General features: G+C 48.6%; 8 protein-coding genes and 3 non-coding genes across 14 annotated transcripts in view; 4 read left to right on the top strand and 7 right to left on the bottom strand.

Annotated features, from left to right (window-relative positions):
* LOC144171189 (uncharacterized) overlaps positions 1–34,173 on the top strand; it is a 77,216-nt gene extending 43,043 nt beyond the window's left edge. Inside the window, exon 2 of the mRNA XM_077700969.1 lies at positions 31,395–34,173. Coding sequence (XP_077557095.1) covers positions 31,421–31,822 — 402 coding nt within the window. The 5' untranslated portion in view covers positions 31,395–31,420 and the 3' untranslated portion in view covers positions 31,823–34,173. The remainder of the gene's footprint in view (positions 1–31,394) is intronic.
* Positions 7,099–7,170, bottom strand: Trnar-ucu (transfer RNA arginine (anticodon UCU)). Its single transcript has one exon. It is a non-coding gene; the product is annotated as a tRNA-Arg (tRNA).
* A 35,833-nt stretch (positions 34,174–70,006) lies between the features above and the next one.
* On the bottom strand, positions 70,007–93,685 carry Adck5 (aarF domain containing kinase 5). Of its 4 annotated transcripts, XM_077686248.1 has the most exons (13): positions 93,560–93,685; positions 93,123–93,349; positions 92,950–93,013; positions 91,752–91,952; positions 89,992–90,132; positions 87,683–87,796; positions 83,469–83,600; positions 82,398–82,481; positions 77,948–78,029; positions 77,685–77,855; positions 75,654–75,831; positions 74,022–74,192; positions 70,008–70,287 (listed from the first exon to the last, which is right to left on the bottom strand). In XM_077686248.1, the coding sequence occupies exons 1-13, from the start codon at positions 93,578–93,580 to the stop codon at positions 70,164–70,166; spliced, it is 1,710 nt and encodes a 569-aa protein (XP_077542374.1). In that variant the 5' UTR covers positions 93,581–93,685; the 3' UTR covers positions 70,008–70,163. The 4 variants fall into 4 exon arrangements, with proteins under 4 accessions (XP_077542376.1, XP_077542374.1, XP_077542375.1 ...); XM_077686250.1 differs by lacking the exon at positions 77,685–77,855 and having other exon boundaries at positions 70,007–70,287; XM_077686249.1 differs by lacking the exon at positions 89,992–90,132.
* A 2,928-nt stretch (positions 93,686–96,613) lies between these two features.
* LOC144160187 (uncharacterized) lies at positions 96,614–102,444 on the top strand. Its single transcript, XM_077691765.1, has 3 exons — positions 96,614–96,620; positions 99,449–99,900; positions 102,073–102,444. The coding sequence occupies exons 1-3, from the start codon at positions 96,614–96,616 to the stop codon at positions 102,442–102,444; spliced, it is 831 nt and encodes a 276-aa protein (XP_077547891.1).
* A 7,277-nt stretch (positions 102,445–109,721) lies between these two features.
* Positions 109,722–275,764, top strand: LOC144171173 (uncharacterized). The gene is made up of 5 exons (XM_077700968.1): positions 109,722–109,827; positions 237,208–237,268; positions 256,365–256,741; positions 257,155–257,313; positions 275,614–275,764. Exons 1-5 carry the CDS (start codon positions 109,825–109,827, stop codon positions 275,695–275,697), a joined length of 684 nt encoding a protein of 227 aa, XP_077557094.1. The 5' UTR covers positions 109,722–109,824; the 3' UTR covers positions 275,698–275,764.
* LOC144171157 (uncharacterized) lies at positions 117,735–127,008 on the bottom strand. Its single transcript, XM_077700967.1, has 3 exons — positions 126,780–127,008; positions 123,030–123,188; positions 117,735–118,019 (listed from the first exon to the last, which is right to left on the bottom strand). The coding sequence occupies exons 1-3, from the start codon at positions 126,984–126,986 to the stop codon at positions 117,855–117,857; spliced, it is 531 nt and encodes a 176-aa protein (XP_077557093.1). The 5' UTR covers positions 126,987–127,008; the 3' UTR covers positions 117,735–117,854.
* LOC144171140 (uncharacterized) lies at positions 150,021–158,915 on the bottom strand. The gene is made up of 3 exons (XM_077700966.1): positions 158,669–158,915; positions 156,015–156,173; positions 150,021–150,234 (listed from the first exon to the last, which is right to left on the bottom strand). Exons 1-3 carry the CDS (start codon positions 158,873–158,875, stop codon positions 150,070–150,072), a joined length of 531 nt encoding a protein of 176 aa, XP_077557092.1. The 5' UTR covers positions 158,876–158,915; the 3' UTR covers positions 150,021–150,069.
* LOC144171124 (uncharacterized) lies at positions 182,147–203,560 on the bottom strand. The gene is made up of 3 exons (XM_077700965.1): positions 203,331–203,560; positions 197,481–197,639; positions 182,147–182,321 (listed from the first exon to the last, which is right to left on the bottom strand). Exons 1-3 carry the CDS (start codon positions 203,535–203,537, stop codon positions 182,157–182,159), a joined length of 531 nt encoding a protein of 176 aa, XP_077557091.1. The 5' UTR covers positions 203,538–203,560; the 3' UTR covers positions 182,147–182,156.
* LOC144176436 (uncharacterized) lies at positions 237,502–238,092 on the bottom strand. Its single transcript, XM_077705212.1, has one exon. It carries the CDS (start codon positions 237,988–237,990, stop codon positions 237,502–237,504), a length of 489 nt encoding a protein of 162 aa, XP_077561338.1. The 5' UTR covers positions 237,991–238,092.
* Trnap-agg (transfer RNA proline (anticodon AGG)) lies at positions 250,559–250,630 on the top strand. The gene has a single exon. It is a non-coding gene; the product is annotated as a tRNA-Pro (tRNA).
* Trnap-agg (transfer RNA proline (anticodon AGG)) lies at positions 252,051–252,122 on the bottom strand. Its single transcript has one exon. It is a non-coding gene; the product is annotated as a tRNA-Pro (tRNA).
* Positions 275,765–288,358: the final 12,594 nt, after the last annotated feature.

Here is a 288,358-nt window from a genome sequence, read left to right as displayed (position 1 = left end):
AGTCATCTTGGGCTGGGATTTCCTTTCCCGTGACAGCGCTATCATTGACTGCTCCCGTGCCGAAATTGACTTCTTTTATCAGTTTGATGCATTTTCATAAACTCTGCATCCAGCACGTTTTGAAAAGCATGTTGTCGCTGAAGATTAGAATATCCCTTATGCTGCGCCGTCCCATTGCCCAATTATCTTCCTGTGTTTCCTCTCACGCAGCTGTAGTGTTCAGGCCATCAAAGTTTCTCACCTAACGCCGATGTCGTTTGTTAAAAACCGGGAGCCATCCCACTCCATGCATACATGTGAACGACCAGTGAAACCGATCAACACACGACACAAAGGTGACACAGGATTTTAAACACAGGTACAAACTCCTTTGTTATTAACTAACTTATAAGATAAGTAAATGACACTCAGCGTAATCACAAAGTAGTCTTAGTGGCCAATTGTCATATTATTTTAAGTGCGGAGCACCCTACGGGTCCGGCTTGTCGCCGTAGCACGTCCGGGGATATGGTGTAAGGCACTCAAACAGAGGCTTCGTAAAGAAAACCGCTTCTCCTGGTCGGGATGGATACTGGGTCCCTCGCGCTACGAAGCTAATGTCTACTCATTGCGCCGCATAGGCACTCGTTACTCGCGTGTCAAGTGTTGTCGGTGATCGTCGAGCAGCGCTGTTGTCGCAGACGCCGCCGTTGGTAGGCTGCAAATAAGCACACATTAATGTAAAATTAGAAAAATATTATGAATTTTCACATTAATCCCTCAAAAATAATGAAAACTCAATCCAGCTTCAGGGGCTGCAGCGCACTCTCTTGACTACTTTCGGTATAAACGCCGTGGCCTCCGCGACCGGCTACCGGCGGCAGCAAATCGCGGAGGCCACGATAAACGCTAGGCTAATACTGGAACTACTCAAGAGAGGGCGCCACAGTCCCTCTTGGCGTAAGGCCTTATCTTGGCTGGATATCCACTTCCCGACAGCTTTCACGTTGAGTGGAACGGCTTTAATTTTTTGTTGAGAAATTTCGATGAAACAAATTCACAGCCGTTCTCTTCAACTTTATTCCTCCCGTATTGAGAGCAGACGGAAGTTCTAATATTTACAACTTCCCTGCGAACTGCAAGTAAATGAAACTCGGGGTGACGATAGAGTCGTCTTGGGGGGGCCATTGGGAATATCATTGTTTTTTGGAAATGTTCCGACAAAACAGGAGTTAGAGCCGTTTTCTGATGAGTATTCATGATAGAGTTTGGTTCGCCGCCCGAGATATGTTGACGAACATGAAAATCCACGAAACCCTAGCCATAAACCGCTTCTCTGCAAAAAAATGAGGTGCAGGGGGTGGGAGGCGTTACGCGACTTAATTTAGACCACTTGAAGGTCTTTAACGGGCTCCGAAATCTGGACACACGCGTCGTTTCGCTTTTCGCCTCCATCCGAAAGACGGCTGCCTCGGCCGGGATCAAATTCGCGTCCTTGGGCTCAGCAGCACAATGCCTTAGCCCCCGGGTCACCGCGGAGAGTGATGTCCTATGTTGCCCTTTTCCGTGCTCCCTTTCCGCCATGTTCCAACTGTCCTTGTTGTTTCTAATACGGGGTTATGTCCTTGTTCTTGTTTGTTTCTATGATTTGTCCATGATTGGTTAGTAATCGTCGCCCAGCTTGCGTTTGTAGCCTCCTGTGTTGTAACTAGGGACTCGTATTTTTTGTTTATGCACGTGTTTTGATTACACCCATGCTACCAGACTGCGTTTTGTATCTCTGTAACAAAAACGTTATTTTGTTGAAACACTTGAGAGTGCTTGGTACTGAACTTCTGTAGTCCCATTGGATTGCAAATATATGCACAATTGTGGAATATGTACAGACCATTATACGTGTACCGACCACTGCTGACACAGAAGGGGGGGGGGGGGGGGGAGGTAGCCGCCACGTCAAGCTGTCACGCAGCTTTTTGCGGCCGCTCCATCCTTGCACAAAAGGAAAATAAACTTTATTATTATTATTATTATTATTATTATTATTATTATTATTATTATTATTATACAGAATTGTTACAACCGCTTCTTTGAACGCCTTGACATCTTTCAGAAATCCTTTACAGTTTACCGTACAACGCTGTTGAATACAGTATGTTAAACACCTATGATATGTCTGTCGTTCTTTTTTTTCTGGAATTTGATTTCTCTGCGGTTGTGTCTATCCAACTGATATTTGCCTATTTTTGAAACTGTTTACTGTCATTTGTTCGTTTTTTCATTTGTCTCTACACTCTTGCCGTTGTTTTTGTTGTATTACTGTCAAACTTTGTTGCTCTGCCTGTCGTGTGGCCTTTACGACGGGCAGAGCAACATAGGCATCTTCTTCTTTTTTTATTTTTTACCTGTACCCAGGCTCCGCCTGTGCTTTATTTCTGTCGTTTTCACTACTTCAATTTGTGTGTGTCTTGTCGCTTGTTTGTTTCTTGCTATATGTTTCTTGTATTTTGTGTATTTTTTTTTTCATGTAACTACCCGTGCGCCAGCACTCAGGCCTCTGGCTGTTCCTGGGCACGTAAATAAACATGATTGATTGATTGATTGATTGATTGATTATTATTATTATTATTATTATTATTATTATTATTATTATTATTATTATTATTATTAATATTATTATTATTATTATTATTATCACTCGCGCTACTTAAACTAGACTGCTTAAACTCCAGACGTATTAAGGCTGATCTTCTTTTCCTGTTCACGCCAGCAATCGAGGGCGCTGCCTCCCCTTCAGGAGGCTGGTACCCCTGATTAACTTCTAGCCGGCCAATAAAGATGTTGTTCTCTCTCTCTCTTTTCCTGTTCAAAATCATTCACGGCACAGTGTCTTGTGGTGAAATGCGGCAACATGTTGCACTCCATGTGCCGCAAAAATCCACCAGAAGGCACGACACATTTTTTAATCCGAGCTGTCTGCGTGGCTTGTGCCCCTTGTTTTGCCTCCAGTGTACGTACAATCAGTACAACGAATATTTAGACATATTTAATAATTCTTCGACACAGTTCCGCAAACATGTCTGTGAGCTTGTACCTTTTTTATCCTCTGTTCACACGCGGTCTCTTGAGCATGAAGTGATGACAACACAAGACTTTCTTTTTTATATATTCCCCTTATTCCATGTCTGGTTTTCTCCACATGTAAATTCCTTCCATGCTCCTTTTCTTACATATAAGCTATCTTGATTCACTCCGTTTCCGTGCAACTAAACTTTGTTAACATTTATGTATATTTTTGAAATTACCTGTGTATGACGACCACTGGCGTGATGTCACATGCCTTACTGCAAGGCACTGTACTTGTTTTTGTGCGTATGAGTGTGTTTGTGTTTTCTGTGGGTGCATGTATATTCTGGTGTACGACAGTGTGTAATTTCTGTGTGCGTGTGTCAGTATTGCTGTCTTTTAACTGCATTAGCTGTGAGGTGTGGGCATCTTACATTTGCGGTTTTTTCTTTTTTTTCTTCGTGCGCCAGCACAAACGCTCTCCGGCTGTTCCTGGGCACGTTAATAAACGATTGATTGATTGATTGATTGATTGACTGATTGACTGATTGATTGATTGATTGATTGATTGATTGATTGATTGATTGATTGATTGATTGATTGATTGATTGATTGATTGATTGATTGATTGATTGATTGATTGATTATTATATTTGTGGTTACAACTTTGCTCGTGGGGACTATATTGGCTTATTTCACTTCCTCCGTGACATGGATTGCCCTCCATTGGGCACCCTCACTGACGTTGACGAAATGACTGACTTTTTCACCAAAATTCTTTACGATTGCTTAAGCAGATTTGTACCTAAAAAACTCAAAAGAAAAGCAATTATCCGTACTGGTTTTCATTTGAACTATTTGAACTAAGAAAGATCCTTGGAAGAAACAGTCGAGCTCACAAACAAGCAAAGAAAACTGGCCAAGAGAGGTGGCAGAGCGAGTTTCGTCTACTCAGGTCTCTTTGTAGATATCTTCTTAAGCGTGATAGGTCCAGTAACATTGCCGCAGTTGAAGATGATGAGCCACGCAATGCTAAGGCTTTCTGGGGTCACGTCCGTAGCACAAACTTCCAAAAATTACCCAAGAAATATAAACCTCATTGACAAGAGGGGTGAGAGCATTCCCGACGTTCCTAACACCTTTGTGCAACAATTACGTTCAGTAATAGGCAAAAAAAGTGCAGCCTGCCCCCCTCAAATGTTTCTGGGGTAGAAAAGCTCAGAATGGTTTGTATCGGAAAGTCACGTGTCAAAAGCTCTAAAGCGAGTTAAGCCGTCATTTTCGTGTGGCCCTGACGGCATTCCTTTTGTAGTATTGAAGACGTTTGGGGATCTTCTTGTTCCGGTGTTCACGCGTATATTTCAAACTTCCCTCAGTACCGGCAAGATCCCCACTCATTCGAAAACTGCGGGTTGTTCCTATATTTAAGTCAAGGTCTAAATTAGACCCCACAAACTACCTCCCGGTTTCTATTCTCTGCGCGGCTCCAAAACTCTTTGAGACCGTACTACACATACTATTCACTTTCAGTGTAAAAGCTATATTATTACCTCAGCAACGCGGCTTTCTGGCTGGGAGATCGGCCACCACCAATCTTGTACATTTTATGTTGCATGCTTCGGAAGCAGTGCAGGGGAGGGGACAACTCGATGTCGTATACTTCGATTTGAGCAAGGCTTTTGATGTCGCCTGCCACGATATATTATTTAAAATGCTGTGTCAACTCGATTTACAACCATCCCTCACACCCCTTTTATGTAATTATTTATCGTATAGTACATGCTTCGTGCACGCAAACGGGCTCTGTTTGCATGCAAACGAACCACAAACGTGGCCCCAGAACAGAGACCTCAGGGCTCTGTTCTGGGGCCAGTTCTTTTTCAGTTTTCACAAATGATATTTCCTCAGTAATCGATGATTGTTACTTTCATGATTGACAATCCAGCGCGCAAAAACACGGCACAAAAAAGAACGAGAGTTAGACAGTTAGACAGGTAAAAGAGAGAGTTAGACAGTTGGACAGTTAAAAGAACGAGAGTTAGACTTTTTTTTTGTGCCGTGTTTTTGCGCGCTGGATTGTCAATCATGAACATTCACCAACTCGCCCAAATCACAGTCCTCTTGATTGTTACTTTCTCTTATATGCTGACGATGTCAAAATTTTAAAAGTTGATTCAAACACTGCCAGCTGTTCCGCTCTCCAGCGAGCGACCACATCTTCTTTGTATTGGTGCTCATGCGACAAATTCCTCACAAATACATCAAAAACTAAGGTAATGACACACACAAGAAAAACTGACAGCATATTGTTCTCCTACAACATTAGCGGTGACGCGCTACCACGTGTCGTGGAGGTGAAGGGCCTTGGTGTTAACTTAGACATTAAGTTGACCTTCTCCCCGAACATCCGGGATATCACTCGGTGGGCCCTGAGCCCTCCGATCCCTTGGCGTTGTTTCTCGGCTCTCAAAGGAGTTCTACGAACCGGGTTCTCTGCTAAAGCTGTACACGACTTTTTGACGTCCGCAGCTCGAGTATGCTTCTGCGGTATGGAATAGCACATGCAAGACAAACTGCATGCGAAATTATCTCGAAATTTTGTGCGGATTTTAGGACTTCGAGTTAACGAGGGATTACTTTATGTATAGGCATACCGTATTTACTCGATTCTAAGCACCCCCTTTCTTCCACCATCGCGATTCCCAAAGTTAGGGGGTGCTTTGATTCGAAAAACCTAAATTACCCCTCCCCGCCACTTTTTTTTCAGCCGTATTTTGACACACACACACACACACACACACACACACACACACACACACACACACACACATATATATATATATATATACCTTACTTTTGCGATTCTAAGCACCCTCCCCCACTTTCGAGAAAAAAATTTCAAAAAATGTTTGCCTACGAATCTAAGCGACCATTGCAAGGTGCATTCCAGACGCATGCGAACAGGTCCGAATTGAGGTTGCAGCCAAGTCATTTATGAAGTTTCCAATTAAAAGCCACTTAACTGAACATAAGATGACCTGCTGGGGGATACTCAAAGCGGCGGCCCAAGCGGCACAACTTACTCGAATGGTAGTGAGGGTGACTGGTATCATACGTAAGTGGTGGATCCACTGTCTGTACCTATCTTACTTTTGAATGTTCGCCAAATACGACATTATTTTTTGCGCCCGTCTCTTCAAGATACGGCCGCAAAAAAAAAAAAAAGTGGCGGGGGGGGGGGGGTGTAATTTAGGTTTTTCTAATCAAAGCACCCCCCCCCCCCCCTCCTAACTTTGTGAATCGCGATGGTGGAAAAAAGAGGGTGCTCAGAATCGAGTAAATACTATATATTTATATTTCGCCGTAGGGCATACATGTTTTCCCCATTTCCGAACATTCACGTATTTAAACATAAGAAATGACTAACTACGACCCCTGAGCCCACATTGGCGTTCTTGAAAGCCGGATTTTCTTTCTTAGTTCATTCAACGAACCCTTCATTCCTAATTATGCCAAGCTACATGCATAGCGAGAGCCTCGGTTCAGGCAGCCTTGGTGCCAAAGGTTGCATATGAAGAATTTCCGCCAGTCGACTGCTCTTGACAAGCTGCAGATGCTCGAGTCACGGTCAGAGGGTTAAAAAAAATCATTCACACCGACTTGCCGGAGCGGCGCTGGCTGCCACCCCCAAGCGCAGGATACAGTAACGTTAGCATAAATGAACGAAAATTGGGTGGAAGACAGCCGCCTTGATAGCCGACTTGGTAAGGAATCGGACCCGTAATTTGAAAGGCGTGGGTGTGGTCGTCATTCTGGGCGCGCGTTTTTCTCCACTTATTTTCTTCGTTTCTAAGGCTATATATATATATATATATATATATATATATATATATATATATATATAGAGAGAGAGAGAGAGAGAGAGAGAGAGAAAGAAATGCCGGCAGTCTACAACGCCAAAGAAGGCATAGGGGAATTGTTAGAGTATTTTTTACCGTTAGTGACGTTACATTATTTTTTTATTAATTACCTGAGAAAGAAAGAAAGAAAAATACGTGCCCAGAGTGGGGACCGAACCCACGCCTTTCGATTAGATCTCGAATGCCTTACCAATTCGGCTATCTGGGCGACTGTGTTCTCCTTCACTTTCTAGGGTATTTATATTTACTACAACTGTATCTGACGCTTGAGGGTGGTAGCCAGCGCCACTCAGACTACACGGGGAGAAGGGGACCTTCTTTTTCAACCCGCTGGGCGTGACGTGAACGTCTACAGCCTGTCGTAAGCGGGTAACTAGTAAATATAAATACCCTAGAAAGTGAAGGAGAATACAGTCGCCCAGATAGCCGAATTGGTAAGGCATTCGAGATCTAATCGAAAGGCGTGGGTTCGGTCCCCACTCTGGGCGCGTGTTTTTCTTTCTTTCTTTCTCACGTAATTAATAATAATAAATAATAATGTAACGTCACTAACGGTAAAAAATACTCTAACAATTCCCCTATGCCTTCTTTGGCGTTGTAGACTGCCAGCATTTCTTTCTGTATTTCCTAACGAGCCCCTCATTTCCAAACCCTATTATCGTGCGAAAGCTTAGTGAGGGCCTCGGTTCTGGCAGCCTTGATGCCAAGGTAGCATAAGAGGGTTTCCCGCCAGTTACCCGCTTATGACAGGCTGTAGACGTCCACGTCACGCCCAGCGGGTTGAAAAAGAAGGTCCCCTTCTCCCCGTATAGTCTGAGTGGCGCTGGCTACCACCCTCAAGCGTCAGATACAGTTGTAGCAAATATAAATACCCTAGAAAGTGAAGGAGAACACAGTCGCCCAGATAGCCGAATTGGTAAGGCATTGGAGATCTAATCGAAAGGCGTGGGTTCGGTCCCCACTCTGGGCGCGTGTTTTTCTTTCTTTCTTTCTCAGGTAATTAATAAAAAAATAATGTAATGTCACTAACGGTAAAAAATACTCTAACAATTCCCCTATGCCTTCTTTGGCGTTGTAGACTGCTAGCATTTCTTTCCGTATTTCCTAACGAGCCCCTCATTTCCAAACCCTATATATATATATATATATATATATATATATATATATATATATATATATATATATATATATATATATATATATATATATATATATATATATATAAATTAGTGTATCGAATACGAAAAAATACCGGTTCGGTTACGGTTCACGGTCGGGCAAATTCATTTCGTTGCGGTTCAGTCCCGGTTCGACTAAATCATCCGCCGAACTGGTTCGCGAACCGGTTCGGAAGCTTGACCCGGTTCACGAACCGGTTGATAGCTGAATTATTAGCGAAGTGCGAAGAATCAGCTTTGCATACTTTAAATTCACCAAAAAAACTCAATCATTTTTCTTCACTCGAACTACTGTTTTTTGAATAAGCTTGGTTCAATGGTAAAGTCATTTATTAAAATTTAGTACAGATGCAACCGAAAACGTACCAGCTTCTTTTTCACCCCCCTATTGTCGTCCTAGAGACTACATAAAGCCACCGCCGAGAGACACGACTGTAGTATTTACGGGTGTCCCTCACTCCGTTTTATTATACCGCTTGGATTCTAACAATGACTGAAGGCATTGTCCATACTGTTTAAATTACTTCCTTGTTACGTCACTGCTGATGCTCTGTAGCAGAAAATGTGAAAGTTTTTAGGTGTTTCTCACCCCTGCTTGAGAAAACATTTGCTCTTGAGGTCATAATGGAGTGTAACGAGTCACCAAAGGCAGTTCTTTCAAATAAGGCAAGGTAGGGCTTCGTTTTCACGGTCCATTGAGGGTCCCTAGCCAAGCGTGTAAGAAGACGCGGCAGAAAAATACCGCCGACAACGGGCAGGGCCCCTTCGTCATCGGGCTTAGTACGACAACCAAGAGCGAATGCTGCCTGAATCCCAATTATAAAACAATCCCAAAAGAAAAAAATTCCACGTAAAGCGCGCACACATACGCACGCGCACACAACAGGCCGTTTTTTCTGTCTGTGGAGAGCAGCTTTTCCTGTACAAGAGACTACCAAAGACGCTAGTGGAAATCAGCGACACCAAACGTCCGTTGCCCAAGGCTGGGCACACCTCTCAGTTCGAAGGAACACAATCTCTAGAATTTCGTATTGACACGTTCCTTCTCTTATCCAACCCGCCGCGGTGGCTAAGTGGCAAAGACGTTGTGCTGCTGAGCTCAATGACGCGCGGGTACAATTGGCGGCCGCGGCGGCCACTTTTCTGGTGAGGCGAAAAGCGAAAACGCCCATGCATGTGTACGAGATTTCGGCGCGCGCTAAAGATCCCCAGGTGGTCAAAATTAATCCTGAGCCCTCCACTACGGCACGCCTAATCACCTGTGCAGCGTCAGTGCGTTAAACCTCATAATCAATCAATCTTCTCTTATCCCCCTGTAGTACGTTTAGGAATTTTTTCGGCCCCTTCGCACTATTTTTTCCTCTTGTTGCGTGAGGTTCGCCTCGCTTGTATAATGCCGATGCCTCGAACCAATAACAACCATATGGGCGTCTCTGTCTTCCTGTGTCCGGGTTATGGCGCTGTTTTAATTCTTACCTTTATGCATGTACTTAAAACTAAAATTTCAGCACTCTTAAGGTGCAACAACCATGTGTGTGTGTGTGTGTGTGTGTGTGTGTGTGTGTGTGTGTGTGTGTGTGTGTGTGTGTGTGTGTGTGATTGTAGCGAATCAGAAAGGGAAATGAAAAGGGGAGGGAAAGGGCTAACTCCTTTCCATGTACCCTGTACCCTTGGCGCTTTTGGCTGCTGGTTCTGGCTTACCCCCACCTCTCTCTCTCTCTCTCTCTCTCTCTCTCTCTCTCTCTCTCTCTCTCTCTCTCTCTCTCTCTCTCTCTCTCTCTCACACACATATATATGTGTGTGTGTGCGTGCATGCGTCTGCGTGCGTGCGTGTGTGTGGAGAGAGAGAGACAGACAGAGAGAGAGAGAGAGCGAGTGAGAGAGAGAGAGAGGTGGGGGTAAGCCAGAACACGTGTGTGTGTGTGTGTGTGTGTGTGTGTGTGTGTGTCTGTGTCTGTGTGTGTGTGCGTGCGTGCGTGCGTGCGTGCGTGCGCGCGCGCGCGCGCGCGTGTGTGTGTGTGTGTGTGTGTGTGTGTGTGTGTGTGTGTGTGTGTGTGTGTGTGTGTGTGTGTGTGTGTGTGTGTGTGTGTGTGTGTGTGTGTGTGTGTGTGTGTGTGTGTGTGTGTGTGGAGAAAAAATGCTCGCCGGGTGGGATCCGAACCCACTCTTGGCATGCTGTAGACGCTCGAGTCATGGCCCGGGAGTAAAAAAGAAGGTCCCCTTCACCCCGAGTAGTCCGAGTGGCGCTGGCTACTACCCCAAAGCGCAGACAACAAAATTCTTAACATAAATACCCGAGAAAGTGGAGGGGAAAAACAGCCCCACCGGTAGCGTAGTGGTCATCGCACCAGACGCGTATTCTGGAGGCCGTTGGTTCGGATCCCACCCGGCGGGCATTTTTTCTCCACTTTCTTTCTTCCAAAAATTCTTTATCTGTTTCAATGACCTACCGCATCCTCCCCTTTGCTTTCCTTGGCATTCTTGGCTGCCAATCCTTATTTCTGTATTATTTCAACGAGCCCCTCATTTCCCATTCTGATTCGCTGCATGCATAGCGAGGGTCTCTGTTCTGGCAGTCTTGGCGCCGTGGTAGCCTAAGAGGATTCAACGCTGGTCGACCACTTTTGACATGTCGTAGACGCTCGAGTCACGGCCCGGGGGTAAAAAAGAAGGTCCCCTTCACCCCGAGTAGCCCGAGTGGCGCTGGCTACCACCCCAAAGCGCAGACAACAAACTCCTTAACATAAATACCCGGGAAAGTGGCGAGGAAAACAGTCCCACCGGTAGCGTAGTGGTCATCGCACCAGACGCTTATTCTGGAGGTCGCGGGTTCGGATAACACCCGGCGGGCATTTTTTCTCCACTTTCTTTCTTCCAAAAATCCTTTGTCTCTTTCAATGACCTACCGCATCCTCCCCTTTGCTCTCCTTGGCATTCTTGGCTGCCAATCCTTATTTCTCTCTCTCTCTCTCTCTCTCTCTCTCTCTCTCTCTCTCTCTCTCTCTCTCTATATATATATATATATATATATATATATATATATATATATATATATATATATATATATATATATATATATATATATATATATATATATATATATCTTTATAGCGCTTAGGCATACACCGGCAGCTATTAGACACTACAGACAGTTTTCATTATGGTAATTTGCTTCTGTCCATGATCTGTATTTCCTAATCTTTCTAGCAATTGATTTTGAGGGTGTATTCAGTGTAGGTTTTGATGCCAAAAAGCATTGCCTAATGAAGGATGCTGTCCATAGGGTTAAAAAAAATTATCCTTGCTCTTATTGTGTTAAGCTGCATTATAGTGCATGCGTATATGTGATACGTTGAACAAGGATCGTGAAAAAATGTGTCAGAAAAATTTTGTCCAGGTTTCAAAAAATATACGCTTTTTGACTGTCTTTAGTCTTTTTTTCTCTGTTGTAATTTGTACATTTCTGTTATAATTTGTTCCTTTGTTTATTTCTGGAGTACCAGTCTCTATGAAGACTGGTCCTTCAGTCTAAATGTCAGTAAACCTTTTTGTTTTTGTTATTTGAGACGGGCGTCGTACTCTACTTTTTGGTGTTTCTTCTGGACCATTGGAAACTTTTCTTCCTCGAGTGGGTATGTATGTATGTATGTACGTACGTATGTATGTATGTATGTATGTATGTATGTATGTATGTATGTATGTATGTATGTATGTATGTATGTATGTATGTATGTATGTATGTATGTATGTATGTATGTATGTATGTATGTATGTATGTATGTATGTATGTATGTATGTGTATATATATATGCTGGAAGGAACACAAACTATAACTTTCGCATTTACATTGTGTATTCACTACTTCAAAGGACACTGAAATGAATCAGTGGAAGCCTTATTTATGGCTGCACTGTGCAGTGCACTTCAACTCACGTTTTTCGTTATTTCGCTATTCAGCGGACGTCTATCGCCTTAGTCAGTCTGTAATGGGCGGCAGAAGAGTAAATACCACGCGCCTTTCCAGAAAGCCGCACCAACTACGACGTTGACGTCACACTCCCTGTTTCATATTGTTTTCATGGTATATCAGACTGTAAAATTTTACCTCATTACATGCTTAATAACGATTTTTCGCTCAAGAGAAGCTGTACAGGTAAGCATGCTTCCAAGCCGCTAAATTTAGCCCGGTGAACTTGCCAATTTGTCGTCTGCAAGTTGGAGGGGTAGATGGCGCGAGAAAAACGGCTCTTTCAGCGCCCTTTTCTTGTTTAAAAGTGCGTGCAATTCGGCCGGCAAAACTTGTGAAATGGTCTACGCGTTGTATGTTTTAAGCTGGAGATGTGATTAGCAATGTTTACTGCTCCTTTCAGTGCGTCTTTAACTATCATGCGAGAAATTTCTCGGTCTGAAAGTACGCCAGGAACCGTAAAGCCCCACATCAACAAGGCATTTCCCCTTCAGCCACGCCGGGGTTTCTGCGTTTCATTATTCACGGCCCGCCATCCCGGAGGAATAAAGTGTGTGCGAGAGGGTTTTATTTCTGCCCGTTTGGGTATGCCGAGTAACCGAGAAAGCCGGCGCTGTCACTAACCGGAGCGTGCCCCAGGCATAAAAGTGAGTGAATCAGTCCATGTAAAACGCACTCAGACTTTGTCTTAACTAAGACCACGTTCGAGAGCACGCAAGACTATGTGGTAAAAAAAGTTTACCATGCTTCCTCTTTTGGAAAGCGCGATCTACACGTGGGGCTCCTTAACGAAGTTTTCGCGCTATCGGTTCTTACACTCCTTGCATTCCGCCTCCGAAGCTTTCGTTGTCGAGCTGAGTGGTTGGTGTTTTTTTTTTTTTTACTTTTCTGCGATCAAATTCTTTCGGTTTTAAGACACACGAACAGCTATGTTCGGAGTTTTTATTCTTTCGCATAATTCTCGGGATTTTTTTTAATTCATGCGTTATTCAAGAAATTGGAATGAGAAAAGTGGGGTAATTTCTGACTGGGAACCCCTTTAATCAAAGTACTTGTTCTGGTTGAGCTACCGTTCAAGATTTCGTAGAAAAGAGTGTAAGAAGCTGCCGTCTGACAACGTGGGACATGTGCTCTAGCGTTCCATTTTCCACTCAGACGTAGTAGGTGATCGCGACTTTAAATTTGAGGAAGAGAAATAAGGTAATGAACCTTTTTTGCTAGCTTACGTGTTCGACATTCTGCTTGTAACGCATTATAAATCCTGCGCCTGCAAATATAAATGCGGACATTCTCAAAAGTGCTGAATAACGTCAGTTCCGTTGTTTGACTTGAAGAGCTGGACGGAAGCAATGGTTGCTAACAATTATTTTGCAGGCTAGTCAACCAGATGAAGACCGTACTTTTGGTTCAGTTTTACATTATTTCCTGGATATAGCCCGAACTCGCTTCTTATCTACTAAGCCTTGAGACTATGAACCGTAAAGCCTTGAGACGATGAACCACAAACACAACAACAATACAGTACGCATTTTCCTTCTTGTGGGGGAGGTTGTAAATCGCGCATTCAACAGAACTTATTATGCGATGATTATAGCTGAAAATGCAGGAGTGGTGCGGCAAAAAAAAAACAATCTATAGTTTGTATGACATTCGGACTTCATATCCCGTTTAACGGATGTTGCGGAGAAAACGTCGTAATAAGAATGCGCGCTGCCTTGCTTCTTGTAACGGAGGAAATACCACCAATGCCTTTTCTTTGCTGTAACTGCTTCTGAAGACGAAAGTGTTTGAGAGTAGGGCCTTTTCCAGTAATCACTAATTTTGTTTCAGCGTTAGAGTTGTAGAAAACATTACCTCCAGTCTTGTAACGGCAGCGAAAAAGCTATTTCGGGCAAATTGGATCACATTGGAAAACCTTTGTTGAAATTACACTGGACACTCAACGGAACCCGAAAGGATGGCAAAAAATATGTTCCGTTTAGCAGGACTTTGGTTTACAGAGAGAATGGGTACAGCATTGTGCGACATAATAAAGGAGAACGATGCACTAAAGGCACAAACTTAATTGCACCAAGGTAAGCAGAAAGTTTGAAAATTTACGTTGTCCACTTAGTAATTCTACCTGAAAAATAAGTATGAGCTTCGATGTATCCACGACTTCGTAATTTTGTGCTTTAATTATCCCACAAGCTTGTTTAATGGCGCCACACCTATTCGACAGGCTACTCTCGGGGTCGTCATACTTTTGTCGCAAGCGCCGTTTTAGTGAAGCGACAACACAAGCGACAACACTCGAAGTCGTCGTTGATCTTCACCTTCCCTCACAACGAAAGTCTATTTCGCAGTCCCTTCTGAGCTGTCATAGGGTGCTGACTTAGCGCCGAAAGGTTGCATACAACACCAAAAAAAGTCACTAAGACTTCAGCCTACCTAAACACAACTGCAAGCACACCGCGACTTCAAGCAAGCGATGCGGTGTCGATGTAAGGAGCGTGCGAATTAAAAAAAAAACCCTCCGGAGAGAGAAACCGGGAGTGACACATACCGAGACAGTGCAGCACCTGCTCAACTTTAGTTGCGGATTAGAATCTGTTGTCTGCTTTCGGCCCCATTTAAATGGTGGTCAGAAAATTTGAGTTCGGATTGACGCGATCTTTACAACATTGCATTAATAAAAATTCAACCAACAGGGAAGCAATTCCTCCGTTTAAGTGATAGTTTAGTTTGAGAAATTTCCGTTCATCTAGATGCTATTGAACTTATGAAAGTGTCTGCCCGCGTGACACCCCCTGTATAACCATTTTGCCCAAAATTTGGGGAAAAAGACGAAGTGCTATTTCATGTTCTGTTTGTTTTCCTTCCTGCTACACCATTGAAAGAAGGCTAATGAGTGAAATCAAGTTGGCCTATATCGGCTAATTACAGTGCCGTAAACACAAGTATGCCACCCGAGAATTGAGCAGTTTTAAAGTATCACCGAAAACTTCAAGCATTCGAAAACCGGAACAGCCACCACACAGACTTTTAAACAGTGCGATTATCTGTGACACAAGGTGTAAACGGGGAAACGGGACTGGCTGAATGTTTGTTTCAGCGTTATTCTGGAGAAAATATCTATTGTGAAGACGTTATCTTGAGATGAGGGAAAATAGGAGCTAATGGTGATGATTTGGCGAGAACGTGACAAGGCGGCCGTTTGCTCGGGCGTGTTCGAAGGCCGACTCGCTTCGCGAGGCCAATGTAAACACATGATGCGCCTCGGGTATTTTATAGCCGGTCCGCGCTAAAGGCCGCGTGACGTCGGTGTGTCACGTGAACTGCTTTTCTCTCTCCGTCGCTCTCGCACGCCTCCTCCACGGGCGCTATTTTGGACGCACGCGGCCGAGGAGTAGGGCATCTGTTGCTGTGCTCACTCTCCCACCTGTGCTTAGGAACACGCTCGGTTCACTTTTGCACCGGACGAGATATTCGCCACCGAAGACCCCCAAACAGCTCCTCCCTGAAACGAAAAACAGTAAGACAGGGAAGTGTATATTTAAAAGCAATATACGTGGGAACTTCCGCTCAGTGCATGTTGCTAACAAGAGACAAACTTTATCAAATAAATAGTTTATTTACAAGCAGACTGTACAAGCACAGTCGAATTGTTTATACAAATTAAAACGAGCCATCGTGATTCTTTGTCGTCAACGTCTAATACACGACAACCAGCGGCAAATGTGACATAATACTGGCCCAGTCACCTAGGTGGCAGGTCAGGCAGTGACCGTTACTGGTGGTAAAGTCAGCTTTATTTGTTTCCAGTTAACGAAAAAAGTACCGTTTATCTTCGAACAAAAGCCAAAATAGCTTTCAAAGGTTTGCTATTTCAGCAAAAAAGTCATTCGGCCTTTAGTGTTCCTTTGTGCAGTTACAACAAATGACTGCAAGAAACAATGCTGGTATTCTTAAAAACTAGGACTGCCATCTCGTAATTGTATTTGCTTATTTACTCTGAGGTGAGAGAAGCCCCCGTACTAACATTAAAATTCTTATATTTTGCAGGAGGGGTGGATGGGGGTAAGGGGGACAACAACGGACACAAACCGCACACCCCGTGTTTAGCTACATACATGCAGCAACAGGACATATACTTACAAATCCATGCAAAGCACAAAGTACTTTAATTAAAAGTTTCAACGACAAGCTGTTTGCTTGGCAGTCAAACGCGAGCAAAGGCTAGGAAGTAAGAAGAAGAACGAAAAAGTCAATTGTGGTGGGGTAAGTCATTATCCAGCACTGTTGCGAACCCTTTTAGGTGGTAGGCTGAATTGCATTTGTCACAGTCTTAGATAATTGGTGCGGCAAAGTTGAAGCCGAGCCCTGCTGGGGGCAGTATTAAAAAACATGGAGTAGGGCGCGGCTTCTCGCGATGTGCACGACGGTATTAGGTAGTGCAGGCGCGTAGTGAGTTTCAGTAAGCAACACAACTCCAGTTGCTCACTCCACCACCACCTCCTCAACAAACTTGTCTCCCTGTAGAGCGTGCTTTGCCTGTAAGTACGTAATGCACAGCACAAAAGCCTACTTACGGAATGATCTGCATAAGGATAGTGGTACGGCCGCCCTTTGATGTAGCAACACACCTATAAATTCTTGCGCACAGTCTTCTGAGTGCACGCATTTTTGGTCAATAGTTTTATTGTGCACGTAAAAGAAAATCTGTAACGAGAAAATAGCGCAACACATAGGAAGACAAGGAAGAACTAGTCCAACCCTACACTTTGCTAAGATAGGGTTGCAGACTGTGTGCTAACATTCAACAGCTTTTTAACAGCGAAACTGTTTAGCACATCGCAACTTTTCGTGTCCGCAGTTCAAAATACCAAGAAATTGCTGAGCGCGCGCACGTGAGCACGGGCCTCGCGGCGACCGCCAGGCAGTTAACAAAACCAAGAAAATGCCTAGCGCTCGTGTGTGCGTGCCTCGCGACGACCGCCCAGCGTCCCTGGTGCACGTTTGTCAAACCAGCATACCCACTTAGAGAGATTGGCCAAAAAAAACTCCAGCGTTCGCCTTGCTGGGAACGAGACACGTAATGGCGTACGCCCTTCCAAGGTGATGAAGGTGATGTCCAATGACTATCACTTCCAAAAAAATGAAGGAAACTCACACTTTTAGCAACAATGATTGAGTAAAGGTCGTTGCGGCAGCGAAGAAGCAAATCCGCTGTAATCGGGAACTTAAACCATCCTGATGGTCGTGAAGGTTGCGTACAGCTTCGCTACTTTCAAGTCTTACGCTTTAGTGCGAGCTTCCTTCATTTTTTTTTCGAGAAAGTGTTGTTATAAATAGGTTCAAAACTTTTGGCACACGTGCCAATACGTACTTAATACCGTGGTGTTTAACGCAGAAAATTGCCACTTTTATAGACATCGCTGTTGAAGCAATGCCGACCTATTGTTCCTTTAAGCAACTAAGAGGAAGCTAACTGTTGGCAATGGCCGAATATACGCACTCAGAGACGAGCAGCGTAACATCAGGCACAGCAGGAGCGAGATAATAAAAGTAGCAGAACAATTCTACACCAGGATATACGCCAGCAGCGTTAGACAAGGGGAAACTACTGAACGTACATGCTTAGCTTGCGATGGCCCATCAGCAGGTAAAGAAGAAGTAAAAAAGGCTCTCGAGGGCGTAAAAAGCGGAAAAGCTGCACGTGCCGATGGCATAACCATGGCTCTTTTAAACGAGGGAGGAGATATTGTGCTTGAAAAGCTCGTTGCACTATTTTGAGAGCGCTTAAAGGCTATAAAAGTTCCCATATCCTAGAACAACGCCAACATAATTCTGATCCGGAGGAAGGAAGATACCACGTACCTTAAGAATTGTAGACCCATCAGCGTACAGTGTACAAGCATTTTACTAAAGTAATAGTTAACCGCATAAGTTACAGCCCAGATCACAACAACCCAGAGAGCAGGCTGGGTTCAGGAAAGGATACTCAACAATGTATCACATTCATGGGGTCAATCAAGTAGCAGAAAAATCAGCAGAGTACGCTAAACCTCTTTACATGGTATTTAGAGACATTAAAAAAGCGTTTGATTCAATAGACACCCAAGCAATGTTGAAAGCTTTAAATGACCAAGGAATAGAAGGGACCTACATAAGACTCTTAGACTACACATATAAGGGATGGACGGGCAGGAACCTTCACAAGCACAGCGAAAAATTCCCGATCCAGAAGGGAGGGCGATAGAGAGATACCATCTCACCAAAATTGTTCACAGCATGTCCGGAGGGGGTATTCAGGAAGCTTGACTGGGAAAACGCGGGGTTGCGAATAAACGAAGAATAGTTGAACCATTTGAGGTTTGCAGAATATTTTTGCTCAGTGAATCTCCAGGACAACTGCAAATAAAAATGATTGGAGTACCATAGAATGAGGAAGCTTCGCCGTGGGGCAAAAAAATATATGAATATATTTAAAGTAATGATAACTAAACATGCTGAATGCGCCCTTTTCAGCATATGTAACGAAACACTAGAACAAGTAGCAGAATGTAACTACCTTGGACAGGTGGTCAGTGCTGATCCCAACCACGAGAAAAATTCCTCCGCAGAATTGAAGTGGGATGGGATGGATTTGGCAAGCATAAATAAATAATCAAGAGTAAGCTACCTCTGTCCCTAAAAAGAATAGTATACAACCAACGCTTGCTGCCGGTAATGACGTATGGAGCGGAACTTGGCGCGTAACTAAACAACTATAATGCTAACTTAGGCAGGTCGGCTCAACGGGCCGTGACCAAATGGTAGGAGTAACATTAAGGGGCAGAAAACGAGCTTCGTGGATCAGGGAGCGAACTCGAGTGTACGATGTCATAATTAAAATGAAGAAAAATAAACGCACTCGCGCTGGCCATGCCCTGAGACGAACCGGCAACAGAGGGTCCACGACGGTAGCAGAAGGAATATCGAGAGGAGGGACTAGAAGAATGAGGAAGCCATTAACTCGATCGAGAGGCGAACTAAGAAAATTCTGAGGCAAAGAATACCCTCGGTGGTAAACGTTTTGACTAACCCAAGCCAAGCGTGTCCACGTATTCATTGTTCGGCGCAAATTGTAAAATGACACATAATTGCCTAAGACAGTTCAGAGGCACTTTTATATACCCGTGTGATAAACATTAAGATAAACACCGCGGCCGCGCCTTTTTAGCTTTGCTGGTCAACCATTTCCGCAGGAAGTAAGGGCCGAACATTTTCTTGTGCATTGCTTAACAATGGTTTGTAATATTTTCCTTCACTTCGACAGCCGTTAATATGGGGTGGCGTTGTTTTCACGAGCATTTGCCCACAAGGATGGGCACGCACCTCCTTTACTGCTAAAAGGGCATGGGGAATGCCAGAGTGGCGTTTGGTCTCAACGGTTCTCTAGTACTCGCAACGGCCAATGTAGACTTGAAAAAATTTCGGAACAGAGCCCTGTAGGACGCAATGGTATTCGAAAGAAATCCAGATGAGGCATGGGAACTCGATTGATTGATTGATTGATTCATTGATTGATCGATTGATTCATTGATTGATTCATTGATTGATTCATTGATCGATTCATTGATTCATTCATTGATTGGTTCATTGATTGATTCATTCATTGATTGTAGGGTTGAACGCGCCGACGCAACTTAGGCGGTGAGGCGCGCCGTAGTGGAGGGCTCCGAATTAATTTCGAACACCTGGGGATCTTTAACGTGCGCCGAAATCTCGTACACACGGGCGTTTTCGCTTTTCGCCTCCATCAGAAAAGCGGCCGCCGCGGCCGGGATCGAGCCCGCGACCTCGTGCTCAGCAACACAACGCCTTAGCCACTAAGCCACCGCGGCGGGTAGACATGGGAACTCACGACCATAGCAACTCGCTGGCTCCGTAAGTCAACGCAACGGTAGACAAGCCTTCACAACCAACGCAATGGCAGACACAACGGGTCTCTCCTAAGTATCCGAATCGGTTCGTATAACTTGCGAAAATGTCGCGGCCATGTTTTGATAACCGGAACACGTTGACGTAATTCTGCCCAGATTTTCTTCGTTTGCAACTATGAAGGCTAATTTTTTTACCTATTTTTTTTCTCTAACTACTGGCTCGGACGGAAAGTGCACGCCATCTGAGATAAGTATATGCGCAAATGGAGAGTTTAGTATAGCGTACGGAGCGCTACGCTAGGAGTTAGTGTAAGATATTCCTTTGCGTTGTTCCCACTGTGCATGTCCAGCACGGCAAGTAGGTTTTGTGTTCCGAGGACGTAGGGCAAGAGCACGCAATTTCAGCAAAATAGCGAGCGTTGGCTTGGGCGTTTGCGTGTTCCTGTCTTTAAAGCATGGTGGCAAGTATCGCGGAGGCCCCCAACGCTTACCCTCTTCTGTGAGCAGTAGTTCGCCTCCTAGAGAACAAGCTTTTCGCTCTTGACATCTAAATAGGATACGTGGTTTTCACGTTGCTCTGGCGGTACGCGAAACTAAACATCGCTGGTTACCCGAACAAAGTTCCTCAAGCCAGACCGGAGGCCGAAGCTGTGTGTGTGGTGTTGACGCATTCGCTTCAAGATGGAATCAGGTGCTGTGCTCCTGCGGGTGGACTGTAATCACTACATATGATCGAAACTGTTTATCAATTAAGACGACTCAACCACGCACCGAGTACGTTCAGAGTGTACGGCTAACAGCCTTCTCGGCTTGCGCCAGAGGGAAGGGACTTGCTGTTCAGCACCGCAAACCGCGGGAAGTGAGCGCTAGCTACCTTCACGGCGGGAAGTAGGCATACGATCGCATACTAATCTTGCGCTTCGGCCTTGCATCGCAGGCCGTTTCGTTATGTTTGTTTTAAACGGATATCTGGATTGCTTTGGAACTGAATAAAATGTATGCGGCAAACCCTGTTTTTTTCGGCTCTTCGCGTTGTGCGGGATTGCGCAAAACAAGCGCCTCAGGACTTCGATGCTTCTACTAAGAAGTGTGCTTACGCAGGAGAATAACCATATAATGATATGTGCATTTGTATTTCGTACTAACGGGAAGGCGTTTGGTTGCACCATTTCGGACAGTTGTGAGAAATTCCAGGTGCTCGTCTGGATAGATGGGTGAGCCACACCAAAATACATGCAGCAGATGGCGCAGACAGCACGAACAGTAGCTTCGAATTCGTCTAAAGCATGGCATACTAAGCGTTAGCGTAGCTCGACGCAAAACCGAGGAAACGATGTACTAAAATTCTCCTCGCAGTGCCAATAGAGTGCCACAAAAGTTTAACGTTTACCGTATTCAAAGGCATCAAACGCTATTTAAAACTCATTAACGTTACGAACCTGCGCCCAAACTAAAACCATAAAGCTTGAGAGGTCAAAAGAAATCCACTTGCGCAATGAACAAGAAAATAAAGTTCAAAAATTGAGCTACTATGAAAGCTACTGCGCCACTAACAGCAGGGGATGTGAACCTCAGGCGGTAGTTGTGGTATGCCGAAGACTCTAGATAGCAACCAAAAGTAAACAAAGGAATGTGACATCCGTGCAATATGTTCCTGTGTGGGCCACAAAACATTTGATTGCCTTTTTTTTTTGCAGATGTCTAGAGGTAGCCAGATGTGTGTTCTTAATCTCAACCTGCATGTCCTCACAACCATTAGGTAGAAAGCGATTATTTTTTTTAACTTACACCCCTGTGTAGTGTTGTGCTGAATAGCTTTTGTAAACCCGCCGCGGTGGCTCAGTGGCTAAGGCGTTGCGCTGCTGAGCACGAGGTCGCGGGTTCGATTCCCGGCCGCGGCGGCCGCTTTTCTGATGGAGGCGAAAAGCAAAAACGCCCGTGTGTACGAGATTTCGGCGCACGATAAAGATCTCCAGGTGGTCAAAATTAATCCGGAGCCCTCCACTACGGCGCGCCTCATCGCCTGCGTTGCGTCGGCGCGTTAAACCCTACAAATCAATCAATAGCTTTTGTAAGAAGAAAGGGACTAACTGCCACGAGTCTTGGTGGGAAGTGAATGACGAAGAAGATAAAAATCTAGAAAGGAAAATAGATTTACAAGACTGATACTCAACTTCTCGACCAAAATAATTTCTTGTAAGATGCGGATAACAGAGCCAGCAAAAATTGCCTCCATCTCCCCGCGAGGGAACCCTGGTGTGATGCGTCGCATCTGGGGGTTCAATTGGCGTTTCCATTGGGTTGATTCTCTACATCGCGTGAAATGTAATGTGAACGCGTAGGATGCCTTCCGTCACATACGGTTGTTCTCATACACGGGACGATGGAGGCAATTTTACATTTTCATGCACATGCATACGCGAAATGAGAGAGTACAGGTGTTTTAGCGGCCACCACCCAGCGCGATACCCGCTTTATATTCACAGCGCTTGAAGGAGAGGAGACCGCGGAGGAGAGTCGCGCATGCGCGCACATGCGCGCCGGAGCAGCTGTTAACGCAGCGTTAACGCAGCGAAGCGCGCGCCAACCAAGCGCACCAGCTGTCGTTATGCTAATGCGCCGGAGTGAGAGTTTTGCACACAGCTGTGGGAGAGGCGAACGGAGGAGGGCTGCGGATGGACGCCGCCGCCGCCGACGACGACGCAGGAGGAACATGCCTCAGAGCAAGAGATGAGCCGCATCTAAAAGCAGGAAACCTGGAAAATACAATAAACACTTTCTGCTGTGAGCAATAATGAATCTCTTACTTGCTGAGCAATACTGTGTTTTTTTTTCTTCGGAAGAGATAGATACCTCCGTAGTACGTGTTGTTGAGAAGTCCAGCAGTGAAGGATGCGATAAATATCCGGCCATTTTTTTACACGCATACCAACATACCTTTTCTAGCGGGATTTTGCGGTAAATGTATTCCCATACCCTTTATTCCGGAGATATAAAAATCTAAATCGCAAAGAAGACTTCATCTGCGTTTTAGAATTCATTTGGAAGCAATGAACTAAAGTAGCACATTACAACGTCTTTTAAAAAACAACTCGTACAAGGGACCACACTCTGGTTTTATGTGTCCACGTGTTGCAGTGGTCTCGTAGCCGGCCTGTTGTTATCCGTAGCAAAAACTAAAAGCGCATAGCCAGGAATCAATACAGACAACTCACAGCGTACACAGCGGGCAAATCGTCCTCATGAAGAATACAACCGGCGTCGCGTTAACGTGACCGCCACACCAAACCCGTTCCCCTGTAGAGCGTGCTTTGCCTGTAAGTACTTCGTGCGAGGCACAAAAGCCGACTTGCGGAATGACCTCGGGAAGGATAGTTGCAGAGTCGCCCTCGGAGATAATAACACAGACCAGGTCAGCAGTAAGTGGAAACGGAGGAAGATGTGGCCTAGCTAGAGAAAGGAAGGGAGAAGGCCACACTGCCTGCCCATTACAAAGCAATGAAACGTGTTGCCGTAATAGAAAAAGGGGGAAACGAAAACAAAATATGTAGTATCCGGAGAAAGAACAAACACACAAGTCGTAAAAAGTCACGCGGGCATTGTCCTTATAATGAAAAATGCACTAAACATCGGGGTGCATTCTTCCTACGTGCTATTTTAAAACAATGTAGTATTCTTAATGGTGAGCACTCCCTTCTCCTCCTCCCCTTAACTGCACAATGCGCTTTCAACGAATTTCATCACTAAGCGCACTGTATATTAAACTTGAACAAAGAATATACTTGAATGAAAGAATTCCCGAACAAGTACAGACCACAGCATCTGTGTCTATAACACTCGAGCGGCATGCCGCGGGCTGCACGGACGTTCCCGTCGGCGACACCCATGCGCACCGGGTTCGAGATAGCGTGCATCTGCGCGTGCGCAGCCTTCTGACACGATCAGCTTGCCTTTGTCGGCGTTTTTGGCCGCCGCTGTTACAGAGGATGCTTTGGCCACCGGGAGCGCTGTTGGCGACACCACTCGTGAGACGCACGGAGAGCGGGCGTGCTCAGCGCGCGCGGCTGCCGCTTCTGCACTCGGAAGAAAACGCCGAGTCATCGTTCTGTCAAACTGCTACGTGTAATCGCACGTTGCGGGCTGCGAGTTTATTCGCCGGTGTTGGTAACTGGTCGATGGTGGTGACGGTTGAGTTTCCTAGAGCGGCTTTTATTGTTCAATTGGCAATGCGTTGAGGTCAATGGGCGCGCGGAACAGAGAGTGAGCGGATGGCTGCGCGCGATGACGTTGCGTATCTCGCATAGGAGGAAAAGAGCTGCTGGAGTACAGCATTGTCATACTGATAACTTTATTACATTACAAAATTGTTCAATGTTATTAGTATAACTATGACATAATGTGAAAGTTTACATGTCTGATTCTTCCGTCGGCCTTCACTGCCCGTGAGCGAAAACCGGCAGTCATTAGGCGTCGTATAAAAAAGTCCCTGGACGCCTCTAGGGAATTAAAGGTAGTTAGAGCGAACCAGAGGAACATTTGGAATGAGGGGATTGCACTGCGAATTAAGGAGGGTGAAAAAGCGCATTAGGATTAAAATTAAGGAATAAAGAGAAAGGAGCAAAAGAGAATTGGGAGTACCCGAAAAATAACAGGAATAAATGCGAGTTAAAAAGGGTTAAATCACGTAGATGTCTGAGTGGAATGAGGTAAATTCTAGTCAATAAAGATGAATCAGACTTAACTGGCAGATGTCAAAGTGTACTAGGATGAAACCAAGCGAATTAAAAACGAATACAAATAAAATTGAATTGTGAGAATTCAACGTAACTAAAAATGAATGAAGTATTCAGTTAAGCGAGATAAGATGAATTAACATGAACCTAAATAAATCCACATGAACCGAAGTGATTTACGAAGACAAAGCAAATGCATAGGAATCAATGGGAATCAAGCGTAATCAAAGTCAGATAAGCTGAATCAAAATAAATTAGGGTGGGTCACTGAAAGTGAATTAGGCTAAATTAATTTGAACTAACAGAAACTAAAGTGAATCGAAAACGAGACTGAGGTAATTATGAAGGAAGATGCAGCGAATTAACAGAGGTTAATGTGAATTAAGAGCAATCAATGAAAAATAAATCCCATGACTAAGTCAATTAGGTGATATCCTAATGAATTAGGATGAATCGAAATGAACGAAAAAACTTAAAGTGATTTAATATTGATTCATATGAGTTAGAAGGACAAGGTAAATTAAGAGTAGCGTCCTGGGCACGTTGGTACTCCATTGCTAAATAAATTCATTGCGCTAAAAAGGGGGACACGGACGAAGTGAGGACAGACACACTCGGCGTAAATTAAGAGGAATCCAAGCGAAATTTGACGAATCAATGTGAACTGACACTGCAGATTAAAACATGGCGTATATCAAAGTGAGTTTAGAGGGATCAATTTGAAAGAAAACGAATTTGTATTAATCAGAACAGTGAAATAATGAGAGCGAATAATGGTAATCCAAGTGACTTTCGATGTAGGACAGAGATTCTGTCAGTGAATCAGAAAATTAAAACAGATTACCGCAGTAATAAAGTAAACGATTTAAACGATTAAGCAAATAAGACGAATTACTCTGCGATAAAGTCCTCGGCCCTAATTTATGTGGATCTATGTTAACTCCCTTGTGGTTCCCGTTGATTCGGGTTGATTCATCTGAAGTCAGTTTTATGTATTTTACACCTTTGAGTACCCAGCTTTAATGCACTGTGAATCAATCCAATCCATTCATTTTCTCTTCTTCTCAATTCTTTGTCTTGGGTCGTACTTGAATTTGGAGGAGGAGGAATAAACGTGTCTCAAAAACAGTCCGCCCTGGGGAAGAGTCCTCATTCCAGGACCCCTTGAGTCCGTCCGGCTTCTTGGGCTCTCTGCACCAGCCAAAGCTGGTCGTCAGGGTCTGAGCTGGACAGAACTTTCTCCCAGTGCTCAGGGGAGGGGAGGGGCGGGGGGGGGGGGGGGTAGGTGGGGGTTCTTATCACAGCCCCACATGATATGGTAGAGGGTGCCCGAAGCCTCGCAGAAGCGGCGTTGCGAAGAGTACAGGGTGGGGGCCAGAATGTGAGCTCTAGTGTCCATTATAAATCCCCTGAGTTTGTGTTAATTCACTTTCTTTTTTCATCATAGTTCACTGCTTCATTCCATTCAAGTCACTTTGATTCCTAACAATTCACATTGAGTCCTCTTAATTTGCTGCATATTACTTCATAATTAGTTTGGTCTCGTTTTCGATTCACATTGCTACCTGTTATTTCCATTATAATTAGCGTGGGCCACTTCGTCACCCAATTTAATTTACTCTCATTGTTCTTAATTAACCGTATGTCTTCATAATTTGCTTAGTCTTTCTGAGAGATTTACTTCGATCCATATCAATTCACTTTGGTTTCTATTGATTCAATTTAATTTAGCATAATTCACTTTGATACACGTTAATTCATTCAGTGACCCATCCTAATACTTTATTCAGCTTATTTGACTCTGATTCCGCTTGATTCTCATTGATTCCTCTGCATTTGATTTCTCTTCGTAAATCACTTCGGTCCATGTGGATTTATTTAGGTTCATGTTAATTCATCTTATCTCGCTTAACTCACTACTTCATTCACTTTTAGTTAGGTTGAATTCTCACAATATAATTTACTTTGTATTCGTTTTTAATTCGCTTCGTTTCGTCCTAGTACACTTTGACATATGCCAGTTAAGTCTGATTCATCTTTGTTTACTAGAATTTACCTCATTCCACTCAGACATCTACGTGATTTAACCCTTTTTAACTCGCATTTATTCCTGTTATTTTTCGGGTAGTCCCAATTCTCTTTTGTTCCTTTCTCTTTATTCCTTAATTTTAATCCTAATGCGCTTTTTCACCCTCCTTAATTCGCAGTGCAACCCCCTCATTCCAAATGTTCCTCTGGTTCGCTCTAACTACCTTTAATTCCCTAGAGGCGTCCAGGGACTTTTTATACGACGCCTAATGACTGCCGCTTTTTGCTCACGGGCAGTGAAGGCCGACGGAAGAATCAGACATGTAAACTTTCACATTATGTCATAGTTATACTAATCACATTGATCAATTTTGTAATGTAATAAAGTTATCAGTATGACAATGCTGTACTCCAGTAGCTCTTTTCCTCCTATGCGAGATACGCAACGTCATAGCGCGCAGCCATCCGCTCACTCTGTTCCGTGCGCGCTCATTTACCTCAAAAGCATGGCCAATCGAACGATAAAAGCCGCTCTGGAAACTCAACCGTCGCCATCGTGAACCAGTTACCAACACCGGTGCATAAACTAGCAGCCCTAACCATGCGATTACACGTAGCAATCTGACTGAAGGAGGACGCGGCGTTTTTTTTTCCGAGCGCAGACGCGCGACAGGAAAAATGACGCGGCCGCGGCGCGCGCCGACCAGCGCCCGCTCTGCGTGCGTCTCACGAACGGTGTCGCCAACAGCGCTCCCGTCGGCCAAAGAATCCTCTGTAACAGCGGCGGCCAAAAACGCTGACAAAGAGAAGATGATCGCGCCAGGGTGGCCGGGCAGGCGCAGATGCCCGCTATCTCGAACCCGCCGTCGCATGGGTGTCGCCGACAGGCATCGTCCGTGTAGCCCGCGGCACGCCGCTCGGGTGTTATAGTCAAGGGTGTTGCGGTCTGTGCGTGCGACGAGGTCAGTAGAAGAGTTGAGAAGTCGTTAGGAAGCATAAGAGAGCGAAGAATGGATCTACTATGCTGACTTTTATGGAGAAAACCTTTTTCTTGTAGTTGTTGTTGTTGATGTTGCTTTCTTTCAAGCATCTGTAATTCGTTGTTTATAATGAATAAGCCAGTACCGCCAGCCACAATGACGACTACAACACAAAGGCGACACTTGCCTGGCGAAATGTTCAATTGTTCAACTTATGGTCGACTTCTCATCTAATGTACTGTTGTGAAGTTTGATAAATGTGGTGACGGTGGAGGGCTCCACGCCATCTCTGAAGCAAGGTGGGCGTGTAGTTTAATGGCAAAGCCAAATAAAAGTATTCATCAGTGTGTACCTTTCATTATCCCGCCATAACGTACTCGGGCCAAAACATGTTTGTGCTCTGCACAAAAACACGTACGCGCGCACGTACGTACTAACAGACACAAAATTTGTGTCGAAACGTTAAAAATAAAATCGTAAAATTTATCTTAAGCAACTACGCGTAAAGAAGCATGATTTTAGATTGGACGCTTTAGCGACAACAATAAATTTTCTCGTCTATGACACATCGTGGAGGTAAAGCGGACAGATGTGATTTAAGAAAAAGCCTAGGAGGCGAGGCTTAGAGCACTTTTTCTCCCTAAAGCACAACTTACAGGCGCCACTTTTTTCTCAGTCTTCCCTTGTCTGTTCTCTAGCGGCATCAATAATGCGGTAAGAAATTTTGACACCCTTTCTCTCTTCGCACTCTCTCGCCCAAGCTTGGCCGGCCAGGAGACGGAGAGCAGAAGAACTAAACACGAAAAAAACGTGGAGCCAATCGCGCGAACTCCTGTACCCGGTCACCACGCCATCCCCGACACCAAGTCAATGAATCTTGCCTTGCGGCTTTCGAAAGAGGAAGCACAAGAAAAGGCAATTTTTGTCCTGGAGCTCGCAGCTTCTTTCTTTGTTGGCTTCTTTTCCTCATTCTCCTACGATCTCTGCGGACGACCGTCTACGAAGCTTTTCTTCGCGAGCTCGCACAAAAGAGGCGTCGTCGCACTAACCTTTTTTGTTCGTACTGCGTCTCTTGCGGCGGGCACGTATTCTCCGCAACCGAATCGAAGGAGCACTTTTTATAATCTGCGATGTTGTAATAGCCCCGCGGGCAGCGGCCAGACTTGTATAGAATAGAGGTACGAGGGAAAGGTAAGACGATAGGGCTCCCTACCTTTTTTCTTCCTTTCGTTATTGCCGTAAAAAAACGGCCGTAATTTTGTCGGTGTTCCGAAATTCAAGTACGGCAAAGGAGATTCTTTTAGCTCGCATCGCAGCGATCTGGCTAAGCACCCATTAGCAAAGGGAAGTGACCTTTTTTGTTGAAGCCCTCTTCAGCGAAAGGAAGAAACGAGCACGCGGTCCTTACGTTTCTTCGACAAAATTGCACGGAGCGATGCTGAGAACAGACGACTCTCGGGCATTTAAGCCGACAATTTGCATGCAACCTTCCGCTAGAGCTGTACTTTTCAATCCATGGAAGCGTTTTCAAGCGTGAAATTAGATTCAGTGCCATAATGAAATAAACAAAAAAAAAAGGTTCCCGTGGCAGCGCCTTGAAATTTCGATTACAGTTACTGTGAGCACCTCATGAAATGCTTAATAAGCATAATTCGTTGCTAAAATGTGCTCGCTACATAAGTCTCAAAATATCAGTCTCAAATACAAGAACGTACAAGCCTATGGTGTTCAGCTTTTCAAACGAAAATTCTAAAGTAAAAAAAAAAATGCAAGGCAAAAAATTAAGGAAGCTCACACTAACGCGTAAGACTTGAAGGTGGAGAAGCTGTGCCCAAACTTCGCGACCATCACGAAGGTGTTTAAATCCACGATTGCAGCCGATTTGATTCTTCTTCGCTGCCGCAACGACTTTTACTCCGTTATTGCTGCTATAAGTGTGAGCTTCTTTTATTTTTTTCAAGTGATAATCATTGGACATCACCTTGGAGGGGCGTACGTCATGACGTGTCTTCCTTGTTCCAAGCAAGTGTTGCAACGATTACGGCGAACGCTGGAGTTTTTTCTTTTTTTTTTTTTCGCCACTATTGGCCAATCTCCCTAAGTGGGTATGCTTGGCTTGACAAACGTGCGCAGGGGACGCTGGGCGGTCGACGCGAGACACGCACACACGAGCGCTAGGCATTTTTTTTGTTTTGTTTTGATGCCTGGCGGTCATCGCGAGGCCCGCGCTCACGTGCACGCCCGGAAATTTCTTGGCATTTTTAACTGCGGGCACGAAAAATTACGATTTATTAAACAGCTTCGATGTTAAAAATTCCGTTTTTATTTCGCCTGCGCAGCAAGTTCTGTGTGTGTGAAATGTATCCATTCTCCGCACGACCATCGCCAATAGTTCGCGGTGAGTTTAAATTCAGCTGTGCAGCAAACAATTTTACACTGACCATTGTTGGGTTCGCTGAGCTTTTGCGTCATACAGCAACAGGTGAGGTTGTTGTTTTTTTGTTTTGTTTTTGTAAATATGTGCCCAAACTGCACAAAAATCAAGTCACAACGCAGTGAAGAACTTTGGGCGACGTTTACTAGACATGTTTACTTTCCAGGGAACTAACTGATCATAAATCCTTCGCAGTGGAGCGGCACATCTCAGCCATTTTGATTAAGATATAAGCTAATGTGAACCGGTGACCTTTCAACGGTTAAACCTCGACAATGTTTTTTTTTTTTTTCAAGTAACGAATTGTACACCCTGGAATAAATACCAAGTACCGCAGTTTAAAAAAATTATTAGTCAACAATTTTGGCGCCCTCTAAATAAAAGGCGCCAAATTGGAGCCACTGGCAGGCGAAGCGGCGCCTCACCGACGTTTCAAGCGAATCGGGCAGCTCTCGAACTGAACGTCGCCGCGTCGCGTGCCACACGCGCAGCGCCAGTTATCAGCGCGAGCGAGTGCAGCAATGCTACGGCGCCATGCCATTTTTGTTTAATTTATTTCGAGATGCATAAACATTCTCCCGTTCCAGGGCTTTCCGCGGGAACTTCGGTATTGTTTTAATTTTGGGGCACTCTGCAACTTTGGGTATGAGAAACTTCGGCTGGATTCAGCACTTTGAAACTTAGCTACTTTATTTTCGGTAATTCATAATTTATTCAAACTTTAAGGATAGAGTGTTATGGCAACAACGATTGGAAAGGATTATTACCCGTTTTGTTGCTGGAAAAGTTGATATTCCAATTTTTAATGCCGGATACAATTTAGGTGGCACATCCTAATCATACCGTTTCGTGGCGGCAGGATAAACTTGACGTGTTCTTTAGCAATATTAAAGTGATGGCAAGGGTATGCGGAGGGGTTTTAGCTCTTATACCTACCACAGGCACGCCACAACCGGCTAGGGTTGTATTCTTATTAAAAAGCCTGTCAAGTAGACCTAACTTGCCTACGGAATCGAGGTGCTGTGGAATGACGCAAAATAAACACTGAAGTTCGCCCAAACCGCAAATACCTTAGAATGCCCAAGAAGGGGCCTTTGAAGCAAGAGTGTCGCATGCCGACCGCGTGTCTGTGCGCGTACAGAAGCGCAGTTCCTCGACCGGGGGCAGGTGCGAGCTTAACGAAGGGGGGACGCGCGTCCGTGCAGCAGCGGCGGCAGCCCGGGCGGCGGTCATGATCGGGATCCGGAGCGGCAGCGGCGGCGGTGGCGTGTCCTCCATCGGCAACTCGCCGAGCCGAGCCATCTCGACGGTGCTGTGCGTGGGCTTCGGCGGCGCGGTCGCCTGCCTGGGCCTCATGCTGGGCGTGATCGTGAGCCGCGCCTACTTCGGCGTCACCGTGCTGGCCGCCTGCGTGCTCCTGCTGCTGCTCTGCTGCCGGGCCCGCGACGCCTGCCAGCTGAGGCGCTACGCGATGCCGCCGCCGCCGCCGCCTCCGCCTCGCGCGGCCGCCGGCAGCCTGAGCTTCTCTGCCGCTGAGCAGGCCGACCGCGCCGTGCCGCTCGCCTGCATCCCGAGCGGGGCCCGGTGCTCGGATTCCTCGCCGGTCTACCCGGCGCGAAATGCGATCCACTGAGACCGCTCGCTGTGCTCGCCAGAGCTGGACGTGCGCAGCCTCATGGTGCTCCGCGTGTCCGTCGTCTAGGCCTACGCCGGCGCCTGTCTCGACCCGGCGACCACTCTCTTTGGGAACGAATCGGACCGCTATTCTTACACACTAGCCGCGTGCGAAAGCGCTAACGAGCGTACTCACAACAGCAAGGCACAGGAAATGAATATCGCCCAGTAGTGGGCAGCAGGCACTCAGTGTTAAAAAAGTCCAGCAATTTGTCTCGTTTCCATCACGTGACTCACGAGTATGTTCGATGAACATAGCCTATCCAACGAACCGAGGTCGTAACGGTAACGGCGCGAGCTCTCAGACGCAACGTCGGTGCAGCGCAGCTGCATTGAATGCATTTAGAGAACACTCCGTTAAGCGAATAACTCCAACTCGCAAAAAAGGGACTTTTAGCCTTGTCTGTTCATTGTGGAGTTTGTACAGCCGTACATTCACTATGATTAATTTACATATATAAAGAGCACGGCATTCGCAATCATGCGGTCTTGACTGCAGCGAGTTATGCACCGTTCGTGCCATAGCCAATAATAACAGTACACGGATGCGTTCACTAGCCGCGAGTGACGTATAAACGTCGCGTCGTTCCAGCAGTGGCAAATGAAGATGTCTGTTGTGCGTCAACTGCGCGAGTAGATGAAAAAGAGAAACCTTGGGAGGTCGCTTGCCCAAATATATTTTAACGCGGTTTGCTATATATTGGACTATTTTTACTGATTGTGAGGTCCACTAGAGTGCTGTAAACATAGCTTCTATTCCGCACAACCCACATTACAGACGTTTCAACTAGACGTAGACGAGAGATGGCCTTCAGACGTACCGTGCGGCTGTTCCTTTCTTAAAACCACACTACTCGAGTTAAGGCAACCGGTCTAGTTTTAAGTCTCCTCCGACGTGTATGTGCGCATGTTATTTGAAACGGCGTAAGAGCTGTTTTGCATTCACCGCTCTTGCTAGCGTGCCGAAGCACTGAAATTTATTTGTTTCCTGGATCAACCACTGTATACATGTATATCGTATAGCAAATGTTTCACTTGTTCTCTTACTCTGTTGCTTAACCCGATCTTTTTTTTTTTACCACCCTAAAAGGGTGCCACTTGATAGTAACAAGAATTCCCCTAATCTTCCAAAATGTTAGCGTGCAGCACTCGATCAGCAGCTGAAAAGGAACGTAGGCTTTTCTAACGACGAGCCGAGAGAAGCAGCGTTCAACAAAAGTGTACGCAGTTTGCTGCCTCTGTACACTGTAGCTGCAGGCTAAAACTCGACAGCTAGTACTGGAACTCACGCCGGTATGCAATGCAGCGACATCGGCGTGCCTGAAACCGGGGGCCGCGATGTTAGTGGATTCTCCGGACAACACGAGCCTCACGGGGCGCCCAGCTCTCCCTAATCGCCGCCGCTGCTGACGTCAGCGCTAATTACGGCCGTCCCAAGGCGTGCGCAAGTTGGTCGAAAACTCGGCGGCCAGCGAGAAGCAAAACACGTAGACTCGTGAACGAACAATGCCTGACAAAGTGCAGACCGCGCGCAGACATGTGGCAGCATTCGTAGCGCATTCGGCCTTTACTGGCCGCGTCGTGCGACGGCTGCCGATGCCCAAGAGCTTCGTTTGCTGAGCACGCAAGCAAGAAGCCACACAGCGTAGGCGCTAACAAACGTGGCGTCGGCCACGCGTGGTTTCGCTTGCGCGGTGCCTCTAGAAGCACGGCCTGCCTCTTTTCATCGCCCCGAATTTTGTAGCAGCGCTCCGCACCCTGGCATTCTGCGGCGGTACACTTGTTACCTACGCGCCCCTTTTCCTTCGTTATAATGGATTACCAACTAGCTCGAACCCACACGTTGTTACCTTTTCCTTCGATCTCTCTCTCCCTGTCTTCCTCTCTCTATCATTTTTTTTAATGCCCGGTCATTTTCGCGCAAGCTGAAACTACTTTCGCTGCGCGAATCCGAGTGCCAGTTAATCGCCGAAGAAGGAGAAAATGTTGCCGTCGGAACATCAAGAGTGAGCAGTCGAGCTGTTATGCCGTGTCGTTTGGTGGAAAAGAGCGATTACGGACTGGCAGTTACCTGAACGTGTTGCTGGCGCCCTATATTTGCGTATGCTGTGAAAGGGGAAAAACGCACTGGCGTATGGGCGCCCCGTACATCTGGGCCCAGCTGTAGCGCGCGCTGCACCATTTGGCAAAAGCGCTTGATGAAGACAAATCCGCACGACTCTGGAGGGACACTCAGCACTTCTTTGAGCTCTAAGATTATTCGTAGGTAGCGAAATTGTTAGTCGGTTATTGTAAACTTGAAGACCAAGATCGCCGTTCCAGGTGTGCAAATATTGTACAGGAATATTTTAAAATATATTTTAAAATACATTAGTAACACACACACACACACACACACAAATATATATATATATATATATATATATATATATATATATATATATATATATATATATATATACACAGAAAGAAATGCCGGCAGTCTACAATGCCAAAGACGGCATAGGGGAATGGTTAGACTATTTTTTACCGTTAGTGACGTTACATTATTTTTTATTAATTACGTGAGAAAGAAAGAAAGAAAAACACGCGCCCAGAGTGGGGACCGAACCCACTCTGGGCGCGTGTTTTTCTTTCTTTCTTTCTCACGTAATTAATAAAAAATAATGTAACGTCACTAACGGTAAAAAATAGTCTAACCATTCCCCTATGCCTTCTTTGGCATTGTAGACTGCCGGCATTTCTTTCTGTATTTCCTAACGAGCCCCTCATTTTCCAAACCCTCTCTCTCTCTCTCTCTCTCTCTCTATATATATATATATATATATATATATATATATATATATATATATATATATATATATATAACACAGAAATAAGGGTTGGCAGTCGAGAAAACCTCGGAAAGCAAAGGGGAGGATGTGGTAGATCATTGAAACAGATTAAGAATTTGGAAAGAAAGAAAATAATATATATATATATATATATATATATATATATATATATATATATATATATATATATATATATTACACGATTACAGGTGTAGGCATGTAGTGTAAGCGGGCATACATATTTTTCTGCCTGCATACTTCAAGCTATGCACATGAAACCTTGTACGAAAAGACATCATAACGACAAGCGCTTTGTGTTCGCCTTTCAGCCCTGCTTAGCGAGTGTAAATGCCTGCCATTTTTAAATAGCTTTCTGTCCTCACATTAGAAAAAAATACTAGAATTTGCTTTCATATTTGGTAGCGGAGAAGGTCAAGGTAACTGATTTCTAATGAAAATATTACCACATGCCAAAAGTGCTAGAAGAAAATTACACGAGCCTTCGCAATTCCTCTAATTTTTTTTTTCTATTTAAAACCGATTCATCCGGCTTCCAAGAAGAGCTAGCGTATAACTGCACGGCAACCCGCGCTCGCAGCTCTGCCGCCTATCTAATACAGCCAGGCATTGGTGCAAATCGCCATGCGCCAACTCGAATCTTTCGATGATTGTCGACTCCAGGATGAATGGAAAAACAGCGCACAGCACAGTTGTCGTTTGGGTTAGGTAGAGACCGTGGCACCATTGACCGAAATTTCAGCATACCATGGCAGACCCTTTTTCTGGTTCGCGTTGAGGGTGGTTCCGGAAATTGAGTTTGCTTCATGGGCTATGATGAAAGGGTTTTTCTATGTTGCTAATCCACGTTCTGGGGCATTAGGCGGGGTTTGCGTCCTTCAGTTCGATACACCTAGCACTGTTTCTTGGCCTGCCCAAGCCTATCACTGGCTGACCAACCACGTTTTGAAGCCGCAACGAAATAAATCAACAACGCATCCTTTGATTTTCTTCGTGCGGAAAGCAATGCTGCTTTAACTAGTTAGACCCAGGGGAGTACAGTCGGGATCAATTTGAAGGTTATCGCGGGAGCACCGACCGACCGCGACGACAGCGCCTTAGCGTGACACTTTTTAGCATCAGCCACAACGAGATTATGCCTGGTTTGCTTCTCCCGTGGCTGTTCCAGGCAGTGCGCGCACTGCCGTCAAAAACAATAAGGGCCGCACTTGTTTCTTTTTTCTTTATCCTTTCATCGACATACTTCACACTGATACGCAACCTTCTCAGGGTAACTATGCCGGCATGCCGGGGCATTGTGTAAAAAAATTGTAAATTGCTTCCGCAATGCCGAGGTATCTTCGGTGTTATCAGGTTGCCGAGGAACGAAACCCGGATACGTCACCGAAAAAGGAATGAGGAAAAAAAGTGCGGCAGTCGGCCTTTGCAGAAGGGGGTGAGCGAATCCTATGCAACAGCCAAAAGGCGAGGGAGGGCAGCATAATCTCATTTTCGCGAAAGAAAAAAAGTGCCACGGAACGGCGCTGTGGTCTCGCTTGCGCGGTGCTCCGGCGATAACCTTCAAATTGAGCCTGACTGTACATGGCTGATGGAAGGCGTATTTGGCAAGGGACGCTCGACACTGTAGAAGAGCCGATTTGCTGCTGCTGAGCGTATACGTTCAAAATTACTGCTCTATGCCCATCAGATAACTTGGAAACGCGCTCAAAAGATTTCTCTCTCTTTCCCGGTCTTGACGTTCTTCGACGGCTCTAATCACGTCACTAAGGCCATGTAGCGGCTGTTGGCAGGTTTTCCTTCAGTTGCAGCAATGAACGTTTTTCGATAGCAACTTTAAAAATAAAGCTACAAAAACAAAGCGGAAACGGAAGGCGTATTTGGTGCGACGAGCAAATCACGCAGTGCCGCTCCGTGCTGGTGATAACTGTAGCTTTCGCAGTTGCTTCCAGACGCGAAGGAAAGAGTGAAAGCGTTTATCAAAGTGTTTCAGGGTCCCTTTACGGCGCAGTCTGGATGGCAGTAGTAGCTCTCATGTTCTCAGTAGATCTCATCCCGTCGTAGCTTCATTGGCGTTTTATACACTACTCGTAGCCTCTGGAGTGTGCAGTGGAGGTCATCCCAGGTGTTATCTATACAGGTGTTTTCGAGGAGTTTGTATTAATGTTAAAACAATCCGACAGTTGGCCTTTCGTTAAAGTTAAGGTAGTAAGACAGTATTACGGTAGTGCGAAGGGACAAGTGCGAATGCGCACTTCGCACGACTCACTTGCGTACATCAGGGGCGGCAGCAAGCGGTGGGACATACGCGTACAAACATCAAGGCACGTACCCAGGTCGCGCATATCACTCCTGGGTACGCAAAATTTTAATTTTGTTTGTCTTTTTCAATACCATTTTTCGGGAAATAAATTTGGAATAAGAAAAACAAGTGAAAAAAAAAATAACCCCCCCCCCCTTTTTTTTTTGTACAGATCGAAGATTCGTTCATACCCAGCTTCTAATAGAACCCAAATTTCTAAAACAAACGTAACGTTGTTTTATTCGAATTCCTTGTAAGCGCAAGCATTATTCCACCGTATACTCGCTACTTATAACTCGCACTTGAATTGGTAGCATACGTTACATCCCTTCCGAGGCTGCGCTTTTTAAAAAGCCCCACAAAAACGCAATACGTTAGCGGCAACAGCGATGTGTGCCTTTTAGCCCGTTTGGCTGCTTATGAACCTCGCAATTACGACCTATTCTCTTTTATTGTTTCAGCAAATTTCGGCCCAGTTTCTCGGTCATAGGAAAAAAAGGGGCAATTAACAGTTGCCCTTTCATTTATCTGGTTTTGTTTGTGCAGCCCGCCCCCTCGCATCTTAAACTATCAAAACCTGTTCCATGGAGTGTAGCGCAGTGCTGTGCATATTTCCCTGGAGCACGCTTGGTTGAGAACATGAGCGCGGAGCCATTAAATCCCCGATGCGTAAAACTGCTTCGCACAACCCCGGCAGTTCGACACGGGTCTGCAAAAACGGTCGGTACGTGTCCAAAAAGTAGTAATGATTTCAATGTGGCGCACGCCTATAGGATCTCGTACGGTTGCGGTTAAAGTACTCCCCAGGAGATCCTTTCGCTTAGCACGAAAACACTGAATCTTCCCCTTAATGGCCTCGCTGAGACTCGCTGTCCATCACCAGTCAGAGCGCAAAGCACTGGCAACATAATTCAGCACTGCGTAGAAAACGAATCCCGTACTTTATTCTGTCATTAGTGCGATGAGCACGCCTGCTTAATCTGGCCGTCTAATACAACTGCAGCTTTGCGGCACATGAAAAATGTTAGTCAATTTTTGGATATTGCGAGTATTTTGCGATAACGGCAAGTGGTATACAAATACGGAAAGTTAAGCAAGAAATGCTAAGCGAAAAAAGTTCAGGTTCAATCTTGTTTTCCTCTGTCATATCAGTGGACCTACATTGTATGAGTACTGCTGAGAAATTATGTAACAAAATATCAGGGGGCCTCAAACAAATTCTGTTTATTGGTTAATGATGGAGTCCTGCACGCTAACATAGTTAAGCCATCCTCCGGTTGCTTTTCGCCTTCGCCGTTTAGTCCTCGAAAGTGAGGCTGCCGCACTGCAGGAAGGTCGGGCCAAAATCATTCGAGATCAAGTTAGTTTGTAAAACACACGCACGTGCGCGTGCACAAAACAAGTGGACAGATGGTTTGGTTGCGCCAACCACGGAATATTGTGTGATAGCAGCATACATTGCTTCTTATGAAGCGTTGGTTGTCCAAAAATAAAAAAAAGCGCGCCAATCCACCCTGAAGGTGCTTGGAAAGCGAAGCTGTAAATGACACCCTCAACGATTACCCATGCGACGTCACTTGAATTCGCACACGTGGCTCTACAAAGAGTGAAACCAGAGGCAAGTGAAATGCACTTAACCACACCCTTTATTACTTCAAAGAGGTATTCTTTGCAAAGGTTAAATCAATGCATGATTCATGAACAGTGTTTGGTTGAGTTGTATTCGTGAAGCACATGAGTGGAAACTCTTTTTATAGAATTAAAGGAAGCTCAAACCCGGTGTTAGACGTTCTCACTTCTCTTCCGTCTCTGCCGCCGCCGACGGAGGCGACGAGATCGGCGGATGAGACGGATGAGAAGTGAGATGCCATGTGTTGGTGTGACCTTTCTTTAATTTTTATAACTCCTAGCGCATGCGCAAGGCGCGCACACAGCCGCTACAAGTGCCGTGGGCGGAGCACACGGCGGCGCGAGACGTCGCGTGACGCTATCACGTGGCATTCAGCGAGAACGCAGGGGGTAAGGTGCGCCGTCTGTCGCCCCCGTCTCCGCATGGGCTCATAGCCCAATCGGTAAGACAACGGGCTCTCACTCCGTTTCTCTAACCGTTCCAGGTTCGATTCCTGGCGGTGCCAGTAACTTCTTTTAATTGTTTCCGGGAATTTTCTGTTGACACCAACGGTCGCGACAGAACCAGAACCCTTGGGGGGGGTGTAGAGGTAAAAAGCTTCGCTTTAAAATCCATTGAAGCTTGCACTCGCGCGCAATACTTGAATGGCAAAGCTGTTGGTGAGCATTCACGGACACGTAGTTAGTTTCAGTATCATGTTTGTTTACATAATGTGGTGCTAGCACTCGTTGTCATATGCGAAGAAGACAACCACGTCTTCGATGCAATGGCTTCTTAATCCTTAATGGCTTCTAGAGAATGCGGTGGGCGCGGCGACCTTTCCCAAGCAGGGTGTGAGCGCATGACGACACGAGGACGAACTAACGAGTGCCGTACGCTATGACGTGTCTTTCTCGTTTTGAGCAAGTGTTGCCTTGATTTGGAGTTTTTTTAGGGGCGAAGCACCTTCGGGGCTCGAGCTGTCGGCGTCTCCTGTCATCGTCTCATGTCGTCACGGTAAACCAAGTTGTCAAACGATGGTCAAAAAACAAGTGTATATTGGATAAAACCGGTTCGAAATAAACTAACATAATTTAAACTATTAAAATGCAGGAATAACTAGGATTTAATTGAATTAATAACAGAAATTTGTTAAATTCCGTCTCGAAATTGGTTTCAAATGTCAGGTTTTCTCCTGTAAAGCATACGTCTGATTGATTGATTGCAGGGTTTAGCTCGCCGACGCAACGCAGACAATGAGGCACGTCGTAGTGGTGGGCTCCGGATCAATTTTGACCACCTGGAGATCTTTAACGTGCGCCGAAATCTCGTACACACGGGCGCTTTTGCTTTTCACCTCCATCAGAAAAGCGGCCGGGAATCGAACCTGCATCCTAGTGCTCCGTGTAAAGCATACTTCTTAGTATGCTGCGGCATGTGACCCGAAAACAACTCATCGCCTGTCTGTCTCTCATTTAATTGCTTAAATCCGGTTCAACGCAAGAGAGGGCGCCACGGCCTTAGCAAACATGCTATTGCTCCTCCCAACGGCGCTTCTCCGGCGTGCAATCAGCCCGCGCCGTGCTGCAATTGAGAGACTTACAATCTTTGAATACCCTTTACACTGCATGCTTCGTTCCTCTCCAGGTTTCACGTTAGTGGAGATGGCCGTGGATTTTTTTTTTTTTTCTAAAGCTACTGCGCCAGCCGGGGGCTCGGCGGTGGCCGCGCGGCACGCACTCACGAGCGCTCGGCATTTTCTCACTCCTCGACGTTTTCACCAGTTTTTTTTCCTTTTTTTTTTTGCTGAAGTCACTGCGCGTGCCGGGGACGCTCGGTGGTCGCCGTGGGGCACGCGTTCACGAGAGCTCGACATTTCTTTGTATTTTTTCCTGCAACGGCGAACTTACGGCGTGTAAAGCAGCTCTGCTGTTAATAACCTGCTCCAGGTATCTGCGAATTTACATGGATGTAACACTTCCATATATGCTTCACAGTGGACATACAAGTCTCAAAGTAATGGCACAGATTTCTTGCGATCAGCCCTCCGGGTACCTGCGCTCAAAGTAATCTGATTGATTGATTGATTGATTGATTGATTGATTGATTGATTGATTGATTGATTGATTGATTGATTGATTGATTGATTGATTGATTGATGTGGGCTAGAATTTTTCGCTCTAAAAGCATAGGCTCTCTCTCTCCGCTTAGTGCGGCGGCACTTTTATCCTACCTGTTTCGCGAGAAATTCATGAAGCTTTTTTTGTGAATCCATATATTTATGAAGCCAGCCTCTTTTATAAAGCCCCTCTCGAGAAATAATCCGTACTTTCCAGTATATAACTCGCTTGCGCGAAAGTTAATTCGCATCATAGGGAGGGGCAACATGCTCATGCAAAGCCTAACGTCACGCTTCGAGGTTTAACGCCATCAACCGGTACTCGCGGCTAGACGCACAATGAGTTTCACGCTTCTTGGTACGTCGGCATGCACCAAGCAGTCGATGAATCAGTCAATGACTTACTCAGAGCGCAAGCACTGTGAGGGTCCACCACCGAGAGAAAGGTCTTTTTGGCGGCAGGGCGGGGGCTAGGCCTGTTGGAGGAAATGGACTAAAGGATGTGTAAGAGGGTCCACCACCGAGAGAAAGGTCTTTTTGGCGGCAGGGCAGGGGCTAGGCCTGTTGGAGGAAATGGACTAAAGGATGTGTAAGGAGAACGGTAAAATGAATGACAAGCAATATCTGCTCGTACTCTGAGCCATGTGTGCGTACTCTGAACCTTCCAAAGTGATACATACCCGCCGAGTTTCACGTACCTGATCGGTGCATTGGGCAGCGCTTTAGAAGCATTAATTTGCGTCAACAGCATTCGCACGATATTCTGTGTCAGGCGCAACAAAAACTTTTGTCAATTTTTTCTCTCTACAAATGGCTGAATGTACAGGTATCGATATGGCGAGTCAGCAAATACATTCAGTTTGGACATGGCATCTCTCTTAGGAAGATTCGGACAGTGTAAACCCGAGTCCAAACAGTACAAACTAAATTCTACCTGTATCTGTACGTTTCTGTTTGATAACTCTTGAAAGCAAGTGTCCGTGAGGCCGGTGCTATTCCGGTGGCTTTTGTTTGTGACATTTTTTCTCTGTAACCCAGCACGTGACTACACCCATCTCGCGCCTCCATCCGCTGTTGCCCACGAAGCACAAATATGAAGATCCTCGCTGTGCTGTGCCAATGTCTACTCTTCGTACGCCATGTCCACGAGAACCCCAGCGTGCGCGGTGTGTGTAGCGTGGTGTACGAGTTCTGCGGCGCATTTCATCGGACTCGCAAAGCTGCATAGATCTGGGCTTCACAACAAGATGCGTATATTTTTATGTGATCAAGCTCCGAGGTCGATGTGCGAGTGCATTGCTGTCAAGCTCGTCTAGCTGCAACTGCTGTTCGAGGGAAATACTGCGTGACTACCAGAGTAGTGTGTGGACCGCGCTCCGGGGGGAGCGACGCTGCTGTCAAGTTCCACTGGTGCTGCCCTGCAAAGTTCGTATCTGTCGTCGCATGAATATTCTCAACCGATGGTTGTGGGCGTTGCGGCTCACGGCGGTGTTTGCACATGCCCAAGCTCCTCCGAAACACCGACCTCCGTGGCAGCCCTCATTAGTTAGAACCTTTATTCGCAGTCTTGGTGTGCTGTTCAAACAATGTTTCCCTGTTCCTTCAGGTGCCGGAAAGCAAGGTTGATATGTGACGTGCGCTGCTATAGTGCTATTTCCGGCGGTCAAGAAACCTCCATGGGCCTGTTGACGGTGCTGGTTCTACGTCTGCATTCAGTCAGTGAACGTGCACTAAAAAAAATATCTGAGTGTCTGCTCCCCCAAAATGCCCAAATTAGGCCACTCACTGTGATGAAAAGGGTAGAATAGGCCAATGACGACATTCGGCATAAGATGTGACTCGAAACAGGTGATTTACGCAGTGAGATCGCGCAATGCAAACATGACGCTTTGAATTGCGTGATCTCACAGCTCAGATCCCATTTTTCAGTCGAATGACACGTCGGGCCTCTTCATTTGCCAAATTCATTCCCGCAGACACCGCGATTTGTCATTCAGACGCATTGTGTCAACGCAGGTCCATGGACATTTTTTATGGCGCAGGCAGAAGCGATGCCTCGAAAAAACGCGTAACCGCCACTTCTAGAAGCGGCGGGGAGCGAACAGCGTGGATTGGCACGTCTTCGGGCCTTGTCTCCATCTAGTACAAAGTAGACCCTTAGTATCCATGCTTCCAACTCTAAACTCGCAGGTTAGAATGTTTATCAAGTCTGCACGTATGAAGCTACGAAGCAATATGTTTGCGCTGAAGATACTCTATTTCCTTACAGGGCGTTCCACTCAACTTTAATAAGAATTTAAAGAGAGGTAATTTTGCCGCATACAAGTGGAATCGTTCAGCAGTAAAGTCACCCACTTCCTCCACTTTAACTCCCCGCCCTCCCCGCCTCCCCAACCCCCCCCCCCCCCCTAACGAAATTAGACGTGTTTGTAGCCTTTCAACTACACAAGAATGCCTTCGGTCCCTTCTATGGCAGCAAAGTTTAAACAACCTCTTTCTCCCCCATCCCTCTATACGCTCAAACAAAACTTCCAGTGACATTGATGGGGTATTTTAATTCGCTGTTGGTGGTTTTCTTAGCATACCCCGAAATACGATATTTAGTCGGTTTCAATACGATACGAATTGAGACTAGGGAGTGCCCTTGAAATACCAAATGTATCAGTTTCCGACAACGCTTCACTGCGATAATTCCCTAGACAAACAATTGTCCGTTTTGCAGCCAAAGACGATTAAGAAGAAAATGGCCGTATATAGGGGTAAAAGCAAGCACCCTGGTTTTTGAGGCCCATGAAGTTACGTGGAGTCACCTGCAAGCGTGTAAGCGCGTATGTGGTCCGCATCATCGCTAGCTACTTTTAATCGCTCTGTCGTATACATTGATGAAAGTGCGTGGTTTTTGTCCATAGTGTATATTCTGGCAATCCTCGTGCGTTATTTTTAATGATTTTGTGAATAAAGTAATGCGTTTTAATTTTGCTAACATTTAGTAGCACCTACTGCTTACTTTTCCCCCACCAAACCTCAAACTACAATGATGGAATTCTGCAGTATTTAGTCAGCAATATGTGAATAACGTTCATGTCGGTCATTGCATATATTTTTTTGCTTTCCAACTCAAACTAAAAAGATGGCGACCTCTGTCTGCAATATAAGTGGGCGTAATATAAAAGCGTATTGCTGAATTTGTACCATACACACACACACATACATACATATATATATATATAAATATATATATATATATATATATATATATATATATATATATATATATATATATACAGTCAAACCCGGTTATAGCGAACTGCAATATGCGCCACGATTAGTTCGATATACCCATAGTTCGATATAGCCGAACCCGCCTATAACGAATTTATTGTTACGAGTTCGCAATACGCGGGGATCCCCTTGGCCTCCCCGCATGCAGAAACGAACAAAATAAAGTATGTCATTACCATACACAAAACAATCTATTTATTGCAATTAATAAAGCTACTTTCCGCCTTAACGCCTTAACTGCCTACTTAAAAAAAAAAGAGATGATTTTTGTTTTCCCTTTCGTTTTGGCAGCGTCAACTAGCACAGCATTCTTTACACGAGACATTGTTTGCTCCAGTTCGAGTCCGTGTCCTTCAATATCGAAGATACATTGGCGGAGGACATCGACTGCCGAAAGCACTTCATTAAGCGTCGGACCGCTTTCATTCGCTACATCCTCTGCCTCCTCGGTGCTTTTCATCAGCACTACGACGGTGCTGCTGACGGTGCCCGCGTCCGAGGGCCTTACAGTGACGGCAACGTCGTCGTCGACACTGAGGAAATATTCGAAGGACACTCCTTTCGTCACAGCATCGGGAAGGTTGGCGAGCTGCCGTCTTTGTCCGGACTCACTGACTGGGCGGGTTCCGTCGTGAGTTCCGCGCGTCGGAAACCGTTACGGAAAGTGTCGGGCGTCATGTCACTCCGTACGAGGCGCAATGTCTCAGTCGCGGCCTTTGCTCAGTGGTCGCGGTCAATCAACATCTCAATCGCCGCTCTGAGACCATGCATTTTGACGGCCATTCTAGGCACGCCGAGTTAGATATATGAGATGTGAAGTTCGTTATAAGGAATGTGTTTCGCGTGTATTTTCGTAACTGATTTATTTTTGTTCGATATATAGCATAATTCGCTCTGTCCGGGTTTGTTATAGTCGGGTTTGACTGTACATACATACATACATACACATGCATACATACACACGTACATACATACGCACACATACATACATACATACATACATACATACATACATACATACATACATACATACATACATACATACATACATACATACATACATACATACATACATACATACATACATACATACATACATACATACATACATACATACATACATACATACATACATACATACATCAATGATTATGCGGACAGCCAGCGGCCCGCCAACAAAAATCATGCACCCATCCGTTGAACGACGACGATGGTTGAACGCGAAGCTTTCTCGTGAGGGATTCCTTGATTGCCGTCTGAGTTTGACTTTGACTTGTTCAGCTTTGACTTTGACTCGCAAGCATTTCGTACTTTTGATCGCAGCGGCTTTGACTTTGACTCCTCGTCATTTGATTTCGCACGAAGAAAGTTTCGCGTTCCACCATCACCGTCGTTATAGACGCCGTCGTTATATATGCATAATTTTTCTGCCTAATTCTACCCGTCTGTGTACTCGAATGGCGCTAGGGCATAGGCGCCGGCTTCATAACGCGAGGGACCCATGTTCGATTCCGACCACGGAAGTGTTGTTTCTTTCACTTCACCCAAGCGATCATCATCATGGTCAGAGAAAGTTGGCTTTCCTGCACGGCGTTTTCGACACGACATACGCCATCAGTGAGACATCGAAAGTTTGTTTTCAAAAAATGGCAGTTCATGGCTGACCTCACATAGAGCCCTCAGGAAGTCAGGCATGAGAAAAAAATTGCTCAGGCCAAGGCTGATCCATCGCGAAGACTGACGCGATTGCCACCGCCGCCCAGTTATGGGCATTGGCGGATCCAGAGGGGGGGTCCGGATGTCCTGATTCCTCCCTTAATTTTTGAATTTAAACCTCCAAGAAGATGGCCACTCAGGTCGCAGAAAAAGGTGAATTGATGACTTGTTGTATTCCTTGTGCTTTTGCTTTCCCGAAATTTCAGTGAATAAATAAGGCTCCTCCTCCTCCTCCTCCTCCTCCTCCTCCTCCTCCTCCTCCTCCTCCTCCTCCTCCTCCTCCTGCTCATCATCATCATCACTGATAGGAGCTGACCCCCCTCTCAGAAAAAGCCTGGATCCGCCCCTGGTTATGGGCACATATTTCCCTTGCGGCCACAGAGAATTTTATCCGGTATTCGTTCGAAAATTGAGGGTGCGTTATAGAGACGTTCAATCGTACACAATCCTTTGCATAATAAAATCATTTTGAACCATTATCCTACCCCATAGAAACCTGTCAGCAGCCCGAACCCCAGACATGCTGAACAGTGTCGGCAACTTACTCGCCCGCTTGTTAGGTTGGAATACCAAAGGCGCTAAGTGTTCTGCCGCGATGAGACCACGTCTTCCCCGTGCCTGACAGAGGGTTCCCATGGCTTCTTCTGGTTTGTCTGCCAGATTACTGCGCAAGTATCATCACCCTCACTATGCGACGCAACGAATGTCTCGCGTGCGCCACATTGTCAATTCATTTATGTCAAAACACCGTTGAGATGGCCATGACACGAACCCCATACAACGACTGAAGCCCACCTCGAACCTATTATCGTCTCGTCTCCTCCACTCAGCACGTCGGCTCCTCTTCTCTCGAAGTAGCTTTCAATAAAAAGAACGAAACCGGAGCGAGCTTACGTGAGAAGGCTCTGGATAGACTCACGTAGCCATTTCCAATGCGTGCTCAGCTGCCGCAACCCTCTCTGTAGGGATAAATGCTCCTTGCGGTAACTATAAAATGTAAATAAAACATCCCACGCGCCCACACACACACACACACACACACACACACACATATATATATATATATATATATATATATATATATATATATATATATATATATATATATATATATATATATATATATATATATATATATATATATATATATATATATTGTTGATATGTTTGAGATCCCGCATCTGTATTAACCAGCCTCCTCAAAAACTAAAAAACACATCAGTATTATTTGGTTTGGTAAGAACGCGGGTTTGCGTCCCATTTTACACTGCGCTGCGCGAGAAAGCATGCGTAGGTAGCCCCAAATGCTGTTGCATAAAAACAATAACCATTTTGTCAACCGCCACGTTGTACATTATTTTTAAATGCGTAACAAAGACAAACCCTTTACGATCCTCTCAAGGCTGGTGGTGGGTGGTCAGGCATACACAGCCCGTGAGAAGTTTGATGAGCGGAATTACACAGAGATTCCTCTCACTGCGACCGCAATGCACACAGTAATTTGGCTTAGAATATTTTTATGCTCCCGCTTCTTCCTGAATGCTGCCTTTATATTCTGAAACTAGTGCAGTCAACTTTTACACATCTCAGGCTGCACCGACAGCACGCGCGAAAAACTTTGTGGTCTTCCATGCGCGCCAAATCGGTCAGTTTTTATCGGTAGCTGCATGATACCCAGAGCCCATCGCGCGACGCGTGTCTTGTCATCGCGATTTTGTTCCACAGTGAATGAGACGAGCATTCCTGGAGGTTACCTTTACACGTGATGTATCGTTCTCACGTGTTCACTCGTGAATATTTTTAAATAAAAGATGACAACTCCCATGCGTTGGAAGTTTCGACAGCACAGAAAAATGCCCGGCACATATGGTGTAAATATTTCTCAATCCTCTCATCGCTTTCTTGTTCCGCTTACTGGGTGTCTGTACACAAATTATGAATCAAGCAAAAGATAAAGTGATGTTTATATAAAAAAGCCCATGTGAGCAATTCATTTGTCCAATCGCATTCATCGTGCCTGAAGGAGAAAAACTCACGGATAGTCGCACAGAGCACGGCGAAGACGGGAGCCAGGGTGGCTTGTCAAGACACGGGTGAGGCGCACCTTTTTAATGCGAAGCTCTCCCCTTCTACTCACTTTATGCATGCCCAGCAGGGCGGATACCAAAGCCAGGAAATGACCCCGAACAGAAATCGCGGTTGGGAGACAGGGCACGGAGCGGCAGCAACAGAAGCGCGGGAGAAGATGGAGAGGGAGTGGCTCGGCACTCGGCGCTGCATTAGAACCGCAGAAAGGGGTGGAGACAGTGTGGAGAGAGTGTGGCGTCAACGCTGCATTAGAGCAGCGGAAATGCGGAAGAGATGGGAAGAGTGTGGCATCGAACGCGACACAGCCGCTCCCGCAGCCGATCGCGTGGAAACCCCCAGCCATTAGGACACAAAAGTTTCTCCTTTGGTTTGCAATCAGGTAAATCATATTTTGTTTCGTGGATGTGTGCAACCCAGCGGAACCGAAAGAGCTTCGGTGGTATAACCTCCACCATATGAATGGTTAGCGCTTGAATTTTTTACAGCGAAGCTCTTAGTTACTTCCGCGAGCGTCGTCTTTATTACAAAAGAAAAAAAATTCAGGGAAGCTTGCACTTACGCTCAATACTTGAATGGCGAGGCTGCTGTAGGTGATTATTGACGGACACAAAGTTGAGTTTTAGTATGAATGTGGTGTCGTGGTTGACGTCGGTGGCACGACATGACAGGCAACCGTGAGCTAGTCGTTTTGGTCGACGTTTTCGTACGCCACTCTTCAAGCGCGACTGATAGTCTTCTAGCGGATGCTTTGCGCGCCGCCCTAGAGCCCCGTCGAGATCGCTGTCCAAACACAAGGCAAGATCTCCATCGGCCGGCTGCTCCAAACCCAACTACAAGAGGTGGGCCAACCCTCCATCGACACCATAGAAGACGGCCGAAAATGAAAAGTCGGTAAGCCCCGATAACGGGGCCTCCCACCCACCCCAGCAACTCCTCCCAGCCACCTCTAAACTTCCATAAGCAGCTAATAGATCGATGAGCTAACCAACGTCAGAGCAGAAATGGCAGCTCTTAGGAGAGATAATTATGAGCTGAAACAGGAGCTCCTCAGGGTCCGCCGCCAAAACGCAGCAATCTCGCAGCCAAATTCCACCGGTCAAGAACCTGCCTCCCCCGCACCCAAAAAGCGAGCGATTGCAGGAGGGTTGCAAGCTGGGGGAAAGACATTCTTGGATAAAACCAGCGCAAACTCAGACGAAGACGAAGGAAGTGCAACACAAGGACAGCCGATTGCGGCAGCCTCCGTACAAATCCCCAACCCGGTAGAAGAGTCCCCGCAGCAACAGGAACTTGATCGTAAAATAATCGCTCTTGGGAGAAGCAACGCTGAACTGCACGAGCACATTACTACCATGCAGAATAGTATAGAATCATTCCGATCCGAAGTGAACTTGTACAGATCGGAACTACACAGCTTCATGCAAGATATAATGAACAGGCTCGCTATGGCTCCCAATCAGATGCCCCAACCCGAAACACACAATGGATCGAAGTAACAATAAAAATAACAACCCTATTAAGGTCTGGCAGTGGAATTGCCGAGGATACAAACGCAAAAAAAGCATAATTTACAGATGTACCTACAAAGCCTAGACTCCCCCCCCCCCCCTTAGAAATTATTGCACTACAGGAGACAAACGCCGTTGTCAAATTGCCCGGTTACAGGGCCTTTCAAAGTGCGACGGACCTGAAAACGGCGGTCCTCGTACAGAGGCATATACCGGCCTATAGGAGTCAATTCGACAGCGTTGCCATCCCCCACGACTTCATTACTGTCCTCCCACGCAAAAGGGGAGAGGAAAGGCTTTATATTCTAAACGTCTAATAGCGCCCTTAAATCTAAGACCGACCGATTCAACCACCTATTCTCGCTCACGAGGAAGGAGGTGGGCCCACATGCACTGCTCATAGTTGGATATTTTAATGCTCCTCACACGGCCTGGGGATACCCAACCTGTGAGCCGGGACGGGACCTCTGAGAACGAATACAGACACATCATTTTACGTTAGACATTCACACTCCTACACGAATCGGAAACAGCGCACAACGCGACACCACCCCGGATCTGACTCTCTCACTGCACACAAACAGGGTAACATGGGGAGTCACCGAACAAGCACTGGGCAGCGACCACCTCATGATCGATATAGTGATCATACCCAATCACAAAGTCCCTCAAACCCTCCGACAAAAAACTATGACTGACTGGGATGAGTACAGAACGATCCGAGAATGTAACAGCAACCATGCGGATGAGTGCGCAAGCCAGGAATACATTGGGGACATCAACGAATGGACACAACAGCTACTTACAGACATTAAAGCAGTCACCAAGGACCTAGATCCCCACATCCCTTCCGATATCGTAGACTCTCGTCTCAATCACCTTTGGGAGACGTACCAAGGAATCCAAAAACGATGGCGCAGAAATAAGACCAATCGCAAACTGCGGCTAAAACTGTCCAGACTGCATATGGAGATTGATGCGCACGCGGTCACTCTCTCGCACACCCAATGGGACCAGATCTGCGACCAGATGCAAGGAAACTTTGGAATGAAGAAGACGTGGCGGATTCTTAAACACCTCCTCGACCCTGATCAGAACAATTCAGAACAAAGAAACCGCATAACCAAAATCATCCACACATATTCAGGCTCTGACGACGAACTCATAGCACAAATCAGAGACATGTACCTCCCGATAGGACCCAAGATCGAACTACCCCCGTACATGGGTCACCCCAACAGCGAAATGGACAGGGACATAACTGAAGCCGAGGTCCGATTGGCGATTCGCAAACTTAGGTCGAATTAAGCCCCAGGTCCTGACCACATTTCGAACCGGGCGCTACGAAACTTGGACGATTTCTCAATCACCGCAATCACTGCTTTTTTCAACACATGCTAAAGAATGGGGCGAATTCCGGAATCGTGGAAGCATGCCAAGGTTATTCTATAATCCCAAAGCCAAACACACCACTCACAATCGAACACCTCCGCCCCATTTCCCTCACGTCGTGTTTAGCAAAACTCATGTAACGCGTAATCCTAGCGCGGCTCACAACGCACATGAACGACACGGAACAATTCCCCCATACATTGATTGGCTTCAGACCTGGTCTCTCAACTCAATATAAACTCATACATCTATCAGAACAAATTATCAAACCACCCACCGGCCTAGACATATCGGTAATACTGGCCCTGGACCTGATAAAAGCATTTTACAACATCTCGCACGAGGCCATAATGTCGGGTCTGGGATCGGTCAATCCGGGTGAGAGAACCTACAATTACATCAGGGACTTTTTGTCAAACCGGACTGCCGCCATACACTAGATAGCCTTGTCTCAGACACATTCCCGCTAGGCAGTCGTGGCAATCCGCAAGGAGCCGTACTGTCACCGTCACTCTTTAACCTTGCAATCATAGACATCCCGAAGAAATTAGCACGGATACCCCACCTCTACGCTAACGATATCACCCTCTGGATGAACCGGGGGAGTGATGGGCACATCGAAGAAACACTGCAAACAGGCATAGAAGTGGTGGTGGAGGAGGCCAGGAGGGCGGGTTTGGCCTGCTCTCCGGCCAAGTCTGAGCTACTTGTCATTCCCCCCAACCACAAAAAACGGCTCCAATCCAGCATCAAACTTCACATTGAAGGTAGAGAGATCCCAGATGTCCCGGCCCTCAAAGTCCTGGGGCTGCACATACAATCCACCAGACTAAATCGCAAATTCCTCCAAACAATAGAACGGCACATAAACCAAACCATTGGTCTGCTCAAAAGGGTCACCAATAGAAACTCAGGTTTGACCGAGCAGAACAGGGTTCGCCTAATCCAAGTATTCCCCCTTGTATTCACTCTGATATTGTAGCCAGACCACTTCCCCGCAACATGCACCTCACGTACCACTCCGAGCGCAGGAAACAACAAGCCCACGCCCTGCACAAGAAGTATAAAAATGATCCGCAAGTCGTGTACGTCGATGCAGCAGAGTACAGGCACAAGGAGGCTTTCACCGCAATCGCCGTTCAAAATTAGCCCAACGCCAGCATGCTCGATTCTGTAACAGTCCGGACGCCCATCCCAGAACCGGCGGAAGAGGCAGCAATAGCGCTCGCCCTTTCACACACCCCCACACCCGCAACAATCATTACAGATTCTAAAACTGCTCTCAAAATTTTGCCGCTGGACGCATATCCCCAGCGGCGCTCAAAATTTTGCTCAGAAACCCACCGCAATCCCCAGTACAACTGATCTGGACCCCGGCGCATTCTGGGCTCGAGGGAAACGAGGCGGCCCACGACCAAGCCCGAGGATTCACTATCCGGGCTGGGCCGAACCCGTATCCTTACCACGGAGCCCGGTCCGCGCGGGACCGTCTGATCGGTTTTCATGACATTACCACCTACTACCTCCTCTTCCGCCGGATCTATCCTCGACAGGACAAATCGCTCACATTAGAGCAAAATCACGTCTGGCGCCAACTCCAGCCGGGAGTCTTTCCCAATCCGGCAACTATGACCCATGTCTATCCCAGCCTTTATCCAACCTCGGCATGCCCCTTATGTGGCGCCCATGCCAACCTGGCCCACATCATGTGGGCATGCCCCCAGGACCCTTTCCCCGAAATCCCATCTGAGGAGAGTTTGGAAGCCTCGCTTCGCAGCCCCGACCCGGACCTACAGTTCCGCCTGGTCAAGAGGGCGGAAGAGGTCGCCGGAAGGCACCAGCCAACAACCACCACGGGACCACCAGCCTAAGGCAAGGAGAAGACGTCCAGGAGGAGGCGGGCCCGTTACCTGCCCCCACTATTCAGACTTCGAATCTCCTCGAGACCCTTCCTCAAAATAAAGTCTCTCTCTCTCTCTCTCTCTCTCTCTCTCTCTCTCTCTCTCTCTCTCTCTCTCTCTCTCTCTCTCTCTCTCTCTCTCTCTCTCTCTCTCTCTCCTCGGCCGTGCGAACTATCTGCGGCCGGGCGAGTCAGTGATCACCTACAGCAGCTTCGACATTCAAGTCGCGGCTCTTCTACGGTACAGAGCGCATGCGCGCGACGACCCGAAGACGAACGAACAAGGGGCGTAGGCTATGACGTTCTTTCTTGCTCCGATTAAGTGTTGCCACGGCACGGCGAACGCTGGAGTTTTTTGCGGGCAATGTTGGCCAATCTCCCTAAGTGGGTACGCTTGGCTTGAGGAACGGGCGCTCGAGGCACGCGGCGAACGCGGGAGGTGTTTTTTTTTTTTTTTTTTTATCAATATTGGCCAATCTCCCTAAGTGGGCATGCTTAACTTGACGAACGTGCGCTCGAGGCACGCGTGCACGAGCGCTCGGCATTTTCTTGGTATTTTTAACTGCGGACACCATACACAAACCATTTGCTCAACAGCTCCGCTGTTAATAAATTGCGTCGCTTTCGCCTGGACCATGTCATTCCAGTGCCGCGTAATGGATAGCTTTCGCCGTCACCCCTCTTTACGTTTAGTGGGGAGCCTGCGACGCGGCATTGTCACTCTAGAAGGGAAGAGGTTTGGTTCCTCAACTCAAGGGTAGAGGAAGAGTAACGTTAGTGAAAAGATTGTGACTTTGATCAGAGACCAATACGCACATTTTTTTTACGGCAACAGTCATAGAAACGAAGGTTTATTGCTTTCACCAACGTACCCGATTAGCCCCGGTCGTTCCCGCTTAACGGCACACCTGCTTAACAGCTTGTTCCCTTGTCGATGTGCCAGCATGTCGCGACTTGTAAGGGTACTCTCAACGGTGAACATAGGCGCAAGAGAGCTCGATATCGAATAAAGTAATGCAACGCAATCATCTGCAAAAGAATTCCACCTAGGAACGGGACAAAGCAAATCACGGGCTCTACGTGTCAACGCCATGCGGCATCCAGAGAGGGCGACGCTGCAGCCCATCGAGTTTCCCGTTGGTTTCCCATAAGCAGCCGAGGGCGACGCAAGCATCGTGCGGCGGCGCTGGAATCACGTACGGAGAGGGAATTGCTGTAGTTCAGTGAAGGTTTCCAATTACCTGTTCTGTAACCACAGGTAAGGTCAATATAGGATGATTCCACTTTATAACTAATTGCTGCATGAATTAAGCTTAACTGCAATGTCGTGAAATGTGAGCACGAGGGAAACGCAATCAACGCAAGAGGAATGTGCTGTTTTCAATGCCCTTTTTTGAAAAGCATTCTACCTGCATTTCAGGGTGCTTACCGTAGTTCGTGGTAGTCAGGGCACACCATAGATTTAAGAGGCGCTCTATCAGAATGTGTTTGAGAGGCATAGGATGCCGCTCCTACCCAATTCAACCTGGTTCCCAGGTTCCGCCACTGCTATGCGTAAGTTCGTATGTATGCATATGCACGTGCGTGTGAGGAGAGAGAAAGAGAAAGAAATAACTTTTATTTACATAAAGGGTTAGGGCGGAGTGGGCACGACCCTAATGGTCGCGACGACTTCAACCGCTCGAGTCAAAAGCTCCTTCTGGAGCTGGGGGTCCGAGCGGCCCAACGCCTCCATTCACTGGTCAGGAGAATTAATTGGAGGGAATGGGTCCTTTGCACAAGCCCACATTTGGTGTTGTACCGTGGCTTTTTCACCGCAGCGGAGGCAGAGTGAGGATGGGTAAAGAGAGGGGTGTACATAATGAAGAACGGCTATGCAGGGTAGGGATTCTGTTTGGAGTTGGCGCCAGAGGCGTTCCTCCTCCAGAGTGAGGGATGATTGAGCGGGGGGAAGCTTGCTGCGGGAGAGGCGGTAATGCTGTGTGACCTCTCTGAATGTGAGGAGATTGTCCCTGGTCGATCTGGCTCCATGGAGGGAAGAGTCCACATCGTACGACCGGGTGACAAGTGCTCGGGTTGCCGTGTGGGCCATCTCTATCCCTCCAATGCCCGTGTGAGCCGGGAACCATTGGAGTTCGACCTTGTCGTATGGCGAATTTAGACACAGAATTTTGTGTGCCGGGGCGGAAATGAGCCCTTCGGCAATGTTTTGAACGGCGGTTCTCGAATCCTAAAATACAATTTCAGGGGTGGGCCTTTGGGTTAATGCCAGTGCGATTGCCGCCTCTTCCGCGACATGCGGGTGACGGGTGTGAATGGTGAGGGCTGCAAAAGGAGGAAATGACGTGGAGTGAATTACATCAATGGCGAATTGATTGATTGATTGATGGTAGGGTTTAACGCGCCGACGCAACGCAGGCGATGAGGCGCGCCGTAGTGGAGGGCTCCGGATTAATTTTGACCACCTGGGGATCTTTAACGTGCGCCGAAATCTCGTACACACGGGCGTTTTTGCTTTTCGCCTCCATCAGAAAAGCGGCCGCCGCGGCCGGGAATCGAACCCGCGACCTCGTGCTCAGCAGCGCAACGCCTTAGCCACTGAGCCACCGCGGCGGGTAGCAATGGCGAATGCATCTTTATGCCGATATTCTGCGGCATCGACATAGGGTCGCTCGAGAAGGGGGAAATTTTTTATCCAGTGTTGTGGCTCGATGAATCCGCCTGTCAATATGAAATTTTGGTTGCATGTTTTTGGGAATCGGTCGAACGATGATATGATTTCTGATTGATGATTTGATGCAGCCCACAGACTCAGGGCTTTGAGCTGGTCCGATCCCGAGTCTCTGCAAGAGGAGTCTCCCAGCGGAGCAGCGCCCTAAGCGGTTGACTTGGCCAGTGCGGTGGCCTTCGATTAGTTCTGCTGCCGTATTGTATGTCCCTGTTGCCCCTAATCTGACAGTGGATGCATTCGGAGGTAACTGCAAAGCAGCTCGGTATGCTTTGCGAATGAGACCATCTACTTTCATCATTTCGCTGTCGTTGATGGGAAGATAGGGAAGAGCATATGTGAGCCGGCTGATAGCAAACGCTTGTACGAGTCTCAAGCAGTCTTGCACTTTCAGGCCGTGCCCTCGGGCAACGATCGTACGGGGCAGGCCAATTATTTGGGTAACATGCGCCGAGAACTTTTTGATTACCTTCGTATTGCGCCAATTACTCTGTAGCATAAGTCCTAGAATTTTGAGGCTCGTGACCCATGGTACAGGCTTCCCGTCCACTAAAACATGGATAGAAGCCTCTCGCGAAAGTCCAGATCTCTTTGCTGGCAAGACAAGCATATCTCATTTCGTGGGAGAGCATTGCGGGACCGCTACTCGGGCTCCTTGCACGACGGCTGTAGTGCCAGCTTGAAGGGTCTCTTCTATGAATGCATCACTTCCTCGCGTGACCCATAGGGTTATATCGTCTGCATACATGCTGTATTGAATACCGGGCACTCGATCCAGAGCACAGGCTATATGTGTGACACTGCTAGATTAAACAGTAGAGTGATATGACCGACCCCTGCGGTGTGCCGCATGATGTTAGCTGTATCAAGGTAGGCTGTATTTCAGGAGATTGTAAGTCACCCAGTGTCAGCGTGGCTGTTCTGTGTGATAGGAATGCGCGAACATAGTTGTACGTCCGTACGCCGGGCCCTATGCGCTCTACGCCTGCCAGGATGGCTGAGTGAGATACCTTATCGAATGCTTTTGTCAGGTCCAAGGCTAGAATGGCCGCTGAGTCACGTGAGGGAAGGTCCTTCAGCAAATCCCAGTATAGCCTCAGGTGGACATCGTTTTTCGCAAGCCCTGCCCTGAAGCCATACATGTTGGGCGACAACAATTCTTTTTCTTCTATTAGCCTGTTTATTCGTGCCATAATTATTCGTTCCATTATTTTTTCTATACTTGGCGTTAACGATATCGGCCTGAGATTTTCTGTCGAAAGCTGTTTGTCCGGCTTAGGGATTAGGGTAACATTCGCATGACGGAACATTTGAACATACATACAAAAATATGCACAAACGATTACTACACTCCCTAATATGAAATCTGTGCGCAGCGCGAGCTCGGTGACGGCGCATTTCTGCTGCGTCTCAGGAAGTGTTCGCGTGATAAGTGAACGCACGACGGCGTGCGCTACTCTGCTACCTCGCAGTGCGCCGCCGCCGCCGCCGTCCAGCATGTTGCAAATTGTTTTTGAACCTCCAGCGCAAATGTCCCGTGGTTCGGATTATCCCCGCACAAGGGAGCAGCGAGCATGTTGTTGTATATCGGGTCTGAACCTCCCGCCCAAACGTCACGTGGTTTGGATTAGCGGAGAATGGAACAGCGTCTGGGGAAAGTGTCAGGGGGAGGGCGCTCCTTGGTGGCAACACATGAACGTGTGAGGGAAAGGCAGTGAGAGAGATGACACCGTGGCCGCACGTGTCGTACTCCACTTCAACCTTTGCAAGACGCTCCTCTCCGTTTTCTTTCCTTCGCCGCTGCTACGTTCCCTCACTCGGTTACGCGGACATAAACAGACGCCGCTCCCGCGAAGCCCAGGTAACGGCTGCCAAAGGGCTGCCCCCTGAAACGACCGAAACCCGCCGTCGCCGTTTCCACTCAAATTCACTTCGCCAAGTAGCTGCGAATCCCTTCCGGTAGAAGAGAAACTTCCCAAGTTCGAAAGCCGGCTTGAGCCCATTTTTCTTTTTCAGCTTGGAAGGCCTTCCGAGCGACATTTTCGCCGGTGCCTTTCACGCCCAAGTATGCGCTATCACCGGCTGCCGGTTTATGCGTGCACGGTACTATAGAAAAAGGAGGGCGCGCACGCACAGCTAGGCTTCATGCCGCTACCAATGAAATGTCGGTTGTGCAGGTATTTAGATGTCGAAATTACATGGCTCAATGCGGTTAGTCGGCTGTCTTCCTCAATCGTCGGGTGTGGGTTGATGTGTTACACAGACATCTTACACACACAGTAAGATGCTTACGAGGGGGGAGGAAAACGGATAGCCACATGTTTGTACGCGAGAATAGAGCTCAAGGGCTTCCAGGTTTTAAATCGTTATGGGACGGATGCATGCCGTTCATTTGGAGGAAGAAGAGCACGAATCGAAGCGTTGGCCTGAGCACAAGCGCGAATATGGGTGCAAAAACAACGGAAACCTGCTGGCCCCACCGTTACCGCCTCAAGTTCAGCTCGTGGAGTAGCGGCGAATCCCTCCAGGATGAACAGCGAATTGCCCACTTGGAACGCCGGCGTGAGCCAATATCACTTCTTCAGAGGGCCCGGGATACTTTCTACGGCGTCTGCCACTTCTGAGCAAGCGCACATGACTGGTTGTCGGTTTATGCGTGCGCAGGTTTGTAGTGGAGAATAGTGGGAGAGAAGAGGGGAGGCGTGCACGCGCAGCGAACTTTCCAGCAACGGTGGCGCCGCCGCGCGCCTTTTTTCCGAAACTGTTTGTAGATGATCGGCGTCCCGGGCGAAGGCAGCCGGAGCGTTCGGAAACACGGGGATTGAGAACGCAAAACCAGAAAGCAATCGAATGTGCTCTGTATAGCACTATAGAAATCGCTCAGTGCCGGGAAAATCCAGCGTTCATACCTTTGCTAGAGATGAAAAAGCCCGAAAGGTTTGGATAATTATGCTTCGCATTGGAAAAGGCGATACAATGGGGTTTGCAGTAGTCACTTCACGAAAGCGTACTTCTTCTGGAGCAATATCCCTAAGTTCGCTCTCTCGTTATTGATGGTGTGTTTATCGTGCAAGTTTAGTGTGTCGCTTATTAATAGATGGTCTGCAGCTACTGAAACCGCGGTAGAAGAAAAGCGCCGTGCCGCCTCATAACATTCCTGTGCGCACGCACGAGAAGAAAGTGAAGCCAAGAACCAACAGGAGAACGTCATTGTTCTTTCATTAATGTGCTGGTTTCTTTTAATAAATGCTGCATTGCTGTCACATTTTGTGCTTTCTTGGGTTGTTTTGTGCTTCCTTCCCTTTTTAGCATTACGTGTGATTACTGTTTTGAATTTGCTGCTTTTTTTTCTTTCTTAAACCCCCCACAGAAATGGACGATGTAGGTATTTGTAATAAATAAGTAGACTCGTTACTGCGGCATCGTCGTTTCCGACAGCGCGCTGAAAGCACAGCACAGCGATGTAACAGGCCCTGCCGTAGAGGCGTCAGCGTTTGGTATTTAGTTTCGGTATTTTTTATATTACCTGCAACTTTCATAAACGCCGTTGGATCTTTCCCTGTAAAAACAGCTCACAAAATTATAATTTACTCGCATTATTCGCACTTCATCCGACACAATTGCGCAAGTGGAAATTAAAAAAAACGCTCTGCTCGGTTGCGTCTACCGAGCTCTGCTTGACGCCTAATAAATATTCGTAAGGTGTGCTTGAAAAATGTTACGAGCATGGATGTAAATGTAGCACCCTTTATAGAACCTGCAGTGCCAACAAACGTTCACGCAGCGCGGTTGGCTGGTGACGCCATTCGGTTGCAGACACAATCCCTCGGTGTTCAGCCACGTTAGTTCCTGACTCATCTCGTATCTGCTTTGTTAACAGCCAGGAGAGATGTCGTCCTGGAACGTTACGGACGGACCGAGTATGTGAGCGTGGAAAAGCGTAACCACGAGTGTTCTGTACCTGCTTTTGTTACAGGAGGAAAATAAAAATTCCTTTGCTTCAGCATGTCATCGGTGGCCTCCCTGACGCCGCAAAACACCGTGTGACTGGCGTTATAAACTGCTTCGCTTCGACAAAGCATCTTCGTGTCTCATCGGCAAGAGAAAAGATGGTCTGAAGAGACACTAATGGGCCCGGATCGGCTTTTCCCTCCAGACGCGCGCGCTTACGCGACGTCCCGAGCATCGTCCCGTCCTCCATTTTGGATACCCCGTCGCGCCACCTATATTCGCTGGAAAGTGCGAATAGGTTTCATGCCCGTACTGATGGATGGCATGTCAGTTGTGCTGGTGCGAGATTTAAACGCAGACGTTAAACGGCCCAATGGGACCTGTCCGGAGCCCTTAGTGATAGAGCGGTTTGGGTTTGTGTGTTAGGCTATGTTCAGTTTACCGATGCAAAACCCGTATAGTGACCTGTGGAGGTAAAAAAATGTCATGTCACGCCGTTCGGTTGGCTGATACGTGAAATGACGTCATTCTTTAAAGGGGCCCTAATTAGGCTTCTGAAGGTCGCCATTTCAATCACGCAATCGCTAGAGTACCCCTTCACGACAATGTATACCAAATATTACACCTCTGCGTAAAGCAGGGGCTGCACAAACACGCAACAAAGATGCTTTCTTTCTTCCTTGCTCGCCTACCGCTTCCTTGCCGCCACACTGCCGCGCTCTGACGTGCGACAGACCGCTTGTGACGCACCAGTGTGACGCACGAATCTCTCAACAGTACGGCTGCGCTATTGGTGGGCCCCGTTAAATGCTGTAGCCAATCAGCGTTCCCGGCTCTGGGGGAAACACGGGTGCGCGCAGCGCTCCTGCACTGCACCGGTGGCACGGACGAATGTAGATCGTCGCCATCCGTTACACGAGCTTAGCTGACTTTGTACATATAGCGCGTCGTTTACAAGGTATGAAAAACGCTGAAAAACACGGAGCATCTCTACGGGCACAAACACCCGCTACACGCGCGACCGCGGCAAGCATCTGCCTGCACGATCAACAAGCATCCCACTGCGGTGTATGCACGATACGGCATACACCGCAGCAGCTAAAACAAATCAGTTTGCAAATACGTGAAAGGGGGTGATAGTACAGTGAAAGATTGCGCGAGGGATCGTCGTCGTCGCGGCCTCGCAAAGCACTGGCCTTTTCCCAGACCTCGGTGGGACGAGTTCACCGCGACAGCGCCGCATGCCGAAACGCTAGCAAGCCGCTGTAGTCGTCGTTGGCAATCTTCAATTATTGTCGTTAGCAAGCAAGTTGTGTTTGGAAGCCCTCTATCTTGTCTTCAAACGCTCGTTTCCGCTCGTTTCGGCCGACACGGGCACGGTTGACGCGAGGAGCCGTTCGATGCGGGCCGGCCACCGACCGACCCCGCTGAGCGGTAGCGGATGTAGTAGGCGTTGGCCCTCGACTGCTAAAAAAAGAAGCATGACGTACCGCCGAGCGGAGCCAATGGCTGCGCGCTTCTCGAACCAACCCTGTTTCCCTAGGTGGTCTTGCGCCTGGTCGGTGACGTTTCCGCTTCCTCAGCGCTTTGGAGGCGCGGTGAAAGAGGAAATGTATGCGCCAGGCATTGTAGCGGGCCCTTTTTAATGAACGATAACACGGCTAATACTGAACGCTTATGAACAATTTTTGCCGCAGGACGTTCTTTGGATAGTACTCCAACGATTGCGCATGCAAAATCGCAACCTTTGGGGCCCTGTTTAGGACCCCTTTAAAGTTATTACGACAGTTGCGGCAAGTCTGAACCTGGCTTTACACAAACAGTAAGATGCTTACGACGCGGGAGGGACACAGGCAGTTCAATGTTTATCTGCAAGAACAAAGCTTGGATCCGTCAGAGGGATTATTCAGCTATTTGGCTAGGAAATGTGCTCCATCACAAATTACGATAAACGTGTTTTGTTTCGCGCACTCCGCGGAATGCGGCCAGCTTTGCAGGTCATCCTTCTTCACAGAGTGGAAGGGCACTAATTTTTATAGTTATGCCCGGATTTGATTAACGATCACTGTTGTAGATATGTTTACCTTTCGCGCCAACTTGCCCCTAATGTATGAATGGTATGAACGCGAGGTTTCAACGCCTTCGAGCGGGTTTTGACAGTTTTCATTAGGAACTCGGCGCGGGAATTTATAACTGCAACATGGGCTTTTGTCTGTTAACAGTGAGCCTGCCTTTCTCTAGCATCAATTTCGAAACTCACGTCTGCTCCGAGAAGGTGAGGCTGTGTACGAGGCGAAACACGTCGTTAATGATTTGGGGTAATGGGGAGTTTTAGAATAGGAGAACCGAGCGTTGGGGGCACCCAAGAAGTTAGAGGAATCCAAACGCAACACGTGCGCGCACGACGAGTCGGTCTTCTCCGACAGCTCGCAGCCGCTTTCGGATGCGTGTAATCGAATGTTGGGAACTTTAGGCTTAGCGTCGCCGCAGATATTTCACCGCCGCTATCGTTGCAGTTGCGAATGACAGTCCCTAACACAACTTTTCACCGCACTGTCACCCCCTTTCTAGCACGCGGAACTTTGTATCCACGGTGATTGCCGTTTGAGCGATCGATGATCAAGACAGCGAAACGCGCGCGGGGCGATCTCGGAGGCCATGGAACGGGCCGGCGGTGCCGGGACCGACCTCCGCGGCCGGTCGGCGTAGATCACGGCAGATATCTTAGCATCGCTTTGAAAACCGCAGCTGATGACACTCCCTAGAACAATTTTTCACCACACTAACATCCACTTTCGCCAATGTGGAACTTCTTTTCCACGACTAGTGTGATTGCAAAAAAGCGGCGACAAGTTGTTGCTGCCGCGACCTGCGCCAGTTCGAGCAGCTCCGTCAGCGTTTTCTGCGAGCAGTAAATGCTTCGTGATTTCGTGCTGTTTACATTTCTTGCAAACAAGGAAAACCTAGAAACTTAGCTCGGCGATCGTCAACATTGTTGATCTGGGAAACAAGCCGCACATTACGCTTCGTTCGCATACGTCATACACCACCCCGCTCAAGTTGTTTGCGGACAACGTACCATAGTTGATACAGTTCAGGGGTGGAAGCAGGGTCTAGCTTTTTGGAGCAGGCACGGGAGCAGCAAAAGTCTTATTTTGGAGCAGCTTTGGAGCAGCAAAAATCCCATTTTGGAGCAGGTTTGGAGCAGTTTAGGAGCTATTTCGGAGCACTTTTGGAGCACACTGACGGCTTTAAATAATGCGGCTGAACGCACTTTTAAGAGCAACTAATCCAAAAACTGCATGAAAAACAGAACTGGCCAGAATTATTTAGCAGGAGCGCAATAAATCAGATAGGAGCCATGGCACCTTGATATTACCCTTTACTCGGGACTGAAACCTGCTTTTTGCCAATTCCTTTAAATGTAGCGACTTTTTGGCTTTTATTTGTATAATAATCAACACTATTTATTAAAACTTTTTTTTCACTTTTACATTGCACAGGAGGTCCCCATACAGTCTTCGACTATGGGACCTCCTTCTGTATATTTTGCCCGTGTTATGTATTTTTGTAATAATAAACTGACTGATTGATTGACTATGTTACTAACGGTGGCTGCTCCTTTTAATTTTTTGGTAAAGTAGTTTCGAGCTAAAACAATCGCGTGCAGTGCGCCGCCCCGCTGCCGCTGTCGCCGCAACCGCGAAATCAGGCGTCGCGAACGTGCCCTACCCGCGCGGCACTCGCCGAGCGCGCATCGTCTCCCATCGATAGGCCCGAACACGAAGACGGGCGCCGTACAATATGATGCCGTATTCCCAGCAAGCTGCCGCCGCCGCGTCGACCGAGAAGGCAGGCATCATAGGCAGGCAAAGGCAGGCAGCGAACGAAGACTGCGATTTCACGACGCCTCGTTTCGTGGTAGACGCGAAGGCGAAAGCGGACACGGCATCCCATCAAGACGCCCGTTTTCGCGGCGGAGTCGGGCCTCGTCGGCACGCGAACGAGTACGGCGGCTGTGTGGCGCGCTGCACGCAACTGTTTTAGCTCCACACCACTTCTTTCATTAAAGCAGCGCGAAAAATTCGGCTTCAAATGAACTTCTGGTGCAACTTCGGAGCTGTGGTTACTGGCCGTAAGTTCGGGGTACGTGCGCGCCGAAAACTCCCACCGAGGAACGCTAACGCGCACGTGTCCCGCAGCTCTCCACTTGACTCGACAGCGGAGAGGAAATTGATAGCGTCCGCCGCAACACTAGATGAGCTAGCCCTTCGCGCGGAACCTCGCGTCGTCGTGCGCATGCGCTCAGTAGGCGTTGTATGCTCTCAATGGACAATAATCGCGCAAATTGCCGTTTCTGCGCAGCTTGGCGCAGCAGGGCAAATTGGCGCAAAATGGCGCAATTGGCGCAGCAGTTCCACAGTACAGTTATAGAGTCCCCTTGAGGTCAAACTCCGCTTGATGCACAGCGAATTAACTTCAAACGACGAAATTAAGACGAAAATACTTTTAGAACGTGCGTCCTAAGCGAAGTGTCACGCGCTGCAAACCAACTACGCAGCAAGGTAGGAATGGTGATCCTACAAGTGACGTCAAAACGATCACAGCGCCGGCCTCTCCAGTGGTGGGCCTCGCGGCCAATAACGAAGTTGACAAATACTCGCAACTTTTTCTTTACATGCACGTTTTCGTTACATGCAGGTTTCGAGTTAAGGCTCGCATGAATGAAGAAGAAACGAAACCAAAATGCTAGACATCAATGATGGTGAACTCACCGCTCAAGGATTCATTTCACAGTGAAAAACTGCGTGATTTATGCCTGCTGCTTTCCCACGAGGTTAGGCACGGCACCGAATCGAATTTTGGTTGATTCTGATGGTATAAACACTGCATCTGCCGAGCTCGAGGCCATCACTGAACCATCTGTGTATACATGCTTCCAGTCCCTGTGTTGTTTGTGCAGTAACTGCATAGAAAACTGTCTGAGAGCCAGTGGTGGTAAGTCGGGCTTCTTTCCAATGCCCGGAACATGCAGATGAGTCTCGGGGGTTGCCAGGCACCACAACGGGGAGAACGGTGTGACCGCAGGCGTGTAACTTGATGGTACTTCAGCTCTGTGCACTGCAACAATGGCTGCAAATGAAGAGCGTGGACGCCTTCGAGAAAGCTGCGCAAGTTGGTGACATGGCCTCGTGAGGAGCCTGATGTGTAGGCATAGCATCTCAGTGGTCACATAAGTTGCTATAGGATGGTCTTGGGCAATGTATATTGTTCCCACTGTTGATGCACATCGCGCGCGGCAAACTAAGACAGGTGCGGAGAGTCTCCGCTTGGATTCCCTGGATCGCCCAAAGGTTAGTGGAGCATGTACTGGATATCGCCGGCAAGCTGTAACGTAAAACTCCCAGGAAAAGCGCCTGGTACAGCTGCACCATTCCTCTGACCAATGTGCCCCGCGTCTTTCCAGCGAGAAATGTGAAAATGTGCGCGATGGCGGTGAGTTTCTCCTTTAAGGAAGACACCTGTGCGCCCTATGACATGTCCCTGTTGATGACCCCGCCAAGAAATTTGTAATTTCTGGAGTAAGGTATCGACTTTCCATTGATGGTGATGGGATATCGGGACATGTGTTTACGCGTAAATGCAACCACCGCGCACTTGTCACTAGAAATGCTCAGTCCTTGCTTTCGGAGGTATGCTCTCGTCACATTGGCCGCTTTTTGAAGTCGTGCTCGCAGCTGAGGTCGATTGACACCCGAAGCCCACAGACAGATGTCATCGGCGTAAATGGATACACAGACAGTCTTCGGTAAAGCGTGTACGAGCCCGATTATAGCGATGTTGAAACGGGTTGGGCTTAGCACCCCACCTTGAAGAACACCGCGTTGAATGATGTCCATGTCACGAGCTCGACGGCTACTGAACTTGCAGCCATCCGTGAAGCTCTTCAATACATTATGGAAGCTTCTCCCCAAAAGTGGTCTATTTTTACCGATTCCAAAGGCACCCTGCAAAGCTTCAGAGCAGCCCTGCGCTACGGTCCTTTGCACAAACTGGTGACAGAAATTTGAGAATTATTTCACCAGGTTGTCATAAAGGGCCATAATATTTTATTTCAGCGGCTGCCACATCACTGTGGAATAACCGGCAATGTTTCGGCTGATGCAACTGCCCCGACAGGCCATGACAGTGAAAGGACCATCTTGCTTCTGCTTTCAAGGGCTGATGCCGCTAGGCTGCTACATCAGTTTGCGCGCAGGACCTCCATTACTCAATGGACTACACCGAACTTTGTGCATCCCCGCCTTAACAGCCAGGGCCCTCTACTCCAGCGCCGTCTTTTGTGTGGGCTCTCTCGATCACAGTCTACTTTACTTTGTAGGCTGTGGTTGGGAGTGGCCTTCACGAAAGCCTACTCCTTCCTCATCGGGATGGCCAGTAGTGCCCAGTGCGACGCCTGCGAGGTTGAAGAGACAGTCGAACATGTGCTTTGTCATTGCCCGCTGTATTCATCAGAAAGACGTGCTTTGGCCTCCGAGCTCAACCGAATGGGCAATCAACCGTCCCCAGTAGAGACTATTCTAGGGCACCGACCCCTACAATTGACTTCGCAGAAGGCAACAAAAGCCCTTTTGCGTTTTATGAAGGACACAGGCTTAGCTGAAAGACTATAGTGCCCGCAAAAGGACTAAAGTGTGTGTGCGGCCAAGCTCCTATCCCCTCTTTTTCACCTGCCCTCTCTTTCAGCCCCTGCACACCCCAGTGTCGAGTAGCAATCTGGGCTCTAAACCTGAATAACCTCTCGGCCTTTCCATTTGCTTTTCTCTCTCTCTCTCTATAGGTACTACACGGCACTCCAAAAAAGCAGTGTCACTTAGCCCCTATTCACAAACATAACTTAAGCATCACTTTTGACACAAAGCCCTAACCCATTTCAAGGGCCAAACTGAGCTGAAAGGGCACCTTTTCGTGAAATTGATGCTCTTTTCCGCACTCAAAATTGTTGAGAGGGTGCTAGCTGGGATACTGTACCGGGCGACGACGTTCCTCTTTTTCACCCGCGGAGACGGCATTTAAAATTGCGACCTTGTCTTGAAAAGACAAAACTTTTCATTTTGTGGCAGCAGAACTCATCACCCACGAACCAGCACCACAGATAGCAGTTGAGAGGCACGGCTACACACCGACAGGCAAGCCTAGCACCTAATCGACACCGCACTCACACTAGAAACGCACGGTAGTTTGCGGTGCAGGCAAAGCTCACTAAATCAGTGTATTTCTCCAACCAATTTTTCAGAAAAAGTGCAAAAAACAATGACTCATCAGCGTAGCGAATTCGTTACATCACGGTTAACCGTCGCGACATTTTCTTTTCTTAGAGGTCGCACACACAGGGGTTTCAATGCGGTTGGCAATGCAAAATTGGAAAACTTCGTTAAATCCAGGAATTCATTACATAGAGGTTTGTTTTATCCAGGTTTACCTGTATAACTAAACTCGAAGACTCGCGTCACGGGTATATGACAATTAGATAAACAGGAGAATATTTCGATAAAAAATTATGGCAGACATCAGCGAAAGAACGCTCAAGCGAAATATGTGCACTTCATAAAACAGCCCTTTAATTTTTAAGCGAAGCTTGCATGGCTGAATTGTGTCATCGGTGGCGGCATACGCCAAAACACCTTGCGGAAAAGCCAACTTTACCCACCTGCTCTAATGACGACGACGATGATGTCCTTGAAGTGTTTGGCACGTACCCACTCATGGGTACTTGCCAGGGATAAATTGTTGAGTGTGCACTAGTAGAGCTTACAGATTGAATTTTAGATTAAAACCCTCCCTGGGATTCCCCTTCTCGGGCGCAGCTCTCGCTCACCGTTCGTAGCTGGCGCGGGTGCATGTGCACAAGTGCCGCACTCCATCATGCCACAATGGGAGCCAATAAGCGTTGTCGCTCACATCATGCCATATTGCAGGTGTGGTCACTCGCTCTCGTTAGGCAGTTTACCCAATAACACAGCAGGAGTAAGCCGCGCATTGTTTGCTCTGCAGATGAGCAGCACCCACTGAAGAATGTAAACGTTCTGATAATCACAGAATGATCTACAACATATACCAAACATTTGCATTCAGGTAAAGCTCAGCGAAATGAAGGGGTTTCGTTTTGGTCGATTTATGGGTTTGAGTTTTTATTTTGGTCAACTGCGTTTTGATTTCGACGGAAGCCTTCTTGTTTCCATTTTGCAGTTGTTGCGTTTCAATTTTGGTCATTTTCTTTTTCACCGAGGTCAAGCTTCATGTGCACCCGTTTCTGGAGGGAATTCAGGGATTATAATTTTTTCATATTTTCCTGATTAATTTGGGAGTTTGTTTTACCGGTGCGCTATAACAGCCATCTGACTGCTCTAGAAATACGGCGTTATCATAACAAAAACTTGGACTGGTTCATCAGTCAATGCAGTGACATATGCAGAATTTCATTTCAGAAGGGGCCTAACTTCTTCCCCCCCTCCCCCCAAAAAGAAAAAGAAGACAGAAGCCAAATAGAACAACAGAAAAGAAAGTAAAAAACAAAACAACCCAAAAACTGATTCAAAATTAAGTACAAGAACTTTGGGGAGCAGTGTATGTACTTAATAAAATTGAGCCCACTTATAATGAACTCGATCATCCTGATGAATTTGCTTGTTATATCTGCAGTTCGTAATAAGTGTAATAAGCCTTTTCTGCATTTCTGCAGAGGAAAACGCGATGTGCATACGGCAGGTGCACTGGCACGGTAGAGGACGTCACTTGCACAGCGTTGGCTGCAGCAGTGAAGCTCCTCATGAAAGTTTACTGCTCACCTGCCAGAACGGAATTACAATACTGGGCCAAAGTCACACGTGCAACGAAATAGCTCATGATGTGGGCGGAAATTGTGTTATGAATCGTCACTTGCACCGCTTCAAAAAGATGCCATCAAATATCAGCTGTAATGGTGGTGCAAGCGCTTCAAAACCGCCAACATTGGTGCAAGTGGTGCCAACTCAGAAAATAGCGCAGTGATGACCGCAAAACACAGAACACGTCACGCTTCGCTTCGCTTTGGCTTCATGCACAAGCTCACATTTTTTTTTTCTCTCTCTTTCCTATCCTACCACCCCACCAGGCTATGCTGGAGAAGTACATGCGAGTGAGCAGGCACGGAGAGTGCAGACACTCAAGCCTGGCTAATTCAGTGGTTTTAGCTTTTTTTCATAGATGACTGAAATCATTCTGCCCCTTTGTTGTATCATTATGCTGGAGGTGGGGAGCAGACACAACCCGCGCTTCACAGGTGCTGCCACAGTGCCAACACCGAGTTTCTTCATCTTACCTATCATCTTCCTTGTCTCAAGTCCCTCCTCTTGACATGCTCCCTGCGTACGGGGGCGGAAAGGAGGAGGGTGTCGGAAACCTGGAATTCTCGACGGCGACGTCCTTTTAGGGGTGAAGCTCCTAAAGCCATGGGTCTGTCCATTCCTTGTGTCTCGTGGTACGTGACCACCGCATGCTTTCGGAGATGTCGCAAAGTGGGCCGCATTGCACGCGCAAGAACCAGCTGCAACCGGCAGCGCAAACTCGGCGCCGGGAGCGCGAGCTTGTCTGTGTTCGCCAAAGGAGGCGCGAGCGCACGTGCACTGCGAGGGGGAGATCACGCAAGAGATCACGCCACGAACGCAGGCAGTCGTTCTCGGAGATCGAACGAGACGCAAGGACCTTTGCTCGTTTCCTCTCGTCTTGTTCGGGCACAAGTTCACCCTAAATAAAAGTTCTTTCTTTACCGTTGTGTCCCATCCTACGTGACAAATTGTGGTGGAGGTGCGGGGTAGTCCTCGATGGCGCGGGGTCTTTCACCAGGTCTGGGCCTGGGAGCATCGACTCCGAAAATAAAAGTTGAGTTGTACAATGTACGCACACAGTCTTACGTCGTTCTTAATGATGTAATGGGCGAACTTTCACGGGAGAGTTACGGTTACCGATGATCTCCCCCTCTCGAGCTTCGCCCCACTTATCATCATTCATTCCGTGGATATGGCGTGATTTTTTTTTGTTTACATTTCTGTTCACTAGCGTCTTCTTTTGCTGGCTGCTATCAGCTCTGTTGAGAAAGGGTGGTCCCGCACAGTACATATCACACTTTGCGGGCGTGAAACAGCCATTGAAATGGCAAATGGGACCACTTGTCGCGGACAGGCGAGGGTGGGTCGTTTGCTGTACCCGAGTTGCACCCTCGTGGCCTTTCGTTGTATCTGGAATTTATTGCCATTTCCTTGGTGCATACTGTGACGGTCATGCCACGTTTGTCCGTTATAACAAAGCGTTTTTTCTAATTGGGCTTGACTGTACTCATAACCTTCCGATTTTTTTCTATACTGTTCACTGTATACATTCACAGTCACTGTCACTCACTGTCACAGTGAGAGCACAATTTCAAAGCCATGTAAGCCTGGGGTGACCCACACAATAGCGAAATGATTTCCAGGAGTTGTTATTTGGTAATAGGCAGAGTCAATGACCTTGTTCACCCCCCTCCGCCAAGAGCCTGAAAATAATGAAGGAGTTGGGATGTTGTGGCCTCACCACAATCCACCCCTGCATATGCCAGTGAGCCAAAGCTTAGGATTAGCACATAATACAAGCACTCTACAACAGAGAAAGTTCCAAACTGCAGGTGTGATTTGGTTCCCCCAAGGAAACATAGCAGCAATGCACCACATTTATTCAGGGCAATTCCCACACAAATAAGCAGTATTCGTTGCACAGCCAGCTGTTGCACTGCCATTGTGAGTTTGCGGTAGAGTAACACCCTCGATACAGGCACTTGTGTACTACAGAGCAGACGCATCTCCAGAAAGCACTGTCATCAAATATTCTATGTCCTTGTTTGGGCCTCGGAGACGAAGCAATAAATTCATGTACAACAGCGACAGTCGCACATGCCAGTACTCAAATCTGGAAGGGAGAAAAAAAGAGGACAAGGAACAGGCAACATTTTATTCCCAACCCAATTTGTGGCAAGTATTACCATTTTTTGACCCAATTTAAGCTGATATAAACAATACAATTTTAATACGCAGAGTAGCAATGTTTGCCAAATTGTAATTTATGTGGTGACCTAATTTGAACAAATTTTGTCAATACATATTTGAAATGGCCAAAAGTCTTTTGGTGAACAATTTTGGAGGTATATTATCATTCCGAAAACAAGAACATGAGTGTGCTGATTTCCCTTCAATGTCAGATACACAATTTAAAGTACCCCTTCAATTGTGCGCTTGCCCTCACCGAAATCAACTATATAAAGTTGGAAGTACAGTGGAACCCCACTATTACGTCCCCCGGACTTACGACGACCCGCTTCTTACGACGGATCACCGCAGTCCCGGCAAAGTCCCCATAGAAGCAATGCATTAAAAACCCCAATGATATGATGCTCGGGTGCACACAGCCCGCTTCATGTGACGGACCCTGGCGCGGATAAACCGGCGCTATTCCCATCTTTTACACCGCTTCGCCACCTCGTCCTGACCTTCTTTATTCTTAACCCCCGTTTGACGCTGCTTGATGTGCAAAGGTCCGCAGGCCAGTCAGACCACTAACTGAACAGACGCAAACAAGCAGGCGGGTACTCGTGAGTGGGAGTTCACCTGCGACGGCCCCACGCAGCAGCAGTACGCCAACGCGTCAACCGCGAGAAGTCGAAGTTCAGGTGTCAGGTGGCGCGTGAATTCGAAGTTCCCGTTGAGCCTCCGACGAGTGCGGAAGCACAGCGGCGATGACCGGACAGCCACTTTCCCCGCTCGCTCGATCCAAGTTTCTTCCTTTCACGACGCTCTTTCTCCCTATATCTCCGTTCTCTGATTATCAAAAGTCGCATTGTCACTCAGCTCTTTTCTTTGCTAGAGTACCTCAATTCACGTGTGTCAGCCGCAAGGGTGGAGCAAAATACAGGAGGAAATAGGGGGAGACACATACTTGTTGGCATTGCCATTTTGGGTCCCTCGCTGGCCGCCGCAGCAAACCACTGTAGCAAGACAACGCTATAATATTCGCCGCAACACGGTTTACTCGCGAAGGTTGAATTTTTTAATCTATTTCGCGCTGCTGGGTCTTGTGGGAAATGAAAACAGCTATGTGTTGAGCACTATGACCCTATAGCGATGGCACGGGATTGTTCAAAGGATGTCTCCATGTACAGCAATGCTGTTTTTTGTTAATCTCCGCCTTGTACTATTGTTCGTTTCGCTTGGCCTTGGCAGTTTCACACTCGCTTTTTCCTCTGTCAGTTTGCTCGACCACGTCGGCCTTATATCGCATAGCGCGCGGCGCTAGACTGGCGGGCTATCTGAACACCATAGAGGGGAGGGGGGCACAACAAAGGCGTTGCTTTTTTAACTTGGGATTTCAGCTAAAGGCTCGCAAATAATGCAAGAACGCGAGAACCCGCTAAATGTAGTAGTTTAAATAAGTTCTTAGCCGCCTGTCGCGTGAGACCGTCTACTAGGCCGGCATTTACCCGCACCTCGGTCGTACGACACCGCGATCATACGACGCTTTCTCGCGGTCCCTTGAAAGTCGTATTATCAAGGTTCCACTCTATTGGAATTCTACTTACAGCAGTACACAATCACTGGAGAAACATTAATATCCTCGACAATTAAGGCGGTATACAGATTGTGCAGCCAATTTATTCTTCCAAAGGGGCCATAAAGGCAAAACACAAGTTTGTTTTATTCAGCACATTTGGTATTTTATAGTACGTACCCTTAGTGCCTGGCAGCGAAAAATGCCTTTTTCACTGAGAAATCCAAAATTTCAATTCTTCCGCTGCATTGTATGTTTTGTGACGTCAGAAATGACGTATTGTGAGCAGGTATATAAATTAAAGTTAGCATGTTGACTGAGGCTGCCGCTACCTGCAAAACTGCCTTTTTGGTTACTTTAGTTACTTACTGTCTGCCACCCTAGATGGCGCAGCAATACCACTCAAATTGTTTGCACTCTGTTTGCTTCTGACCGGACTTGTACCAGCGGTATTTTAACAGCAGAGCTGTTGTTACTGGCCATAAGTTCGCCATTGGAGGAAAAAATAGCAAGAAAGTGCCTAGCGCTCGTGAGCACGTGCCTCCTGAGTGTCCTCGGCATTCGCAGTGGCTTTAGCAACAACAACAAAAAAAAAGAAGGCAAAAACTTTGAGGAGAGAGAAAATGGCAACCGCTTGTGAGCATGTGCCTCGTGGCGGCCGTCAAGTCCCCGGCTCGTGCAGTGGTTTTAGCAACAACGACAAAAAAAAAAAAGTGCATGTTCTAAAGATGAAAAGACACCCTGCTTGGGAGAGTTCACCGCGGCCGTCACATTCTCTAGACGCCATTATGGATAATTGGAGAGGCGGCTACAAGTGTGCCAATCCTTCCCGAGGCAACTTGCAGATCCCGCCACCACTGCCTCGGGTTGATGACGAAGAGCTGGTGGAAGTGTACAATGCTGAGGATGACTTTGACGACGATTACGATGATATGACGATGATTACCAGCACTGCAACTACGCAAATAAACAATGATACTGAAACTTGAATATGTGTCCGGCAATGCTCACCTGGAACAGCTTTGCCATTGAAGTCTTGCGCATGAATGCAAGCTTCCCTAAATTTGTTTTTCTTATGGCTGACAGTAATTGTTTTGTAAAGCACTGGGTATGACTTGAAACTTGAAAACAGGGTCACGTAAGTAGCAGTGTGACTTATGCCTGTTGGCCAATGTCATGTCAGACGAGCTCAAGGCACCTGACGGCTGTGTTAAGCAGCGTCGGCCGGCATATAGTGCCTTACTCGCTCGTGGTGGTGGTGATGTTGTTTATCAACAGGTGGACCTAGCCTTACATGGTATACTGGCAATTGCTTACCCAATAAACACCTTTTGAGCGCTATGTGCAGGAAATCACCAGGAGTTACTAAGGTTTGTGTCCCCCAAAAACAGGAGGATCTAGTGCAAAATGGCTCTCCTTGTGATGCAATGGTCTTTAGGGAAAATAACATCGCCCAAAGAGGCATGCGGAGCAACCCTCCTTCTAAGTTCTTTAAACAGAGCTGACCACTCCATCGCAAGCATACTGCTGCTATGTATAATGTTTGTTTGCAACTTCCATTGTTTACACCACCATTCTTACTGCTATAAAAATAATATGCACTAAATTCAAGCACATATAGCCTATTCACAAGCTTATAATCCCAGCTTTATTCGCAATGGATTTTTTCGGCTTCAGCCAATCGTAACAAGCGGCCCACACTACGTCATAAGTTCAGTGCAGGAAAGCAACTGGCGAGTCCCATGTCCATTCTCTGTTTTCCTCATTGTATGTAGCTTATCTGAGTGAAGTCTTTGTTAAAAGTGGTTTCAGTGTTATTTTAACGAGGCAATCTTTTGAATGAACCAAACTTTCATTTTATCTTCATGGCCTTTTTAAGGTTCACTTCTACCTTTGCTTCAGTCACTCATCCTTTCTTTCTTGTAGACATTCAGGTATACAAATGAATTAATTGGCTTCACAGCGTGTGCCAATGAGAAATTCAGAAAAATGAACATTCCTGACACCGACGTGAGATTATTGAAAATGAGCATTTTCTGGAAAGGCACATGGAAAGGCACATTTTCTGAGAGGAATGGGAAATGTTTCAATTGCCCACCTACCTGAGCCTAAATTCAAACACCACCTGGCTCCACCAGTACTGCAGCCTGACCAGCAGCCCAGCATGCTCCAGATTTGAGCTGAGTCGTTTGGTGGCAATGCGCGCCATCAAAGTGAACCGATCGATGGGGTGCCCGTGATTCTTTGTGATGGAGCGCACAGTGTTGATGTTTCTGAAAAGGACACCAGAAGTTACGCTTAGAAGGGCAGCAATGTGCGAGGTTGAAACACTTCACGTGCACACAGTACTTCTCCCCTCTGCACCGCATGTTGGAAGTAAATACAGTCAGGACACGATCGCAATCATAGAAATTATGCCATTTTAATTAATACTGGCACAGGTTAAAAGAAAAAAAGGATGGCTGACCTTTGCCTGAAAATGCTTTCTAGTACATGAATCATGAAAAGCATTCCTTTCAAGGGTGAAGCTGCACGCTCCTGTAGCTCCATACCCATTCCAAACACTTCCTGTCTTTTTGCCACTGCAGACCGTTACCACTTCCTGGCCAGCCCAAGACACTTTGGCATGCACATGCACTGCACTGTGGGCCCTCAGGCAATCCTGTGGAGGAGTCTCGTCAACCTTTTCACACTCTCCAGCCATGCAGAGGCACCATGCACATCCACATGCTTTATCATGCGAAAGTTTATTGTCTTATCTTCTGGGATCAAATGTGGTTTGGCGAGGCGCCGTTTGGCCTGTGCACCTCCCTCTGCAGCACCACTGCCTAATGGCACAATTTTCTTATTTATATAACCCGCTTTTTTTAATAAACCTGTTTTTTTTTAAAACACAATATGGCCCTTTAGCTCAACCTATCTATGAACACCCAGCTAATGCTGCCTTTACTCTACTTCCGTGTTGTAAATTTTTGAAAACGACATTTTGAGGTGAGTCAAGCCTGCAAACCAGAAGAAATTACATTACGGTCTCCCGGACTTTATAATAGGGCACACAAAACTTGAATATAAATTCCTGCGGCCGTGGCTAAGGATTAAATCCTACCAATAACATCGCACAGAGTTTGTTTTTAACATCCACACATCCATGGAAACACACCCATGCCAACAGCAAATCTAAAGGAGACTCCCACCCATGGGTATCCGCATGAACTTCTCGAAGAGGGACAGGGGTCAAATCGTACCTGGGGTTATGAGAGGAGGATAACCGAGCTGCTGTCTATGAGAATTGAACAGCAGCAAGTCAAGGGAATCCACACCATTTTAAAACATTTCCAAACAAAAAGAACAATTATTACTCCTCTGCAATGGCTAACAGTGAAACTAAAGCCTTTCGTAGCCTTGACCGCAGGGTTCAAATGGAGGCACCCATCCCGCCCAGCCCCCTTTGGCGGTTTTAGTAAAGGTATTTCACATACAGAGCATGTGAATAGTTGAACTGCCGTAAAATGATGTGCTTTAACGTTTGTAGTTAGTAATTAAAACCATAACACCCAGTATTCGATCATAATGCATAAAGAGCTTAACTAGCCAACCCAGTAATAAAAATACAAAGAAAATGTCAGAGAAAGATAGCACCTCAGGTGAACGGCAATATCTTATGATATACGTCCACACTTTTCTAGGTTTTTTGATCCGCCCGATGCAAGCTGCAGAAAGTGATTTCGGGCTACCTGAACACGAGCAGCATAGGCCTTGGAAGACTGCGAATGCAGTCCATGACGTCATCAAAGTGACTCTGCACCATAGTGCGCATGTAGGCCACTTCTTCGCTGGACAGCTGATTGCGCAGGCGAAAGGTCTGCCGCTGCAGAGGCCGCTGCATGAGGATCTCGCAGAAGATAGGGTAATCTGCAACGAGAATGGAAACCCAGTTCACACATCACCCAAGCGCTCTATTTTAGGCTCAAGCAAAGAGACGACCATTCACCAGGCCGCTTGAGCTTATAGCCGAATTCCTCTGCAGAAACCAAAGCATAGCTCAGGGTAAGGTGGCTGTTTACTGTAGACAAGACCAGAAGCCATTACTAACGCTACATTTGGCCTAGCCGTGGCAAACTGCAAATAGTATGACCCACAACACCTGTTAAAGCCTTAACATAAACTGCACGTTAAACATATGCACCAGGTTAGGTTGTGTAAGCAAACTGTCTTGTTACAAAGGGACACATGATGCACATCTATGGCACAATTTTTCCTGTTTAACTGGAGGTACTTGTTTTCAAAGCTAGGTACTGCAACAGTGTGCCTCACACATGCCAAAGTCAAAAATAAAACAAATGAAGCAACTACAAGCAGCTCTACCAGCTCCCTTATAGCTCATATTATCATAGCTATGTCACACAATACCTGCATTCACCCCAAAGTTTATACTTTGTGGTTTTGGAACAAAATGACTTAATTGTGTCTGCCCAAAACAGAACATGTGGCTCAGAATAAATGTAACCTACCTTCTCCAAAACATTGCCTGCATTCTAGAAGCATGCGAAACTGTGCTACACAAAAATCTGCTTGAGAAAATGGATGCAGTGATGGAGAACAGCAACGTTAAAAAATTGTGTGAACACCACAAACTTCCATCTCAAAACTTGGAAAAAAAGTCTGAAAAAAAGCACGGAGATTCAAGGTAAGCTACCTTCATCCTAGTGAGAATATGTGCAGTTAGAGTTTATAGCGCCCAGTAACTGCACAAATAACACCACTGGCATAACGAAAGTTTGCCACCCGCCGCAGTGGCTCAGTGGCCAAGGCATTGCACTGCTGAGCACGAAGACGCGGGTTCGATTCCCGGCTACGGCGGCCGCTTTTCTGATGGAGGCAAAAAGCAAAAAACGCCCCTGCGTTCGAGATTTCGGTGCACGTTAAAGATTCCCAGGCGGTGAAAATAAATAACTAAATAAATAAATAAATAAATAAATCAATCAATCCATCAATCAATCAATCAATCAATCGACAAACAAACAAACAAACAAATAAATAAATAAAAAGAGGCTAGGCCTGCCAGTGGCTGGGATGACCCTACCACAAGTATTGCCAACAACTAATCATTCTTGGTTCCTCACTCATGCCAATATAGTCACGGGGAACTTCTTTTCAGTTTATAAAGTTTACATATATAGCATTATAAAGTTTACATAATAGCATTTTACTTCAGCTAGCAAACACCAAAGTTGTTTTGCGCAAGGCTTACATGTGGTAGGCTTTGATCCACAGATTCAACATCGTGCGAAAAAGCCAACTTGAAGAAACATGCTGTGTGGTGAGTGTGGTCATGCGGCAGAGCCAACTTTTAGTGCTCCCCTATACAGAAATTTTGAATATGCCAAAACTTCAAATACTAACAGTAAAACTGCACTGAAAATTGGATTGAATAGCACACACCCTATTCATGAAGTATTCAAAATTTTGAATATTTTCACACCTCTAGTTTTGCCCAATACATCTAAAATTTAATCCATTTTCAATGGCAAAGAAAGAGCTACACACACATATGAAGTGTACTTGACATTTCACAAGATAATTCCAGTCATGAAGTTCTGAACTGGTTCCAAGGTATACTGATTATGTGCTACGTGACTAAAGGAAAGGCCCACTTAGAAATATTTAATACGAAGGATCTATGACATGGCAGACAAACACTAACAATGACTTGTATAAAACATGCCCTCTAGCCTTCAATACATCCAAAGAGAAGTGCTACATACTAGCCACGCCCAGCTCAAGTGAGTACTTTTTCATTCCCGCACGGTCATTCATGATGATGGACTTCCACAGCTGGGACAGCGACCGCCTGTTTTCCTTGGAAACGTACTCGTACAGTCCATGATCCAGAAGAACAATCTGGGCGCTTCTGTTCTTTCCCTTACAGACAAACACTGCAAGGTGACCGAACAAGGCATGTAAAGCAAAGTAAACACATCAGTGAAAGGCAAAGACCCAAAGACCCAAAGAAATGTACATAACTGACCATTGCCAGGGTGTGGGTCTGCATGGACAAATCCGGTGTGAAACAGCTGCTCAGCAAATGCCGACACCATTTTTCGGTCAACCTGTAAACGCCCATGAAAGCTGCTGCATTACTTCACCAATTGAAGACACAAAAAACACAGACAAGAAGCTATACATGCTGCAAACTGAAATCAAAATGCACCCTTCTAAATTTAGCCAGACATTTTTTTGATCATGTGAAATAAACATACAGTTCTTACCTTATAGGGTCACAAACATCTCAGCCAAATGTATAACGGGCTAGTCACAAGTTTGCATTAAAATTATCACCCCTTTCTACCGTTTCTTTTTTTCTTTCTTTTAAAACTACCTTATTATGTTGGGGTCTGTGTTTCCTCTCTGATTCTGATGTCTGTGTTTTCTCACAGCTCTCACATGCACACAGGACTTTTAAACCAAGGAAGACATGTCTTTCTCATGCGAATTCCACGTCATTTCAAAATGACAACCATTTTACAAAATTTCCCCTCCGCAGCTTTTTACAGAAAGGAAAAAAGGCAGTGCTGTGAGCGACCACAGGGTCATAAGGACAGAGCTTCACAGTTCAGCAGCCCCTCTGCCTTTCTTGCGGTGGAAAATGCACGCAAAAGAGGCAATGAGCTAAGAAGAAAGGCAATTTTTTATCTTTCATTGTGCAGGGATCCTCAGCAGATTCAGATTAAGACAATAAACCTTATTACTGAATGAACTCTTTCGTTGACCGATTGACCGATTTTTAGGGGTCTAAGAAAACATTTTTTTCCTGCTAAGCATATTGGTTAGGCACTAATTGCAGCAACACAAAATACAGATGATTTAACACCCTTTCCAACAACACCAGTCTTTTAAATGTTTTCATTTATCATAGTTGCAAAACAAAAATATCAAAATCAAAATTTTTGTCAAGTAATTGTAGAAAATGAAAGTAATTGTAGAAAATGATAAAAAGGAGTTGTGTAACAAACTACCGATAGTAGAAAAATTTTGAATACATATTTTGTGGCGAAACATTTCAAAAACATACACTAGAAAAATTTTGACTTGCACGAAAAAGCTTTTCAGATATAAAAAAAAAATGTTAGCACGCGTGGTGCCCGCCCCATGCGGTGAAGCCCAACCTCCATTTCCAAATTCGCAATTTTGGGTGGTCCCCTGGAAGAAATCTGGCGGTTTGACATTATCAGAGGCACCAATTTGTCCCCACATGACATAGAAACATTTTGTCAATGACTGACTTGCATTTACGGCCAGCACAGTATTCGGGACAAGCACGCAATGCGGAAAAATCTGCATGGGATTGAAAACGAAACTCGGTTGTTGATGCTCGTTGAGATTCACTCAGTTATCTCTTAAAACATAACCTTGTGGTTTATTATCACCTTCTGACTCAGTATTGTAGCCCTGCTTGCAGGAATGAGGTGCGATGCGCTAGAATCATGCCCTGTAAACTTTCGCCGAGTAGCTATTGCATGATGAAAGAGTTCAGCACTATGAGCCTCCTGCATTGCAGAGTCACCTAACAATTCCGAAAAGAAATAATACCAAACCTGCTGGAGACTCCCTCTGAATACACGGTTCTACTAAAAAGCAACAGTATACCTGCGGAGATACCCTCATATGGAAACGAAACTGGCCGGCGAACAGCTGGCGGTGAGCAAGGCCGGTTTGAAGTGCTCTCTTTGCCGGAACTGATATATGGCGACTGGGTGTTATCTTTTGACTTGCATCGGAAGTTCTTATTGCAGAAATCGGGTTAAGGTGGAGTAAAATCAGGAGCGGCATGCTTTTTTCAAAAATCAATAGCGGACACTGAAGGCGCCACGGCAGATAGGCTTGAAGTCGGGTAACTGTGTAGTAGCACCAAATATAAATGTCGCAAGGCAGAAACGAAACCGAAACTGTTGTAAACTGCTTGTGAATGGTCCTGTGGTAAGTAAAACTACAACACGACTTAGAACAATATGCTCAAAGACAATAAAACTGCCTAAAATCATAAAATAATTCTGCAACCAAGCACTGCTTGATATTTTCAGCCGATTTCAGAAATTATTACTGCCAGAGTGCAAACCTGATCATTGAAAATCATCTTCTGAGTCACCATTCGTGCCCTGATAACAAAAACCAAACATTGATGTAGAGTAATTATGAGTGGCACACCTTCTTTTTTGGTAACAGTGACACGCGATGACCACGCCCCTTTTCCACATCCGAGTGACGCAAACGCGTGTCAAAAATCCCGTTTTTGTTGCAAAAATAAAAACAAAACTAATTTCGAAAGGGAATTTTCTGAGCTGACTCCTAATACCTCTACTTGTTTCAAAAATACCTGGAACGCCATGAAAAGGGGCTCCCAAGGTATCGTTCAAATTGAACGATTTTCAATAGGCGCGGTAACGAAAGAGTTCACACCAGAATTTTAATGAAACTTGTTTTAGGGCTTTTTTAACCAGGCAAACTGCCACAGTTTTTCTCCTAGAAACACACATAAATGGAACAATTATACGGCTGAGATGTGAAGAAATTATTTGTGACACTAGAAGCGCTATTAGCTACCCCTTCCATCAAAACTTGCTTATTTGTATATATACTTATAACGTATGCCGCGGGAGCCGCGAAAATCCGCAGTATAAGCGGTACCGCACTATAAACAAAACGTGTGCGAATCTAGCCACATTGCTACCTACCTCTCAAGTAATTCTTTGTTTATCATCGCTCAAACGCACGGCACTTAAAAAAAAGGCACAATCTTTATTTCGAGTTTTTTATTTTTCACATCAGCCGCTGCTGCGGGGTCTTACTTGCGATTTGCAAGTGCAGTCTTACAAACAGCGCACGTGGCTTTATCTTGTTTGGGTTTTTATTTTGAGAAAGCACGGCTGCGTTTCTTATTGTCTATGAGTGGGTGCTGTAGGACAATGTGATAAGAATGCAAGCGGGATTTTTTTTTTTTTTACCCTGCTTAGCATTAGCGATGCTGAAGGCAGTTGCTTATCAGCCTTTTGAACAGGTAGTGTAAACCCCCGGCGTCGTGGCTCACTATCTCCAAATGTTCAAAAAGAAAAAAGGGCAATTGTTTATCTGCACAACGTTCTAATAGAAACAACTTACCGCACGCGAGGGGAGGGGGGGGTCTCACTATCTTCCGAGGTGCGTCAAGCAAAGGCAGTTGTGGTTATCCCGCGAGTGCAAATGGAACACAGAAACTAAAGGGTGCCTATTTTTTTCCTTTTCTATGTCGAACTTCGAGGAGAGCACGGCGTGCACGCTGTTTCAGGTGGCTAATTCTGTCTTTTTTTCTTTCTTTCTCGCTACCCTAAAACAATGCCCCAGCTGCGCCGGTTGATCAGCAGACCCACCTAGAAACCACACTATAAACGGTAGTGGTTGGGCCAACCGCATTTTAATTTTAAGTGGTATGCTTTAGCGTTTAGCAGTATGGGAGGCAAACCGGTGGTCGGAAAAACCTTCGTTATATCCAGTCCCACAGTATAAGTGGTTACGTTATAAATGGTCAACACTGTACATCTTTACGTTGTGGGAATCGTGGAGAACCGCAACCCATGATCCCGAGCCGAAGCGCGCTTCAGGGAGAGACGCGATGCGCTGAAGCCGGTCCAGCGCTCCGTTGGTCCGTCGGCGCCCCGATAGATGGCACCACTGCTGGCCCCGCGAAAACGACTGCGCGCAGAAGAGAGTGAGATCGGAGAGCCTGTCTGGGTGAGATCGGCGGAACAGCACGGCCGTGGTGGACATGTATCTCTGGTGGGGACTCTTGTTGTCGCGTGCCGTGAGTGACTGCCTCCCATTCCCAATCACGACCGGACGGCGTGATTCGTGAACGCTGTCGAGCTTTGTGTTCGCATGCTTTGGGAGTTCGCAAATAAATGGCTGTGCTTCGGCACTACCGCCTACTGTGTTCTCGTATCAGCAAACCTTGCTGGGCTGCCATAGGTGTGAGGGCTCACGTGGTTGACACGCCGGGAGCTAGCTTGGTGGCCTACGCTGGAGAACTGGCTAGGTCACCCCCAAGAACCCCACATATTCCACAACGTATGTTAAGAAAAAATGTTAAAATTGTGATTTGATGTGCCAAAGCACACCTGGGCTATGAGATACACCGTAATGTAGGGTTTTAGATGAACTTCAACCACTTGGGGATTTTTTCATTTGTGTCAACATCTTCAGCACATTAATATCCAGCATGTTGTAGCATTTGGCAGGCTTCATGTGGTGCCAACTCCGCATGCACACATGTGGCGTAGGTTTCATATTGCTGATGTTATAAATGAACAGCAGCGTGGTAAAGGAATAATTTTCCTACAAGGGCCTATCATCAATTCACGTAGTTAGGTAGGCAGGAAGATAAAACAAAACAAATCAAACAAAACAAAACAAAACAAACAAATAGCTGAATCAAATGTGTAACTCACATCCGCCAGATCAAGACCCAGCTTTTTGATGCCTTCAACATCACTTATCTTGACTCCATGAATGAAATCCATTGTGAGCACTCTCTGAAAGACAGTGAACTCTGAGTCAATACATGCCAACTTCATCACTGACTAAGCCCTTGACATGCCAGTCAGCTATATTGAATTGAAGTAAAATTACATTTTTACACCCCCGGAGGACAAGTGTAAAGAATGATTATACAGTACAACCTTGTTACAAGAGACACTCAAGGGACCAAGGAAACATGTCTCTCGCAAACAAGGTCTCCTGTAACAAAAATTCTGAGGACGTGGACTAGATTCCTTTACATACATCAGAATCAGAGTGTTTAACATGGCAACAGGAAATTGCTCAGGATGGTATTAAGAATTCATTCATAGTAGCTTTAGCGAATGCTGATTCCTTCCAAAGTTCTCCAGGCAAAGTACCTTACTTTGCAAGTCTTACTGCTGCTGGCAATACCGTTCAAGGGCTATTAGACATTCGTCAGCCTCAACTGCAGACACTTTCTGCACTGCCATATCCTCGACATCATCCTCCTCCTATGGTTCATCCACTAAGGCACCATTTACTTGTGTGAGGATCACATGATCTGTAAGCTTGTCGAAGCCCACAAGGTATCAGCAGACGCAAACTCTTCAAAAGATTCTAGAATCTCTGCAGTCTCTTGGACGCAAGCCCAGGCTTCATCTTCATGCATTTTCCTACAGGATCTTCTTTATAAGGCCCCTCTTCCATTATGTCTCTACTAAAGAGTGAAAAATTTAATTCAGGTACCTAGGAAAGTTGTCCTTAGTAAAGGAGGGCCTCTTGTAACCGTGTCTCTTGTTTGCGATGTTGCAAACATGGCGAACATAAAAAAAACAACCGAACCGTTTTTAAATGTCTTTTATAACCGAGCGCCTCTTGCAACAGTGTTTGTTGTAATGAGGTAATGAGGTTTTACTGTATCAGGAAATAAAAAAAGTTTGATCTTTAAATCAATATTAAGTCAGCTGCCCGTGGTTCATGCAAATGATATTGATCTGTCTTTTGCAGTATTTACCTACTTTACTTGTTTTGTTCCAGTGAACTTTGGGAACAGAGACATATGAGAGGTGGGCTAGTTCCCGAGCACAGCGTTCCATGTTGCCAGCTTCATGCACAAAGTCCAATTCCTTTACCAGGCATGACCTAATATACTGAAAAAGAAAAAAGTGAAAGAGAACAAAACATCCAACTCTTTTTTTAATCTTTGTTCACTAAGATTAGACCATCTGCACCATTTCAGCACCAGATACACAGCCATAGGCACAGCTACGGTGGGCCATCAAGTCTCGGGCCACCCCCTCAGGCCAAGATCCTGACTAACTTGTACGGCCATAGAATCAAGGTGATTGAAAGATCACAAGCATGTGTGCTGTTGTTGGTGCCAAACAAGCAACCCAAGCACGGTAAGAGCATAAATAAATGCAGCGCCTATATAACTGAGAGAGAGGGTGCATGTTAGCCAGTGCATTTTCGGCAGTGCTCAAGAGCTGTCATGCTGCCGGTATGAGCACTCATCTTGGAGCCTTTGTCACTCCCCAGTACGCTGCAACCTCATGACGCTCATCACCTCGTCGTGAATTAAACAGTTTTAAGTTTGACTTTTAGCTCCTTGTCGGCCCAGTGAAGGCAACTGTAGTACGCAAGAAGCTAACCTACACCAACGTAGGCCACCAAAAGATGCTCTGTGTCACAACAACAGGTAGAAAGGCCCCCCATTTCATGCAAAAATTTTCAGTTAAGGTCCTTCACTTGTAGGCTGCTCGTACAGGTGCAGAAACTGCCTGAACATTCTTATTCATTTCCTAAGGGTTCTCATCCCAACAATCCATGTGTTATTACAAATTATGCAATGAGTTTTAGAACAGCTTACCCAAGCATTTTTGGGCCTAACAAAAATGTCAGCACTGCACTTCTCCCTTGCAAATCTTACTATAGGCTTGTGTTAATAATCACTTTCAGTACAAACGGAACGTTGATTTATCTCTAAGAAAACTATACAATAGATGGCACTGCATGTCGAAAACATGGCGTCTTTTTTCAACAGAAATGAAATATTCTGTATATACCCCCCCCCCCCCCCTCCGAAGGGCCTGTTTTTTTGTTTTTTTTTTCGGGGAAAGGTGGCAACCCTACCTATGTGCAGTTTTATAATGTACAGTTTGTTGCCTGTTTGTGTGTGCTATACTATTGCTGCCACCATTTGTACAGTCACCTCCGCATCAATGGCCTGATGACTTGATAGACGACCTTTGGGGTGTCTATTCCAGAGCACAGATGGCGCTGCCACGGCAGCACACTTTGGTCAGCGATTTCTTTGGCTGAAATTCCAGTGTCCACACCTAGTGCACTATTATTGTCAATTTGAGATGCCAAGCCTCACGTAAAGTTTTGATCCATAATTCTGATTTTAATGCTATTTGCAGAACTGATGTAATTCAGCATTTTATTGTGCAGAAAACTATTGCTGCCCTACTGCATCAAAATCAAAATTTACAGGCTCCAAAAGATGGTTGATTGATTGTAGGGTTTAACACGCCCACGCAACGCAGGCGATGAGGTGCAGCGTAGCGGAGGGCTTTGGATTAATTTTGACCGCCTGGGAATCTTGAACGTGCACCGAAATCTCGAACACACGGGCGTTTTTGCTTTTTGCCTCCATCAGAAAAGCGGCCGCCGCAGCCGGGAATCAAACCACCCGCGACCTTGTGCTCAGCAGTGCAACGCCTTAGCCACTGAGCCACCACGGCAGGTTCCAAAAGATGGAAGCTACGGCGTCTTGTTAGAAAAGGTAGTGTAGGCTTGTTTTTTTTTACTGTTTTTCTAAGGTCTTTTTTAACTCTTAGTATTACATAAGCTAAAAAATTCCTGTCTTCTATCACATGAATGAAAAGAAAACTTAAAGCACAGCTGATTCATCAGGTGTAAAATGAACAATAAACTAAATGCTTCTTTCTGTAGGGGAAGGAGGTGGGGGAAGCTGAGATTTTTGCATCGTATCCCCCCTCCCCCCCCTCCTTCAAGAACATCCTGCATGAAATGGCTGCACTAGACCAATTGATGCCATCAAAAAGGAAGTGAAAAAAGCAGAGACTGTTAGAATGGCAGAAAGAACGAAGAAAAAGGTCACTGGAGGTTATGAAGCAAGCTAATAAGAAACCACAAGGAAAACTTTGATGACGCCACAAAAGGCAGTGCATTGCTTTTTGAGGCATGAGCTGGTTCCAGGAGAACAAGAATCTACATGACGTAACAAGAGGAGTTCTTTGCGTGCAGCAAAACGCACCTGGAGACAGTTCTGCATATTGTGATGGAATGCTAAGGTATCCAGGCAGCCCAAAATGAGGAAATGCACTCGAGTTTTAAAGTAATGGATGCATAATTACTGACTAGCAAGCATTATTTCTGGAGAAGTGAGAGGCAATTTGAGCACTAGGTGGAAAAAACAAAGAAGCAACCGCGGTTAGTGCGGCAAAGTGCCGCACTAACTGCTTCAGTGTTTATGTGTTGGTTTGTAACTTTAAGTATTCACCCCAATATTCATACTGCTATAAAAAGAATGTGCCCTGAATGTAAGCGCAAATAGCTCGTTCGGCAAGCTTATAAGCCCTGCCTTATTTGCATTTGCTTTTGCCGGCCTCAACCAGTCGCACAGCAGGGCTTATGACATCATGGGTTCTATTACAGGAAATGAGCTAGTGGGTCGCATGACCATTCCTTTTTTTCCTAATTATCTAGCTTATTTGAGCGAAGTTTAGGTTAAAAGTGGTGTCAGTACGATTCTAACGAGGCAATATTTCAAATCAACCAAACTTGTGTTTTGTCTGCATGGCCCCTTTAAGGTTTGTTAGAGCTATACTTTCACTCGCTCCTTTAACATGCCTCCAAATGTGCAGTTATTCTAATTGGTTTTGTACTTTTCAACCATCAGCAATACAGCTGTTGCCTCCAGGAAACATGCCTGCATTCTTGCTTGTAACAGCAGGGCCTCCAGCCCTTCGGGTAGATAAGAATATGAGTACGAACTAATACAACCTATTCCACTAGTATCCGGCCACCATTCACAACTGGACTGTGATACAGATACTGATCTATCAAATTGTTGCAAGCGTATCATGAGCACATCCTCTTTTCTATACTCATCACATGTCAACCTCTGCCCTCTGTGTTCTCTACCTTCCAATCGAACCAAAGTGGCCGAGTTCTAGCCCAGGCACCTGAGTGACAGCATCATTATCCACAGCTGGAATGAAACTGACACATGTCACATGGCCCACAAAGTTTGCCTACTAACTCTACTTTCAGTTCTTGCTGGGGTTCACAGTTTACTTGCTGGCATAGGGTTAATGTGGTAACAGCCAGGTTTTTAGGGCACCAAGCTTGCCGATGGGGAAAAAGAAATCTGCCCTTTAATCATCAATTTCTCAACCAAGTCTTCTAACCTTAGAAATTCTAAGCTATAGAAGCCATACTGTTGCAAATGATGCAAAAACATTGAATTCTTCTCAAGACTGCAAGATTTAGTTGCACATTGCATTAATCTCCCAGTGCGGTCTTCTACTAGATGAATTTTGACTATAGCAGGCATTGAACAGAATGCTATTAAAATGGTGCAGACCTGTGCTTTGTGCAGTGTTACTTCAGCAAAATAAAGTTCTACTCAGAATAAGAAAAGTGGATGCTTTCAAATGCAATCCCTTTCTGCAGGTCAGAAGCTGCTGGGGAGAGAACAAACAAACCTCTGAAACATTTGAGCACAACAGCACAGGATGCACCAGACGCGAAATGCTTATACAGTAGTATGCGAAGCCTCCTGAGTGAAATAACGCGGCGTCAGCGAGAGAGGAAGGCACACCTTTCTTGCTGGAAGAAACTTTCCTGGCACTAAACTGCGTTGCCTTGTACTGCCAGGATCAGACCTGCTTGGAGCTGTATGTGTAGTGAATGTGTATAGTTGTGTTGGTGTAGGCATGGATGAAGCAGGACCACCAGTTAACCGCGTGAAAACCAGGTCAAATAAAAAAATTATCACCACTTTATGTTGGAACTAACTGTGTGCTCTGAGAATGCCTTTGCTAGTTTGTACATGCACCACCAAGCACCCCACTCTTGCATTAATGTTCAATTCACTCTCCGAGATGATGCTAAAATTTTTTTGCATAGCTGCTCTGTTAATGTAGTTAGAGCAAGAAGTCACACTAGCATATCCCACTTATAATTCAAAATGGCTGCTTACATCAAGAATCCAAGCAAAGTTGAAGTTTGGATGCATCCAGCTGACAATTCGTATCAAGATGCTGATGCCATTCATATCGCCATTAAAACGCTGCTGTAGGTCAATGTACTGCGCCTGCAGAAAAAGAAACCAAATAATCCACCATTACTAGTACATTGATGTTCACACTGAAATAGTTATAATTTTAATACCACTATTTGTAAGATGGAATTGTTAACGCATTGTTATTCCTAGTTTTGTCTACCACAAAACAGCTCAATGCCAGTTCAGCATATTCCACTAATGAATTTGCTTATAAGCGCGAGACACATGGATGACTGGTGCACGCGATTCACATGCGACTGGTCGTTAAGATTGATCGTTAGGACCGATTTTGGCGTCGTTCGCTGGTCGGAGGAGGCTCAATCGTAACGATCAGTCACATGCGAATCACGTGCACCAGTCGTCCATGTGTCTCGCGCTTTAATGCAATTATGCAATAAGTACCGGATTCACTCGATTCTAAGCACTCCCTTTTTACCGTGATCGTGATGCCAAAAGGGAGAGGGGGTGCTTTGATTCAAAAAACATAAATACCCCTTTCCCCCCCACCTGCATACACTCACTTTTTTGTGATAGTATCTTGACGAGACGGGACCAAGGAATAATGTTTCATTTGGCAAACATCTATGAGAAAAACTTGCAAAGACAGTGAACCCAACTACTTAACGTCTGCTACTCAGTTACCCTCTCTCCTATTCGAGTTCGTTGAACTGTTTGAGCCACCGCGCTCTGAATCCCACAGCAGGTAGTCTTCTAATCTGTCGAAGGGGTTGGTAATTGAACCCTTCATAAAAAAACGTGGTGACAACATCAACTTGGACTCGCTAACACTCATCCGAAATCCACCTTGCAATGGTTGCATAGAGAACAGGGTGCTAAGATACGCATGCAGACTTCTTTTCCAAAATTTTTTTTCTGAAAATACGGCAGGGTGTTTAGAATTGGGGGGTGCTTACAATTGCAAAAATATGGTAATTCTTGTTAAACGTTTCCCAAAATAAGCCTAAGAGTAGACACCTGCCAACTCAGAAATGCTGGAAATACTATGTCAGAGATAAAAAATTGCAAAATATGATGCGAAACGTCCTGTAATTACTCGAAATTCTGACCTTTCTACTTAAAGCTGACCAAGCTATAAACACAACTTCTAAACCCTTTTTTAAAAGAAAGGGAGGCTGACTCAGTGTTTGCAAATTGCTGCCTCAGCCTTTGTGAGAAAGCCATCACTGAATGGCTGCTTGTAGTACTAAGTACCCCGACTTGTTACACTTCAAAATAAGCAGCTGCTCAACAAAGTATTCTGACAAAAGAGAACAAACTCAGCATGGTCTTTGGTTTTTATGAAGACTTTCACACTGAGCCCTGCTGTGCTTCACATCAGAGTTTCTAGCGTAAATTATGAAAATCGTAACACCGATATAACGAAGGCTGCCACAGCATACCACTGTTTATCTATTCATGCCTGCTCATTTATTTATTCCCAAAGTTCACCCATTATTAAATAGTTCAAGGCAGTCTCAATGTCACCTAACAAATATTCAGAGGATTGTCCTGCCGCAGCGAAAAGAAAAAAATTCCTGGAAAGTGGTTGGTCAAGTGCTTCAAAACAGCAATCTTGCGAGCACCAGTACAACCAGTCTTTGTGCATTAATATTCAGACATTCCAAGATGTCTCATCGACTGACTTTCGAAATTTCTATGCCTTAGCGACATACGGTGCTAAAAGCCCACTTGGGAATTCTGAATAAGAGGGATATCAACAGAGTAACCAAGAAAAAACACCTCAAAGCTATACTATATTTCCCACTCTACGCAACTGCAACACAGCCACAATGCTCGTAGCCCACTAGATGGCAACAGTTAACAACAATAGCTTAATGAACGAATGGCGGTAACTGAGCTCTTTTTATCAGGCGACAGCTAATGCATTAGCTCAGTTAGGAAAACAACCTGAACCACCTGGCTAGGACACAATTTGCTATACCGAACACAACATGAAGGCGCTATAATGAGTCACTAAGCTACTGATGTTCGTACTTTTTAAGACAAGTTTTATGCAGGAGCAGGTAAAAATCATAAGATTATACCTGCTATTAATTTAAAGGTAGGCAAGCTCTAAGAATTACACACTTTGCAATAAGATCTCAATACTTAGCAGGTCGGGCAGTATAATAGGATGGTTTCACCCCACAATGTCCCCAGTGTGACTGTCTACATAAAATTTAATCAGTTTCTGCACAAAGAGCCTAACAGCAATAAATAATTACCTTTACAGCAACATCATTGCCTTCATGGGTCTTTGCTTTGAAAACCTGAGCCAGTGAGGCTGCTGCTACTGGTGTGCGGTTGAACTCTTTGAACATGTCCTCTGGCAAGCAACCAAAGTCTTCCTGGAACAGTTCACTGATCTGGAATGCACAAACATAAATGCCTATGTTACACATACTGTGCCACGTACAGCCTAAAAATATTACTGAAGTTACAATCGTAGTTGCAGCATTGGGCATTGCTAAGTGCTAGGTGCTAATTGCCACAGTACTGTGCAGCTAATACAAGCATAGTGCGCGCAGTACCAACAGCAGTACACATCGGTACTTCTGTGTTTACATGTACTTTCATAACTTCCAGTGTTAACCCCACAATTCTTACTGCTATAAACAGAATGTGCCCTAAATTAAGCGGAAACAGCTCGTTCAGCAAGCTTATAAGCCCTGCATAATTTGCATTTGCTTTTGCCAGCCTCAGCCAATCGCACAGCTGGGCATATGACATCATAGATTCTGTTGCGAGAAATAGACTAGTGGGTCGCATGGCCATTTCCTTTTTTCCTAATTACATAGCTTATTTGAGTGAAGTGCACATTAAAAGCGGTGTAAGTATGATTCTAACAAGGCAATCTTTCGAATGAACCAAACTTGTGTTTTGTCTGCATGGCCCCTTTAAGGTTGGGATAAAATTTGAAATCCCCAAACTGGCTCATCCTCCCATCAGCTTCATCATGACACTTTTTATCATTGTTGCAGCTAACCCATGCAATCTGCAACAACAGCCGAGTGTCCTTTTAAAGTCTGGGCATTTTTGCAGCTTGCAGGCTACTCCATCCTACGTTCCATATTAGTAAATGTGTGTTTAGCTTTATCTACAGCTAGAGGCTCTCATCATAATATTTAACAGCTGCACAACCAAATAATACATGCATCCGTAGTCTAGCACAACACAGTTTGTAAGCTGGATTGCTATTGTTATGAAACAAGACATCGATATAGTGAAAATCAAGCCAAAGTCTGTAGAGTGTAAAACAAAAGCGGCATCCCGAAGAACAGGTTGCGGAAAAGACATGCACATTTGGTTGACATAGTTAGCTTTCCTGATGCCGCACCGTCTTTCCTGCGTACCACGTGGAACGTATCAGAAATGTTCCGCTGCATCAGCTACACTGCAATTGAACACCTACGCCAAAGTCAAGAGACCTTAAATATTGGCAGGCAGTAATAAAATTTGGTATTCTATAGCATGCACACAAGCTGCACGGAGTGTGGCGCAACAATTTTGGGAAAGGCCGTAGCATCCCCTTGCATATGCCAATGGCGTTAGCTATAGCACGTAAGCTTACTATGTACACAACAGAGTGATTTTAGGTTCAAACAGCTCACACTGCTATGAACTTTTCCCATATAATAAAAAGGCTGGTTTTATTTGCACTGTGGATCATGTGGACAATCCAACTTGTTCGTGCTCACGCACAACACTAATCCCAAACGTCAGTGTTCGCAGGAATGGGGGGACCGATGGACGGCAATGATTCTATATTCCACACTATATATCAAAAGACAGCCAAGCGACTACTGAGCCTCTGATCGGTTCTCCTTGACCCTCAAATCACTTGCATGTTGCTGCACTCAGAGCAAGTTTATGCATTCATTAAATCTATCCAATATACCCTGCAGGAAAAGGACAACAAAGGGACCATTAGTGGACCATGTTTGTAGTGACAACTCCCAACATCAAGATATTGCCACGTGTTTACCTCATCTTTGCTGCGCACCAAAGCACGGTCATGAAGCACTTCTAAGGTTTCGATGTACTCTCGTGGCAAGAGGTGATTGAGGGCCACCAGGCTCTGCCCCAGCTTGATGTACAGGCCGCCATTCTCAAGGCAGCCCTTGAGGATGCGCTCTGCACTCCGCTGGTGGCACTGCTTCATCATGGCCTTGTACTCATCGGTTCCCTGCAAGGCCAAACTGCATCTCAGCATTGGGCTACTTCAAGCCACGCCCAGGTCAAAAGTGACCTCTGTAAGTTCCTTACACCATAAAAAAAAATAATAACAAATTTTGTTTAGATATCGTAAAAGATTTATTAGTCCCAGCACGGACACCAATATAAACTCAAGTTTTCGATTCCCTGAGCAAGAGGGAACATGAGGTCAATTGGTAAGGCCTATTGAGTACAGAAAGTTGAAAAGACAAGATCAAATAAATGGACAGATCAAGCACTGCCCTTTGACCTTTTTGTTATTGAAACATACCCCTTCTTCAGTGCTGTGGCGCTTTTAGGGAAAAAAAAAAGAAAATAAATGCCAAATGTAAAAACTGCTCAATAAGATACATTTTAGATGAAGTTAGAATGCCGCCAAGACGCAGGGCTTCCTGGACTAAGGAGGTCCCCCACCTGACGGTCAACCCGACAACATTGACATCTCGATCAAATGTTTATTCCTCCTCCTCCTACAATGAACTATTATGAAATGAACTATCATGAAAACGAAAAACATGCAAAACATCCTGAAGGCAGCTCAGACATACAGTCATCAGTACATGGTATTGGTATGTGTTCTGTACACTTCATTGACAATGAGTATCAGGCCAAACATCTAACTTCTGTTTGACACGGGCGCAAAAACCTAGTCCAATTGTAACTCTGGCTCATATGAGGCTTTTTTTTTATCATGAAGACACGACATGTAGCCTTTCCTTTCTTTCTTGTCCTTATAACGGGACAGGTAGGAAGGTTCAACAAACAGTTGTAGGCAAGCATTTGCCCTGGCTCCTTCTTACCCTTTGCCTCATTTTAAGTGTTTTGTTTATTTATTTTTATTTATTTACTTGAGCATTATGCAACTCCAGTGGCATGAAATACTCAGTGTAACTTGCTTGGTTAGGGTCACAAAACAAAAATATTTTTCCTTGCGAACAAGCTGCAGCACAGATATAATTGCCACTTGCCTCAGTGTATCCCAAGGCACTGAATGAGTAGTCACAGGAGATTGTCAGGCCAATCTTCAGTGTCCTGATGCAAAGGCAGTAACAGTTAACTGGGTGTGAGCGTTGCCAACATACCACTGAAACAAAGCTTCTTAGTATCAAACTTGTCTCTAAATCGGAAAGGTGCATCTTACTTCGCAAATCGGACCAGTCCTCCAATTGAAGTGCGAACAAAGCGCTTGTCAGGTGGGCTCAACGTTTGATACCAAAAAATTGGTGCTGACACTGCAGTTCCGGCAAGTACATAAACAAAGCGTTTTTTCCAATGCCCGGCTTTAGGAAGCACCTTGACCACTGGTGACGAAGAAAGGCCATTAGAATGTAGTTTCAGAGCATTCTGATGAAAACACGTGCGTGCCACCTGCGACAGGGAGTGAAAACAGAGCGCGTGATCGGTAATCACGCATGCGATCGATTCAATTTATGCATTCCCTAACAAACAAAAGTGCTTGAACAAGAAAGCTACACGTAAAGCTGGGAAAATGCATGATAGAGCACTAATTCGTGCGAAATTACAAACTGAGTCAGTATGTACGCAGGAATGAGGTAAATTACGACAATTCTTACTTACTCTCAGCACCGGATAAATCATTTTCTGCAACACTCAACAGGTTCAAAGTAATATGAAACTTTCAACTTTGCAAACTTCCCCGTAAGTTGGTCATTTTACTGGTTTCACTCGCATATGGCTTTGGCTTTGCTTGGCTTGTTTAGTTTCACTGATGAAACCGAAACTGCAACCGTTCTTTCGCGGGGCAAAATTAGTATGAAACTCTATGGTCCATTGTAATCATTTCTGGAGAGATCTGCAAGGAATATTTCTGAAAGGACAATTTTCTACAACCAATCGTTCGACAGTTACGCAAGGCTCGATGTGATCGAAGATGGAATTGCTATATGTTCAAATGCAAAAAAATATATGCAAAATGTCTAGACGTCTACGTCACCGAGATGGTAAAGCTCACGGACCTCCTGTGTTCCTGGCACCTAGACGCGACGCGAAGGGCGTCTACCGGTATCGCATCACACAACATGGAAGCATATAATCTTAGCGTGACGTTTGTCGTTCGTAGAGAACGACGTATTCAGGCCTTCTCGCACGGTGTACGTTTCACTCGTACTAAATTGTCAACAGCGACTTTTTGTTTGTTGGCGAACAAGTCGTAGAGGTTAGACATGCTTTCAGTTCGCCAAATTTATCCCTGTCGCTACTAATGATGTTTAAAACTTTTATTGAAGCATGATAATATTGAATTTCAGTAGACCATGTGACGGCATGCTGTCACAGCCCTGGCGACCAGGAATTGCTGCTTTTCCAAGTCTGCGCTGGTCGTCAAGGGTTTTTCCGCAGCTCGTGGAGGGGACGGGTTTAAATAAAGGTGGAAGGGCGATGGGTTATATTCACTTCTCAAGATCAGAAGGATCAGGGTAGCTGCAGGGTGAGGGCAGTATTTACATGTGGCCGCGAATGTGCCTAGAGAAAATATGGTAGCTGGTCCCAGCTGCAGTTTACGGCCAAATTCTCAGCTGGGCTCTACTGGTCCCAGCTGGTCCCAACTGGGACCAGCTGGCGACAGGGCAATGTACGGCGACAGGGCAATGAAACTCAATGTTTCCTGGGAAGCCTGTGAGGAAAGCGAGTAGCTTGCTGGTGGCAAAGTTATTGCCCATTAGGCAGGAGCGTCACGGGGTCGACCCACACAAGGGCTATTTTCCGGCCGGTGCCACGTTGACTGAGGAGCTTCCAGGTAGTAGGTGAGGCTACGACAGGCAGGCAGCTTGGAAGTCTGTGGTTAATAATCGTTGCGGGGAGTTTGAGTAATGACAAGTGCAAGTTCTTCCGCGGCCTAGGTTATGTGGACTTGAGTGAGGCGCATGTGATAACATTGTCCTTGGAGGGTACCATGACCAAGTGATGGGAGGGATGGGTGTAAAGGCTGAATCCGTATAGGAGCGAGCCATTCGGATCCACACGGACCAGAGGGATGGGGCGAGGAGGGGGTTCCCACTCATTGTGGGAAGCGGATCAATGGAGTGAAAGGACATGCTGATTTCCCCTCTCGAGGGTAGCGGTGCCTCCCTCTCTTTTTGAGGAGGAGGGCAATCGCTATCCCTCACCTCCTCAACTAGGGTAAGGTGTGTCGTCCTTCTTTGACGTCAGTGAGGAGCACATATTCAGCAGCAATGTCCCTGAGTGTTAGCGTGCCGTCACGTCCCATATTCACACCAATTCCTTCATAGTAGGAATTTGTCCCTGATATATACTGTTTTGCATGATCGTGAATAATGAGCGAAATGGCGTCGTTAAACTACAGTTTTATTGCAAGAAAACCTGTAGATGTGTAACGGTGTTTCACCGGCATATTTCACAGCAATATTTTACAAGATGAGGATGAAAACGAAGTGTACATTTGAGGAAACCACAATGGTAAGCGAATTTGTCTTACCTGCAGATCTTCGGGAATTTATCACACCTAATTAGCAATAGGTGAGCGTGAACAATTAAAAACGGATGCCGCCGTTACTGTATTGCTTGAGCGTTGCAGTGCGCAATCGTTAAGTATGACTGCTGTAGAGGAACATGCGGGCGCTCCTATATGAGGCAAGCGGGGCATCCGATTACCGCATGCCTACAGTTCCGCGTCTTTGTACATTCTCGTAACAGTATATTAACCGGTGAAACGGCACATCTTGCGAGCAACGGGAGTTTATTTTTAGTGATGCCCAACAATACGTCCATGGGCGTCCGAAAGGGGGAAAGAGGAAGGCACATGTCTTTACACGGAAATAATTTTAATTTCCCCGGGTAGTTGATACAGTTTAAAGGTTCAATTGTGTTGTTATCTGCATGCAGGAAACCGGAAAAAACTGCGCGCAAATTCATTCGTAAAAATGCTCCCTACTCTGCCTCCGCTTTGACATGCGGGTCACTCACCAACATGGCGCAAAACGAGGCGCTATTTAATCACGGATTGTTATACGAACAGCAAACCGTATCGTAAATCTACTCTCCCGTTCTCTACTTACTCCGACTTTTTGTGGGGCATCCGTAAAGGGTGAGACTGCGAGATAAAAACAACGGGGAGAACCGCAGACATTCGCGCAATACCGACTTTTTGGGAAGAACGCCTTCCCGGTACATCATTTGGTGTTCACTTGGCTGGCGAAAGTGGCCAAGTTTAATACAGGAGAAAACGGCAGCAGGGCAATCAGAATTATTTAATCAGAGCAAAAGCACAGAGACGTGACTTTTACGGCCTTCTTATCGGGACGGTGCTAATTCGTCACGGCATTTTTTCTCCTGACTCCCGTCGGCATAAGCCGGCGGTGCTTTGTAAAAAGCGGTACGTTTGTATAGACCATTATTTCTGCGAGGCTTACATCGGTTCCGGAAAGCCTTGACATGTGAGCGGCAGGTTCGTCTCGTCACGTGTGCCACTATGGCCATCATATTTTTGGACAATGCGCGCCGTATAACAAGTAGCCACGGAGCCCCAGAAACAGAAGGAAAGGAAGACACTCGAACGGATAAAAGTATACAACGCTTTCCCTCATTAAACAGGTGTAGAAGAAAACGATCCAGGCACTCCCAGGTTCCACCTTACGGTCACCCCAGCCGCTGGAAATGGCAGGTAAGCCAGTGCGATTAACTGCACTGATCTTCTTTATACACCATGGACATGAGCCGCAGAAAAGCCAATTGAAAATAGTAACAAAGCTAGTCATTCAGTCCCGTGTAAGAGCCGCAAAAGTGGGTTAAAAAGTGTCCATTTTTTAAGCTATGCTTCTAATTTTTCTTTTATCTTTACATTCCTCGTCTGTTTCTTTGATACAGTTTTCTGTGCAGCGAGCGCTGGCCCACGAGCTACGCTTAGTTAAGTTACGGCCACCGAGTGCACCCGAGCAGCATATACATACATATAATGTATCAGGAATATGTCGAACAGCAGTCGGCATTTCTCTGTGCCCCAGTAATTTCTCATCCAAGTTTACTTTTTCTCATTTAATTAGAAAGGGCACGTGCGTGCGAGAAATGAAGCTGTGAGTTTTAAAGAAACCACTTTACGTACTTCGTAGAGGATATCCATATTAATTTGAACCATTAATGTTTCGTTCTCCTTAACAGATTAACACGCTAGTTGGAAATTTCCCGCTTCAACAAATACTTTTCTGCAATAGCTGCCACTACACACAGCTCATTGCTTTGATTTACTACAGCGTGTGAAGGTGGCGTCACGCAATCAAAATATCAAACACCCCTTCGTCTAACGACACCGATGGTTTGCTCACACACTCAAAATATAAAGCACCCCTCTGTCTAACGACACCGATGGTTTGCTCACGCAATTAAGATATGAAACACCCCTTCGTCTAACGACACCCATTTTTTGCGAGAAATCAAAATATCAAACACCCCTTCGTCTAACGACACCGATGGTTTGTTCACGCAATAATAATATCAAACACCCCTTCGTCTAATGACACGGATGGTTTGCTCACGCAATCAAAATATCGAACACCCCTCCGTCTAACGACACCGATGGTTTGCTCACGCCTCCCTAACTCTTCTCACCTCCAACCCTGCAACTGCGGAAGAGGCGACTATAGCCCTAGCGCTCGTACAAAGGCCAACCCCTACAACCATAATCTCCGATTCTAAGACGGCCATTCAAAATTTCGCCGCAGGCCTCTTGTCGCCGCAGGCAACCAAAATTATCAAACAGCATCCACCACAATCCCCAGTAGAACTCGTATGGGCTCCGGCGCACGCTGGCCTGGAGCAACGTTATTAGAACAAACTTATTCTGGTAACGTTGGCCTGGAGGGTAACGAGGCCGCCCACAGTATGGCTCGAGGGCGTACTATCCGAGCCGGGGCGAGCACGTTCCCCTACCATGGTGCCAGATCCGCCAGAGACAGAATGGTCTCATATCAAGAAATAACCATGCACTACCGCCTCTCCCGCAGAAAACTGCCCTCAGCCAACGTGCTGCTCACACCCGCACAAGAGCACACGTGGAGACTCCTCCAAACGAACACCTTTCCGAACCCGGCCAAGCTCAGCCTCATCCACCCTTCCCTTTACCCCTCACCAAACTGCAAAGCATGCGGAGCCCTCGCGACCCTTCCCCACATCATATGGGGATGCATCAAAAACCATTTCCCCCCATTTCCTCCAATGAGCAGTGGGAGGAGGCACTGGCGAGCTCAGACCAGGAGACCCGAATTTCCCTGGTCACCAGAGCCGCCGACGGCGCTGCCCGGCATAAACTGGCAGCCACAACAGCCTTCTAATCGCGCAAAGCTCAATAAAGTGCTTCCTTTCTCTTTCTCACGCAATCCAAATACCAAACACCCCTTCGTCTAACGACAGCGATGGTTGAAACACTCAGCTTTCTCGTTGCGGATTCGTTCGCTGTCGTTCGGGTTGTGGACTTTGATCGTTGATGGGCTAGAGCTTGCGTCGTTGGGGTTTGGACTTTGATCATTGATGGTTCGGACTTTGATCATTGATGCTTTGACTTTGATCGTTGCGGCTTTGACTTTGCTTCCACCATTTGCCTTCACCATCTGCCGAGAAAGCTTCGCATGTCAACCAACGTTGTCGTTAAACGAAGGGGCGTGTGAACTTTTTCACTCCATCAGTCGCCATCGGTGAGACCAAGAAAGCTCCGCTTTAAATCTAAGCTGCTTCGACCATGTCGGAGTGGTGCAGTCGGATAGACGTCGGCTTCATATAACGCTGAGGACCCACTCTCGATTCCGACCATGGGAAGCGTTTTTTTCTTAAGCCGCTTGATGCGCATCCACTTATCATCATCATCATCGTTTTGGGAAACCCATTGTGGAAGGGTGACTTTCCTGCAGTGCGTTTTACTCACACGAACGCCGCCATCAGTGAGGCATGGAAAGCTTCGCTTTAAAAAAAAACATTCGCGGATTTGCTTTACCAAAACATACTCAAGTGACCCAATACTGCGGTGTAAGGGGTGAAGTAGGCCAAAGAAGAAACCATGTATAGGATTCTGGGCACGTCGTATAGTAGTTACGGCTGTTGCTTAAAGTTTTATTACAGTCGCGTGATCATCTGCAGAATTATTTTGTATGCTTGTAGCCTCTTGTGCAAAATAAACGAGCTTTAAATGCCAGCAGCTAGGAGTGATGAATAGTGCCCCGTGTAATGACTCAAAACCCAATCCTGCACAAAAGTACCGGGGTCACCAGCTAAAAAGGGTGGGGTTGGAGGAGCGGGGTGAGCGGGCTACTGGCAGGGAGCGGGTTAAATTGGGATATGGGTCGCAGTTTTAACGCCTAGACTACAGCACCTGCGTTCTCTCAGTGGAAGCAGATCATCACTAGCGATAGTACGCTTTACACCAAGAGAATCGCGACCTGAGTGCTTCGAGGGACGGTTTCGCGCCAGCAGGCCACAGATGAGTGTTCTGGGGGTCGCACGCAGTGAGCCTTGAGCCGTCCCCAGAGTCCGTGGCCGGGGCAAGCGCCACACGCAGATGTGACGTCCTGGTGGAGGCGGACCCGGTCACGTCGAACCGCGTCATGGACAACGTGCTGAGCGAGTTTCGGGCTCGAGCCGTGATCCAGGAGCGGCTGGGGCGCGTGCCGCTGCCGGACTTCATGGCGGGCGATGCGCGCGTGCTCTCGCCGCGCTTCTGGAACCTGAACAGCGTGTTCCGCCAAGGCGACGCCCTGATGCGCTGCAGCCCGCGCCGGCGGGGCGAGCTACCGGCCGAGCTGGTCCTGCACTCGAGCGTCGCCTGCCGCGATGTCAAGTTCCAGTGCGACTTCGTCTACTCCTGCTTCCGCGGGCAGGTGGGGCTCAGCTTCGAGCGCGTCGTCATGAACGTTCTGATGACGCTGCAGGAAGGCCTCCCCAACATCCAGTCGCTCCACGTACGTCCCGACACCAAGCCAAGCGAGAAAGCTGGGGGCGGGTTATATGCACTTCCATTAGCGCTATAGTTTTTAAAGACGGTAGTCCTTTTTTTGTTCGGCTAAACGCGAAAACTTTGTCTGTCTGTCTGTCTGTCTGTCTGTCTGTCTGTCTGCCTGCCTGCCTGCCTGCCTGCCTGCCTGCCTGCCTGCCTGTCTGTCTGTCTGTCTGTCTGTCTGTCTGTCTGTCTGTCTGTCTGTCTGTCTGTCTGTCTGTCGCTAGATTCAACCACTTGCTGCCCCACCCATGTATGCAATATGCATTCCACGCTCTGTTTTTGGCAATTCTTTAAACGCGCTTTGCTTAACTTGTTCGTATTTTAGTAAAAGTAACACCGATCTCCCCCTTTCCACGAAGCAAAGACACTAAAATGTAATTAAACCCTACGACCCCGACATTTAAATCTAATAGTACGACGCCTTTATCTCAAAATCGGCCGTAAGTAACTTTACAGCCTTTCCTTAGTATCGTACCCTTCACACATTTATGCTGTAGGCCTAAGTGGTCTGAACGCGTTAACTTCTGACTAAAGTAATCCACCTACACCAACCACTAATGCTACAGCACGTGCAGCGCTCCTCCAATACGCAGCCTGCTCGTTATATGGGCTGCTGAACCCTATATACAGTAACGTTGGCTGAACCTGACTTGTTCTAAAATGCATCTCGCGTTCGGTTCACCAAAATGTCTGTCCCTCGGACAATTTTGCTTTTTGGCGCAATTTTCAGCGACGAAAGGTAAACGGGGGGGGGGGGGGGGGGGGCGTATTTTTAACATCTTTTACCTAAGAAAAGGAATTACATCCGCAGCCGGGAGCGTATTATAACCTCTCCGGTTTAGTGTGAAATCTGTGTGTTGAACCTCTGATATCGTATAACGAGTCAAAGCAGAAAATGGGCCCCCGGTGGGTCGATGTGCTCCAGTCAGAGTTAACCCATAGTTCTTAACACTCTCCTCAAAGCATATTTTGCTTTGAGCACTTTCGGACGACGCCCAACCCGTTCCCCTGCGTTCGTTGCTTTGCTAAGCGCGCACACAGCTAAACGGCCTAACTATTGTTTACTTCTATTGGCATCACAGGGAGTGTACTAAGAGTATATGAGTTTAAGCGGAGTACCCCGTTAAATGTAATTCCCGGAACCATTGCACCTGGCCAAGTTCGTCGGACTACTTTGTATTTTTGTAACCAAACAGCGTCCTGATTCAGAATAGAAGAGGGGGGGGGGGGCGTCGCGGCACAAAAGGACGAAAGCACTTTAATCGCAAGCCATGGCAATAGCGCACCTGACCAGGTCAAGTCATGATGTAGCTCAATAACGTGATCAACCGCGGTGCTAGCCGCGCTCAGCTCAATGAGATAATGGCTGGTCATCCCTTTACTATTCTTTTAACACGAAAGTGGTTTATTCCTGGATACTCGAAGATTTCCCTGACGTCATATCCGTCACGGAAGTGACGCCAATACAACGAAGCAAGCGGCCTGTAAAGGGTGCACCCCTGCACACAGGGTCTTCTTGCGGGGAAGCAACCTTGAGTACTAAAGATACGTTATACTTAGCGTTGTTCGTTTTCGGGTTTTATATTTTAACACGAAAGTGTTTTATGCCGCGATACACCAAGATTTCACTGACGTCATATCCGTCACGGAAATGACGCCAGTACACCTTTGCCGAAGCGACCTGCCAGCAGGACGTCACTCGCCAAGCACACCCACAAGACAGCCGGCGACCCGCAAATCATGCTCAGCTGCAGATTTTGCTGCACATTTCACTTTCGTGTTTTACTGATTCCTATAACAGAGGAATCAACCACAGCTTTTTTTTTTGCAATATCCACTGGTCTATGGGACGCTCTACGACAGTTTCAGACTACCATAGTAACTGCCGTAGGATTTGTAAATAGTGACGGCATCTGACGTCTCCGCCAACCAATCAAGGCGAAGCGCCGGTGCTTACTTCTGCAGCTTATGCCTGTTGCGTCAGCATAGGCTAAAATTCATTGCATGGGCAATAAAGTCGATCCTACTTCCCCTTCATTGCTGTCGTGTAAAATGTATCCGACATTTCAAACGCTTTGTCTCTTATTTTGTTTCGCCTTTTTATTTTTATTATCTCTCCTTACAAAATTCTCAGGTAGAAAACATTGGCAACTTCGAGGTGGTGTCGCTGCTGGGCGTTCCCGCGGTGCTCAAGTGGTTGGCCACGAAGGTCATCAAGAAGGTGATCCGCGAGAATACCCAGGTGATCGCCAAGCTGGCGTCGCAAGAGGTGAAGGAGGTGCTCCAGGACGCGGTCAGCGACCAGGACATGGGCTCGGCCCTGCTCGACGTCCTGCCGGTCTCGTTCGCCACGTGCTCGTCAAGCGGGAAGCTGCTGCTGAAGCCGGAGTTAGGGGCCGCCTCCAGCTGGGACGGCGGCAGAGGGGGGACCCTCGAAAGCTCCGACAAAGAAGTCTCCACCGACGATGGAGCCGAAGAAAATTGCACCTCGGTTTCTGGGAAATAGACAAAAAAAAAAAAAAAAACATGCCCCCCGGCTTCTTTCGGCTTGCACTTGTTCCGTGCCTTAAGCAACCTTTTTACAAGGCATGCATCCAGTGGATATGCCGCATTTGCGCGACTCTAGCACGCCCCGTGCAGGTACGTTTACTTGTGAAAATTCTAACAAATAATTTAACGACTGTCTTACCGCGCAGATGTAAAAGACATGATGTACCTGGCAGAAGACATTTTATTTGACGCACGTAACTGATGCAGCAGGAATCTATTGTGCTTCATAAACTTGCTTATCCAGCTCCTGCTGGCATTAAAACTAAAGCGGGGAACATTGAAAGCCGATTTCGGTCTTGAGCCCGATTGTAACGAGCACGTAAATTTTAAGGCTACTTTTAGCGAAAAAGAAAGCGGACGTTAGGATCGTGCAAATACGGTACGCTGTTTGATCTGCCGAGGATTGACCGCCTTCATGCTTGAACATACCGCTGCTAAGCTATCGGTACCGATAGGTTACTCCGAGAGAGAGAGAGAGAGAGAGAGAGAGAGAGAGAGAGAGAGAGAGAGAGAGAGAGAGAGAGAGAGAGAGAGAGAGAGAGAGAGAGAGAGAAAATGTTTATTGAAACAACAGGGACGGGGTAGGAGAGAAAAAGAGGAGATGGGGGCGGCCATCCTATAGCCCGGTAGGCCGCGTGCCGCGGCTGCCATCCTCACCCGAGAGATCAGGACCTCCTGGTCTTCGAGCTGGCAGCTCTGCAACGCGCACTACCACTGTTCAAGGGTAGGGGATCTGGGTGGTGAGGGATTGGTGCGGCACGTCCAGACGAGATTAGCTGTGATGTTAGGCTCATAGCATTGGGGGCAGTTAAGTGGATAGTTAGTAGGAGAGATGTGGTGGAGATGGAGGTGATTAATCACGTAATACGTGTTGGTTTGAAGTCGGCGCCATATGCGGGCGTCTGCGGTAGAAATAAAAGGGTGAGGAGGGGGATAGGTGCGTCGTGGTAGAGTATTTAAGTGTCGGTTTGGGAGAGGGTTGTAAGGGAGTTTGCAATACTGACTGCGTTGTTGGCCTCTTCTGGGAAAGCCCGGTGGTGGTGGCGTGTGCCACCTCGTTCCCAGGGAGGGCAGTGTGGCTGGATGTCCACACTGTGCGGGAATGAGGCAGTGGGGGGCATTGAGAAAGAATGGCCAGGGTAAGACCCGAGCCTCGTCCGACAGCAAAACGACGGCAGGCAGCTTGTGAGTCAGACATTATTGTTATGCTGGAACTTAATTGTAGCTTGGGTCATTGCGAGGGCAATGGCTGCTGCTTCGGCCGTGGTAGTAGAGGTTGTGCAGACAGTTGCCGAGGTGATGAAGGCATTGTCGAAGCGGGCAACAGTAGCGGCCTGAGCGGGTCGCTGACGGTAGGGAGAGGCGTCCGTATAGAGGGTGGTCGGATCGCTGCCGTATTTTCTGGTACAGAGGCGTGTACGGTGCTGACGACAGGCGGCGTTGTATGTAGGGTGCATACGACGCGTATGGGAAGTACATGGATGTTGCGTCGCATTGATGGAGGTATGCGTTGTGGCGAATCCGGAGTTTGTACCACCTTTCGGCCTAGCGTTTTGATCAGATGACGACCGAAGGGGGTGAATTGTAGGCGTTGTAGTTGGTTTTGGAGATGGGCTTCAATAATCTCTGAGGGGGTGTTATGTAGACGCAGTTTCAATAAACGGTTGGTAGAAGTGAAAGTGGGCAGGCCGAGGGCTGTCTTATAAGATTTGCGTTTTAGGACATCGATCTTGGCATGTTCTTGTGGTTTTAAGCATTGCTTGTATGATGCGGCAGTTATCTGTTTCTTTGAGTCCGTGTCGGCGAGAGCATATTCGTTGAACTAGGTTTGTAAGTTGGGAGGCTGTCTGTAGAAGTTTGGGGAGGTGCGCGTCATCGTGGTGGTAGTGGACTCCCAGAATGCGGAGGGTTTTGACGGTGGGTATTGCTTTCCCGTTGAGAGTGAGTGAGGGGTCATGAGGTAGGGTTTGGTGGGCGGCCCCAGGTTCGTGCTCGGAGGACGAGTAAGACGGATTTTGATGGGGTGCAGCAGAGACCACAGGTTTGGAGATATTGGAGCGTAGTGTCGATTGCCTGTCGTAGACTATCTTGCTGTGTTGGACCATATGGTGAGGTCGTCTGCATATAAGGCGTGCGACACGTGGGGAATTTGTCCAAGTACTGTCGGGAGTCCCGTGAGCGCTATGTGAAACAACCGAGCCTATGGGAGTGCCCTTTGCCGGGATGTGAAAGGTCTCTGTCTGGTGAGGGTCAATGGGAAGAGTGGCAGTACGACTTGTCAAAAAGGCTCTCACATAGTTATTTGTGGCAGATCCGCAGCCCATGGTTTGAAGTTGGCGGAGAATGGCTGTGCGAGTTACGTTATCGAAGGCGCCTTGTATATCAAGAGCAAAGACAGAACTGGGGTGTACTTTGCTGAGGCAGTCGAGAACCCGTTCTTCGAGTTGCAGGTGGACGTCTTACGCCGAGAAGTGAGTATGGAACCCGAACACGGTGTGAGGTAACCGGTTGGTGTCTTCAAGGAAGTCCGTTAGATGGCGAGTCACCAGATGCAGTTTGCCCACACAGGATGTGAGGGAGATCGGCCGTAAGTTGTCAAAAGTGATGGGTTTGTGAGGATTTGGAAGTTAAGTGATATCTGCGTGGCACCACTGTGGCGGTACTGTGCCATTAGTCCAGTGGTGGTTGTAACAGGCAAGGAGCGATTCTAAGGGGTCGTTGTTAAGGTTACGAAGTAGCTTGTACGTTATAAAATCGTGTACGGGTGCTGTTGTGCGGGTTAGCCGGGTGAGTGATTTTTGAGTTCGTCCTTAGTTAAAGGGCCATCGAGCTGAGGATTGGGGGTGCCGGCGTAGTCAGGGTGCAAGGGAGGTGTCAAAGATGATGGGGGTCCGAATAGCTTGTGACGTATTTGGGAAGGTAGCTGATCAGGCGGTTGAGAGTGGCTGTGGATAAGTCGGGCTATGTTTTGCGAAGAGGCAGTTTTGGTAGGGGTGTTTTCCAGTAGGTGGCGTAGGATGTGCTAAGCTTCCTTGGTTGTAAAAGCGCTATTCATTTAGTCACAGAAGCCACACCAGTTTTGGGCTTGTAGTTGCTTGGCGTATTTGATAGCTTCTTCTGTAATTACGAAATACAACGTTTAAGCTTGCGATTGTGTTTATTTCGGCGCCATCGATTGAGTAGGCCACGTCGTGCCGTCCATAGATGGTCGAGAAGATTGTCTGCTGCCGGTAGATCCTGAGTGAGCGTGATTTTCTTAGTGTGAGAGTTTTGTAGATCAATGAGTTGTTGCGTGCATTGTTCTAGGTTATCGGTCGGCAGTATGGTTGGAAGTGGAGCTTCGCGGAAGGCTTGCCAGTCAGTGAGCTGCGCCGTACCCGTTTTGCGACGGACACTGGTGAGTGGAACGGTGAGAGAAATGATGTAGTGGTCACTGCCTAAAGTATCTGGCCGCTGATCCCATACAAGGTCGGTGGTGTTGCGGCTAAATGTCAAATCCGGTGTGGTGTCTCGGGTCACGCTAGTGCGTAGACGTGTTGGCTCGGTCAAATCGTTCGGCAGGGTGAAGTGGTGGTGCTGTGTCGCTTGTAGCAAAGCCGTAGCTTTTTTGGAGGCGTGGGGATAGCCCCATGTAACGTGAGGTGCGTTGAAATCACCCAGGAGTAAGCATGGGTTGTTGCGAATGGGCCGCACCACCGCGCTGAGTAGGGCTTCGATTGCGGATAGAGGTTGTTCAGTGTGTAGAGGCTTGGTGCTTGCGGCTTATGAGGAAGGATTTCGACGAGGACGTGGTCGATGGGCAACCTCTCTCAGATTTAAACCGCCCTGCCTACGCTGATACAATTTTGTCTCCGGAGACACGCATCGGTGTCGTACTTCGTGCAGTAACAAGTTTAGCTCTAACGAAAGAATTTTTGCCAATAAATGTTTTTGTCGTTGGGTGACGTCATTTTTGTTTCATATTTTAACTGCATAAATATGTGCATTCGTAAAAATTATATCAAATAACGCAGGCTGAAAGATGCCAAGGCCATACAAAAAGAAACATTCCGACAGAGTTCAGGCATCGAACAGTTCGGGGGTCTTGGTTTGGCAAACAGGTTGGGATGGGTATCCAGCGAGTTGTTTTTTACTGGGATTAAATCACATTGTGAGTCATACAAAGTGCTTGAAGGAAGAACCCATTCTTCCTATTCTTGACAATCACGAAAGCCATGTCAGCATCAGCATCATCAACAAGGCTAAAGAGAGCGGCGTCATCCTGCTGACCTTCCCCCAACAATGTAGCCACCGCCTGCAGCCACTCGAGGTGTCTGCCGGACAATTTAAATCTCGGTACAACGCTGTTTGCAATGACTTGCTCATGAATAACCCCAGGAAAAGCCATTTCCACTCACAATGTCGCAGAACTATAGTCAAATCCACTATTTGTTAACAGTGACAAAAAAGAACACAATTTCAGGCTTTCAGAGAACGAGGATTTGGCCGTATACAATAGCGAGCCCTTCACTTTGGATGACTACATGAGCTCATCAGTCTGACAGACCCGTGGTGTCCTCAAGAGGAGAGGTGTCCCTGCAGACAACGACCATCGCCCGTGCAACGAATGTCAGCTCAAGCCGTCTGGAATTTTTTTCAAACCCTGAGACAAACACCGGTGGAGCTCGAAACATATCCTCAGATATCTTCACGCCTACTGACGATAAAGCAGCGTCTGCGCCAACTGCATCTCTAAGCCGAATTGTTAGAAGCGACCTTAGGCTCTACCCAAAGGCTGCTCCGCGTAACACAAAGCAAAGAGTAAGAAAGAAAGGCAGGACAAAAGTCCTTACAGATACATCAAAGAATCTTGCGATTGAACAAGAGGCTGCAAAGAGGTTTGCACGACACTGAAAAAAGAAGAATTCTTAACACAGCTATGACTGTTGCCACTACCCGTCCAAAGAAGAAACGGCTACTTCAGAAGGATTAGTGTTTTTTTACTGGAGGAGAGACTTTTTCTATAGCATTCGACGACTCAGAGAGTGACATGTCAGGTTCCGATGAGAGGTGCGACGTTTCTGAGGCGCATTGCCCAATTGGAGCTTCTCAAGTGACGAAAGGTGACTTTGTTCTTGTCAGGTTTGGTAAAAAAAAAAAAAACTCTGACATATTACACGGGTGGATTATAGAGCAATGACAACATTGACGTCGGTGTCTAATTCCTGCGCAAGAAAGAAAAAAATCCTGCGCAGACTTTTACTTTCTTCCTTAGGAAGATATAGGGACTGTGCCAATGACGGACATTGTGGTAAAGCTTCCAGCACCAAGAACTATCGGAGGAGCAAAGCGTCTGCAACCTTGCTTCAAGAGAGAGAGAGAGAAACATCTTTAATGGACAAGTGAGGTCAGCGCCCGACTTGCAAGGTTTGATGAATGAATGAATGAATGAAACAAATCTTTATTAAAACAACAGGTGCAGTTGTTAGGGCACCCGCCCGGTGGAGGGGATCCCTAGTCCGGGATCCCCTGGCTGCGGCTTGCTGCGCGGGCCCTTTGCACCAGGTCAAGCTGGAACGTAGGGTCCTTGCTGGTCAACCACGCCGTCCACTGTTGTATAGAGGGGTTGGGGATTGGGTGCAGGTCCGGTGTCTTTTGGCACTCCCACACCTGATGGTACAGGGTACCGGGCGCTGGGCAGTAGTGGAAATTAATGAAAACTCTCACTTACACATGAATACTCAAACACATAGACGCACACAAAAGGCACACACACAATCAGGCGATATAGTCATTTGTCTGAGAGTTCATAGCTCACTGACAAGTCCAGTGCTCCGGAGGAACGTTAAGAGCACTTTTGTTGCGTGACTTGCCATGCCGGTTGTAAGCCAGGGCCCAAGGAGGTGACTCGAAGAGATCTGGGCGGACGCGGGCAGGCCCAGAGAAAGCTTTGCCGTGGTACGCTCAAGTTCGTAGCGAGGTCATGCGCAGAGAACGTGTTTCAGGTCCTCGCGAACTGTACAGGTAGGGCACAGAGGTGAGGAAACTTGACGTAGTTTAAAAAGAAAATGCTTAATGTAAGCCACATTAAGTCGTATTCGATGCAGGACAGCTTCATTTCGCATGCACAGACCGCTTGGCATCCGAAATCGACACTCTGGGTCTATTGTGTGCAACGGATCGTAGGTATTATTTGGGTCTGTCCACAGCAATCGCTGAGAACTCTTGGCAAGCGATGACGCCAGATTCACTCCGTCTTGCCTTGTGAAAGGCACTGGGGTAATAATTGGGCTGAAATGCGCTGATGCAGCAGCTCTGTCGGCTTCGTCGTTGCCAGCCACACCGCAGTGAGATGGAAGCCACTGCAAAACAACGACGTGGTGGTTGTTTATTGCCTGCGTGTGCAGGCCATTAAGTTCTTGAGCAAGCTGCTCTTGTGGCAGCACCATGAGTTTGGCGTTGAACTATTGGATTATAACGTCCACTGAAAATGTTGGGACCAATACTTTACAGACGTCCCATACGCCCCTTCCTCCCCCCCCCAAGTAATGTCCCACTCCACCCAAAAGGATGGGGGGAGTGGGAAAGATTTTAGCTCTTAGAAATTCTTTTACAGCTGGGCCAGGAGGGATAGAACTCAGTGCTTCAAATAATTTGTGCAGCCTGTCTCAACTTCTACAATAACTCATCACACATCCTTTTGCGTTCAAAAAAAAAAAAAAATTAATATACTTTCGTGAAAGGTACTTTATTTCTTCCGACTTACCCATATTTCTTTTTCAATGATGACATTTCAAGCACGTTTTTTTTTCTTCTAATTTTCCTCCCTTTTTTAGGATTGCTTGATGTGGAGCATACGTTGCCTATTTCAGTTGACAGCATTTTCGGTTCGCTCACCTACGGATTTCCCATTCCTGCGAACAAAGCAGCTTGAATTAACGAGAAAACCAAGCAAGCAGCTGCTTCGGGCTTTTGCTGAGGCCTTCCCGCTTACCTATTAGCCATTCTACAGTCTGCCTTCATTGGAAATACTCGCTGCCTTATCGCGTTCATCCGCAAACTTTCTTCCCTACAGCGTTAGGAGCGCTTTGTCCCCGATACCAGCGTGTGTGCGCATGGCGTCAACGGCGGGAAAAAAGCTTGGACAGCTGACCGCACAAAGCGGTTTTGTCGCGTTGTTTTATTGCCGTGTTCGGTCGCTAGATGGGAAACATGGCCTTGACGGCTGCGCTCACAAGTTCGGGTCGACGTCACAATACCCTTGGACGTGGTGTCGCGCGCCAGTCTGTGGTCTCCAGCTCCTTGGCCGAAGCTCGTAGCAATCAACGCGACAGGGGAAAATCGTGCCCGTACAATTATGGTAAGCTGTATGCCCGAAACGGACCCAGAATTCGGCGAGAGCTTTTTGGCGCCCGCAGGTAACCGGTGGGGTGTCGTCGTTGTTTAAAATGATAAAATGCAAGATGTACGAGGGCAGTGGATATTCGCTTGGGCGAACTTCAACGGAACTTGAGAATGAGTTCGCTGAAGCGAAACTTCGCTGAAGTCAAATACCTTGCTGTGCAGCAAGACAACAGCGCAGATGCACGCCTTGCGCTGTTGTCACAGCGCAGATACTATTTTTTTTTTGCTCTAATCTCATGCTGGGCCTCGCCATTTGCCAAATTTGCGCATTTTGCCACGATTATTGGTAGTTAGGGAGTGTAGTGGTGAGGCCCACTTGCAACGAATTTCAAGAGTGCATGATTACTCAAACTGAAACATGTTGGCCCCCGGCTCCACAACTGGAGCCCCGGACTAGGGGCACCTAAAGTTAATAAAGTTACTTCTCTCTCTCCCTCCGAGCGTATCCGTGCGGGAATATAATAGAAGCCAAGTTTTATGATCTGAAAAGTCAGATTTAATTGCGTATGCAAATTACCTGGTCACAACATTAAATATTTTTAATACTTCAAAATACCGTGCACAGAGGGCATTTAATATTTGGAACATATAGTTGTTTCCAGTCTATCTTTGAAGACAACTTCATGCTTTTAAAATAGCTGCCAACCGACAACTGTAGCTCAGTGGCTATGGAATTGTTATTTCTGGGCCCTGGGGGTTACGGGCTCACTTCTAGATCACGGCGGCTGTTTTACTTAGCAAGCGTTCTTTGGCGAGCACTTCTCCGAAAAAGCGTGCCCACATTTAATTTAACACCTTATACCTGCAAAATAAATGCATATGTGGTGAAGTTAACACATGTACTCAGTATAATAGTGCTATTGTAGATTATTTGTACCTTCAGAATCTACAAGAAAGTCATGAAAAAAAAAAGAAAGTCACGCACAAATTCCCCTGGAAGTTATCTAACTATGCGTGCATGTGCATTTGCTCGCATGCTGTCCGACACGTCCCACATATACTGAGTGACCCTCGTGCTTGCGTCGATTGAGACGTTTACCGTTTGGTCCAGGGCGCCAAATTATCCGCCATGCGCTGGCCGCTTTATGTACACTGAGGGGGATTCGTGGAGAAATGAGGCGCTGGTTGATTTCGTTCAATGGCGCGAGATGCGCGGTCGGCGGATGTTAGAGTAACCCCTTGCTGCGAGAGAGACGAAGAGTTTTGCCACCGCGCAAGGAATCTTTGCACGCGGAGGACAGCACGAAGTCGTGATGTCTTTGCCGACGAAGGCTGTAGCATGTCAGCGGGGCGTGGTCGACTAGGCTTTTGTGACGCGGAAACGAAACCCCAGTCTGTCGCAGGCGTCACGGGACGTCCATAATTCGTCTTCGAGGAACGTTTCTCCGAAGTATACTTGTGGCGAGATGCTCCCGCATTCATTTCTAATGACGGGCGTCATGTCGATGAAAACGAGCAAGTAGCGCAACGGGTAGGACGCCTGCATTCCAACCGAGATGTCACAAGTGCGAACCTCAATACCGCGAATCGTCAGTTATAATCAACCGATTGCCTTTTATGCGTTACGTACATTTTTATAATCTTTTTAGCCTTTTCTTGTGCGGCGAAAGTGTGACACATCAAGCTTTATAGACGGAATTCCTCGTTGAGTCCGCGAATAATTGCTGCGCCCTTAATTATAAAAGCGTGACATGATGCGCTATACGCATACGTTGCGTCGTGCTTAAACGTGACACCTGATATAAGCAAAATAAATGCATCATTGGTCACGCTAACGCGTGTAATCGCTGTAGTAGAGAGAGAGAGAGAGAGAGAGCGAAAAAAAGCGTTTATTGAAACAACAGGGGAAGGGTAGGGGAGAGAGAGCTACGAGCAGCCGGTGGCTATCCTTCTCCGGTAGGCCGCGTGCTGCGGCTGCCATCATCGAAACGCAATTATTGGTATCTCCAGGATCGACAAAGAAGAAGAAAAAAAAAACCTTCGGGGGGGGGGGGGGGGGGGGGGGGGCCCTCAGGTCTGCTTCGTGCTTTGAAGACAAAAGCCTGGAGATACTTATCAACGGCTTTATTGCTGATGCATCATATTTGCGTCTTTTTTTGCTTTCGTTTCCTCGTTTTTTGGCGCGATAACTTCGACAGGCTTACGTACTGCTACACCATGTTGGCGTCTCCGTCATCGCTTCGTTTTCTTTGTTTTTTGGCGCGAAATACTTCAACATGCCTACTTGTGACACAGGCCGCAGCTTCGTCAGAGTCAGGGTTAATTCTGCGCGACTGGGGTGCACCCGTTCTGTATACCTATACTCGGGTGCCGCCACGTCCACTTGTCACGCAGCGCGAACTGGGCTAACTTCTGTTCCAACGCTGAAAATGAGCGGAGATAGCGCAGTGGCAACGCATTGGGCTGGAGACCCGGGACCGAGTCGAATATGAACTGAAGTGCGTTTTCGATCATTTACTCGTTAGAGCGGCGACCACTTTCTGTGCCGGGCAACTCCAGCAACGACGGGATATCGCACAATGGGGCATTCATGGCTTTTGTCTTCAAACGCGCGACACGAGGCGCTAGCAGTATACATTTGCATATAACATGGAATGCGACTTTCAAGGAGATCGGTGTATAACAGAGTGGCTGGAAAAATATGCTTAGTACACATTTCTCAGATCTCCTGTTTCTTGCTTGCTCCTGTTTCTCCCATTGCTTGCACCCGAGCTTTGGCAATTCCTCCCTCTATCGAGTCAGTGGTTTTCCCATATTTTGAGTCCTGCCTCTCGGTAGCCGCTCTGAGACCCTGCAGTCCACCGGCTGTGATTTCGTCGCATTGCATGCACAGCCCACGTCCATTTGTCCCCTCAATTTCAACTATGATATTGTTACGAGAGGTATAGTCACGGCGTGTACGGCCAGCGACACACGATGTCTGATTGTAGGGTTTTAACGCGCCGACGCAGCGCAGGCGATGAGGCGCGCCGTAGTAGAGGGCTCCGGATTAATTTTGACCACCTGGGGATCTTTAACGTGCGCCGAAATCTCGTACACACGAGCGTTTTTGCTTTTCGCCTCCATCAGAAAAGCGGCCGTCGCAGCCAAGAATCGAACCCGCGACCTCGTGCTCAGCAGCGCAACGCCTTAGCCACTGAGCCACCGCGGCGGGTGACACACGCGAATGTCAAAGTGGTTCAAAGATGGCGGGTGTCCAGCACTGACGGTCCCAAGGGGGGAAGGGGGGGGGGCGAAGGGACGATCCCCCCCCCCCTCCCCCTCCCCCAAAGAGGTCCTAAGCTTTTTACTTTTTTGTTTTTTAAGCATTCCGCTTGTGCGAGGTCGCAAACGTGTTGCGACCGTCAGAAATGCGGGCTCGAGCCAGCCGTTGTACCGCCCAAGGGGAGCCAAAAACCGCTGTGCTGCTATGTGATTGTGCGCAAGCGGGTTACTCCGCATACGCGCGCACGCCGTCATGGTTATCACCTCCTCCGAAAAGCTGGGGCAAGGCGGGAAGCAGTTCTTTATTCCCCGCCCTTCCTCCCCCCCCCCCCCCCCCAAAATTCGCCTCCCCAAAAAATTCTCCCCTTACAAAACCAACCTCTGGGACCGCTACTGGTGTCTAGCTTTAGCGCAACCTCGTTCTCCTCTTCTAACTCCGTAGCTGATGAAGGCGCATGATTGTAATTCATGGCGTGTTATATTTGCGTAACAATATCCTCCACCAAAACGGTAGTTCCCTGTCTCTGTCTCTGAGCTTTACGTCCATCACCCTTTACTCAACGGCCCGTCGTTGGATGTCCTAGGTTTTGTTTCCAAATGTTTGGTAAGACGCCAAGTTTCTGCCCCTTATATGATTACTTGCCATATATACGCACTGGCTGACAACATCCTTTTTCAGTGATAGGGGTATAGCCTGCTATTAATTATTTGGGAGTTCTTCCGAGTGCCCCCGAGAGAGAGAGAGAGAGAGAGGTAAACTTTATTGAGAATGTCCGGCGGAGGTAGCGGGGAGGACCACGCAGGGTCGCCCGCCACCCGACGTAGTTAAGGCGTCTTCGGGGTGTTGCCTCCCCGACTCCCGCTAGGCCGGCCCGTTGTCGACCTGTGGGGGTATACCCCCGGTCTCCAGCCGGCTCAGCCCCACGCGTTTGTCGGGCAAGAGCCACATCGAGCCGCTGGACGGCCTGCAATTGTTCTGTCAAGTCCTGCGATAACACTGCACGAGCTATGTCTTCCGGCAGTCGCCCGGGAGAGGCGACCGCTTCTTCCGGATGTAGGTCACAGTCCCAGAGGTAGTGGGTCAAAGTTGCTTTAGCACTTTTGCACACACTGCACACTTCACTTTCGAACACCTCCGGGCACACGTAACGCGCAAGCGCCGGCGTGAGCACGGATCTAGTTTGCAGTTGTCTGTATAACACCGCCTGTTCGCGTGTCAGTCCCGGGTGGGGCGGGGGCATGGTTCGGCGACCGTACCGGTACCAGCCCAGCACCTCCGCATACCCGAGTAGTGGGTCCGTTTCGTCGTCGTCATCACTGCACATATCACAGTCTTCACAGTCCGCTCCTTCCGCCGAGGCGATGGGGGTGGGGGCGGCCGCGCGGTTGGTAAGGACTCGCGGGGCGGCGTCCGCCGTCTCGTTGCGGTTGGGATGGCTGCTGCTGCCGCTGCCTGTAGTTATTGTATGCGCCGGGAATCACCTCAGATGGGTGGCCGGCACCGACTCGTTCACTGCACTGCAATGTACCACGCGCACTGCACTGGCACATACTGAGTTGCGGGCGTAGTTCTTGATTGCCGAGCGGGAGTCGCTCAGTATCGTCGAGCACCGACGGTCCGTGAGGGCAAGCGTAATGGCCACTTCCTCTGCTTGGCATGCCGACGGTGCCCGGATGCTGCAGGCACTGTACACTTCACCGGTCGTGGCTTTGACCACCACTGCCACGTAAGTGTCTTTTCTGTCTGCGTACTTGGCCGCGTCCACGAAGAGGGCGCCAGTATCGTTCGCGTACGTGTCTGTAAGGGCCTTGGCTCTTGCGGCACGTCTCCCCGGGTTGTTGTCGGGATTGACATTCCGGGGGAGCGGTGTTATCTTGAGCCTTTGTAGGGTTTCCGCCGGTAAGACTCCGGCTTCTTGCTGCTGGGGTGGTGTTGCTGCCCCTGCGAAGCCCAGCCGGGTGAGGATGCTCCTGCCCGTTCTGGTCGTCGAGAAGCGTTCTAGTTGCGCGGTTCGTTGAGCTTCTGCAATCTCTTCGAGGGTGTTGTTGACCCCCAGCTCGAGAAGCCTGGCCGTGCTGGTGCAGTTTAGAAGCCCCAGTGCGGCTTTGTGGGTTTTGCGAATTGCTGCGTTGATTTTGTCTCGTTCTTGCACTTTCCAGTAGTGGAACGCACCGATGTACGCCACGTGACTGGTGGCGAAGGACTGGACCAGCCGGAGGAGGCTTGCTTCCTTCATTCCGTGGTGTCTCGTGGCTACCCTCTTTATGAGACGGGTGGCCGTCCCGAGTTTGGTGATGAGTCGGTCTACTGTGGTGCCGTTGCTTCTGTTGGCCTCCAGTAACATGCCGAGGACCCGGAGCGTCTTGACTTTGGGGATGACGGTGCCGTCTTTCGTGTGAAGAGTGATCTTCGCGGAGTCTTCCATTGCCTGTTTGCGGTACCTTCCCGATGGAGGGATGATCAGCAGTTCGGATTTTTGCGGCGAACACTTGAGGCCCGTACCGTCCAGGTGGTCTTCGATGGCGTTCACTGCTGACTGCAGCGTCTCCTCGATGTGGCCGTCACTGCCCCCGGGGACCCACAGCGTGATGTCGTCCGCGTAGATGGTATAGCGGACTTGTGGGACCTCCGAGAGCAGTCGGTTGGCCACGCCGATCATGACGAGGTTGAAAAGGAGTGGTGATATGACGGAGCCCTGGGGAGTACCGACGCTCCCCAGTGCCCTTTCTGACAGTTGTAAATTTCCCGCTTGGATCTTCACGGTTCGTTCAGACAGGAAGTCCCGGATGTAGTTGTACGAACGTCGTCCCATGCCCAGCCTGGAGACCTGCGCCAAGATGGCCGAGTGGCGCACCTTGTCGAAGGCACTCTGGAGGTCGAGGCCCAGCACCGCCCTGTTGTCGCGGGTGGGGACGGACGAGTTGAGGATCTCGTGTTGCAGCAACAGCATTGCATCTTGGGTGCTGAGCTTCTCCCTGAACACTAGCATGGTGTCGGGGTAGAGGCCTTCGGTTTCTAGGTAGCGTTGCCATCTGTTCCTGAGAACGTGCTCAAGGACCTTTCCCACGCACGATGTAAGAGAGATCGGGCGCAGGTTCTCAATGCTGGGTGGTTTGCCGGGCTTGGGTATCAGGACCGTCCGGGCCTTCTTCCATTGTGGGGGTAGTTTTCCCTCTTGCCAGCATCGGTTGAAGTACTTTGTGAGGGCAGTGACCGCCCCGTCGTTGAGGTTTCGCAGGGCCTTGTTGGGGACCTGGTCCGGGCCGGCAGCAGATTTGCAGTTGAGTTCCTGCAGCACTGCGCGTACCTCCCATTCTTCGATGTCTTGATCGAGGGTCGGGTTGGCCGCGCCTTGATATTCTTCGTGTTGTTCGGCTGCTGTGCTAGGCAGGTACTTAGCGCTTATCCGCTTGCCCGTTTCTTCCTCTCCCAGCTCTCTGATTGCACTGAACATGGTCTGGGACAGTCTGTGCTGTTGGTATCCCCGGGTCGACGTGTCGTCCAGGAGATGTCGAAGGAGTTTCCAGGTTTGACCCTTGTGGAGTTGGCCGTCTGCAGCTCTGCATGCCGCGTACCACCTCTGGGTACACAGGTCTTGACTGTACTTCTCGATGGCTCGTCCAAGCTCCGCCACCCGTTTTCGGAGCCTGCGTTTGTGCCGTTGGCGCTTCCCCCGACGCTGCATCGACTGTCGCGCTTCTATCATGTGGGCCAGCTTGCTGTCCACTTGCTGTATGTCATCATCAGTGTCCAGCTCTGTGGTCGCTTCGGACGCCGCCTGTTTGATGGCCGAGGTCCATTCGTCGATATCTGCGATGAGCATGTCTATTTTGAACCGGATTTCCTTCTCATGTTTGGGATTAGCACGGAACTTGTCCGAGGAATTCATATTCGTCCACCTGTTTTAGCATTTTTTCACCCGGGGTGAAGAGTTGGCTGCCTGAGTGTCTATTTAGCATTAATTTCGGTTTATTCAATTACCCTTTAACTGTACGACTAAGCCTTGTGTTCAAGTATATTTTTACAGGTGTTTGTAACTGCACACTCCCTGAACAGAACTAAGTCGTCGCAAATCTCCAGAGGCTTAAGTATTCCCCATTGATCCGTAATCCCGCCTCATCCCAGTCGAGCTTCTTGAGTAATCCTTCCATACATGCTGTAACGATTCTTGGCGCGATAATTTCTCCTTGACTTACTCTTTTTTAAATCCAGAGCGAAAATCCAGAGCTTTTGCTCTCCCATAGCAGGATAATCCTACACGTATATACCACCATAACTTGAATGCCTACAGTTTTCTATGCTTTTCAACGTCAGTCACCACCAGTGCCAATGCCGCGTCATCTGTTTCACGACGCACTGGCTAGTACGTCTATAGCGCGGCATACGTCGCCATTCTGTCAAACATACCGTCGGTGTCGGGCCAGTTATCATAGTCGGCCGAGTTATGTTTTCCTCCATTGTTTTCGATAGCGTTCTTCTCCTAGAAAAGTTTGCAATGTGGTTGGTTCAAAGTCTCCTTTAAAGGGTGTCGTTGTGCGACCCATTGCAGTCAGTCCTCTTCCAGCGGAGTATACTGCCGGATATCCCTTCACAAAGCGCAACCTGGGCAAAGAGCTTTTTGGGTGCTCGTCGCGCCCCTTCGACTTCCGAGTCGGTGCAAAGCGGCTGCGCATACATTGGGACATTTGCCTCAAATACTCCACAATAAAGACCACAACACTCATGCTCAACAAGGCGCCTGAACTTTTATTTCATGCACAGCATGATGAGTTCAGGTTCTAGTTGCCGCCGTGCGGCTGTCCTCCCCCAAGGCGTGGGTCGTTCGGGCGGTAGAAGAGGTCACTTCCGGCGAACACCAGCGAAGTGCCCCCGTATTTGCGCCAGAAATCATGGGTGGCCGAGCTGGCATCCCCGTCTTCACGTCTTTTGTAAGGGTTCCTCCCCTGGAAAACGTTGGAAAGGTTAGTTCATCGTCCTAGTCATAGCTGTCGCAATGATACATTATCACCCGTCACATACCGTCTAATGCTGTGTTGCAAAGTAAATTCGATATGACAGCGACAAAATAATGCCAGAACTGTCCGTATCTTTGCGAAAGCCTAAACGTAAACTGGTGTGGTAGGTCTAGACTCGATGCACAATATTGTATTTTCGAAAAAAAGATACTTGATACCCCCAGAAACACAATGTTGTATACCCATACACGATGCGTAAAGAAAATTCACTTTCGATAGTGTGCTCGCCAACTAGCGATGTATCGAGGAAACACTAGTGTTTCCTCGATACTTCGCTACAGTTCCGACTTTAGATATCCCGCCGAGTTTGATAGAGCTCCAGATAAAATTGCGTCGACTTCAGGTAGCAAGTTTATCCGCGGTTGACTATGAAAATCAGAAATTCATTTCGAAACACGGTAATTCGACACCCACTGATTGAAATCTCATAGTTGTTATTAAACTGTGGGGCGCATTTTGGCGAGTGAACAGTGCCGGTAACAGGCGAGGAAAGAACATGCTTGTCTTTCATTTGTTTAGCACTGTTAACACAGCATAATAAATTGTTTCGTGAAATTCCACCTTTCCTAGCAGTCCATACACTTTGTTAGGTACTGCGGTAGGAAATATTGAAGGCGTGTTATCAAAATTTACCTACTCCTTCGCATCCTATAGTATCCAAATTCCTTTAAAAAATCTCATCAGGCGAAGTGCGGGTAATGTGTAAAAGGGCTATATCAGTGTTTTTCTGGTTGCCTTCTTTATTACTTCACTACTCAGTTACGTTTCTGTTTCGGCACTCGATACTGTGTTTGACACTGGGCCAGTTGTTTTAAATTTATTACGATGAAGCAGCGCAAACTTTACGTGTCTAGAGATGAACAGCACTCGTGATTTGTTTTTCTCTCGTCCGTAAAGTTTGCGCTGTTCCACCACAACGTAGTTATAAATAGGCAACCACGCTAATAGACACCCCAGACGGCCTCATCGACCATATTAGTTGTCTGTGGCCTCTAACTGGTGCGAGATTCGAAATTGGTGTTCTTAATTGGGGTTTTACGTGTCGACACTACACCTTCGCTTGAGCTGTACAATATCGGCGAGGAGGAATTTTGACTGTAGTGGAAATTTGCTTTGGTACAACTACGACACACCCCACGTATACCAGGCGCGTTTTAACATGCGCCAGGATGCCGTATGCAGCCCTAGTTTTTCGTTGTAATAAGAAATTCGACCTCCGCTGCGGGGCGTCGAACCCATGACACGTGGGCATACTAGCCCTCAATTCCACAGCCCCACGGTGACGGGTAACTTTATTGGCGTGACAGCAGTGAAAGTAGACAGAATCTTCCCCCACTAACTGGGCTCCAGATAAACTGGGGACCATCTGGCCACATTAAAGTAGCTAAAGCACAAAGCGGGGATAAGAGAACTAAGGTACGTCGTCTGTCCAGGTTAGGTTAGCAAAGAAGGCAGCACAAAAATGCACACAATCGCTGGCGTTGGTCCTGGCAGAAAAGGGAGATTGTGGTAGTATCGTGTCGAAGAAGGCAGAGTGCTCTAGTCACAAGCCGTGCAGATCAGGGTTTTGCCTAGGTGAGAGGGGGACGCCTCCTTGTCCCCCACACACATGAAATTTTATATATATATATATATATATATATATATATATATATATATATATATATATATATAAGATAAACGGTTAGGCTAGTGAAGGTTAAATAGTAAAAAGGGGCGCAATAAAAAACATAACAAGTTTACTTCGAAAACATAACTTTACATCGACGTTTCGGACGGGGACCGTCCTTTATCAAGAGTAATATTTTACAGAATGGAAGCGGTTTATATACAGTTTAAGCACTTGAGGTACCGGGGCGGTGACATACGTTTAAGATTGGAAGGGAGAAGGAAGAGAGAAAAGCGCATTGAAACATGAGAGAAAAAGCCAGCAATAAGGAAGCACAAACTAGAAAAGCATAAATATGTGAGAGAGGGGTAGCGCGCCCTCTTCACTCCCTCCGTATTTAAACCGTTTTTCATGGCGAGAGTAAGGCGCATTCAAAATTGGGCCCATCTCCCCGCGAGGGGGACTCGAGTAAATGCGTCGCATAGGGGGTGGGTGTATTGCGTTAACGTTTAGTGTTTGGGGAGTTGGTGGTAGTGAATGCGTTGTATCAGCAGCTTCTTGACGCAGTTTGAATGAGTCAAGAATGAAAGGCGCGTTCGTAGCCTCCCATTCTGTGTCGGCTTTGTGGCGCAGTGGGTAGAGCACCATGTACATTGCGTTCCGCCCGCAGGGTCGAGGGATCGAAACCAGGCGCCGGATAGTATTTTTTTATATGGTGTAGGGGGAGGGGTGCGGACAACAACGGTGCGGACTACGACGGACGTCAACGCGGGTGACATCGTGAGTTACTGAAATGCTCTGCATATAAAACACGAGTCCAGAGTGGGGATCGAGCCCACACCGCCCGATTACATGTCGGATGCCTTACCAATTGACACAGACGCGCGAAACTGTGAACGAACAAAGCGCCGCGCCAATCCGGTGCCAACGTTTCGACAAGACTTGTCTTTGTCAGGGTAGCAGTGATCATCCTTGGCACGCCATCTTTATTGGTCCACTCATGCGGAGACGCAGTGAGACTGCAGGGTTCGCGATACAGAAGCAAAGTGCGAGAGAAACGTTTGAGGAGCGAAGTGGCGAGAAACCAGGGCGTTATTTTTAAGACGAGAGCCTTATACGTGCCCCAATCTGCGAAGAAGCGCCCTTGCTGATGCTCTCCCGTCAAGAAAATGGCCCCCGCTGTGAAGCTATGAGACGAAGAAAAAACGCATGGGTGATCCGATTGGTTTCGAGTCGGTGCTTATAGCATCCCGATCGGCTCCCGACTGTGATATGCCAGCACGTTGCGAGCGGCAGAACAAAAATTGTAGTCGTCGTTTTCGTTCCTTTCCTTGTGCCGTATACACAATTGGGGGATTGGGCAGTAATCCGGAGCTCTGAGGGGCAATGTGCCCGCTCCACGAAATTCCCAAAACTATGAATTTGGAACGTAAAAGTTGTAGAATAATGCGTGCTGCGTGACAACGGAACGCGACGGCACCTGAGTAGACCCACCAGCAGCGCAGAAGCGTGATTTTAAGGAAGATGTGACGCGTGCCGGTCTGCCAGCTGACATAAGCCGTGCCCTAAGACGAAGATATCAGAGCGAAGAAAGAGACTCATACACGGCGCAGCAGAAAAGAAGTCGGTAGAACTTATCCGCGCCAAATGACAAGGAAATAAAAGCGAAGACTTGAAAATCCCTGAGAAATGCGCAGAAGGACGGCACACAGAAAGGGTGCAACAGGACGAGCGCAACTAACAACTGATTTGTTAAAAGGCTTGCGCCCCCAAATATAGGACAAAGTTGGTGCATGCGCCAAACATATATATGTAAAACGCCTAGGAGATATGATCCATCGTCACACCCTACAAGCACGACTTTAACAGGGTATGACGATGGGGTAACGATGAATCATGTCTTCTAGGCGTTTTACATATGTATGTTTGGCACATGCGCCAACTTTGTCCTGTATTTCGGGGCGTAAGCCTTTTAACAAATCAGTTGTTAGTTGCGCTCGTCCTGTTGCACCCTTTCTGTGTCGTCCTTCTGCGCATTTCTCAGGGATTTTCAAGTATCGGACCAACTATCCCGTCAACGAATCTTGCTGAAAAGCGAAGATGGCGATGGCATTCCGATGTTGAAGCAAAGAAGTTGTTAATAAATATCCCCGGGCTTTCGCCTTTAAAGCACGTGAGCAGGCTTAAGTGGCCCGAGGAATTTTTAAAGCGACATCTGGCGAAAGGGAAGCCAAGTTCAGATACGGTCTTTGCTGATCGGAGGCTGGGGAAGGTTTGGTAGTGACGCCGCATTCATTCATTCATTCATTCATTCATTCATTCATTCATCCATTCATTCATTCATTCATTCATTCATTTTTATTTTCTTAAAGACCCCACTGGGCGGTATTACATAAGGGGCGGATACGCAGGAACAGAAAAGCTTTGAACACATTAGTTTTCGCAACACAGGTGAGTTGCAACATTTGCTATGAAAGTTGATGGACAGGTGGTGGAAACAATGCAGCCGGGAAGGTCGTTCCAATCTTTGGCATCGCGGGGAAAAAAAGAAGAGGCGGAAGGAGTAACAGTTCTCGTGCGATAGCGGGACACTTGAAGGGAATGGCCAGTTCGGTGTGAAATGCATGCCGAGGGGAGAATGTAAGGGGCTGCATTGAGTGAAGAATGAAAAATTTTATGAAAGAGGGAAAGGGTGGCGATACCGCGGCGAACAGAGGCAGGCCCCAGAGAAGCTTCAAGTAACATCGGTAGGAGAGCAGGTGGTAAGGAAATTTCCGGCACCCTTCTCACAGCGTGCCCACACACTGTGAGTAAAAAATTAAGAGCACGTAAAAAGAGCACCTGAAAATGCAAAAACTATTGAGGGAGATGCCATCTCATGAATAAAGAAGAGAGAACGTTGTAACCAAATAGTGGACAGAGGTATAAAAAGAGTTTTTTACAACGCTTTTCATCCGAAGTACAGCTGAAAGCTCTCTTTGCCACAGCTGGCCTTGCGCCAAAAAAAAAAAAATACAACCGTAATCATCATCATCATCAGCTGCAAGCTCGCAATATGTGAGCTTATAACTCCTTCCCTCTGCTTTTGATTCGCCGTCATTATACTGCGCGTGTCCACGTCATCACCGAGTTTTATCGTCACGTTGCATAGATTTTCATCATTGTACGGGTTTTCGTGCACTTTCTTCTCACCGTCGGCGCCGTCGCTGGACGACGGTAACTATTTAACTATGACTGCATGCAGCATGTTGGCGTAGTGGCCCAGGTTTACCCGCCGTTAAACTGCCTTGTACCACTCCTCGTCGCAACTTGTCAATGTACGTGCTTACCTGCGCGAGTGCGTCGTTCGTTTCCCTAGGCCTTTCCATCGAGGTCTCCCATCGTTGCTGAGAGGACAGGTCGATCATTTCATTCGTCACCATGCAATCTCCCACGCTTTCCATCAGTCGGTTTCGGTGCGTATCCAATCGGCGCTTCGAAGTCTTCGACTGTAAAGCCAGTAGAGAAAATGTGAAAGTTAACGATTAAGCAACGCGAGACAGCCAGGGCCGGATTAACAGTGTCGAGGGCCCAGTTAAAAAAAAAACAAAAACAAGGGGGGCTCCTCACTCCCCTCCTTTCGCCGTATCCTCTCGTCATTCTTGAGACTTAACGCTTTTTATAATTCGCTACAATGAACACGTGCCGTATTTACTCGGATTATATCGGGAGTGTTTAAAACATCGCCTGGGCGTCTACTTTCTCGCATAGTACGCTCAGAAAGAGATTGTCATCGGTATTGAACTATACCAGGAGACGAACAGACAGACAGCATCAAAGTTTGTCGGGCTAGTTGTGTTCATACTTAAAAAAGGGTAAACTGCGCGGGAAGTTAACGCAAAAGCAAGAAATACATACAAAACTAGGATGTGCAGTTTAAGTGTCGCAAGTGTGTCGCCCATTCGTGTTAACCTTTAGTGCGGTTCACCCTTGCTTCAATAGACATCTTTCCTCCATAATCAAGCAGTGCAGTCGTGAAAAATTACTTCCGTTATCTGTTCCATGGATTCGGTACGGCACGCCTTTGTTGCCTGCGTGTGGGCACTTTTGACGGGTGGGCCGCTTTCAGAAACTGTTCGCGCATCCCTAAAGTAGATGCTCTACCAATCGCCTGGCTACTTTGTGATTTTATCCAGCAACAGAAATTTAGGCTTTCCCAATGCAGCGTTTCCACATAAGCAGTGATATTATGCTTGTTGTATATGCCGACTGAGCACAACACATAATATAAATGGTTAATTGTTCAAATGTTTTCATCATGTGGGGAACTAAATCTTTTAGAAAATGTGGCGCCTGTAGAAAACGGGGTCAATACCGAAATTTCACAAAAAATGTATTTAATAACACTCTCGAATAAACAATCTTTCATATTTTCATTCATGCAGAGATAGTTTACTTTTAAACAGGTAATATATTAACAATTTTGCAGACAATATCTACTTTCATAAAAGCGCGAAACACTTTCATATTCCCCACGCCTTTAGTAATTTTACATTTTTTCAGAAATGCTCTACTTAAACACAGTGAAAAAATAGGTTCCGCGTTTCGCATAAATTCAACCTTGAAATACGGCGTCTATATGTGCCAACCTGTTTTCTCTTTTTAGCAAGAGGGCTGTTATACAAGCCGTAATTTCGATGTTGTAGGAAAAAAAATTGGCCGCGTATCTGCTCCTTTCGTAGCAAATGTCGTCAAAAGACGATCGTCTTTGTAGACATTTGCCAAGGAAATGCCCCCCTTTGCTTTCCCGCTCACCTCTCATGCTGTTCCTGTACCGTCGCGCTCATCCCAAGGTAAACACACTAAAGTTTTGCGCAAGGCGATTTGAATTTACCGCGTTCCACTGCTACAGGCCGGGTTCCTCGATGCCAGCGCTGCAGTACGGCGGAGACACGCGTGAATAGAGGCGGTCGACTAGAAGGCAGAACGTGGAACCTAGCTAGAGGAACCTTTCGTTGCTGTTGCGGCGTGATTATTCATATGCCGTCAGGAGGCGGCAGTTTTCTGCAGTAGATGTAGAATATCATTTGCTATCGAAAAATCAAGCATCCATGAATTTTTTAATAAAGAAACACTGTAAATATCTGTTGTGTACTAATTTCCTGTCTTATATTTGCGTAATGTATTGTTCTTGTTCAAAAAAGTTGACAAGTATGAACATATAAACCGGGCTTAGACGTTTACATTTGGTTGTGAGTATATAAGACTTGCGCAATATCAATTTTACTTTGGCCGGGTGGCTGAATCGAGTCACAGACAGAGAGACAGACAGACAGACAGACCAAAATTTTTGGGTTTAAGTAGCCCAAGAAAGACTATCGTCTTTAAAATACCAAGAAAATGCGGAGCGCTCGGGAGGGCGCACCTCGCGCCGATCGCCGAGCATTCCCGACACGACCACTGTCGTCATGCGGTACCGCGCATGTAAGGCTGGGCTTGAACACCACCACAGCGATGCTTATGACGATCCCTGCTACTAGCAAAGTGCAAAGCAACGATGGAACATGTAAATGAACAATTCCAAACTTGAACAGAGGCATGTTGATGTGGGCTATATGTATACAGTGCTCACGTATGAAAAAATCATGTAGCTTCGCTACGGTTCCAGCCTTGCCTGACTTAGTTCAAGCTTTTCCAGTTGAGCTGGAGAAAGTTTACGACGCTAAAGATAATTTTGCATCCACCACTTGCCGCAAAGAAGACGACGACTTCTTCGATGCATATGACGACGATTACTAGCACCACAACTATGCAAATAAACAACGATAATTAGACTTAAATATGTGTCCGGAAATGCTCACCTACAACAGCTTCGCCATTAAAGTCTTGCGCTTGGTTTCAAGCTTCCCTGATATTTTTACTAATCTTTTAAGGAAAGAAACAGAGGTATGTACGTTTCTAGAAGCATTTTCCTTAATTTTTGAGGAACAGTTTGTTGATGACGTCCTAAATATTCACCCTTTAAGAAATCCCAGTCCGGCTGCTCTCTGTGTCCAGCAGCAGGATCAGCTCCGTCACTCTAGGCGATGCATGGTTTTGGGCGGAGTGCAATGTTTTTTACTCCAACTGAATAACTGTGAGCTGACTTCAGGATTGTGCGCATTATGCAACTTACCGCCTTTTCAAAGCATTCATTCTTTACATAGATAATCCCTGTTTTCATCAGGGGAAATCAGCAGGAGGCCTAACCTTTTCCGAAATAGCGAGGGGGCGGCGTCAACGTTGGTGGGCTTGCGAACGGGGGCTGCTTGACGTCATACTGTCTCCTTTTTTTCCTCCCCGCATTACTCCGGGTAAGGTATCATGAGAGGGACGCAGTGAGGTGAACTGCTTTGTGAAATCATGAGCCATTCCTTCCTGTGGATGTAGAGCGCAAACGAAGCTGAGGTTTTTCACAGAACGGAATTTTGAACAAAGCCCCGAACTCATGACGGAAGCCGTGATGCGACTAGTCGTCCTCCACGTCATTCAGTCTCGGTAGATGGTGTAGAATCGGGCGGTATACGTATTCGCTCGTGGTGGAGAATCTCGGCACGGTACTTTCACTCTTCAGATAGTCTTCATGACCCGAACACTACTACATTATTGACGTCCCGGCGTTCGGGAGTCCAGGATAAACGCGGCATCCCCATTGCAGCGGACCAAAAGAAGCGACATTCAAAATGGAGAACGGCGCCTTTTTACTTTGTCCCGCGCTCGACCACAGGCGGACGCCTCTTTTGGCATCAGCCGCCCATAAAAAGCAAGCACGCATGCAAGAAAGAAACAAACAAGCGCGCACACACGAGCGCCTCGCGCTCTTGAACGCCTCGCGCTCTAAAGACACGTGCATGTCGTTGGCGTAGCCGCAAGACGATTCTCGAAATCGCGGAACAAGAGAGCATTGAACGCCTCGGCATAAATAAATCTTGTGCAACCGTTCAGGCAAAACACACCATTGTTTGCTAGCAACACAATGTCACAATATTCCTGCGCTAGCATCAAGCCGAACTCTCTGGACTGGACAAAGGTCGTTTGCTAGGAACGCAGCGTCTACTTGCCTGTCGGTCCACCACAATCACATGGACCATCTTCTTCGCCCAGTTCTCTGCAGAATGCAAGTCCGCTGCGTCTACGGTCGGTGGCTCGTCCTTCTTCGTGTGCAGGTTCCTGCACTCTTCGAGGTGCCTCTGGTACCAACCGATGGGGACAATATGCCCTGGATCGTAGGGGCACGACAGCAGCGTTTCACGCTTGCCCGTCGCCATCTCTTAGAACGCCCGGCCCTGCACGAGGAGGAACCACTGTTCTGGCTTGGCTCGGTTGCTTGGCTTCACTGTGTTGACACGTCTCGTAAACGGGGCATGCACCCAGTCAGTGGAAAATATGTCATAAGCACGGCGGTTTTTTTTTTTTTTTTTTGCATTGGTATTAAAATTCCGCACGTAGTTCTCAGCATTTATTTTTATTAATGAATTCGGCATTCATGGACAACTGTATTTTTTCAGCACTCGCTTGCTGCAGTTTCGGTCAACTTGTTCTGGCTCGGAAAAATGCTCACGCGCAGCCACACGGCACACAATCTAAACGCGAAATACATTGAATGTATAGATATTTATTGGTCATAGTTTCGCCAGTGCCTTGAGAAAGGGGCGATTGTTTGGGAGGTGGAAAAGGACTTCCTTAAACTCTTCGGGACACGCCCGATTTTTCCGCAAACTCCTACAAGGAGAACAATGTCTCCTTTGCATGACTGCCATTCCTGGGCGTCGTCCACATTTCGTATGATGGCCCATGTCGGGCGTGTCGGGCGCGGAGTTGCGGAGGCCCCCACAGTCCCGCAGGGGGTGTCGAATGTCCTGCTTATGTGTGGAGTCCTTACAGTACAAGCGTGAGGACGGTGGGTCGGCGTGAGCCATGAAGACGTCGTGTATTGCTTGGTCATTGCGGGCCGCCAACTTAATGGGCAGCGTCACTTGTCCAGCACGCCCTCGTTCAGGACGGCTCCCACGCCCCTCGCTGTAAGCCTTCATTTTGGGTAGTGATGTCTGGTATGTTTCCTTGTTCTTGTTATCTCGTGCTCAGCCAGCATGGCCGGGTCGACGTCAATCAATGAGGGAGCCGGGTGGTCGGAAGTGACTGGAGCGTGGCAATTTGCGTGCTCGCCATTACGTTGGGCACCTCGTTTTCCAGGCTGCCCGCGTGTGCCGGCACCTAGTCGGTGTGTGCTGGGACGTTGTGTCTGTTTAGTTGTGTTCCGCACTTCTATATTATGAAGTGGAACATTGAGCCGATAAGTTCTTCGTCCTTGGGGCTGTTGGATGGCTTCTGTGTTGTCGCACAGTCCGGTGATTATTCGATGTCCCGGCGCGTGTTACGCTCCGACGCGCCGCTTTTGTGCGTACCACGAGAATCGCCATTCACAAGGCGTACAACTACAGATCTGTGCTGGTACTATGGAAACAGTTGTACGCCTGTAACCTTCTATATGACCCAAAGGGTGCGACCGCAGAAACATTGTCTTCCCATGCCTCCTGGTTCCAAGCGGCGTGTGTGTACACTCTTATTTCCGGTAGCGTGGGGCTGTTTGCGCAACGTGCGCTTGCTTGCTGTTCGTTCGTTCTCCGTTGTAGTGGTTTAGGTGGAGCTACGAGCCTGTCCTCCCACGGTGATGTCTTGCGCGGTATTGGGGGTATCTCTGGATACCCCCAATCTCTGGATCTCTGGATCATCAAGGCGCATGATGCCTGCCAGCGTTAAAGATGTTCGCCTGGAGGATTTGCTATCACTTCTGGCGAAGAGCGTGTCCTCTGAGGAAATTCCCGCGTACATGCAGAGATACTCAATTTTTGCGTGACATAAGAGACCAGTGACCATCCGAATGGAGTCTGGGTGCAAGATTTTTAGCTTGCGCACTTGTGTCTTCGTGAGATCAATGTCAATGGCTCCGCAGCACGCCTTTGCTTTGAGGACCGTAGTCACTAGCGTCCGCGGTACTTCGGTGCAAGCACCGCTGAAGCGGTTGTCGATCCTCTGTATAATGTGAAGTACTGACTTTCACGACTTTCGTGGCTGCAATAGCCATTCATTGGGAGTACTATTCTCGCTGGAGGGAATGCCCAGAATCACGTCTAGCCATTTGTTGGTCACAATATGGAGTTTCCAAGCATGGTCAGCTGGACCTAGGCCCGCTCCACTTGACAGCCCCAAATGACCAGTTATTGCGTCTTGGTTGAGGAAACTTGCTTACCCGTTGGTTTGATTTGTTCTGAAAGGGTGTCAGGCCCGCTCGCAAAGCATTCACCTTGTCTTCGGTCATGGTACATTTCTGTGGAGTGGCCCAGATGGTCGCGTCATTCTCGTAGCACTCGAGCGAGACATGGTGTCATCTAACTCAGTGCCGCGGCAGTCTGCCATCGCGCTGTTGAATAGGGCTGGCGATATAAAATAATAATAGCCCCCTGAGGTACTCCCACACTGGCAGCATGAAATATCTTCAGCGAGGTGACCACTGTTGATGCAGCGAACTCAAAGATTCGACGATGTAGGAACTCTCAAACAAAGTTCTGGATACGGGGGCTTGCATCTGTCTCAGCCAGAGTCTGCAGGTTGTCATGTCGGACCGCACCAAAGGACGTCTGTAGTTCGACAGCCACCTGGAGGCTGGGTGCCTGGCGGCGCCGTCGGTGTCAACGATTAAATTTCGCCCTAGTCAGGTGCATCCTGTCAAACATCTTACTGGAACCCTGTCTGGCCAGGGTAAAAAACTCGGATTTCACGTATACTCCAAATAGTCGTTGAGTCTAGTGAGCGGTACTCTTTCCGGTAGTTTCCACACAATAGACGTGAGCGAAATGGGCCAGGTGTTGCCAATCAATCAGTAGGATTGGCGCGCTTGGAATACGATATACAGCGGAGTGACGCTAGTTTTCAGCCATGAGGCAGCTCGTCCAGACCATGTTAAGTACGTCCAGCAATTTTCCTTTTTGTCGTTCGTTCAAGTTGCGGAACGTCGCCTGGGTGTTGCCGCCCTTGCCTACGGAACTTCCTGCATTAACTGACAAGTGCCGTTTCGATGTCTGCAATAGTAAACAATTAGTTTCTGATCCTTAACCAGGACGAACAGGCATTGCGTCATACACGGATTCTTCGCCCTCAGAGTCGTCGCTGCTGGAATTGGCTTCGGGAAGAAAGCTGGTTGCCAAGCGTTTTTTGTACTTCGTGAAGGTTATGTCCTGTTGAATTTTGATCTGCCGGTCATGGTACCGAGTGTGAGCCTCAATCCACCTGCGCCTGTATTATCGCCGAAGGACGGACAGTGGTCTTGCCACCTATCAAGAACCAAGACTTTGGGCTCCCCCAATCTCCCCCATCCGTTCACCCCACCCTCCTCTGTTGTCATTCCTCTTCCTCCCCCCCCCTTCCCTCTTCGCCTCGTTCCTTCATCTCTAAATTCCGTTTATGCATCCTACTCCTTCAGTTTTCTTACGCATAGCCCCAGTTGACGCAGTTTCTGTGTGGCGGTGAAAGCTGGAAGGCCCAGTGCGATCTTGTAAGCCCGAAGGAAGAGTGGATCTTGTTTGCTCTGTTCTTGAGGCTTGAGTCGGACGTAGGGGGCGCCGTATGTTAGGCGTCTAAGGGGTAGAGCGTGGACGAGGCGGCAGGCGAAGTTGTTCCCTCAGACCATGTTTGTGAGTACACGTTCGCCGGCTGAGGTGGACAAGTTGCGCTGTTGTGCCCTGTAGTTGGGGAAGAATGGCTGCTGCAGACCAATTCGTGTGAAAAGGCACGCCAAGAACTCGGAGTGTTTTGACTTGCGGCACCAGTGTATCCTGGATGGCAACTTGGGGATCTTGTGTGATGCTTGGGGGCCGACCACGAGTTCTGGCGCCGAGAACCAAGACAGCGGACTTCTGGGAAGCACAAGTCAGAACGCGAGGTGCGAGATATTGAAGAATGAGGTCGATAGCTTGATGCAGGGCATCTTGCGGGTAGCCTCATGGACATTTGTTTATCTATCCTTATATCGTCCGCGGAAAAGGCGGATGGAGACCCGGTAGCGTGTTTCCTAACGCTTCAGTGCACAGAGCACACACGTCACGTGTGATGTCCCTGCGCGCGCTATTGTTTTGAGCACCTGCTAAAAGGAGCCAACCGCTTTAGCTACGTGGCCTCGACGTAAAGAACTATGTACTGGCGCTGACGGCTTGTGTTCGAGCCCCAGCAGGCCTACCTCCTAGTTTTCGTTTAATTGCTGAACTTCTTTTTCTAAATTTAATGTTTTAAACTCAAGTCAACGTGTTGTTTTGGTTAATAGTGATTTGGTATGTTTTAGGTCGCTTTAGGTTTAGGGCGCAGCCAATTAATGTGCGCCGATTATTAACGCTAACGCTATTAACGCTATTAATGTGCGCCGATATGTGTGATTTTGATAACTTTTTGAGCAAGCGCTATCTTTTCTTCGCCGTTTACCTTTCTTGCCTTCATTGTATTGTATAATTTCTGTGTTGATTTCGATACCTTCTGAGCAAGCGCTATCTTTTCTTCGCCGTTTATCTTTCTTGCCTCTATTGTATTGTATAATTTCTGTGCTACTGCAAGCTCTATACTTCGTGTCAACCATCGTTATACTTCTTCGTTAACTATTGTAAAAAAAATTTGTTCGACATGTGTTGTTTGAGTATTGTTTGAGCTCCTGTAAAAATCACAGAAGGGATTGACAGTATCAATAAATAAATAAATAAATAAATAAATAAATAAATAAATAAATAAATAAATAAATAAATAAATAAATAAATAAATAAAATGACGACATTTATTTACCGTTCTTCACCACGCAAACAGACATGTCACGTGGTGCTTAGTGCAGCGAAGCGTTTGGAAGTGCGCAACCCGGTATCGTAGAAAGTTGTTTAGCAAGATCAAGAGTGCGAGATTAAATAGCAAGAAGGAAATGACTTACTCTTGGGGAGTCCCTTTGGCTGGCTTATTGAAAGTAGGGGAGTTGTAGGGTCCAAGACGGCCAGTTGCTGTTCCACCAGTGAGAAAGTAGTGCACGTAGTCGAAGGTTCGAGGACCGAATTGCGTGTTAAGGTGCCCTTGCAATAAGGCGTCGTGCGTAACGTTGTCAAATGCGCCCTGGACGTCTAGGGTGAGGATGGGGCTTGGGTGAGTCTTGCTCAGGTTGTCGATAATTTCCTCTTTGAGTTGGATGAGCACGTCCTAAGTAGACAGGTGGATTCTGAAGCAAACATGGTTTGGGGAAAGATATCTTTAGTTTCGAGGTAGGAAGTAAGCCGGGAATGCACCATATGTCCCAGAAGTTTCCCAAGCGCGACGCTAAGGAAATGCGCCGCAGATTGCTGGAGGAACAACAATGAGGGCAATATCTGCGTCTCGCCTTTGAGGAGGTCGGGTGCCTGCTTGCCAGTAGTGGTTGAAAAAATTGAGAAGGGATTCTTGAGCTTCATCGTCGTGGTTGCGAATGAGTTTGTTCGTGATACCATCCTTACGCTGATTGGTATTGGAAGTGGGGCGTCCCAGGGTTTTGTTTGAACCCCACCGTACCGCCGCTCGATCCTGGCAGTCCCCGACAACCAGGGCGCCGTTCTCAACGCAGCTACATTCCTTCATGTCTCTTCAACCAATGCTGAAACCACCACCGTTGCCCTCGCGGCGGCCACTCACACACCCACCACCCATCTAATCATTATCAGCGACTGTCAACAAGCCTGCCGCTGTTACTTACTGGGAGGAGGTATACCCAGGCAGCGCTCAAGATCCTTAGTGCCATTCCCGAACTTATACCTACAATCACCATCGCATGGACCCGGGGCATGTCCCACTGCCTGAGAATGAAGCAGCGCATGCTGCGGCCCGCGAGTTTCACTTCGAAGCGTTCCCTACAGGGTCGGGCAGCTCGGCTTCTACGGCGGCCACTCTCCATCGCCTTTCTCCCTGCTTCACCTACATCCTATCGCACCACCGTCACACTCGCCAAAGGTATCCCCCGCCTCACCCTACCCTCTCCATCGAAGAATCACAATCTGGCGCCGACTACACTCCTCCACATACTATGACGCCACTATCCTCTCCCACATCTCCCCTTCATGCTAACAGTATAACTGCCCGTACAGCCAAATTCCTGCCACCACTGCCCACCTTCTATCAAGTGACCTCAACAACCTATTCCTGTCTATTCCCCTAACCCCGAGCAGTGGGAACGCGCGTTGACTATCTCGGCCCTGCATGAGCAGCGCAGCCTGATCCAGCAACCCAAACGAGCAGCGGCGGCGCGCGGCGTCCTGAACTAAGGAGCCCACCCACCGTTTTCTTTTTAGGGCGCAGCCCTTTGGCGGCCGTCTCTGGGCTGAGCCGCGTCGTCGTCACAACCGAACGAACGATGACAAGACTGGATAGTAAGTGAGTGAGTGAAAGTCTTTTATTAACACAAGGAGGGCCCAGGGGCCGGAAGGGGAGAGGGGGAAAAGAGGAAGGGAGAGGTGGTCACGAGGTGATGTTCATTTGAAGATCCTGGAGAGGAGTAGTCAGTTCCTGAATGCACAGATAGGGGTGGTAGACCCCGCCTAAACTACTTTTGCGAGGCCACTCTCGAGAGCGAAGCGCCCAAGGGCAGCAGGGAATTCGGGGTCGCTGAGTGTCGTGGGGGGTATCTCGCTTGGATTGGGTAGGGAATTCAGCAGGATGGGGCGGAAGAATTGGTACTCAGAGCAGCGCCAAATAAGGTGGGCCAGATTTGCTATTGTAGCTGCGTAGCTATATGGGCAGTAAGGCGGAGGATCACCGGTCGGGTGATGCCATTTGCGTGGGATGTGGGGAGTCAATGCAGCGTTGGCGCGAAATTTATTAATAAAAACTTCGGCAGGACGAGTTAGTGATGGGGCGTTATGCAGAAAACCTCTATGTGGCAGCGGCAAGGCGGTTGTGCCTAGCCTGACGAGCGTGATACAGCTGTTGCCTGAGGGAGAGCGGGGGAGCAGGGCTGTCAACCAACCAGTGGAGGAGTTTCTTGAAGACTCTCCTGCGCTGCATCATCGGCAGCCTGGTTGCCGCAACCCTGAGTCATGTGTCCCGGTATCCACGCAACACGTACACAGGTACCATTTCGAGCAAGCAGACTAATCATATGTTGAATCTGATGAACCAGAGGGTGATCGGAGAACGGTTTCCGTAGCTCACGTAGCGCCATTTGGGAGTCAGTCAGGAACCGCATGCGAGGTGGTAATAAGGCAGACGTCTCCTAGGTCAAGTGGTCGAGAGCTGCGACGAGACAGACAGACAGACAGACAGACAGACAGACAGACAGACAGACAGACAGACCAATCATTTTGCGTTTAAGTATCACTGGAAATACTATCGTTTTTAATAATTGATTATAATTCCTCTCTGTCACCCGCCGTGGTGGCTCAGTGGTTAAGGCGTTGCGCTGCTGAGCACGAGGTCGCTGGTTCGATTCCCCGCCGCGGTGGCAGCTTTTCTGATGGAGGCGAGAAGCAAAAACGCCCGTGTGTACGAGATTTCGGCGCACGTTAAAGATCCCGAGGTGGCCAAAATTAATCCGGAGCCCTCTACTACGGCGCGCCTCATCGCCTGCGCTGCGTCGGCGCGTTAAAATCCTGCAATCAATCAATCAGTTCCTCTCTGTCCTCCCATTCCTCATATTCCAACTGCACCCCTACCTTTTCCTATCGTTCTCTTCCCGAGTTCTCATTTTTAAAAATAAACCCTTATGCACCCATTGAGCAATTTCCGTCTAACGACGACGATGGTTGTACGCGAAGCTTTCTCGTGAGGAATTCCTTGGTTTTCGCCCGAGTTTGTACTTGGATTCGTTTAGCTTTCACTTTGCCTCGTATGCACTTTGGACTTTTGATGGCAGAGGCTTTGACTTTGACCCTTCGATATGTGATTTCTCACGATGAAAGCTACCCGTTCAACTATCGTCGTCGTTAGACGCAGGGGTGCAGAATCTTTCTGTGCAATTTTGTACGTCCATGCGCACCTCTCCAAATCCAAACTGCTTCGCACGTGGAAGGGTCCGTGCATGTAACATGTTCTGGCATCGAAATTGATCTATGTAATGCGAATTCTTCCTTTCGCTCGGGGTCACACACAGCGGTTTCATCGGGTTTTCGAAACATTTGTGTGGTCGTCTACCATGGAGCCAATGAGGCATGATAACCTTTTTAAACCAGTCCGCGCTGGCGGGCTGGGCTGGGCTTAGCCCATCTCTTTGTACGGCGCATTGTTGCACGGTTCTTTTTCCGCGACTCGACCCACCCTGTTATTTGCCCTTTTTTCCAAGTCAACCTCACCGATGTTTTGCCAAATCTTGTGTTATCATTTTTGGCCAGACCGTGTTTGTGGGTGTTACTGAATGAAGTGTGCACCTCAAAACTATGGTTGTTGGTTCGTTTTCACCAGATTATGTGTTCACTATGTCTCGTGTCAGACTTTACAAGGACCTAATTTCCATGTTTTCCCAGCACCACTGAATAGAACTGTTTATTTAAACTTGTCTCGAGAAGATGTCTTCTTACGTGTCCGTAATATGCCACTTTCTCCCAGGACAAAGACGTTCTTCATCAAACTGCATTCGATTCACGCGCGTCTCCGCTGTGCGGCAGCGCTGGCATCGAGGCACCCGGCTGGAGCAGTGGAACGCGGAAAATTTAAATTTTCTTGGGCAAACCTTTAGCGTGTTATATTGGGAAGAACGAGACAGGAGAGGAACAGAATGAGATGTGAGCGAAAAGAAAGGGAGGCATTTACTTGGCAGCGCACCAGTCGACTATCGTCTTTCGTCGACACCTGCAGCGAAAGGAGCAGATACGCGGCCATGTTTTTTCTGTCCTATCTTACGTGGCCACTCTTTCAGCGCGGCCCTCTTTGAAATAATCGCGTATCGTCTTGCGGTACTGCGGCAAGTCTGGCCGGCTGCGGAAAGGCCTCAGCTGCATGCCCAGTCGCTGCTCTGGAAGCTGGTAGTGGTCTTGGTAAACCCCCAGTCCTTGCTCTTGAATTAAGACCGGAACTTCGTAGCATCCGTTATGCCTGCGGATTCGATATTCGAACTGTTCTGTGGCCTCGGCGACCTTCTGAGGCTTCCATGATGCGAATAGCTTCAGGCGCCCCATATCCTTCGTATCCTTCGCCATTCGACACTGGAGAGGTTCTGTGAGAGCGATAAACCCTGCGCACGACGGTTCTGATAGGCAGCGGCTACCGTTGCCAATGTCGGGACCCTGGACGACAAACATCTGCCGGCTGCAGACAGGTGCAGGATAAGGCGCAATATTCTTCCCGACGACAGTCCGAGCCAATAAGGACCCTTACTCGTTCCTCAATTTGAACGTCTGCAAGCCGAACGTCAGCAGGGGTGAGATTAGGGTGCTTGGGGAACACCCAAAGCCTCGATAGTAATGCGTCTCCTGCACTGATGACTCTTCAAGGTGATGGAGGCGCGATGGCATCGCACCGACTGTTTCGGAAGGTAATATCTGAAAGTCATGATATGCATTTCCTCCACGCCCCCAACTAGGCAACACAGTGTACTGGACTTTTCGCGCTGAATAAGCATGCGCTTACTGCCTTGATCCTTGAGCATGCCAACAAGCAGCCTGTCGCTGTCTCCAATCGCCCACGCATGACCTGCTTGCAAGTACATTCGAACCTACCCGCTGTCCCTACTCGATGCGAACGTAACGTTAAGTGTTGCCTCAAAATACATGGTTCGGCGTGTTGACATGTTCCGTTCCGATCGTTGAAATTTTCCTCTGCTCAGCGATGCCTCCGGTGGATGTGCTGCGTCGCAAGGAGCTGTGAGGTAGCCCTATGAGAAACAGCCGCAAACAGAAGATCTTGATGCTCAGCAGGTACGGGCAATGCGCTTTTCTTGCCTCAACGAAAGCAGCGGCTACCGGCTTGCGACTTGCGTCGCCTCTCGTCTCGTAAAATCTGTCCAGTTCACTTGGCTGTACTGCGGCCTGCTGCACAGACGGGGCACCCGGGATACCCAAATGGGTACCACAACCATAAAGGCTATAGCTTTCCCCCATTCGAAATTAGCGCGTGTCTCCCCGCAAAAAGCAGGTTTTGCTTTCACTAAGCGTCTCTAGGTGGCGCGATGTGTCCAGGCATATTAGGGAGCCTACATGCGCCGCGCCGTCGTCGACGAAGGCGCGGAGCATGTAGGCTCCCTAAGGCATCTCTGAAGAGCGAGACGGCAAAAATGGCTTTCACCGACGCGAGCGCTCGAATGCGTTCACAGGGTAAGAAAACCCAGAGTATCCAAATGGGTACCATCAAATTTCATAACTTTCGTTTGCTTTTTTGCTATGTTAATTTTTTGCACTTATTTCTATGGATAATGAACCAAATAAAAGTGTGTTGTAGCATTTTTGTAGCATTTTTGAAGCATTGTAGAATTTTGAAAATATTGGTCCTTGCATTCCACACGCACTGAAACCCAGAGTACCCAAATGGGAACCATCAAATTTTATTACTTTCGTTTGCTTTTTTGCTATTGTAATTTTTTTGCGTTTATTTCTATGGATAATGAATCGACTAAAAGTGTGTTACAAAAGATTTTTGTATTTCCGCATTCTTGGGACTGAAGAGTTTAAGGGCTGTGACCATGAATCCGCAATCGCAACAGCCAGAGGCGTTCGTGCTGGCAAGGAAGCAGCTGATGGCCGACTTGAGTGGGAAGGCAGGAGATCGCGGACCTTTCATAAGGGCGTCTGTGCGGAACACTTTTGCGTTGTCAGAGTTCCCTTTCTCGAGGACCTCTACCTGAAAGCGCAGGAAGAACAAAATGTTTCATCACATGCCCCGTCCTTTTCGACGAGCTGGCTGTTTCGTCCGATGCAGCTGCTGAGAGTGATTCCTTGATTCTCTGCCAGTACAATGTTCTCAGGTCGGATGGCAGAGCCTCCATCACTACCCAATGGAGGACCACCGTATACTCCGCTGCCGAGACCAGCTGGCCTTCCAACGGGATCACACGGAAAGACATCTGGTCATAGAGGTCTCGGAGTCAATCGACATCCATGGAGCTCAGCAATGGGATTATGGTGTGCAGGCTGTCTATGTGGTCCCCTGGAGCATGACGATTAGGCCTACTTGGGCACTCGTAGTCGCCCTCTGCGAGTCAGATGCCTTCCATCGCTGCCCTCGCCTTGCCAGTCCAGTGTGGTGTTTTGAATACTTGGGTTTCTCGATTCGAAGAAAGGCGATATTGCTGCGAATGATTGCGTCGAAGTGGTACCAGAATCTCTGCTAGCTTCACCGGTAGCCAGAAAAAGTAGGAAGGTGCAGCATGTGCAGCGTGCCGAATCGAATACGGGTAGCAGCGGGAAGGCCCGCCGGCTGACGCGGGTTAGCGTTAGTAGCCTCGTTCGGGACATCTTCCGTCACGGGATCCCCAGCGACCCTTGGGAAGGACCCACGGAGTTTGACGAAAACTGCACTGGCTACGAGTTTCCGTCCCATATGCGTCGTACTCAAGAAGGAAGCTGGGCCCACGTCTAATTCTCCATCGCTGGGGTACTCCTGTATTTGTTGGTGCAGGTCATTCATTTCGATATACTTGCATTCCCTCATTTACGAATCTCGAGTTTCAAGTTTTCATTGATTAGGAGGTTTAACGCGCCGACGCTACACAGGTGATGAGGCGCGGCGTAGTGGAGGGCTCCGGATTAATTTCGACTATCTGGGTATCTTTAACGTGCGCCGAAATTTCGAGCACACGGGCGTTGTTGCTTTTCGCCTCCATCAAAAAGGGGTATGCCGCGGTGGGGAATGGAACCCGCAACCTTAAGAAGCATGAGCCCAACGTCATAGCCACTGAGCCACCACGGCGGGTGAGTTTCAAGTTTGATTTGAGGGGCGAAGCACCTTAGGGGCTCGGGATGCCGGCGTCTCAAGTCGTCGTCTCCTGTAGTCAGTGTACTAAAGCATCGGGACACTTGTTTTCCAACGCCTCGGTGCTAGAACGTAACGCGTATTAAAAGAACACACCGGTCACTCGTTTTCCAACGCCTCGCGCTAGAAGGCTTCGTGCTTCAAAGACACGAAACTTTTGCAGAAAAGCAGTACGCCTCTACCCCTGAACGGTTTCATCTCCGTGGGCAAAATTACACCCAGTCTGTCTTTCATTTAATTGCCTAAATCCTGTTCAACGCAAGAGAGGGCGCCACCGCCTCAGCAAGATTGCAATTGCTCCTCCCACCGGCGCTTCTTCGGCACCCAATCAGCGAAGTATGCTTCAAGAAAAAGAGCGCTAAATACCCCAACAAAACAAAAACGAAGAACGAAGAAACAGGTGGGCCCTGTATAGTCGTTCTTCATTTGTTTCTGCCGTGGTTTTTAGCGCTCTTTTTCTTGAAGCCCAATCAGCACGCACCGTGTAGCAAGAGAGACTTATAATCTTTGAATACACTATACACTGCATGCTTCGCCCCTCCCCAGGTTTTACGTTAGAGGAGATGGCCCGGGACTTTATGAAGTATTGGATTTTACCCTCAAAACAAGCTTTAGGCACTAATTATATTCTTTCCCACCCTGCATTCACGAGATTTATACATCCACTGTAATGCAGCTGGCTAAGTGGATATGAAAAGCTTGTTACCAATAAGTAGTGCCAAAGCAAGGCATAGGTAAAGCCACTTATAAATATTCCCTTCTACTTACTCTGTGACTGCAAACAGCTTTAGGGAAACTGTACTGTAGGCAGTGATGGGCGAAATAGCTAGTCTTGCAACCGTCGCTAGGGTGACGGCGCTTGCTAGAATCTCCGGAATACCGACTTTTTCAGCCGCTGCTATCCAACGTCAGTTATTATTAGTGCCAACGGCGCGTCAGCTCTCTGGCGTCACGCTGGCTGGTATGTCTACCGCGTGACACACGTCGCGATTCTCTCAATGGTGTCGTCGGTGTCGTGCCAGTCATCGTACTCGGCCGAGCTATCATTCTTTCCCTCATGGAGTTCGGCAGAGTTCTTCTCGAGAAGCTTGCAATAAGGTAGGCTCAAACTATCCTTTAAGAGGTGTCGTCGATGTCACTGTGCGCTTTATTTCACTCAGTCCAATTCCCGCGGAGTATACTGCCTTATATACTTTCAGGCAACGTAGCCAGGCAAGTGCGTTTCTTGTGTGCTCGTCGTGCCCCTTGAACATGCGCAGTCGGTATTGAGCTCCCGTGCACACAATGCAACATCAGTCCCGAATATTCCCCCCAAAAGACCACGCCACGCATGCTCAAAGTTCCTGAACTTTTTATTCACAAAGTGCGTCCAGGTTTCAGTTGCCACCATGAGGAGGTTCGCGCCCAAGACTAGGATCGTTCTGGAGGTAGCAGAAGTAATTTCCAAGGAGTATCACCGTATGGTCCTCGTACTCGAGCCAGATCTCATAGTCATCCGAGCTGTCATCCTCGTCATCATGTCCTTCGGCAAGGTCCTCCGCCTAGAAGTGGCAATGAGGTTAGTTCATCGCCCTATACGCCCGTAACATACCATCACAGGTTATGTTGCGGATATCGATTCCACCTGGCAGTGAAAAAATTCTCAGAACTATCAGTTTTGTTGATAAAGCTCAGACATAACCTTAAAGTGGTGTGGTCTCTAAAGGCGCGCTTATGATTCCTAAGCATTGGAATAGGGACCACTAACTTAATTTAAGGACTAAGAAATAATCTAGCGAATCTGCATACGTTTTAAAGAGGCACTGAAGTGAGTCGTAAAAAATGGTCCAATTTCTTCGACACACGAAACACTATAGAATTCCAACACCATAGTGGCTCCGACAAATTTAACAAATTTAAGCACATTTTCAAAGAGAAAAGTGCATTCTAAAGTAATATACCCCCGCACCACGGAGAAAGAAGTATTTCAGGAGGGGAATCCGCTGGGTTGGGACAGCGCGGGCGGGCTGCGCGTGTCACTGTCTGGCGAGGGGGAAACGCAGCTTGCGGAGCAGCGCAAAAGATGGCGCGTCAAGCGCGTTGCCATTAAGGTCCCTAAAATTACAGGACCTTAGTTGCCATAGTTTACATGTTCTTCTACGGGCGCGACTCACAAAAATCGTAATATCATCAAAACAAAAATTGCCAGATTTCTTCTTGTAAAATAAATAAATAGAAGTGCTAGACATTTTAGCACCAGTTATTAATAAATACTGCCCTAGTTACAAGCTGTACCGAGCTTGAAAAGAAGCACTGGAAGGAATCCCGGAGCAGACGACGTCTGCGGACGCCGCCTTCCCGCCACGAGTGGTTCACTCTCGCTGCTCTCTCCTCTCGCGGGCGGCTTCTCATATTTGCGCGCGCTTTTCATGTTGCGCAGACAGGGCGGCGAAGTTACGGCAGTCTAAATATGAACTAATTGCATTGAAGATAAGAACCATCATTCGCTGGAACTAATCATACCTAGATTCTCAACCAGGTTTTTTTATTGTAGGTTCATGTTCTAAAAAAAATCAAAACCCCTTCGTCCTACGAAAAATGTTTGAAACGCGATTTCATCCGCCGCAAACCGACTCCAAAGAAAGTCTAGTCGCGCGAGGGATTCGTCGGCGTCGTCTGCCCACGGCGGCGGCCGGCTATGCACTGACTGACCTTGAACCGGCGAGCCTTTTTCCTTTGGCGCCTCGCGACAGAGCGCGCGTCGGTGCCGTGCCCGGCGCCGTGACTTTATCGCGCCGCCAGAGAAAGCCCAGTTGCGCCTCCTGTGCCCCGCACCATCCTGCCCGCCGGCTTGCTGACGCCGGCTGTCACGTCACGCTGCCAAATCTGTAGTGCCCAATATTTAGCGGACTGATAACATCTATAACCCGTACCCGTACAAAAAGCAAGAAGGCGATGTTATCAGCGAATATTAGTAAAAAAAACAAATGTTTCAAGGCTTAGGTAGACCGAAGACTAATTTTAAGCCGAGTGAAGTCATTGCGGCACTTGATGCGGTTTCCTCGAACCGGGCATGGTGTTTTCTCTAGTGCCGCACATTACCGATGAACTTGGCCCTAGACTACCGTTAACTACCCCAGAAATTGAATTGGTCAAACGGCACAGTCCCGCTACAAATTTATTTTAGTGTTCCCTTAACGAACCCACATATTCCCTTACCATTCATAACTTTTACCCACTAAGGACAGCCGATACTGGTGACAGCCTCTTGTGACAGGCTTGCCGACAGCTTTCGGTCTTAGCTACAAAGAACGTTTTACTGGTACAGCCGTAGTAGTGTACTCTTGGACGATGTCGGCGCGTGTGTGTCCGCACTGAGAGCAGAGGTGGTGCTGTAGTCTAAAATTGCGTCTTCGGTTCAGAGGTACTTGAAACCGTCAAATATGCCATCGTGTATCCCAATACACCATCGCCAAGAAAATCCACTTCTGAAATCGGTGCTCGCTAGTGATTCCTGGTTACAGTTGAACCTTGTTATAACGAACAGTGATATAGCGAATTATCGGCTACAGCGAAATAAATACAAACTTTGGTTGGCCACGCTTTTATTTCAATCACACTTATTCTTTTATAACGAAACTGAAACCATGAGAGCCGAGCGCTATATCGAATATAACGACTATTTGACCAGGAGGCTGAGAAGCTAAGCTATTCGGAAAAACCCCCCGTAGTGCGAAACTGGAGAAGTAGAAAGGCCCTTTTGTTCATGGGCACTGTGGGAAACTTCATCCTGCTCAGTGCTGTGAGTAGCCACCAGACGAAGATCACATTCTTCATCAAATGAATAAGGACTCAGGCTTGTTTTGTGAAGTGAACTTTGCTCTGTTGTAATTTCCCGTATGCATGTTCCGGTTCATTTAGCTACGAGTTCGAATGGGTTCGAATCCTTAAAAAATGCATTTTTGCATCAAGTATTTTTGCGGGAGCCAGACTCACAATTTGCTATAGACAATTTTTACCTCTACTGTTGCAACGCATATAGGTTATAATGAACTAACTTGCTGTCCCCATACTACTTCGTTTTAACCAGGTTCGACTGTACTTAGGTGTACTGCCCACTTTACTGCTGTACTGCCCTGTGTACTGCCCTGTACTGACCAGCAAGGAACAAGACCTAGCTAGTCTTTTCAGACAATAAACGTTTATTTCTCTCTTTCTCTCGTGAGCAGGAAGATCTTGGTAGGGCCTCCACCCCGTGAAAGGCATCCTTAATCCAAGATGCCTTGGAGCTGGCTGGCCTTCTGGTCCCACTCCACCAGTCGTCGCTGGTCCGAGGGCTCGGAGCTGGTCAGCGGCTCCACCCAGCTCCGCTCATTGGTATGGTGGGGATTAAAGGTAATGACACTATTCGCCTCGAGATAGAACAGAGTCGGCCCCTTACGGCGGCGGGACGAACCGCTCCTAGTGTGGGCGCTTGTTTTGCTTTAAGCAGTGGCATAGTTACCTCTGCTTGCCGATTTTGTATAGAAACGCAGTAATCAGCAGCCGATGGGGGATAACGCGGCAATTTAGCTCCACGAAACATCGTCGCCGTTGTCACCGCTTGAGCGTGAAACGTGTTATAAACATTGTTTCGACACATTGCACTTTTCTTATTGATGAGTGGAGTCGTTTGCCGTTTCGGGAACGTCAAGGGGTGGTTTTGGAAGGTGGCTATTTATAGGTTAAACAAGAAACGGACGAGAAGTGACAAGCCCCGTGCATACCCGTACATTTGACACACCCTTGTAAAATGGCGCTGTGTCCTTTCAGGAAGAAGAAACAAACAAAACCAATTATACTGGACACGACCCGTGCGCTATATCGCCCCTACATTACTGGGGACGTATTTTACGCACGCAAGCGCCTGTGTGATCGAATTCTTCCCGTACCCTTTTTTAAAAAATACCATTTTTGACAGTCGTTGCTTATTTGTGAGTTCGTGTCTGTCCTGTAACATTTCGTGTCATTTTTCAATACCCCATTTTTAAATCACATGAATCACCTTGTCCAAAAACGTTCTTCACTCAGCATAACAAAATGCCTATTATGGTCAGGCCTTAACCTCTTAAGGCGGACGTAAGTTTAAAGAAGAAGGAAAAATCGCGTAATATAATCACACGTTGTTGCCCACACGTGTGGAGGGTGTGCGCCACGACTCGCTGGATTTTTTCCCCCGATGCTCGCTTTAAATACCATTTTGGAAAAGGCGAGCCACAATTCCTGGACAATCTCGGGCCAAAAGGTGGGTTAATCAGTTTTCAAAATACTGGCGCCTACTTGTTGAAGTACTGCTTTTTCACCGCTACGGAACACGACGCCTACCGTACTACCGATTGCAAGTAATACTGATCGCCAATGTTTGGTTTTTCCCGTTACTTGGTTTCTCTCTTCGCTGCGTTTGGAATGTTGGCACAACCCCTCCTCCTCCCCCCCCCCTCCCCCCATAAAGGAAAAGCACTCCAAACTTTTATCCGTGCCTTTTTTAACCAATCCTCAAGAATAAAATGCCAAGACAAAAGTGAGGTCCAGTTTACAACAGGAAGCGATTAACGGGAACCCGTTGCGCTATTTCGTGACGCGAAATAAAGAGGGACGTTTTACTACATCTGCAACAGGGCAATTTCATTTGCCATCTTTATGGTTCGTAAGCGACATTACGCAAGAATGCAAACACATCTCGCTGTTCTAGGCACCTGCTAGATTTTAAAAGGAACGCAAATGGTCAACAGTGCAGCCGTAACAGAAAATCTGTGCTCACTGTGAGGTACTATGCAGAAGCTTGGTTTACACACGCATGTAAACGTAAACCTGCTAATCACTTCACAAAAGTCAAGTAAACATGAGATGCTGATTGTACTGCGAGCATTACCAGTTTAATTCGCAAGTTAACTTGCTATGAAAGCCTTAAAAAAGTGACCCGACACCCTTATTCAACAAATCTGCCTTCCGAGTCGCTAAAATTTCATTGAACTACATCTGCGCGCAAAATATCCGTTGAAACGGTAACATTTATATCTCTGCGCTGGTTAAAATTCAGTAATTTTATGTCGCCATTCCAACACACCAAAAACATAGGAAGCTCTTAGAAAAATAGTCGGGACAGTTAAGTGATGTTACCATTTCAGGGCATCCCACAAATGCAAGAATGCGTCATGCTACCAACGAAAGCGATTGAAACTGCCGTTGTAAACTCAATTTCGGAGATCGAGGCTTCCTGATTTGTTTCTTTTATTGGAGGCTCGAAGCCATAGTCGGGAAAGATCGAGCTTGCTACGAGCCATGGCGTACAAGTTCATTGGCGTATTTCAGCCTTTCTGAGATTCCCGGAAGGTCGCCGCTTTTTCGGCGTGGTAATGAAAACTTATTGTCGCTTCCATGCAATACATTGAACGTTGAAGAACACAACTACAGCATACCCCTCTTGTCTGTACCTTTCATGCTCACACACGGCGCAAAAAAAGAACAAAGCGCGCCCACAGTGTGCATTCTCCCGTGCCGCTCAGCGGAGCATCCACACTAGCAGCGCGACGCTGTCGCCACCTGCATGTCGATCTCGCGGCGAATACACTATACACTAGCACTATACCCCCTAGACGCCTCGAGCTTCGCGATCGCTCCGCCGCCTACCGCCTCTTCTTCGCGGCGTTTCCGGGACGGGCGCTGCGTGGCTGATAGGGGCTCATGCAATGTTTTGGTTCTCTTTCGTTTATTTTTGCCTTTCCGCGCCCTAAACAACTTGCTACGGCCACGTCTCTTAGCAAATAGTACGTTTAGAGCACTTCAAAAAACAGCTGCGTCTTGGTAAAGTGCTCCAACGCCAACAAGAAGCCTCCGGGGACGCGGTTCTACGCGATACTTATTGGCCGCCCTTAAGGGCGTTAGCGACGGCAGCAGCATATGACCAGTGTCATCTCCGAATACGTCAGACACAAGTGCAGATACTGGCACAGTGAGAGGTTGATTTTGTTTTGCAGCGCGGACAACAAATGCGGCTTGGTTTCGAATATATACGTCGTATAAAACTATGTTTGGTGGATGTGATTACCGAAAACCTGACAATACCTTGTGCCTTTCATGGGAACATAAGCTACACAAAAAATTTAAGAACAGTGGATCCCCGCTAATCGTCCCCCGGACTTACGACGACCCGCTTCTTACGACAAATAACCGCAGTCCCGGCAAACTCCTCATAGAAACAATGCATTAAAACCACGATGATATGACGCTCGGGTGCACGCGGTCCGCTTTATACGACGGACCCTGGCGCGAGTAAACCGGCGTTTTTCCTACATTTTACACCACTTCGCCGCCTTGTCCCGACCTTCTTTATTCTTAAACCCCGTATGACGCTGCTTGAAGTTCAAAGGTTCGCAGGTGGGCCAGGCCACTTGCTGAACAAACGCAAGCAAGCAGGCCGGTACTCGTGAGCGGGGGAGTTCAATTGCGACGGGCCAACGCGGCAGCAGTACGCCAACGCGCCAATCACGATAAGTCGAAGTTCAGGTGGCAGGCGGACCGTGAATATGAAGTTCTCGTCGAGCCACCGAGCAACGTGAAAACACGTACGACGCAACCCCACGGCGATGACCGAACACCCGCTTTCCCCGCTCGCTTGATGCACGTTTCTTCCTTTCACGACGCTCTCTCCCCCTATATCTGCTTTCTGCTTATCAGTGTAGTTCAAAGCAGCGTCATCACTCCGCTCCTTTCTCAATTCACGCGCGTCCCCAGCAAGGGCGGAGACACGTACCCGTTGGCACCGCCATTTCGGGTCACTCGCTGGGCGCCGCAGCAAGTCACTGTAGCAAGATCGCCCTTAAGTTTCGCCGTAACATGGTTTCCTCGCGAAGTTCGAATCATCTTGTGTATCTCCCGATGCTGGACCTTGTGAGAAACGAAAACAGCTGTGTTGAGTACTTTTACCCCATTGCGACGGCACGCGACTGTTCAAAGGGTGTCTCTACCATGTACGGTAATGCCGTTCTTTTTTTTCATCTCCGCCGTGTACTACCGTTCGTTTCGCTTGGTCTTGTCAGTTTCACGCTCGCCTTTTCCCCTGTGAATTTGCTCGAACACGTCAGCCTTATCTCGCGCGCGCAAGGCGCGGATCTGGCGGGCTATACATAGCGACGGACGGCACGGGTGTCCCGTAGCGCGCGGCGTTTGGCTGGCGGGCTAGCGGACGCCGTGGTGGGGAGGGGGCACAACATAGGCGTTGCTTTTTTTTAACTTGATTTCAGCTAAAGGTACGCAAATCACTCGAGAACGCGCTAAATATAGTAGTTTCAATACGTTCTTAGCCCACTTGTCGCGTCAGACCATCTACTAGGCCGGCATTTACACGCACCGTGGTCGTACGACACCCCGGTCGTACGACACCCCGGTCATACGACGCGTTCTAGCCGTACCTTGAAAGTCGTATTATCGGGGTTCCACTGTATATGCCAAGGCTCTGCTTCATTACGTAAGTGCACACTAACGCCCTATAGCAAGAACCATGTAAAGTTAATGAAACCATGAAAAAATAAATGGTCTGCAAGTCGGGAAGAAACAGAATAGCTCGCACGGGAAAGCAAAAGCCAGTGAAGTCTCAGAAATGCTAAAAAAGTTCTCCTAAACGTATAGCCAGGTGGGAATAACCAGAGCAATTAGAAGCGAAATGCACTGCTATGGAGGAGGGGGAGGGAACGCTGGACTATCGTTGTGTACGAATCCAAGCGAAATAAAGAAATGAGCGTTTTAGCAATCACCTACTTAAACTGCGCGTTCAATTGATTTTTGTTTTAAGTGCGAATGCACTTCGTAAGCGAGGCTGAATCGTCCGCCGCCGTCGTCCGCATAGCAACAGCTGCGGGTGCGCGCGCTCCTCGTCTTCCCTAGCAACGGGGGGAGATGGGCGCGCGCTACTCTCCTCCTCCTCTCTCCGCTCAGTGACTGCGGGTGTTGGGCGCCTCCTCTCCACTTCGGGCGGGAGAGCTCTCGCTCGCGTAGCGGGCGCTCCGCATTCCGACGCGTGAGGGCGCTCGTGTAGCCCTCGCCGTAACGGCGGGCGCTACTCTCCTCCTCATCTCTCCGCTCAGTGACTGCGGGTGTTGGGCGCCTCCTCTCCACTTCGGGCGGGAGAGCTCTCGCTCGCGTAGCGGGCGCTCCGCATTCCTTACGGCAGCGTGGCGCGGGAGGGTATTAGTCGAGCGCGCGCCGTCGTCGAGAGCGGTCGCTGGTCCTGCATCTCGATAACGATGATGGCGGACCGGGCAACGGTACCAGCAATAACGAGTGAAATATCTTTCTTTGTAGTTGTGTGCGTGTGTGAAATCTCTCGACTACTCATTAAGATCACGATATATCCACCGTAATCGCGCAATCAACAACCGTGCATTCGCACTTACACACTCTCCCCCTCGGGGAAGTGCGAGGGAATTTTTTTCGACTTAAATTGCTGATCACTCGGCGGACGCATCTTTTGAAGCATAAGGTAGGCAGTTCAAAGCGATAAAAGGTGTCGTTGGTATGTGTCTGATAAAGCTCTGCGATTTCAGTTTGTGCTTGATTCTGCAGACTACATGTGACATAAGACAATGTTTCGAAGAAGCGTTGAGTCGCGGACGCGGATTACTCGATAAGACCTTCATTGTGGTGCTCGCGGAGGATATATGCAGTAGATAATGGGTGTTTGCCGGCGCTCACCTCACGACAAACGACCCAGCATAAAATGTTTTGTCGTCTGCGGATCCCCGCAAATAATTTTGCATTGCCCATCGTACTTATTTTGTAGAATGTTCGTGAAATTTATGCCACGCTGGCTTGTCAAGGGTAGTGATCATTATCTGAGGTATGACATTGGCAAGCGTAGCTGGCACGCTGTCAGGTATGAGCGCTCCGCTGGGTCATGTAAGCGCACAAAAACGATTTACATAGTAGTGTATAGCCGTAGGCTGACCATCTGAGAAAACGCTGCTTGTGTACACACTGTTAGTAAATTTTAGACAGTGCAATTACAATCAGCTCCATGCTTATGCCGGTTTTGTGACGCCGGCCTGTGACGCACTCCTGGCGCTTGCACAGACCTAATCAACCCCACTAAGATCGCGTCAGATGTATTTACGATATCCTAAATGCTCCACATTTGGGAACAGAGTGACTGCTCCACATGAACATGTATTTCCAACGCATACAAACAGTAAATCTCCCACAGCTGCTTTCGAAACGGGCCGCTAGGGGGATTTCAGTGGCGCCCCTACAGGCAGCGCTCGAGGCGTATACACCAGGGTCTTCTCGAACCGCTCGCCGCCGGCTTCGGATGCACGTAATCGAATGCTAGGAACTTTAGGCTTAACGTCGCGGCAGATATTTCTTCGCCGCTATCGTTACAGTTGCGAATGAGAGTCCCTAATGCAACTTTTCACTTCACTGTCACCCTCTTTCTTCTATGTGTAACTTTGTATCCGCGTTCGTTTAAGCGATCGATTATCAAGAACCTGCCACGGCCTCGACCGCTCGCCGCCCCGCGCGTGAACGGGCCGGCGGTGCCGGCACCGACCTGCGGGGACGGTCGGCGTAGATCGCGGCAGATATTTGAGCATCGCTTTGAAAACCACAGCTGATGACACTACCAAGCACAATTTTTCACCACTCTAACATCCACATTCACCGCTGTCGAATTACGTTTCCACAACTAGCGTGATTTTAAAAAGCGGCGACAAGTTGTTGCTGCCGCGACCTGCGTCGGTTCGAGCTGCTCCGTCGGCCGTGCGGGCAGGCACGGCGGTGTGTGCGCGAAGCGTTTCTGCGAGCAGTAAACGCTTCATGATTTCTTGTTTTACACATTTGTTGCAAACAAGGGAAATCTAGAAACTTAGCTTGGCAATCATCGCAGTCTACATTGTTGATCGGGGAAACGAGCCGCAGCTTACGCTTCGGTCGCACACGTACGCCACCACGCTCAAGTTGTTTGCGGAGAATGTACCACAGTTGATACGGTTATAAAATCCCCATGACGTCAAACTGCGCTTGACGCACTGAGAATTAACTTCAAACGACGGAAATTAACACGAAAATACTTTTAGACCGCGCGTCCTCAGCTGAATGTCACGCGCTGCAAGCCAGCTGTGCAGCAAGCTAGGAACGGTGATCCTACAAGTGACGTCAAAACGATCGCAGCGCCAGCCTCTCCAGTGGTGGGCCTCGCGGCCAATACTGCCGGATATCCCTTCACAAAGCGCAACCTGGGGAAAGCGCTTTTTGGGTGCTCGTCGCGCCCCTTCGACTTCCGAGTCGGTGCTCCACAATAAAGACCACACAATACTCCACAATAAAGACCACAACACTCATGCTCAACAAGGCGCCTGAACTTTTATTTCATGCACAGCATGATGAGTTCAGGTTCTAGTTGCCGCCGTGCGGCTGTCCTCCCCCAAGGCGTGGGTCGTTCGGGCGGTAGAAGAGGTCACTTCCGGCGAACACCAATGAAGTGCCCCCGTATTTGCGCCAGAAATCATGGGTGGCCGAGCTGCAATCCCCGTCTTCACGTCTTTTGTAAGGGTTCCTCCCCTGGAAAACGTTGGAAAGGTTAGTTCATCGTCCTAGTTATAGCTGTCGCTTCACATATCGTCTAATGCTGTGCTGCAAATTAAATTCGATATGACAGCGACAAAATAATGCCAGAACTATCCGTGTTTTTGCGAAAGCGCAAACGTAAACTGGTGTGCTAGGTCTGGTCTCGATGCACAATATTGTATTTTCGAAAAAAAGATACTTGATACCCTCAGAAACACAATGTTGTATACCGATACACGATACCCAAAGAAAATTCACTTTCGATTTTGTGCTCGCTAGTGTTTCCTCGATACTTCGGTACAGTTCCGACTTTAGATACCCCGCCGAGTTTCATATACTCAACTTCAGGTAGCAAGTTTATCCGCGGTTGACTATAAAAATCAGAAATTCATTTCGAAACAGGTTAATTCAATACCCGGTCAGTGAAAGCTCATAGTTGTTGTAAAACAGTGGACAAGAACTTTACACCCGTTTATTAGGGCGCATTTGGGCGAATGAACAGCGCGGAAAGGGAAGAAAAAAGGATATGTTCCTCTTCCGTATTTTTAGCACTGTTAACACACCAAACTACATTGCTTCGTGAAATTCCACCTTTCATAGCAGTCTTGAAGGCGTGTTATCAAAATTTACCTACGGCTTCGCATCATATAGTATCCAAATTCCTTTTAAAAAACTCATCATGCGAAGTCCGGGCAATGTGTAAAAGGGCTATATCAGTGTTTTTATAGTTCCCTTCTTTATTACTTCACTACTAAGTTACTGTTTCGGCACTCGATACTGTGTTTGACACAGGGCCAGTTGTTATAAATTTATTACGATGAAGCAGCGCAAACTTTACGTGTCGAGAGATGAACAGCGCTCGTGATTTGTTTTTCTCTCGTCCGTAAAGTTTGCGCTGTTCCACCACAACGTAGTTATAAATAGGCAACCACGCTAATAGACACCCCAGACGGCCTCATCGACCATATTAGTTGTCTGTGGCCTCTAACTGGTGCGAGATTCGAAATTGGGGTTCTTAATTAGGGTTTTACGCGTCGACACTACAGCTTCGCTTGAGCTGTACAATATCGACGAGAAGGAATTTTGACTGTAGTGGAAATTTGCTTTGGTACAACTACGACACACCCCACGTATACCAGGCGCGTTTTAACATGCGCCAGGATGCCGTATGCAGCCCTTGTTTTTCGTTGCAATAAGAAATTCGACCTCCGCTGCGGGGCGTCGAACCCATGACACGTGGGCATACTAGCCCTCAATTCCCCAGCCCCACGGTGACGGGTAACTTTATTGGCGTGACAGCAGCGAAAGTAGACAGAATCTTCCCCCACTAACTGGGCTCCAGATAAACTGGGGGCCATCTGGCCACATTACAGTAGCTAAAGCACAAAGCGGGGATAAGAGAACTAAGGTACAGCCGTGAGCTGAAGTAAACGGACCACGGGAGCGGTGGCCAAAAGTAATCGCTGCGCCGTTTGGTTGCGCGGAGCCTGCTGTCGAGATCACGCACAGCGCAGGCGGGGCCAACCAGTTTTGCATGCATGCCACTATCATTTGCTCCTTCGCGACTGATTCTTGCTTCGATAAATCAGCGCCAGGGGTATCACGCCGTGCAGTTGCGGCACTGCCGGGTACCACGCTATATTGAAAACGGCGCGAATCACCTGATATGCGGCAATGGTTCTACGCTGTCACACATATCGTGCTGTGGTTGCGTGTACGGCTCGTACCCTTTATGTTATCGGTATCACAAGGTCGCAGCTGGAAAGCATTGGAATTAATACATCCGAAAAAAAGGGCCGAGCAATGTGGGTATTTTCTCTTAGCTCAAGATGTTGTACGGGCTATATTGCCTGTTTTGATTGTTTGTTTATTTGCTTTTATGTCGGCTGGTCTGATGTGCGTTGGCGGTGCGGAGCACACGTGTGGGAACGTTTTTTGCCTTCCGTCGCTTCTAGGAAAGTCTAAATGTCGCGTATTATTCCCGAAACGGGCGGAGGTGAGCTGCCAAAGTGTATAACAATTTTACAAGTGTTTTTGTCACCTGAGCGGCACCATTCTTGTCCCATGTTACGGACGCGACGATATTGTTTTTGAAGGTGTTATAAGGGCCATGGTAGATAGAAGCTCCCAGTAAAGACACGAAAACTGTGAGGTCAGTCGAGGGGTCAGGAGGTTTAAACGGGGTGAACGCGAAAATGTGACCCCGGGGATTATGTTGAAACTACGAAGTCGAGTTTCGATTCCTCGCGGGTCTACGGCTGTAGCCTCTACCGCAGAGATATGTTTACGACGGAGTGAGTCTTCTGCGCGGAGCTTTATTTTAGGCGTGCATTGCATTGCTGGGAATTCATACGGAGCACCTGATGTTTGATTGTTGAGTGATGCAAGTTTCTCAGTTGAGATCTGTTGTCTTGTTGTTTCTTCGGTAACACCTTGGAGTTTCCGCATGAGAGTGCGAGCTGGAGTTGGGTCATATGGCTATCTATATACACAACAGTTGACTGTATTTGTGGCCGATCAGCGGCCTAGTATCGGTTAATTGATAGGTCCTCCTCATTCTCCGTTGCGACGTCTCTTTCGGAGGCGGGACTTTTGTCATTAAACTAAAGTGCATGGCGTTGTAAGGAAATAGGGCTGCCCGCAGGACTTCGGATTTGCCCGACCTCTGATTTTTTATGTCAGTAGTACTCGGCCGGTAGCGTTCCGAGGAATCCTTCTGGGCTTGAAAAAGTGGTGGGGGACCCCACGATGAAATATGGGGATACGTGTCGAATTGTCACACAATTAACAGTTGCAGCCAAAGTCGCTCATATTCCCGCCTTTTGAGTGTGGCTTTTGTGCATAATTGAAACGTTGTGCAAAAAGCCAGCTTTAAAATTTGTGCTGTGCGGAGAAATCATTCTAGCGTATGATGCGGCAAATCCACTTTTTTTAGTTCGTGGCAGGATTTGGAAAAAGGAATTATCGCGGAGGGACCCACGGAGTCCGAAGTGTCCTCACCGACCTTTTTTTCTCTGCGGACCCCCATCTGATAACGACGGCCCTGCGGAATGCTTTGTAAAATAATACGTGTAAATAAACTTGGTGTTTTTTTTTTAATTATACCGTCGTTTGTTCGCCGCAAGCCGTCGACCATATGCTCGTAATATTTTTATCTCAAATCATCGACTGAGCGATCCCTCTTTGGATCAAATCCTTTAATTTCAACTCGTGTCTGCCGGCAGCTATGCAAGGCTAAGTCCGCCTCATTCGGCAATACTTACTACTACTACTACTACTACACAGAACTGCGCAAGAACTGTCAATACTGTTTTCAAGCGCACATAATCTAATTATGTACTCACCTACCGGTACTCACCTACGGGGCAGAAACTTGGAGGCTCACTAAGAGGGTTCAACTTAAATTGAGAACGACTCAGCGGGCAATGGAGCGGAAAATGATAGGTGTAACATTAAGGGACAAGAAGAGAGCGAAGTGGGTCAGGGAGTAAACTGGTGTTAAATACATATTAGTAGAAATTAAGAAGAAGAAATGGACGTGGGCAGGGCATGTAATGCGAAGGCAAGATAACCGCTGGTCATTAAGGGTAACAGAGTGGATCCCTAGAGAAGGCAAGCGTTGCAGGGGGCGGCAGAAAGTTAGATGGGCAGATGAGATCAAGAAGTTTGCGGGGATAAATTGGTCACAGTTGGCACAGGACCGAGGCAATTGGAGAATAATGGGAGAGGCCTTTGCCCTGCAGTGGGCGTAGATAGGCTGGTGGTGATGATGATGATGATGATTAATCTAATTAAAAACTGTAGTTTGTATGCGTTTCGATTGTCGCTGGGCGTTCACAGCGGGGTTAAATGGTACCCCACATCGAAACGGAGTTTTTGAATATTAAATGTATGTGTCGGTGCCTCGAACTTGAAAAAACTGTGAAGCTGGATTTTCCCGAGCACTTGTGAAATGACACATATCCCGCATACGGCAAATGAAGTTTCATAAAGCAATGCAGTACATACCTAAACACAGCAGTATTTGTCAAAACCTCATGTAAGCTTAACATCAAAATCTTTCAATTTCGCTGACATTCCCAGGTATAATTTCGCATCGATCCTAAAAGGCGACAAAGATGGTGTTTTGTCTTATTTTTTTTCGACTGAACAGTGATTTTTTTCGGCTTCATTATCTTCTTCAATATATCAGGCGGGGGGGGGGGGGCAAAAAAAAAGCTACAAGCACGAGATAATCACCAGCGCGCCAACTCTGCCAGCGGGGCCGCGTTGCCGCCGATTTCACCAGCGCGCCGTTTCCACAGCTGACAGCAAAAGGGCCGCGCGGTTACCCTGGCGTAAATGTATCGGAGCGTGAGACAATCGCGAAGAAGCGAGCGATAGCGGCATGTGTGCTGTACTGCTAGGCCGCGCCTGCGCTGTGCGTGGTCTCGACAGCAGGCACCGCGCAACCAGACGGCGTAGCGATTAGTTTTGGCCACCGCTCCCGTGGTCCGTTTACTTCAGCTCACGGCTGTACGTCGTCTGTCCAGGTTGGGCCAGCAAAGAAGGGGGCACAAAAAATACACACAATCGCTGGCGTTGGTCTTGAAGGAAAAGGGAGAGCGAGGGTGGTAGTATCGTGTCGGAACAAGGCAGCATGCTCTAGTCACAAGCCGTGCGGATCAGGGTTTTATATAGGTGGGAGGGGGACGCCTCCTTGTCCCCCACACACATGAAATTATATAGATATATATATATACTCAAGATGAAGACTGGTCCTCCAGTCGAAACGTCAGTAAACCATTGTTTTTGTTTTTAATCGTGCGTCTACCATTTTCGTAACTATTTCTTCTGGCTCCTCGAGAATTCTTTTACTGCTATATATATATATATATATATATATATATATATATATATATATATATATATATATATATATATATATATATAACAAGACAACAGATAACAAGACAACAGGGGGGGGGGGGGAGGATGTAAGGGGCCCCATGGAGTGAAGCATGAAAAATTTTATGAAAGGAGGTGGCGATACCACGGCGAACTGCAGGCCGCCAGCGAAGCTTTCGGGAGAAGAGCAGATGGTAAGGAAAATTCCGCCACCATTCCCACAGCGCGCCTACATACTGCGAGAAAAAAAAATTTAGAGGACGTCCAAAACATCACTTCCATTGTTGGGGAGCGACATGAAAGAATGTGTCATCTCATAGATAAAGAAAACAGAACGTCAGGACCAAATAGCGGACACAGGTGTAAAAAACCATTCTTTGCAACGCTTTTTATTCGGCTCCTCTCCCTGTGGTATTGCTCGCTCCAAGGGCATTGACTTCCCCTCCTTCCTTTTCCCATGCAGGCCACCGTGCCATCTTTGTTTCAATAAAGCTCTTGATTGATTGACTCGTTATACATACCGCTGAAAGTTCTTTGCCCCAGCTGGCCCTGTGCCAAAAAAATCCAACCATCCTCCTCCTCTACCTCCTCCTCCTCCCCCTCCTCCTCCTTATCATCATCATCGTCATCAGCTGCAAGCTCGCAATTTCGGTGAGCTTATACCACGCGTGTCCACGTCATCATCGAGTTTTATCGTCACGTTGCATAGATTTTCACCATTGTACGGCTTTTCGTGCACTTCCTTCTCACCGTCGGCGCCTTCGCTGGACGACGGTAACTACTTAACTATGATTGCATGCAGCATGTTGGCGTAGTCGCCCAGGTTTACCCGCCGTTAAACTGCCTTGTACCACTCCTCGTCGCAACTTGTCAATGTACGTGCTCACCTGCGCGAGTGCGTCGTTCGTTTCCCTAGGCCTTTCCATCGAGGTCTCCCATCGTTGCTGAGAGGACAGGTCGATCATTTCATTCGTGACCATGCAATCTTCCACGCTTTCCATCAGTCGGTTTCGGAGCGTATCCAATCGGCGCTTCGAAGTCTTCGTCTGCAAAGCCAGCAGAGCAAATGTGAAAGTTAACGATTACGCGCAACACCAGACCGCGAGCTACGGCACGCGTGGCTAAAGCGCACCGGACCCCCAGCTTCAGCCAAGTGAAAATGCGTGCCCGCTTCTGGACCACACTTTGCATACAGGAGAAATCCGAGGGCGATACAATGTGTCCGATTTGCCAGCAAAACGCTTTTAAAGCGAATGCGATGCACCCGCCGCCGCAATTACGTACAAGCGCGGAAGAGTCAGTTCAGGCGGCGAGAAGGGTCAGCGGCTATGCGATGCTCCGAAAAAAGTCGGAGCGCTTGCGTATTCGAAGGCACATTTGTAACTTTCTAAAATGTTTGCCATGACTTTGAATGGTCCCATCAAAAGTTATTGAGATGCAACGTATTTGCGATATTTTGCTTAAAAACTTCCTCTGGACAATTAAGTTTGCCTACGTGCTTTGAATGCGAAAGCCAATATCGCCGGAGCAAGCCCTGGTGATACTCCATCCATCCATCCATCCACCCACCCACCCACCCACCCACCCATCCATCCATCCATCCATCCATCCATCCATCCATCCATCCATCCATCCATCCACCCATCCATCCATCCATCCATCCATCCATCCATCCATCCATCCATCCATCCATCCATCCAGACAATAAGGCAACTTAGGTTCAAAAAAGTTTATCTTTCCAAAGCATCCTCAACATAATAACGGTCTCAAGCTAACCAAAGTGGTTGGCTAGCTAGTCCTTCTCATTTTCTTTTTTTTATATATTGAGAGCTAATTTTGAGAAAATAAAAAATTTTAGCAGCTCGTGAAGTCGCAGCTCCATAGAGGAAGAAAAAAGGTAGGAGACGGCGACGCCGGAGAAGCCTAGTTTAAAAAATGGTCGCGTATCTGATCCTTTCGTTGCAAATGCCGACGAAAGACGATAGTCGACTGTCGCCACTGCCATGCAAACGCCTCCCTTCTGTTTCCCACGCACCTCTCATGCCGTTCCTCTCCGGTCTCGTTCCTACCAAGATAACACACTATGAGGTTTGCTCAAGTCAATTTAAATTTACCGCGTTCTACTGCTCCTGGCCGGGTGCCTGTTTCGTTAGGGTTGCCGTTTGATTTCTTAAATTTCCGCCAGAGGCAGTAGTGGCGCGGGAAACAGCAGGCGATGATTTTCTGCAGTTCATGTAGTATTCCATTTGATATCGCAAAAAACAAGCATCCATTATTTTTTTAATAAAGGAACACTGCAAATATCGCTTATAAATTGATTTTCTGCCTCATATTTGCGTAATGTTTTGTTTTTGTTCAACAATGTTGAGAAGTTTCCACCGGACTTGGGCGTTTACACCGAGGTTTGGCTGTGGGTATGTAACACTATTGCGCAGATTCAGTTTTACTTTGGCCGGGTGGCTGAATCGAGTCACGGACAGATATACAGGCAGACCAAAATTTCGGCGTTTAAGTAGCCCAAGAAAGACTCTCGTCTCTAAAAGTAAAATCGAAGTCATTCCCGGGCGTCACTGTACCACGTGACCACGCCGTGAGTGAGCGCGCCCGTTCCAACCGAACAAACGCCGGTATGAACCTAGAAGAAAAAAAAGTACCGTGAGTCACGTGCTTGGGATGACTCCGGCGGCTCGGAAAAGGGAACCAGCGAGGGTGCTGTGTCAGCGTTGGTGGGCTTGCGAAGGGTGGCTGCTTGACGTCATGCTGTCTCCTTTTTTTTCCTCTCCGCGTTACTCCGCGCAAGGTATCATGAGAGGAACGCAGTGAGGTGAACTGCTTTGTGAAATCATGAGCCATTCCTTCCTGTGGATGTAGAGCACAAACGAAGCTGAGGTTTCCACAGAACGGAATTTTGAACAAAGCCCCGAACTCATGACGGAAGCCGTGATGCGACTAGTCGTCCTCCACGTCATTCAGTCTCGGTAGTTGGTGTAGAATCGGGCGGTATACGTATTCGTTCGTGGGGGAGAATCTCGGCACGGTAGGTTCACTCTTCAGATAGTCTTCATGACCCGAACACCATGAGATTATTGACGTCCCGGCGTTCGGGAGTCCAGGATAAATGCGGCATCCGCATTGCAACGGACCAAAATAAGCGACACTCAAAATGGAGAACGGCGCCTTTTTACTTTGTCGCGCGCTCGACCACAGGCGGACGCCTCTTTCGGCATCAGCCGCCTACAAACAGCAAGCACGCATGCAAGAAAGAAACAAACAAGCGCGCACACACCAGCGCCTCGCGCTCTTGAACGCCTCGCGCTCTAAAGACACGTGCATGTCGTTGGCTTAGCCGCAAGACGATTCTCGAACACGCGGCACAAGAGAGCATCGAATGCCTCGGCATAAATAAATCTTGTGAAACTGTTCAGGCAAAACAAACCATTTTTTGCTAGCAACACAGTGTCATAATATTCCTGCGCTAGCACCTAGCCGAACTCTCTGGACTGGACAAAGGTCGTTTAATAGGAACGCAGGGTCTACTTGCCTGTCGGTCAACCACAATCACATGGACAATCTTCTTCGCCCAGTTCTCTGGAGAATGCAACTCCGCTGCGTCTAAGGTCGGCGGCTCATCCTTCTTCGTGTGCAGGTTCCTGCACTCTTCGAGGTGCCTCTGGTACCAACCGATGGGGACAATATGCCCTGGATCGTAGGGGCACGACAGCAGCGTTTCACGCTTGCCCGTCGCCATCTCTTAGAACGCCCGGCCCTGCACGAGGAGGAACCACTGTTCTGGCTTGGCTCGGTTGCTTGGCTTCACTGTGTTGACACGTCTCGTAAACGGGGCATGCACCCAGTCAGTGGAAAATATGTCATAAGCACGGCGGTTTTTTTTTTTTTTTGCATTGGTATTAAAATTCCGCACGTAGTTCTCGGCATTTATTTTTATTAATGAATTCGGCATTCATGGACAACTGTATTTTTTCAGCACTCGCTTGCTGCAGTTTCGGTCAACTTGTTCTGGCTCGGAAAAATGCTCACGCGCAGCCACACGGCACACAATCTAAACGCGAAATACATTGAATGTATAGATATTTATTGGTCATAGTTTCGCCAGTGCCTTGAGAAAGGGGCGATTGTTTGGGAGGTGGAAAAGGACTTCCTTAAACTCTTCGGGACACGCCCGATTTTTCCGCAAACTCCTACAAGGAGAACAATGTCTCCTTTGCATGACTGCCATTCCTGGGCGTCGTCCACATTTCGTATGATGGCCCATGTCGGGCGTGTCGGGCGCGGAGTTGCGGAGGCCCCCACAGTCCCGCAGGGGGTGTCGAATGTCCTGCTTATGTGTGGAGTCCTTACAGTACAAGCGTGAGGACGGTGGGTCGGCGTGAGCCATGAAGACGTCGTGTATTGCTTGGTCATTGCGGGCCGCCAACTTAATGGGCAGCGTCACTTGTCCAGCACGCCCTCGTTCAGGACGGCTCCCACGCCCCTCGCTGTAAGCCTCCTAGAACAGTGTTTTCATTTTGGGGAGTGATGTCTGGTATGTTATCCTTGTTCTTGGTATCTCGTTTTCATCCAGGATGGCCGGGTCGACGTCAATCAATGGGGGAGGCGAGTGGTCGGAAGCGACTGGAGCGTGGCAATTTGCGCGCTCGCCATTACGTGGGGCACCTCGTTTTCCAGGCTGCCCGCGTGTGCCGGCACCTAGTCGGTGTGTGCTGGGACGTTGTGTCTGTTAAGTTGTGTTCCGCACTTCTATATTAGGAGGTGGAACATTTAGCCGTTAAGTTCTCTGTCCTTGGGGCCGTTGGGTGGCTTCTGTGTTGCCGCACAGTGTGGTGATTATTCGATGTCCCGGCGCGTGTTACGCTCCGACGCGCCGCTTTTGTGCGTACCACGAGAATCGCCATTCACAAGGCTTGAGAAGGGGGGGGGGGGTTCGGGAGGTGGAAAAGGACTTCCTCAAACTCCTCGGGCTCCACCCGCAATCCAGATCTGTGCTGGTAGCATTGTAACAGTTGTAGACCTGTGACCCTCTGTATGACCCTAGGGGTGTCACCGCTGAAACAGTGGCTTCCCATGCCTCCTAGTTCCAAGCGGCGTGTGCGTACACTCTTTTTTCCGGTAGCGTGGGGTTGTTTGCGCAACGTGCGCTTGCTTGCTGTGCGTTCGCTTGCCGCTCCTATAAATAGTTTCTTCTCCGTCGTAGTGGTTAAGGTCGAGCTACGAGCCTGTCCTCCCACGGTGGTGTCTTACGCGATACTGGGGGTTATCTCTAGACTGACCCATTCATCAGCAAGGCAATGATGCGACTGCCAGCGCTGGTGATAGTTCGCTTCGAGTATTTGCTATCTCATCTGGCGGAGAGCCTGTCCGCTGAGGAAATTCCGCTAGAGATCCTCAATTTTTGCCTGACATAGGAGACCAGCGACCACCCAAATGGAGTCTGGGTGCAAGATTCAAGCTTGCGGATTTGTGTCTTTATAAGGTCAATGGCAATGCTCCACAGCACGCCTTTGTTTTGAGGACCGTAGTCACTAACGTCCGCGGTACTTCGGTGCCAGCACCACCGAAGCGGTTACTGATCCTCTGTATAATGTGAAGTACTGACTTCCCCGACTTTCGTAGCTGCAATAGCCATTCATTGGGAGTACCATTCTCGCTGGAGGGAATGCCTAGAATCACGTCTAGCCATTTGTCGGCTACAATATGGCGTTACCATTCAAGGTCAGCTGTACTTGGGCCTGCTCCATTTGGGAACCCCAAATGACCAGCTATTGCGTCTTGGTTTAGGCCACTTGCATACCCGTTGGTTTAAGGTGTTCCGAGAGCGTGTCCAGGCCCGCTCGCACAGGAGTCACTGTGCCTTGGTCGTGGTACATTTCTGTGGAATGGCCCTGATTTTTCGCGTCATCCGCGTAGGCAGTCGAGCGAGACATGGTATAATCTTACTCAGTGCACAGGCAGTCTTTGCCATCACGATGTTGAATAGGGTTGTCGATTTAATGACCGCCTGAGCTATTCCCTCTCTCGCATCATGAAATATCTTGGGCGAGGTGACGCCTGTTGAGGCAGCGAACTCAAAGATTCGTCGACGTAAGAACCCTCAAACGAAGTTCCGGATACGGGGGCTTGCATCTGTCTCAGCCAGAGTCTAAAGCAGATTGCCATGTCGGACCGCACCAAAGGACGTCTGTAGTTTGTCAGCCACCAAAAGGCTGGGTGCCTGGTGGAGCCATCTGTGTCTAGGATTAAAAGCCCCCCTAGTCAGGTTCATCCTGTCAATCATCTCACTGGAACCTGTGGAGAGGGGAACCATGCGGAAACCCGCCAGCGGCCGGCGAGGAGGCGCCGTCAACCTCGCTCAGTAGCCAAGTGCGCTTTACGTCACGGGTCACGCGGAAACACGGCCGTCCGATGGGACGGTGGAGCCACTGACATGACGTCATTCGGATAGGTGACAACTTACGCGGGAAGCAGACCCCGCGGGACTGGACGAGGTGACTGTTAGAGGAACATCGTTCACAGGTGGAACACCGGGGAACATCGAGAGGAATATCGTTCACAGGCGGAACACCGGTGGAACATCGAGAGGAATATTGTTCCCCAACATCGTTCACCGGTAGCGCCGGATTCGAGAGAGAGAGAGAGATAGGGAGAGAGAGAGAGAGAGAGAGAGAGAGAGAGAGAGAGAGAGAGAGATAGAGAGAGAGAGAGAGAGAGAGAGAGAGAGAGAGAGAGAGAGAGAGAGAGAGAGAGAGAGAGAGAGAGAAAAAAAAACTTTATTATTATAAACAGATGGGTTAAGGAGCTCGTTCAACCAAGAGCTCTTGGGTGGCCAGGTCGGAGCTGCCCAGCGCCTCCTCCCACTGCTCGCTGCTGGTGATTGGGGGTAAGGGGTCTTGAGGGCATTCCCACATGCAATGGGTGAGTGATGCATACGCACCACAAAGGGCACATTCGGGAGAGGGGAATTCTGACGGGTGAATGTGATGGAGAAGGGATCTCGTTGGGAAGGCTCCCGTTTGAAGGAGTCTCCATGTTCGTACTTTATGTTGTGGAAGAGATGCATGGGCTGGTGGGTAGAGACGACGGGAGAGACGGTAGTGCTCTGTGATATCGTTAAAAGTGATCAGTTTGTCTCTGGTGGACCTGGCGCCGTGGTGGGGAAAGGGGTTCATGCCGGCCCGGTGTGTAAGCTCTCGGGCCGCCATGTGTGCCGCCTCATTCCCCTCTAGCCCTGCATGGGCAGGGGCCCAGGCGAGTTCCACAGAGATAGTGGGTGGATTTTGTTGGAGAATTTGGAGCGCATCCGAGGAGATATTGCCTCGTGCAAAATTTGATTGATTGATTGTGGAGTTTAACGCGCCGACGCAACGCAGGCGATGAGGCGCGCCGTCGTGGAGGGCTCCGGATTAATTTTGACCACCTGGGGATCTTTACCGTGCGCCGAAATCTCGTACACACGGGCGTTTTTGCTTTTCGCCTCCATCAGAAAAGCGGCCGCCGCGGCCGGGAATCGAACCCGCGACCTCGTGCTCAGCAGCGCAACGCCTTAGGCGAGTTCGTGCAAAATTTAGAATGGCCAGTTTCGAATCTGAGATTATGATTCTAGGTTGTGGCCGACAAGTAAGAGCCAGAGCGATTGCCATCTCTTCCGCCTTAGCTGGGGAATCAGTGCGGATGGTGATTGAATTAACTGGGGGGAGTGCGGGTGGTTGATAACTGCAAACGCGTAGGCATTTTGATGTCTGTATTCCGCGCCATCTGCGTAGACGATATCGGGCCGGATGGGTAGCTGTCGGGCGAGGGCTCGAGCCCTTGAGAGTCGTCGTGGTGCGTTGTAAACCGGATGCATATGCCTGGGCAGAGGCCGAACGATAAGATGCTCTCGGACATCTGTCGGGATGGAACATGCCTCCTGCACCAGGTCTGAGACAGGGATATTCTGCGCCTTAAGTATTTCTCGACCTGGTGGTGAGCGCTGTAGGCGTTCCCGCTGTGAGGAGAGGTTCCCCTCGATGAGCTCCTCAGCAGTATTGTAGACCCCATGATTATTAAGCCGGGTAGTGGAAGCATACTGAACGACTCTGGCCGCTCAAGCAACGCGGGACCCGTCGACGACGCAGAAGACGGCAGTGATAGGGTGATTTTGGGAATAAACCAGCTCTGATGATTACCGTCCGTTCTCCTTGCCTGCTTTCCATTCCGGCGCCGTTGCTACGGCTGCCTTGTGTTTAGGATTCGCCGAGTGTTACAAACGCCGCAAACCCTGCCTGGTTAGGGTCAAAAAGGTCTGGCTTCGCGTATACTCCAAATAGTCGTTGAGTCTAGTGAGCGGTACTCTTTCCGGTAGTTTGAACATAATAGACGTGAGCGAAATGGGCTGGGTATTGCCGATTCGATCAGTAGGGTTGGCACGTTTGGAATGCAATATACAGCAGAGTGACGCTATAGTTTTCAGGCATGAGGCAGCTCGTCCAGACCATGTTAAGTACGTCCAGCAATTTTCCTTTTTGTCGTTCGTTCAAGTTGCGGAACGTCGCCTGGGTGTTGCCGCCCTTGCCTACGGAACTTCCTGCATTAACTGACAAGTGCCGTTTCGATGTCTGCAATAGTAAACAACGAGTGTCTGACCCTTCACCAGGACGAACAGGCATCGCGTCATATACGGATTCTTCGCCCTCGTCGCTGCTGGAATTGGCTTCGGGAGGCAAGGTGGTTTCCAGGCCCTTTTTGTACGTCGCCGACCACATGTTGTGTTTCAGGCGAAGGTTATGTCCCGTTGGAATTTGATTTGCCGCTTATGGTACTACACATGAGCCTAAATCCAACTGCGACTGTCTTCTTGCCGAAGGACGGACAGTGGTCTTGCCACCTATGAAGAACCAGGAATGTGGGCTTCCCCAATCTCCCCTCATTCGTACACCCCACCCTTCTGTTCTCATTCCTCCCTCCCTCACTTCCTTTGTTGCCTAGTTCCTCCATCTCTCATATCCGCTTACACATCTTCCTCCTACAGTTTTTTTACGCATCGCCTTGTTTCCACCTTCCACCCCAAATTTTCGAGTTAGCCGCTCTAACGCATCCAGCCCTCACCTCAACAATCCCCTCAACGACGCCACATCCTCCACTGTCACCCGCTTCCTTAAATTAGGGTGCACTGTCAGAAGATATGGGGAGTCGACTCAAGAGAGCCAACAAACCCCACCGAATCCACAGGGCACAGGTGACAAAGGGGGTGGCCGTCTGATGTGCGGCTTTCGCCGACTAGAGCGGCAAGAATGAGCAAGAGCCTTGAACGGAAAACAGCACAAAGACTTATATTTGGACAGGCAAGTTACGAACACAAGCACGAGGTAACGCATCGATAATGACAGACAACTTAGATGAAATTCAAATACAACAAACAGTCCAATTAGACAAAATGATACAAACAGGAGCGTTAACAAATGAATATTACGAATCGGAGCAGTTAACTAAAAGAAACTGAACAGTTCGATGCTTATGAGATACAGAGTCCCAGCATATTCACCGACCGAGCCGGAGTGGCCGGACGATGCACCGCTGTCGGAGGCGATTCGGCTACCTGGGAAGCGTGGCTTCGCTGTAGGCCAGGCCGTCCGAGACGATCACGGTCATTCGAGGCCCGGGAGCACGTTGGAGTCCTCCAGGGCGCGGGTCGCCGATGGTGTGATGTACTAACTGGCAGGTGCAGTTGTCAATCACGACGTCCAAACGTAGCTGGTTTGCTTAGGCGCGGCTCCTCCTTTTATAACCGTGCCGGCGCGGAGAGGGAGAGCACAACACACAACGCGCCCGCCGCCGTCAGCGAATAACTTCACTCTTCTCCCTTCTAGAATCATCGACGCCCTTTAGCACAGCACTGGCAAGGCCACCCGTGCCTCCTCGAGAGTACTGGAAGCTTTGACGAAACCGGAGCGGCTGAGGTATTATTTTTGTTGTTTTCTGGCCGGCGAGCCGGCGAGTGATCGTGTTACCCTCTCTTCGTTCGAGAAAGCTCCATATTGTCTAGGGGCGAATGGAACCGAACTGAATGAATCGAACGACTGCAAGAAGAATTAGGCGCTGTACAAATGAAATGAAAAATTTATAAGGTACTTTTAGACGTCGTACGCTCGAGTTTGTGACATCCACTATACTTCTTTCCAACTCGCTATCCAACTCGCCCTCTTTCCTTTACTCATTCCACTACACTTCTCCTCTCCTGTCCTTCATCAAGAACCATTACACCACCTGTCTGCTCACTTCACTCCAAATGGCGTCGAAAGACGAGTCTTCTGCTGCTCCTGCCACGTAAATCCCTCTCTTCTCTTCCCCGCCCACCTCACACAATCTTCCCCTCCCGTCTCACTCTTCCCACGATAAACACGGTGGAGGTTTGCTCAAGTCGATTCAATTATGCCCTGTTCCACTTCTCGCGCGCCACCTACTAAAACCTTTTCTTACCGTTGCACTTCTCTGAATGCCGGCACAAGGGGTCGTCGAGACCGCTTTTTGTATTTTGGGGTACGCACATTCTTTTCAAGCCGTTTTTGTTTCTATCGTGAAAATGTCGGTGTAGCGAACATCTGGAGCCCAGGAGTAGTTCCGTTGGACGTGTTGCACTGAGTATTCGCGTCTGACGGGGTTGTACATGAGATGAATGTGACGTGGAATTGGTGCCACCTTGACATTGATCGTGATGTGGGGAGGGAGCGGGTGAACCGCGTTAAGGGGGTTGGATGTGAAACGGCCGAATGCCCTGAGGGCGGTTCGGCCCGTAGGGGTTATGACAGACGTGCCAATTGACAAGTGTGTTGGGATTCGATGATCTCGTGAAGGATGTTATGCAGCCCCAGTTAAAGCAATTTCTGTGTGGCGGTGAAAGCTGGAAGGCCCAGTGCGGTCTTGTAAGCCCGAAAAGAAGAGTGCATCTTGTTTGCTCTGTTCTTGAGGCTTGAGTTGGACGTAGGGGGTGCCATATGTGAGGCTTCTAAGGAGTAGAGCGTGGAAGAGGCGGCAGGCATCTTGTTCCCTGACGCCGTGTTTGTGCTTGCAGATTCTCCGGTTGAGATGAACAAGTTGCGCTACTGTTCCCTGCAGTTGTGTGAGAAGGGCTGCTCCAGATCAATCCGTGTGAAAAGGCAAGCCAAGAACTCGGAGTTTTTTTACTTGCGGCACCAGTGTATCCTGGATGGCAACTTGAGGATCTTCTGTGGTGCTCGGGGGTCGACCACGAGTTCTGGCGCGGAGAACCAGGAGAGCGATCTTCTGGGGCACATAAGTTAGGCCGTGAGGTGCGCGATACTGGTCAGTGAGGTCGATAGCTTGTTGCAGGGCATCTTGTTGGTATTCTGACGATGTAGAGTCTTATATCGTCCGCGTAAAAGGCATAACGGAGATCCGGTATCGTAGAAAGTTGTTTAGGACGTTCCAAGAGTGCGAGATTAAAGCAAGGGGGAAATGGCTGACTCTTGGGGAGTTCCTTTGGCTGGCGTGTTGAAAGTATGGGAATTGTAGGGTCTAAGCCGGATAGTTGCTGTTCGATTAGTGAGAAAGGCGCGCACTTAGTTGCAGGTTCGAGGTCCCCATTGCGTGTTAAGGAGCCCTTGTAATAAGGCGTCGTGCGCCACGTTGTCAAATGCGCCGTGGACGTCTAGAGTGAGGATAGTTTTCGATAAGTTGTTCTTTGAGTTGAATGAGCACGCCTTGAGTAGACAGGTGGTTTATGAAGCCAAACATCTTTTGGGGAAGAGATCTTTAGTTTCGAGGTAGGAAGTAAGCCGAAAATGCACCATGTGTTCGAGAAGTTTCCCAAGCACGATGCTAAGGAAATGCGTCTCAGATTGGTGGGGTAACAGGAATGAGGGTAATAACTGTGTCACGCTATTGATGAGGTATAGAAGTTGCGAATGAGTTGGTGATACCATCCTTGCCCTGTGCAGTAGTGCGAGTGAGGCATCCCATGACTTGGTGGAACCCCACCGTAAACCCAAAAAGTGTCCGTGAGCCGGAAATTTCTGAATGCTTAAGAACCCCTGGGAGTTTTAAACGATTCCGTAGGCAACCCTCCTCCTACGGCACGCCTCATAGCCCACGCTAAACCGGAAATAGTAGCACAATTTTTGTAGGGCCAGATTATACTACTTTCTGAACTTTTGTGCGCAACTTCCATCACGAGATTTGAATCATTCGTCGTCTTCTAGAAAAAAAGGACGCTGAAATTTCCCATAGGTTGGGACTCAGTATTGTAGAGCTCGCCTTCTGGCCTCAAATCAAATCTAACAAGATCCGATCGAAGTTATTTAATTTCATTTGAAAGCTTAAACGACTGTTTTTCCTTCAATACTAAGCACTCTACGAGCCCTCCCTCTTCCGTTGAATAAAAAAAGGTTCGGTTTTCCTTTATATATATCGCCTGATTTTGTAACATTATAGCGAGGAAGGCAGCAACGGTTCGTGCGCAGTTATGAAAACCAGTGATCACGGATAACAATGATGTTGTGTTGAATAGGCTTGCAGAAATATGTGTTAATTTGACTGTTCAGTGCAAATTGTGCCAACGTATACGAACAGATTTCGTCCACTTGCACACACATCGAATTTGAGTGAACTTTCACATTCGGACGTATTTTAAGTTTCGGCCCTGTCTTTGTTCCTAGAAACTGGCTTCGCCGTGTCAAGCGTATTTTGCTGTTGGTAGACAGGTGAACAGCCTCTTTTTAGTATCTGGTATAGCATCGAATAATTGTTGCGAAGCCCTCGTTGCGTTTGCTGTCTTTCCCTGTTGTTTAGAACTACTTCGGGCGTCAAGGCCCCCGTTTTACTAAGAAACGCATATAGCCTGTGTTTGCGCTCTGACCGACAGGAAGACGCGGCTATTACGGGGCGAGGAGACTGTCTTGGCCGAGTGTCGCAGGGGCTAGGGTTTCAGCTTATTCCGCACCCCCTGTGGTGTTCGCTCCGGGCTCCGAGCCCTCTCTCTACTTGCAATGGCCGTTCCTGTTCTTTCCACTCTTTACTTCACTGTTTTGACTCAGCTTTTTTTGGTTTTATCCAAGAATGTCAACTATTTCGTCTACGTCAATAATTCTTTTGCCGGAGCGCGAGTTTTCGGGTTCAAACGGTGTCTGTTAGTGTTGGGTTCCTTTGTTGTTGGCGGGACCATGGCTGATTGGTGTTAGGAAGCGTCTCACCGATTGATTGCGGAAAATGTGTCCGGAATGCGCTTTTCGTTTCAATGACCCGGTCAAAACAAAATAAAGCCCTGTCCACCGGGTTCACGGGGAGAAGCTGCCGGCGCCGGGGTCTCACTTCAGAAACGCTGCCGCCCGTCTTTAGTCCCTTAATTACGCCGCGGGACAGCTTCACCATCAGCTATGCTCCGTTTAGTACTCTTTCTCTTGTCGCGAATTTGCTTTATTCTTCTTTTAACTACTTCTTCGGTCACCAAGGCCCAGGTTTTCTAAGAAATGCATGCGGAGTGTTTCTGCGCGCCGACCGACCGGAAGACGCGGCTGTTACGGGGAGCCATCGGCCCAGCTTGGGTTACAGCCCGGCAGCGGCGTTCCACACCCCCCGTGGCGTCGACACTGGACGTTTTCGGGCTACGGGCACTCGGTGTAGCTCAAACGACCTTGCTGTCTTTTCCACTGTTTACTTTAGTGTGTTTTGTGTTAACTACTTTCTTTACGTCAATAATTCTGCATGCGCGCGTTTTACAGTGCAAACTTTGTGTTTGCGTGTCATTGGTCCTTCTCTTTGGCGGGAACATGGCTGATTGGTGTTCATAAGCGTTTTCAGTATTGGCTGCAGAAAGTGGGGCCAGAATTCACTTTTCTTCCACGGGTCCACTTGAAGTAACTATAACGCCGCTCCGACGGCTTCAAGTGGGCCCGCACCAGGAAATCATTCGAGAAATGCTGCCGCTCGTCGTCCGGCCCTTTCGCCAGGAGACCGCGATCCAGTCAGTCATGCCCCGTTAAGTACTCTTGTTCTCTTTACTGTTTTTCCCATTTAATGTAATAAGTGTGTTGTTTCGAATTTGTATGTGTTAAAGATCAGACAACGTCATCAGTAAATTAAATCGGCTAATCTTAAAACTTCTTCAACGTCTCGACTGCTTCACCTCTCTACCAACATGCCACCGTAGGTAGCGGCAGTTATTGGCCAAATTTTCTTGCTACACTCTCTTGGCTATTTTCTCGTTTCATGTAATAAGTGTATTGTTTGAAATTTGTATGTGTTAAAAGTCTACCAATGTTATTAGTAAATTAAACCGGTTAACTTAAAAATACTGAAACTGCTCGACTGCTTCACTACCGATCACCATGCTACCATAGCGGTAGAGAAGGGACAATATTCGTCGTGAAATAATAGTCAAATGTACTGCAAAGTTTTTTTCTCCCTGCATTTTTGCAAAAATAAAGGTTAGGAGGAGACTGCACGTGCTTTACTCTTTGCTTGACTTCATCAGTGAAGAAGGAATTTGGGAATGCTTTAATTGTATTTCCTCCCCACCCTGATCTACCAGCATCCCTTCCTTCCAATTCTACTTCCAAACTTGAGTCCGGGGCTTCGGGCAATGGCAAAATGCTTCGCGTATCTTCTCTTTTTTTTTGTGAAGGTGCATCCATTATTATATTCCTACTGCAGGCGAATTGTATAGGTTACGGTGTCCGAATTATTGCTTCATCTTTTCGCGTAAAAAGTAATAAAAACTAGCCTACTCTTTATAGTTTCATATATTTTATTCTGTATGGTTAATGATTTTATTTCATAGTATTACTCACATTTGTCTTTATATTTGTTCTTTTATATTTTTACATTTACATATTATATTTTATACTTGTAGTCAAAATTTCAACCCCCCCCCCCCCCCCCGACATAACATCCTGAGTGCGCTGATGCTCCCACCAACCGCCTAAATGCAAAGGTCCAGCACGAGGAAGCAACTAGTAAGTGTTAGCCGATCACAGCAAATGCGCTGATGTCATGTAGGAAAACGGGTGGTCTGGTGCAGCACTACGATGTTAAGGGGGAGCACGGTGACGATGGTGCAGCAAAGAAAAAAAGACTCTATCCTAGCAGTCGCCGACAACTAGGGCACCGTTCTCAACGCAACTACCTTCCTTCATCTCTCTTCAACCACTGCTGAAGCCACCACCATTGCCCTGAAGCCACCACCACACCCACCACCCATCTAATCGTATACAGCGACTGTCAACAAGCCTGCCGCTATTACTTACTGGGAGGAGTACCCCCGGCAGCGCTCAACGTCCACAGTGCCATTCCCGACCTACCTACAATCACCATCGCATGGACCCCGGGACATGTCCCACTCCCCGAGAATGAAGCAGCACATGCTGCGGCCCGCGAGCTTCACTTCGAGGCGTTCCCTATAGAGTCAGGCAGCTCGGCTTCTACGACGAGTCCATCGTCTTCCTCGCAGCTTCAGCTGCATCCTATCGCACTACCGTCACACTCACCGAAGGTATCCAACGCCTCACCCTACCCTATCCGTCGAAGAATCACGAGTCTGGCGCCGGCTACAGTCCGGCAAATAGTATAACGCCACCATCCTCTCCCACATCTCCCCTTCATGCTAACAGTATGACTGCCCGGACTGTCAAGTTCCTAGCCCACCTTCTATCATGTGCCCTCAACACTCTGTTCCTCTCTATTCCCCTACCCGCGAGCAGTGGGAACGCGCTTTGACTATCGCGGACCTGCATGAGTAGCGCAGTCTGATCCAGCGTGCCAAACAAGCAACGTCGGCGCGGTCTCCTCAAATGAGGATGCCGCGCGCAAAACAATGTTGCAAAACGATTTGCCAAACGATGTTGACTAGTATGAACATTTCGACCAGATTTAGCAGTTTGGAAATGTTTTGCCTATAGAAAACTCGCTCAAAGATCTGCTAACTTTTGGCCGTGCGACTGAATCGAGGGACAGACAGACAGACAGACAGACAGACAGACAGACAGACAGACAGACAGACAGACAGACAGACAGACAGGAGGACGGACAATCGGACGAACGGACAGACAGATGGACAGACAGACCAATAATTTCGCATTTAGGTATCCGTAGAAAGGGTATCGTTTTAAAGCGAAGCTTTGTACCTCTACCCGCAAAGGGTTCTGTCGCGACCGTCGGCGTCAACAGAAAACTCTCTCGAACAAATAAAAGGAATTACCGGCATCGCCAGGAATCGAACCTTAAAGGATTAGAGAAACGGAGCGAGAATCTGTTGTCTTACCAATTGAGATACGAGCGCACGCGCAGACGGGGAGACAGACCATGTACTCGCCGAGGATTACGAGTCAACACATCCAACGAGCCAGTACATCCAACGTGCCATCACATCCAACGTTGGATGTGTTGGCGCGTTGGATGTAATGGCACGTTGGATGTAGGTGCACACCCTTCTGAAGAGGGAAGTTGTAATGAACCCCCTTCCCTTCTCGTGGCTTTGTTGTGTCCCCCTCCGTCGGCGGAAGCGAGGTGTGGCCTCCGCCGACGCCAGCGAGTCGCAACCCTTTTTCTAGTCGGGGCCTTTTACACAGCGTCGGGGAAGGCTTTCCTGTCCTCCTCCTGTCCTTCGGGGATGGACAGAGAAGTATCGCAGGGCAAAACCTTAATTTGTACATGCGCTGCAGAGGGTAGGCGGCTTCGCTTACGACCGCTCGCGCATCCGTCAACGAGTTCGTCCGGAGCTGTTACCAAGAGCGGTCGCATTAAGACTAGCTCCCGTGGCGGTTTCTGGGCGCCTAAGGATTTTTTTATTCGCACCCTGGCATTTCCCATCCCGTGATCTTTTTCGCTTCCGCACGTTCTACGGAAAAGAATAGTGCCTTGACACCCCCTTGCCTTGCCTAGACGAAGCTGCAGCGCGTACTTAGCGACACAAAGGGCATCCGTGGCCCGATCCAAGGGCGAGAGTTTTAGGCGAGTTCCCGCGCAAGCAGGCGCCATGCACACTCGTTCCCCACTTCAAGGGCGTCGACAGGAATTCGGGGAAGACAGGTGGCTGACCCCCACGGGGAACGTACATCAGAATTCCGCAGCCCCTTCGGTCGAAAATCTCGGTTCAGCATAAAAAACTTAGGGGTTTTAAGTAGCGTTCGGTGCATGAACCTATAAATTTGTCTTTTTATTTTGTTTTTCCTTTGATTTGTTTATGGACAGGATCTATGGCATCTGTGCTCTTGGGATTATTTAGCGCCTACTTATGAATCCGCATACTTTTCAAGCGATTTCTCCTGTAAATATTTGTTTAGGATAGTTCCTCGATCACCTCTTTGTTTGCTTTTCTCGTAAATGTTATTTGAATTGATTAATAAACTCCTTAAAGACATACTTTTAAATTTTCTTCTGAGTAGCGAACATTTATTTCCCGAAAGTACCGAATGTGAGCTTCAGAGATACCAATGAACCACGATCCAACATCGCCCATATTAGGGGGCGCTGCTTTGATGTGAATAATGGCTGCGTAAAATATTTCTTACGCACTAAGCGCTCTTCCTTGCTGTTAAACAAAGTGACTTATAAATGAGAATGAGATAGTTTAACTATGCAGTTAGCAAAAACTTATCAGTCGGAACAGTAGCATTAAAGTGTTACAAAACTTAATATCTTGTAACTCAATGTGATAAACAAAACTCAATGTTTTGTTAATTACAAAACATAGTCTCTCGCAAAACCGTCATCATCTTCCGCTTTCACGGCGGCACTCAAATTAGGTTGATTGATTTGTGGGGTTTAACGCGCCGACGCAGCGCAGGCGATGAGGCGCGCCGTAGTGGGGGGCTCCGGATTAATTTTGACCACCTGGGGATCTTTAACATGCGCCGAAATCTCGCACACACGGGCGTTTTTGCTTTTCGCCTTCAGCTGTAACACAGTTACTTTTTCCTGGTAACGTGCCTCGCATTCCTGCGCAGCGAGGGGCCACAAGCTCTGAACTCCGAGTCAGCCGGTGTCCCTCAGAGGGTGAAACTAGTGTGTTGTGTGTTTGTTCTTGTGCGTGTGTATGCGCGCTTCTCCTTCCCTCTCCGAGCCGGGGACGGCCGGAAAAGGAATTCGGCCCGTTTCTCCCGCTGCCCTGCAACCCCTGCGAGGTGTTGAGTTACGTTACGCGGAACCGTGCCGCGACTGGGTCCAGAGACGCCACAACCACCAGTCTGCCGCTGCCAGCCCTCGAGACAGCACCACTTTTTTTACGGAGCTAACCAGAGGAAGGGACTTTTTTTTTAAGACTTGTAACCTTTTCCTCTTTTTCATTTATCCTTAATTAAAGTTTGCCTTTTAAGCCTTGCAATGTTTACCCGTCATCTTTATGGATAGCGGACGCATCAACCCCGTCGAATAGCGTACCGCGAGGCCAGAATAGGACCCCATTGCTAATAGCGAATTAAGTACTTCCGTTATTAGGAGCAAGAAAGGCACACAAATACAAAACCCCAAGAAATTGAAACTTATTTGTTATTACGTTATAAAGGCGCAGATTCTTTTCCCCTTGCAGTGGCGCTCACTTACGCAGGCGTTGTCGTAGGCCCGCAAAGTGCAAAGAGAAAATAGTTACTCTCACTGAGGGTCATACCCGATCCGGGATAAAACTGTAGCCCTTTCAGGTTTCATTACTATCATAAACTAAAAATAGGTTAAATCGCAAATAACAAACACTCGTGTACTGTTTCTTCACTCGTTCGTACTGCATGCGCCCTTTCAGTACGTTCGTAAACAAGATGTTAGGCAACAGGGCATTTGCACTGGAAGTAATGAAACGTTGGAGGTGTGGTGCATTGGATGTACTGGCTGAAATTGGATGTTATGACACAGCTTTGGATGTGATGGCACGTTGGATGTGGTAGCACGTTGGATGTGGCGGCGCGTTGGATGTGATGGCACGTTGGATGTGATGGCACGTTGGATGCATTGGCCAAAATTGGATGTTTCTGCTCGTTGGATGTGATGGCACGTTGGATGTGATGGCACGAAATTGGATGTTTCTGCTCGTTGGATGTGATGGCACGATGGATGTGTTGGCCCCAAGCGCTCACCGAGCACAGCGGCGGGATTACCGCTTCCGTTCTCGCTGAATGCCACGTGATTGCGCCACGCGACCTCTCGCACCGCTGTGCGCTCCGGCCACGGCACGAGTAGCGGCCATTAGCACGCCTTGCTCATGCGGAGTCGGTAAAAATTAAAGGAAGCTCACACCAAAGCATGGCATCTCACTTCTCCGTCTCATCCGCCGATCTCGTCGCCTCCGTCGGCTGCGGCAGATGTCAGATCGTCTAACAGCGGGTGTCGGCGTCAACATAAAACTCCCGCGAATAAAAAAATGCGCCCCAATCCAACCTGTGAAGGCGGTTGGAAAGCAAAACTGTAAACGACACCCACAACGATTACCCATACGACGTCACTTGAATTGACACGCGTGGCTCTACAAAGAGTGAAACCAGAGAAAAGTGAAATGAACTTAACCACACCCTTTATTAGTTCAAAGAGATATGCTTTGCTAAGGTTAAATCAATGCATGATTCATGAATGGTAAATGGTGGAGTTGCATTCGTGCAGTACGTGAGTGGAAACTCTTTTTATATATAAAATTAAAGGAAGCTGTTAGACGATCTCACTCCTACTCCATCTCTGCCGCAGCAACGGAGGCGACTAGATCGGCGGATGAGACGGAAAAAAAGTGAGATGTCATGCGTTGTGTTTGGCGCATGCCCAAGGCGCCCACATGGCCGCTACCCGTGCCGTGGGCGGAGTGCACAGCGGCGCCGCGAGAGGTCGCGTGACGCTATTACGTGGCATTCAGCGAGAACGCAGGTGGTAAACCCGCAGCTATGCTGCGTGAGTACACCATCTGTCTCCGCCGCATTCGCGTGCGTTCGTAGCTTAATTGGTAAGGCTACGGGCTCCCGCTCCGTTTCTCTATTCGTATAGGTTCGATTCCTGGCGGTGCGAGTAATTTCTTTTATTTGTTCCTGGGAGTTTTCTGTTGACGCCGACGGTCTCGACAGACGTCTTGGCTGGTAGAGGAACAAAGCTTCGCTTGCACCACCAGGAATCGAACCTGGATCGAATAGTGAAACGGAGTGAGAGCCCGAGCGAGAATGGGTAGAAAGAGAAGTGGTTATGGGAGTTTGGAAAGGGAATGGAGACAGCAAGATTTTTTGTGCGCGTGATACTTTGAAGTCTGACTTCCTTTATGCCCGATTTGCGCCTCAGGAAGGGCATCAGACTATGCCAATTAAGAATTATGTGGCCCCTGCGTAGGGGTTGCCGCTAGCCTGCTGGGCTCCGACCGTCGAAGAGAAAACCTATGAGGGGGTGGCGGCCTTGACCCCTTTCCCAACACCCGGTTCCACTGCCCGCACCTCCATCGGGTCCCAAACAAAGTGAGTAGTCCCTATCGGCCAACGGAGTTTTCTACAAATCCGGGTACTGACCTACCTCCATGCCTTTCTCGGCCTTCGGGTACTGCAAGTTTTCACGACGAACTTCTGAAATATTGTCTGGATCCCTGCGGTCTGTATTGTGTCCTCCTTTCGCAGTACACCGCGCCTATTGGGACAGGAGTCTTCAGGCTGCAAAGGAGATCGGCCCGGCCCTACTAGCCGGTACTCAGGAAGGACAGTTTTCCCCGGTCGGTGTATCAACTTCTCTTTCCTCGGCTTCCCCAAGAGCTAAGGGCCATGCTTCCGGCACCGGCCGCTTCCCCGAGCGCCAGTCGCACCCCGGCCACCATAGGCTCCCCGCGAGGACCTGGTCCTCCGTGACCACAACCCTTCGCGTCGGCAGCCAGGCGAAGTATCCCGTACAGCAAGGAAGTCGTCGCGGATTCCTGAAATTTTAAGAGGAATTTTTCACCGCCTTTTGTGGTGCTTCCAAGAGCCAACCTTGGAAACCACCGAGGCTGTACGGGCCTGCCTCCACATCCCACATCGGTGCCTTGGGCGAAACTGGCCCATGTAGTTCCAGGGAGTCGCTGCAGTCTCCCTTGGGGTTTTGCATGCTCCGAGAGTGGGCCATGGCTTCCCACACACCGCTGTCATTGCAACTGACCAAAGCTAGGCAGCTGAAACCGCCGTTGCCCACCCAGCTGGCAGGGTGGAACAGAAGAATGTCGATAGTCTGATCTCCGGCCCACAGACTGGGGACAGTAAGCGCAAAAAGAACAAAGTGGGGTAGGGAAGATACGGTGGAAGCGGTTGGCATGTGGGTAGGTGTTCGTTTAGAGTTCGGCCAAGCTGTGGTTTCCTCCCGGGCGCTGCGCCAGTATGGTGGAGGGAGGCTGCGGCGGGTTTTGTCGGTAATGGGCAAGCATCTCTGCGTAGGCAGTAAATGAATTGGGGTGGTCGTGTGCGGGTGAAGATAGGCCACCGTCGGCAAGGTTAGGGTGTACTAAATCGCGAGCCGCGGCGTGGGCCGCTTTGTTGCCCGGAAGGGCGGCCTGTCTATGTGCACAGACGATGCGAATATCAGGGGGGGGGGGTCGAACAGCTAATGAAGCAGATGAACAGATGTGGACAACCTCATAATCTCGGCAGGCTGTCTGTGAATCCCTAAGGATAGTCACTGTTTCACGGCAAGGAATACCGGCTAGGGCAATGCCTATTTCCTCGGCGACATCGACGGAGGTTACGTTCGCAGTGCATTTGCCAGCATTCGTACCCACGCACGCTACATGGCCGGCGCGACCGGTACGGGGGTAAAATTCATGTAGTCGTCCCCGTATCGTTTGGTCTGTGTTCGAGCACGAGGAGACCGGCGTCCAAGGTGAATGTTGGCGTGGAATAGGTGCCGCCCGGTTGCGATCTCGTAAGATCAGAGGAATGATTTTGTTCCCTTGAGTATCGAGAGGTGACCTAATGCTTGGATAACGTTTCGACCAGTGGGTGTCAGTATCAGGCGCCGAAGGTGAGCAGAGTAATGCGATTCTTCCAGTTCTTACCACGTATTATAGACTCCCAGGCGATGAGTTTCTAGGTCGCCATGGTAGTGGGAAGGTTAGGCTCAGTTTTGTACTCTTGGCGAACAATGACATTAAGTCGCCCCTTTTCTGATGCGGATATTGTGACATAAGAACGTTGCTCTTTTTAATTCTTTTTAAGTTTCCGCACGCACTCACAGGCATTCATTCACACGCAATCAACAAGCTCACAAATCATGAATACCCATTTTACAGCAAAGCTGTATGCCTCTATCCCCCAACGGTTTTATCTCTGTGAACAAAAACGGCAAGGCGCCAAGGCCTATGACGCCGAGCAAATGCGTCGGGTAATCAGGCATACAGCATAGAGCTCAGAATTCAGTTAATAAAACCACAAAACAAGCATCGATACCACATTATGAATGATGACGTGCCTGTGAACAGGGGCGCACGCGACAAGCCCGCCGAGACGCGCCTGTGAACAGCTGAGCGCACGCGACAAGCCCGCCGAGACGACGAAAAACATAACATACCCTCCTTCGTCACCATTTGTACTGGTTTACAATACCTTTGCTGGACATTCACTTACGCAGGGAGGGATGGCGACCAATTGTTTTTCAGCACTCGCTTTCTGCATCTTCGGTGAACTTGTTTTGGCTATCGGTTGGAAGACATCTTCCTTTGGTATCGGCCTTTCAAGCGTGCCTTTTTTAGGGGCTTGGGCTGTCGGTGTCTCATGTCGTCCTCGTCGTAACCGTCCTCTCATGTAGTCACGGTACTAAAACACCGGGACACTCGTATACACCTTGCGCTATAACGCTACGTTCTTCAACGGCACGAGACTTTTACAGCAAAGCTGTATACCTCTATCCCCCAACGGTTCCACCTCCGTTGGCAAAAACGCCAAGGCGCCAAGAATACACTTATACACTGCATGCTTCGCCCCTCCCCAGGTTTTACGTTAGTGTAGACGGCCCGTGATTTTTCGTTGCACGTGTGTTCGAATACTATAATAGCACAGGGTTGCATTCCCACAGGACATCACATACCCGCAGAGGTACATTGGCCAACGTTGTAACCTAGGTGTTTTTTTATGTCAGCGAATAGCACAACATGCTCACCTCGAAAAGCCAGAACACTCAGAAGTTCAGCATCCTACTTGGGTCCTGTTAAGATCGAGGCACACGAGTACGATCCATCTTGTCGAGGCAGGGTGACTGGTGAGCGGCGTACAGAAGACAGTTGCCTCCACTCCGACGACCACGAGCCATAGGCCAAACTTGAAGTGTTTAATCCATGGCGAGAAGCGAAAAACGACTTGTTTTCATTGGGGCCCCCGTGAAAAAGCTCGCCACCCAGTCGCTTTGCGCGCAGTTGTAGTGTAAGTGACGCGTCAACAGAAGACATCACAGGCGACTCGTAATGTTACGAGTCGCCTGTGTGCTCCAAATCAGTGTGCTTCAAAAAGGACTATTCAGTCCTTTTTGGAGCGCACTGATTATTTATAAATGGCCTGGAACATGCGATGAGGCGTCGAAAACGACGCGGACTTTGGATGTAACTGCATCGTGTTGAACCACTCGATCAGTGACGCACCATGCAATGTTTGTTCGGTTTTCTGCCCTTTTTTGAAGCGGGTACTCTTTCAGCGTGGCCATCTTTGAAATAATCGCGTATCGTCTTGCGGTACTGCGACAAGTCTGGCCGTCTGCGGAAAGGCCTCAGCTGCATGCCCAGTCACTGCTCTGGAAGCTGATAGTTGTCTTGGTGGACCTCCAGTCCTGGCTCTTGAATTAAGAGCGGAACTTCGTAGCATCAGTTATGCCTGCAGATGCGATATTTGAACTTCACTGACCTCGACGCTTCCGTGATGTCAATAGCTTTAGGCGCCTCATGCCCGACGTTTTCGCTGCTTCTTCGACACTTTCCGGGGGAGGTTCTGTGAGAGCGAGAAATCCTGCGCAAGGCGGTTCTGATAGGCAGCGGCTACCGTTGCCAATGTCGGGACCCTGAACGATGAACTCATGTCGGCTGCAGTCAGGTGCGGGGTAAGACGCAATATTCTTTGCGACGTCACTTTCACTATAACTTAGAGCAAATCAGGATGCTAATTCGTTTCTCAATTCGAACGTCTGCAAGCCGAACGTCAGCAGCAGTGCGATCACGTCCCGCAATATCACGCAGTAGATCGGCGTTGACAAGTCGCGTCACTGCGCTAATTTCGGGGTCCTCCAAAACCTTGACGGTAATGCGCCTCCTGTCGTCGTGACTCTTCAAGGTGATGGAGGCGCGATGGCATCGTACGGACTATTTCGGATGGTAATAACTGAAAGTGATGATATGCATGTCCTCCACGCCCCCAACTGGGCAACACAGTGTACCGGACTTGCCGCGCGGAATAAGCATGCGCTGACTGCCATAATCCTGGAGCATGCTGAAAAGCATCCTGTCACTGTCTCCAATCGCCCACGCTTGACCTGTTTGCAGGTAGGTTCGAATATACCCGCTGTCCCGACTTGATGCGAACGTAACGTTAAGTGTTTCCTCGATGTACATGCTTCGGCGTGTTCACATGATCCGTTCCTATCGTTGTAACTTTTCCTCTGCTCAACGGTGCATCCGGTGGATGTGCTACGTTGCAAGGTGCTGTGAGGTAGCCCTGGGAGAAACAGGCGGTAAACAGAAGATCTTGATGCTCAGAAAATACGGGGAATGCGCTTTCCTTGCCTCAACAAAAGCAGCGGCTACCGGCTTGCAACTTGCATCGCTTGTCCTCTCGTGAAACCTGTCCAGTTCGCTCGGCTTTACTGTGGCCTGCTGCACAGACGGGACACCGCTGTAAGGGCTGCGACTATGCATCCGCCAACGCAACAGCCAGAGGCGTTCGTGCTGGCAAGGCAGAAGCTGATGGCCGACTTGAGCCAGAAGGCAGGAGATCGCGGACCTTTTAAAGGGCGTCTGTGCGGAACACTTGGGTTGTCAGAGTTCCTTTTCTAGAGGACCTTTACCTGAAAGCGCAGGAAGACCAAAATTTTTCATCACATGCCTCGTCCTTTCCGAAGAGCTGGCTGTTTCGTCCGATGGCAGCAGCTGAGAATGATTCCTTGATTCTCTACCGGTACAATGTTCCCAGGTCGGATGGCAGGACCTCCATCACTACACGATGGATTACCATCGTATACTCCGTTGCCGAGACCAGCTGGACTTCCAACGGTTGACAAGGAAAGACATCTGGTCATGGAGGTCTCGGAGTCACTCGACATCCATGGAGCTCCGCAATGGGATCAAGGTGTGCAGGCTGTCTATGTGGTACTCTGGAGCATGACGATTAGGCCTACTTGGGCACTCGTAGTCGCCCTCTGCGAGTCGGATGCCTTACATCGCTGTCCTCGCCTTGCCAGTCCAGTGTGGTGTTTTGAATACTTGGGTTTCTCGATTCGAAGAAAGGCGAAATCGCTGTGAATGGTTGCGTCGAAGTGGTGCCAGAATCTCTGCTAGCTTCACCGGTAGCCAGAAAAGGTAGAAATTGAATACGGGTAGCAGCGGGGGGATCGCCGGCTGATGCGGGTTAGCGTTAGTAGCTTCGTTCGGGACATCTCCCGTCCCTGGATCCCCAGCGACTCCACGCCAAGGACTCGCGGAGCTTGACGCAAACTGCACCGTCCCATATTCGTCGTACTCAGGAAGGAAGCCAGGCCCACCTCGAATTCTTCATCGCTGGGGTCCTCCTGAATCTGTTGGCGCAGAGCCTTCATTTTCTTACACATGCATTCCCCCAGTTGCGAAGCTCGAACTTCTTTTATTTTGGGGGCGCAGCACCTTAGGGGTTCGGGCTGTCGGCGTCTTCTGTAGTCACGTTAAAACACCGGAACACTCGTTTTGCGTCGCCTCGCACTGGTACGTTCCATCTCCCTGGGCAAAAACGCGTACTGAAAGGACACACCGCGCACTCGTTTTCCAACGCCTCGCGCTAGAACGCTTCGTGCTTCAAAGACACCAGACTTTTACAACAAAGCTGTATACCTCTAACCCCCAGCGGTTTCATCTCCGTGGGCAAAATTACGACAAGTCTGTTTCTCATTTAATTGCTTAAATCCTGTTCAACACCACCACCTCAGCAAACGCGCGATTCCTCCTCCCCCGGCGCTTCGCCAGCGCCCAATCAGCGCGCGCCGTGTGACAGGAGAGAGAGACACAATCTTTGAATGCCCTTATACACTGCATGCTTCCCTTTCCCCAGGTTTCACATTAATCGAGATGGCCCCCGATTTTATTAAGTATAGAATTTTACCCTTAAAACAAGCTTTAGGCATTAATTATATTCTTTCGCACCCTGCATTCACGAGATTTTAACATCCACTGTAATGCAGCTGGCTAAGTGGATATGAAAAACTTGTTACCAGAAAGTAGTGCCAAAGCAAGGCATAGCTGAAGCCAGCTATAAATATTCCCTTCTACTTACTCTGTGACTGCAAACAGCTTTAGCGAAATTGTACTGTAGGCAGTGATGGCCGAAATAGCTAGTCTTCCAACCTTCGCCAGGGTGACGGCGCTTGCTACAATCACCGGAATACCGAGTTTTTCAGCCGCTGCTATCCAACGCCATTTATTATTAGTACCAACGGTGCGTCAGCTCTCTGGCGTCACGCTAGCTGGTATGTCTACAGCGTGCCAAACGTCGCGATTCTCTCAAAGGTGTCGTCGGTGTCATGCCAGTCATCGTACACGGCCGAGCTATCATTCTTTCCCCCATGGAGTTCGGCAGAGTTCTTCTCGAAAAGCTTGCAATAAGGTAGGCTCAAACTATCCTTTAAGAGGTGTCGTCGATGTCGCTGTGCGCTTTATTCCAGTCAGTCCACTTCCCGCGGAGTATACTGCCTTATATACTTTCAGGCAACGTAGCCAGGCAAGTGCGTTTCTTGTGTGCTTGTCGCGCCCCTTGAACGTGCGCAGTCGGTATTGAGCTCTCGCGCACGCAGTGCGACGTCAATCCCGAATATTCCCCCCAAAAGACCACGCCACGCATGTTCCAATGTCCTGAACTTTTATTTTATTCACAAAGTGTTGAGTCCAGGTTTCAGTTGCCACCATGAGGAGGTTCGCGCCCAAGACGGGGGTCGTTCGGACGGTAGTACAAGTAATTTCCAAGGAGCATCAACGTAGGGCCCTCGTGGTTGAGCGACATCTCATAGTCGTCAGGGCTGTCCATCTCGTCATCATGTCCTTCGAAATGGTCCTCCGCCTAGAAAACATGGCAATGAGGTTAGTTCATCGCCCTAGTTATACGTCCGTAACCGTACCTTGACCCCCATAACATATGACATACCATCAAATGTTATATTACCGATATCGATTCCACATGGCAGTGAAAAAATAACGTGAGAACTATCAGTTTTGTTGGTAAAGGCAAGACATAACCATAAACTGGTGTTGTAACTAAAAAGGCACTTATGATGCCCAACGTGAAAAGCATTGGAACAGAGACCACTAACTTAATTTAAGGACTAGGAAAAATTTCAGCAAATGTGCATAAGTTTTTTTTTACTCTGAGTTTTAAAGCGACACTGAAGTAAGTCGTAAAAATGGTCTAAATTCTTCGACAGGTTAAACACTATAGAATTCGTACACCTTAGTGTCTCCGACAAATTTAAGTACATCTTCACAGAGAAAAGTGCATTCGAAAGTAATATCCCGCCATACGCCGGCTTGCCGTCAGCAAGCCGGCTGTGGCGACACACCGCCAAATCTGTGGTGCCCAGGATTTAGCGTCTACAAGGATCCGGAGAACAAAAAAAAATCTGGCGAACCGGGCGAAGCAACCAAGTCCTACCGTGAACCAAGGCGTGAAACAAGTCCTAGCTAGTCATTTCAGCCAATAAACGTTTATTTCTCTTTCTCTCATGAGCAGGAGGATGTTGGAAGGGCCTCCACCTCGTGAGGGGCATCCTTAATCCAAGATGCCTTGGTGCTGGCTGGCCTTCTAAGCACACTCCACCAGTCGTCGCTGGTCCGAGGGCTCGGTGCTGGTCATCGGCTCCACTCAGCTCCGCTCATTGCTCATAGGAGTGGTTGGGATTAGAGGTAATAGCACTATACACTAGCACTATACACCCAATACCCCAGGTGGTATAGGGTGCCTGTACCTACAGGGCAGAGGTTACAGGTGGGGAGATATTGTGCGGGGTACGTAGCGCGTAGTCGGGGTTACGAATTGGTCTGCATACGCCTCTGTCTGTCTGTCTGTCTGTCTCTCTCTCTCTCTCTCTCTCTCTGTCTGTGTGTGTGTGTGTGCGTGTGTGTGTGTGTGTGCGTGTGTGTGTGTGTGTGTGTGTGTGTGTGCGTGGAGTGGAGTGGAGTGGAGTGGAGTGGAGTGGAATTGAAGTGGAGTGGAGTGGTGTGGTGTGGTGTGGTGGGAAACTGCCCGGTGTGCATGAGCACGGATTCGGCGTCTGCCCCCACGTTCCATTCGATAAATTGGAACGTGGAGCTTCTTATCGCCTGGGGACATGGCGAAAAGAAGCTCTGGTATTTATTTTGCTTATAGCAGGTTCAATGCTCGTCCCGGGAGACGGCCATTTAGGAAGTAAATTCAGGAGGTTTGAAAGTCCGTTGTAGTAGGCGGGATTGCCTTGCCAGTTGTGGGAGCAAACGCGATGGCTGCTTGCTCAACCGTATCGATGGAAGGTGCTTTCTCCAGTCAGCTCTGTGCCTTGTGTGTTTGCGACGCTGGCTGCGCGCTGCTTTCTGATGGGGTCAGGACGATGCACCTGTGTGCCGAGTACACGGTCAGTGTTGATGCTTGTTATCAATGGTGCAAGACAGTGCCGTGCGCTGTGGTTTGCTGACGGTAGTATCCATATTTCGGGGAACAGGGGATACGCTTACGTGTTGTCAGATGTCTAATGGGATCCGAACCTTGTGGTCTTATTATGGTGGAGTCGTTAGTGTGGACGGAGAAGTGCTTCTCTTCCCGTCGGCGTGAGTTTAAGGCACTGGATCTGAGACGCATGGTGGGCTCTTGCAATTCTTCCTAAGTGTTGTGTACGCCTAGTTGCAAAAGTTTTTTGGTCCCTGGGCTCATTGGGGGCCCTATAGCGGTCTTGTATGCATGGCGTATGGCGGCGTTGAGTTTGCGTATTTCTCGTGGGTTGAGGGTTACGTATAGCGTGTCAGGCGCTATCATGCCGACAAGAATGGCTTGGACGATGCAGTGAGTGCCTTGTTCGTGAAGTCCAAAGCGACGATTGGAGACGCGGTGGACAATCTGCAGGAGTTGGGTGTGGGTGCGCTTGCAAGACTGGAAGTACTTGTAAGCCAGATATCACAAGGTATTATCAGTGCCTATATTCGAAGGTAGAGGCATTCGGGACAGGGTGATTTCTGATGTGAAAGTGTGGTTCTGGTATTCTGTGTCCGCTCTTGCGCGTAGTTACGTGTTCCTCTTTTGTCTGTTTTACGCTGTTCATACGCCGAAACTGTTTACTGATATGCGAGCTCCCTTACCTGCCAATTCAATGTGGCAATGACTGAATAGCAAATATTGCAGGAGTGGCGGAACTCCACCTTCACCTTCGCCGTTTATAGTATACCAGTTCTTTTTCGACAAGACAAAAACTCGTCATGCGAAGTGCGGGTGAATGCAGAAAGAGTCTATGTATCAAACTTTTTTGGTGTCTTCTGTTTGTCAGTTCACTACCATAATTACCATTTTGCCATTGAATAATAAGTTTTTTCACTTCGCCATCAAAATTACCATTTCGAAGTTCAATAATGACAGTTCCTTACACTTTTAAAATTTTTAAAAAAATAACATCTAAAAACACTCGTGATTTTTGCAAAGCTCTTCAACATTGAAATGCGCTTCAGTGGCGAACGGCAGTCAAAACGTAGAGTTATGAACAGGCAACCACGCGGATAGTCACCATACACGGCCTCATCGGCCATACTGGTAGAGAGAGAGAGAGAACAACATCTTTATTGGCCGGCTAGAAGTTCATCAGGGGTACCAGACTCCTGAAGGGGAGGCAGCGCCCTCGATTGCTGGTGTTGGAGGGCCTCCAGAGCAAACTGAAGGTCGCTAATGAGGGCAAGAATCGCAATTTGTATTCGAATTGGGGTTCAACGCATCGACACAACACCTCCCTTCGAGAAGAACAATACTGGACACAAGGAATTTCGGTTATAGAGGAAATTAAGCGAAAGTACTGTCAGCAAAGCTAAAACGGGTGTTAATTGGTAATATATGTTCTTGAAGCATCGTCCCGTCTATGTGTGTTCTTCCCTTGTCTGTTGCAGTTTTAATACAGCGCGGGTCAAGAACAGAATAAACGAAAGTAGGCACAGTTTTCCTCCACTAATTGGGCTTGTCAACCTGGCGTCCGGTGACTACTCTGTCCATATTAAAACGCCGGTACATCGTCTGTCCAGGTTTGCGTGACTCTAGGCCAGCACAGAAGGCGGCACAACAAATGTACGCAACGGCGTGCGTTGGGCGTTAAAGGAGCCATGAAGACAAAATACAAGTTTGTTTTATTCGAAAGATTTCGTGTTTTATAGTGTCCCCAGCACTGGCCCGGCAGATGATGCCGTATTCACTGAGAAATTAATCCATTTAGGTTAAAATTTCGATTCTCCCGCTAAATCGTGTGTTTCGGTGGCGTCTACAATAAAGTCATAACGCGCGTATGCAAACGGCCTTCCAGTGCGCCATTCGACTTGCAGGCTTGGTTGCCGTCAAACCTCCAAGATGGCGCTAGCATACTCAGCACTACGCCGTTGCTTTGTTTTTGACCGTATTTACACCTGGCTTGTTTTTATTACGGTAGAAAGTTATCGCTTCGCGAAACATGCGATATGCTTGACAAACAGGGTCACGCAAGGCAACGTTGCTTGCGCCAATCGGCCAGCGTCGCATAAGACAACTCCAAAGCGTCGGACTACTATGCAGCTAAAACAAGCATAGTGCGCTTAGTACCAACAGCAGCGCGCATCGGTACCTCTATGTTTCCGGGTATTTTCGCAACTTTTGTTGTTTACCGCACCAGTCTTACTGCTGTAAAATGGATATGTATTACATTTAAGCGCAAATAGCTCGTTCGGCAAGCTTATAAGCTCTGCCTAGTTTGCGTTTGCTTTTGCCGTCCTCCGCCAGTCGTAGAGCAGGCTGGTATGACATCATAGGTTCTGTTGCGGGAAATGAGCTAGTGGGTAGCATGGCCATTCCCTTTTTAAAGCAAAGCTTTCTACCTCTACCCCGCAAGGGTTCTTTCGCGACCGTTAGTGTCACCAGAAAACTCCAGCCAACAAACAAAAGAATTTACTGGCACCGCCGGGAATCGAACCTGCAACTAATAGACTAACATAGCGAGAGCGCGCGCGATTTAGCTACGAGCCCACGGGAACACGGGAAGACAAATGGTGTGCTGACCAAGCACATCTACGGGTTTACCCCCTGCCTTCTCGCTGAATGCCACGTGAAAGCGTCACACGAGCGCTCACGCCCGTCTAGCGGCCCTTGCTCATGTGCTAAGAGTTACAAAAATTAAAGGAAACTCACACCAATCCATGGAATCTCACTTTTAGTACGTCAATGTGCTAAATAAAGCCTGTGGCCTCCAGTGTTCACGTAAAAAATCACAGCTCCTTGTCGTCCGCCATCACGCCAAATCAAGAAATACATTCAAATACTCCTTGATGACCAGGCAGCGCCTCAAAAACAGCATTAATCTAATCACACATGATCAGGCGAGTTGCCACCAAGAAGCGAGGCCTAAAAGAATCCGGTACCTTTCGATTAATTGAAGCTTTTGTCCTCTCGAGAGTTACTTACGACAAACCCCTATCTTCTTCTCGACGAGGAAGACATAGAGATGCTTTATATAATGATTAGAAAGGCGGTTGAGCAGGTCATTGGTCTTCTCATGAGTGCGTCCACACTGAGGCTGCTAAGCACGGGCTCCACAACACGGTTGAAGAGCTGATAGAAGGCCATCTTTCTAACCAGAAGGTCCGACTCAGAACTGCGGTGGGTGGCCGCATGCTTCACCAGATTGGCTGGTCAGCCCAGAATGTCACTCCGCTTGACGTACTCCCAGACTCTTGGCGACTAAAAGTAAAGATGCTCCCTTTGCTTAGAAATATGAACCCCTCACATGACGAGGGTCAACGAAAAGCACGGGCTCAAGCGCGAAACACCACCCTCGGTGGGGCTCATGCAGTTATCTACACAGACTTCTGCAAACATCAAAAGCAGAAACACGCCATCATCGTGGCTACCTCCAGAACCAACCTCCTTGCGTGTACCTCGCTTAGGACCCAACAAATGATGGCAGCAGATGAGGCAGCCATCACCTTGGTTCTCACTCAACCAGGGCTTCGGAGTGTAGTCACCAATTCCCAGCAAGCCTACTGGAATTACCAGTCGGATTGGGTGTCCTGACCTGCACTGTGCGTGCTAAAAAACCACTCCCCAAACGGTTCCATTCAGCTTATCTGGACACCGCCTCACGCTTCAATGGAGGGCAACAAATACGCCCACCTCAACAAGCCTGCGCTCTTACCTCCCGTGCTATGGAGCTGCACGGGGACAGTTACCCGCTTGTCACGTCCTGGGAGATAATCCAGCATTATCGCCTTCTGAGACAGACCGTACCTTCGCCTTACCCTGACCTTTCCGTCTCGTCGCCTCCGTCCGCGGCGCAGAGACGGAGAAGTCAGATCGTCTAACACCGGGTTGGAGCTTACTTTGATATAATAAAAAAAAGTTTCCACTCTTGTGCTACACAAATACAACTCAACCCAACACCGTTCGTGCATCATGCATTGATTTAACGTTACCAAGAATATCTCTTTGAAGTAATAAATGATGTGGCTAAGTGCATTTCACTTCTCTCTGGTTTTACAATTTGTAGAGCGATGTGAGTGATTTTAAGTGACGTCGCATGAGTAATCGTTATGGATGCCGCTTACAGCTTTGCTTTCCAACCACATTCACGGGGTGGATTGGCGCGATTTTTTTTCCTAATTATATAGCTTATTTGAGCGAATTTTACGTTAAAAATGGTGTCAGTATGATTATAACGAGATGATCTTTTGAATAAACCAAACTTGCGTTTTGTCTTCATAGCACCTTTAAGGAAAAGGGAGAGCGAAGGTGGTAGTATCGTCGGAACAAGGCACTGCACCTTGTCACAAACCGTGCGCATAAGAGCCGTGTCCAGCGAGGAATGGGGCTTATTGGAACTCAGCCTCCTCCGTCGTCGGCTTTTCCGCGCTCTTTCTCTACGAAGAGGGACCGAGAACGACAAACCTGTATTATAGGGACAAACTTTGTGACTTTATTCTCTTCAATTCTGGGAAGGTCTCGGGAAAGGCTTGGTAATTCCGTAGCCACTGGTGTATTCAGGGAGGGTAAGGTCAGGTGGCAGCCTTCTCCTGAGCTGCCCACCGAAGTTTTTAAGGTTGAGGAAGGGGGGGGGGGGGGGGAGGAGTTAAGGGCCAAGCCATGACTAAGTAGTGATTACCGATAATTACTTTTTTTACTGCGCGTATTGGACAGCTTTAAAAGCATTCTGTAATCTGGCTAAGTGGTTCTTAACGCGCTGTCGGCGGTGTTTTGTATGCCGAAGTTGGCCTTACCCTTGGAAGGGGATGCTCCGAAGCCTAAACTGCGATAGCAAGCGCCAGTTACTAGACAACTTGAATTAGACTTGGATGTCAGGTACTCTTCCACCGGAAGGGAAGCACTGCGTCGTAATACCTATTCATAAGCCTCGCAAATCCCCTACACACCTCGGCAACATGTGGCCATTTTAACTGACTTCGACCCTTTGTAAGCTTCGGGACGGAATGGTTCGCACACGTCTCAATTACCACCCTGAAGAACGATGTGCCCATTTCCATCCAGCGCAAACGGGATCCGGGCCAAATCTTTGCACACACGACCGCCTCTACTCCTATGACGTGTCGCAAACAAGCGCCGCGGCCGCCGAAACGGTGTGCCCACATCCTGTACACGATAGACCTTTGCAAGGCATTTGACACCGTCTGTGGCAAAGCCATTACTGAAGTATTGACAGACGCTAGTCCACGCATAGGCCTCCTGCGCTGCCCAGGGGGCGCTCCGCAAGCGGCTTCCGGACAGTACTTCCGGGTAGTACAAAGCTGCGCGGGTCCCATAGGATACCGTGTTGACAGAAGCAAAATGAGCTCGATGCTTGCGACATGGTCACCAGACCATCCCCGACGAGTCCGATCTCTTCTGGCGATCAACTTGGCATTAGGGGAAAAAGCTTTGCAGCGCTAAATACGTCTACAGCACCGACGAAAGTGCCGGGACGGTGACGGCGCTCTGCCACTCGCAGGATCACCGATCGATGGTCGTATAAAGTTAAATGTGAAGTGAAACTTCTAGTTTAAACTAATACTCTAGGTGAAGGACTTTTCAGCAACAGCTGATCAGAAAACAAGACTGACGCAATCGGCGATGATCGCGCTTTAAAAAGCCAGCGAGTCCGGCGGACCGCAGGCTCGTCTGCTCCGGTGCACCGCTCTTTTGCGTATATACCTGCGCACTATGCGTGCACTTTCATTAAACAGTGCTCGTTTGCGTCGCCGTTACGAATACATGGTGCAGCGTTTGCTTGCCGTTTTGTTGCGTGTCTCAGTGACAAAATTCAGCGAGCGTCAGAAGCGTGAAATCTGTTTTGCGATTCCGAAATTGGCGGCTGTAAAACAGTGGTCGGGCGAACCGAGAGACCGCTCGCTTTCCTTGTTTGCGCTCACTTAACTTAATTTCGCTCTTGAATCATATATTCCCAGTTCGCACTAAAATGAGGCTAAAATAGGGTAAAATGTGGTCCGCAACGTTTTGAAGTGTAGGGCCGAGTTGCATGCAGCCGACACGGCGGAGGGCTGACGGAAAATCGGGTGGGATGAGGAGGGGGGCTTTGAATGCAAAGCGAAAAAATTTAGCGAATCGCCAATAATATTTGACAATAATCTGGCGAAGTGTGAAGATGGGGGATAATTCAACTGGAAGCGACCAATTTTCAGTTCTTGTCTCGCTGTCTAACTCCATTTGAGGACAAAACTGGCGTGTCGGCGTTCAGATTTTAGCGACGAAGATAACCAACAGAGTCAGTGATGATCGTATGTAAATATTCGGGGCCGCGCCGTGTATGCGGCTGTGCTATGTTATGTAATGCAAATATAGAAGTACACATTACTGCAGGCAGCGGGCGTGCGATCTGGTGATTGTTTTGCGTCCTTTAATTGCGATTAATTTGTTTATTTCACGCAATGCCTCACCTACTCGCTAGTATACATGTACCCTGGCGTTCGTAAATCGTGCGGCGTAAAACGTTACGCAAGAATCATTTAGTTTGCGAAAATACAAAACAAAATTTCCACTCGTTTCAAAGGCGGTGCCAGGCCAGCAGTGTGAGCTTATACGGCTGCGCAATTCTTGGGTTCGCTTGCATGCTCCCGCTGAAGCAACCTTTTGCAGTTACCAAACGTTCCGTGTTTATGCTACTCGTGAACTTTCCTTTGTCGACCGCACGCAAGAAGAAAGAACGGCAATCGTCGTCAGGAAGTTAGACCACCCGACCTGGCGATACTGTTCCATGCCGCGACGACCGCGACAGCTCGCTCAAAAGAAAGCCGATAAATCGGCTTGTTTGAGCGGATATTATTTTTTTTAGCCTCTACAACTACTTTAAGGGCTATTTCATACAGTATGCAGTCATTTAAACGCACCATAAAGCGATTAAACTAAGTACAACCAAGTTTCACTCTGCCTTGTAATTGAAAACGCATGGAGAGCGGCTGGGGTCGTCTGCTTTTGTACTACCCAGAGGCGTCGGCCACTAGCGGCGCTGCATGTCGCCAAAACTCCAGCGCAGGAGGCCTTATAGGCCTCCTGCGCTGCCCAGGGGGCGCTGCGCAAGCGGCTTCCGGGCAGTACTTCCGGGTAGTACAAAGCTGCGCGGGTCCCATAGGATCCCGTGTTGACAGAAGCAAAATGAGCTCGACGCTCCCGATTATTTTGCGACGTGGTTACCAGCTCATCCCCGACGCGTCCGATCTATTTCAGCGACCAACTTGGCATCAGGGGAAAAATCTTCGCAGCGCTAAACACGTTTACAGCGCCGACGAAAGTGCCGGGACCGTGACGGCGTCTGCTACTCACAGGTTCAGCGATCGATGGTCGTACGAAGTGAAATTTTAAGTAAAATTTCGAGTTTAAACTAATACTCTACGTGACAAAGACTTCTCAAAAACAGCCGATCAAAAAAGAAGAGTGACGCATTCGGCGATGATCGCGCTTTAAAAAGCCAGCGAGTTCGGCGGACCGCAGGCCCGCCTGCTGCGGTGCGCCTCTCTTTTGCGTACCTGCACACTATGCGTGCACTTTCATTAAACAGTGCTCGTTTGCGTCGCCGTTACGAATACATGGTGCAGCGTTAGCTTGCCGTTTTGTTACGTGTCTCAGTGACAAAATGCCGCGACCGTTAGAAGCGTGAAATCTGTTTTGCGATTCCAAAATTAGTGGCCGTAAAACAAAGTGTTCGGGCGAACTAAGAGGCCGCTCGCTTTCCTTGTTTGCTCTCACTTTACTTAATTACGCTCTTGCAGCATACATTCCCAGTTAGCACTTAATAGCCTAGAATGAGGGTCAGCAACGGCCGAGTTCCATGCAGCTGACACGGCGGAGGGCTGGACGGCAAATCGGATGGGAGGAGGAGGAGGGGGGCTTTGAATGCAAAGAGAAAAAAATCAGCAAATTTCTAATACTATTTGATGACAATAATCTGGCGAAATGTGAAGAGGGGGGGGGGGCAATTCAACTGGAGGACGCCAATTCTAGGCGTCCTCCTGCTAGCGTCCTTCCTGCCCTCCCCCTTCCCCTGCGGCTTCGGGCCATCCTTTTTTAATAAAGTTTTCTTCCTTCTTTCTGTTCTTGTCTCGCTGTCTAACTCCATTTGAAGTCAAAACTGGCGTGTCGGCGTTCAGATTCGACGACCCCTGCACTAGAAAACCAACACAGTCAGTGATGATCTTAGTTTGATAACAGCGCTAAGACAGGACACAGAGAAGGCGACACGAGACTGTCGCCTTCTCTGTGTCCTGTCTTAGCGCTGTTATCAAACTAAGTATGTACCAACAAGCCCGAATTAACACAGTTTTTCAGTGATGATCGTATGTAAATATCCGGGGCCCCGCGCTGTGTATGCGGTCGTGTTATGTGATGTTATAGAAGTACACATCTCTGCAGGCAGCGGACGTGTGATTTCGTGCATGTTTTGCGTCCTTTAATAGCGCATAATTTGTTTATTTGGCGCTATTGCCCCACCTACTCGCTAGTATACATGTACCCTGCCGTTCGTAAATCGTGCGGCGTAAAACGTTACGCAAGAATCATTTAGTTTGCGAAAATACAAAACAAAATTTCCACTCGTTTCAAAGGCGGTGCCAGGCCAGCAGTGTGAGCTTATACGGCTGCGCCATTCTTGGGTTCGCTTGCATGCTCCCGCTGAAGCAACCTTTTGCAGTTACCAAACGTTCCGTGTTTATGCTACTCGTGAACTTTCCTTTGTCGACCGCACGCAAGAAGAAAGAACGGCAATCGTCGTCAGGAAGTTAGACCACCCGACCTGGCGATACTGTCCCACGCCGCGACCACCGCGACAGCTCGCTCAAAAGAAAGACGACAAATCGGCTTCTTTTAGCGGATATTATTTTGTTTAGCCTCTGCAACTACTTTAAGGGCTATTTCATACAGTATGCAGTCATTTAAACGCGCCACAAAGCTTCACAACCAACTTTCACTCTGGCTTGTAATTGAAAACACATGGAGGGCGGCGAGGGTCGTCTGCTTTTTGTACCACCCAGAGGCGTCGGCCACTAGGGGCTCTGCATGTCGCCAAAACTCCAGCGCAGGAGGCCTATACCTGCGGGAACTCTAGTTTCAACGCAAAGCGTCTCTCCCGAAGCACGCGGCGGCACGGGATAGCGGGCCGCGGTTCTCCACGATTCCCACACTCCTGCCCCCAAAAAGACTGGACGCCCCCTGAGCTCAAGTGACGCTCGTCACAACGCCTCAAGTCAGCAAAACTGCCACCAAACGCCACTCCTATGCCAGGCCTATGCACAGCAGGTTGGCAGGCCCGGGGGCAGCCTCCAGCCGCAACCGACGAACGCCGGGGTCGCGCCGTGATGCGACCCCCACTCCCAGCTCGAGGCGGTAACATGAACGGCCGCGCCCACTGCGGCTGCCCGAAGACTCGCGCCGCTCGCATAGGCGCCAGATCCCGCCGCCTCCTAGGTTCCGTGGCAGCTTCGACCGCAGGTCCTCCCGAACGGTTGGCTCCCGGAAGGTCGGTGGCCCGGCGGGCCGGAGCAGCAACCGGTGGCAGCTCCGCGGGCCGCGCTGGGCCCCGCCGGTGGTTCAGCAGGCCATCCTCGCTGGCCGTGGCAGTGGTGACTGGCGTGGCTCCCGGTGGTATCCGTTTGCAGGTCTCGCTCTCACGGACTGGTGCAAACGATTCCCATACTTGAAGTCGGGAGCAGCGGTACTCCGCAATCTTCTGTGACTGGCCGGAAAGCTGCATGCCCGAGGGTACTCCCCCTTGCACGTTCGCTTGCTCGCAGAATTACGAGTCCGGCAACTGTGCTCCAGCAGCCACCCCCGCCTGGAGGCAACTCGCCTGACTATTACGGGGGGTCGGCGCCGAAACACCCATCCGAGTTATTTCGGCCTGGTGTGTTGGTTGGCAAAGCTGCGTCAGCGTCAAGCAGGCGGGGCTCCTGCAACTCGCTCGCAGCAATACAAGCTGCCGTAGAGCCAGCGCCAACCGCAATACCAGCGGCTTACGGGCGCACATCACCGGTATAGCTCGCCTGTGAGTCCGTCTTTTCCCAAGACTGGCGATCTCTCGCGACCAACGAGCCCGCTGCCGAGCCGCGCGAAGCTCTTACTGCCTAAACCCAATCTCGGGCGGAGACTTCACGGCATCGAGACGCAAGCACTCCGGAAGCGCGGAGACAACGATCCCATTGCTCCCGCTTCACCCCGCAGCGAAAGGAGACTGATTCTTCAGCGGTCCCCCTCGCTCTTTGTCAGGCGTCAAACCGGCACTCCGCCTCGAACTCGAACCGCAGTAGAGGCGGGCTCATCGTGCGGTTTGCGAACTCCCAAACACCGCACCCTCGCTCGGTAGTGTCCGCCGCGCCTGCGGGAAACTTCCGGCGGGGACGGCGCCACGAGGAAGGCGACCCACCGCCATGTTGGAACAAGGCCTACATACCTCCCGTCTCCCAAGCGGGTCACGACTGTGGTGCTCGGAGGTAGTCTTCGGACGTACCGCCTGGTGCGTGTAGGAAGGTTTACAGATTTGCCGTCACGGCTGTATCGGGCACCATAACTGTCTGCCTGCAACTGACTGGCGCGAGGCATTTCGTCCGAAGTCTCCCGGATCAAGCTTAGCGGGCTGCGACTGCAGCAACGCATACCTCGAGGGAGCTAGCAACCTCGAATTCGTCTCAAGACGAGATCCGCGTTCGGGCGCCATGTGGGATATATGGGGTTCCTCGGGGGGCGACCTAGCTAGTACTATGGTGGCTACCAGTACTCCGGCGTAGGCCACCACACTAGCTCCCGGCGTGTCAACGCGCGGGCTCCCGAGCCTACAGCAGCCCAGCGAGGTTCGCCGATACGAGAACACAGTAGACAGTAGCGCCTAAGCACAGCCGTTTATTTGGGGACTCCCAAAGAATGCGAGCACAAGGCTCGACGGCATTCACGAATCACGCCGTCCGGGTCGTGATGGCGAAAGGGAGGCAGGCACTCACGGCGCGCGACAAACAGTTCCCACCTGCGATACTGGGTATCCGCCACCGCCGCGGTGATCCGCCGATCTCGCCCCGACTGGGCCTCCGGCGAGACTCTCTCCGTCTACCGCGCGTCTATGAGCCTCCTTAGTGACCTTACGACCTTGCCTATGCCCCGCACGGACCGGTGCTGCCATCTCTCGCGGGCCGCCGACGAACCAGTGGAGCGCCGTGGCCTCTCTCTCGAAGCGTCTCTCCCGAAGCGCGCGCCGGGTCGGGATCGCGGGCCGCGGTTCTCCACGATTCCCACAATGTTCTGTAACTAATTTTCTCTGCTTCTCATTCACTGACATTATTATTCCGCCCGTTTAACGTCCTCGCCGCGTGTTACCGTCACGAAGCAGAGATCCTTCTATTGGGCAGGTTTTCACGCACTTGCTGCTCATTCTTGGGGGCGGCGGTGGCAGTTCCGTGGCTGAGGATGACGGCATCTATTTACCTATTGGCGGTGAGCGCGAACACAGGCGGCGCTGCGAAGCGCGCCTCCGTGACGTCAGCTTAGGGATTCTCGCATCTGTCGTCTGCTTCACTCAGGATCGCTCTCCCTGCTGCTTCTTTACGCTCGGTCAACGTCTGATGCTTGTCCGCACCAGAATTGGCGTGTGGGTTACTTTTTATCATAATAATAGGCTTAAAATCGCATACACTAGCTCATGGTGTGAATTAAAGTATAGTTTTGGATGCCGCTACGGGAGAAACATTGCCGGCGCCACCCCATTCCTTGCGAAGCCGGTCCTGTGCGGAGCGCGAAGAGTCGGAGCTAGGCGTCAGCTTCTCATGAAAGCATTCGAACAAAAGGAATAGTCAGCTGCTAATAACCGACAACAGCGAAAATGGAAGACCAAAACAAATTCTAGGCCTTCAGGGCTGTCGGCTTTGGCAGAAGGCATCACGATTCCCGGTAATCATATGCAAGGTAAAACAGTTTTTGCAACCTTGCCGAACGCTCGAACGCGTTTTGTCACATCACTTTACGTTGTCAAGGCATGAAAGTTTGCCGACATGCACTACAGACTGCAAAAACTGTAGGTTGAGTTCCAAATAACCCAGTGTGTATATACGCGCGTGCTGATTCTATACCAGGCATCTAACCAGTATGGAGGTTTATTGAGCAAAACGAGTCACGTCTTCGTTAAATTTATAGTAACACATATATGTTTGTTAAGACCTGGAGGGATATTTCGGAACATTTTGCACAGCCATATCTTCCCGATATTCGGATATGCGTTATAGGAAAACTGCACTCCAGAGGAGGAGGAGTAAGAGGAGGAGGGGAAAACTTTGTTTAACAATTAAATCGATCTGGTTAGTGGGCCGGGTCCTCAGTCCAGGACAAGAGAGTAAAAGTAATTTTCTTCAAATCATATAACGCCATCCCGAGTAGAATAGGATTTGTTCTTCGCGCCTGGAAGGGTTGAAAAACAATACAGAGCTACTTGGAATTCTTCTTCGGTTTCGAGTCTTGTAATATATGCAGGTATACTATTTATTACGTTAGTTAGCGAGTATATCATGCCTTCAAAACCGTAATCATGTCATCATTGTTCGAGTTGAGAGTCAGTTCGTTATGATAACGATATAATTACGACAGAAATTCGGAGCACAAAAGCCGCCTTCGAGTACTGTGGACCACGTTGTTTAGGGCGCGATCGCGGTGGCGTAGCACAAACCTTCTCATTGTATTTGCATGTGAATAAACAAAGCACGCTGCGGATATGCACCTTCTTCCACGCAGCCGTAATGAAAGCCAATTTGTGAAGAAGGGAATGTATGCCATACAAAATGAAGGAAATATTCACACGACGTTTGTGAGGCTCCCAAACACCCCGAAACCTCCTAATAATAAGTTGGTGACGGCGCAGAAAAATTAATGCGTTGGGCAGAAAAAAAAAGCAAGAAACATTAGTCCGATACAAGACAACAACAAAAGAAACAGAAGAAAGCCGCTTTATTTCCTTCTGTGCGATGAGCGTCTAGAGGCCGCTGCTTGGTACGTAGTATTAGACTGTTGAGTCTTCATAGGAGCATCTCAAAAATACTGCAGGGAAGCCTACGCATTTTGAATACTTATCGAGAAGCTCTGATCGCTGATCCTCGCGAATAAGCAAGAAAGGACGAGTTACACACGATCTTCTGACCGATACTCGAAGCAAGTTGTTCTCTATCTCTTTGTCTGTTGCAAACTTGTGGGGGATATAGCTTCAAATTATTCAGATGCGTCAGAAGCTGGCAAAATAACTGAGTCGCTAGAAATACGCTTTTTAACGCACTACAGCAACGAAGCGGGCGATTTCTAGCCCAGGAACTGTTGCCCCTCACAAGCGGAGTGTAGCAGACGACAGCGGCGGGAATCCCTAAGCCGACGTCAGAGCCAGGGGGCGCCACTCAAAGATCTCACCGCCAATAACAGCAGCAGCGCGCTTGTGGGCTGTCGTAGTCGCCTAGGTTTATCCTCTGTTAAACTGTTTTGCCACGCTCCTCGGCACGACTTGTCTAAATACGCGCTTACCTGCTTGAGTGCGCCGTCCATTCCTCCGCGCCGCACCGGCGAGCCCATCCGCCGTAGCCGAGGAGGCGGCCCGGGCAATTCATTCGGGGCCGTGGGTTGTGTCAAGTTGTCCACATGTCGCTTTCGGAGCTGGCGCAGCGGGCGCTTCGCAGTCACCGACTGCAAAGCCAGTAAAGAGAATGCGAAAGTTTACGATTACGTATCCTCATACAGCGAGCTACGGCACGCGTGGCTAGAGCGCACCGAACTCAAATCTTTGGACACGCGAAAATGCGGGCGCGTTTGTGGCTCACACTTTGCGACCGACGCATACAAAAGAAATCCGAAAGGGATACAGTCTCTGTCTGACTTGGCAGCAACACGCTTTAATGCCTAACTCGATGCCCCCGCTGTTCTAGCTGCCAGAACCCGCCGCTTTATTTACAGACAAACGGCAAAATGTGCCGTCACGCCGATTCGGCGGCGAGGCCGTCAAAAGCGAGCGCCGGGGTTATAGGGGAAAAGAGGGAGCGATTGCATAGCGAAATGCACCTTTGTACGTTCCTAAAATTCTTGCCATGACTTTGAAAGGTCCCATCAAAGTATATTGACCCCCAACGTACTCCCAATAATCTGCCATATTTTCCTTTAAAATTATATACACTTCAAGTTCAGCCTGCACTTTGAATGCGAAAGCATTAAGGCTGAATTCCACTGGCGATACTCATGAAAGACGTTTCTACTGCTACATCTAGTTTGCGCCTCTTCGTTTTGTTTCATTCGTTTTCGGCTTTCGTCGCTGCATTGTTCGCCTTCCGTGTTTTCCCGCTGTTAGCGTGTTAGCGTGGTACACCACGCGCAACCTGTACAGAAAGTGGCAGTACATCTGAATTGCACGCACATTCCATCACGACACGGGGGACGAATTGCTTCCACTGGCTCTCTGGCGACATTTCACGCCACAGCTCCTCCAGAATCAGCGTTCTCTGTGGCTGAGGTCCTCTTCGTATGCCATCACGTGGAGCTTCCGCCCCCATTGTGTAACCGCAACGTTCGCAATGACGCACACACCAAGCACACCTTTGGCCAGCTGGAACCGCACTTAATTCGTGGTGTCGAAGTAGTATACGATGTTCGTCTTCCTCCCCGGAGGCCCGGATTCAATTCCCACCTTGACCGGAATGGAGCAAATTTTAATTTCCAACCCATTATCTACTCCGTTTGCAGGAAGCTCCCTGAGAAATTTCCCGTCGATCCGACCTTTCTGGCGCCATTTTACTCACTCGCCCCTCTCCTCGCCTTCATCCCATTCACCTCTCGCCTGTTCCTCTCCCGTCTACCCCCGACTCAAACACGCTTCCCGCCTTCCTTCGACATGCTTCCTTCGACATGCTCCCTTTTCCCTTTCCCTTCAATACCCCTGTTCATGGAAAGGGACACTGAAGACAACCGGCAAGTTGGTTTCATGCGAAAGTCTGACCTACCCATAACCATTTTAGCGTTGGTCATTTCCCACGCAGCGATTTCGTGGCCGCTGTTTGCGTCACTATAAACCGAAGCAAGCAAGGCAGCGGTGATGTGTAACGGTATAAAGGCAACCGAATACAACGCTACCACGTACCAAGCTGTTTCGGCAGTTTCGGTGAGATTAGTCGCGCTTCGTCGAACTCCCACGTTCTTTGCTGCTCGGGACTACTAAGCGAAATGTTTCTTCATGGGACCCGTGATCAGTACTGACACCTTGTTGAAGAAAAGCACATTGTCTTTTTCAGGCCGCGTAAACATTGGCGTCGAACCACCCGCTCGTGCGAAGCGCCTGCACGCCTTCTCGCATAGCAGCACCGCTACAAGCGTAGACGAGTAGCGCCATCCAGCGGCAGCCAGGGAACATGTTACGTACGCCAGCCGTTGCGTTTACTTGGAAATACTAATTTAGCCAGAATATGCGTTCCCGTGTTCTTGTTACACAGAAAAGCACGTAGAAATTAATTCATAATAAAAGTAGATATGCAGAAAGTACTGTATTAACGTCACACGATTATGTGGCCGACTACTGCACTAGGTATTACACGGAAACCGAAACGAACTCATTGGCGTTTGTGGTAACATTGTTTCTAGCTTTCGGTTTATTCTTTTACGTTGAAACATGACACTACAAAAACTTCCAGTTAAATTTTTATTAACTTGTGCAGGCATATTGTTAAATTATTAAGCACGCAATGTTAACCACTTCCGGTGTAAGTTGCACGGTATAGCCGGTGGCGGCGACACTGTGTTCACGTTTCCGCTATTTTCTACTTCATTTTAGAAAAGCTACGCGGAAAAGTGGTATACAGTAGCCGACCGATTTTTGGGGATCTGGAGGAGAACGAAAAATATTCCGAATAAAAGAGCAGTCCGAAAAATCCGTGAGTCATTCCTATGGGACAACTGGTGGTTCCTCGGGAAAGTCCGAAATATCCAGCAAGTGCGATTTTTCGGAGTCCGAAAAAACGGTCGGCTACAGTATCGTGTCCTTCGTGAGCTAATCTATCGATCTAGAGCTACTTTTAAATTGCCTTACGTGTCCCTGTAACTCGCTCCTCACTTTCTCTATTTCTCTCTCTCTCTCTAAAGACAAGTCCCCTGGTAGAAACGTTGGAAGAGGTCTGAGGCTGCTACCTTCTCCAAAGTATTATTTCTATCTGGTGACCATCTGGTGACCATCTTCAAAGCCCTCTCGTTCCCTTATATATATATATATATATATATATATATATATATATATATATATATATATATATATATATATATATATATATATATATATATATATATATATATATATATATATATATATATATATCACATTCCTTTTCTCTCTGGTCCCTCCCTCGTTGGTTTATGTGTATGGGGTTTTAGGTCGTCCCTCCCCCTCCCAACGGTCCTTTCCGCCTCATTCCGCCCACCCTTTCCCCGGTCTTTCATGTCCGCTTAAATACTCGCCCTGCTCCACTTCCCTCTTCACCGGCAATTCTACCTCCTCTCCCTCCCGCGCTGCTATACTCGGTGACAACTTAAGAACGGCACCGATGATGATGATGATGATGATGATTTCTATTGGTTTCCCCTTTGAAGCGGGGTGATGACATGTCATCTTACCGGAAGTTGCCGCTGTGCCTTATCACCGTAGCCGGATGTTTCTCCGCGCGGCGCAAGTAGGGCGTTACTGGGAGTATTTTGAACATGGCGTGAGCCGTTCCGTGATTTTTTGGATTTAATATGCTTATAAACGACTCTAGTGACGACAAACAAACTGCGTGAGACAAGGCAGACGATATCACGCATTCATAGCAAACCCCTTTCAAAACGCGCGCGCACTGACGTCACGGGTCCGGCGCTTTGGCGGAGTGATACACTACATGAGGTGGTGCCGTTCTTGAGTTGTAACCGAGTGTAGTTAATTTCCAACTCCACCTCACCGATACCTTCCCCGAGCCGCCCCCTCCCTCACAGTTTTGTCACCTGTTACATTCGGGAAGGCGTCCCCGGAACGGGCTCCATCGCCTCTGCCATGTAGTGGTAGCGCGGTGGCTAGCGGCAAACAGAAGCCGCTGCCTTGGTGATGACAAAAATCCGAGGGCAAAACTTTACTGGTTTACTGCATCGCGAGAGATGACGATACAGGAACACCACCCTTCCGAGCGAGCTTACAGCATGGCTCGAGCAGAGCGACAGCGGGATCCGATCCTGTCAATCGGAAACGTTCTGCGCTCGGAGGAACCGCGTACATATCCCCGAAGCACTACGGGCCGAACAGTTTTCCTAGTGCTTTGCACGCGGCAGGAAAATAGTAAAGACACACACAACACTCCCGACTTCGTGAGGGCCGGCAGTAGCGGCGCTCATTGAGTATGAGCGGGGGGAAAGAGGAGATATCGGCTGCGGCGTCCGCCTCGCAGATACAAGTCTCAACACGAACAGTTTGTTTTGTATTTTGCAGACACCGGCGTTGTCACCGACTGCGAGGCGCCCACGCGGCGGCCGTTGTCCGGCATGTTGTAGCCCGTCCGAGGAAGACTGGCTTTCTTACACAGCACCGGAGTTCTACACAAAACTTGCAGCACGCGCGCAGAGGGCAGCGGCGCGCTGAATCGTAACACGACATAGCCTCCTTCCTCTCTTCCCTTCAATCTGTCGCCACCTCTTCCCCTCTTTTGTCTTTACCTCTTGCGCTGTAGTCCAAGTGCCTCCTCGTCCTCATCCAAAATATAATCCCAATAAACAATTATTCTTCCCCTCTCTCCTCGCACCCTCATATATCCCCACTTAATTGTACCCATTCACTTCCGAGTACTCCGCTCTCCGTCCCCTTCTTGCTACACTCCTTATTTAAGGCGACACGTTTATGCGGCCATTGAAGAAAAAACCTGGCGTTGAAACAACAGGTGGCCCCAAAATTCCCTTTGCGCCCGTGGAACTCGACTTACGAACGCGAGGGTGTTAAGAGGAAAAATAAAACGCAAAAAAAAAACCCGACGGCTAGCCTCTCTCGTGGTTGCAACAGCGCGTGCGGCTCGTGATTGCTCAGGGGTTCCGGGGAAGGCGGTAGTCTGCCTAATGTTTGAGGGAGCTGCCGGAGTGACTCAAAATGTTCTGAACCCAATGACGACCCTCAGCCAGCTTTCCAATATGAATTTCGAATTTTTCACTGAATTATTACGCCTTGTAGCGTCAAATGTCAGAAAAAGTAGATTACGGGGGATGCTTAGAACTTTCTAAGAAACTGAAAGCGAACGCCAGCTCTTCATCTATCTGTAGAACTTTGGGGCCGCGCCCGTCGCAACTTGAATAGCTCCCTGTATGGCACCCCACAAAGCTCGTTCCGCTCGTACGCCATCGCCAGGAGCATCCTAAGCTGGCACCGCATGCAAGCCATCACCAGAAGCGTCCTGTTCGCCCCTGTCGGTACCTTCACCTCTTGGGCGGATCGTACTGCACGTGAAGTAGCGGCGTACCCTCATTTGGCTCAGCTGTTCCCCTTACCCGGCGCGCGCTGCGTCGCCCATTCTAAATCCCACCCCAATCCTCCGCTCGCACTGCTGTTTCCTTATTCTGGCGCGCGATCCTGTGTTCACGCTTCTGGGATCACGGACTTCGTGGCCCCCGACACCTGGCTTACACTCCCCGGCTCGAGCAAGCTTCAACTTCTTTTAGACGATTCTGTACAGCTCACAACGATTTTTGTACCTCGCTCGTTCCATGAAGCATTGAAATATAATAATTTAGCCTCAAAACATGGTTTTTCGAGAGATGCAGGGCGCAGACCAGGTTAATTTGCAATCCACATCGAGTTCTGCATTACTATCTTACTATCTCTCACCAAATCCAGTAATTTGCCCCCCGAGTTTTGTGCGCAGCACTTCCGAAGGTGTCCGCGAACCTCTTGAAGCTAATTTTTCTGTTCTGGCTCGTTAAAACGAAATAACGGGCCCTAATCGCGTAAGGGCGACGAATGGCTAACAAAGGCAACTTCAGTTAAAAGTTATTACGTTATGTTTTCCGAATATCTGAACCAAATAACGATATGGACTTAACCCCAGGGGCTAATCTTCCACAATTTTCCAAACGTATTAAGTTTACTTCTTTAAAATAAAATTATTTTAAGCAGCTAACGTGAAGGCGTCCCTTCATGTGCGATATCTAGCCTCGGACGCCGTCTGGTAAGCTGCCTAAAAATACTCTTGCTTTAAAGTAATTATCCTTTTTCCCCTATTAAGAACAACATTTTATGCCGTACCAACACAATGTCACGATATTCCTGCGCTAGCGTCTAGCCGAACGCTCTAGACTAAACAAACATCGTTTGCTCGGAACGCAACGTCTACTTGCCTCGCTGTCCGCCACGGTCACTTCGACCATTTTCTTCGCCCAGTTTTCTGCCGAGTGCAATGCCGCTGCGTCTGCGGTCGGTGGCTCGTCCTTCTTCGTGTGCAGTTCCCTGCACTCTTCGAGGTGCCTCTGATACGAACCGATGGGAACAATATGCCACGGATCGTAGGGGCACGAAAGCAGCTTTTCGCGCGTGTTCGCCGCCATCTCCGCAAATGCCGGACCCCGCACCCGGCACAACTATTCTGGCTTGGCTTGGATTGCGGGCCTCCTAAACCCGCACAATTCAGTAAGCGGGTATCATGCCAGAGGCACAGCGTTTGTTGAATTGTTTTTAAGGTTCGGTGCGCGCTTCTCAGTTTTCATTTTCATCAGCATATTCACCCGGCATTCGTAGGCAGCTATTTTCTTTCAGCACTGGCTTTTCAGCATTTTCGTTCGATGTCTTGGTTTTCAGAATTGCTCACCCGCAATCGTATCGCACAGTTACGAACACGTTAAGTGAAGCTTTATTGTCGGAAGCGCTATGAATGGAAGGATTTACCATTTAGATTTGCTAAGCTACGTTTACTTATGCGCATTGGAGGACATCGCTGCGTCTTATTATTGGTCGTTCGCATCCTGGAGGAGCTATGCTCAACGATTACGCTATTACGCTAGACTCAAGAATGGAAAACAATTTCAGAGCTGCAGCCGATAGGTATGGCATTTATCAACAGAAAAGGGCTTGCCCTTATTTCAGTAGTGTGGAACACGTAATGTGCTTTTGTGCTTGCGAGCGTGCGTGCGTGCGTGTGCGTGTGTGCGTGTGTGTGTGTGTGTGTGTGTGTGTGTGTGTGTGTGTGTGTGTGTGTGTGTGTGTGTGTGTGTGTGTGTGTGTGTGTGTGTGTGTGTGTGTGTGTGTGTGTGTGTGACAGAGAGAGAGAGAGAGAGAGAGAGAGAGAGAGAGCTCTTTATTAGAGGAAAGCAGAGAGGTCTGCCGGCATGTTAACGCCTACATGCTACTCTGCGGGGTGGGGAGGAGGGAATAAAGTTGCAATAGGAAGTGAGGAGGAAGAGAAAAAAGAAAGAAGGAAATAAAAGAAGCAAAAAAAGGAGGCAGCGTGTGTGTTGGGGACCGTGAGTGAGACACGTAAAAAAAATTGGCCGCGTATCTGCTCCTTTCGTTGCAAATGTCGTCAAAAGACGATAGCCTTTATCGACTCTTGCCAAGTAAATGCCTCCCTTCGATTTCCCGCTCACCTCTCATGTTGTTCCTGTAGCGTCGCGCTCCTCCCAAGGTAAAGACGCCAAAGGTTTGCTTAAATCATTTTAAATTTCCCGCGTTCCACTGCTCCAAACCGGGTGTCTCGATGCCAACGCTGCCGTACGGCGAAGACGCGTGTGAATCGAGGCGCCCTACTTCAACGTTTATAGAACCGCGTTTCCCTAGTCCACGTGCGTTCCAAGCAGAACGTGGAACCTATCTAGTGGAACCTTTCGTAAATCTTGCCACTTGATTTCTTCAAATGCCGCCAGAAGCTATATGGCGCGGGCGACAGCAGGCGACAGCGGAGTGCTATTTTTTTCTTCAGTTGATGAAGTATTTAATCTCGTCAAAATCAAACTTGTACGATTTTTTATAAAGGAACGCTGCAAATATCACTTCTGTATTAATTTGTTCTCTTATATATGCGTAATGTCTTGTTGTTCTTCAACAATATTGACAAGTATGAACATCACACCGGACTTAGACGGGCACATTTACCTGTGACTATATAAGACTAGAGGTAATTGGAGAATCATGGGAGAGGCCTTTGCCCTGCAGTGGGCGTAGATAGGCTGGTGATTATGATGATGATGATATAAGACTATTGCGCAGGCATTGTTTTACTTTGGCCGGGTGGCTGAATCGAGTCACAAAAAAAAAGAAAAGAGTCACACACAGACCGACATACAGACAGACCAAAATTTCTGGGTTTAAGTAGCCCAAGAAAGACTATCGTCTTTAAAAGTCTGTAGACGGTTGCACAGTGCAGGAAGTTCTGGTCCTATATTAGCTCAGCGACGCCGATGTCATTGAGGTATTCAAATAATGCGGTCAGCACTTTACGCTGAGACGAGGGAGATGGCCATGGTACCAGAAGTGCTTTTAAAGTTATGGAGCTGTGGTTGAGGCACTCGATCTTCTGTGCGAGGTTGTTTCTTTCTTGACCGTACGTAGGGCACTCTAGTAAAATATGCTTGACGGTTTCTGATGAACCGCAATTGTCACAATACGGGTTCGAGGTGAGGCGAAGGCGATACCGGTAGGTATTTGTGAGCGCTACGTTCAGACGCAATAGATGGAGAAAAGTCTCTAGCTGACGTGGAAGTCGCTCCGGTAACCTCAGTGCCAATGTTGGATCGACATGATGCAGGAATGGCTGGTGGTTTTCCGGACGAGACCAGAAGGTGCTTCTTTCCCTGAAAACAAGCTCCTTTGCTAATCTCGAGGCATCGTGCTTCGTGAAGAAGATGTTTCTCACGTTCCGCAGTCGCAATCCTCTCTTAGCAGCCTCATCTCCTTTTTCATTGCCTATGATGCCGCAGTGGGCAGGGATCCACTGCAGTATCACGCGGTGCCCGGTGACGCAGACTAGATGATTTAGGTAGGAGACATCACGGGATATATGTTCGTGAATGCTGAAGCAGCTGGCCCGTCGAAGGGTTTGTAGTGCTGTTTTCGAATCTGTGGAGATTACCCACTGTGCTGGCTGCTGGCGGAGAATGTAGCGAAGTGCTTGTTTAATGGCATGAAACTCAGCAGATGTAGATGACGTTGGGCGCTCAAGACGGTATGAAAGTGCTTGGCCGGTTGATGAAATGAAGAGCCCGGAAGAACTGCAGTCAGGCGTAGATGAGCCATCAGTAAAAATGTGGGTCATATGAGAGTATTTGCTGCTGATATGGGCAAGTGTTAATTGAAGGAGGCATATCTGAGGCATAACTTTTTTTGAGGTGAGTCCATGTATGTTTAATTTTATGCATAGGGGTGATAGAGTCCAAGGCGGAAAACCAGATGGCATGAGTTGTCGTCGTTGGGTAGGTACAGGGATGTTTATAGTGTGAGCACAGGCGTCATCGTTCTTTCATAACTGATACTCGAATGGCCAATCCCACCTAGCAACTCATCATCAGTGTGGCGCACGCGAGCACCACACCATCTTCTTCATCTTTCATCCTCGCGCCTTCTTGACCATCGCTTTTTGCAACGGCCTCTCGGCGAGGTTGCGTCGTCTTTAAACGCGTCCTTCAAGTCTCCCGCGTCCGAGTCTTGCAATAGTATTTATCGTTTCTGCGAAGCTCGAAATTTTGTTGCATTTTACAATACCTGCCAAGAATTTGGATTTTGCGTGCAGCGTATGCCTCAAGTATATGCGAAATGTTTCCTGCATTCTAAGAATATCTTAAGGTAACCAACCAGCCTCTGCGACAGTGCCAACACACGATGAGCCCTTACGAAGGCCGAGACAGGTACGCCGACCGTTATTCCTAGCCGCATTCAGCAGCTTTTTACATGTGGGCGACAGCCGTTGCAGAACAGGCAGGCTGTAGCGCAGCAAGCCGTCTACATATGCTTTGCAGAGCAGCACCATGGATCTACAGTCGCTGCCCCATCGACTTCCGGCAAGATACCCAATAACTTGTGCCGCCGCAGAGATGCGAGTACGTAATCGCTTGACTTCCGGCGCCCAGGATAGGTTACGATCCACGATTATCGCAAGGTATTTTTGGGTTCGTACGTATTGCATACAACGACCGCCAAGGATTAGAGGGTATTGGGTTATCCGCTTGCGGGTGAACGCCATGGCAACGCTTTTCTCGGAAGAAAGGCGGAGACCCCTGGACGTAAGGTACGCAGACACATTGCTCAAAGCTTTCTGTAGTCGCTGTTGCGTTGTACGACGTGACTTTGCCGCACACCAAATACAGATGTCATTCGCATAAAGTGTGACCTTGACGCCGGGTGGGAGCACACGTTTTAGGTGGATAAGCGTAAGGTTGAATAACAGAGGACTTAGGACGGCCCCTTGAGGCACTCCTTTCTGTATACTGTGATGGGAAGTTGGGCCTTCTGCGTGCACATGAAAATTTCACGTCCTTTGAGGTAGCTCGCAATCCAGGCGTACAGTCTTCCACCAAGACCAAAGGCGGCTAGGGACTCTGGAATTGCAGTGTGCAAGACTGAGTAAAATGCTGACTTTATGTCAAGAAATACTACCGTCGGTATGTGTCCACTTTGTAGTTCTTCCTCCAGTGAAGCGACGAAAGCAATTATGTTGTCAATCGCGGATCTTTTTTCCCGGAAGCCATTCATTTCAGGTGGATAAAGCTTTCTGCTTTCGAAGTGCCAGGTAATTCTCTCAAATGTCATTTTTTCCATGATTTTGCCAATGCAGCTTAGTAAGGCGATAGGCCGGAATTAGGGGAATCTTGTCGGTTGCTTCCCTGGTTTTAGGATTGCAGTAATTTTAGCGATTTTCCATTCTGTAGGAACACTACCACAGAGCCAGGTTGAGTTGTAATATTCCACAAGGCGTAGGCGGGAATGGTGAGACATATGGGAAATCGCTTCGTAAGGTATGTCATCATGACCTGGAGAAGAACGTTTCTTGACATTTGAAATGGTTGTGTCGAGCTCTTGAATAGAAAACGGAAGGTCCATTGCGGCTACAGCGTTTGGCGGCGTTACGTCGGGGAGAGAGAGAGAAAAGACTTTATTGAACGAAACCGGCGTGCAGGGTTACACCGGCCACGCAGGGCTCGGTTTCACCCCTGTCATAGACTTAGGTAAGAGTCCTAATGTCTTGGACGTAGACCTCGGAGACTTGGGCCCGGCTTAGCTCCGGCTACTTGGGTTCCTCCGTCCTTCCCACCGTCCCTGGCATCGCTGCCGGGAGGGGTAGGCGGATTGGAGATCCCCTTTCGCCTTTGCTTCGCCAGGGCGTCTTCGAGCCGCTGGATCGCCCGTCGCTGTTCTTGGAGTTCCGTGGAACACACGCACACGCGCACTTCCGGAGGGTATGTGTCCGTCGGGCACAGCACATTGTCTCCCCCATCGCGCACAGCACTGTTGCATCCCCACATTATATGGGCGAGCGTCGCTGTCTCCAGTTCACAGACGCTACACGTAGCACTCTCATAGAGTTCCGGGCACACGTGACGCGCAAGCGCCGGCGTGAGCACGGTCTCCGTTTGCAGTTGCCGGAACTTCGTTGCCTCGGCCCGGGATAATTCCCTATGCGGAGGTGGGAAAGTTCTTCTTTGGTCGCGGTGCCAGCGGAGCACCCCGCCGTAGTCGACGAGGGGCTTCGCTTCTTCTTTGTCTTCCTCACCGTCGTCGACGAGGTGTGGCGGACGATCGGCCGCGGCCCGGCACGTGGCGAGACCACGAGCCGCAGCGTCCGCCTCCTCGTTGCGGTTGCAGATGTTGGGTGCCAGCTCCCTACCCGCGTGGGCCGGGAACCACTTGATGACGATACTCTTGGCGCGGTCCTGTCGCGCAGCCCGCGAAGCCTCCAGGGACTCCGTCGCGCCGTACCGCTCCACACCACGCCGCGCGCGAAGTTGCGCACCGCCGTCTTGGAATCGCTCAGTACCGTGCGGGTGCCCGGTAGGCCCGCGGCCGCGGCGATCGCCATCTCCTCCGCCTGGCCGGCCGTCCGAGCTCGCACGCTGCTCGCCGTGATCAGCTCCCCGGTGCTCGCCCGAATCGCCACCGTCACGTACGCGTCGCGTCTTCCCCGGCACCTCGCGGCGTCAACGAAGACTGCACCGTCGTCGTTCTCGTACTGCCGGGCGAGCGCGAGAGCGCGTGCCGCCCTTCTTCCGCCGTCCCGCTCCGGGTCCGTGTTCTTGGGGAGCGGGTAGACCACTAGTCGTCTGACGAGGTCGTCCCGCAGGGGAACGAGCTCGTCCGTCGTCGATGTTGTCGTCGGCTCTTCGCCCGGAGGCAATAGGCCGGCTCTCGCCAGCAAGCGTCGGCCCACGGCAGTACTGCCCAGGCGCGCCAGCTGTGACGCTCGTTGTGCCTCGCTGATCTCCGAGAGCGTGTTGTGTACTCCCAGAGACAGCAAGGCCGTGGTCTTGGTTCCCTGCAGGAGCCCGAGGGCCCCCGCGTACGCCCTGCGGATGGCGGCGTCGATCTTCTGACGTTCCGCCTGCGTCCAGCGGTGGAAAGCCCCCGCGTAAGCTGCCTGACTGACCACGAAGGCTTGCAGCAAACGCAGGAGGCTCTCGTCCTTCGTGCCTCGCGAGCGAGACGAGACCCGCTTCACAAGGCGCGTGGCGATGCCCATCTTGGTCGTGATGTGTTTCACCGCCGTGCTGTTGGTTTGGACGGCGTCCACGAACATGCCCAGGACCCGGAGGCCCGGGACGTGCGGGATCGGTTCGCCGTCTCCGGTGCGGACCACGATGTTGCGGGCCGCTTCTTCGGTCGCCTTCTTTCTGTGCCGGCCAGGTGGCGGAAGAATCAGGAGCTGCGATTTCTGCGGCGAACACCGGAGGCCCGTGTCCGAGAGCGCGGTCTCGACGGCGTCCACCGCTGCCAGCAGGCCGGCTTCGACGTCGCCGTCGCTGCCGCCCGTCGCCCAGATGGTGACGTCGTCCGCATATATGCAGTGCTTGATGTTAGGTCCGAGCTTCTCCAGGCCCCTCGCCACCTCGATCATCACGAGGTTGAAGAGGAGCGGGGAGATCACCGAGCCTTGCGGGGTGCCCACGTTGCCCAGTTCTCGCTATTCTAGCTTGACTCCTCCCACCTCCAGCCGAGCCGTGCGACGAGAGAGGAAGGACCGTATATACTCGTAGGATCTTGATCCCAACCCGAGGCGCGACACCTGGGCCAGGACCGCAGAGTGACGCACCTTGTCGAATGCGCTCTGCAGATCCAGGCCCAGGATCGCGCGGCTGTCGTTCTTCGGAACCCCGTCGGGGGGCTCCAGAATCTCTCGTTGAAGCAGCAACATTGCATCCTGGGTGCCGAGCTTCGCCCGGAACCCCAGCATCGAATCCGGGTACATCCCACGGGATTCCAAGTATCCATTCCACCGGGTGTTGAGGACGTGCTCCAGCACCTTGCCCACGCAGGACGTAAGCGAGATAGGTCGCAGGCCCTCTATCCCCGGCGGCTTGTTGGGTTTCGGCAGCAAGATGGTCTGGGCCGTCTTCCATATCTTCGGTAACTGTCCGCTGCGCCAGCATTTGTTGAAGAAGCTGGTGAGCGACGAGATGGCCGCGTCGCTCATGTTTCGCAGCGCTTTGTTTGTTGCCCTGTCGGGGCCAGCGGCCGACCGGCAGTTCAAATCTTGCGTGGCTTGTCGCACCTCCCATTCCTCGATGTCTCGGTCGAGTTCGGGGTTGGGCGGGCCCGCGTAGTCTGGATGATCCTCGTGCTGGGTGGACGGCAGGTACTTCTCGTTGAGACGCCTGTGCATTTCGTCCTCGCCCAGCTGTCTAGCGGTGGTATGTAATATCTGCGCCATTCGGCTGCGCTGAAATTCGCTGCTCTTGGTCTCGTCCATGAGCTGTCGCAGTAACTTCCATGTACCACCGCGGTGCAGCTGCCCGTCGGCTTGGTTGCATAGCGCGAACCATTGTTGCGCGCAGAGCTGGCGGCTGTATTTCTCGATCTCGCGACCGAGATTGGCCACCCGCTTGCGCAGCGTCCGGTTATGCCGTTGTTTCCTCCGTCGCATTTGGAGCGATCTTCTGGCCCCCAATAGGTGAGCGAGGCGGGGATCCATCCTCTCCACGTCACCCGGCGCCTCGATTTCTTCGGTGGCGCCCTCTGTCGCGGCCACCATGTTGGCGGTCCACGCTTCGATGTCTTCGACTTCTCCAAGCTCCGTTTCGCGGAACTTGTGCCAGTCGACCAGTTTGTGCTTGGTAACCTTGCCGCCGCTTCCCTCGCGGGAGTGGCTCAGCGGCATCGTGATCTCGATGATGAAGTGGTCGCTGCCCAAGTAAGTTGTGGCCCGTGTTCCGCCACCTCGCGGTCCCGCCGTCGGGCAGGATCGCAAAGGCGAGGTCCGGGTTTGTGTCTCGGGCAGTCGACGTTCCGATGCGTGACGGGTGCGCCGGGTTCGTGAGTAACGTGTACTCGGCTTCGCTCGCGTCGTCCAGCAGGCTTCTGCCCTTGGCCGTCGTGTACGTGTAGCCGAGTTCGGTGTGCTGTGCGTTAAAGTCGCCGCAGACGATGGCTGCCGCGTCTCCTCTTCCCGCCACGTCCCTCCCCGCCTGAAGGGTGGCTTCTTTGACTTTGTGAAACAGCGTCTTAAATTTCTGTTTCCCGTGTTGCGGATTACTGTAGACGTTGGAAACGTAGACCGTCGTCGACGTCTTCCCCTTTCTTCTGCTTCCGCTTCGCCGTCCCGCTATGGCCAGTTCGGTTACACAGAGCTCTATCGCTGAATCCCGGGAACCCAGGAATTTGTCGTGCTTGATGTGCGCTATGCCTTTGCGGACGAACGTGCACACGCCTTGTGCCGCCCCCTTCCCGCAGGTGCGGGCGCTCGGCGGGCAGGCGTGTGCGCGGTATCCAGGCAGGGTCATCTTCGTGGGATCTTCCGCGTGCGTCTCCTGCACCGCTATTACGTCGGGGAGTTCCGATGCATCTAGCGATCGCAGGTGCTGCTGTAATACTTGCCTTTCGGCACCGAAACCCGTTCGCGTTCCAGTGCCAAATCCTGAGTTGATCGCCTTGGGGTCTTCTATCCATGTTTCGGAGTCGGACCCTGCTGCTGTTCCTGGTCACCGTGGCCTGTCTTGCTTGCTAGGCCCATGATGAGTTGCTTGAGCTCTTCGATTGACTGCTTCGTTTCGGCGAAACCCTTCTCCACTCTGACTTCCAGGCGACTCACTCGCTCGTTGAGATGGGTCACCTTCTCGTTAAGAACCTTGATTTCCCGCTCGTGCCAATGGAGCCTCTTGTTCATCTTGCGAATTCTGACGGCGTAGTTGATGCCGTCGTCCGATGAGGTCTGAGAATTGCCCGAGCTGTTTTCGCCCATGGCGCTGTCGGTTTCGGTGTCCGATTCCGGTGCCTTCCTCCTGCGCAGCTTTGCTGGGGGAGGCCGGATCTTCTGCTGTTCCGGCGCCGGTGTAAACGGCATGGCCGGTGGCGTCGACGGCTCCGCAGCCATCGGTTTCACCCCGAGGGCCGTGAAGCTCGCCGGTTTGGGGACCGATCCGAGCGTCCACGTGAACGGGGACGCCGGCTTCTGCGCTGCCGTGAGCTTGTTGATGGTTTCCTGCTGCTGCTTGATGGTCTCTCGCAACATCTTGATCGTGTTCTCCAATTGCGTCATCTTTGACGTCATCGGGTCGTTCAGTTTCCTCGCCGGGGTCTTGGAGCGCCCGCGTTCTCCGCTTGGCGCGGTGCCAGCGCCGCTAGGGGCGCTGCCGGCTTCCTCGCGTTGCCTAGCAACGGTCGCCCAAGTCGCGCGGTTGCGTGATTGGCTCCTCTTCCGCTCTCCGCTCTTCCCTCTCTCTCCGCTCTTGCCGCGGCTCTTGCTGCGGCTCGCGTGACGTAAGCCCGCTTCTCGGAGGTTCGGGAATTCTTCCTTTCCGGGAAACCGGACCTTGTTTGCCTGGCTGGCAGATTTTGCCGCCTTTTCGGCCGCCATCTTGCGCTCGCGCTCACGCTGTCGGACTAGAAATGGCGTTTTGAACTTGTTCTTGCAGTTGCCCATGCCCGATGCGTGCGGTCCGCCGCACAATTTGCATCTCGGCTTACATTCGTTAGCGTGGTTTGGGCCCGGGTTGTTACGACCGCAGGCGAAACATATTCTGAGCTCCGGGTGCGGGCAGACATGTCGGGGACACATTGAGGGGATAGTTGAGGCATGGATACTGGAGATATGAGCCGACAATACTCCTCAGCAGCTTCTTTTTGTGATACGCCTTCGTGTAACGAAAGCGCCTCGAAAGGATACAGTTGCTGGTTGTCGTTGCACATACCTTTTATAACGTGCCATATCCTCGATGGTGGTTTGTGGACATCTAATTCTGCGCAAAAATCACGCCACCGTTGCCGGTTTAACTTTTCTATATAACGTCTCACATGTCTTTGCGCTTTGCGAGCCTGCCGCAAGTCCTCTAAGTTTTTAGTACGTCGCGCCTTACGCTCAGCGTGTCTACGGATGGCACGCAGCCTTTGATGACTCTGTGAGACAATTAACCATAGTTCGTATTATGTCACTGTCGTTAGTTGCTGCGGTTATTCCCACGTCAGTGCGGTTTTTGAAGGCTTCCCAATCTGTGCGCTTGACATAGCTTTTACGTCGACGCACAGCTGCGTCTTGATAAGATATTAAAATCGGAAAGTGATCACTGCCGGTCGTTTCCAAATCTGTACGCCAAGTAAATTTTTGGAGGAAGCTGTTTGACACGAAGGAAAGGTCAATACAGCTGCTGATTGTAGTATTTTTATGTAGGTGATGCTGCCGTCATTGAGAGGTTCGATACCGTAATTGATAAATAGATAAGCAAGCCTTGCTCCACGAGAATTGGTATGTGCACTTCCCCATATTTCATTGTGTGCATTGAAATCACCGGATATGATGTGAGGTGGGCGTGGCCTCCAATTATATTTTCAAGCCTGCGGGCATCAAATGCAGCCCCCGGTGCCAAGTAGGCAGCAATAAATGTAAATCGTTGAGTCCCGCGCATAGTGGTGGCACACACATATTCATCAGTATCGTGAGGATGGACGGATACGCCTGCTGCTTGTACATCTTTCCGAAAACCAACGAACAACCGACTTACTCCCGTTAGGCGGTGCGAGTGAAGGAAATAATAATTTCTTAGCCGAAAGTGATCTTCAACGCGGGATTCCGAGATTACGAGGAATGGAAACTGGTAAGCCTGTACAAGTTGACCGAAATCTGCAAGTTTTGAGCGCAGGCCGCGGGCATTCCATTGAAATATTGTGCAGTCCTTGATGTTAGTGTTGAGAGACACCTTTGGAGGGGTGATTGCCAACTTCGTCGTTATTGCTGTGCTCCGAAACCCCGCTGCACCACCTTGAAGGAGGACGTCACAAGGGGCTCCAAGGCCAAGACAGCCTCGACTTTAGGGATATATTGAGCGGGCGGGTTAGCATGCAGCAGAGCATTGAGAGCCGTGAAAAGCATGGGAATAAGAAGACTCACAACATCTGGCTGAGTGGATTGATGTGCCGTCTCGTCGAGGTTCTTTCGACGACGTCGCTGTGAAGACAAAGTTGTGTCCTTAGTAGCAGCTGAGAGTTGAGCAGGGTTGGGCGGTGTCCGTTCTTGGAGTGCTCCCGCATATGACTTGTTCTGTGGTGGGCTTTGAAGCGGTGCGTCGTTCGATGAGGAAGTAACCGTTGTAAAAACAACCTCTGGGTTCGACGGAGGTTCACGTCGATTGGTAGTTTTGCCCTGGATTTGCTCGACACTGCGAGCAAGAGTAGCAGCCTTTTTCTTCGGGCAAGCTCCATACGACGCGGGATGTGGGCCTCCGCAATTCGCACGTTGAGGTTGAGTCCGGGAGGTGCAGTCCTTGTGCGAGTGAGCACCGGAGCATATTTTACAACGCACTGGTCCTCTGCAGCTTTTGGCGATGTGACCATGTCTGGCATTTAAAGCATTGCTTCGCTGACCCCATATATTCTGTCACCGGAAAGCTGCAGAAGCCAAGGAACATACGTTCCGGCAGGGGTGAACCTGATTTAAACTCCAGAATCACACATTTTCGGAGAGATTCAGTAACGACGCCGTCATCATTAGGCCGGTAGGAAACTTGCCTTCGGGCGGATAACGCACCTTGGTCGCGTAGGTAGTTTCCAAGGTCCTCGTCCGTATACTCGAGGGGAACACCTTCGATTTTTCCGTAGGTAGCCATGTAAGAGTGGGGTACCCGAACATCCACAGCCATGCCAGCAAGAGTAGATATCTGGAGAAGGCGGTTCACTGCGGCAAGAGACGATACGGTGACAGTGAGACTGCCGTCCTTGTTCAGTCTGTGCGTTACGACTTTCTCCTGTGCCGCCGCCACGACGTCTGCAGCTAAGACGTTTGTGTTGACTTTCCATAGGGTACATCCAGCTACTGTCGGTTGGGATACGACCGGGACTCCGGTGGTTCGTTTCTTCTTGTAAGTGACAGACGTGACTGTGGTATTTGACCTTCAGTTCGAACTGTGGTATTTGGCCTTCTCAGCGGGTTTTAACGAGCGCGAGCGGTACACAGAGATACCGTTTTCGCCTGATGTCAAACGTCCCGTCGTCTGTTTAGCTCGTGGGAGCACTCATGCAGGTGCCGATATGAGCCACAGCTATTTTCAGGCAAATTGTGGTTCGTGCAGCTACTTGGAGGCGGCAAACTGTCCCGCCCAAGCAAAGGCAGGCCGGCACGCAGTCCAACCGACCTGATTTAATAATGCGAAAGCATTAGTTGACTCCGTAGACTATACAATGAGGTAATTGAGTTTTAAAAAAATCGGCCGCCTTTGCCATTGAGATGTGAAGACTGAGTACTGAGGACACAGCGAAGCTGGTGGTCTTCACTAGCTTTAACTTGGCTTTTCTCAGGTCTGCCCGTCTTATAGGTAGATCAGAAACTTAATTCCACTAAGCTCACGCCGTCTCTGTCAACTGTCTCTGTCACCTTGAGTAATCTTGGTGACGGTATACGCGACACCGCGGAACCCGAGCCCCATACTCACGCTGTAATCTACCATGGCCAGCAATTTTGAGGTGAAGGGCAGAAACCACAAACGGTGGCCGTTGGAGCCCAGTTCAAGCTCCGGCGGATGGGTTCCCTGTCTGTTTACAAGGCAGGGAGCTCCGGGACCTCTTCAGCTATCAGGGTAAGGCTGACGAAGAAAGTACCCCCGTCTCCCTGCTTTTATACTATGCCATATGGTATTGTCTAAGGGGCCACACCGAAGTATCTTTTCCACCATTTCCATCCTTAACCTTTCCTGAACCGGATAATTTTTTTTCGATTTCTTCTGATGGAATCCCTCAATCCAGCCCAACCTATTGTCTCGCAGTCAGCGTTCTTGATAGCAAAATATCTCGAAGGCATAATTGGAACATCTTACGAGGCTAAAAAACAAGGGACTGGTGAGGTCCTTGTCGAGGTAAACGACAAGCAGCAGGCCACAAAGCTTCTAGCTCAAACTCGACTGGCTGATCTGGACATCAGGGTCACACCCCACCGGAGCCTCAATAGCTCCCAGTGTGTGATCTCCTTGCGGACTTGAAGGATCAGGGCGTCGCAGCCGTGAGGCGCATCACCATCCGCAGAGACGACAAGGAGATTCCCACCAAGCACATAATCTTGACCTTTAACCACTCAGCAATTCCACAACATATAAATGCCGGCTTTATCCGTTGCTCCATCCATCCCTACATCCCGAAACGGCGCTGTTTTAAGTGCCAGCGGTTCGGGCATGGTACAAACTCTTGCCGTGGCCGAACAACGTGTGCAAAATGCGCGTCACAGGGTCATCCTACAGACAACTGTCCATTCAACACCCTCTCTTGTGTGAATTGCCGGGGGCCGCAAGTGCAAAAAATTTCAATTAGAAAAACGATAATCAACATCAAGGTCACTGAGAACATCACCTTCCCAAAGGCGCGGAAGCCTTTTTCCCCCTGGGGAGGTACGCCGACGCAGCTCGCCGGGGGCGGAGCGGCGTCTGGTTTCCACAGGGACCCAGTTCAGCGAGTCTGACTTGGTCCCTCCCCCGCCCCCCGCTGGGTTGCTTCAGGCAGCCGAACCCGCCAACACACCGCTTGCTGAGGCAGCAGCGGTTGTGGTGCCAACCGCTCCCGTCGGGACCGGTGCCGCTCCCGCCACTCCCTCCCCGTCCTCCAGTGCGTTGGAGGGTGCCGAGGGGATGGACACCGGGGGCCCCGCATCGGCTCCCATCGCCACCGCACCGCCCGTGCCACTTCTGGCGCCCCCGACGCCCGCGGCGGTGGCGGCTCAAACGAAGCGCCCTCGAAAGGGGTCCAAGTCCTGGGGGCCCGGTTCGTCGGGCACCCCCAGGACGCCTGACGACGAGATGGACGTCGGGCCGTTCTTGCCTGCAACGCAGCGCAAGGAGCGGCCTCCGGCTTCCAAGCCTACAGAAAGGCCCAAAAAGCCCAACCGCAGAGTAACAGCCCCGAAAGACAACACATGAACACACACACACACACACTCCAGTCACCTTTAAATGAAAATAATGGGAACAGAAAACATCATCCAATGGAACTGCAGAGGCCTCCTTAGAAATCTTGACGATGTGTATGAGATGCTGCACGCCAATCAGCCAAGTGTCATGTGTCTCCAAGAAAAACGCCTCAATTCCAAACAAACAAATGTCTTGAATGGGGACGTGGTATTCAGAAAAATTACGCCCATCTTCCCGCGAGGGAACCCTGATGTGATGCGACGCATCGGGGGGGGGGGGCGGTTAAATTGGCGTTTCCATTGGGTTAATTCTCTAAATCGCGTGAAACGTGTTGTGAACGCGTATGATGCATTTCCATCACATGCGGGTGTTCTCATACGAACACCCGCATGTGTTCGTATGAGCGTTTGGTATTGGATTGCGTCTGTCCACTCGCTGAAGGGACTGTCGCTTCCATCACGTCTTCATCGAAGATCTTCTTCTTCAAGTCAAGCACGGAGGTATCGTCAAGCAAAGTCAAGTCAAGGGCGAGAGCGAGCGATTGACTGATCCGGCGCCGTGCGCTCCCCCGCTTATATTCCCGGTTTTGAAAGGAGAGGAGCCGGGGGGAGAGTCGCGCGCATGCGTACGCTTGCGCGCCGGAGCAGACGCGAACGTAGGCGAAGCGCGCGCACACCAGCTGTTGTTATGATAATGAGACGGAGCGAGAGCGCTGCGCACAGCTGTCGGAGAGAAGAACGGAGGAGAGTTGCACATGTGCAGTGAGCGTGCGGATGCCGCGACAACGGAGGGACATACCCGAGAGCAAGATGCTGCACACACTCTTCGGGCGGTATGGCCATTGTCGCCCGGAAATAATTAGCATGCCACCCCCTCTCTTTAAACACTGTCCTTGAGGCTGTAGCAATCCGTACGATAATATTTAATAGGTTGTATCGGCATGTTCCATTTACATCTCTCCTATTTTGCACTTCTGAGCTCTGATTTCGAGGCACTGGTTGACCAGCTACCAGAACCATACATCCTCACGGGCGACCTTAATGCGCACAACTCTCTTTGCGGCTCCTCCAGAACGGATTCCCGAGGTCGCCTGATAGAGAAGTTTCTTACATCCTCTGGAGCATGCCTTTTCAACAAAAAACAGCCTACATACCATAACTTAGGACACAATACATACTCACACATTTTGACTTGGCTATTGGTTCCGCAGTTCTCTTTCCTTGTCTTTAGTGGGGCGTGGGCACTGACCCGTATGGTAGTGACCACTTCCCCACTTCACTAACATATATAGGTAAAGGCCGAAGCATTTCATCTTTCCATAACAGGTTTAATGAATCAAAAGCAAACTGGAGTAAATTCACAGATACATCTAAACTACAACACACAGCCATAGCACACTTACACGTAGACGAAGCAGCCCAACTACTCACGGCGCACATTCTCGACGCCGCCGAAAAGACCATTCCCCAGGCCTCCAGGGCACCGTACAACCCGAGGAGGCCCTGGTGGAACGAGGACTGTATGCGGGCGCGAGAGGCCGAGAACAAGGCGTGGGGTGTCCTTCGTCGGTACCCACATCGCAGAACCTCATCTCCTTTAAACGGGCAAAGGCACTTGGGAAGCGCGTGCGCCGTGAGGCGAAAAGGGAGAGTTGGCGCGGCTTCCTCACATCCATAAACTCATACACAGACACACACAAGGTATGGACAAGAATACGGAAACTCAATGGATATCAGTCACATAGCCTGCCCCTGGTTAGTACAACAGGTGACACACTGGAAGACCAGGCTAACATACTCACACAACACTTCCAACACGTGTCCAGTTCAGCACACTACACAAACACTTTCATGCAACACAAAACATCTGCAGAGAAAAAGCCCTTACATGACAAAGACAAGTCTAAAACTGCTAACAACTCTTAATTTACACTGTATGAATTGAGGCCTGCCCTGAGCACTTGTAAACCTTCAGCTCCAGGCGCAAACAAGATTACATACACTGTGATACAACACTTCTACGCAGACACACTTGAAACACTCTTTCACCTCTACAACAAAATATTTCTTTCGGGGAGCCTTCCAGGGTCTTGGAGGGAGGCCATCGTAGTGGCTTTTCTGAAGGAGGGGAAGGACCCTTCCTCTCCCGCGTTATCGTCCCATTGCCCTGACAAGCTGCCTGTGTAAGCTGCTCGAGAAGATGATTAACAGACGACTGGTGTACTTTTTGGAGTACAATGGTCTCCTCGACAGCTGCCAGGCAGGCTTCAGGGTGGAACGATCCACCCACGATCAACTAGTGAGCCTAGAATCATACATAAAAGATGCGTTTCTACATAAGCAATATTGCATGACTGTATTTTTCGATATCGAAAAAGCATGATACAGCATGGCGCTATGGCATTCTCACAGTTGAAATATTTTGGAATACCAGGTAACATGTTTAATACTCTAGAAAGCTACCTGTCTGACCGAGCATTTCGGGTGAGAGTAGGCTCTGCGCTTTCTCGGGTTCACGTACAAGAAAATGGTGCGTCTCAGCGGGGAGTTTTGAGTTGCACATTGTTTATTGTAAAGATGAACTCACTAGGAAAGGCACTGCCACCAACAATCTCTTATTCTATGTATGTGGATGATGTGCAGATATCCTTCAAATCTTGTTATCTCCATCTGTGAACGCCAAGTGCAGCGTGGAGTTAATAAGCTTGCTTGCTGGGCAGATCAAAATAGCTTTAAACTTAACCCCACGAAAAATGCCTGCGTCATATTTTCAAAGAGGTGTGGGATCCAGCCGGACCCTGACATTAAACTTAATGGTGACTCAATTCCTGTATAGAAGGAGCAAAAGTTCTAAGGCGTAGTGCTGGACGAAAAACTCACGTTCATTCCTCACATTAAGCAACTTAAACATAAATGTTTAAAAACAATGAGCATCCTGAAAGTCCTGTCGCACCAGTCCTATGGTTCGTAGAAGCAGCTACTGCTACGAGTTTTTACCAGCCTGGTGGGATCTCGCTTGGATTATGGGAGTGTGGTTTATGGGTAGGCAACAAAAACAGCCCTGAAAATACTGAACCCAGTGCTGCACTTGGGGCTTCGCCTTCAGTCGAGTGCATTTCGCACTAGTCCCGTACAGAGCCTCTATCGAATGCTACAAATGGTCGTTGGATCACCAGAGAACAAACATGGATCTTTTGTACGCGTTTAAGGTTTCATCGTTGGTAAACCATCCTTTTAAACCTGTCATCTCTGATGCAACTACGTCCCAACTCCTTTTAAACTGCCCATCTATTCCTGCTCCGTTCTCACACCGTGCTAGAGATTAAGCGTCTAATCTTGGTGTCACCTTTTCAGACACCTGCAAATCATCCCTTTTTGAACTTTTACCACCTTGGAAGCTTCGCGCTGTGTCGTGTGACATGTCGTTTGTAGCTATGGATAGAAAACTGGTGCCAACAACTGCAGTTTTGGAGCAGTTCTTGTTTCTGCGATGGAAATACAGGTGTGCAGAATTTTATAGCGACGCATCAAAAACTGCCCTTACCGTGTCGTGTGCCGCACATGGACCCGATTTTAGGGTCTCTAAGACCCTGAACTCGAAAAGCAGCATTACGGAAGCCCATGGAGTTTTGCTTGTTTTAAATCACATAGTCCAACATGAAATACCCAAGTCTATCATTTTCACAGATTCACTGAGTGTTGTACATGCATTATCATCCAACAAGTCTTCTAAAAACCATGTTCTTACTGTAGTGTATAAAAACATTATGTCAGCGTATGCATTAAATCTTGAGGTGATCATGTGTTGGGTTCCAGGCCACTCTGGGATCGCGGGAAATGAGACCGTGGATCACATGGCCGCTGCTGCTGCTGCACCTACAAATACACCGGACATAGCAACAGTACCCTACACTGACCTCAAGCCACACATCAAACACCTTCGCAAAACATGGCAAGCACTCTGTAATCAACCGATAGACAACAAACTACACATAATAAAGCCACTCTTGGGACCATACACCACTGAAACACACAACAGTCACACAAAAGTTGCCCTTGCTAAGTTACGGATAGGCCACACTCATGTAACACACTCCCACCTGCTCACAGGATCTCCAAGACCCCTGTGTAGCGGATGTGGAGAGGCCCTATGCGTAATCCATGGACTACTCCAATGCAAAGCACTTGACACAACAAGACACAAACAGTTCACCCAGCTTTACAGACAACACATCCCGTTACATTCAGCGTTTTTGCTCTCTGATGATCCTACATTTTCTGTCAAGCGCGTTTTTAAATATTTAGCAGAAGTTAAATTTTTAGACTTAATTTCATACCATGCATGATCACAACCTGGCCTTATACACCAGTCATCATCACTGTCTTTTACTGATTTTACTTTTGTTCTTGCTGACTGACTTAAGTGTTTACGTTCTCACCTCTCATATATAACGACTGTGTTGGCACTCTTTGCCCCAGTTGGCCTTGCGCCATTAACATCCAACCATCATCATCAACTAGGAGAACAGCTTCACGTCAGAACTACGTAATCACTAGGCGCAGCCCATTCCCGATGTGGGCCTCTCCACCCGAAAATCTGCGACGCGACGCGCACTCCCCACACTAACTCGCCGGCTCCATTCCTTGTTGCCACTTTCCCTCACACTCCTTGACCAAGCATTTTCCTCTTCTCCGATTTGCTGCAACGACTTTTCAGCGACGCCAGACACGGGCGGAACTCAAGCTTAAACACCTCCGCTGTTGAAACGGGTTAACTTTGGTCTGTGCAGGATTCGTTCCCAGAGCACAGGGAATGCCAGACATTCTCTGGGCTTTAGGAATGACATCACGCCTGGGAGACATCACGCCAGCCGAACAAGCATCTCGGTAACTCTCGCGGACCTGACTAAAGGTGGACCTAGTAAATGCGTTGTGGCCTTCTAGTTAAGAACGTCTGTTAGAGACGTGTTCTGATGTGTGACAGTCGTGCGTGTGTCCCGAATTCTCCGAGCCAGATGGAAAAACTTTGGCCGCAGGTAGTTTTCTTGTGGGAACGCGCGGCAGCATCGCAAAGGACACGTTTCCTTTTTGCCTCGGGGCGAGCCAAGCTTCCCTTCGCTTGACGCGTCCTTGGCGGGTGCGCGCCGCTTGAAGCCAGCCCTTCTCGCCCTTCTCCCCGCCGCTGCTCGGACGTAGGAGGAGGAGGCGATAAAGAGGAGCGAACGGAGAGGATCGGGGTTGGACTTGGGTCAACCGTCCTGTTATTCGAACGCAGCTGTAGGAGCAATCCGAAAGCGCGTCCCTCCCAGGATCCCGCACGCTGCCAGCGTTTCCTGACCTGGTCTACACCTCGAGCCCGCCGAGCTACCGGTCCTGCCCGGCCTCCCCTTCCTGACCGCGGCTTACAGCTCGAGCTCGCCGAACCAGCGGTCCGGTACTGCCTCCCGTTTCTGCCCTCGGATCCACCGCGCAGACCTTTCGAGCCACCGGCCCCGCACTGCCTCCATCTCCTGGCCCCGAGACCCACTTGGCCCGTCGGCGTCCTGTCGACGTTTGACCACCCTTGCAACCCGAACGATTCCGCCTAACCAGGTGAAGAAGTCGGCACCACTGAGGCACCCCATTAAACTAATTGTTAATGTTTTTTGCCCGCCTCAGTGTGTCTCATTTCCTCCAAGCTCTGCGTGGACCCACCTTAATATAAGTTTGTGACTAACCAATTAACGAGCGTCACACATGGTGGCAGCGGTGGGATGCACGTAAGCTAAATCGCAGAGCTAAAACGTGATATTTCACCCTCACGCTAGGAGGAAACGAGACACCATGGCCGAGGCTACTATGACCCAAGCGAACGTGATAGGCGCAAGTGTTATGGCATTGGGTGGCATGGTTCCGTCCTTCACGGGAGATGGACACGGGGTCAACATCTTCGACTTTTTGCATGTCCTGGAGGCAGTGGGGCGTCTGGGCGGGTGGTCTGACGCGCAGTTGGTAGGCATTGCACGCTGTAAAATGGTCGGTGCAGCATATGATTTTGCATGGCATGATGAGGCCGCGGCCGCGGCTAAAACCTACGCTTAGTTCAAGGAACGGGTAGAAAAACGCTTCGACACTGAGCCCGAGTGCGAAAAATTGCGCAAATTTATGTGCGCCAGTCAAAAAGGCACTGAGGACGTGCAATCGTACGCGGCGAGGCTCCGCACGTTGGGCAGCGCGGCTATGAGCGGACGTGGTGACGTGGAGCCCGAATCGAAGCGCGAAATCCGCAGAGAGCTCCCCGACGAGCAACTCCGACCCCAATTCCTGAACGGGCTAAGGGATCCGATTAAAAGGTTCACGCTCTCCCGAGAGTTCAAGACCTTGGATGAGGCGGTCGACACAGCCGTACGAGAGGAGAGGAACGAACGAGCGGTGAATAACGGTCATGCACCCGTACGCAGCGTACGGGAAGGCGACAGGGAGACCGACGACCTGCGTGCGCGCCTTAAAAGGGTTGAGGGGCTTTTGGAGGCAAGCATCAAACTTCAAAACAAACAAATGCGCGACCGCGACAGCCGAAGGGGGAATGCGCCGCGACGGGGGGCCTGTTACAACTGCGGGAAGTACGGCCACTTTTCGAGGAACTGTAAAGAGAGCGGGCGCGCTGAGGGCCACACCCGAGCTGGGGGAACCCAAACGCAAGCGCTTCCGAGACGAACCAGGGAAACTATTAGGGCCCCCTTCCTCAGATAAACGCGTGGAGGAGGAAAACAAAGGGGGCGCTTAGACTGTGGTTATAAACATTATTGGGGAGGCAAGCCGGATTATGGAATGCGGCTTGAATGGAGCTCTGTTGAAATGCCTAATGGACACTGGTTCCAAGGTCAGCCTTTTAAGACATAGCGCTCTCGATGAGGCTATGCCGGACTAGAAGCAGAAACTTAGGCGGAGAACAGAAAGCGAACCTAGTCGGCATCACGGGCGATACCTTAGGAACGGTCGCGTGTTGTGAAGTGCCTGTGTCGTTGGGAGGTCGCCATTTCACGGCAAGGTTTTTTATTTGCACGGAAAAAGTCATGTTGCCGGTAGACGGCCTTATCGGCCAAAACATTCTCTCAGAGCAGGGAATAGACCTGTTGCAGAGCTAGGGGACACTAAGCTTAGACGGTGTCGAAATACCCCTTGTAAATTGGGCTGGTAAGGTCGACAGGACCAAAAATCCCGGAGATTGGCTCACGGCGGAGAGAACCACAGTCCGCCTAACAGAGGAAGGCATACTACCACCGTTAAGGAAGTCAAATTACCTCGCAACAAAGCGGTCGGGGTCATCGTTCCCGCCATCGTGACCGAGCAGCCGGTGGAGGAGGCAGTTTGCAGGCTTATCAGCACGGCCGACCTTTGCAATAAGTTTGACCTTTCCCACGTCAGCGAACCCCAGAAATCCCGCATTCAGGATCTGATCTCTGAGTTTAGCTCTGCCTTTTCCCCGGTAAACACAGACATCGGCCACTGCGAGGTGATAAAGCACCGGATTCCTACTAATGACGCAGCGCCTGTCTATCGTAGGGCATACCGAATTCCTTATGCCAAGAGAGACGATATGGACAAGCAGGTTAACGATTTGCTTGACCAGGGGATCATTGAGCACTCTACGTCTCCATGGGGTGCGCCGGCGCTGCTGGTTGAGAAACTGGACGGGTCATATCGTTTTGTCGTCGACTACCGCGATTTAAACCGTGTGACTCGCGTCGACCCGTACCGCGCTACCGAACATTTCTGAGACGTTGTCAGAGCTAGGCTCCGCCAAGTTTTTTACAGTCGTGGATATGGCTTCAGGCTGTTGGCAGATAGAAATGCACGAGAATGATAGGGAAAAGACCGCTTTCAACAAGCCGTCGGGGCATTACCAGTGGCGACGTATGGCAATGGGGTTAGTTAACAGCGCCGCCGTATGGCAACGCACAGCCGACGTCATCTTGGCAGGACTGTTGGGCAAGGTCTGCCATGTGTATCTCGATGACATTATGGTGCACAGCAACTCATTTGAGGACCACCTGACTGACCTGCAGAACGTATTCCGAAGAATACAGGCGGCGGGCCTTAAACTCAAACCTTCCAAATGCCAGTTCCTTAGGCCTGAAGTCAAATACCTCGTACATATTGTATCGGCAGAAGGCGTGCGTCCCGACCCGGGTAAAGTACAGTGCGTGCGTGACTTCCCCGAGCCCAAGACAAAGACCGAGGTGCGACAATTCCTGGGCCTTTTGTCCTACTATCGGCGACACATTCCCAACTTCGCAGCGCAGGCTCGTCCGTTGACACAACTTACCACCAAGAAACCGTTCCACTGGGGCGAATTATAGCAGACGGCCTTCTCTTCTATGAAAATGAACTTCACGGAGGCTCCAGTGTTAAGGTTCCCCGATTTCAGTAGACCATTCACACTCGCGACAGACGCGTCGAGGGTGGCTGTAGGAGCGGTGTTGTCACAGGAGTTTGAGGGGAAGGAACATCCGATAGCATACGCGAGTCACCAGTTAAACTCCGCGGAGCAGAAGTATGGAGCCACGGAACAGGAATGCGTCGCCGTAGTATGGGCCGTCCGTCATTTTCGGTGTTTTCTGTACGGGCAGCACTTCCGCATTGTCACTGACTGCCAGCCCTTAAAATGGCTGATGAGCGCACGCGACCCGAACTCGAAGCTAACGAGTGCTGGAGTACAATTTCGAAGTCATTCACAGGGCAGGGGCAGCCAATCAGAACGCCGATACATTGAGTAGGGCAGCAATCCGGGTAGTCGAGGGTTTCGCGCCGGTAGTTGAAGAGGCCCGTATAAAGCGGGAACAGGACGACGACCCGCAGCTACAGCCCATACTCAAGTCACTTCAGGCCGGCAGTCGTGATACACAGTACTATGTGGATGACAGAGGACTACTCCGGTTCAGAGACAAACCAGACGATACTACTAAAGGGCGTCTAGTGGTACATGCCTCCATGAGAGGCGAGCTGTTACGACTTCACCACGATGCTCCGTACGCGGGTCACCAAGGGGCCCGTAAGACGCATCAAAGAATTAGCACGGCGTATTTTTGGCCCGGGATGCGACGAGACGTTGTGGAGTAATGTCGCAAATGCCTCTTCTGCACCGTTCACAAAACCCCCAAGAATCAGAAGCGTACTCTTTTACAGATGTTTGAGAGGCTTAGCACCCCATTTCAGCGCACTGCGATGGAATAGTGGGTCCGCTGCCGACTACCTCAGCGGGGAGCAAGTACATATTGGTCTTCGTGGACCATTTGAGCCGCTACGCGGAGGCTGTTCCTTTAGTTGACCAGAAAGCAGAAACGGTTGCGAGAGCATTTGTAGAAAAGGTAGTACTGCAACATGGTGTGCCTGAACAGCTGCTGACCGATCAGGGTACAAACTTTGTCTGCCGGGTCATGAAAGAGGTCTACGATCTCTTAGGTATAAAGAAGCTACAAACGACCGCGTATCATCCTGAATGTAACGGCGCCGTAGAGAGGCTGAACCTAACGTTGGTGTGCATGTTGTCTCATTTTGTCGCTCATGACCAACGAGATTGGGATCAGTGGCTTCCTTTCGCGATGTTCGCTTACAACACCGCGGTTCATGAGGGCACCAACGAAACCCCCTTTTTCCTCCTCCACGGGCGCGATGCAACGACGCCGAGCGTCGACGATGAGGCGGCTCAGATCCATTACAACACCATAGAGGACTACCGCGCGGAACTGGCTTGACGCCTCTTGATATCACACCGGCGGGCGGCCGAGGCTCTCATCAAAACAGCAGAAAAGAGAAAGGCGCGCTCTGCGCGTGCTGCAGCGAACGCACCCGGTTCTTCCCGTCCAGCCTGGACCGAACGTCGTCCACCGATAGCGCCAGACCCGAACGGCTGGGGTCGCCAACGATACGCCGGACCAAGGCGGTTATGCGGGATCCTTAAAAGACGAGAGCGCTTGGGAGGTTTATATAACAAACTCACTTGGAGGATTTCCACCGCTTGGAAGTCTCTTGCCTGCTGCTTCCAACCTCGGCGCCGTACCTACGGCTGCCACGTATGGAGGGATGCCCGAGCATGGCTCACACCACAACATGTCCGCTGGTTCCCTCCAAGCCAACCCTTCCGACTCCCGGTCAAAGGTTAATGCGTTTAAAAGCTCTGGAACTTGTAACTTAGCAATACTTCCCAAAAAGGAATTTTTAGATGCAAGTTGATGGCACGTGCATAGGCGGCCTGTGTCTCTGTAACTGCTGCTGCATACGGAGTAGCTCACACATCAAGCCCTCGCTCCCTTCAGGATACCGCCAAAGATTTTTGTTCCCTATGAGGGCAGCTATTGTTCTCATCCAAATGAATGCTTTAGCGTCGTCTACTGCGCACTTCAACAATACGGAAGACTTGTTTAATGCCCATTCTAGAGAAAGTAAACCAGCCGCCAAAGTTCCGTGCACAAGGGCTGCGATTAGGGGACGGTTTGCGCTTCCATTTGCATTGTCTCTATGACGCCGGAGGACGCATCAGCCGACGTGTATGGCGTCCTAAAAATACTTTTTTCGTCGAGCGATAAACCCAAGAGTCATTTATACAGTCAGTGGAGAGCCCATTGACCAACCCTGGTCAATATTTGCTACGTGGCGGCAGTACAAATGAGACAAGCTGTGGTTAAAGGTGGCACGATACGTTTACAAGACGTCCACCATGAGAGCCCGCGCAGGCTGGGCGCCCCATGCAGCTTCGTCTTCGTCGACGGTTGGGCCCACAGCGCTTTGCTGCACTACTCTCTTGGTGATCTTCTCCGTGACAATATAAATGGTCGATGTTATTCGAGAAAAAAAACTTTAATTCGAGCCTGTTGATGTTCGAGTGGTCCCTCATTTTAGGTCTCTCATTTTGGTCCCTCATGTGACGACCGAGCTGTCTCAGCACTGGAGACCAGAAGTTGAATGGAGAGCGCTTAAACTTTGGCAGTAAACAAGGACGAGAAAGACTACAACACAGGACGAATCGCGCTTCGTCCTGTGTTGTAGTCTTTCTCGTCCTTGTTTACTGTCAAAGTTTAAGCGCTCTCCATTCAAGTTATGCAGAACCAACTAGCCCCTACAGATGCCCTGTTAACCAGAAGTCTGCGCTGGTCGTCAGGTTCTCCCACAGCTCAGGGAGGGAACGGGGAGGGAATAAAGATGAGAGGGCTGGGTTATATGCGCACCCCAAGATCATTAGGATGAGGTTACATGGGTGAAGGCAAAATTTACACGTGGCAGGGTACTGAGTGGAGTACGCGCGATGTAGCCATGTTGGGTAAGTAAAGGTGTTCGAAGTCTCCGGAGTATGACTTCCCGTTTAGTAAGATGCGGGTGAGGATGTGGGAAATGTTGCCTTGAGGAGTGGTGATGTGTCATATCTTGAAGTGTGACAGAGGAACTAGGTTCGGTATTTCCTCAGAGGCCTGGGAGGACAGTTTGCAGTCTTGCCTACGTGCAAAGTTTTTCACGTTAGTCAGGATGTGCCGGGACCCACACAAGGCCCATCTTCCAGCAAATTCATCCGCAGCCCAGATCTGGTCTTTAGTGAGGCGCAGGTAAGAGTTTTGTTCTTGGTGGTTACCATGGCCAAGGGGTAGGAGCAATATCGTAAGGGTTGGTATCCGTTTAGGAGACATTAAGTTTTGTTCCGTAAATTCGTCCTTTCGCTTAGCTACGAGCGTGGCGGCGACTGGAGTGTAAAGTGGGATGCATGTTTTCTAGCAAAACTTGTATTGACTGACTCGTGTCGCCGTCGGTGTTGCTGATGGAGTCGTACGCCTAAACTCCCTTATCTGCCCCACCCGCAGCTGGCGGCCGGAAACAACCGACTCCCACAAGTGGCGCACCGGATCACACTATACTCACAGCTAATCACAGGCGCTCCCTCCCACCAGAAAAGGGCAAGGGGGTTAGCTGGCTTCGCGCGCGTCGTTTCTCACCAGTTCAGGGCCAGCTGCGCCATGGGTAGGCCGCACTTGGTCCGCTTCGCTCGAGAGCAGGCAGCCCTGAAAGGACGACAACGGGAGCGGGCTCGTGAACGTGCGTGTGCTCGGTGAGCTAATCCTGAGTTTCGGCAATAGGAATTAAGCCACGCGAAACGACAACGGCGGGTCGCTGATGGGGTTCGGAAAGCAGAGGTTGGGCATCTTGATTGCCATGAATTTCTCAAGGGATCGTGTAATGATGACAGCGCCGATGAACCCCGCCGGGACGATGACCCCCCTTCGTTCTCGAGGTCTTGTTGTGTCCCCCTCCTTGGGCGGAAGCGATGGGCGGCCTCCGCGAACCCTGCGAGTCGCAACCCTTTGTATGGGCCTCGCCGGCGGCTTTTTACGCGGCGTCGGGGAAGTCTTTCCTGTCCTCCTGACCTTCGGGGACGGCCAGGGGGGAGCGGAGGTCAAAATCCTTATTGGCATGCGCGCTGCTGGGGGGAGGCGGCTTTGCTTGCGCCCTGCTCGCGCATGCTTCAACGAGTTTGTCGAGAGCTGCGACTGCGAGCGGTCGCACGAAGACTTGCTCCTGTGGCGGTTTCTGGGCGCCAGAGCCCCACGAATTCCTCGCCAACCGCGCGGCGGTTCGGCACCTTTTTTGGCCTCCGGCCCCCATCAGGGATCGCGCCGCGATACCCCCCTTTGTGGGCTGCGGCGCCTTTTAATTGTAATTCAGTTTCCGTTTTGTCTTGTGCTATGTTTCGTCGTCTCCTGTAAATATGTGTAAATAGACTTCTGCTTAATCATCTACTGGCCTCGTCTCGTCATCGGGTCCTTCACCACCTTCCACTCCACGACGACACCAACCACCTTCAACAACGAACCTAACTTTGCTGATCGATTTACGGTTTCACAGGGCTGGACAAGCTTCGCGTGCACCCCTGTTCATAGGCGAGGGGTTCAGAATCGTTTGGTTAAGGGGCGGATACGAATGGATTGACGCCAAAGATGTGGAAGAGATTTCCTGTCCGTGGTTTGAGGGGTTGACATGTCAAGGTTTTGTTAAAGTGGCAGTCCTGTTGGCGTTTGTGTAGGTCGCAGATGTTGCCTAGAGCTATGAAGCTTTGGTGCGCGTACTTACCATGTATTTGTGGCATATGTGCCCGGTATCACTCAGTCTCTGGACCGCACTTGTGACGTAGGTGTGCCACCCGCGTTGAAAGGAAAGTTGAGGCATACGCTTCAACATGTTGAAGATTGGTTGCCCAAAGCGAGTTTTCCAGGTGCGGGGTAGGAAATGCCATGCCGAACCTTGTGGGGACAAGGGTTCTTACGGCGACCAAGCTCGACCCGCGAGACTCGGCCTCCAGGCTAGCTCGGCTGAACTCCGCCACGGACCGCCGACCGGCGTAGCGGCAGAGAACAGCAAGGAACACACAAGACACAACGAAACGGCCAAACTCGCGTTTATTGGCGCTCCAAAAATAACGCGGATGACTCCTCGCTCGTCCTGACCCAGCCGTCCGGCGAGGATCAGGAGACAGGCGCAATGGGGCAGACAAAGGAAGGGGAAAGCCGGATCTCCGGTACTCACGTCTGTCTTCGTTGCTTGCTCGAACCCAAGAGACCCTTCCTTCGTACCGCGCACCGAGACCGGCCCACCGGGGTCCCGAAGAGCCGGTCACGTGACGAGTGACTGCTGCGCCACCGCCGCGACACGCCTGCGCCGCGGGGAGCGACGCAGCCGCCGAGGGGAGAGAAGGAGCCTTCCCCCCTCGCCTGGGCGGTGGACGGCGAGGAATGGGGAAAGCGCCAGGACTCTGGGGTTCCCACATCCCTCCCCCCTTTGACCGAAGCTCTTCGGACTCGAGGGTTCCGGCCGGCGGTGGCCTCACCGCTTGTTGCGCTGCCTCGTCCACTCCTCGAGGTCCAAACAGTCCAACGCCGCACATGCGCAACTGCGCCACAGTCCACGTAGCACTGCATGTCGCCGCCACATAGCACACATAGTTCGCCACAATCCGCCGATTGACCCGCTTTCGTCAGTCTGCACACAAAGCCGGCCGCGTGCACTGTCGGCCGGCCCATGGTCCTCAGGCCCCGCCGGTGAAGTAGGCTGGGCCGATTGATGTCAGCAGGTTGCTCCCAGGCGGTCACTTCCCGCAGTGGTTCGCCCCGCGCCGACGGTGCGTTTGCTTGCCGCACCGCCGGCGGCTTCCGCTGCTTACGGGCTCTTCTTATTGGTCAGCAGTGACGAACCATGACGACTGGACCCGGGCTGGAGGCCGCGTTCGTGGTGCTGCCTCCCAGGTGGCTGGCTAGCCAAGCGCCGACGATGGCTGCCGCTCGGCACACCTCCGGCGGGCGCCTCCGCCAACAGGGGGCGGGGCGCGATCAGCTGACCGCAGGAGCCGCCCCGCCAAGCAGCTAGCTCGCTGTACGGGCGGCAGGGTGCTGGTTCGGCGTAAACAGCCGCTGGGCTCTCGTTCCCCTAGGGTAGCGGCTGGCCCGGCTGGCTCGCAGCAGGCCCGGCGTGTGCTGGCGTCGTGTTTGGAGGGTCACTCGTACCCTGGGCGTGCGGGCTTGAACCCACCGGAGATGGTGGCCCACCCGGTCAGCGGACTCGCCGATTGCGGGTGTTGTAGCGGTGCGTCGGGAGACTTCCCTCCGCGCCTCCCTCGAGCTCACGGTCTCGCGCGCCCGAGGTTGGAGCGTCGGCAGTATCTTCCCTCTGAAAGTACTGCTTCAGCTCGCCCACGTGAATGGGGCCACTGATTCGACCCGAAATCGGGTCTCTCAGCTAGTAGTTTAGCCGCGAGAACTCGGCGACCACGAACGGTCCGACCCACCTGGGTGCGAGACCGGCCGCGAACCCCGCGCTAGCGTCGCTTAGCGCGTGGTTCCGTTTCAAGACAGAGTCGCCCACCTGGTACCCACGTCTCGATGAGCTCGGTCATAGGCCACCTTCTGGTCTCCATGAGTGAAAATTAAGCGTGGTCAAACCAACTAGCTCGTCTCTCCATTTTGCTTCACCTTCTGGTCCGCCCTGGCCTTACCGCGACTGCGGTTCGTCTCCTTGATGGCGTCCGCCAACCGCTCGCGCAAGCGCAGTGCGTAAGCCGCGTCTGCTGCTTTCGCGGGGACTCCGTTCGACCGCCTGGCCAGAACCGTATCCGTCGGCGTGTTCAGCTCCCTGCCGAACATCAGGAACGCTGGCGTGAAGCCAGTACACCGATTCACGCTTGTGCGCAGAGCGAAGGAGATTGAGCTCAAGTGCTCGTCCCAGTCTTTTTGGCGTCTGGCATATGCTGCGAGCAGTGGCTTCACGTCACCATTGCGGCGCTCCGTCACGTTGGACTGGGGATGATAGCACGATGTTGTTTGCTGCCTGACACCCATGGCCGCACACGCTTGACGAAACAGCCTTGATGTGAAATACGTGGCGTTGTTGGTAATCAGCCGCTCTGGGAATCCGTAGCGACAGAACATTTCGGACAGCTTTTGCAGGATCTCCTGTGCTGTCGCTTTGCGCAGCGGATAGAGTTCAGCGATCCCACTGAAGTGGCATGTCACCACGAGTACAAACTTGTACCCTCTCTTGATGCGCGGCAGCGGGCCCATCAGATCGCACGAGTTGGGGGACCGGGAAACACTGCCTGCTTGCGCGTAGCGCACAGAGATGCTGTCGGCGTGCCTGATGTTCTGAAGTCTTTTGAGTGCCAGGGTGGTAGACATGGGGCCACCACATGGACGGCCCCGGGGAGAGTACTCGGGTAAGCTCGTGTGCTCGAGCATTGCCGTCCAAGTTGGGGTGGCCGGAGACTCATACCAGCGTTATCTTGTGGGGAGGATGGGCGCGAAGGGGAGACAGTTAGCTGTAAGCACGCAGGTATATTCGCAAGTGCATGATATCGCAGCTAACGAGGAAGCAACCGAACATAACTTGAACTTGACGGGTGCACGTACCAAGAACATGAACCAAGGACATGAACGAAGACTAATTTAGAGACAGGAATACATGCATGTACACACACGCTCTCGCGCACACACACAAAGACAGAGAGAGAGAAATTAAGGGAGGGAGGGAACTGTCACACTAGTCATGTCCAAGTAATGGAAGTGGGGTTCATCAGGCGGTGGCACTGGTATTGGGCTTGGGCATGCAGGTGCGGCATTGAAAGACCAGGTTATTAGAAAAATTAATTTTGTTCAATGGCTGGCCTCTATGCCTTGATATTACGATTTATCTGAACCACGATCCCTGCCGTAGAATCTTCGATTTCATAAGCCGCTAATGCCGTAGTTTGCAAGATTTCACATCTTTGGCCGTGCGAATCCCCGTGGTCAACCCGTAGACCTATGAACGTGAGTTCAAGCTCCTCAAAGGCCAACTGCACTCAAATTTTTCTTTGCCCAAATTTCATCCAAACAAGTTCTTTATGCCCTAAAATTCACCATGGCGAAGTTCCAAGTCCGATACCCAAATTAAGTGCAGGCGTTCTAAGTATCCGTAGCAGACGACGTTTGCACCTGGCGGAGAGTCGCCAAAACAAGTTCCGAATGGCCTGTGATGGAGAGAGAGAGAGAAAGCCTTTATTAAATATATGCACGCAGGCCTGCTTAGTCCTCACATTCCAGAGGACCTCTGGTGACGTCTTCAAGCCGCTGCCTGACGTACGCCGCCAGTAGCCTTTGTTCTTCGGTGGTGCTTGTGGCGGTCAGCCATCCTTTGTGGGGTGTGTTTGTAGTGCTGTGTATGGTTGTGCAGTTCCAGAGGATGTGATCTTGGTCTAGTATGACGTTACATGTGGGACAAGTAGGGGGTGGTGTCTCAGGATCTCCCCATATCTTGTGTACTCTAGCTGGAGTGTCCAAGGTGTCTGTTTGAGCTTGTCTTATTAGGGTTGCTTGGTGTCTTGTGAGCGTATTAGAGAGCTGTGGTAGTTCCCTCCTACATGTGGAGTAGTCCTTCAATTTAGGTGCTGTCGGGACCGTAAGCGTTTGGTTTGGTTCCAGGTTGGCAGGAGCCCGGGCTGCGGCTTCTCGGGACAGCTGATTAGCTTTTTCGTTACCTGCCGTGGAGCTCGCGCTTCTCCGGCGACTCGCACGGCGCACGGCCAGGCGCAGGGATGCGTTCGCCGGGGGTTTCGCTGCTCTTAGCTATAAACATTTGCGCGGCTTCTGCTTCACTCGCTAAGTGAACTAAAATCAGCCTTGCTCATGCTAACAAATACATCCGCACAAAGACCGGCCGCCGTCTTCGCGAAGTGCGAAAGCTAACGAAACTTCTCTTCTCCCACATTATAAACTACATTTTTTTTTCAATCCCGAAATAACGTATTTGCTTTTGTAGAGTATTAGATTTAGTTTACTTGATAGTAAAATGTTATCAAGCGCACATGTCTCTAGTAAAAATATAAAACGGCCGTAGATAGGTAACTTTTTCGTGTTTTAGTGCATCATCAAGCTATACAAGCTGACATACGGTTTCCGACCAATTTTAAAATTCGATCATCGGTGTGTTGCGAGGTGAAAGTTACTGGGCGGATATATTTGCGCGTAATTACACAGTAAAAATAGTTTGTGATTGATATTTGCCCGTGCGCGGTTTGTTCTCTTCAAAAAATGTGATATGATAGCCGAGGCGCCAGGTAACCATAGCTGCTTTTTGATATCGTACAAGAAAGTATATTTGTAAATCCGGACCCGTTTTTTACCCTCTCAACGCCACGGATTGCTCCACCGGCAGTTATTCCGATGCAAAAGTATACCTGTCAGACGGTCTTCGGGCGATAGCAACACAATGTAGGAATTGCGCTTAACTCCATCAACCTGGGCAAACGTTACTGAAAGTTCTTCTGTGGAAATAACAATGCGAAACGCGACGGTACCACGCGCATTTAGAGGCTGCTGTGAGCGGCCGCTGGTACTGGCGCGCCCGCTTCCGTTCCATCACCTACGTCACGTCCGGCCTCCGGTAATGGCCGCCTTTTTTATACAGTTTCAATTCAGAAAACGCAATCTTCATGAACTATTTGTGTCGCGCGCGTTCATGTTTTAAGCGCAGTATTTGGCATTTTGCACTCTTTTGATGTGTACTATTAGGTGACATTATTTTTACGTTGTCGAAAATTTGAGTGCAGTTGGCCTTTAAGGTGGGCCTTACTTAATGGCGTTTAGCATACAGCTCTTCTGCCGAACGAATCACCCGTGACCTACCCAGGCCTGGGGACGTCTATTCAGGTCATCATCGTCCTGGCTATCATCATCATCATTATCAGAGCTCCTCAAGGTTGGTTTTACTGAGTCGCGTTTAGCATGAAGCTCTTCGGCTGAACGAATCACCCGTAGTCTACTCACAGACCATGGCCTATTCACCATCATCATAAGGGCTCCTTAAGGTGGGTTCTATGGCGTGTAGCGTCAAGTTTTCTGCCGAACGAATCTCCCGTCGCCTATCCATAGATCTACAAACGTGAACTAGGGTCATTATCATCATCAGCGCTCCTTAAGGTGGGCTTTACTGTACGGCGTTTAAATCAAGCATCGCATTCTCAAGACATATTTCAAGCTTCGATTGAAAAATCCTCTGGTTGACTGCTAGGGAGAAAGCCCGGAAAAATCGCACCTGTGGGAAGAGTCTCATGCCAAATTACTCCACATGCCTAATCGAATTTACGCGCTCAAGTTTTGCATACACATAGGCTCGGGTTCAGTGTAGTAACGCACACCCAGCACATTATGACACGGCATCGATGCAGTCTTTCCCCGTAGGGTTTCCAACAGGCCCCGCTTGAACTATGAACGGTACTTAAATATCGCTGCATTCTGAGCACGAGGACGCGGGTTCGATTCCCGGCGGTGCGGCCTCTTTTATAATGGAAGCGAAAGGCAAAAACGCCCGTGTGTACGAGATTTCGGCGCACGTAAAGATCCCCAGGTGGTCAAAATTAATCCGGAGCCCTCCACTACGGCGCACCTCATCGCCTGCATGCGTTGCGTCGGCGCGTTAAACACTACAATCAATCAATCAAATTTCGTTGCATTAGCCACTACTGGTCATCACGTACTTACCCACTCATTATTATAAACCACTGCATTGCTTGCTTAGGTCCTACCCCTGCTGAAACCGAGAAAGGACAGTCAAATTATATCCTTCTCAGACATTCCGTTGGGTATACAAAATGTATATTCTGTGGAGGCGCATTCAGATATATTCGTAGCGTGCTGGCATTTCGCTTAAGACATATAAACGACAAAAAGGCACAAAGTGGCACAATATCTTTAGTGCAATTTCCTAAATGCTAGTTTTCTGCAAAGGTAGACGGAGAGGCAGCTAAGACTTTAAAAGCTTGACTTTGGCATTCATGTGGAGAACTCCTTAACTTCTGGACTCTGCTGATAAGTAATGGACACGTTCCATAACTCTACATTTTCATTTCACTTCCAAGCAAGAGTGACAATAAAAATTCTATAATTAACCGAAACTACCCTAGAATCCGGTTGCTGTGGTGGCGCGCATGAGCGTCGGCAGGATTTTGTCTTGAGGGGGGCAAACACATTGCACTGAAGGGGCAGAGAAAGAGGGGGGAAGGGGGCAATGTGCTGGTGTGGCTTGGAATGAGGGGGAAAGCACCTCTTTTTCACCCCCCCCCCCACCTGGCGACGCCCATGGCGGCGCATACAGCATTATCCGTGCATACGTGGGCCATGATAGCCAATAGACATTTTTGCGGCGTGTTTTTGCAGCTGGCGTGCACAGAAACAGCTTGGGTCATCATCTTATCTTTGCGGTTGATTCTCGCTCAAGGTGAGTTTCCCTTTTGTCTTTTATGACTGTGCAGCTATAGGTTGCCCTGTATATTACACGTTCGCCCTCCGCGTTTGTTACTGTGAACTAACCAGCGCATAACACGCGGGTCGCGCTTAAAGAAACAGAACAGGCCTGCGTGAACAAAGACGATGACGTGCCCTTGTTTACTGTCAATACGGTCACCCGCCGAAACACACGGGCGGCAGTGGTGAAGGTATAGAACGGGGGGCCTACATCATGTAGCCCCTGCGGATGCGCTGCCTCTCCTGCTGCGCCTGGAGCTTCTTGATCATGGGCGACAGGATGGGCGGCTCGTAGGCGATGATGGTGTCGGCGAAGAAGGTCAGGCTGTTGATGATGCAGAGCGAGGCGGCCAGCAGGCCCGGCGTGTCGGCCACGCGGGTGTTGGCCTCGGTGATGTACGTGAGGCTGGCCACGATGTAGGCCACGCTGCCCAGCACGCCGTGCACGCGGTAGAAGATGGAGTAGGGAACGTCTGTGCTGCCCATAAGCACGGCGAACAGTATGGTGGTGCAGGTCACGAAGAAGCAGAACGAGATGAGCGACAGGAACAAGGCGTGCGAGTCCATGAGCACGTGGTTGGACTCGGTGTCGAAGTGCGAGTACACCAGGAAGGAGAGCGCCATCAGACCGGACACCACTTGGAACACCTTCATTGCGCCCGAAAAGGTGTTGAGGTAGTTCAGGTGCTTCGTCATGGCTGCGCCGGCCGAGCCCACCACACACGAACACGCTGCCGGCGCCGCCGCGCGCGATCGCGCCTTCTTCGTCTTCTACGGCCCCGTACGCAAGTCGATAGCGATGTTGGTTACGACCAAAGTTAGTGCGTTATTTGAATGCGTTGCGCAGCGAGGCTCCGGGATAAGTTTGAGCACTTAGAGTTTCTTTAATGGGCAATAGAGTGTAAAAACGAGTTGCCCCGTATTGGTAGAATAAAGGGCCGTGAGTACAACAAATATGCCACCCGCTGGAACAGCAAATGTTTATTAACCCCGAAAATGCCAGAAGTATGAGAAACTGCATGGTATCGCCGCCCCAAAACATCTTTCGCACAATGATCTGCGAGGTTACAAATTGTGCATGGTCACTGGATTGCTTAAGTTGGAGAAGCGTTTAAAAAAACGTAAAGCGTGAACGTGCAAATGTAAAATAAATGTGTCTTTGAACTTCTCCTGAGCACATCTTGTTGAAAGATATGAACTTTAGCAGTTACAGCTATAAAAAATTTAGTGCCCTTCCACTCTGTGAAGAAGAATGACCTGCAAAGCAGCACGCCCTCCGCGGAGTACACGAAACAAAACACGCTTGTTTGTAATTTACGACTCAACATACTTTGGAAAATAAATTTGGAAAAGACCTGAGCTTTATCCTAGCGGACAAACGTAGAGCGGTCTTACCCTACCGCGTGGTAGGCATCTTGCTGTTTGTGTAACGCGCCAACCCAATCCACTTTACAGCATGAGGACCCCGGACCGGTCGCTTTGGGCTGTTTGACGGCCACGTTGAAACTCACGCCAACACAACAAACATATCATCATAGTAAGGGTATGAAACAAATATTTGCGCGTGCCCGCCCCCTCCTACCGCCCTCCTCTCCCAACCCGTGCACGCATAAACTGGAAACCGGTCATGAGCAGGTGCTTAGTAGTGAAAGATACTGTCAACATGTCGCTCTGAAGGCCCTTTAAGCTAAACGAGTGATATTGACCCCCGTCGCCGTTCCAAGCGGGCCATTTGCTGTTCATCCGGGAGGTATTCGCAGCTACACGACCAGCTGGAACTTGAGGTGGCAGAGGCTTTCCGTAGTTTTCGCGCCCATTCACGCTTGTGTCCGGGCTGACACTGCTAAATTTTCCGCTCTTCTTCCTTCAAGCCAGCGACATACGTCCGTCCCGTAGCGAGTAAACACCTCGAGGGCTTCGAACTCTACACTAGTGGACACACACGTGGGTATCCCTTTATCTCTTTCTCTGCCCAGTCGTAGGCATCTCAATGTCTGTGCAACACACCAACCCAGACCCAAACTGCTCGAATGCGGAGGGCATCTGACTGAGCGCATTGAACCATGAGACTGCAACGTTTAAACCCCCCCCCCCCCAACAGGTATGTCATCGGTAGCGGAATTAAGCCCTGCTCTGCATGCATGCCCCCTTCCTTTACCCCCAACCCGTACACGCCTAAACCGGCAGCGGGGGATACGCGCCTAATAGGCGTGAAATACACTGGCAAATGAGAGCGAAAGATTTGATATGCGACCAGGCTAAGATCTATTAGTCTTCCGTCAGAAGAACTATGACCAGCTGTTCAACGAGGGCCGCCGACGTGACAATGTTGCTCGGATTGGCTTTCAAGCTAAAGAAAAATAATGCGCTCACGACGGCGTTTCAACGGGGCAAGTTGCTTCTAAACGGCAGGGGCACGCTCGATGGCACCGCCGCCGTCGGACGCGCGTGAATCGAAGCACCATAGCGAGGTGGAATTTGAAGCGGCAATGGCCGCGGCTACATCTCGGTGGCGGCGGCTTTCGGGCGTCTTAGCACCCATTCGCGCTGGTGTTGATTCTCCGCTATCATCTGATAACGGCGGTACGGCCGCTGTCAGCCGACTGCGCAACTTGTGAAAGAGGCATCAGGGATGGCGAGGGGAACAATTTCTGTGACAAACGTTGTAAAAGAGCGGTCGGCGGTGGCGAGAAGCCCCGGAGCGGCGCCGAGTAAATCTGCTTCACCGGAATGAAAACGAGGGAAGGGGGGGGCATATAATGCTTTGCAGTAAAAAAATCCCCTCGCACTTCCCCGAGGGGGAGAGTGTGTAAGTGCGAATGCACGGTTGCTACGCGAGCGAGAGCTCTCCCGCCCGAAGTGGAGAGGAGGCACCCAACACCCGCAGTCACTGAGCGGAGAGAGGAGGAGGAGAGTAGCGCCCGCCGTTACGGCGAGGGCTACACGAGCGCCCTCACGCGTCGGAATGCGGAGCGCCCGCTACGCGAGCGAGAGCTCTCCCGCCCGAAGTGGAGAGGAGGCGCCCAACACCCGCAGTCACTGAGCGGAGAGAGGAGGAGGAGAGTAGCGCGCGCCCATCTCCCCCCGTTGCTAGGGAAGACGAGGAGCGCGCGCACCCGCAGCTGTTGCTATGCGGACGACGGCGGCGGACGATTCAGGCTCGCATAAGAAGTGCATTTGCACTTAAAAGTTGGACGCTTAAACTTCGCCTTTAAGAGCGGAATGCGATAGCCGAGCAGGACAGATGCGCTATCAACAACCATAGGATACACGATTCAGAAGAGAGCCCGCGTTGGTAGACGGTGCCGCATTCACCGCTCACATGTTCTCTCCCGGCGGTTGAGAGGCGGGCCCGGGGAGAAGTACGCCTTTTCCGGCATTTTCCGCAGGCGTCAATGACGTCAGAATCGCAACGTCACTTGGCGGGAAACTTTCCGCTCCTACACGTGATTTGCATTCATCATGACCCAACAGATCAACCACGATTTTAGTGTTCTTCCACCGATGCCGGCTTATCTGCGACACGAGCTCCTAATACTCCTGCCTCAAAGAGGCCATGAAGACAAAATAGAAGGCTGCTTTATTCGAAAGATCTGGTGTTTTATAGTGCGCTCAGCACTTGTCCGGCAGCCTAAGCCGAAATTTCAATTCTCCCGCCGAATCGTGTTTCGTGACGTCGACAATAGCGCGCTAAGCGGCCGACGAGGTAGCGTGGCCGAGCCAGTTTATTGAGGTTGCCAGCGACGTCTGTGCCATGGTGAGGGCAAGCAGCATGGCCTCCATGGCAAGCAGCGTAGAACGAGGTGCCACTCCAGACCGGTGCGAAGCGTGTTCTGAGCACGAGCCGGCTGATACAGATGACAGTGACGTTGATGAAGACGATGATGATGGCGTCGCTACTTCGTATCCAGGGTAGTTTTATAATACTCAAGTTTGTAAGTTGACTAAAGCAGCCGCCCACAACAACAACATTTTTTTTTTGTTAACCTCGTTACCATCTGCCTTTATAGATGACGTAACGATACCGCTGAACAACCACTGTCTGCACAGGGTTTTATTTTTTTCTGACCGGAATTGTACCTGGCTTATTGTTGCGGTTGATAGTAATCATGTCATAAAATGCTGTGTATGACTCGACAATAAAGGTCTCGTAAAAGGCAGGGTCACGGTCACTTATAAAAGGCAGGGTCACTTATGCCAGTTGGCCAGTGTCGGATCAAATAAGTACGACGCCCTCGACGGCTGTGCATGCAGCGTCTGGCGGCACAGCGCGCGCCGTAAGCACTAGTAGTGCTTGTATGTTTACGGGTTCGTTCGTTAATTCCACTGCTGAGCCCGATAGTCTTACTGCTATAAAAAGTGTACGCTGAATTGAAGCGAAAATATCTCGTTCTGCGAGCTTATAATCCCGTTTTAACCTGTTTAATTTGCACTGGTTTGTTGTCAGCGTCAGCCAATCGCAACAACCGGCCCATAATACGTCATAGGCTCAGCGCGGAAAAGTCGCTAGTCAGTCGAATGGCTATTGTCTCTTTTCCTCATTGTACAGCCTGTTTTAGTGAAGTTTGCGTTAAAAGTGGTGCCAGTATTATTCTAACGAGGCAATCTTTCGAATAAACCAAACTTGCATTTTGTCTTCATGGTCCCTTTAACAGGTTGCCTCGCAGCAACTCGCGGTAGGCTTTATTTCAGTATCGATGTCAGTCAAAGGTGTTGTCTTAGTGTGTGTGCAAGTTCAGTGAGAGATTTACGGCGGTAAGCGACAAAATTCAGATAACACTAATGCTATCCACTATGCCGTCGGCCAGCCATCAATTTTACTGATCGCCATTATGGTGCGAATACTAAAGACACATTGAAACTAAATTTGTATTCTTGAACAGTCTGCTGAATACGAAATTGACAACAGAGCTAAGAAATAAGGGAGCTAGCCCTCGCCAATTTTCGTGTGCCTTCTCCAAGATGGCAGCACCGCACAGGAGTGGTTGGCTGGAGGCGCGCGACTCAATTACAGGCTAGCTAAATTCTAGCTTTAATTATTTACTTCAAACATAGAGCATACGCCGAAAAGGCTTCGAAAAGTGTGATATTTCTGTGCAAACAAAAGGTTATTCACCATTCAGAATCCTTTTAACACGCACCAAACGCGATTTTCTATTTCTTATTTTCTATTTCCCGCGATTTTCTATTTCCCTTCACCAAGCCGAGATCACCTGCCGGCGGCACGCGTATGTCATTTTCGGCGCACGTGTAACGGCCGTAACGCGGATATTTTTGCCCGAAAGAACTAAAATTAATTTCAACGTGTACACCCACTTGCAAAAGTCCGTATACACTACATATTGGCGCCACGCCCTGAATAGGGATTAGGGTTTTTGAAGCGGTACCTAGTTTCACCAACCATGCAGTTGAGAATAGCCGAAATAAAAACAAAACCCTCTGGCATGTATACATTTTAGTTGGGGAACGCAGGGCGTAGATTGGTGCAACCTAATAAAAGTTTCCCGCTTCCTCGAAAAGCGGACCCATTAGCGGTCGCCTCTTACACTAGTGACGACCGACCCTGTTAGGCCCTGCCGACCCCAGTACCAATCTGCACTACTTCCCCATGCAGCACCTAGGCAAGAAGCAGCCAGCACGGTCAGTTTGCTGTACCTTTTTTTCCCAACTGCTCATGACCCCCTGTTTGGGTATGTGCCCCTCACTAAGGACTATCATCGCCATAAGTTTGCCGCAGTTCAGCCCCTTTGAAGGTGCAGCGGAACCCGCGGCTCGAGTGACCATGACATGGCACATCTACTACCTCCGCACGTTCACGGGCTCGCTGAAGATATTCCAAGTGGTCACCGCGATGACCTCCATCGTGCTTCTCTCTGTGGCGCACTACGACTTCAACTCGAACTACCTGACGATGCGGCCGCCCGCGCTGCTCATGGCGATGGTGTGCTTCAGCTTCTTCCTGACCAGCCTGGTGATCTTCATGTCCATCGTGATGGGCAGCACGGACGTGCCCTACTCCATCTTCTACCGGGTGCACGGCGTGCTGGCTACCGTCGCCTTCGTCGTGTCCGGCCTCACGTACATCAGCCAGGAGAACCACCCGCAGCCCACCAAATCCGGCCTATTTGCCGCCTCGCTGTGCGTGCTCAACAGCCTCACCTTCTTCGCCGACACCATCATCGCGTACGAGCCGCCCATCGACGCCGCCCTGGGCGTAGAGAGCAGCAAGTGACGGGCTGGCTCAGCGAACCCTTTGCCTCATCCGCACTGAATGGCCGCGCGGGGGGAAGGACCCTTGCGTGCATGTGTCGTGCACTGCATTTCTTTCCAACACTGCACAGTGGTCATCTGGGACAGCAGTTCACAGTGCTCCGAGCTCGTAACGCAAGTGATGAGAAATGACGAAACTGAAACTGCTCGCTCTCCTTCGTTCGAAAGATAGAATGGATAAAACAAATATACCGCCATTTGAATAATTCATCGCCGTATTTTGGCCTTTTAAACTCAAAAGGGCGAACGCAGTGAGAACGAAGAAAGCGAAAAATAAGCACGCTGATACATGTAAGAAGTTCACATTCCTGGCTCTCTCAACCGTTTAATTAAATACGAAACCGCATGCTCCCTCAGTGCTCTTTTGTGCGTTTCCCGTGTTTTTTGAGCATATGGAGTAAATTGTTAGTCACAGGAAGGCCTACCTTTGTAGATGCGCTTTCTCGCTTGCTTGCCTGTGTTCCGGCGTATTTGTGCGTGTACGTGCCTGCGTCCGTGTGTCTTCGTGACACCAAGGCACCGCGGCGGGTAAAGCAGACCAATCAGTGGGTTTACTCAAAAGTCGCTATAAGTGTTCGAGGGTCACATCAAAATTACGCGCTTGGCCAAACGCGGGTGCGGCTCCACAACGCGGTCTCGAGGCCCCAAAGCGACACTGGGCAGCACCCCTCGCACAGCCGAGCTCTTTTACAGATCTAGCGCAACGAGCACATCAAAGCAAACAAGAACTCCGTGGGGTGCACCGACAAATACAGGGACCTTAGCACCACCTAAAAGGCCCCTAAAGCACCGCCGGCATACTGGCCTCATCTAGCGGTCGGTATCAAAACTAAGCCAGCTGGGAAGGCGCCCACGTGGAAAAATAAAAGAAAACGTGGACGTTTGAAAGAGAGAGACTTTATTGAGCCTAAATGAGAAAACTGGCCTTATGCCTTCCTTCTTGGAAGGACTGGGCCGACCCCATAGGAGTCTGCGGCGTCCCTTGCCATTCTGGCCTGTCGATCATCAGCGGCGGAGTTGTGCAGCGCCCCCACCCCCACCCACTGCACGTCGTTGTGTAATTTAGTAAATGAGTAGTGCGTTCCTCTGCGTTTGTTGTGATGTGCGGGCAGAGTGGAGCCCACCCTGAACAAAATCTATAGGTCGGGATAGGTCTGCAGCATCTATAGGTCTGCAGCAGTCGTACTGCTACTGCCTGTTTTCAATCGGGGGGCTGGTGGGTGTTGAGAATTTCCAGATACGTTAGAAGCCTGCCGCCGTTCCGTGGTGTGTCCGTGGATGCGTCTTGCGAGTTGGTTTGGTTGGTGAGGTCGCAAGCCAATGCTGATCACTAAAACTCGAGAGCAGGTCCTCGGCAGGTAGCAGCAGTCTGGCGCGGAACAACATGTCGGCACAGCCATCGTGGCGGCAAGAAGGGTACAAAAGGGGCACTTGCCCCCACAACCCGTCCCCCCCACCCCTGCTCACTCTTCCTCAGCCCCGCAGCCCCATTCGTGCTTGCTTATTTTTTCTCTGAAAATCATTATCAGAAACTTTCTCGAATGCCCATAGCAACCTTACCCTGAATAAAAAAGGGGGGCGCTTCTGTTGGGGTTTCTTTAGCGGGAACGCAAGTGGACATCACAAAGATATAAGCCAGTCACCTCTGGACGCCTTTACCATGCAAATTCTATCCCTGGAATTTTCCCAGAAAAACTTAAGTTTGCACTTCGGACTAATTCGAGACCTAGCTTATCCATTCACGGATTATAGTTATGTCTGGGTTCTTTGTTAACTCCCACCGTGTTTAACACAAGGGGCCAGAGGGACACCTCATCGTCAACAATATAAATGCATTCGTCAATTTCAGGGTGCTCTGCAGGTGCACGCTTTCATTTTGCAACTTGGGCAAGAGCCTCTGGGTGTGCGTTTGAAAGCGTTTGCTGATTGCCAGGGTGGGGAAATCTTTCGGACCCGCTTGCCGCCTGCGTCTCCTGAAGTCGTGCTTGCAGCTTCCGTTCGAAAGGCGGAGAATTTATGCACCTCCCCTCCTTTTTTTTTTCTCTTTTTTTTCTCTGCTGCTAGGTGGCAGTGACAGGGGAAATGGGTAGCACGAGCGTTCAGCTGATCAGCGAGCGTGGCGTCAAAAGCCCAATCTTTCTCCCCTCAGCCAGTCATAACCACAAAGTCGTAACCTCGCAGGCAGACAGCGAAGAAGAGAAAAGTCCGACTAGGGCACCACGCAGCCTCCGTGCGCCAAGCTGCGCTAGCGTCTGTGAGCATTGCAGAGCTGTTTCAGACAAGCGCGAAGATCATCAGTTTAAGCTGTTTGCAAAGCTAAAATGTACTTCAGAAGCTTCTATAAAGGAAATACCGATACTGATTGTACATAGCGCCTTGTTTGATGAAGGAGAAAAAATTTTCCGAGCCAGTCGACCGTCCCGAATCCGAAAATATTTATACCATTATGGCCGCACCTGAGCAGCCTCCACCATCGCAGGACCTGTATCCACAGCGCTTCGCCCTCAAATCATCCCTCAAACGTAAACTCCCCCACACCCAGTAGTCCCCCCCCCCCTAGCCTTTCGCCTTCAAAACTTTTGGGTCCACCCACTTTTTGGGCAATAGATTAATTAAAGACGGTTCGTTACTGAGTTCTTGATTCTTTTGTTCTTTTTTCTTAGTATTGTTACGGGGAAGCAGTATACTTTGAGGATAAACGTCTTTGTTCTGTCTAATCCTGGCTTCATAGGCCTTTAACAAGGCCCATGAAGTTGGCCCGTTTGCCTGTGATATACATGCTTACTGGATAAATTATTAAGTATATTCGTTCTGGCCCTTTACTTGGCAAAGCATATACAAGTTGGCTTCATCGACAGCCGGATATTAGGTTTTAATCTTGCGTAATGGATGGGCGCCCGCGGGGTTCACAGCAAAAGATAGAATGCGATGTTTAATGAGCCTGGCGATGTTGTCCGAGCTAAACTAGATGTTCTACATCTAAATAACAAAAAATGCAGCATGCACCATCTTAGTTTACACTGTTCTGCACACTTTGTAAAAGCTAGAATAGACATTGTGAATGGACAAATTGACAGTTTAGAGGTGCAGTAGCCCATGCCGTCTGCTAAGAGAAGCAATTAGCGAGCACATGGTAAAAGCGAAAGTAGTCTTCACGAACCTACATTCAGATAATGAGAAGGCAGCACGACAGCTTGGCACAGAACTCAGTGCGCTGCGAATCATTGCACGCCTAATGCAGGCTGCCCAAACACTCCGCAACTCCGGAAGAATACTCGTACCACCTCCACCCCTTAATTGAACTCTCTGCTACCACAAAAAAAGGTGTTCCGCAGCACAGTCCCTCCTGAATCATTGTCCCTGTCTCCCCTAGAGGTTCAATCGTACGTCATCTCCTGGAATGAAGAGTATTGTCCGTAGGTAATTGTTTTGCCCTCAATCAGCATGCACTTCATAAAAACCTAACACATTTACTCAACAGTAGATTAGCAAGCAATAAAGTTGCCGTTGATCGCTTTTTTTATGTAAAAACTCTCAGTACCACGAATTATAAAATGTCGGGTGATAAGTTATATAGGTATTGTTTTCGCGAGACCATTGTTATCTCTGCCAAACGACTATCTCTACACGTTCTCAAGTATAACACTTAGCCAGGAGCAGAGTGCAGATCTTTATTTGCGGAACGTAGTCTCCCAGGGTTCCATTTCTCCCCTTTGATTTGTCCCTATCTAATGAAATTGTGAACGTGTTAAAGCCCTCTCAAATATTTCAGCACGCAGACACACTTTGCTTGTGTCTGTCAATTCATTAACTGCACTACGTGGTCAGGCCTTCAGGAACATGGTTTTAAGCTGAGTGTTAGGTTCGAAGCAAATTTAATAAAAGTACCGAAGCCAGAAAAATTGGCTCACCTCGCACTAGGGGTGCAAGGCTGGACAAACAGTAGAGCTGGCGCCCCTCTCCCTTCGTCGGAGACCCGGCTGTTTCACCTCACACGGATTTCCTAACTTGCCGTTGAAAGTTCTCCATGACCGGCAGGCCCGGATCGTTTCGTCCGCAGGATTTCACATCTCTCCCTAAGTGGGCCACGTCAGCACGCGCTAGAACCCGCGCCAAGTCCAAACCCATGCTTGCGCTATGAACACAAAGGAAATTCTGTGAAGAGAAGAATTTACACAGCAGGGGCGGCAGAAGACTATTGCCTTCCGATTACATTTGCAGCGAAGTGAACAGCAGATGCGCAGTTTTTTTGCCCCCTTCTTGTGCTCTGGCTTTCGTCATCAACGCTTTGTGAGTCAGCCTGGCTCGTTGGTCTAGGGGTATGATTCTCGCTTAGGGTGCGAGAGGTCATTTGCAGCAATGTGAACAGCAGATATGCATTTTTTCCCCCTTCTTGTGCTCTGGCTTTCGTCATCAGCGCTTTTAAAACGCTTTTATGTACGTGAACTTTCCCGTACATTGGTGGCGCTTCACGAACTGGAAACAGTCAATGCGGGATCAACTTTGGAAGAAATTGGGATTGTTAAAGGACAATTGCAAAAATATGTAACTGAAAAGTATCATGGTGCCTTAATTCGGTCCAGAACTGGAAGATTCTTTGATAGTTATCCTTCTCGCCGGTGTCTTAGTGATGAGCGCCAATCCGCACTTGCAAAGGAGATAATTGAAATTTACTATAACGGTGTTAGGTATACTGAAGCTAAAGAAATAGTCAGTGCTTTCCACACACATTACAGCACGTTATTTGGGGGGTCCAGAATGAATACTCAGCAATTAAAGTTCCATTCCCTCATTGACTTACTTCCCAGGCTTACAGAGGACGAGTGCATGATGGTGTCAGGGCCTATTACACTGGAGGAAGTTAAGGATGCTATCTCCGCGCTTAAGACTAACAAGACCCCAGGGCCAGATGGCCTTGGTGGGGAGTTCTATCAAAAGTTTTCTGGTATCCTTGCTCCAGTTCTCTTGGACGTATTTACGACTGCCTATGATCATAATATCTTGCCGCCAACCTTTTATTCAGGACACACGGTGCTAATCCCCAAAACTGCGGATGCAGAAAAACTAAGGTATGTAAAGGGTTACCGACCAATCTCCCTCTGCAACGTTGACTACAGAATTTTTGCAGAAATTTTATCTAGGCGCCTTCAATTTGTAATCACTAGTTTAGTGGGATCCCACCAAACTTGCGGTATTCGGGGTAGGAGTATTCACACAAATATTCATATCGCTCGTTCTGTCTTGGAGTGCGTGTCCGATTCGGTAGATCAGATGGCCCTAATACAAATTGACCTTGCAAAAGCTTTTGATCGGGTTTCTCATGATTTCTTATTCGCACTTCTGGCAGCAGTCAACTTAGGTGATGTGTTATATAAGGGCATCAAGCTGTGCTATGATCGGTGCAGTACACAGCTTATCGTCAATGGTATTCTGTCTGAGCCGATTGCGATCAAGTCGTCTGTCAGACAAGGTTGCCCCCTGTCACCATTGCTGTTTGCATTGTACCTCGAGCCTCTTTGTCTCAGCATTCAGCAGAGTCAAAGAGTAAAAGGTTTTTGCTTACAATCGTGCGAAGTTAAGGTGCTTGCTTATGCAGATGATATAGCGTATTTTTGTGCTGACAAAAGGAGTGTCCAGGAAGCCCTTACAGTGACTAAGCAGTTCTGCGATGTGTCTGGAGCGGATGTTAATATGGAAAAAACTAAGGGATTTTGGATCGGACAATGGGGAACAAAACCATCTACATTCGCTGGTATTATTTGGGATAGCGCCCCACTTCAGTACCTCGGCGTGCCGTTACATCAAATACGGAACACAGGGCCTCATTGGTCATCAGCGCTCACGCAAGTTAAGCGCGCATCGCAGGCATGGAATGGGCGAGACCTCTCTGTGTTTGCACGTGCAAGAGTGTGTAACGTCTTCCTTGCCACAAAGCTCCTTTATGTGCTTCAAGTGCTTCACTGTGCGCGAGCAAAAGTTCAGGCCCTACATAGAGTTTTTGCAACATTTGTGTGGGGCTCTCAATGGGAACCTATGCGCAGGGACAACTTGTTTCTTCCTTTAAAGGCAGGGGGTGTTGGGCTCATGCATTTGTTTGTGCACCAACTTGTGTCTTGTTTTTTCTTCTACAAATTGGTTGATCACCCACTTTTACTGACTGTACTTCAGCAGCGCATAAGTTTCCATTTGCCTTTTTTGCTTGTATGTACGGGCGAGGTCAATACAAAGCCTCCATGGGGATTTCTCAAAGAGGTCGTGGAGTCATTTAACTTTCTTACCGCGCGGTTTTCCTTGGAATATCTGTTCAGCATGTCAAGGAAAACTATGACGAACACTCTTATTGAAAGTCTATTCCCGGTGCCTGTTTATCGCCAGCCTTACTTAGGCCACCAGAAAAGCAATGTTTTAAAACGCGTAATGAGCATGTGTATCCCGCCAAATGCAAAAACATTTTTCTTCAAGCTTCATTCTTCCACACTCCCAGTTAAGACATGGCTGCGCGAAAAAGGAATGTCTATTCCTTGGTCGGACAATTGTCGCCTCTGTAATCAACTAGAGACAATTGATCATTGTTTTGTGTTGTGCCGGGACGCTGTGTTCTTCTGGGACGTTTTGCAGCGGACACTAAAAAAGGACATCGACATCACCCCGTACACCATTCGCTTCCTGCCATTTGAAGATGTTAATCGGGTGCCATATGACGTTTTCGTCCTCCTAGGATTGTTTAGCTTGTGGAAGTGCCGTATGACTGATCGGCATGCGGAACCCCCTAGGCCGACCAAGTGCATTTTTCGGGAACAGGCGGCGTTGGTGCGGAGCGTTTATGCTGCGCAGAGTGATCCACCAGAGTGGCTGCCTCTTTTGGATGCGTGCGTTTGCTTGCCTGAGTTTTGATCTTTGTTCGACTGTCTGTTAGTGCTTAAATTGTGTGTTAAGTGTCTCGTCTTTTGAAGTTTTCTAACATTTCCATGCATTAAAGAAAAAAAAAAAGCCTGGCTCGTTGGTCTAGGGGTATGATTCTCGCTTAGGGTGCGAGAGGTCCCGGGTTCAAATCCCGGACGAGCCCTGGTTTCCTTTTTTATTTCTTGCCTAGAAACTCCAGTTGGCATCATAACAAAGTTTCCTCTTCTCCCTTCTTCTTGTTTTCTGAGTGCCTTGCCCAGGAACTCCAGTTGGCATCATAATAAAGTTTTCTCTTCTCCCTTGTGTTCTGAGTGGCCCACCAGAATGGCTACATCTGTTGGACGCGTGCGTCTGCTTGCCGGAGTTTTGACGGACGGCTTGACGCGCATCTTCTTGGATGGCTCGTAGCTTTTGTAGGCTGCAATATTTGCAGTTTTCCATGCAGTAAAGCAAAGAAGTCACGCTGGCTTGTTGGTTTAGGGGTATGATTCTCGCTTAGGGTGCGAGATTTTCTTTTTTTTAAGCAACGCTTTACTAACCTAGTCGAGCCGAGTTTTACCGTATCGCTGTTGTGACCGCTGCGGTGGACAGGTTCTCTACAGCTGCTGGGGACTGAGGGCCGAGAACTGAGTTGGTTAGTCATGGGAGGTGGCGGCCAACTACTACACCAGGGTGGCCCTTTCTGGTAAAGGAGTGCTGCTTGTGTCCCCAAGAGCCTTCCTAGCATGGTTGAACCTTCCTTGTGTAGCCTCTTAAGTATCCAGGATGACGGTTACTTCCGGAGCAGGCAGCACTCCATACCTGCATGCCAAGGTTGGGCTCAGAGAGCCAGACGAAAAAAACAGCGAGAGAACGATTGAAGTTTTCCGCGTTCGACCTTGCTGTGCACGCCTGCAGTGATACTGAGCCAGCGTTTGTCGGTTTTGTTCTTTATACGCGCGGTTTTGAAGGAATTAGCTGAGATGAGACGCTGGCTTACTGATGAGAACTTCACTGACGTTTTGCCGTTGGAAAAGTAAGCATGCATGTGCCAAACATGCGCATGGCTAAGCAGAAGTAAGCAAGCGCCCAGCCGGCGACGGCCAGCGCACGCGGCGGAGGCGGAGCTCGACAAGTCACGTGATGCGTTGCCAAGGCTACGGCGCAGCTGCGGTCAAATTAAGGTCAAATTACTGACGACGGTAAAACTCGGCTCGACTAGGTTAGTAAAGCGTTGCTTTAAAAAAAAAAGAAAATCTCGCACTCTAAGCGAGAATCATACCCCTAAACCAACAAGCCAGCGTGACTTCTTTGCTTTACTGCATGGAAAACTGCAAATGTTACAGCCTACAAAAGCTACGAACCATCCAAGAAGATGCGCGTCAAGCCGTCCGTCAAAACTCCGGCAAGCAGACGCACGCGTCCAACAGATGTAGCCATTCTGGTGGGCCACTCAGAACACAAGAAGGGAGGAGAGAAAACTTTATTATGATGCCAACTGGAGTTCCTGGGCAAGGCACTCAGAAAACAAGAAGAAGGGAGAAGAGGAAACTTTATTATGATGCCAACTGGAGCTTCTAGGCAAGAAATAAAAAAGAAAACCAGGGCTCGTCCGGGATATGAACCCGGGACCTCTCGCACCCTAAGCGAGAATCATACCCCTAGACCAACGAGCCAGGCTGACTCACACAGCGTTGATGACGAAAGCCAGAGCTTTTTTTTTTAAGCAACGCTTTACTAACCCAGTTGAGCCGAGTTTTACCGTCGTCAGTAATTTGACCTTAATTTGACCGCAGCTGCGCCGTAGCCTTGGCAACGCATCACGTGACTTGTCGAGCTCCGCCTCCGCCGCGTGCGCTGGCCGTCGCCGGCTGGGCGCTTGCTTACTTCTGCTTGGCCATGCGCATGTTTGGCACATGCATGGCTTACTTTTCCAACGGCAAAACGTCAGTGAAGTTCTCATCAGTAAGCCAGCGTCTCAGCTAATTCCTTCAAAACCGCGCGTATAAAGAACAAAACCGACAAACGCTGGCTCAGTATCACTGCAGGCGTGCACAGCAAGGTCGAACGCGGAAAACTTCAATCGTTCTCTCGCTCTTTTTTTCGTCTGGCTCTCTGAGCCCAACCTTGGCATGCAGGTATGGAGTGCTGCCTGCTCCGGAAGTAACCGTCATCCTGGATACTTAAGAGGCTACACAAGGAAGGTTCAACCATGCTAGGAAGGCTCTTGGGGACACAAGCAGTACTCCTTCACCAGAGAAGGGCCACCCTGGTGTAGTAGTTGGCCGCCACCTCCCATGACTAACCAACTCAGTTCTCGGTCCTCAGTCCCCAGCAGCTGTAGGGAACCTGTCCACCGCAGCGGTCAGAACAGCGATACAGCAGAGGGTGCTAAGAATGTCTCGTCCGGACAAGCCGCTTTTGGAACTTGACCCTGGCAACGTTCAACGCACGCACCTTGTCTAGCGCGGGAAGTTTAGCTGTACTACTAGAGGAGTTATCGGGCATTAAGTGGGATATTAAAGAATTAAGCGAAGTTAGAAGGCTTCATGGAGCTCACTAGCGAGCATATTTTATTTATTTATTTATTTATTTATTTATTTATTTGTTTATTTATTTATTTATTTATTTATTTATTTATTTATTTATTTATTTATTTATTTATTTATTTATTTATTTATTTATTTATTTATTTATTTATTTATTTATTTATTTATTAAAAAGCAACCAAAGGAAAAAGTGAGGAGGGAAACGCGGAACAGTTGTAATAGTTAGAAAACGATTTCAAATTTCTGCGTGAATAAGCTCAGGAGAGTGGACCCGCCGCGGTGGCTCAGTACTCAGTGGCTAAGGCGTTCTGCTGCTGAGCACGAGGTCGCGGGTTCGATTCCCGGCCGCGGCGTCCGCTTTTCTGATGGAGGCGAAAAGCAAAAACGCCCGTGTGTACGAGATTTCGGCGCACGTTAAAGATCCCCAGGTGGTCAAAATTAATCCGGAGCCCACCACTACGGCACGCCTCATCGCCTGCGTTGCATCGGCGCGTTAAACCCTAAAATCAATCAAGCTACTGCTTGCAGGCAAACTGTTCCACTCCTCAACGGTACAAGGAAAAAAAGAAAATTTAAACAAGTTAGTACGAGCTAAATACGGGGTTGAAGAAAGTGCTTGTGAATGCCGGGTCTGACATGTAGGGGTCGGGGTTCAGAGCAAGCTTGCGGTTTAAAAGGAGGTACAAAAATTTTAGGCGCAAGAATCTGCGTCGTGACTGCAAAGTTGGAATACCATTTGACAGCATAATGTTAGTGACTGAACTACCAGGCCTATATAGAGAATAAATAAAACGAACTGCCCTCCGCTGAATTTTTCCTAATGCATCAATGTTAGTTTTAGTATAAGGATCCCAGACAACGCATGCATATTCTAATTTCGGGAGTATCAAGGATTGGTAAGCTAAGTGTTTAACTTTTGTAGGAGCATCCTTAAGTTTGTTCCTTAGCATGCATAATTTGCGGAAAGCTGCGGAGGAAACAGAGTATATCGCGCGCCTTCTTGCGTTCGCTGATGCAGAGATCCCGTTGTGAGACGCGGCAGGAATGCACCGTCACCGAGAAGACTGCAGTTCGCCCTGCGTACAAATTTCGCCCTAGCGAGTATTGTAATCGTCAGCCAAATTTTTTTATTGCATCACATAGAGGCGTCGAGGGAACGAGCAAGATTTCAAAACGAAGCTTTGCAAGCCAGTTCTGCAATGCTGCCATTTCGACAACTTCGGCTATGAAGGTGAACTTTGGCGTCGATCGTGAAAGAACAAGAACTTCAATAAATACCCGGTGGACTTTGTCCCATTTGCTGAAGGGTACACCCTATAATAATCGCGCTCAGCAAACGGCCATTATATTCCCCGCGATGACGTGCCCCGATTGATCATGATCCGGGGTGTGGAAACGTGGCTTCGTTCGACGGTGTCCGACAGCAGTCTGTCTGGACTCATCATGCTTCAGCTGCATCGGGAAAAATGTTGAAGAGAGGCAAATAGGGCTCACAGGGATAACCACTTTGCGATGCGCACGCCTGTGGACACATGTTGGTATATTTATGGATGAGTTATAAGAGTTTTATTCTTGGGTTATTGTGGGGTTGTAATAACGGGTTTGCGCGAAGTAAATATCGATTTTCACAATTTCTCCTCCCAACATCATTTAATTTTAGATGGTTATCTGATCGGAGCGAGACAATTGTTTCAAATACCTGTGCCCTCAACCGTTCTGTCTACTAGAATGGTACCGTTATGTAAAGAAGTGGTTCTTGCTGTGAGGTATGAGCGTTAATAAACATTTTGAAGGTTAATTGTTACCCTTAACTTTATTGTTAACTCTTGTTGACCCTTAATTTAATTGTTACCCTTAACTTAACAATTGAAACTTAATTGTTACGAGTTTTCTTCGTTATATCCCTTGGATGCTGTGGAATTTTGCTTATAATATTTTTACGCCCCCAACGGCGGTGAAAAGGGTTTGCCACCCTCAAGATAAACTCCTGCCGACGCCCGTGGGCACAGCATGAACCCTACAAACATATAGTGAACGACATTAAGAACTAGAGTCAGTAAGTCGGAGATTTTTTAGCCATACATGACCTCAAAATGCCTAACATAGTATTAATATATTTTCCATCCCTCAAAAATGAGGTACTTAGTCCAACATTGATCCTACATGGCAGCGGTTCTCAGTCACGATTCTGCCGAGGGCGAAGACCCCTTTTGGGCTTAAAGAAGTGATGGGGAGGGTACCCCACGATGTACTATGTTGATTCGTGTAGTAATGTCAAGCGATTTGCACTTGAAGATAAAGTCGCCCGCGTACTTATTCCACGCCCGACATGTGCTTCTAACTTCTATGCTGATGCGTGTCATATTGTCAAATAATTTGCTATTGCAGGTATTAGTTATGTAGAGAGAAGAGAGAAAGCTCTTTATTAGAGGAAAGCAGAGAGGTCTGCCGGCATGTTAACGCCGACATGCTACTCTGCGGGGTACGGGAGGTAGGGAATAAAGTTGCAATAGGAAGAAAGGTGGAAGGGAGAGAAGAAAGAAGAAAATAAAAGAAGTAAAAAAAAGGAGGTAGCGTGTGCGTTGGGGACCGTCAGTGCGACACGTGAAAATTCTATGGACGGTTGTACAGTGCAAGGATAGTCTGGTCCTATATCAGCTCAGCGACGCCGATGTCATTGAGGTATTCAAATAATGCGGTTAGCACCCCTTTGTGTGTCTGGCTTTTCCTCTTAGCTGCCATGTTGTGCAAAAGGCCAACGTAAAACATGTGCTACACGGAGAAAAAAATGTTTTGTATTTTGAAGCGACCATAAAAACTAAATGCAACTCTGGTGCATTCATTAAGCGTAGGAGTTATGCAGCGAAGCCACCTTTTTGCATTTAGGTGGCTGTCAAATTCGGGGATGTCTTCACGCGGACCCCTGAAATGCGGTACCCCTGGGGTCCGCGGACCCCTATTTTAGAACCACTAGGGTACTAGAGAAGAAAATGCCATGATAGTCAGACTAAAGATCCAACAAACGCAGCAACATTTCCAGCTGGCGACGTCTTCAGCTAAAGTGCATTCAACGCATGTCACGTGCCGTGGAAACTCTCTCGACACGCGCGCGGCAAGGGGTTTATCCAGAATTTCGATTTAGTGGGGAGGGAGCTGTCGAAATCCCCCTGGGGGTGGGTGTTGGGGGGATTTTGGGGGTGTATAAATCCGTGGGCGGGGTGCTGGTGGTTGCGGAATCTTTTTTTTTTTTTTTTTTTTTTTTTTTTTTTAAGAGGGGGGGGGGGGGCGTTGTGTCGAAATCCTCGTGTTGGGGGTGGTGTTCGAGGGGTGTGTATAAATCCCTGCACGCGGCCCCTGTTTGTCCCCCAGATGACGTGACGCTGGCTAACGAGTACGTGGACAGCGTGCTCGCTTCCCTGCGCAACGACCGCGCGCTCGTGGCCGCCATCGACCCCCTGCAGGTGCCGGACTTTGGCGAGAACAACTTCCAGATCACAGGCGGCCAGGTGCTGGGCATGTCGGCCTTCTACCGGAGCGCGAACAGCAGCGTGCTGCTGACCCACGGCACGGCCATCGTGAGCACGCCCGCGGCCGTCAACGACGTCCTCTTCACGGGCCGCCACAGGGCCTCGCGCTTCGGCCTCTCCATCTCCGGTGCCATCGAGGCGGCCGTGAACAGAGTGCACACGCTCATCGTCTTCAGGGCGCCCTTCAACGGCGGCGAGGCGCGGCTCGAGTACTTCCAGGCGAGTGTTGGCGCCCGCCTGTGCCTACTCTTGTTTTTTTTTTGCAGTTTTCATACAAAGCCGTCGCCGGTCATGAAAGCTCCATAGAAGTAGCTTGGCTGTAATAGTTAACCATGCTACGTCGCAGCAGAGTATTAAAAGAAACCAAAAACCAAAAACAGTTGCTTTATCAACAAATTAAAAAGAAAACGTCCGTGATGGATGGACCGACGGACAGGCACCAAACCTTGTAACATTCCTATCCTCCTTGCAAAACCGAAATGCAGGCAGAATTTACCTCCGATGATTGCATATCAACGCGAAGTGTTTAGTGTGAAACGGGAAGCATCCATGGGTACCAGGCGTCATTACCAGTTTACCGCATCATAGCCATTGGTGAAGGCGCGTAGCGAGTGAGACCATGTGCGGCGCAGGTTGAGAACATGGACGGCATGAAAGTGACGCGCATCACAGGCGTGTCGGCGGCCTTCAACTGGCTCCTGAAGATCGTGGCCAACCGGGTGGCGCGCCACTTCCAGGGGCGCATCGAGGCCGCGCTGCAGGACGAGGTCTCCAAGTTCATCGCCACACAGGTGCACTCCATCCTCATCCCGGCTTTCGCCACTGCTCGCGGAAATTCTCAGTGTGCGAGTTACACGCCTACCGCCTCTCCCTGTCCAGACGGTGGAATCAGTATTTCTGAGCCCAAACATTGACAGTGCAACTCGATTGGAGGTACAAGCTTTTCGGTTGCATCAGTCAACACTGGAAGCACGGGGATTGAAACGAGGGATTGAAGCGATGTCGCGACACGCATTGTAAATTTGTAATTCCGTTTCTTCGACCGTGTCAAGCAGTGAGTCCGGAGGCCGACCTAAGTGGTGCACACCGGGCAACAGCGTCGTTCATTGAAAATTTGCCCTCCATCCAGATTCAGTAAAAAATTCTCCGAAAAACAGTACACCAGATTATAGAATATCTTCGGCAAAAATGGTGCTGCGTTGAAGTGCACAACTAATTTCTCTCTCTCTCTCTCTCTCTCTCTCTCTATATATATATATATATATATATATATATATATATATATATATATATATATATATATATATATATATATATATATATATATCGGCGCTTTCGCAGGAGTAGATGCGGCAGCGCTGCTTTTGAATGCGCCACTGAGAGTGCTCAAGACATGCGCGGAAGGCGAATTATTAACGATAAAATTGACTAGTCAGGTAATCCTCACTAGTGCATAAAGTGTGAGGACACAGAATTTGCCGTATCGCTGGTAGCGTAGGCGTTCTGGTGGCGACCTCCATGTCGTTGGTTCGCCTATCACGTGAGCACACTCTAAGAAAAAAAGGGAGTAGCGCTTCCTCCCTTGAGGGAGGAAAAGCAATGTATCATATGTTGGGCCCTTTGGGGTCGAAATTTCCTCCCACAGCGAGGGGAGAGACTTTGCTACCTGCGCGGGGGAGGAAAACCGCCGCCGTCAGGGACGGAACTCTCTCCCTCAAAACAAATATGGCGGTCGACAGACGGGACGCGAGCGGGGCCAGCGGAGCATTGTGAGCAGCGAAGCATTTCATTGTTCTAAATGTGCAGCACGTCAAACGCCTATATCGCGTCTTCGGATCTCATTTAAAACGTCGATTCATCAGCACCGCAACAGCATCCCGAGAGGGAGTTTGAGCGCGAGTGTGTATGGCGTACCGCGCCGATTGCTCTCGACTTGAGTCGTGCTTGACCGACCCCGTTTGCATGCTTGGGGAATATTGAAGGTTTTCAAAACAGCGATCGTTTTTCACGCATGCGAGCTTTATTAAAAGAAGGTGTGACTTGCCGTAAGCGACGACGAATTGCAGTTATCGCACAGAAGGAAGTATTTAAGCGGACACTCGTCCACACTGCACAGAACTTCACTCGCGCGAGTCCACTCGGCGGCATGGTTAACGTTGGGCATGGCTGCACCACACTTGCTACGCACAAGAGTCGCCATCAGCGAGCCTAGCCAGCCAGCCAGCAAAGCGATCTCTCCTAAATTCTCCAAAACAGCCAACCTAACCCACACGCACCAAACAAGCCGCGGCAGCACGGATGAAAAAAAAAAAAATACTCCAGTGGCGGCCATGTTACTGCCGGTAGCAATAGTACTGCTGGACTAATAACGACTGCACTGCTTTCAAAAGCGCTGGATAAATTTGTTTTCCAGTTGCTTGAATTGCGTGGTAGCCACCGCCATCTAGCGAGAGAAAGTTGAGTTAAAATTGTTTTAAAAATGGCGCTTTCAAAAAAAAAAAAAAACGGCCGAGGGCGTTTATTGCATACATAACCAGAGTTCAACATCAACATCGCAAGTTCAGACAACACACATCCCGCATACAAACACAAACCACATAAACACATCAAGGCGCAAACACATATACAAATAAAGTACATACAGAGCCTCTCAAGACAGTCCGTACACTTCAGTGTTTGTTTATATAGTCATCATGGCTGTGCGGCACTGAAAACCACTGAACCCTACTGCTCTTTGCAAAATTGCGAAAATAACGAACAAGTATATTCTAAACATTACATTGGTTAGTTTTACTACTGTAACAGTGCAGATTTATGTAAATTACGAACGGTGAAATATGGGCTGCTATAGCAGCTATGTGAAAATAAAGGGGGTTTGTTTTTGATGGCTGCCAGCATTTTTCGTTGGTGATCACATAGTGCGTCTTCGGGTTGGAAACTTATCATCACTCCTCATTCTGGAAAGTGTTTGACTACTATTTTGTTTCGGATAGCTCGTGGTCCACGCAAATCTAGTAAAGGAAGAAAAAAAGCGGTACTAACTCGTATTTAGTAGCGTATCGCCAGCGAATTCCGCCCGCGCGCGATGGCTTTCCCGGCACAACTCGCATTCCTTTTGACTGCTGTATCGCGTTTATCGCGTTTCTACGCCGCATGGCGTAGCGTAGGTCAGGCTGTATACGACCCAGTGCATAACAAAAATAACCGAGCTTAGCATATAGGCCCATTCACACTGCGACGAAAGCGACGTGAATTCTGTCGCTTTCGTCGCTATCCCTCTTCTCGGCGCCGACTGCAGCACTTGGTCAGAACTCCGCCTTGATGAAGGCTCTCGCTCTATCTGAGCTTTAAAGCACTCAACATTAAAGCCCGTTCACAGTGCGACGAAAGCGACTGGAATTCAGTCGCTTTGTGGCACGGCGACAAAAATTGGTCCCGACCATTCGTCAAAAACTATCGTCGCGCGACAAAGCGACGAAATTCCCGTCGCTTTCGCTTGCTTTCGTTGCAACTGTGAACGGGCCCTTAGATACACTTTAAACTTGAGAGTTTCAGGTATAACAATTGGTCATTGCCTAATTAAGTAATTCGGAGATACTTCTACAGAGAAGCAAACGTGTTGCTTTCGACACCTCTGTAAACCCTTGACTACACAAAGCCTTCCAGGAAATTACTACTTAAATACTTGAACACACAGCAGTGGCATAAGCTTGGACAGAAAAAAAAAAAGTTATCTCGACTTCTTGAATTGTCTGCTGAAATCTTCTTTCACCTGGCTACTTCCCTTGTCTCATCTAAACTCACTGCTTCTCTCCTCACCTGTACAGGCATTCTCCCCTACTACCGAATATTTTGCCGAAAATTCCCATAACCACATGCACAACTCCCTCAAAACGGGCAGCCAGCGATCGTATTTAGTAACTGAAAAAAAGCAGGAATAGTTCCACCGACCGACGCCGCGGTGTTTTCTTTCTTTTTTTTAACGGCGATGCCGGCTTTGATTTCTGTGTTCTACAACGAGGTTTCCTTTTTCTGGACGACTGTACGAAGGCTCCCAACCAGGTCAATAGTTTTAATCAATAAATAAAATTCAGAGAAAACCCAACTAGGCGCATTTAACACTTTGCTGCATGTTTCCAGTACAGTTGTTTACGGTTAATTATGCTGATTCCGACATTACAGATTGTGTTTGCAAATTAGCACAGGCTTCGAACCCGGCCCAGGGTTTATAAAAAAAGGTGCCTTTATACGTCTGCATATGGTGGCCATATACCTGAACGCATGAAGGATTCATACAATAGAATGGAATTTTTTTTAATCACTCACAGATGCAGGTCGGACCCACCGCCTGCACTTTACTGGTGGTACCTGCCGTCTGGCCAAATTAATTTCAAAAAATTAATTCACAAACTGCCTCCCACCCTCCTCGCTCCTTTATTGTAGCCTGGGTTGCTGCTTGTTTTTCGGATTGGAGCGAATAGAGCTGACACTCTTCTCGTACTTTTAATGGTCCCCATGGTAGCGCCCTTGGTCTTTTCTTTAATTTTTCTGTAATAAATTGGTTCCACTGTAAATTAGCCCATCCAGACTTGGCTATATACACGCAATTTCACCATTTTTGATAATATCCTGTCCTGGAGTCATGAATGGGCTACAGGATTAAAACCGGATGAACCAATCTCCCTTCATATCGTCGACAAAAAGAATACACTCACATTTTTTTACCCTTTTTCAGGAAAACTGTCGCCCGAAGCTCAGAAATGTACTTATTTAGCTATTGCATAAACTAGCAACTTGAGTTGAAGTCCCATATAAAAACCAATGTTTCCTCATCTTGTCGTGAAGTCTGTTTTATAAAGTATAAACTCACCAATGCTCCAGCAAAAGTTACGACTTTTGTACCCTACTTTAACTTGATAGAAACTTCAGTATGCCTGCATGGTCTCAAACCCCTATAGAGGAAATAATATCGAATTGCTTGAAAAGACTCTAAGAAAGGCTGTTGACTTTATTTATTCTAAATATAATTGCACAAATTCTGTTTGTGAGATCGCGTAAGCTGATGAGATTCAAATATTAGTCAAAGAGAAAGTTTTTACATCTTACATTTCTTTACTATTCAGATTTATAGCTATAGTCGCACAATATGGTCGCACGGGTTCTGTTTCTGAGCTCATTCAAACTGGTGTGATTCCAGCACTAGGGAAAAAAGGGTCTTAATGCCTTAAATTTTTGCTGTTGTTATCCTACAAACTTGGCCTCGATACAAGACCACGGCATACTCCAAAATATCATTCGTCATTACCATGCCATTCTTTCACCCGTTGTACACACCGGTTTAAAGTTTCTTTTTTCTCCACATGTATTATCGACTTAAAAAATACATCTGAACATATGTCTTGATTCATTTGAATATTTACCTAGTTTATTTTAACCTTCTCATTGCTGCCACATGTAGTATCCTGAACTGTTGGTATCTCTCATCTTCACACCTTTATGCCCCTCCTTCTTGGGCCTCTGGTATGCAGTATGCACTTCAATAAAAATTTAAAAAATGAATGACAAGGGCAGCTCGAGGTGCTGAAGAAAAATTGGTCACCCACTAATTGCAGAAGGCTCTTGGCAGAACACAGCGTGTTTACCCCACACAAAATGACACTCACAGATTAAATTTTATTTGAAAGCAAGACAGCCATGTACAAAAACAAACATGCCCTAGAGATCTATAGATACATGAATTAAGCTTAGTTATAAGCAAAGATGGCTGCGTTTTGTTAAGAGCAGTGATGTCTCAATGAGATACAAAGGTCTAATTCATTTCCATAATTTCCACCTTTAATGCTGCCTTCTGTTTTGAAATGAAGCCTCTTTCAGCCAAAGTTAGGCAAGTAAAAGCACAACAAAAGGTGTTTGTTGAATGCTACCAAATGTACTAAGTATTACAGACTTGAAACAAACAATGTTAAGTGATCAAGGCTACATACAACAATAAGTTAAGTTAATTGCGACTTGAAAAAAAAAAAAAGATCAGCACTAGATGATGCTAAACTGCAGCACGGTTTATTGACATCTCATCAATGGGCACACAACTCATAATGATCAAGTAGTCCCATGCATGTCGAACCCATTCATTTTGAACCATTCATATTTTTCTTCTGTGTTCCTTAAATATAAATTGATATTTGAGCATCATCACATACACTATGTTCTTGCAATCAGTAAAAATTATATGCACTCAACACCAATACAATGGCTTAGAAAAGTGGACAACCAGATTAAACTACGTTGAGCGCTGCACATCCTGTTTTTGTGGCGTGCAAAAACTTTGACACCTACTAACAATACCATGTACCCAATTAAAACGTACACATACTATGCCAAATTTTTGTAGCTCAAAATGTCCTTGTTTTATCTTGTTGGTTTATTAGCTTCTAGTTAATCCTGTTTCACAACTTTCCTAGGTCACAAGAGGGCAGGAAGAACTGGTATGTTGTTCTGACTGTCTGTCTCCCTTAAGAAACGTGAACACCATGTCAAACATAAGCTCAATGACTTGCCCAATGTGCTGCTTTGTACATAACATGCATGTGCAACACACAAGTCATTTTCAAACGAGTGGACGTAGTGCAAAAAACCTGGTAGGGTTTTTCAATAACCCCCAGCAACGAAATCATTTGCATTAATATCCCGTATATTTCCTCTACAAAGTAACAAATCCCCTACCTGTTTGATAGCTATGGTTCGCCGCAAGTTCCCGTGAGTCACACACTATATCCACACACCACTATAGGTACACACCACATCCTGGACCAGGACTAATTTTTATTCAACTGCGAAGTTTCTGAGAGAGCTCTACGGCTATCCTTTGTAGCCGTACAGCTGCATTGAGGTGGATGTCAAACTTTCCTTCGTAGTCACTCACCTCGCTGCCTGTACAGAGACGTCTACTTGTAATCCACCCTGTGTGGTGTGTCTTGTGTCCTCACATAACAAGGCAGACACATTCAACATAGGTGATTCATCTAAGCTGCAAACATTTGCTACTGGGTCAGGTATGTAGGTTGCTCTAATGTTTTTTGTGGAACTTCTCTTACGTTGAAGGAAGTATACTAGAGCACCTTCACACGAAGTCGTGTGTCAAAAGCACTATTTTCAATGTCATTAAGCAGCAGCCTCAAGTTTAAATTAGTTTACTAGATGTACCTTTGTCTGCAATAAGGTCATTCTTACCATTGAAGATAACTAGCCCTCGTATAATGTATGCATCACAGAAATTGAGTTCGTTATAAGTGGGTTTGGACGTACTGAATTAGTCAACATATCAGCTAAAACAGTCAGCTTCCGACCGTTCTAGTGCCCTTTTCCATTTCTCCCTACGCTTGGCACCAGTCAGAAGACAAAAGTGCTACACCCTTTCATTTGTGCTTCTGCACCTGGAATGGCAGCTAGACACACAGCCCAATCAAGGCATTCTCAAGCTCAGGATGCCTGTCGGTTACCTTATACACAAAGCGCAAGCACATGAGCTTAGTGCAACAGGGTGTAGTGGAAGAACCACGCAAGGCAGACCGAGGCCATTGCTGCATGAAATGGGGCTGAAAGCTGTAACTGCACGGGAGCCTCCCAGATGATGATAGTAATGCTAAATAAATGATTCAAGATAGAGAGAAAGCTTTAATGAATACTGAAGACAGCCCCACAAATGGCATTGCTTGCTGCGTCAGATGGGGTTAACACAGTAAATGAAAAAAAAAAAAAATTTGAAAGAGTACGCAGAAAAATGAATAAGAGGGAGAATGAAATAAATCAGGAACATTTGAAAAAATGGCACTAGTAGGAAAACAGATCTGAGGATAGAACCTCAACCAATCTAGAGCCTTTGTCCCTAGCACTGAGTCAGCGTGACCGCCAAAGTTCACTTAAGTGATTCAGTTCTGAAAAGTTTTTTCGTAGCAATTGCACAAGAGTTCTTTTCGCTGTTTCGTGTTGGGTTGCATACTGCGTGCAGTAGCACAAGAGATGGCACATGTTCTCTTTCACAGAGTATGGGCCTCCGCATAAGCATTTTGGAAGAGGGTGTTCACTTTGTGGAGTGATTTTTTTAGTTTATTTTCTGATCTTCTGGTGTTGATGGAAGCTAGACCCTCAAGCAGGTGGACAAAAGGCTGAAAGTTGGTATACACATAAAAACTGAGTGGAAGAAAAATGAGAAGAGAGCAAATGGTGTGCTAAAGCCTGGAAAACCTCGATGTCATTAGCGATGATCTTGAGCCCCACTGCCTTTGACACTTCTGAAACCTCTACCACGGTTGGTATACACTTGGTAATTTCTCTTTTTTTTTTAAGTGTGATAGTATGACCGCGTGACCCGCCGCGGTGGCTCAGTGGCTAAGGCGTTGTGCTGCTGAGCATGAGGTCGTGGGTTCGATTCCCGGTCGCGGCGGCCGCTTTTCTGACGGAGGCGAAACGCAAAAACACCCGTGTGTACGAGATTTCGGCGCACGTTAAAGATCCCCAGGTGGTCAAAATTAATCCGGAGCCCTCCACTACGGCGCGCCTCATCGCCTGCGTTGCGTCGGCGCGTTAAAACCCTTCAATCAAATCAAAGTATGACCGCGTGTTAAGCTTTTTTGCACAACTTCGGCATCATGCAAAAAGTCAGTGAAAGAGGGCATGCCATGCAGTGAAGCTAGAAAGTTTGAATGTCATGCCGCAGATCCAACTTTTACTGCTCAATTATTCCCAAATTTTTAACACTCGAAAACATTGAGCACTTTGAATGTTAAAAATGCGCTGCAAATTGAATAGCAAACAATATTCGCAAAGTGTTCAACATTTTCAGAAATTACCACACCTCTATTTTATTTTCCTGTGTTTTGCGGGCAGATGAACAATATCTGTAACAGCTAAACACTTCTGTCACATTAAAAAAAAAAAGAAGTAACACAACGAATCGAGAGTGCTGCATGCACGCCTGACATTCATACAGATGAAGCTGGACACTCTCAACGAGATTGAGCCCCTCATTTCCGAGGATGACTTGGAGGAAGAATGTACCCAAGTACAGGAGTACACTGACCGCATCATACAATGCTTGGCACGGCTGCAGCAGTAGTTGTATGGTGACCGAGAGCAACTCTCCGGGTCAAACAGCAGCAATTCATGTAATTGAAAAAATGAACAGTGGCGAGCCTCAACAGATGACGTCACAACAGATGAATGTAAAATTACCAAGAATTGAGCTGGGGAAGATCAGCGCACAACGGTAGGAGTGGCAGCCTTTCAGGGAGCTGCGCAGTACACGAAAACAGTCATGCTGCAAATGTCTGCCATCGAAAGAAATGTGGCTGATATGTTGACCAAGTCCTGGACACTGGAATCAACTGGAGTGAACGACATCGAGGAAACAAACAGCCCACATCCTAACGTTAAATTTTATTTGGAGACCACCAAACAAATGGATGGACATTAGGAGGAGGCACTTCCTTAGAAGCCAATGTCGCTACACCACTTGATAAAACACTTTCTAAACTCCCCAGAATTGTGTCAGCACTACCGATGCTGTGAGCAGAAACTACGACCAGCTAGGAATAGCAAAACTTATGGACAGTACGAGTGAAGCCGATGCCGTTTACTACATGCTGCACTAGGCTGTTGCGCATTACTCTCACAAGCTTCGGGTGGTTTTGATGTCTCATCACACAGTAACTCACCAAAATATTTCAACAACTTCTAAAGCGCACTGAACCTGACCACCGATTTAGTCAGTCTATAGGGCGTATGCGATGTGCTTTCGAATGCGTGGCGGTACAATTTGCTAAGCAGCACCGATGCCATCTGCACGGTTGCATTTTGTCGCATGGGCCGTGCCATTCCTGATGCGAAACGTGGTTCTCAGTGTGGTGTTGGCAAGAACGTTCCTATGGCCAGTGTTTTTTTCCGAGTGATTTGTGGGTTTGCGAATGCCTTGTTACAAGTAGTAGTCAGCATTGTTTTCGCGTCGAAATTCCGGACTGCGCTGTGCACGCTTGCTACAACTGCAGATCCAAAGCAGGCCGCATGACAAAAGCAAGCGTGTCACTTTTTTTTTTTTTTTTTTGCTGCTCCTGCCAGGTTTGCCGAGATGGCATTAGGGAGAGTCCCGGGGGGGGGGGGGGGGGGGGGGGGGCGGAGTAGGAGGGATACAAAAATTAGTAGCAACAGAATGGAATGATTTACATTTACATGCATTTCTAATTTAGTTACAACACAACAGAGTAGTAGCTGAACTGTTTCGTCCAAACTACTAATGAGCTACACGACTGGTCAGCTGCTAAATCTTCGATGCGGCTAAAGCCGCCTTTTTTAACAACCCCTGGGAGTACTGCCGAGCATAACAATGTTCGTTCCTGCTACACTTCGCCAAAAGAACGCGACTGACCTCGGATTGTGCGAGAACTTGATGATCGGAACTGGGGGCAAATTTTATTTACCATGCTGAAATGCCTCTCGCATTCAGCGTTTCTGTGGTACTGACCAGTTCAACTTGCGTGCATTGCCAACTATGCTTTACAAGTTATTACGATGTCCAGTGGTGTAGGATGCGATTGGGTTGTCAGGTAGCTCCAGCACAATGTGGCTAGACTGGGAGAAAGGTTTAGCCAAACACGGGTGTGTATTCGGGAGATTTTTGTTTCGACCATACAATTGTACAAAACCATCAAAATTCGGGAGTCTCCCAGATAATTCGGGAAACCTGGCAGGTGTGGAAAAGTATAGAGCAGTGCTTGACAACAGTCTGACTTCATGTGACGAATTCACAAAGAAGTTATCGATAATGGGACTAATCAGTACTGAATCTGTTGCACCCGTTTCATTTACCTAAGCTCCCAATGAAGGTGAGCAATTACGCAGCGGCTCTGGGTGGAAGCGATCGTGAGACATGTATATAAAATTTGGTGCAGCCATGTTGACAAAGATTCCACCGATAATTTTCAAGTGCATTTTTTTTTTCGGTGTAGACGAGGTGGAAATTATAAGCAAAACGAGGTTATGGAACATGCTTTGAATACTTCAAAAACAGCGCCAAGACAAGTGATTAACAATACTGCTCTAGTTTGTCACTCCAAAAGTCTTCACCTCTGCGCTGTTTTTGAAGTAGTTAAATTGTATAGCCAACGTCAAGTTTTAGCACATAATCACAGAATGCACTTGGTCATTAAAGAGCAGTCGAAGACGACAAAAGGGTTGGATGCCCACTATTACCTGACCAAAAGTTGCATTTCATGTACACGTATTCACCTAAAAACACTCGAAGTAGACAAGGCTGCGGCTGGATGCCCAGTCGGGTTAGCCTCATCGATAAAGTACGCCAGCTACCTTAACACATCGTGTTACAAGCGTGTGCAAGGTATGAGGTGAAAGCTTTGACGCCCGTCGTCTCCACCTGAAATAAAGTGGGCGCGCCTGATTCGGTACTGATTAGACCCATCATCGATAGCTTCTTTGCGAATTCGTTGCATGAAGTCAGACTGTCTTCAGGCACTGCTCTAGCCTCGCTTCAAAACAGAAAAAAAAAAAAGCGACATGCTTGCTTTTGTTGTGCGGCCTGCTTCGGGTATGCGGTTGTGGAAGTGTGAACAGCACAGTCCGAAATTTCAAAACAACAACAATGCTGACTAGTCCCTGTGACAAGGCATTCGCAAACCCACGAATCACGCAGAAAAAACACTGCCCACACGAACGTTGTTACCAACACCGTGCTGCAAACCACGTTTTGCGTCGGGAAGCATGCTGCCTGCACGGCAGAATGCAACCGTGGATATGGTGTCGGTGTCGTCGCGTAGGTAGCATCGTCGCACCATCAAAAGGCCAGTGCATACGCCCTATTGCGGAACTTCCGAAGACATCAAGTGGTGCTAGGGTCGGATATCAAACAAGCATTTTTAAAGGTTGGCATAAAACTAGTGGACAGAGATGCATTGGGTTTCCTGTGGTTTCAAGCAATACCAAAACCGGGTGTACCACTTTCACCAGTTTTGACTTGCTGAATGACCTGAATCCCTTTCGGAATGATAGCTAACCCATTTCTACTTTCTGAAACGCTTCAACGCCACTTAAACAAAGAGCAGTACCCTTAAACTGTGAGACATACACGGATGACGTGCTCACAGGAGCTAGAATTGAGAAAGCTGTAGTGAAGCTCTACAACAATGCAACTGAAATGTTTGAAGCAGTAAAATGCTACGCCAGTGATTTCAACGCGACTCCCAGACTACCATGCATCTCGGTTATTTGTCGGGTGTGCTGAAGCTTTTGCGACGTATGTGGGACCCGTGTGCTGGCCACTTAACATAACATTCTCTCCATGCATGGATTGTATTCATGGCATAGAACCATTCACAAATTGGCCCATGTTGCAAACAATGGCGTTACACCCACTAGGGTGCAACGTGAAAACTTGGGAGAATTGGTGATGAATGTTGAACCCTAACGCAAACGACAGGACACAGCAGTGCTTTGTGTGTCGTGTTGCTATCGCACTGCGTCTTGTCTGCACTGAGGTTCAACATGAACCACTAAGGGGGGAGGGGGAGAGGGGGCTTTCTCTCTTTGTTGTCCATGCCAAGGTCCTGTTCCACGAACTGTGGTGTAAAAACATGGACTTGAACACGCTACCTAACTACATCACGGCGGCCTGGAAGGTGTAGCTAGACATACTCCCTATCTCCCTGAGGTTCAAGTACCCCGGTACTACAGGTCGCAAACAAATGGAGGGAGGGCGGACTGCTTTCACATTTCTGCCGATACCCGTCCAATGGCATATGAGGCAGTTGCCTACCTCACCCTGGAGGGTGGAAACGGTAGAAGATCGACAACTCTGGTAAGCAAACAAAGGGTGGCACCAGGCAAGGAAATTACACTGGCGAGACTGGAACTGATGGCATGCCTGCTTGCTGTTCAATTGAGTGGCTTTATTTTGGAAACCCTCAAGCAACAGCCTTCAAAGATCTACCTACGGACAGATTCAACAACAGCACTCCATTGGATTCATGAAGATGTTGGCAGCTGGAAGCTGTTCGCGTGCAACTGAGTCACTAAAATTCAATGCCTCGCGGACAAGTTCGTATGTAGACATTATCCGGCAAAAGAAAATCCAGCACGCAAGATCCCGGCCATGCAGCTGGCCAAAAACGTACTGTAGCGGAGCAAAGCACTGTGTATTTGTCCCGCATGCATATTGGGAACGAGTGGTTCCGAAAGCGATATACGATGAAATCGAACTAGGGGAAAGGAAGAAAACAAGATCATTGCCTGCAGCGACATCGCCAACTGCTGAGTCGGGCATGATCAATCTGGAACACTATGGCAAAATCTTAAAGCTAATCAGAGTCACAGCTCGGGTTTTTCAGTTCATCGCTAGAATCAAACAACAAAGCAGCAAATTGGGACCCCTCATATTCGATGAGCTTAATCAAGCTGAAAAATACTAGATATGTTGGGACCAAAGAGGGATTCTCAAAAGAAGTCATGTGTGCCACCCACTGAACACGAATTACCCCCGATTCAGCTTTAAGAATGTTCACTGATGATTGACAGTGCTGGCATTTTAAGAGTTCAGGGAAGACCAAAACATAGCCAACTTTGCTGTGGCTCAAAGCAAACAACAATAATAAAAAACCGTAAATGGGCATTTGAAAAGGTTTATGATAAAAACCATTTTGTGAACATGGTGTGTAAACATTACTCACAGGAATATGTCATGACTGCATGATGATTACATTAACAATAACCAGGTGCTTCATAAGTAAAGGTACTTTTTCAAATAGTGGTGCATGGAAGCTTTACCTAGTGCCTATACGCGGCATGCGTAAACAAACAACAGCTGCAAGTGAAATTACCACGAAAACTAGTCCCAAACCGAAACAGCATCTCGCATGAAGCACCCTTCACGTAACCAGGCAGTGCTGAACACGAAAAAAAAAAAAAAAAAAGACAGCCTGGACACACACTGCAGTTGCTGCTCAAAGCACAGTTGCCACCAAATCACAAGGCCACTAGAATAGGCAAACTAGCGGAGCACTCACGTCGCTGGTTTGGGAACGCTGCAGTCCACCAGCGGCACCCACATTTTAAAACGAAGAAAAACCGCCACACATCACCACCAACCGCGCAGATATACACAGGGGAAATGATGTAAAAGGTGCACCTCTCGGATGCGATGTGTTTCTTGCAGTATCGGAGATTGCGGCGCCGTAGCTCCACATACACACATTCAACTCCGGGAGAACTGCGACGTACCACACACGTCAATCGCATTATCGTGGATTTTGGTGCACACGGCTGATTGCGAGAGCCAAACTTCGATACATCAAGCGAAGATAACAGCACGGCGTACGCACTTGATATGAAAACTTGCACTGTACACAAGCGCTGACCGGCGCGCTGATTTCACGCACTGCGCGTTGATTTCACGCACAGTGACCGTATTTTGAACGTTGTCGATGATCCCAGCGCGGAGACAGACCTTGACAGCTCCGAGCGCGCGAGAGCCGGGCCACGATGAATTGGACTTATCGGTCCTCTCGCGCTAGCGATGAGCACGATGAGCGTATCTCTACACACTTGATAGAAAACGAAAACACGGCGCACCACACCGCAGACGCTGGTACTGGTGCCTTTTCTGCCTCGGCTCCACACAAAGCGCGAACTTTTGAAATAGACCAACGATAAACGCATATCGCAGTACCGACTCAGGACCGACATGCTCTGTTGTAACTTCTGCAAGTGCTTGTCGTTTTGATATCACAATCAAGTTGTGCGACGCACGACGCACACCGTCCCCGCAGGTCGCCGCCGCCATGTTGCCGAAGGCCGATGGGCAGAGCCAACTCGAGTCGGATGGCCGAGCCGGACGGCTGAGCCGGATGAATTCTCTCGCCGAGCGAATTAAGAAGAAAGCAGCCTTTACCATTGCTAAAATCTATCAAATACAACCAAAAGAAAGCATACCGGACACTATTCGTGGGCAGCCTCAGTTGGTACACCGGATTGTACGAACATCGCCTCCTAGTTAAAGGAGGCGATGGTACGAACTTATTTGTTTGTTCGCGTGGTCGAGCGGCTCCGAGCCGGGCTAATATTTTGAAGGTCCGTGGTACGAATCCTGGCAAAGCCCTTGTCCTTTTTTTTCTTTTTTCTTTTTTTTTTTTTTTTTTTTTGAGGCGAGAGTTTGATCAGCTTGTTTACAGGGTACAGACAGAGTGCCAGAGTACCTTTCCTTTCAACGTACAAATGACGTTCCACGGTAACCGCAGTGTTACGGCAGCGCTGAAATTTGTTTTGCTCACAATTTCAATTCCTGAACGTGCAGTCGGTACACAGCATGAAGGTTAAATCAAGTAGCAAGTAAAGAAGTTGTACGAGGTGCGTCTTAGTTTATCATCCTATCTTATTTTGTTCTGATTTGACCGTGATGGCTCGAGATACATTTCGCAGCATTTAAATATTTGCCCGCCAACATACTTAGCAATAACTAATGACGACAAGCAATTTTTTTGGGGGGAGAAGGGGGGGGGGGGGGGCTAAAGCTAAAGTCTTGATAATTGCAGTTCAAGAATCGACAATAAGTGCTCATAAACGACTTCAACAGGATGTCATACGCCCGTCGACGCAGCGACTTGCGCGCGACTTCGCCGGTCTCATGCGGTTACTCGCCCTCTATTGCGTGTCGACGCGCTGCCGCCACGACGCAGCCGCTCGCGCTAGCGTCACTAAATAAGCTACGCTAAAAAATTATAAATAAGCTACGCTACGATAAACGAGCAAACGCCAAAAGCGTACGCTTGAACGCTGAAGGGTCGTCCACACCCCACTCCCCCCCGTTCTCCCCGTGCCGCCGGAGGGAGGAAATTATCTCCCTCTGAAGGCTTCCGAAAGAGGGCGCGCAACGTCTCATCGTTGGAGGGGAGGAACGGACGGGCGCAAGGGAGGAAAAGCAGGATTTCCTCCCTTTTCTCTCCCTTATTTCTTAGAGTGCAGCCTTGAATGTACATTGAAAGGGCCATGGAGACCAAGTAAAACTGTAAAAACATGGATACAAAGTAAGACAAGGTAAATTGAAAGAACTATATAGTTCGTTGGTTATTCGCGCGACCCCGCTCCGGCCCTGAAAGACGTTATTTTAACCAAAATTTTCAAAATTTAGCGCTGAACAATGTCAAAACTGACCTAATAGAGATTGATTGATTGTAGGGTTTAACACACCGACGCAACGCAGGCGATGACGTGGGCTGTAGTGGAGGGCTCCGGTTTAATTTTGACCACCTGGGAATCTCTATCGCGCGCCGAAATCTCGTACACACGGGCGTTTTTGCTTTTCGCCTCCATCAGAAAAGCGGCCGCCGCGGCCGGGAATCGAACCCCGCGCGCGTCCTCGCGCTCAGCAGCAGAACGCCTTAGCCACTGAGCCACCGCGGCGGGTACGTAACAGAGCAAAACCTAAAAAAAAATATGAAGAAAGCTCCCACTAACGCGCAATACTGTGAGGTAGCGAAGCTGTACGCAACCTTCACGGCCATCATGACGGTTTAAGTCCACGATTGTAGCCGATTTACTTCTTCTTCGCTGCCGCAAAGCCCTTTACCCCATTATTGTCGCTAAGTGTGAGCTTCTTTCATTTTTTGAAGTGATAATCACTTGACATCACCTTTGAGGGGCGTACGCTATGACGTGTCCTTCTCATTCCGAGCAAGTGTTGCCATGATTACGGCGAACGCTGGAGTTTTTTTTTTTTTTTGTATCTGGGCGTGTCACGAGAAGACGATGAAGAGGGCAACGTAACGTGGCTCGGTAATCCCAGCCCACGACGACGAAGAAGATCTGTCTGTGCGCTCTGCCTGTGCGGGCTCTGGCTTGGCCGCCATGTAAATAATCTGTAAATAGATCGTTCGACTGTCTCATCGTTCAAGTCGTCTGTCCTGCCGCCACGTTACATATTGGTGGAGGTGCGGGGTAGACTTGCGGGGTGAAGCTGAGGAGCAGGACGAGGACGGAATCCGCACACTCCACCAAAATGTAACGTGAAACCGACACGCTTCTCAAAGAAACCGACACGCTTCGCCTAATACAAGCCATCCTCATCAGCCGGAAAGCATATGGTGCTCCATATCTAACCCTTAAACCAGCCGAGATCCTTAAACTTAACTCAGCGATCCGCCAAGCATACAAGACAGCCCTGGGTCTCCCTCCCAAGACAGCGACTGCTAAACTCCTGCAGCTTGGCGTCCACAACACATGGGAAGAAATCGAAGAGGCACACCACACTTCTCAAATACAGCGGGTTAAACTAACTCCAACGGGTAGGGCAACGCTCTTGAAACTTCAATACTCTATACCGCCCAACCACGACCAGAAAATTCGCATCCCTCTGGCTATACGACAAAACATTCGCGTTGCTCCAATCCCAAGAAATATGCACCCCACCTACAACAAAGCACGCCGAGCAGCAAGATCCCGCACCATTTATAATCAATACCACCACCTCCCCTGCACCCGATGTACAGATGCATCGCCATACCCCCACAAATCTGCACAAGCCGCCAGCGTGGTTAATGCCAGAGGAACTGAGCTCGCTGCAGTGTCTGTTTTCACCAACTCCACCGAAACAGCTGAAGAGGTTGCCATTGCCCTTGCCGTCACAACAGGCCAAGACTTTTTAACCATTGTTACTGACTGCCAAGCCGCTTGCAGGAACTACCTAAAAGGACGCATATCACAACCCGCCTTGAAAATTCTGCAACAAGCGAAACTACTCCCAGAACTGCAAATAATTTGGACTCCAGGTCACGAATCCCTCGGGGGTAACGAAGCGGCACACGCCGCTGCCCGCGCTCACTCACACCGGGCCGTTTCCCACGAGGGCCACGAACCCCCATCGGAAGCAACAGTTAAGCCCACCCCGCTGCAAACATACGCCGAAATACTCGCCCACTACAGGAACGAGCGTCGCAAATACCCATTCCCCCACCCGAACCTCTCTCGCGATGAAGCTACTACCTTCCGGCGCCTACAGACAAACTCCTACCCACATAACACCCTACTACATGCCATGTATCCCACCCAATACCCTGCCACATGCAACTCCTGCCCCCACCCAGGCACCCTGTACCACATTGTATGGGAGTGCCAGCAATCCCCTTCCCTCACCCCTAACCCCAACCCTACTTATGAGCAGTGGGTGGAGCTGCTGACCAGCTCCGACCTTCCACACCAGCGACGATTGGTGGAGAGGGCACGAATGGCCAGCATAGCCCAAGGCATCCCGGACTAAGGAAGCCTCCCACCGGGCGGGTGCCCTAACATCAGCACCTGGTCTCCAATAAAGTTTATTCATCACTGTATTTTGGCCAATCTTGGCCAGTCTCCCTAGGTATGCTTGGTATGCTTGGCTTGATAAACGTGCGCCGGGGACGCTGGGCGGTCGCCGCTAGTCAGGCACAAACGAGCCCTCGACGTTTTCTTGTTTTTTTTTTTCTTTTTTAATTAACTGCCGGACGGTCAGCGCGATGCACGCGCTCATGTGCGCTCGGAATTTTCTTGGTACTTTTAACTGCGGACACCAAACTCTAACGATTTGCTAAACAGTTTCACTGTTAAAACAGCATTGTTAGCTTCATGTTAGCATTCAAGGGTATACGAGCACACGAAGCCACAGTGCGCAATCGCACATACATTCATGCTTCTTGGCGGTGGTCTTGGTCGGCGCCCGCTAGTCGCACAAACAATTCCCTGCTACATACTAACGACTGGCCAGAAAGTGGCTGGGGTGCCACCGCTCACCTTTGCTCAGTATGTGTATATTATTGTTTGACGGTTGCGTTAAAATTGGGAACATTTTGCCTTAAGAGTGCAAAGATGATCGAACCTGCAGTTTTAAAGAATTGAACAGGATTAACGCTCTGTTATAAAATTAGCGCGTTTCAACTCGCCCAATTTACTACACATTCGGCCACTATGAGCCAATGCGCGACTTCCTGAGAAAAGAAAAAGAAAAGAAGAGCTTCAATTCCGCACTTTCCTCACAAGCTTCCCCGGTTTTCTGTTCCCATCAGGTGGACAAAAAGACCTTCCCGGCGCTCTCCGGCAACGGCAGCCGCGTTTTGGACGATTCTGCCTACCCTGCTTCACCTTTCTGAATGGGTGATTTGCGGAGACGTCTCTACTATATAGGGACGAAGTCGGCGCAGTTCCCAGAATTAAAATAATAAGGTCTCTCCTTAAGACTGTCTGAGTGTTATTGGTTCCGGCATTCGCATAGAAAGTCAACGACAATCACGACGACGACGAAGATGACGATGATGATGTAAGCTTAATAAGGTCACGTTTTTCTCGATTCCCATTTTTCTAATGCTCGGATTTTATGCGCGCCAACCTTTCACCCCTTTTTTGCAATTTGTGGTTTTACAAGCCAGGGTCCGTTTTCTTTTTCGCGGAGGTCGGCACTAACTTTTGCAATGAATTATTTATTCAAATGTTATTTATTTTAAGCAACCGTTATTCAATTCATTCTTTTAAGTACACAAAATAATGTAATAATTAAGGCTGTTATTTGTTTGGTTACGAAGAGCAACGATGCCCTCGTCGGGGCACTTAAAAGCACTTGAAAGCGCTTTGACGCGTGATACAATCGATATCGTGAATAAAATTATGGGAAGGAAATCGCAAAACTATAATGATAGTAATGTGTCAGTAACAGGTTATCAGAAGAAAGGGAAAAGGGCGAATGGGAAATTTAATAACGATTAACCTTGGCAGACGAGACGTGTGTCCTAGCAAAGTGGCGCAGTCTAATTGACCCTAGCGACTCAAACCACTAAGATAGATTTTTTATTTTTAGTTTTGGTTTTGGAGTCTTGACTTGTTTAGTCGGGACAAGGCTAGGACTGGCTGAGCCCATTCCCTTCGCAAACAGAAAGGGGGTGGGGGATTGGGCGGTACGCACCGGGTTATCAGGCATGCCGCCGCAGTGGAGCGCTTGTAACTGATTTAAACTACCTTGTAGATTCTCAGTTTCATCAACTTTTGGCCGACAAACTGGACACGTTTGCAAATGCGGCACTTAGCGAACAATGTCTCGCTCAAGAATTCTTTCAACTTTGGCCGGGCAGCTCAATCGATCGAAGGACAGACAGACAGACACCAAAATTTTAGCTTTTGAGTTAAAAGTATAGTTTTTAAAACGCATAGAATCAGACCCAACCTACATGGTGAGCAGCGAGGACGTGAATGGCAGAGTGATAATAGTGCAGTTATCACGCCCCCTGAGTCAGGCGGAAGTTCACCGCCTTTTGCGGATGAAAGTGGTAGTACATGGACGTGAACTTGTTCAGAAATAAACATCAAACGTCCATGCCCGTTATTATTTCCTTGTTTACTCACTGGTTCAATTGTAGACACGTTGACACCATTCTTTCTTCCTTTTTTATTACCCAATCGGCCCGTTGGAAGGATTTTGCGGAGAGTCGGGGGCACATGTCATTGTGCACGAACGTTCAGTGCAACGAAATGACAATTCATTATAGCTTTTGAAGGTTCTAATTTCTTTATGCAGACAAGTTGCCTGTTTGCTGGTTGTATACTATACTCGTAGAGTTGTAAATTTAACGCATCCGGGAAATGTTCACATGGCACTCCCGACCAGGCGCAGATATCTGACGCACATGACACTGTGGCTAACAAGATATGCACCCCTACTTCTGTGACTATACTATGGCGCCAATGCAGTCGTCTCAGAAGCGTTTCCGGGATGTTGTGCTCATTTTTCCGCTTACGCACTTACCGCATCTGCTGTTCTGTTTTTACTTGCCTTGTCACGCGGCGGTAATCGATCCGTGCCTGCGTACAAGAATGAGCGCGAGATGAGCATTACTGTGACGAGTGGCGCTACAAAGGGCGGCCATAATGCGCCGCAGGAAGCTGTGATCACATGACTCCGTGCGCGAGACACGCTTACAAAGGACGAAGTGACAATGACGAAGCGAAGGCAAGAAATGTCGTTCCTTCCATGTCTAGTACTGTACCAAACATCGTTGCCTATACGGGACGTCAGGCATGGGGAATGGGATGAGTCGATTTTTCGGTTAGAACGTCAATACATTTGATGGCCGGACAGCACAATGTCTTTTTTTTTCTGAGGGTAAATGCCCTGTTATCTCCAAGAGGCCATAAAGAAAAAACGCAACCTTGTTTGATTTGAAAGCATTAGCCTCTGGTAACTCATTCAACTCCATTCCGACCTCGAAAGACGCTGTTCTCACGCACACGAAGATAGAAGTACATCTACGAGCTTCCAAACTTGGCGCTGCACAGGAAAAATCTAAAAACAATTATCCTTGTGCTAATTTCATGGTAGAATTCCAGTAACACAATCAGACGAAAATAGAGGTATATAACAACATTCACAGTCGTGTTTCTTGATGGTGGCTTTGGTCGGCAAGGACGCCAATCTAACAATCAAGCCTATGGGACGTCATCAAGCCGGCAACTTCAAAGAATCCGCCGAGAAAGGCACCTAGCCAAGGTTTTGTTTCAAGGTAGCAACTATTTGTATTTGCTCTTTTTTTTTTCAGGAGTTCGGCGGCATAAGGAATGACTTCCCCACAGCGCCGTCGCAGCTACTGTCGTGGTTTGAGAATAATTACAAGCAAAGCACGTGAACTGCCGGGCGGCGTTGTTTCGGACGCCGCCGCGATTCCTCCACAGTTGTGCACTGCACTTGGCAGCCACGGGCTCTTCGATTTGCAGTCTCAGACTCACCGCGGACTCCCAGTCCGGCATTCGATTTTCCCATACATCCCTAAGGCTTCGGGGAATCCTCGGACTACCCGCGGACTCTCCGCGGTGAGTCCGAGACTGTAAATCGCAGAGCCCCAATGCCGTGGAGAGCTGGCACAGTCGATTCCTTCAAGTTGTGGGCACGTCACACTCCGGAGCCGTTGCCTCAGCCGCCTTCAGCAAGAACTTCAAGCGACTGAAGGCAAAATAGAATACTTACTACGAAACCAGAAGCCGCGAAAGCAAAACAAGAGAAATCGCTCACACTAAACTTTTTTACACCCTTTTTGGCCGAAAAGGGTGTAAAAATCTTGTCCCATGGCTAACACCCTTAAAAGGTGTTTTGGCAAAAAAAGGGTGTACGGATGAAAAAAGGTTGTTGAGCTCAACTCCCTTAAAAAAGGGTGTTGAAGATGCTCAACACCCTAAAAAAAGGGTGTTGAGCCTCAAACCCTTTTTTAAGGGGGTGACATGCGCAGTGGCAATGTAAATCGGCGGAGCGCGCAACATTCAACACAAACAGTCAATACGCACAAGCTACAGTTGGAACACAAATGAATTGAGCAAGAAAACCAACGGGATGCAAGCGGTACAGGGAGTGCATACTTACTTAGTAGTACATGTGATATTCTTGCTTTTATATCCAGCAGAGGAAAGCCCCCGATCGAGTCGGTGGGCTTGTCGCAAAAAACAGATATTTTAGCGCTAATTTTTGAAGTATGGATTCTACTATGAGAATATGCAAATCAACACGCGGATTTGCAAAATCTTTTTAATTACGAGGTAGTTTTTTTGTTCCATAACTTACAGAATTTTATTAAATACCAAACAAATCTTCCCCGCCACCTCGACACCCTTCAAAAAGGGTGTTCATTATTTCAACACTCTTTTTCCCAGAAGGGTGTAAAGCTACAAATTATGGTGTTCCAAACTAAGAAAAAGGGCGTAAAGAAAAAAGGGTGTAAGAAAAGACCACCAACTAAGAAAAAGGTGAAGAGACCTCCAACTTTGGGGGCATTTTGTACCTATTTACACGGGTGGACTGAACAATTTCTACAAGCGGGGGGGGGTGTTTTCTACCTTACGATGTTTAAAGCAATATGAATTGGCATAATTTATTACAAGTGAAGCTCTTTAAGCTTGAGCTAGTTTCGGTAGCGTTAGCAAAAAATACAAAGAAAAAGAACTGCGGCACCTGTAAAGGGTGCACCACCGCAGATAGGGTACTACAACAGTGAAGTCGGCTTTCGAGCTTGTTAGAATGTGAGCACAAAGGGCGTATGCGTATGTGCACCTCTAACTGTACCATTTCAAAGTTACTATACTCGGTTACAACTCAAGAACGGCACCACCTCATGTAGTGTATCACTCCACCAAAGCGCCGGACCCATGACGTCAGTGCGCGCGCGTTTTGAAAGGGGTTTGCTATGAATGCGTGATATCGTCTGCCTTGTCTCACGCAGTTTGTTTGTCGTCACTGGAGTCGTTTATAAGCATATTAAGTCCAAAAAATCACGGGAACGGCTCACATGTTCAAAATATTCCCAGTAACGCCCTACTTGCGCCACGCGGAGAAACATCCGGCTACGGTGATAAGGCACAGCGGCAACTTCCGGTGCCGTTCTTAAGTTGTCACCGAGTATAGTCTTTTTTGGATTCTAAAAGGCAAAAAAAATGGCGCAGCTTGCAATAGTGGTGCAAGGCTGGAGAAACAGCATAGCTGGGGGTCGACCAAGCTTGTTTCCCCTTGGATCCCCTGGCAGTGGGGGAAGGGCCGGCACACTGGAACAGCCTTGTAAAATCCGGTTATCTTGGCCTCACCCCTCCGCGGTCATACTAGCTTAGCAAGAACATTGCAAAGCTTAGCAAACATAACAAAGCTGTACATGGACGTGTACATGGACCCCGTGTACATGGACGCGACGGGGGCGGGGTGAGTTGAGTGGCGGGTTCAGCTTACCTCGACGCGTCCGAGTTTATATGAACCCCGTCCAAAGAATCGAGGTGAGGGGAGCGGCGGGGTTCATGGAAAAGGGGCTACCGTATTTTCACGATTCAACGCGCACCCTCTTTTGCTAAAAGGGAGCTTAATATTTGTGTGCGCGTTACAATCGGGCTCAAAATCGAAATAGGCTTTAAAGCGGCCAGCAGCATTGCCATGCGCAACGGACACGAAGTACCCGCAAAATCCAACTCAATCCAATAAAAACAATCCGTCAACACCACGTGAGTGAATTTCGGCGCACTGATTCCTCAATGGCATGCCGCATACCCTGGTCAGCTGTTGCACATTTTTTGTGCTTCTGCTTAGCCCCTACCGCCTAGAATTATGAAGATCAAGGCTCTTGAAATCGCAGGCAGCTTCAGTGTTCCCCGCTATAACTTTATTTCCAGCAGCAGCTGGATAAGCAACCTTGTGAAGCACAATTCATTTTTCGGCTGCCAGAGCTGCATACGCCAAATAAAATCTCCCTCTTCCAGGTACATGGTGTCATGTCTTTTCCATCTGCGCAGTACCGTCAGTGACACATTTTTTTTTTCGAATTTTCCTGCGGGAACTTCCCCGCGCGTTAGGATTGGGGGCGCGTTAGAACCGCGAAAATACGGTATTCTGCTCCCCGCGGCCCGCCGACTCAGCCCGACGAGCGAGCTAACCCACCCCCTGCCTCCGAGTTGACTGGACTCGCCGCGACGGCTCTCTGACCCACCCCGTCCGCTTATACATGAGGGTGTCGAGTCCAAAAAACCTGTTTATTTCGACTCAACGCGCCTTCGTCGGGTCAATGTAAACGGGGCTGACCCCCAGCTCCGCTGTTCTTTTTTTGCAACTGAACACCTATTTCACCCCGTTTCAACAACCTACAGAAAGCCAAGCGTGTTGCAGTCGGTCAACACCGTTTTCGCCACACGACTATAGTCTTTTTAATTTTGAAGGTTCAAATTGGTGTTTCCCGTGGCAAAGCTAAACAGCGATCATTGCATACGAGCAATTATTTGTTTTGCGTTTGAAAATTTCTTGAGAGTAGAGGAGTACATGAGGGGATGTCTTCTTCTTTACAGTGTTATTATGCATCCAAACATGGCCTTATTCAATGAACAGCTGAACACCTTTTCCACACCCTTTCAACACCCTAAGAAAAAAATTCCCCGCATTTCCCCGAGGGGAAGAATGTGAAAGTGCGAATGCACGAGTTGAATTTGCGCGGTTCGGTAATGTTCGCGAAAGAGAGATCACACACACACACACAACTACAAAGAAAGAAAGATGCATTTATTCACAGACACCTATTTGTGTTGTCGTTGTACTTGATTGCTAGAGCGGATCTCAGCTTTGAAATTTCGTGTCAGTACTCCTTTAAGCGGGTGCATTAGCCCTTCTCACGCCCGATTCCTGGCCAATCCCCACGTGGGTATGTGCCATGTCAGCGGCCAGGCAGCGCGCGCCCATCTCCTCCCGTTGCCAAGGAAGACGAGGAGATTCCTGGCCAATCCCCCACGTGGGTATGTGCCATGTCAGCGGCCAGGCAGCGCGCGCCCATCTCCCCCCGTTGCCAAGGAAGACGAGGAGCGCGCGCACCCGCAGCTGTTGCTATGCGGACGGCGGCGGACGCTTCAGGCTCGCTTAAGAAGTGCATTCGCACTTACAACCAAGGGTGTTGTAGTTGATCAACACCCTATTTTTCACACAAAAACGGTGTAGAGCTAGGAAAAGGGTGTTGAGATACAAGAAAAAGGGTGTAGAGGCCTACCAACACCCTTTTTCCACTTATGCTACACCCTTTTTTGCTAAAAGGGCGTCAAAAAGTTTAGTGTATGCTCCTGTTTTCGGCATACACAGGACCACTTTCGCCTTGCCATAGAAAGCTTCTCTTTAAAGCAGTAAAGAGGGACACAAAATTCATATCGTAACAAGTGTGCGCCATCCAGAAACTGTTTTTATTACACAGAAAAGCCAATGGATAATGAATTTGTTGTTCACCTATCTGATGGGCCTCGTACTGTATCACGAGTTAGTTCGTCGCATATAGTTTGCGTAGTATTTTATTTTCTTGCTAGCCTGGGATACACCTACAGTTTTTTTAGGTGCCCAAAAATAAGTTTGTACTAGTGTTGATGTTTATTGATGTTCTTTCAAGTTTGTACATGTGACATACACTTTGTCGTGTTAAAGCGGAACACAACAAATGATAGACTCTTCACGGTTAACTAAAGGCAGCTGATGCTGTTTCATGCAGGTTTTTTTTCTTCCTTAACTTCGTCAACTTTTCTGCTCGCTAACTTTTCAGTTGTTACAACTGGTGTCATAGAAAGTGGTTTATGTGGCCAAATGGCAGTCGGCAAACATGACAATGCCGCCCTTGTTCTACCAGAATTGTTATGGATGGAGTGGGCACGGTGCTTCCCCAACACCCCGGAAAATAGCTTTACCTTTTTTGTAAAGCAAGTATATCTTAAAACAGTAAATTTATACCATGTTTCAGAGTTAATTTGGTAGGACGCCTCTATAACTTTGCTCAATCTTGTGTCACTCATTACCACGTAAATGATGTATATAATTAGCAATCACAGTTTTAAAATGAATGACATGATGGTTCTAATACCACATGGGGTTCAGGAAAACCGCTGTAAAGTGAGATGTCATTTTAATTGAAGTTTGGCAAGAATGAAGTTTCATTATATTTATGCATTCATGTCAATCACGTCACATTCATTAGGCCGCAACTTCAAACGTTCCCCTCGATCATTGTCAAGGTTGCATCACTTGTCCACATGCTCAAGGCAAAATGTTGTATTTTTTTATTATTAATTAACCCTCATGGTCAAGAAAAAATTCTGCTTTTGCAGCTGGGGACCAAACCCGTAACCTCGTACGTAGCACGTACCCATGCCACAGGAACAAGTAACAACAAGTTTTATAACTGCATTCAAGAAAAATGGCCATATAATCTATTGTCCATGTGCCTATTTTTTTCTGACAACAAGATGTGCTCACTGAACCCTGTGGATATACGCAGTCGGTAGTCTAGGCCACCATCTCCACTGCTCCACTCAATCTACTACTACAACCGTTTGATATTTCATCAATGCTGAAAGTATTCTAAGAAATCCTCATCGCTGGAGAATATGAGAATACCTGCCTTAAGAGTAACCTAGAATGCTCCTACATTTGAGCACTTTTTTGATGTTGTTCAACTAGGCATAAAAAAAAACAGTACACCTAAGCACATGAGTTGTAAATGTAAAACAGGGAAAAAAAAACTCCCACCTCCCCTCGCGGGAACCCCTGTGTAGATGCGACGCATAGGCGGAGCGGCGAAGGGACCACGTTTTATAGCGCGCATAACGTTGAGGGGACTGCGTAAGCTGGTCCCAGTCGATGATGACGTTGGCGTACTTGTAAAGCGGCGTGGACTCTATAGGTGTTTGAGCCAAGCGTGGATGTTGCTTCGCCGGAGAACGACACACCGGTTATATGCGCAGCGCGCCCGAAGTGCCCGAAGGAGAGGAAACCGCGGAAGAGAGAGCGCACATGCGCCGGCCCCAGCGCGTCTGCCGCGGCTATGACGCAACGTGCCGCGGCTATGACGCAACACAATCCAACACAATCCACTTTAATCCAATCCAATCCAATCCAATCCAATGCCCCTCGCGAGAGAGTGTTCGCTATCGGAGAGGAGAGGGGGTGAGCGGCGGAGAGCGCAGCTGGCGCGGCGAGGAGAATGGGGGAGGGGCGGACAACGCCGACGACGACGACGACGACGACGCCGGAGGGACAAGGCGAGTGAATCAGATGCTCTGCATCTAATAGAAAATATGTAAATGTAAAACACGTAAAACATGGAAACTGGAAAACATGTAAATGGAAATTGGACATCAATGTTTAGTGCTCCTATTAGTTTTATGGTGCGAGTAATTGTGGCTATAGCGCTATTGAGCCAGCCAGGTCAGCAGGGCACAAGCCTGATATAAGCCGCCAAACACAGCACTAACAGCCACGGCTGCAACTCTTTGCTTTCCACGTGACTCTGCGTTGCCTAGCAGCCCGGTCTTTAACTTGTGTTTTTATTCTATCGAGTAGCTCGCACTGAAAAATGCAGGACACCTCATGCTTTGGAACACTCCTAAAGGAGCAGTTTTTCTGCCCCAGATGTTGGCACTGATGCCAGCTTTATCGTGCCACAATGGGCCATTTTATTTACAAATACTACTGCTGTCTCACAGTTTGCACAGGAGCAGGTACTATCGGCATCAAATGAAACGCGAACACGAAAATATAAACCACAACGTGCAAAATTGAAGAATACTGTTCATAAAGTTCATATAATGGCACGCTCTTGGTATATTTGGAAATCCACATTTCCCAACTTTGTTTTTGTAACTAAGCCACGCTTCATATTGTTTTGCATGGAAAGAAATCACGCTATTTGTGTGTTCAGGTTCATATTTTCGTGTTCGCGTTTCATTTGACGCCGATAGCACATAAGCAATGAATACAGACCAAACTAACAGGACACATGAAAAGGTATAGTTCCTTAAAAAAATATTGGTAGGCCACTTTCACAACGAAATGTCTAAGTTATTCCATAATTACACTTAATATGCACATTAATATATGTATTGGAAAACAAACTTGACCTTTTTTGTCAAACTGACACTGAATGAAAGGCACAGTAGGAAGGTTCAAACTGTGGCCTTGGTCGTTGTTATTTTCTCACAAGATCACTGGTCCTGCTTTTGAGTGCGAAACAGGTTGAACAAACTACCTAACTACTACATAGAGTTGCTATGGTACAAACTTTTGAGCTGATGAATACACTTTTGTGCGACTTGGACCACAAGCAATTGCACTGCGTGGTCTGAAAAATATAACGACATTGCACTGCCACAAGCCTGGAAACATACCCACCAGGAACCTGTAAAATATGTCCCTGTTTTTATAAACACACAACCTTGGTAAAGCAAACAACACATTGCCTCTCCCCTTATCAGGCTTCAAGCATGTATTCTGCACACCACGACAGCTGAAGTTATAAACACGTATAAAAATGCATTATGCTTGAAGCAAGAAGTCGCTGAGTGGATGCAGAGTGCCCAAGAGAGGTGTGAGACTTTATTATTGAACTGTGGCCATTACATGTCCTTTCATAATATTTAAGCATCCCCTCAAAAAAGTCAAACAAGCTTTAACCCAGAAATTTCTGCTTTAAGGCAGTAAAGCTTTCTCCTCCTATGCTATCGAAACCTCCCAGATTCAGTTTTCTTAAACTTGGCATGCCTGCATGACTGTGTCGTCAGCATACATATCCTCACTGAACCAATACAAGGGAGGCTTAGTCCTGTCTTCCCTTTTACTGAAGTGTTCGACAACTCATGAAGCCAGAGGCTCAATTTGGGTGAAATTCAAAATGGCTGAGTACTCTGATGTTTTGCATCAGCCAGTATGTTTCCATCGTAGTCCTTCCAGAGAAGCTCCTTCATATAAATAATGGACATGTATGTACCTCACAGGCAACACAAATGGGCAGTGGCCCACAAAATGGACGATATTCCGGGGCAAGAGCCTTCAAACAAAAGAACTGAGAACTGTGCCGGCTGTACTTTTAGCTTACCCCCATTTCACAAGCCTCTGAAAGAAAGATGGTATTTGCTGGCTTTAAATCTTATTGCTTGCCTTTGAGTGGAAAGGAGCGATTTCGGCTTTGACCTGGCTTTGACTTTGATCAGTTTATTTATTTTGCCTCAAAGGTCTTGTCAACAGGAGCGCTACATGAGGGTGGGTAGGGTACACATGCAGTCAACAAACATAAATAAGATAATGTGCAACCAAACCAGGAACTGCAAAACAGCAACGTGATAAAACGAAGAACACAATTTCATCTTCTTTCAGTGATGACATCGGAAAATAAGCAAGTACAGTACAACCTCCTTACAACAGACCATGATAGTGATCATGATTTCAGTCTGCTATAAAAGAAGTATGAACAATCCAAATACTGTTACTACAGACTTTTACGGAATCATGGATGAAGTCTGTTATAACAAGAGTTTGGACTTCTCAACGGTTAAAAACAAATCACACAATACTAAAAGTATGCTGGTGATTTCACAAGATTCAGTTACAACCTAAATTAAACAGGTTTGTATTTTAGGCCAACAAACCCTCAGGGTGACTTGTGTTCTTCAGCAGTTTCATCCCCTTGTGACACTGTGAAGCATATCACAAAATCACATGCATGACTCTTCTTACATTTGCTGGGCTCCTGTTGTATTGCACCCCCTCAAACTTCTGATTCACTCATACTAATATTACTCTTTCACGTCTTCAACCTACACTTGCATTTCCATTGTCTTCACATGAATATAAATGAAATGCAAGTAAAGATCTCATTGCTAAGCTTGGAGATTTAGCCATCTATAATGTATGAGGACAAACGTTTTTTTGTTTTAATGATGGTAACTTTCATATATAAGCATCTCATCTGTTGCATTATAACACTTAAATTCTAAATCCTATCACTTGACTGCCAGGACATCACACTTGTGCATACTGCAAGTGGGTGCAAGAAGTTTCACTTTTACTAATTCACAATTATTTTTAATTGTTGCAAATTGTTTTCGTTTGATCACAAGTGTGAGGTAGAAGCACAAACTCTGAAAACGTACCTAACAAATGAAAGGTTGGTTGCCTGCACTTGAAAAGTCCACTTTAAAGATGCAAACGTGGACTTGTTAACCTTTCAAACTGGTCTGTTATATCCGAATGTATGTTGTAACAGAATCTGCAGTAAAGGAAGTTTAATCAATGGTACAGATAGGAAGACCAACCAAGCATTGCAAATCAGTATGTTGTATCCAAATGTCTGTTGTAAGCAGATCTGTTGTAACGGGGTTTTACTGTATAAGTAAATATAAGTCTTTGGAAGCTTCAGCTACAAAAATGTTTATCCGTAATCACAGGAAAAACCCAAGATGAATAAACAAAAAAAATATCTGATGTGTTGCAAAACAAATTCCGAAATCATTTTACAGTGCATGAAAAATGATACAATTAATATAGTCAACGCGATACAAAAGAAGGTAAAAGGAAAAAAAATGTTTGTGATGTGAAATGAGGTTTTTTATCTCGGCAAACCTGGTTGCTACCACCCCTTGTGCAAGCAGATCCCTCTAATTTATAGCGAATAAGAAATGACCATCCACGGTGCAAGACATGCTGTGTGTCCATGGCACAAAGGTAAAGGAAACCATAATACATGTGTATTATAGGGCGCAGCACCAATGCAAGGTGATAGGTCACCGCACCAATGCAACAGAGTCAATGCTTCCAGCTTCAAACGGTGATAGTCATATTAGGCAATAGGGTGCAGCACCAATGCAACAGAGGCAACGCTGTCAGCTTTGAACGGTGACAGGGTCAAAAAAGAGCAATGTGTTTCGTGAGTTAGGCCATTTCTGAAGAAAGCCAAGACACGCAGCAGGCCTTCCACGCCCTCCTTGAGTACACAGCCATTCTCTCCCACCACAGACACAAGCGTCAACAGTTCCAACCACCCCACCCCGACCTTTCCTAACATGAGGTGACCACACTTCGCATACTCCAGACCAACTCTTACCCCCACTCCATCCTCCACCACACAAAACTACAGAACGTGCAAATTCTGCCCCCGACCCGCCGCGGTGGCTCAGTGGCTAAGGCGTTGCGCTGCTCAGCACAAGGTCGCAGGTTTGATTCCCAGCCGCAGTGGCCGCTTTTCTGATGGAAGTGGAAAGCAAAAATATCCGTGTGTACGAGTTTTCGGCGCACGTTAAAGATCCCCAGGTGGTTAAAATTAATCCGGAGCCCTCCACTATGGCGCACCTCATCATCGCCTGCGTTGCGTTAGCGCGTTAAAACCTACATCAAACAAATTCTGCCCCCAGCCCAGGACCCCATGAAATGGGAATGCCAACCCTTTCCATCCCTCACACCCAATTCCTGTTTGACGCAAGATCAGTGGGTAGACTGGCTGAACAAGTTAGACC

This window comes from Haemaphysalis longicornis, unplaced genomic scaffold, assembly GCF_048455015.1.
Source record: "Haemaphysalis longicornis isolate Haplotype H1 unplaced genomic scaffold, Haemaphysalis longicornis Haplotype H1 scaffold_1, whole genome shotgun sequence".
NCBI classification, from domain to species: Eukaryota; Metazoa; Arthropoda; class Arachnida; order Ixodida; family Ixodidae; genus Haemaphysalis; species Haemaphysalis longicornis.
This window is presented reverse-complemented; position numbering and strand designations above follow the sequence as displayed.

Bases quoted from the DNA above. Each gene is read 5' to 3' on its own strand.
- Adck5 (XM_077686248.1), bottom strand. From the start codon at position 93,580: ATGATTTATCCGGTGCTGAGA. The intron at 93,350-93,559 runs GTAAGTAAGAAT...TCCCTGTCGCAG, and splicing joins TGATTTATCCGGTGCTGAGA to GTGGCACGCACGTGTTTTCA. The intron at 87,797-89,991 runs GTAATTATTTAT...CTTTTTCTGCAG, and splicing joins GCAATGATGTTGCTGTAAAG to GCGCAGTACATTGACCTACA.
- LOC144160187 (XM_077691765.1), top strand. The intron at 99,901-102,072 runs GTACGTCCCGAC...CAAAATTCTCAG, and splicing joins CCAACATCCAGTCGCTCCAC to GTAGAAAACATTGGCAACTT.
- LOC144171173 (XM_077700968.1), top strand. The intron at 237,269-256,364 runs GTGAGTTTCCCT...TTTGTCCCCCAG, and splicing joins GCGGTTGATTCTCGCTCAAG to ATGACGTGACGCTGGCTAAC. The intron at 257,314-275,613 runs GTGCACTCCATC...TGTTCCCATCAG, and splicing joins CCAAGTTCATCGCCACACAG to GTGGACAAAAAGACCTTCCC.
- LOC144171157 (XM_077700967.1), bottom strand. From the start codon at position 126,986: ATGGCGACGGGCAAGCGTGAAACGCTGCTGTCGTGCCCCTACGATCCA. The intron at 123,189-126,779 runs GCAAGTAGACGC...CTGGCTTTACAG, and splicing joins TGATTGTGGTGGACCGACAG to TCGAAGACTTCGAAGCGCCG. The intron at 118,020-123,029 runs GTAAGCACGTAC...AACGTTTTCCAG, and splicing joins CGAACGACGCACTCGCGCAG to GGGAGGAACCCTTACAAAAG.
- LOC144171140 (XM_077700966.1), bottom strand. From the start codon at position 158,875: ATGGCGACGGGCAAGCGTGAAACGCTGCTGTCGTGCCCCTACGATCCA. The intron at 156,174-158,668 runs GCAAGTAGACCC...CTGGCTTTGCAG, and splicing joins TGATTGTGGTTGACCGACAG to ACGAAGACTTCGAAGCGCCG. The intron at 150,235-156,014 runs GTGAGCACGTAC...AACGTTTTCCAG, and splicing joins CGAACGACGCACTCGCGCAG to GGGAGGAACCCTTACAAAAG.
- LOC144171124 (XM_077700965.1), bottom strand. From the start codon at position 203,537: ATGGCGGCGAACACGCGCGAAAAGCTGCTTTCGTGCCCCTACGATCCG. The intron at 197,640-203,330 runs GCAAGTAGACGT...CTGGCTTTGCAG, and splicing joins TGACCGTGGCGGACAGCGAG to TCGGTGACTGCGAAGCGCCC. The intron at 182,322-197,480 runs GTAAGCGCGTAT...CATGTTTTCTAG, and splicing joins TGGACGGCGCACTCAAGCAG to GCGGAGGACCATTTCGAAGG.
- LOC144176436 (XM_077705212.1), bottom strand. From the start codon at position 237,990: ATGACGAAGCACCTGAACTACCTCAACACCTTTTCGGGCGCAATGAAG.